Source organism: Phascolarctos cinereus, unplaced genomic scaffold, assembly GCF_003287225.1.
Source record: "Phascolarctos cinereus isolate Bilbo 61053 unplaced genomic scaffold, phaCin_HiC Scaffold_4;HRSCAF=312, whole genome shotgun sequence".
NCBI classification, from domain to species: domain Eukaryota; kingdom Metazoa; phylum Chordata; class Mammalia; order Diprotodontia; family Phascolarctidae; genus Phascolarctos; species Phascolarctos cinereus.
This window is the reverse complement of record NW_027555847.1, coordinates 226168933-226416783: the sequence shown is the minus strand read 5'-3', so window position 1 is coordinate 226416783 and position 247851 is coordinate 226168933. Positions and strand designations below refer to the sequence as shown.

At 38.7% G+C, this 247851-nt stretch overlaps 2 protein-coding genes across 3 annotated transcripts; one reads left to right on the top strand and one right to left on the bottom strand.

Annotated features, from left to right (window-relative positions):
• Positions 1 to 30903: 30903 nt before the first annotated feature.
• Positions 30904 to 32539, bottom strand: UTS2R (urotensin 2 receptor). Its single transcript, XM_021008534.2, has one exon. The coding sequence runs from the start codon at positions 32537 to 32539 to the stop codon at positions 31466 to 31468; it is 1074 nt and encodes a 357-aa protein (XP_020864193.1). The 3' UTR covers positions 30904 to 31465.
• A 16822-nt stretch (positions 32540 to 49361) lies between these two features.
• RNF216 (ring finger protein 216) lies at positions 49362 to 239102 on the top strand. Of its 2 annotated transcripts, none has more exons than XM_021008531.2 (17): positions 49362 to 49492; positions 104962 to 105099; positions 110046 to 110230; positions 112246 to 113049; positions 113859 to 113935; positions 118856 to 118958; positions 127157 to 127321; positions 135479 to 135593; positions 138295 to 138434; positions 142867 to 142917; positions 144646 to 144783; positions 146431 to 146579; positions 147362 to 147440; positions 212354 to 212451; positions 218914 to 219136; positions 231966 to 232035; positions 233815 to 239102. In XM_021008531.2, the coding sequence occupies exons 2-17, from the start codon at positions 105033 to 105035 to the stop codon at positions 234132 to 234134; spliced, it is 2784 nt and encodes a 927-aa protein (XP_020864190.1). In that variant the 5' UTR covers positions 49362 to 49492; positions 104962 to 105032; the 3' UTR covers positions 234135 to 239102. The 2 variants fall into 2 exon arrangements, with proteins under 2 accessions (XP_020864190.1, XP_078009063.1); XM_078152937.1 differs by lacking the exon at positions 49362 to 49492 and adding an exon at positions 49494 to 49576.
• The last annotated feature ends 8749 nt before the right edge of the window (positions 239103 to 247851 follow it).

The following is a 247851-nucleotide window of genomic DNA, read 5'->3' as shown; positions in this document are numbered from 1 at the left end:
GGCCCTCAGTTTCCAATCAGTAAAAGGAGAGGCAGCTAGCAGCTCAGCATGTAGAGTGCTGGACCCAAAGTCTAGAAGACCTGAGTTTAAATCCAGCCTTGGACACTTTTTAGCTGTGTGACATTCAGCAAGTCACGTAACTTCTGTTTACCTCAGTTCCCTCAGCTATGGAGATGATAGTAGCGCCTATCTCTCAGGGTAACAGTGCACATAGCACAGTGCCTGGCACATACTAGGTGCTGTATGAATATTTATTCCCTTCAGTCCCTTCTCAAGTTTTTTCCTAGCTCAGAAAGTATTTGAGTCTGTGAAAATCAGTCATGGTCTAAGGAAAGTGGGCATAAATCTGAAGGTGGGATAAAAGATGATACTAAGGAAAGGAACACGGTAATCTACTGAAACATTCCTCCCTACTTAAAACAGTGACATTTAAGTCCTTTTTCCACCTTCAGTCTCATGGAGAAATGGACTTTGAAACTGAAGTACACATATAATTTATAACATGTCCATCTTGTATTCAAATTTAGCTGTAACATGTAAGAAGATAATACTACTCACCCCCCATTGATGGAACTAAGCTTTGACTTGTGATCTATTGAAATCTTCACCACACTCAAATCAAAAGACCCTACGCCCTAGTCTAGGTACGAAACTCCTCCATGTCTGTTTTCTCATTGGTAAAATGGGAAAAAATATCTGGCGTGCCTACTTCACGGGACAGGTTCGAAGGTGACATAAAGAGTTTTAAGGAGGGGGAAGTAGCATCTCCTTTTTCACTCTGAGCTGTCCACGTCCCCTTGCTTTTGGTTCCTCTTTGGGCCAGACACTGAATCCTCCTTCTTCCGTCAGGTTGTGTGTGACATGGAGTTTGCGAATGGTAAATGGTGTGGGTCACTGGGACCATTTGGAATAGTCCTCTTTCTTCTCTTCCCGTGTCTCAGCCACATTTTGGCCACTAAACAGGTGATGACCACCATGCAGATGATATTCCCCCAACTTGTTTTTTAGAGAATTAGACACCTACAGCTCATTCAGTTCCCCAATCACTTTTCTGAAAATTTTGCCTCTTTTCGACTCTTTTAGACTTCGCTGACAGGGATTTCACCAAACACATGAGTACTCACTTTGCTAGATCCTGGGGATGTAAAAAGTAACAATTACAAATTCCCTGCCCTTGTGACAATTCCATCGTAATGAGAGGAATGAGACGAACAAATGAGTGTAAGTGCATGGAAGTCAGAATCACTAGAGATTCTAAGAGGGGAGGACTCCCATCTGGAGCCATTTCTTTGGATGCCTTAGTATTTTGTTTTAAATGTTTAAAAACATTCTAAAATACCTAGGCTTCACCAGACTGCTAAATGGGACTGTGACACAAAAAAGATTAAGAACCTTTCTTGTGTAAAAATCATGTAGGCCTTGAGGAATAAGGACTTTGGAGACCAGGAACAAACCCATTACAGGGATAGGGGAAGACATCCCCAAATGCACAGACGAGATAGAGATAGAGCAGATCAAAAGGCAGTGAATGGTCAATTCCCAAGTGCTTTAAGTGAGGCTAGAAAGGTAGATTGGAGTTGTGAAAGGTCTAGAGTGTCAGATTAAGCTTAGTATTTTATTTGAAAACAAACTAGGGAACACTGCAGGATCTTGAATAAGGGAGTGCCATGATCAGACCTCAGTATTAGGAAGATAAATCTGACAGGTGTGTGAAGGGTGAATTAGAGAAAAAGCTGGTAACAGGGAACACTGTAGGGAGACTGTTAAAAGTAGTCTAGACAAAAGATGAGTATCCCACCTAGGGTAGCATTAATGAAAAGAAAGGGATGGATGGGAGATACTTCAAAGGTAAAAGTATCAGCACTTTACAACTGAATGGATATAGACAGCTGAGCAAGAAGGGACAAGGATGACAACTAGATTCAGCTTCCTCTAAAACCGCTTAAAAGAACAATAAATCACAACATAGGAAACAGAAAATCGACAAGAAGAGATGAATGAAAATCTGAAAACTAACCTTAGTAGCCACCTCATTTTGAGTTTACTTTCTTGAAAAAACATTGTTCCCCACTGAGGTTTTTCAATTTAGATGCTTCAATTTGTTTTTCATTGGTGTCCAATTTACTTAAGTCAGGATGTTTTGATTAGAGATGGTGATGAAGATTGTATTGCTTCAGAATGGCTATAACTTCTCAGCAAATGAGACACACTATTTTGTCTCTCATGTAAGTGAACAAGTATCTATTTGTCCACTCCAGATTGAATACTCTTATGTTCTGATTCAATCTTCCATTTCTTTTTATCACCCATTTTACAAAGTCACCCCAAAAACTTCAATGCTAGAACCACAAAATCTCCACAGCAACTGTCCACATACAAAAAAATACTGAACTGAATGTCTGATCTTGGAGAGAGTGCTAGACACTCAAGTAACTCAGAGGGCGGCTGTGCAGCCAGGGAGGGGAAGAAGTCCTCGAGTCATTGCTGCTCATCACATAGCAGGCGTCAGCTGTACTGGTGCATGGCTGCTCTCACTTTGTCCTTCACTTTGTACAGTAACAACCGAAAACACAGCTCCTCTCCGACTAGAGACAGACTGACGATGGTTGGTTGCTGCATGTCACGTGACAAGCAAGAGAGAGTCCGTAGTGGCAACTCACCCACCAAGTTACATGATGAGCACAATAGTGATTGGAGGAAGGCCAGGTAAGTGGAGCGCGGACAAAGCATTCATTACATCGTTACTTTCTTTTACATCCTCTCCATTTTTCACGGGCTGCCCAAAGTTACTTTGGCAGGCCGAATGTTGTGCTAGGAATGCAGTATTCTCTGGAGAGAACTAGGCCCTAATGAGAACAAATAGAGGGAGTATGGGATAGAGAGATCTGGCAAAAAGAGAAGTTTGTTCGACAGGATTCCAGACAACACAGTGGAAGAATCGAAGTGGGACATGGGTGGAGTAAGGTCGAGTAGGATGTGGATGAGACAAGAGGTAGAGGGTGGGGATAATTTGCTCTTGTGTGTCTGGTGTTTGAGTGATACAGGGATAGAGAAAGTAACAGGTAGTGAGACTTTGCTATCCATAGGGTTAATCATTATGGTAGCAAATGAATTAAAATGCTCATGGTCTTGAAGAGATGCTGTTACCAGTCAAGAACCAGGATCATAATGCTTCAGTCACTCCCACCTGCTCTTCCATTCTGTCTGGGTGAGGGACTAGGTGGCTGGTCCTCCAGCTGCAGAAGGCCATGGGCACAGTCTGACCAATAAAAGAAAGAGAATCTCAAGGGGAAAAATGAAAAAAAAAAAAGTAGAAATGAAGAGATTCCAGCACCATAAGACCTGAAACGAAATTTTAAGTAGTAATCATCAAAACTATTTTGTACCGGTTAAAAAGTCAACAAGTTGATCAGTGAAATAAATTAAGTGAACAAGACCCATAGGCAATCAAACACAGTAGCCTAGTGTTTGGTAAACCAAAGAATGTGAGCCACTGGGTTAAGGAATTAGTACTGTTTGACAGGAATTGATAGCAAAACTGACAAACATGTAGGCAAAAATCAAGATTAGACCAACAGCTTACAATGTATCACAAGAAGCTTGGAAATAGATATAAAATCTAAATTTAAATGGTTGTAGTTTTATAAGTAGAGGAAAATAAAAGGGTGCTGGGGAGAAATTATTAACCAAAAAAAGCTATGAAAGTGATCACAATACAATAGTTTTGATTACATAAAATTTTAAAAGTTTTTACACAAACAAAATCACTAGTTAGAATAAAATAAATGATACATAGGAGGAAATATTACCAGCAAATATCTCTGGTAAAGCTCTGGTTGGTTGATCGCCAAGCCATAGGAACATCAGATGGCATAACTGGCCTCAGAGTCAAGAAAACCTATTATGACCCAGAAGCGCTGCCTTAAACTCTTACTGGCTAGATGATAAGTTGTCACTGAACTTTCAAGTGTCCCCAAGCAACTCTCTCAAACTATAAATTGCAAAACAGTTGCTGTTCTTCATTGGAGAGAATTTCTTTCCGACGAATCCACTACACTGCGGAAATCACAGGTCCAGTCCAATATCTTAGACACATAGGATATTGATACAAATATAATCTAAGGAAATAGTCCAAGAGTATAAAAGACAGCTTTTAAAAGAAGAAATACTATCAGTAACCACATTAAAGAATGCTCTTAGTCACTAATAGGAAACAAAAATGAAAACAACTCCAAGGTTTTACCCCACACCCATCCAATTTACAAAGATAATGAAAGACAAAAATTGTAAAATTAAGATTTTAGCACAGGGTGGGAACGAGGAGACAGGAACACTAACGCATTATTTATGGAACTGAGAATTGGCCCAGCCTTTCTGAAGGACTTGGAAGTATACTAGAAAAGTCCCCACTTCGTCCATACCCTTTGATTTGATGATACCAATACTAGATACCTACCCCAGCACCCAAGACAGAAAGAAACGTCCTGTATATACAGAAATATTTATGTCAGCTCTTTTTGTTGTAGCAAAGAACTAGAAATTAAGTGGGTGCCCTTAACTGAGGAATTGGCTGAATATATTGTGACACATGAATGTAATAGAATGTTATTGGTCCATAAGAAACTATGGATATGAAGAAATTTATAGAATTTAGACTGAAAATATGATTGTGATGGAATACTACTGTGCTATAAGAAACGTTGAGCTCTGTGTTAGAAAAACATGGATAGATTTGCATGAAGTAATGAAGAGCAAAAATGAGCAGAACCAAGAGAATGTTGTATACAGTAACATTGATATTGTTTTAAGAACAACTTTGAGCAAATAAGTCATTTTGACTATTATAACTGCCCAAATTAGCTACAAAGGACGTGTGAAGGAAGAAAGACGCTATCTACATCCAGAGAAAAAACTGATAAATAGGAGTATGTCTAGAATGATTTTACATATATAAGTATTTATGTCTAATGGTAGCCAGGCTCTCTAGGACAAGGGTGGGGAGGAAAAAAAGAAATTTACATGATAACTTCGTTATATATTTAAAGGGAATAGCAAGTAGTACATAATATATTTGCAGCTTCATGTGCATTTATCTTATTATACTATATTATGGAAATGCATGTTTTATTCCATAAATTAAAAAACAAGCAACAAAAGATATCAGATCTCAGATCAATACAGTGGCTAAACCATGACCTCAGAGGACTGATTGTGGACATGCTTTCTTCCTTTCAACATTGTTCTGTATAGATTCAGAAAAAGGCATACCTTGTCAGACATGGCCAATATCTTATCAGAGGCTTCTCTATTCAGGCAGGGCTTGCCGGGAGTGGGGGAAAGTTAATGAAGAAGTCATGTCAGCATAAAAGAAAAAGGAAGGAAATAAGCCTTTATTACGTATCTACTATGCACCGGAGGGTGTCTGGGGTGTTCAGGGAAGACTACGTCTAATGTGGGCTGCCAAGCCCTTTTCAGGGCTGCTCATTCACCTTTGGTGTTCATCTTCCCCCAACTCTCACTTATGACTCCAAGAAGCTGTAGCATATATACTGGCCACACCCTAGCAAAACCACCTTGGCAGACAGGCTAAACCAACCTGAGGGTAACCAACAGGGCTCAAACCCATTGGTGAGTTAAGAGGATGTCTACCCCAGTCACGTGAAGACCTCCCTCAACAGAATGGACAGATGATAATTTATTCCAGTGGCCACGAAGGTGGCTGAAGCAGGTGCTGTTGGAGCACTCAGAGCTTGGTCAGACATTGAAGATGCCAAGGTCATCCATTGCATCCTGGGCCATCACCAATCATCTTGATTTTTGTCTCACCCCTAGACTTTAATGATTCTGGAAGGGAGAATGATACTGACTATCTTGTGCAACTCTGCCTTACTTAAATCCAATTCATGCACAAGTCAAGGCATCACCCGTGATGTCACTGGTCCTCTTCAGAAAACAAAGGAAAAGCGACACCTACGCACCAGGCACTGTGCTAGGCACTTTCCAGCTTTCTCACTTGAGCTATACAACCACCCTGCCAGGTAGGTGTTATTGTCATTTACATTTTACATTTGAGGAAACTGAGGCAGAGATTAAGCAGTTTGCCCAGGGCTTAGTAGCTAGTAAATGTCAGGCTAAATTTGAACTCATGTGTTCCTGATTTCAGACATAGGGTTCTCTCCATTGTTCTGGGCCTGGAGATAGATACGGCTAATATGTTACAAGCCTTGGATGGGAAGGAAGGAAGTTGAGGACTAAAAATAGTGGTAGTGCCTTTTTTTGGATAGATGTCGCCACATCAGTCCTTTGCACAAGGTGTAAGATCTTATCGATAAAAGGCTTATGTGTTGGCATCTCAGTAATGCTTCAGAAGACCTGTGATTTCAATAGTTAACAACAGGACTCTGTGGTAGTAAGAAACTGGAAACAAGATAAGTAAGTACTAGGTAGGAAGAAACCAGAAATAAATTCCCCAGTTGATTGGAGAATCATTAAGCAAATTACAGTATATACTATATACTGTATACTATTTTGGCAAAAGAAATTATAAATAAAAATTCAGAGAAATTTAGAAAGATGTGTATGAATTGTATAGAACAACATAAGCAGATTCATTAGGGCTACAGTAATATAAAGGAGAAAAAAAACACCAAAAGACCAAAGCTGAGATGAATACATTGACCGGTCTTGATTGTTGGAGACTAAAGATGAAAAGGAGCAGCTAGGTGATGCAGTGGGTAGAGAGCTGGGCCTGGAGTCGGGATGACCTGAGTTCAAATCCAGCCTCAAACACTTAGTAGCTTTGTTATCCTGGGCAAGTCACTTAACCTATTTCCCTTAATCCACTGGAGAAAGAAATGGCGAACCACTCCAATAGTTTTGCCAAGAAAACCCAGTCATGAAGAGACTGAGCAACAACAGTCCCCACATAGTTGTCATGGGTCAACAATAATTTGGCAAGTCAATAAAAGTGTGGTTTTTATTAGTTGGCTCTCACATATGCAGCCTGGAAGGAAAGTGAAATACTGAGTTGTTCTTGTGGGCTAATAACTCCTGGTACTTATCTGCTAAGCTAAATCAATGCTTTGCCAGATGTCCTGATGCAAGTGGCATGTGCTCTAGGCGCCTCTGGGGAATGTAATGATGGTTACCTGCACTAGCCCAAGAAGAAAGGATGTTTATCAATATTACTACAATTTCTATGTGGCCTGTTAGGAACAGAAAAACTAGACATAGGAACCATATTCAGGAGCTTTTTACAAGAGATAAGTTGATATTCCTAGCTTTCACGTAGGAACATAGATGCAGGCAGTAGCAATTAAAATGAACACAGTAACTAATTACTATAATGATGAAAATCACTAACCATATGCTGTTTGCACTGTGATTGTGCCTCCAAATTAAGTGTTTGAAAAATAGAATATCTTAGTAATGAGGACTGAACTCGGGGCTTATTAGGACTAAAAGTGAGGAAAATAGAAGACCAGAATTATCCCCAAGCATTGTGATTGCCCAGAGGCAGAGAATTGATTAAATTTAACCATCAGCCTTATAGCAGCTCTCATCCCAAGAGGATCAGAGTTTGTATTTTTGTTATCTATAGTTTGGGAGATCACAAAAAAAAAACCCATTTCATTTTATAAAACATTTCAAGATTTACAAAGTGATGTGAGAAAATCAACAACTCATTATGTCCAAAACAGAACTCATTTTCCACCCCTACTCCCTGAAAAGTTCCCCCCCACCTCCTTCCCTATTACTGTGGAGTAGCTTCCTAGTGCCTCCAGGATCACATACAAAATGTTCATTTGCATACAAAGCCCTTCATAGACTGACCCCCTCCTACCTTCCAGTCTTCTTACAGCTTGAATCACAACACATACTCTTCAGTCCAATGACACTGGCCTCCATGCTTTTCTAAGAACAAGACACACTCCATCTCTTGGCTCTAAACATTCTCTAACTGTTCCCTATGCCTGATTAAGGCTTAAGAAGAAATGAGGCAGAGAATGCTCCTTGGCCTAATTTAAAAAAATTCAATCTGGGAGGGAAAGACCCTTCTGGAAAGGCCAAACCAGAAACAATTACTATTTACAATCATTCTGAGCCAATCAAGGCCCAACGATGACCAAGATGGGCTTGGCCTGGGACCTATTGTTGGCCAATCAATAAGAGAGAGAGTGATTTGAGGTTTAAAAAAAAAGTTGGGCAGAGCATCCTCAGGGAAGGATGTGACACCCTATGTGGCCAGAGGATAGAGGAAAGAAGGAAGGTCCCCAGTGGGCAGCTCCTTTTCTGCTTACAGAGGTTAGCTTCAAAACGCCAAGTTCCCCCACTGCATCCTGGGCCATCTCCAGTTGTCCTGATCTATATCTGGCTATTGGACCCAGATGGCTCTGGAGGAGAAAGTGAGGCTGGTGACTTTATATAGCTCTCTCTCTTAATTAAACCCAATTCACTTGCATGTCTTGGCATCACCTCCCTGATGTCCTGGTCCTCTTCAAGAACGAAAGACAAACAACCATGTCCCTGTGCCTGGAATGCTCTTCCCTCCCTTGGCTCTGACTACTGACTACCATGCTTAAAGGAAACCTTTAAGCCCCAATTAAAATCTCATCTTTTACTGGAAACCTTCCCTAACCGCTCCTAATTCCAGTGGCTTCCCTCTAGTAATTATTTACTATTTATCCTGTATATAGCTTACTTTGTATATATTTGTTCTCATCTTGTCTCCCCCATTAGATTATAAGCTCCTTGAGGGCAGGGACAGTCTTTTGTCTTTTTTTTTTTTTGGTATCCCTAGCACTTAACATAGTGCTGGCACATAGTAGGCACTTAATCAATGTTGACTGGTTGACTGAAAATGTTGGTCAGTGTATTTGTTTGCTTTGTTTCACTGTACTTGGTTAGAGGCTTCCATTGAGAGTCTAGTAATGGGAAATGATAGCATTGAGGGAAAACAATAAAAATTTGGTGAAGAATTTGTGTTTTTCCATCATCAAACATTGAAGTCTAGGAGTGCTAGGAACTCCAAAATTCAAAGGCAAAAGACATGGGTCCTGCCTCAAAAGAATTCAACTCAAGTCTTCTTTCAGTCAAAGACAAGGTTTATTAAACCAATGGTTGGGATTGTCGAGATTCCTAGTGAGTCTGCGCTATTGTCCAGACTTTAAGAATCTGAGTGATTTAACGGGGGCAAGATGGACACATATACAGTGGTCAAGGAGTGGATCTAGATGGAATCGAGGAGTGACTGTCTCAGGTGGGGCCAGGTACAGACAATGAAGGCTTGCTGGGTCAGAGGTAACAGAAAATTGGAGATTGGGGTAGGGTCAAAGCCACAGCAAGGACAGCTGAAATGAGCTTCAGGAGTAGCCTAGGTCACTGCTTCAGCTAGACTGACTTGATTGCCCATTTATAGAAATTATAAACAAAGCTAAGCCAATCTGAGTAAAAAGAAGAGGGCAGAAAATCAAATCAACAAAATAGCCAATGACCAAGGTAAAATCACAATAAAACCAGAAGAAATAAAAAGAATGATCAGAATTTACTATATATAGTTATATGCTAACAAGACTGAGAACACAAAATAAATAGAAGTATACCTTCAAAAACATAAAATACCTAAACTAATAGAAGATCAGAGACTTTATAACAATCCAAAACGACCCAGCAAAGGCCCAGGATGCAGTGGGTGATCTTGGCCTTTCTAAAATAAGGTCTTTCCCAAGTCTCAGTTTGTCTGAGGCCACACCCATTCAGTGGCTAAGAGCAGGTAAGAATATCAATCTCGGAAGGGAGGACCCTCAGAGTTTCTAGAAAACAATTCCTGTTTACATGAAGTCTAAGCCATCAAAATCTAAACAGTGAACCACTGAGGTTTGGATTGGGGTCATTATTGACCAGGCCAGTGATTTGGGCTTAAAGGCTTAGTCAAGTAGTTCCATTTAAAACACAGTGGGCTTTTTTTTTTTTTTTGCTTTTAGGCAATTGGGGTTAAGTGACTTGCCCAGGGTCACACAGCTAGCAAGTGTCAAATGTCTGATCTGAGCCCAGATTTGAACTCAAGTCCTCCAGACTCCAGGGCCGGTGCTTTATCCACTGTGCCACCTTGCTGCCTCAGACCAATGACATCTTGAGGGTGATGTCTTGACTCGCACCATGAATTAGATTTAAATGAGAGCCTTACTCTCTCCTGAAAGTCATCTAAGTCCAGTGACAAGACTGTTTTATCAGTGGAAATGACATTAAAGAAGATTCATTAACATTTTTTGGCCTCTGCACCCTAAGAGATCATGGAAATTTTCCTTCTGATTGACAGTGGAAATCTTCCATATAGGCTGCCTCCTTTAGAATGTGAGCTATCTGAGAAGAGGGACTTTCTAACTTTTCTATTTGTATCCCAAGTGTTTAGCAGTGCTGTACACATGGTAAGCACTTAATAAATGCTTTATTCATTCAGTGCTATAGTATTTTTTGGTTTCAAATGTATAATTTTCTCTAATTTTTAATATCTCATTTTTAGTGCTTATTTTGGGTTAAGTTGTTGGCTTTCTGATTTTTATTTTTATTTTTTGGAGAAAATTTTTTATTATAACAAATACACATAATAAAATTCTAATTCCCACAATGGTTGAATTAAAAAATATGTATGTCTCATTGAATACCTTAAGTTTTTAATATCCCTGTAATGAACAGCATGTTTCACCACCAGTCCTCTGGAATCACAGATAGTCATTTTATTGACTGTAATTCATTCAGCTTTCAAAGTTGCTTTTCTTTTTTACAGTGTTCTTATTGTATAAATCCTTTCCTCAGTTGTGTTCATTTCATTTTTAATTAGTTTATATGAATCTTCAAAATTGTTTATTTTTATAAAATTGATGATAGGGAATAAACTTTTTCTGGTTCTGCTTACGTCACTGCATTGGTTCAAACAAGTCTTTCCATTTAAAAATTAATTTTTATTAATGTTTTCTGTTTCTTACATGACCATAGTATCCCATGTATGGTCCCCCTCCCTCCTTTACCTCTTCCCAAGAACCATCCCATAAAACAAATAGTGGTTTGTTTGGTTTTCAGAGAAAGAAAAAAAAATCAGTGTAATTAGTCAGTAGATTGAGAAAGCCCCAAAACATGTGCAGTGTGTAACATCTGTGGACTTCCCACTGCCGTCAATTTGTAGGTTCGAGGTGTCTTTTCATATCTCTTCGTTTGAGTCCCACTTGATCTTTATAATTTTGTTATGTTTACTTTTGATTCTTTGGTGGGTCATTGTTCTTTCCATCCATCTCTTTTGGAAATCAACTTCCTCATTCTTGAATTTTCTAAACTCACATAGTTTATTGAGCATATTCTGTCTCTCATCTGTGGACTAGTAGTATATCTTATGCTTATGCTGACTTACCCCTAGTATGCATTTCATTGCTTGAATATTATAAGATAAGGTAAATTTCTCCCTGCTCCCAAAATGAAGTACATCACAATATAGAAACAAAAAAAAATCATATATGGGGGTCAGGGACTGGGGGTTCCCCTTTGGAAGAAGTGAAAGGAAGTATCATAAAGCAAGTGTCATTGTCACCATCATGCTTTGTGGTTTCTTCAGCTTCATCTGATATTGGGTCAGTAGTTAGAATATTTTCATTCTTGGTGTAGAGTCCAGTAGAAAATAGAGGCCAGAGAGGTCCTAAAAGGAGCTAGTGAATGTATAGATGTGGCATCTACTGTCTGTATCATAAAACACTATGTCTCCTGCCCATAATCCAAAAAGATCCCTTCTTTGTAGAGTTTTCCCCTTAAGGGAATTCTGGTCCTAAGTGTGGTATAGACTATATAGCCATTTTGTCTTAGACTCAAAAGCCAGTATCCAGTAGAAGAAGGTGGTGAAACTTCTGCAATTCTTTTTACAGAGTTCTTACAAAGACCAACATCCCAAGCAGAACTGTTTCCCACTGTTACCTCCCAATAATATCTTCCAGACATGAAGTTCTGAGTTGCTAGAACAGGACCACATAGATCGGATCTCTCGCAGTACAATACAATTTCTTCCATGAAGCTCTTTTTCTCACTGTTTTCGTATCTGTGGATATGACAGTTCCAGGATGGGCACTTTCATGATCCAGCTTGGAGCTCCCCTCAGTTTCCAAGATGAAAGACTCTGCCCAGGTTCTTATCTAAGACCTCATATAGCTCCACCCTACTCAGTTAGCTCCATCTTAATTAACTGCTAGTTCACTCTCAAAAGAATATCTTGGGGGCAGCTAGGTGGCGCAGTGGATAGAGTACCGGCCTGGATTCAGGAGGACCTGAGTTCAAATGCGGCCTCAGACACGTAACACTTACTAGCTGTGTGACCCTGGGCAAATCACTTAACCCCATTGCCGAGCCAAAAAAAAAAAAACAAAACAAAACCAAAAAAAGAATATCTTGATTACATCTCTAAGCTGTGGGAGGTGTCTCTTCACTGATTTTGGCATAAGAATGGTGTTTGGCACTAAACTGAAGAGAAAAACCAAAGTCCCTGAGCTCAAGGGAGCTTACATTCGCCTTAGGACATATAACCTGGACACCTACAAGTGCACGCAAAGGATATATACAAAGTTCTGCAAAGTGCTCAAGAGATGGGGGAACGGGAAGGGCACTACCAACTCATGATGACTGAGAAACCTCCTCTTCTCCTGGCCATTTTCCAATCCCTGGCCCAACTTCCAGTGCTATCATTCCACCATCCAATCCAAATCTCCAGATACCATGCCTAGGACCCATAGCTTTCTGATTTTTAAATGCATATTCCATTCGTTAATGCTCTCGTTTTCTATTTTGTATATTGTTAGGAATATAATTTCTTTCTTGAGAACTCTTTAGCTGCATGCCAGAATTTTGGTAAATTGTTTGTTTCATTATTACCATTTTCTTTCAGTTGCCTCCAGGAGCTCTGATTCCCCTTCTCTGAGGCAGGAAAAGGAAGTTGTACCAAATTCCTACAGATTAGCCCCATTAAAAATTCCCCATTTCTCATTATAGAATATCTCTCTCTACCAATGCAATTATTCTTCAGTGAGACCACCGAATTTAGAATTTCTCCTGTCTTTCAGTTCCTCCCTTTGCCACCTCACCCATTTTCCTATACGAGATCCTCCCTTTTCTTCTTGAGAGATTACGAGAGTTATTTTCCTTCACTGTTAAATTTTAACTTATTAGAGTATATCACATATTCCCCTCTTTCTTCTACCTCCCCTCTCCCCTTGTATGCTTTCCCATTCTGCACACACACATACAAAAATTCACTTGTAGGAGAGTTTTTGTGAGGTTTAGACTATGATGTTTCAAACCTGTTCTTCCATATTCACTTTTATTTAAGTTCCATTTTTACCCTTGGCTCCTTTTGCAGTTTTAGAAAGGAAATTCTTCATTGTCCCTATGTTGTAATTTTGTTACTGTTATTATTTTTCACTCTTTTCCTTTGTTAGTTTTTTTCTCCCTTTTTTTCCTGAGTTAATGTATTTCATTATTTCTCATTTCTATAATCCTATAGCATTTTACAATTCTTAGACTGGGATGGATGCTTAGAGATCAGCTAGTCTAGATCTTCATATTGTATCTGAGGACACTGAGGCACAAGTCCTGCCCCAAATCACATGGTAGTAATAGAGCCAGGATTTAAGGAGGGAGAGAGTGGAATAGGAAAGGTCCGATTGTCATAGGGCCAAAGCTAAAAGATAGGACCCAGCAAGGCTAAAGCCAACCACCTTGGTGCCTTTGGGCTAAATCCGCCTCAGACTCCATGAGTTTTTTCTTCTGTTCATTTTCCTTAATTTTCTTTATGGGGTCTAGAATTAGGATTCTGATATATCCTGAAAAGTTATAAAACTGACTCTCTCTCTCTCTCTCTCTCTCTCTCTCTCTCTCTCTCTCTCTCTCTCTCTCTGTCTCTCTCTGTCTCTCTCTCTCTCTCTCTCTCTCTCTCTCTCTCTCTCTCTCTCTCTCTCTCTCTCTCTCTCTCTCTGTCTCTCTCTCCTTCCCTCCCTGTTTCCACCCTCATCTTTTATTGAAGAAAAAAAATGCTTTCCAGTCCCTTTATGGTTTTGGAATCCTCCTCTGTCTCCACCCAGTCTCACTTACCGTCCTTCATAAATTCCAGTGCAAAGCCCCACAAATAACCACGGTTTACTTACTGCATAAACTAGTATTCAAACCAGCATTTAAAAGAACAAATTCCCAGCTGTAGACTAAATAAAACCATAACTGTGAGGGTAATAGGATCCCTCTTGTTACAGTATAATAAAGAAACAGTGTAGTGACATCCAGACTATGATTTATTTAGCAACGCATGCAGTTGCAGAGCCAAATTGAGCCCAAGGCTCTTGGTAGCCAAAGACCCTGACCATTGGTTTCTACATAGTTAATATACATTTTGGAGGGAGTGAAAAACAGAAAAAATAGGACCAGAGGGATGGAGATACTTGATTTCTTAATGGTGGAGAGGATTGGGAGACGCTGAGGTGAGAGGGAAAGAAGCAGTCTTGTGACATTCCTTAAATTGGGTGAGCTTTGGGAAGAGGAGAATATTGTGACTTCTCCAAAATCAGGTGACTTACAGTCAACCGAAACTTAGCTTCATAAAATGATGGATAAGGGCAAACTGGAGTCACTAATGCTAATTTTAATGTAACACTCTTACTTTCCTTTCCCTACCTTTTTCTCTCCTTCTCAGGAAAGAAAAACTTGGCAAGAAAGCAGCTGAATAGACAATGGTACATATGGTAGAGTGGTACAAAGGATGTGCCATTCATGCCTTCAGTTTGGCCTCCCACCTTTGACCTATAACTGTTAGAACCATTATTATGGGTATATCTCTCCCAAGAGTTTCTATTCCTTTAAGTTGAGAGAATTGCTTGATATGGCTTATGTGCATCCACATGAGTTTGTCTAGATGTGGCTCACATGAATAGATAAAGGTATGAACATATGTCTCCTCCACCTACCGTTCTCCAAGAGAGACTTCAGTTCCTTTTAGGAGAGCAGGAGATTCTGCTCTCTTCAAAGAGGGAGTGAGGCAGCTAGGTGGTGCAGTGGATAGAGCCCTGGATTCAGGAGGACCTGAGTTCAAATGTGGCCTCAGACACATAACACTTACTAGCTGTGTGACTCTGGGCAAGTCACTTAACTCCATTGCGAAAGAAAGAAAGAAAAGAAATGAATGAATAGATGAATAAATAAATAAATAGGTAGATAGATAAATAGATAAATAAATGAATAGATAAATAGATGAATAAATAAATGAATAAATAGATAAATGAATAAATAAATAGATAGATAAATGAATAAATTAATAAATAAATAGATAGATAGATAGATAGATAGATAGATAGATAGATAGATAGATAGATAGATAAATGAATAGATAGATAGATAGATAAAAAGAAAAGCAAAGAGGGGGTGCCAGGTTCAAATTATAGCTATCTCTCTAATATTGTTAGACTAGGAGAAGTAATTCTACATCACCTGAGCTTGATCTACATATCTCCTTTCAGTCAAGAGACTCCCATGTCTTACCCAAGGAGAAATTACCTAAAGTCTCTAGTGTAGTAAACTAGAAAAGAGACACGAAGTCGGTGCTGGCTGCTCTACATGGTAGCAGCTTCTTTGTAATTTTGCAACACTCATTTGGGCTTTTTGTTGTTGTTGTTCTTTCCCTTTATATAGTTGTAATCCGTGTATGCTGTACATTGCTTTCTTAGCTCTGCTTACTTCACTTTGCATCAACTGATGTACGTCTTTCCACGCTTCTCTGTATTAATCATAGTCACTGTTTCTTATAGCATAGTAATATTCCATTACATAATGTACCACACTTTGTTCATCCATTGCCCAGTGGATGGACATCTACTTTGTTTCTAATTCCTTGCTGCTACAAAAAGTGAATATTTTGGTGTATATGGAGCATTTCTTTTTATCAGTAACCTCCTTGGAGTACATGCCTAGCAGTGTAATCTCTAGATCAAAGTGTGTGGACATTTTAGCTACTTTATTTGCATAATTTCAAATTGCTTACCAGAATGGTTATACAGGGGCAGCTAGGTGGTGCAGTGGATAGAGCACCAGCCCTGGATTCAGGAGGACCTGAATTCAAATGCGGCCTCAGACACATAAACACTTACTAGCTGTGTGACCCTGGGCAAGTCACTTAACCCCATTGCCTAACAAAAAAAAAAAAAAGAAAAGACAGAATGGTTGTACTAATTCATACCTCCACCAGCAGTGAGTTAAGTGTGCTTTCCATAACCTCTCCAATGTTAGCTATTCCTGCCTTTTGCTATTTTTTTTACTCATCCTGTCATTTTGCTGGGTGTAAGATGAAGCTTCATTATGATTTTAATTTATATTTCTCTTATGAGTGATTTTAATTATTATTCTTTCATGCGATTGTTAATAGTTCACAATTCTTTTGAGAATTGTTCATATCCTTTGACAGCATATCTCCTGGGGAATGGCTTTCACTCATATACTTGTTAGTTTTATGAGTATATATACACACATATAAAACTATATAAACATATTAAATATAAAACATATGTATGTGCAAGTATGTATATGTATATATGCAACCATGTATATGTATGTACATGTGTAAGTATGTATATGCATGTATAGGTGTGTGCATGGTGATTGTTGTCCTTCATTCTTGAAGAGGATCAAAATGACATCACTATGTTAGAGTCAAGTTATAGTGTGTCCGACTGTGGTCGATCAGACCAGCATGAGCTTGGAATGCTCTACCACAAGTTAGGCACAAATATTCCATATGAACATTTGGGGTGGAGGTACAGTGTGAGATCCCTGCCCACTGCAGTAATCAGGCCAGGGTTGGGTAAGCAGACAATTTTCAGGGCACCTTTTCTAGCCCCTTCTTCACACCAGGATGTGAGTAGTATGGTCTTAATAAGATGCCCAGACACCTGGAGGGCTGCCAAATCCCATTGCTGCTTCCAGTGATGAGACGACCCTATGGCCTGAGCCACCTTTGTGCAGGGTTGTGACAGTAGCTCCCAGTGTATCCGCATCTGCTTGTTTGTCACTTCCCTGTCACCAGAGGACTTTGAGATTGGTAAAATGGTATGGGTAATGTCTTTTGATTCGTGCATAAACTGTATGTAAGTGAGGCAAAGTTCCATGAGGTCATCAGCCTCACCCTTTCTTCCAGTCATCATAGTCCACAGGCAGGAAAGAGTCAAGACAACTGATGATGGGTTGGGATGTAGTAGATGACCTTGGTGTCTTCTATGTCTAACCAAGCTGTAAGCACTCCGCAGAGCCTGCTTCAGTTGCCTTCATGGCCATTGGAACAAATTGTCCTCATCCATCCATTCCACCAAAAGTCTTCATATACTTGGGGTAGACACAACCCTAATTCACCAAAGGGTTTGAAACCCCTCGGTAAACCTGAACCTGGTTTAGCCCATGTGCTAAAATGATTTTCCAGAGTGTGGCCATTGTACATGCTACAGCTTCTTGGAGCCCCGGGTGAGAATTGGGTGGATCGGGGAGACCCCAAAGGTGGAAAACAGCCTTGAAAAGAGCTTGGTGGCCCTCATACCAGAGATGCCAGTCTTCCCTGAACACACCCTATACACCCCTGGTATGTGCATAACTCATATGTGTATGTATGTATGTATGCACGTGTGTGCACACACACACACCTTATATACCAAACTACTAAACCTCAAGGATTGTTTCAATACCATTTAAGGAAAAATTGGCCTTGCCTGAGGGCCTTAGGATATTGTTCGTACTGTTTTCCAACCATTGGTGGCAAGGCCCAAGAGGTCTAGAGGACCTTCTACTACTTAAATAGTTTTAGGGCCTTTACTGGGCAACTCTGACCTTAAGGATGTGAGAAGCCTAGTGTAGAGAGTCTTAGAGGAGGAGTTTAATACAGGTAAAAGAAAAGCAAAAATGGCAAAAATGAAACAAGATATGTAACTGCTGCCTGAAGAAGTAACCTAATTAATGGCGCAGAAAACAAAAACAAAAAATACAGGCTTTGCCTCCCAGCTTCAAGAGGACCATTTTCTGTATCTCAATGATATGATCCATGAAGTGGGTAATACCAAGTATTTGCAGTTCATAGGGGGTGATGATAAGCAGAAGCAGCTTCAGAAGCGCAAAGGCTAAAAGTTACTTATTGCGTAGTCACCTCTCCTCATTACACATCACAGTCAGCTGTAGCAAGATTATCGAAGAGGCCATTACCCTCTTGCATGCAACCTGTCTCAGTTCCAGGGAAATATCAATAATTTCCTGAACCACCCATCCAATCAGTGTTCTCTAACCTTCCAGAACCTTCCCCCCCCCAGGAGCCCCTCAAAAAGATATCTTTACCCCTTAAAATGACTCTACTGAGACATTCCCACCTTTCCTCTGCTAGGGATGAGTCGAGAATTTTAACTCCTTCATGGCCAGAAAGCAATGCATTTCCTAGTGACTCCATCTCTTCAACTTGCAAACCCTCCCTAGGAAATCATGGTCCATTTATCACTGAGTGTTGCACAGGGAGCAGTGTAGAGGGCCCTATCAGTTCAATATTATAGGGACTAAATGACTCTAGTGGGCCTGCTTGTGTTGCTGCTGATGTCAGTGCCTACAGTGCTGCAGCGGGTGTTGCTGCCCACCTTGCTGACACTGAGGCCCACATTACTGCCTGTTCCAGTAACCACTAATAACTACTCTTGTTGGAGCCTGGAGCTATGCCACTGTCTTCTCTGTTGTCTATTACCTGCATTTCACCTAATTTTTTATAGCAGTTGTGCTGGGGCAAGTGCTGCTCATGCCCCCTGTACGGGGAGCCCAAGCACCAATCTCTGCCCCCCATTCTCAATCCTGCCCTCCCAGTCTGAGCAGGCAGGGCCTACACCCTGCTACAAGTGCTGCTACTGCAAGGGCCCGAGTACTGCCTCCCGTAAATGTGCTCTGGCTGCCATGTGTAAGAAGTGATGTTTCAGCCAAGGTAGGGGAGGGATGCCAGAGCCTGTGCTGGGACCCACCACACAGGGCCCTTCAATCATTTCTCACTAGAAGTCTCAGTAAAAAGAGAGAAAGAGACAGAAACAGAAACAGAGAGGGAGAGAGAGAGAGAAAGAGAGAAACAAAGAGAGAGAGAGACAGAGACAGAAGGAGAGAGAGACAGAGGGAGAGACCCAGAGAGAGAGAAAGAGAGAGAGATACAGTTCACAGTTCTATTGTGAGAGCAGAATCTGTCTCTAATTTTAAACTGAAACAGCTCTCCCTTTCCTTACTTCATCAACAGGGATAAATCTGGGATATTCATCTATATCCCCAACTCTGAAAAAGTGCTGTCCTTTCGAGTAATGCCTCCAGTGCCTTGCACCAAGAAGTCCCAACAAAATCCAGGTGGCACATTTCTTAATAACAATTATAGGACAGGACTGATTCAGGCCAGTCTGTTGCTTCACGTTCAGAAATGGAAAGAAATGACCATCCAACAGTTAATAAAAGGAGGTTAACTGATCATAGTAGGGAAAGAATATTCAGCAAGGATACAGCATTGATTCAGCTGGCACAGCTGCTCTTCTGTGCTGGCCAATGTTGGCCTGCTGGTCAGAAACCTGAGGGAGGAGCCCTGATTCCAAGGGAGCTAGCTATTACACAGAGGCCACCAAGAAGCTACCTCAGTGGTTTGAGCCTCAATCCTCTGAGCCAATTAAGTCTCAAGAACAGTTTCAATATCTTGTAAGGAAATGTGTCTGGGGTTGGATTTGAACTCAGGTCCTCCTGACTCCAGAGCTGGTACTTTATCCACTGTACCACCTAGCTCACCCATTTCCAATCTTCTTACACATTATTCCCCTCTACATACTCTGGCCTCCTTGCTGTTACTCAAACAAGATGCTGTCTCCTACCTCTGGGCATTTTCACTTGCTGTCTCCTAGGCCTGGAACTCTCTGCCTCCTGCTGTCCATGGCTTTCTTTAGGTCTCCGCTAAAGTCCTCATCTTTTTTTTTTTTAGAGGGGGGAGGCAGTGGGGTTAAGTGACTTGCCCAGGGTCACACAGCTAATAAAGTGTCATGTGTCTGAGGCCTGAGTCCAAGGCTGGTGGTCTGTCCACTGTACCACCTAGCTACTCCTAAAGTCCTCATCTTCTAGAAGCCTTTCTCAGTGGTCTCCCTCAGAGATTATCTCTGATTTATCCTGTACATATCTTGTTTGTACTTTGTTGTTTTCATGGTGTCACCGTTGTTAGGCTGTGAGGAACAAGGATTGCTTTTTTGATTTGTTTTGTTTTGGGGATTTAATTGCCTTTCTTTGTATCCCTGGTACTTAGCACAGTGCCTTGCACACAGCAGGTGCTCAATACATGTTTGTTCCTATGACTTGGCTTATAATGGGGGAGACAACATGCACATATATAGACATGTATGTAATACACATAAATCTATACCCATGCTGTGTTGTATGTGTATACACACATATAGGTATGTATATGTGTGTATGCGCACACACTCACACATACACAAAAATGTTAACCTGGGGAGGAGGGGGAGGGAAGATACCAGCTGAGGGGAAGCAGGAAAGGCCTCATGCAGAAGGTGGTACTTGAAATGAAAAAAGAAGGAATTAATGAAGGAAAAAGCAGTTATTAAGTTCTTACTATATACTAAGTCTTGGTGATACACCTAGAAAAATTGAGGCGGTCCTTGTTCTCAAGGAACTCACGCTCAGATTGAGGGGGACACAGCATGTAAAAGAAAGCACAGCTGCGGGGTAGATAGAAAGGCAAGGAACCCCCAAAGATGTAAAACTAGGCCTGAGGGTCCTTACGCATGTGAGTAGGTCAGATGACAGGACCAAGGATTTTTAGGGTGTAGGAACAAGATAGAGGTAAGGCCTAGTGTCCTCCATCTCACCAGAAGGAATAGAGTTGGTAACTTTCATCTCATCCAAGCCCTTTAAGCAGTTAAGCAGCTGGGATGAGTTCTTGGATGGCCCCAGCAGATGGAGGTAATGAAGGAGGAAGGCCATTTCTTTGTTTTATTTGTTTGTTAGGCAACGGGGTTAAGTGACTTACCCAGGGTCACACAGCTAGTAAGTGTCAAGTGTCTGAGGCTAGATTGGAACTCAGGTCCTCTTGATTCCAGGGCCGGTGCTCTATCTACTAGGCCACCTAGCTGCCCCAAGGAAGGTCATTTCTTATCCAGCTCCCCAGCCTCCACCCCACCCTCCCACCCCCACTGCTCCCAGTGAAATGTTACAGGTATAAGGGGTGGCATGTGGCTGCTTCATTTTGTTTTTTGCCTATGTAGGTAATGTGTGCGATATGGGTCTGTTTAGGTACAGTTCTTAGGAAGGCATGAATAGATAGAATAGAATTCAGGAGTGGGCAACCTGCGGCCTCGAGGTCACATTTGGCCCTCTAGGTCCTCAAGCCGGGCCTTTTGACTGAACATATATTCAAACTTCACAAGTTTGGATTCAGTCAAAGGGCCGCATGTGACCTCAAGGCTGCAAGTTCCCTACCCCTGGAATAGATATTTCTAGTATCTCTCCTATTCCTACTCTTCTCCAAGGAGCTTTGGTTTCTGCCAGGAGGGAGACCAAAAAGTTGGGGCTAGAGCCTGGCCACTCCTCAGAGAGAGTTAGAGGGCTAGAAGTATATCTCTCTGGATCCTGAAGTATTGTTTGGTCTGAGGGAAGAACTTTTTAGGTTCAAGCCACACGCCTGATTGATGTCCTTTAATGGGAAAGGAGTACCCCAAGCTATATATTCAAAGCTTGGTTCCCTCCCTACCGATTGCAAGTTCCACAATGAACACATGTAGCAAATAGCAAAGAAGCCCATTTATTCAAGTCAATAGCAAAACAGAAATCAGAGAAAGTATACATAGGAGCATATATACCAAACAATAGGAGAGGAGCTCTCCCTTTGGGATTGAGATAATGCAGCTCAACAGAGAGTCCCAGTTTTCACCCAAGGGGAAATTCCCTAGTCTCTAACAGGATAGGGATATCATCCAGCTTGCTAGCTTCCCTGCATGTTGGTCTCTTCCCAGAATCTTTCTCCCTCCAAAACCCTGAAGAAAGACTGGAATGTATTGACACTGGAAGACTGAAGACTGAATCTCTTTTCTCTCCAGCTCTCAGCAACTCCACCCTCATGCAGGCACAGAACATTGAGTAACCGATATCCAGCAGTGAAGAGAGAGTCCCATACAACTGGCCCTTTGAGCCAAAGGTAATACAGGGATAAATGAAGGTAAAATATAGCACTTGGATTCAAACAATTAATATCACAAGTCCAAGATGGGCAATATTGCTAGACAGTAGTTCATCTGGAAAAAATCTGGGGATTTTAGTGGACTGCAAACTCAACATGAGTTGACAGTTGTCATATATAGGGGTGTGGGCTGGTAAATGTGCAGCAAACAGTTCGGGGCGGGGGGGGAATGAGTGGAATTCATTTAAGCTTAATCTGCATTATATTTTCTCCACCTCTTTCAATCAGACAATCAATAAATCAACAATAGGGGCAGCTAGGTGGCGCAGTGGATAGAGCACTGGCCCTGGATTCAGGAGGACCTGAGTTCAAATCCGGCCTCAGACACATAACGCTTACTAGCTGTGTGACCCTGGGCAAGTCACTTAACCCCATTGCCTAACCCCCCCCCAAAAAAAACCATCAACAATAAATGAAGCCTTGATTTGTAGCATTTACAATTTCTGAAGTGCAAATCTCACACTAAACACTTAACCATCAGTTAAATACTCTTGCATACAAACATTGCAGGTAACAAAGCATCCATGATAGGTACAGGAAAGCCTTTATATCAACCCCTGGAATATGCAAAAAACACATAAAAGGATTCACTGTAATCCCTCAGCAATCACTGCAATTCTCCTCCCTCTCTAGGGAGTCCCATTTTCCCCAGGGCCCTCCAGAATCATAGCACCTATCCTCAAAAGGGCAATGATCTTGGGGTTTCTGGTGAGGTAGCCCTCCAATTGCCCAGTGAGCAAAGCTTTCCACAGGCATACACATAATCCTCTAGGATCAATTTTATCGTGTGGTTTGCACTCCCCTCAGAGGAGAAGTGTACTTGGTGTTAATAGACATTCATCTTCATACTAGAAACCTAAATCATTAAATTCTAGCTATATAGGCTTTCAGCCTTATTTTACCAACCTAAGGACATGTTTGCTTGGAAGTGAAATGCACCTGAGGTTACTGAAAAGACATAATATCAGAACCATTTGAATAACTCATGGTAATAGCAGAAAGCAAAGGTCAGGTCCCTTGCTCCCCTATGCTGTAGCTGTAGTCCCTTATTGCTTTCATTCTCAGCACCAGGAATTCTTATGAAGAGTCCCACTGCCCAGGAAATGAAATATCCCTTCTCTTAAATGCTTGTTCAATTGAATCTCCAAACTCTCAGACTTGGAATTGCTAAAGAGGCACTCCCTGAGACTGGTACTGACCAGAAAATTCCCTTCTCTCGCTAGAAGGGTAGATTGTTCTGGGAAACCCTCAGGCCTCGATTCTAGGGTTCAAACTGTATAGGCACTAATCCCTTTTCTAGCCAAACAGCTGGAGTTCAAGAGAAATAGACACTCCTCCAGGAGCTTCTATCATTTATGGATATGGTATACCCTTTCCACAGAGGCCATCTTTGAGCAGTTACACCATTTGCTCTCTAAAGCTGAGCCCAAGAACTCTCCTCTTGGGACACTTGAGGGAAAGCATGGCTGCCTGTACCCCAAGACAGCCATTAACAGAACCAGTTCTTGGCTCTGCTCAACTTTCAGAATCTCTCCAGAAGTAGTATTAGCTGTTGCATCCTCTAGTTTGATTCTTACAACAGGTAGGGCAATAGTGTTAATACCTCTGTTTTACATTAAGGCAACTAGGTGGCTTGCAGGTAGAGTATTGGACTTAGAGTCAGGAAGACCTCAGTTCAAATCCTTCCTCAGATACTAGTGGGGCAAATCACTTAACCTTTTTCAGCCTCAGTTTCTTCATCTGCAAAACAGATAATAATAGTATCTACTATACAGGGATTTTTTTGTTTGTTTGGTTTTTAGGCAATTGGGGTTAAGTGACTTGCCCAGGGTCACACAGCTAGTAAGTGTCAGCTGTTTGGTCTGAGGTCAGATTTGAACTCAGGTCCTCCTGACTTCATGGCTGGTGCTCTATCCACTGCACAACCTAGCTGCCCCTATACAGGGATTTTGTGAGGATCAAATTACTATATGCAAAGCACTTTGTAAACCTCAAATGGCTAAATAAATGCCATTGTTATTATTATTATTATAATTATTATTATATTATTACAGTATATTATATATAGTGTAATAATATAATAATTAATATAATTTATTATTATTATTATCACTGTTGTTTAGAACTTCCTAGGCCTTGGCTTCCTATACTGTAAAATTAGAGCATTTTCCTAGGTGATTTCTGAAGACCTTTTTGGTTTTGACATTCTAGGTTTCTATGAACAAACAGCAAATAAAAAGAGCATTGAAGTTAGAGAATCTGGGTTCAAATTCTGGCTTTGCTACTTACTATGTGTCCTTGGGCAAGTAACTAACTTTTCCTGGGCCTCAATTTACTTTATCTGTATGTAAAGGGAAGGAGTCAATAGAATAAGTCAATCAAATCATCCCACCAACATTTAAAGTAAGTGTCAAGATGCTAACCCTGATACTTTAACCAGGTAAAAATACCTGGTAAAAGTATCAGGGTTAGCATCTTGACACTCCAATCAATCATAGACTTTAGACTAAGTAAAGAAAAAGTCTTTTATCAATTGTAGTGATGATCTTGCACAGGAACATGTTCCAATTGACTGAGGAAACTGGGTTGTGTCCTGTGGGTCATCTATAAAATACCCAGTTCAGGACTGAGAAAATTGAGTGCCTGGAAGTGAGGAGGAGACAATATACCAACTGTACCCTTGAGAAGGTATTGATGGAAGGGAGCCAGGGCAGGGGAGAGCCTTGGCTTTTGTCTCAGCTTTGATCTCCCCACCTACCCTCATTTTGATTTCAGGAACTTAAAAATTCTCATCTTACCACTTCTGTCCTAACCAAGCCCCCTGTTTGGCACTGGCTGATGACATTGCCTGGTCAAGATGATTTCCTCTATCTGTCTATCTATCTATCTATTTATCTATCTATACATACATGTAAAAGGAGGCAGTTGCATTAGAAGGTATCTAAGGTCCCCCTTCCAACTTTAAATTCTGTGATGTGAAGCAATTGGCATGGGACTGTTCCACATCCCCAGTGACCAAGGAGCCCTAGGGCCCCTAGAGAGCGCTCTCAGTCCAAAGTTGAACTGAGAACAGTGGATACTGTTTTGCTGCGAGAAGGGACTGCCAGGTATTAAGTCATTCTTGGAGCTCCGACAGCCAGAAGAGATTCAACCAATAAATCCAGACGGTGTTTGTGTTATCCTCTTTCCTTCCTGCTGTCCACACCCACTCAGAATGAGTGTTGTCTTCCTTCCCTACTCTTTAGCTCTCCTCCTTTTCACCCCAAAGTTTTCTGGGGTGTTAAGGGAGTGTAAATAACTCCTCAGAAGTCACAGCCAGAGCTGCCTCAAGGGCACAACAAATTAATGTGATCATCTGAGATTTGTCCCTCTCCCCTAATCTCCTCAGCCTGTTGCTGCCTCAGAGGCTGGGCAATGATTCATAATAACAGCTCCAATTTCTATGATGCTACAAGGTTTGCAAAGCACTTTTTTTCCCAACAACGCTGTGAGGTTGCAGTATAATTCACACTCCCGGGTGGTATTAAATAAGACCCGAGGCTCATATCATAATGTATAGAGCAGTGGACTGGAAGATGAAGATCAGAAGATCAACCTTTGAATACACACACTTACAAGCCATGTGGCCATGGGCATGTGTCTTAGCTTCTCAAAGGCTCAGTTTCCTCATCTGTAAAATGAAACCAGTAATAGTGCTGGATTTGGAGTCAGGAAAATTCAGGTTCATATCTTCCCCCACTTCTACTAGACATTTACTAGCTGTGTGACCATGGGCAAATCACTTAACCTTCCTAAGCCTCAGTTTCCTCATCTGTAAAATGAGCATAATCATACCCAGATGGTAATTTCTCAGTAACTGACCCATGTTCTCCTGGGAGAGAACCGATAGAATCTTGGATTCATCATACAACTGAATTAGTGAGAATAACAAATACCACAAAGTAGTCACATTATTTGAAATTCTCGCTGCATATTTTTCAATGGGCTGGAACTAATTACTCATATTTTAAATAGCTGTAATTTTGAAGGGTGTAAATTTGAACACAGGTGACCACTTCATAGGATTCATTATTCACACTAAGTGGGAACTGGCTATACTGCATTGGCAAGGGAATAATGTAGAAAAATGGGGCCCACAGCTGAGAAGCCTTAAAGGACCAGCTTTTGGACTGGTAAGTTATTTAAGTATGAAAATCCTGAATCACATGGTAGGGATTCTGTCAAAGACCAGAGAAGCAATTTGCTGGTGGCAAGGAAGTTCAGCAAGTGTATACCATTTCTCGAAATTACCTTTAGACATAAAAGGGTGAAACTCTCTTATCTTGTGATGCATAGTGCTAGTCTCTTAAAGAAGTTGATAGAGTATATAAGACCCAAAGATGCATATGAGATTAGACTAAAACAAGCAAATGAAGAGCGTCCTTTAGGATAAGGAGCTTAGTAAGCCGCTGATGCTGAATTAGAGTAGAAATCATTGGATAGTTATAGAGTAAGATATTTGGTAATGTCATCTAACTTATGGTTAGAAATCCATTTTTATTCCTTTTTTTTTTGGCTAGGAAATGGGGTTAAGTGACTTACCCAGGGTCACACAGCTAGTGAGTATCATGTGTCTGAGGCTGGATTTGAATTCAAGTCCTCCTAACTCCAGGACCAGTACTGGCCTGGTACCGGCCCTGAAGTCAGGAAGACCTGAGTTCAAATCTGGCCTTAGACCAAACACTTGTGACTTACTAGCTGTGTGACCTTGGGCAAGTCACTTAACCCCAATTGCCTTAAAAAAGGGGGGAAAAAAAGAAAATTATAAAAAAAAAAAAAGACATCACATCCTCTGGCTGATAGTAAACCTCTTTAGGTCTCTATTTCCTCAAAGTGAAAAGAAATTGAAAAATCAGTGTATTTTAACCTCATCCCAGCAGCCCCTCTGTTCTATACAAAATAGCAAATTCAGGGCTGGCTAGAGAATTCTAAAAGACTTTTATGCAAATAGCAGCTTCTGTGATGGCTGCAGAATTATGAGAGACACTGTGACCTTTCTCATACTTTCCTCAGCAACATGTCACACTCTTGTTTTCCTTTTCTGACCTTTATTCTGCCCCTAACCACCAATAAAAAATAAAATAAAATAATTACAGCCTTAGTGAAGTAAATAAGGTATACAAACATTTGTGATGTACATCATTAACATGAAAAACATCAAAATTGAGATCTAATACGACTATGTGTAAATAGTCATATTATAATACTATGTAGCAAATGTGAACACCTATGATTGGCATAGGGAGCTCCCAGGGAAGAAACGCCTGTTGCTGCAAGATAGTCTTTTCCACTGACTTGCCCATGGTCACAGGGGTATATGTCAGAGGGACGATTGAATTAAGAGATCCAGGGGAGGCTGCAGAGGACAAGGCAATTCACAAAAGAGTCCAAAAAAAGAGGTTAAAGGGCAGAGGTAATCTCAGCCTGAACTTCAGTACATTCAAGTCTGAGAAGACAACTTTGTAGACAGTGGTTGAGAAAATTGGTTAAAGATAGCTGTAGCTATTTCTGCAGAGGAAAAGTTTATTAATCATAACACCTCCATTCATTCATTCCTTTGGTCAGCCAGTCAGTCAACAAACATTTACGATAGCGGTCCTTGCTATGTCCCAGGCACTAGACTCACGACCTATGGTTTGCAGAGGATTTTGTCCTATAACTCCACGTTCAAGCACCTACCTCACAGTGTTGTTAGATTCAAATGAGATACATAAAATGCTTTGTCAATCTTAACCCCTCTATTAATGTCAGTTACTATTATTATCATAAACTCCCTACTTCCCCTATCACCAAGGTAAAGAGGTCAAGACTGTACCTCCCATCTTCCACCCCCACACACCTGCTCTCAGGCTGCCCTTTTATGATTTCTTTTCCCCTTTCAGTTGCCCTGGAATGTCACAGTAAACTGATCTCACCTGTATTAATGTTGCCACCACCCTTACCCTCCAGAGCCTCTCCAAACATCCTAAACAGGGCCCCGGCCATAGCTACTGATTAAACACAACTTCCACCCCTTCTGTCTAGTGAAAGTAGTGGGAAGAATTAGTCTGGTTGCTATGTTTGTATGAATATCTTATTTCCCTAGCTCAGCCATAAGCTTCTAGGAAATGGAAATTGTATCTGTTAGAGGATCCTGGATCTCGAGCTGGAAGGGACCTTTGAGGTCACCTAGCCCAGCCTTCTTGTTTTACAGATGAGGAAACTGAGGCCCAAGGAGATTCAATGACTCACCCAAGGTCACAGAGGCTGTAAGCATTTAAGGTAGGATATGAACTGGGCCCTGTGATTCCAGATAACATACCATATCATTTCCTCAAAGATAGATCTTTGAATTTCCCACTTGTCTCAGAAGCACTCAGCATAAGTGTTAAGAATCCATGTATGTTCCACACTACCCCTTTTTTTTTTCCCACTTACATCTGCCAAATAGGGTCAGACAGTAATAAAAGAAGGTGATCCAACTGAATAATCCAACAGAAATTTATTTTAAATCTGCAAAGTCTAAGTAAAGCACTGTGCTAGGTGCAGGGGGAGAATGGTTTATTTATTTATTTATTTATTTGTTTATTGCTCTTGAGGACCACACAGTCTAACGGGAAGGGATGAACTGTATAGAAAAAAGCATGATTCACGATGCTCCAAGAAAATCTGAGGAGGGAGAAATCACTTTTAAGTTGGGTGGAGTAGTGGTGAGGAGAGAATAGATCTCAGGAGGCTTTGTGGAGGAGATTGGTACCTGGGTTAGGCCTAGAACATAGGGAAAGATTTCAACAGGCAGAGATGCGATCCAGGCCTGGGGGACACCCTATACCAGTGGTGGGGAGCCTGCAGCCTTGAGACCGCATGTGGCCCTTTAGGTCCTCCAGAGCGGCCCTTTGACTTCATCTTGTTCTGTGAAGTTTGGACTCAGTCAAAGGGCCACATGCGGCCTCGAGGCCTGAAGTTCCCCACCCCTGCACAAATAGGGCCGAGCCAGCCATTAGCAGGGTAAGATCAGCAACAGTTGTGTGTGGAAAGAGGTATGAAAGAGAGTCTGGAAAGAAAAAAAAAAAAGGAGGATCAGTCAGTCAGTCAGATAGCATTTATTCAGTGCCTACTATGCGCTTGGCACTGAGCTAAGTGCTGGGGATGCAAAGAAAGGCAAAAGACAACCCCTGCTCTCAAGGAGCTCACAGTCTAATGAGAGAGACAACATGCAAACAACTATATGCAAATAAGAGAGATACTTGAATGCTAGGCTTAGCTTGCATAGGCAACACGGAGCCATCGAAGGTTTTGGAGCAAAAGAGCAATATAGTCAGACCTCTGAATTAAGGAGATGATTGAGGCAGCTGTCTGGAGCCTAGATTAGAGAAGCATTGGATAGAGGTAGGGTAAGGAGACCAGTCAGGAGACCACTGCAATAATCCAAGCAAAAGATAAGGACAACCTAAACCTTGATGGCATCCACCCAACTGGAGAGGAGATGGAGGGACTTCGTTCACAAAGAATGGGCAGATTCAGCTGTATTACTGGGGCAATAATTCACAGGAAAGGAGCGGAGTCTTTACGGTGGATGTTGGAAGGGGTGGCGGTAGTGAGAGCTAGGGAGGCTTCTTGAAGAGGCCAGCTATGAAAATGACAGTGGGGAGGAGGAGGAAGGGATGCTCATCCTCTCCTCTTCCTCTTCCATCATCCCAGCCAGCTCTGCCACCTTAACCTCAGTTTGGATTGGCCCTTCAGGCTAAGGTCTCCCCAGCAGCAGCAAGTCCAGGGAAAGGAGAAAGAAGAGAGAGAGGGATGGGAAATTCTTGTGGCCATTCATCTGGGTAAATCGTCCCAGGGTGGCTAGTCTCTAGCATGTAAAAGACTAAACTTCTTATATTCTTATTTATCAAAAATTAACACCAGTGATACCACATATCCTGAGATGCAATCCCAGGCTACAATTTCAGCATAATGTACAAGCAAGAGCCAAAAAGGAAGAAGTTATGAAATATTGAGAGTATTGATCAATATCATAAATATAGAACTAGAAAGAAACTTTATCATCTTATCTAATTTTGATAAGGGGAAAATATTACTCTCTACTTCACTATACTACCCTTATGAGGAAACAAATATGTGTGTATATATGTGTGTGTGTGTGTGTGTGTATACATATAAAATACCTTTTCAGAAATTATGAAACTTTTGGACTATAAAATGTCAAGAAAACAAAGATTTTAGGGTACTTCGCCCTGCTCCCTCCCCCATATCACACACCTGCAACAAAAACCACTATAATTTCTGCTCATGATTAATGATGAGTTATTGAATCCCAAGTATGCCTGGCCTTTTGAAGCTGTCCTTCAACCTAAGCATAGTTTCAAACTCTCATGTTTGAAAGTTTACCTGACCTGGAGTTTGAACATTATTGCTTTTATTTTTTAAACAATATTTCATTCCCCCCCCCCGCCAATTACATGTAAAAACAATTTTAACATTCTTTTTTCTAAGTTTTGAGTTCCAAATTCTATCCCTCCCTCTCTTCCCTCCCCCCCCCGAGATGGTAAGTAATCCATTAAAGGTTATGCGTGTACAATCATGAAAACATTTTCGTATTTGTCATTTTGTACAAGAAGACTTAAGAAAGAAGGAGAAAGAAAGGAAGGAAGGAAGGAAGTGAAAAATAGTATGCTTCAATCTGTATTCAGACAACATCAGTTCTTTCTGTGGAGGTGGATAGCATTTTTTATCATGAGTCCTTTGGGATTGTCTTGGATCATTGTATTGCTGAGAATAGCCATAAACCTCTTCTATTATTTATATACATTTAAAACAGGATAGATCTCAACAATGTAATACAGTGCATGACCCTTTTTCCTAGGATTGCAGAATGTGAAAGCTGGAAGGGGTCTTTAGTCTTTTAGTCCAGCCCTCTTATTCTACTTATAAAGGAGATGAGGTCCAGAGATGGTAGATGACTTGTCCTAGGTCACCCAGATAGTTGGAGTCCCAGTGAGAGTTAGTTTCCTGTTTTCTACACCAGTATTTTTTCTACTATCTTGGAAAATATAACTGTCTTCCCAACTAGATTGGGGAGGTCTGAGACAAGTTTTGTTTGTTTGTTTGTTTTAATCTCCCACAGTGCCTTCTCATGAAACAACTCACCGCTCATACAGAGCTGGCCTGGCAGAGCGTTCCCTTGATCTGGGCAACGGCCATGGTCTCTGTTTGCCCAAGGCTCCCAGAGAACTTAGACCTCTTGCTCCTGAGTTTAGACAAACAGAAATCACTCTTCTGGTGGCTCTGGAGATATTCCTTGTAGTTATTAGAGAGCAGAGTATAGAGGAAGGGGTTGATACAGCTGTTTCCGTAGGCCAGACAAGTGACAACGAAGTTGATATAGACTTCAGTGTTGCCAGCACTACTCCCTGGCTGCTGGTCATAGATGCTCAATAGTTGCCAAAGCCAGAAGGGGATGAAGCAAATCCAATAGGTGAGGACGATGCTGAAGATCATGTAAAGGACCTTTTCCCGGGGGCACCTCTTGGTTCTCTCAGCAGTAAAGACAACAGTTGTCTGGGACTGCCAGTAGGTCCTGGCCAGCCTGCCATACAGGTAGCAGATGGCTAGTCCAGGGGCCAGGATGCAGGTGTGGAAGAGGATGGTGAGATAGACCTTATAGGCCCCCAGCTGCCAAGTTGGGTGACACATGTGCTTGGTCACCCCATCTCGATGGCTTGTGCGAAGGTCTATGAGGATCATGGTGGGCAGGGCCAGGAGGAAGGACACCAGCCATACGATGCCAGTGACCATTCTTCTGTAGTTCCTAGATCGGCTGATGGTGTCCAAGGGTTTTACCACAGCCAAGTATCTCTCAGTGCTCATGACAGTGAGGATGAAGATACTGGCATGCATAGTAAGGAAGTCCAGACTGAACAGGGTCCTACAGCCAATGTCCCCAAAGTACCAATCCCTGGCAAAATAGGTGCAGACCACAAAGGGTATAGTGGACAGATACAGGAGGTCTGCCAGGGCCAGGTTAAGGATATAAATGTACATGGAGCCTCCTAGCTTCATGGAGGAATTTATGACCACCAAGGTGTAGATATTGCCTATAGTGCCCACCAGACACATCAAGGCCAGGACACATCCCAGGAAGAAAGTAATAAAGATGCCATTGCTGTCCCCTGGTCCTTCAAAGGTGTCATTGGAGGTGACATTTAGGAAATGTCCCAGCTCCATGTCACAGTATCACGCCAGAATCATGGACAACAGGAGAGCAGGGTCAGGATTAGGCGAGCCTGCTGCAGGTGAAGGGAGGTGCACAGGACCAGAGATTAGGGCTGGTGGCAGATCAGAATCTAGGAAGTTAAGATGGTGATCAAGAGGCATGCAGGCAGCCCAGGCCAGGCCAAGTCAGGAATCCACAAGAGACAGAAGACAAGTCACCACACCTCAAGGGTGTCCTGAGATGAATCTGACACCAAGGCCAAAGTCTGTTTTTCATCCAAAGACTTCTTATTTACTTTCTGTTAGGAACCAGTCCCAGGGTGGAGGCAGCCCTGAGCCTGCCCATAGAACAAAGGGACTAAGTGGTTAGAAGGAGATATACCTGCAGCAGCTTCCCTTCTAATGGTGTGGGAATTGTCAGGCTCCAGTTGTGAAAGTGCAGAGGGTAGTCAGACCTGGGTGTTGTGGGCACAGCAGAGATGAGCTCACCCACTAAGCTTCTCAACTCCACCAGAAAGCATTCAGAGTTTCCAAAAGGCATGTGGCAGCTCTCACCCCACCATGGCTGCTCTGGGTGGGCTTTGGCAACCAAATCCCCATTTAAGGCAGAAAAGAAGGAAATCAATCAGCTCTTACCATGAAATTAGGTGGCGAGAGGCTCCCACAGGAAACTGGCCAGAGAAGGCTGCCTGGGAGGAGCTGGGATGGGGTCAGGGCTCAGGGTAGAAGTTGGAAGGCAGAGAGCTAGCAGGCTTTTCTTCCCCAAAGCAAGCAGATTCCCGACAGACAGCTCATCTCAGTTCCTCTGTAGCCTGCTTTGTGCAAGGGATCAGTTCTAACTCCATGGATTGAAGAGTCCTTGGCAGGTGACTAGGATCCCGAAAAACTACAAAAACCCTATGATGTCAGGGATGGGCTGTGGGTGAAGAAAAGCAGAGTACCCTCAGCACTCTGGCCAGTCACAAGCTACATTCCCCATTTTATCACCCATTGAAGAGATTTCAGAGCCCAGTGCCTTAGAAGAGTCTTCTCCAGGACTGGGCAAATAAGCTGCTTCTCTCCACCCAGATGGGAGGGGAATTTCAAATTGCCAGCAAAGGCGGCAAACCTTGGGATGAAGCGAGCAGCATTAATCCAAGGAAGGCTGGTTTCTCAGTAAGCTAAGTGAGAGGCATTGCCAAGAGCAGCCAGAGGCAGCTAGCTCACTCCGTAGAGACATAGTAATCACTTGCTGGTGGCTAGCAGATAGCCAGTAACTGACGGGGGCTGCTTTTTCAAGCCTAGAGAGTGAATCTCCTCATTTCTCTGGGGAGGGGAGGGGAAAGATAGACATCAATTCCTCTGGCAGTTCATTGTTCCTCTAGGACTAACACACACACACACACACACACACACACACACACACACACACACACACACACACACACACACACGCTGATCTAAGAGCTACTCACACTCTCAGACCTGCTGTTAGGACTTAGAGGAGAGATATCATTGGCTACGCGGTACTAGCTCCTTGTCCCTGGGTGACTGGGACCTGTAACACCTGGCCAGACAAACTTCTGGCTGCAGCTGGAGCCTAAAGTGTGATTTTTTTAAAAAAGTGATCCCTGATCAGCCCCTCTGCTTTGAGGCTGTATATTTTGACTTCATTCCCTGTTCTTCTTGGCTACCTCTGGAGGACAATTGAAATAACATCTGGATGGGGCTGAGGTATGCATGGAGATTCAGGGCAAATGTAACTAGTTCCCTCCTCTGGAAAATCACTCCATCCCTGTTTCTCCTACCCCTCCCGCCTTTTAGGAGGCTGATGAAAAATCAGAAAGGCAGCAGAAAGATTGGTCTTCCAAGCTGCAGAGGAGGCTGGAGGATAGGGATGATATAAACAGTGGAATGAGTAACTGGAACATGTCACTGTGCCCCAGCCTGGCATGTTACCAGCAAGAACATTAGCATCTGATTCTCCCTGAGGTGGTCTGATGGTAACACTGCTCATAATACGAAAACCTGGGACTCTTCTTAATATTCAAAGTGCTTGGAAATCTCCAAACCAGAACCATAGGATTAGAGATTTAGCATTGGAAGGGACACCCTCATCATATAGATTGGGAAATAGAAGCAGCAGAGGTGTGCTGCCCAATGTCCCGCTAGTAGTAAATAGCAGAGGCTAGGTTCTCTGACTTCAAATTCAGCAGACCCTCCACCATATCATCCTGCCTTCTCTTATGAAAGGTATTTTTGTGGAGCAGGTGGTGCAGTAGCTAGAACACCGGCCCTGGAGTTGGGAGGATCTCAATTCAAATCCAGCATCAGATACTAGTAGTGTGACCCTGGGCAAGTTACTTAATCCCAGTTGCCCCCCCCAAAAAAAAAAATCCCGATTTTTGCAAGAGTAAGGTAGAAAGTTTTCTCTAAGTAATTGCAGAAAGTTGTAGCTGTGCTATGTCCCTAGGGTTATACTTAGCCTGGAGGTAAAACAGGGAATGTTTCTGAATGAGACCTGAGTTCTAGGATCCATGGACTCACATTCCCATCCCCTGGGTTCTTTTCCCATTCTATTTATCTTAGGAGATGGGTCCCAAGTAGATGCAACCTCAGGGACAGAAAGTGCCAATTTTTCTTCTGATCTCCTTATTTTCACAGACAGCACTTGCCTCTTACAGATGGGGAAAATTGAGCTTACAGGGAAATGCCTCGCAGCCAGTCAATGGCCTATCTAATTAAGAACTGATCTATCCAAATTTCCTCAGGCCTGCCTGCCCATTCCATTCCTTTGATCTTGTGGCTTCAGTCTAATGAGTAGAACCGCAGGTGGAAACAATACAAAGCAAGGAGAAGAGACTTTAGGAAAAGAGACCTAGAAAGTCCTGGCTAGTTATCTCTTGGCAAATAAGAATGTGTGCTTGAGGCTGAATCCACAGGGAAGAATTGGAGTGGTTACTTGATAGGCTAATTCTCAGTTTTGTCTCCATTCTTCTCCCTAGAACAGTAGCTGCATGAGTCACTCTATAGGAAGTACTCCAGGATTTTTCCTTGAAAGATGTCACATTCCTTCCGATAAAGGACAGCGTTCAATCAAATACTGATCAGGGTCCTTTCAGGGTTATTCCTTGCCATGAGGTTACTGGCACCTAATCCAAATCCCTGTCTTGAATCTCCTTGCCTGGATTAGGGAACAGCCCAATTCTTGCCCTGGCCCCTGTACTCTGTTCCCCACTTCACCCCATGTGGCATCTGGCTGAATGTGTTAGTCAGTTAGTCAAGAAGCATTTATTAAGTAAGAGACACTGGGCTGAGGGCAGAGAAAACAAAGAAAGGCAAAAATGCAATTCCAGTCATCGAAGAACTCACATTCTAATGGGTCTTCTTCATTAAACCTGGATTCTTCTTAGCTCGACAAACGTTAACAATTCACATTTCTATTATTTCTATAGAACCTTAGGGTTTACAAAAATGCTTTCCTGTGGAGTGGATAGTAAAAGTATGTATTCTTGTCCCCATTTTATAAGTGGGATGATTGAGCGTTAGAAAAGTTAAGTGATTTACACAGAGATAGTAACAGGGGCAGCTGGGTGGCACAGTGGATAGACCACTGGCCCTGGAGTCAGGAGGAGCTGAGTTCAAATCTGTGTGACTGTGAGCACTTAATTCCAATTGCCTTAAAAAAATAGTAATGGTCAAGACTGGGATTTGAATTTAGATCCCCAAATCCAGCAAAATGAAGTTTAAAAATTTTTCTAAACAGATACCTTTCTGTTTGAATATAAATTGATACTCAGAAAAGCTGCTTGTTTCAAAACTGAAATATCATCTTATTTTTAGGCAGACCTTTTACTTTTACTTTGTGATGTAAGGCAATTACTAAAATCAGGTTGGTGAATTCATTTTAAATGTAATTTTGATCTTAGAGCATGATCTGCATAATTTTATGTCATAAAAGGACTTTTTAAGCATTCAGCTAATAATTCAACAATTAGTAAATTCTTAGTACAAGGTACTAGGCTAGGAGCTGGAATAATGAAGAAAAAACAAAAGCAGTTCTTTCTGTTCTTATCCCTAAAGAGAAATGAGAATGATGCAAGAAAATCATGAAAAACTACAGTTTGCTAAAGGAGACCCAAAAAATACTGAAGAAAATAACACCTTAAAAAGTAGCCTAACCTAAATGGCAAAAGAGGTCCAAAAAACCAATGAAGAGAAGAATGCCTTACAAAGCAGAATTGGCCAAATGGAAAAAGAAGTCCAAAAGCTCACTGAAGAAAACACTTCCTTAAAAATTAGAATGGAGCGATTGGAAGCTAGTGACTTTATGAGAAATCAAGACATTGTAAAACAAAACCAAAAGAATGAAAAAAAAAAATAGAAGACAATGTTCTTATCCCTAAAAAGCTTGTATTTTACCCAGAGATTCTACTAGTAGGCATATACCCCAAAGAGGTAGATTAAAAAGAAAATCCCATATACACCAAGGTATTTATAGCAACACTTTTTGTGGTAGGAAATTAAGGAGATGTCTATTGATTAAGGAATGGCTAGATAAATTGTGATATATAAGTGCATTAGAATATTACATGATGGTGTAATGATGAATATAGAGAAGCATGGAAAGACTTATGTGAACTGATGCAGAATGAAGTAAGTAGAGCCATGAAAACAATATATATGATGGGTACAACAATGTAAATGGGAAAAACAACAACTGCAAAAACAACAAAAATGAATGCTGCAAAAATACAAAAAACAACTCGGCCCAAAAGAAGAGCTATGTATGAGAAGATATATTTTGCAGAGGTGTGAGGTCTCCATTGGTGAAATATCGCATATATTTTCAGATTTTTTCCCATCAACTAATCAGTTTTTTTGACTGCTTTTTTCTCCTCATCCTCTTTATTATTTAAAAAATATATTCTTTGCTATATGGAATTGGGAAGAGGAAGGATAGAGGGAAAATAGGTGATAACAAAAGATATCAATAAATTTTTTTTTGGGGGGGGCTAGGCAGTGGGGTTAAGTGACTTGCCCAGGGTCACACAGCTAGTGTTATGTGTCTGAGGCCAGATTTGAACATAGGACCTCCTAAATCTAGGGCCGGTGCTCTATCCACTGTTCCACCTAGCTACCCCAATAATTTTTTTTAAAGAGCTTACATTTCGCTAGACAGATACATCTACCCAGTTAAGAAAATACAAAGTCTTCAAAGTAATTTAAAGAGAGAAAAATCATTAACAACTGAGGAGATTATGTAAGGCTGCAGGTAGGAAATAGCACCTGAACTGAAGGAAGCCAGAGATTCTTCAAGGAACAGGTGAGGAAGAAAAGCCTTCCAAATATGGTGGAAAACCTATGAAAAGTCCTATGAAGAGACCTAGGAAAATAAGAATTGCCACCTCTTCAAACAATGAGAATTCAGTAATTACTAACAATAACTGGGGCAGCTAGGTGGTGCAGTGGATAGAGCATCGGCCCTGAAGTCAGGAGGACCTGAGTTCAAATCTGGCCTCAGACCGAATACTTGACACTTACCAGCTGTGTGACCCTGGGCAAGTCTCTTAACCCCAATCGCCTTAAAAAAAATAACTAGGAGGTGGTGCTCTTTAGCCTGACTGAGCATAATGCTTCTGAGAGGTCCCAACAACACGTTTGTGTTAACTTTCAGTATACATTTAAAGATCTTAGTTTTGAGATCTCATATTCTCAAGAAGAAATGAGCTTATCATGAAGAGAGAGTGAAGGATGACAAGTGGACAACCATAGTACTTTCTGGTACCCAGAAATTGAGGAAAGTCAGAAGCAGTTTAGGTGGTTCTCCTGTGATGAATTTATGGGAGGAAGTGGATAAAGAGTTGCCAGGAATGGGTGGGTTGCAGTCTGAATCCGATGAGAGTGAGGTTCAAGCATTGCCTGCCATTCTCCTCATTTTTCCTCTTTACTGTAAAAATTCTTCCTTCTGTGCCTCTTTTATGTAAGAGAATTTTCCCCATTCTACCTCTCTCTTCCCCCTTTTCCTAGTGAATCCTTCTTTCTCACCTTTTCATTTTTTTCCTTTCCTTTCATTTTTTAAAATTCATTCCAACAGACGGTTTCTAACTGCCCTAATAGTGATAAAGTTAGGAATTACAGGTTATCATCTTCCCATGTAGGAATATAAACAGTTTAACTTTATTGAATCCCTTATAGTTTCTCTTTCCTGCTTATCTTTTCATTCTTCCCTTGAGTCTTGTGTTTGCATGTCAGATTTTCTATTCTGCTCTGGTCTTTTTATCAGGAATGCTTGAAATTTCTCTATTTCATTAAATATCCATTTTTCTTCCTGAAAGATTATACTCAGTTTTGCTGAGTAGGTTATTCTTGGGTGTAACCCTAGCTCCTTTGCTTTCTAGAATATTATATTCCAAGCCCGTTGTTCCTATAACATGGAAGCTGCTAAATCTTGTGTGATCTTTACAGTGGTTCCATGATATTTGAACTGCTTCTTTCTGGCTGCTTGCAATATTTTCTCCTTGATATGAGAGCTCTGGAATTTGACTATAATATTTCTGGGAGCTTTCATTTTGGGATCTCTTTCAGCTGATGATCAAGAGATTCTTTCAATTTCTATTTTACCTTCTGGATCTAAGATATCAGGGCAATTTTCCTTGATGATTTCTTAAAATATGATTTTTTTTTAAACTGTGGCTTTTGGATAGTCCAATAATTCTTAATTTTCTCTCCTTGATCTGTTTTCATGTCGGTTGTTTTTCTGATGAGATATTTCACATTTTCTTCTATTCTTTCATTCTTTTGACTTTGTTTTATTGTTTCTTCATGTCTCATGGAATCATTAGCTTCTAGTTGCCCAACTCTAACTTTTAAGGAATTACTTTCTTCAGTGAGATTTTGCACCTACTTTTCCATTTGGCCTATTCTGCTTTTCAAGGAGTTCTTTTCCTCAGTGAATTTTTGTGCCTCTTTTACCATTAGGCCAATTCTGTTTTTTAAGGTATTATTTTCTTTCTTTCTTTTTTTTTTGGGGGGGGTGGGTGGGTGGGGAGAGGTAATCAGGGTTAAATGACTTGCCCAGGATTACAAAGCTAGTAAGTGTCTGAGGTCAGATTTCAACTCAGGTCCTCCTGACTCCAGGGCCAGCACTCTATCTGCTGCACCACCTAACTGCTCCTGATATTATTTTTCTTCGGTATTTTCTTGTTTTTATTATTATTATTATTATTATTATTATTAATTTGTTTTGAATTATCAACAATCACTTCCATAAGCTTTTGAGTTTTAAATTTTTCTCCCCCTCACTTCCCACCTCCCTCCCCAAGACGGCACACAATCTTCTTCAGTATTTTTTGTGCCTCTTTTACCAAGCTGTTAATGCTCTTTTCCTAATTTTCTGGCAGCCCTCTCATTTCTTTTCCTAATTTTTCCTCTACCACTCTAATCTTTTTCTTTAACTCTTCCAGGAATTCTTCTTGGGCTTGTGTCCAATTAGCATCTTTCTTTGAGGCTTTGGTTGTAGCTGTTTTCAAAGTGTTATTTTCTGAGTTTGTCTTCCCTGCCACCATAGTAGTTTTTTATGGACAAGTTCTTTTCTCCCCCCCCCCGTTTGTCATTTTTCCAGCCTATTTCTTGAATTTGAACTTTATGTTAAAGTCGTTCTTATAGAGTTCTTAGCACAGTCTAGCATAAATGCCTGTTTCTTTCTTCCTCTCCTCGTTTTTCCCTCTTCCTTTGTTTTTGTTATGAAGGATAGCTTTATCCTTTTCCTGGAAGGAGGAGGAGGAAGACATAGAAGGGATATATTGGGGAAATGTAGGTGATACAAAATCAAAAGTTATCAATAAAATTTATTTTAAAGGAAAGGAAATTCTGTAGAAGAGTAGTGAGAACTCTAAACCCAGGAGTCAGGAGCCTTGATTTCTAATGGAGGATTCACCATGAATTTGTTGCATGATGCTAGACAATTCGTGTCCCTTTACTCTGACCTTAGGATATGGTTTACCTGAGATTTTCAGGAAAAATAAAATTAACCTAATTCTCTAATTAGCTTATGGGGTCTAGTTAGCTAATGGGCAGCTAGGTGGTGCAGTGGATAGAGTGCCAGCCCAGGAGTCAGGAAGAGTCATGCCCAAGAGTTCAAATCTGACCTCAGACTCTTACTAGCTGTTTGACCCTGGGCAAGTCACTTAACCCTGTTTACCTCAGTTTTCTCATCTACAAAATGGTCTGGAGAAGGAAACCGAAAGCTTCTCCGGTACCTTTGCCAAGAAAACCTCAAGTGGGGTCATGAAGAGTCAGACATGACTGAAAATAACTGAACAATAACAACAACAGGACCTAATCACATTGCCCTGGCCAACGTGCAACATAATCAGTGAAGTAGTATATCTGGTTGGTGTCCAGCTTAAATAGAAATGGGGCTACTAAACTGTGCATAAGGATCCAGAGAGCCACGTATTAACATTTTCTATGTTTTATTTTTTTTTTATTTTTTTAATTTGGTGAGGCAATTGGATTTAAATGACTTGCCCAGGGTCACACAACTAGTAAGTGTCAAGTGTTTGGTCTGAGGCCGGATTTGAACTCAGGTCCTCCTGGCTCCAGGACTGGTGCTCCATCCACTGCCCCACCTAGCTGCCTCCTTAATTTATTTTGTTAAATATTTCCCAATTACATTTTAGTCTGGTTCACAGTACATTCACACAGTAATTCTGGTACGCAGGGCAGTGTTCTGGGCCCCGTGCAGCACGATTGATACCTCTTGTCTAGAGCAGAAGAAAGCATGCTGGATTTAGAGGCAAAAGAGCTGGGTTTGAATTCTGGGTTGGATCGTTTCAATTCTATTTGATTTAATAAGCATTTTTAAGTAGCTGCTGAGTGCCCAGCAATGTGACAGGTACTAGAGATACAAAGACAAAAATAAGAGTGTTCCCTGACCTAACAGAGCTTATTTCCAACTGGGAGGAAACAAGAAATGGGTAAATACAAAATTTACACAAACTAAGTTGGGGACAAGGAGGGCACTGCCAGTTGGGGCTAGGGGACAGGGTGGGGCTCGATGGCACTTGAACTGAGCCTTGGATAGAGCTAGAGGTTCCTAAGAGAAATCAGGGGTGAGGAGGAGCAGAATCCATTCCAGCAAAGTGGGAAACACTGTGCCGAGGCAAATAAGGAGGAGATTAGGAACCCAGTATGGAGGGAACAGCAAGTATGCCAATTTGGGAAAATGTACAGCAGGCAGCAAGGTGGCACAGGCGTTAAAACCCTGGCTTTGGAGCAAGGAAGACTTGAATTCACATCCAGCCTCAGACACGTACTAGCCATGCGACCTTGGGCCAGTCACTTAACCTCTACCTTAATCCACTGAAAAAGGAAATGGCAATATGTAATATATGTAAAATGGTCCATGGGGGTCATAAAGAGTCAGATGTGAGTGAAGAACAAGAGCAGCGATGTCAGTCTCTCTTTCTTCTTCTTCTTCTTCTTCTTCTTCTTCTTCTTCTTCTTCTTTCTTCTTCTTCTTCTTCTTCTTCTTCTTCTCCTCCTCCTCCTCCTCCTCCTCCTCCTCCTCCTCCTCCTCCTCCTCCTCCTCCTCCTTCGTGAGGCAGTTGGGGTTAAGTGACTTGCCCAGAGTCACACAGCTACTAAGTGTTATGTGTCTGAGGCTGGATTTGAACTCAGGTCCTCCTGACTCCAGGGCTGGTGCTCTATCCACTGTGCCACCTAGCTGCCCCCAGGGATGTCAATCTCAAACAGAAATTGGAACCACTAATACGTACATAAGGATCCCTGTGGGCTGCGTACTGCTTTAGCTTTAAAATGTAATATTATCTATGTTTTATTGTATTTTTATTTATTTTTGTTTAATGTTTCCCAATCATATTTTATATAGAGAGCACTCTCTGGGCCCTCCTAGTCTCATGTTTGATGAAGAGTGCATGAGAGGCCATAATATGAAATGTCTGGAAAGACAGGCTGGAGTTAGTCAAGTCAGCTGCCAAACTCTAGCCATCTCCTCCACCATCATCACCTTTACTGTGGACCCAGAGACTTGACTGGTGAATGGCTTTCCTGGCCACTCTTCCAAAAAAGCCTCAGTCATACTTCATTCTCCCACGCAGCCTTTCCAGTACATCCCTTCCCCTCAATACTCCCCTCTAACCAAATCATATTAACTCTGCCACTGTTGAATGGAATGGGCCAACCGACTCCCCTTGGCCCCATTTACTTTCCCTATGACTTTCCAAATCAAGGTGCTTTCCCTCTCTGCTTTCTCCTCCCATTAGAAGGAAAGTTCCTTGAGGGCAAGCATTGTCTTTCTTTTGAATTTGTATCTCTGGTGTTTAGCACCTAGTAAATTCTCCATATATGCTTTTAAGATTCATTCATTTATCCTAGGGGCAATAGTGACTCGCTGAAACTTCACAGACAAAGGAATATCAGTCTAGGGGCTGTGTGGGTTACAGACTGGAGAGCCTAGGGATTGGAAGCTAGGAGATGAATAAGGGACAGCCTGTCCCTTTGCTCCATGTTTGTTTGGATTTCCACAAATTCAGATGCTAAGCATCTCTTCTTCTTCCATTTTGAGATAGATTTTCCCTTGCAAACAAACTGGCCCAGCTTCTCACACAATAGCTTTGGTTGATTCAAGGAGGTATACTGATAACTGTTCACACTCACTTCTGATGGTCTCTTTCCCTAAAGAAAGTGTCCTTATCTAGTTGACACCAGAACAAATGGGGAGTTTCAACTCCAACCCTTTCACCTTGGTCAACCACTCACCTCTTCTAAGCTTCATGTTTTTTTCACTTGTAAAACAGACATACTAATAAGTGCTTCACAAATTTATTTGGAGAAAATGTTTTGTAAAACTTAAATTACTATATAAATATGAATTAGTATTATTCTTTTTTTTTTAAGGCAATGGGGTTAAGTGACTTGCCCAGGGTCACACAGCTAGTAGGTGTTATGTGTCTGAGGTGGAATTTGAACTCAGGTCCTCCTGAATTCAGGGCCGGTGCTCTATGCACTGCGCCACCTAGGTGCCCCAAATTAGTATTATTCTTGAACAAATTTAGATACCTTTGCTTTAAGAAAAACTTTGTCCAAGTGTAGAATCTCTGATTCAATTTGATTTAATAAGCACTTATTAAGGATCTATTACATAATGGAGATAAAGGCAGCAAGGTATTCCTACATGGCCTAGGAATCAGTAAGACAGATTTAAATCCTGCCTTTGACATTCACGCTACTTAACTATGAGTAAATCAATTAGCTTCTCATTATCCCAGTCTAATATTTTGAAGTGTACTCAATCAAAATTCTCTTCCCTTCTCTCATCTGAATTGTGGTAGCTATCAAAATCTTAGCTCATATTCTCCCTCCTTTCTCAGGAAGTTCAGTACTTGTTCACTATCTCCTCCTCCTTCTCCTCCTCCTCCTTCACTATCGTCCTTAAACTAGGGACCTTAAAATCCACTTAGATGTTCTCTTAACATCTCTAACCTACTAGTTTCTCAGCTTTCTTATGAACGTAACTGGAGGAAGTTTAACAACTGTTCTAAATGGGTACATTATAAGTTTATGTTATTCAACCCTATCTGGGCCCTCACTGCAGAAAGGCAGTCCTCTCTGGGTTTTCTTTCCTTTCTTTCCTTTCTTTTCTTTCTTCTTTCTTTCTTTCTTTTTTTTTTTTAATTTTTGAAGGCAATTATTGGGCTAAATGACTTGCCCAGAGTCACACAGCTAGTAAGTGTCTGAGGCTGGATTTAACTTAGGTCCTCCTGACTCCAGGGCCAGTATCCAACTTCTCTGGGTTTTCTTGACGCTACTCTCTCATACCTGCCTGAATATTATTTCTCAGTTTCCTTTCCTAACTCATCATATCACAGCCCGTAACCATGGTTGTTCCCCAAGGTTTTGTCTCAGACCCTCTTCTCTATTCTCTCTCTGTTTTTTTTTTTTTTGGTGAGGCAATTGGGGTTAAGTGACTTGCCCAAGGTCACACAGCTAGTAACTGTCATCTACTCTCTCTTGATAACTCCATTAGCTCTCATAAATAAAACCATTTAGATGACTCCCAGATCTGTCTGTTCAGCCCTAGCATTTACCATGGCCCATCAGATTCCCAGTTATGCGTTGGGCACTTCAACCTGGATGTCTCAGAGACATGTTAAACTCAACGTGTACAAAAAAATCATATCTTTCTCCTAAATCCCTCCCTTTCACAAACTTCCTTATTTATACTGAGGGCACCACCATTCTTCCAGGTTTCCACATTCATAAATTTGGCATTATCTTTACCTCCTCTACTTCCCTCACTCCATATATTCAGTGGGTTACCGTATCTTTCTCTTTCTATCTATACAAATATCTCTCCTGTCTCACCCTTTTCCTCCATTTTCACAGCTACCACATTAGTTTAGGCCCTTATTACCGCTTGTCTAGATGATCATAACAGCCTCTTATTCCCTCTAGGATCAAATATAAACTCCTCTGTTTAGCTCCAAAAGTCCTACGCAATCTGGCCCCAAACTATCTTTCCAGCCATACTAGACATTACTTTCCCCGCTGGGTTCTGAGATCTGGCCTTTTCTCTGGTGAAGAAACACACCACACTCCATTTCTCATATCTGTGCCTTGGGACAGCCTATTCCCTGTGCTTGGAATATATTTTCTTATTACCTCTGCCTCATAGAGACCCTTTCTTCCTTTAAGATACGTCTCAAAGCACCATCTTCTTCAGGGAAGCCTTTTCTGATCACCCCCACTTCCCCCATCCCAACTACAACTAGTATTCTTTCTCTAAAATTATCTTAGATTTAACTGCTTTGCATTTAAACCTGCATATATTCACTTTATATTTATAACATTTATCTTTTTTTATGTGCGTTATATCTCCGCCATTAGAACATAAGCTCTTTTGGAGTAGGACTTACCGTATTCTTTGTTGTCGTATTCCCAGCCAGTTATCTGGTACATAGTTATAGGTACTTATTAAATACTTGATTGATTGACTATAAATTAGAGGGGAGGTGCTATCTGCCTTAGGGGAGGAAATTTACTCACTGGGAGTTCCTCACACTGGTGAAATCACAGGTAAGGGCCACCCCCCTCCTCAACTCTCTTTCTTTTCACTCCTCACAGCATTCACCCACCAAATGTATAAGGAATTGTGCTAGGCTCTGAGAATAGACAAAACCCTGCCATAGTTTAATCTAGAGATGTGTAGGGAGAGCAGTCTTTAGCCACTTCTTCAGCTCAGTGTCTAAAGCTGGATGCTTTAAAATATCCATGAGAATGAGCTCCTCCCGCTCAGATGGATCTCTCTGGGAAGGAGGCAGACGCTGACACTCCCGGCTCTGAGAATTCCGGAGCTCATTGTCCATTCTAACCCCAGCATTCTGTGGTTCTGTGATCCTCTCAACTCTCAAGAACAGGAATGGCTTCCAAAGACGAGGGCCATGCTGCGATGCTCATCTGTTCCTCTGCTGAGATCTGATCTCAGAGCCCCATCTGCTGGATACGTGTGTTCCCAGCCTCAGGGAAAGGCATCTGAATCAGTGAAGGATATAGAATACTTGCAGGCCCTGCTTTAAACAACCCCCCCTCCCCCCACCATGGCTTATCAGAAGAAGATCAATTAGTATCTGTTTACCTCTGTATGCTTGCACTGAACTCTTCCATTGATCGACTTCTCCACTCTCCAACCCTTGACAAACAGTTTCAGTGACCACTGCCCTACACCAGGGCCTGAGATTTGGCATTGATAGGCTTGGTAGATACACTCCCATATATTTTATCAATTCTGGAGTTATTTTTTTCCCCTTTACATACACTATTTTGCTGTTAGGGTTAGATAAATACTGTTTATGGCATTAAGGAAAAGTATATTTATTTCCATGATTTCTAGAATTTTTAACATAAGCAGGTATTGGATTTTGTAAAAAAATTTTTAATTATGTTTATAGTCTTCATTATATTGAACCAACAGGGCATTCCTCTTATAAATCTAACATTGTCCTAATGTATACTGTCTCTAATAAGTTGCTGTGGACTACTTGCTAATATTTTATTTAAAATTCTTCTGTCAATGTTCTTTAGGAATATTGGTCTATAGTTTTGTTTCTTTGCTTTGCCTCTCCCTGGTTTAGGTATCAAGATCATATTCGTTTTGTAGAAAGAGATTGGAAAGGTATCTTCTTAATATTCCAAATTTAGATAGTACTGGAATTAATTGTTCTTGTATTGCTTGATAGAATTCACTCATAAATCCTTCAGGTCCTAGAGTTCTTTTCCTTTGGAGTTCATTTATGACTTGTTCAATTTCTTTTTTTTCTGATATTGTGTTATTTAAATAATCTTCTTTTTTGTTACTCTGAGTATTTTATATTTTTGTAAGTATTCATCTATTTCCTTTAAGTTATCAGTTTTGTTAGCATAATATTTCAGTAAAATAATTTCTGATAATTTTTTTTATTTCCTCTTCAGTTGTTATAAATTCTACTCTTTCATTTTTGATACAGTTTGTTTTTCCACTCTGTTTTGAAAACTAGGTTAGTAAACTGTTCATCTCTTTTATTAGCTTTTTTTTTAAAAACAGCCCCTGGTATTATTTATTAATTTAATGCACTTTTTGCTTTTAACTTTATTAATTTCTTCAATTTTATAATGTCTGCTTTTTCATTTAGTTGGGATTTTTTTCTTTTGGATAGATATTTGTATCAATGCTTGCCTTGCTATCTAGCTGCTACTTATGGAAAAGGCAGTTATGAAAATTGAGCAGAGAGATTAATAGGAGTAATTTCATTTTGCTGGTGGTAACCAGAATGAGAGAGAGAGAGAGAGAGAGAGAGAGAGAGAGAGAGAGAGAGAGAGAGAGAGAGAGATCCATGCTCTTCTTTCACTATACAAGACTTGTCAAAGGAGGATAACCTCTGAACTCCTATAACATTATTACTCATTTGGCATTTAATCATATATATTATCATATATTATTATTTAACTTTTTTGTGAGTGTAAATTTTGTCTTTCCAATTTGATTACAAATTCCTGAGGGGTAGGGACCCATTTTAAATTATTTTTACTTCCTAATATCCTCCACAACTATGATGACCATATTTTCTATTTTGAAAGTTGGAATACACAATTTGACAATGAATAGCCTTTTTGCAAATCTCTATTAATCACTTTCTTTTCTTGAAGTTAGTACTAACTTGGAAAATCTTGGAGGTATTTGTCATTGTAAGAATATCACTGTCAGAGGGCTGGGGTCATAGTCATTACTCAAAAAGTTTTTGTAGAACTAAGTAATTAATCAACTAAACTTTTTAAAATCTGCAAAAGTTACACAATTTGAGTGAGATTAGTAGGGGAAATGACCGCAGATAATCTAGAAGAAAGCATAATGTTCCTATTGGAATTCACACGGTTAAGAGAGAGGCCTTTCTGCGTCAAGAACCCTAATTTTGTAGGAAATTCCCTGTGGGAAAGAACCTAGCACTATCTACATTTAGGTCTGTCCAGTGTGTGTGTGTGTGTGTGTTGTATTAGTACTGGGGTGGGGAACCTGCAGCCTCAAGGAGGCATGTGGCCTTCAAACTTCACAGAATAAATCCCCTTCATAAAAGGATTTGTTCTGTAAAACTTGGACTAAGTCAAAAGGCTGCACCCAGGGACCTAGAAGGCCACAGATGGCCTTGAGGCTGAAAAGTCCCTCACCTTTGTTTAGACCTTGCCCTGAATAGAACAATACCTATAATCTAGTCCATGTTGATACTGCTTTAATCATGTGACTTCCCTTTCTAAGTACCGGAGCGACATATGGCTTTATCACATTAAAGTCTACACTTCTCTGTCAGACTCTCAAATCCCTCTATAATGTGGCTACTTCCTACCTATCCCAACATATATCCCAAGGGAGCACATTGACATTTTTTGGTCCACATCTGTGATTTCACTGATGGACAGAATTCCTAGTGAGGGAACTCCCTCTACTGGCCTCTGCTTTACAATTTAAGCAATCTTAGAGGGGTTGGGTTGGGATCCTGAGAGATATAAAGTGACTTGCCCCTGGCTCACCCAGCCATTAAATGTCAAATGAGGGACTTGAATCCAGACCTTCCTTGACTCCATGTCAGACCCTCTATCCACCACGCTGAGGTGCCACCTGGCACAAGGGGGAATAGGTACTGGACCTCTTATTTCACTGGTCTAGTGAACTCCCTAAATGAGGCGATTTTCTCTACTAATGCAGGTTGGCATTTTTGCCTGGGACACTGAGAGAGAAAATAATCCACCCAGGTTCAGAGTCCCAAGCGGGACTTTCATTCAGGTCTTCCTGGTTCCAAGTTTCTAAATGAATGTCTGTTGAATGAATGAAACTTTGTCTTAACAGGCTAATCCTATAGAACCTTGGGGAAACTACAGAATTTTAGAGCAGGAAGGTTCAACTCCATCATTTTATAGGCATTTTGGAAACTGAGGCATTGAGAAGGGATGTGACTTGCTCCAAACCAAAGAACAAGGAAAAGGTTGAGTGAGTAGACATAGGGGTACGAGTGAGTAGAATGGTTTGCTTCCATCACCCCAAATCCTTAGCTCTTTCAAATTTTTCCCTTCCCTGCTTGCCCCTCCCCCTTCCAAATGGGAGGAACTTCTGGCGCTATCAGGACGCTTATTCCTTTAGTCTTCCCGCCAGAAGGTGGAGTCTATACCCATGGGGAGGGGAAAGAGGTGGGCCGAGACGCGGTGAGGGGGGAGAAGAGTGGAACCCTCTCTATGGTCCTGCTGACTGAGTCCCTTCCCCCCGGTGATGCTCTATGGTTCTTCCTGTCCCTAGTCAGAAGGGGGCGCTGCGCGCAGGCGCAAGAGGACGACGCGGCTGGGCCGGAAGGAACGCGGTGGTGCCTTTTGCTGAATGAAGTGGTGGCGGCGGCGACGGCGGCTGAGACTGGGGTCGGACCGGAGCTAGCGCGCCCTGAGGTGAGTGCCTGGTGGCCCGGCGAGGGAATGAACCTGGGGCCGCTACCTCGGCGGCTGGCGGAGGCGGCGACCGCCTGAGTGAAGGTGATTTCTCATCAGCGCCGTCGCCTCCATTAAACCACCCGGGAAGTGTGAGGGAAAGAGGTGGGTGTGGGGGGAGGCGGGCGGGGGGTCGGGTTTGCGAGCGGACCGACTGCGCCGGGGACCGTGGGAGAGCCTGGGGTGGGGGGAGGGGACCCGGGAAGAGGACGGACCGGAACGGACGCCTCGGGGACGGACCGAGGCCTAACCGGGGACTCTGGGGAGGAGGAGGCGGCGAGGGCGCTGGCGAGGGAGGCCGGCAGGCCCTCGGACGGGCCGAGAGCGGAGCGGAGGTGCCCGAGGCGGGGGAGCCGAGTGTGAGGGGAGGCGATCGGCCGCACGGCGGGCGCCCGGGCGCGTTCGGCGAGATGTGGGCTCAGACTTCAGCCGGGAAGGTGGCTGGGCAGGCTCCCCAATCTCCCCTCATCGTCTGCTTTTTTCTCCTGCCTTTCCTCAGCTTTCATAACCTCCCATTACCTTTCAGAGAGATCTCTAAAATTCGGTTTCTGGTAACTTCTTGGTCGCATTTTTTCCCCCCAGATTCAGCTCCAGGTTTGTCTCCAGGGTTTAAATACTTGTCATTCTTCTTCTTTTTCTTCTTTTTTAATGATTCTGGCTCTCACCAGATAATTAAAAGGACTGAAGGAAACGTTCTGTTGGCTAGGGGCATGAGAACTGGTGTTTAGGTTCATCTAAGCTTTATAGTTAACTGACCTGAAGCTTCAATAGAAAGCAGTCCCGGTTAGACTTTAATAGCAGCTTTTTAAAAGTTGAGTTGAGGTTGGAATTGATTTTCCTGTGTAATGTGACCATGAATTGCAAGTCCTTGGGACCTGGGGTTTGTGGGGCTCTAGCCATCCAAAGAAATTAAGATTTTTTTGAGGGGGAGGGAAGGGATGTGTGAGAAGGAACTTAAAATTTCTTTGGTATGTGGGGCTCTCGGAGTGGAAACTCAACTAATGCAGATTAGCAGATAGTCACATTTGCCTGGAGTACCTATTAGACTACTTGTGTGTCACAGGCCTTGAACTCAAGCCTGATTCTGGGGCCTGACCAAGCTATTTCTTGATTAATTTTCAAAAGTTGAATTTTACTTAAGTTTGGAACTTAAGTGAAATACAGGAATAGGTAAGTAAGTTGTGTAGTGAGAAGGGTGGAGATAACAATAGCACTTACCTCTCAAGATTGTTGTAAAAATCAAAGGTGATAACATGTAAAACAAACCTTAGAACTAGGATATATAAATGCTACTTATCATCATCATCATCATGATAAGAAGTCAAGAATCCTGGCATTGCCATTTTTGATGTCTGTGTGACCTTGGGCAAATCAATTAATTTCTCTGAATCTCCTTTTCCTCATTTATAAAATGAGAGGTTTGGACTAGATGATCTCTCAGGCCCTTTCCAGCCAAAAATCTACGATCCTATGAATTTAGGGTAATTTTATTGTTGGATAGATCTCTATGATAATTTGGGACTCCACTGCTCATAGTTGGACAGTCTATCTAGAACGTTCCAGATAGATCTGTATCATAATTTGGACTTTAGATCATCCATTGGACAGTCTGTCTAGAACAAGTTCTATTTTGACTAGGTCCAAAACCATACACTCCTGTCTGTTATAATCTATCAACTTTTCTGTAATCAACACAATTTTTAGATGTTTGGGCCTAAAAAGTTGGTGAAGTTGTGTTCATTAGTCTTAACCTGAATGCTTTTTGATGAAAGAAGCACCAACTGTAGTATGTTTTAAAAACTACAAAATCTTAAATAAGCTGTTGCATAATGTAATAAATGGTAAAATAATTAATGGTCATGTCTGCAGTTATCTAGCAGATTTGATTATAAGAAAAGACTCATTGAATATTTTTAGCAGGAAGTACATTTTATCTGTCATAATTTTAGTATCAATTTGTAATTTCAAAGGTGAAATATCTTGTAATTTAGATATGAGACTCTTTGCCCTTCAAACAGAAGTTTTCAAATTTGAACGAATGAATGAAAAAGTATTTATTAGTGATTATAATGTGCCAGGCACCGCTGTGCTAAGGTCTGGAACTCTTGTTTCCAACCTCTTCTACTGAAACTGTCTTTTTGAAAGTTGCCACTGATCTCTTCATTGCCAAATTGAATGACTTTTTATTGGGCCTCATCTTTCTTCACCTCTGTGCACCCTTTGACACTGTCAGTCACCTTCTCTAGGGTTTCGTGATACTGCTAGTACCTTCCCTCTGAGATTACCTCCAGTTTAGGGGGTAGGGAGGAAATGAGTATTTATATAACTCCTGCTGTGTGCCAGGCACTGTGCTAAGCCCTTTGCAGATACTGTCCCAGTTGATCCTCACAACAATTTTGTGAGGTAGGTGCTGTTTTAATCTCCCAGGTTTTGGTTTTTGGTAGTTGAGAAAACTGAGGCAAACAGGTTAAGTGACTTGCTAGGGTCACATAACTAGTATGTGTCTGAGACTGGACTTGAACTCACGTCTTCCTGAATCTGTGCCCAGTACTCTAACCACTACACTACTTAGTTTATCCTATTACATATTTTGTTTGTATGTAATTTTCATAGTGCCAATTTTTGCTTTTCTTTCTGTCCCTAGGAATTAGCACAAAGCCTTACACCAGGGTTGGGGAACCTGCAGGCTCAAGGCCACTTATGACCCTCTAGGTCCTCAAGTGTGGTCCTTTGACTGAATCCAAACTTCAGTCAGACAAACAGTTGCACTTGAGGACCTAGAGGGTCACATGTGACCTTGAGGCCCCAGGTTCCCCATCCCTGCCTTGCACTTAGTAGATATTTAATAAATACTTGCTGATTTGATACTGTTTTCCCAAGTTTTCCTTCTGCCTCTGACTTAGTCTTCTTACTTTGATCTTCATGCAGGTTATACATACTTTTTGAGGGATAACAGTATTTTTGCCTTTACTGGTGAATCTAGCTTTTAACACTGCTTGGCACACAGTAAGAAGTCAATAAGTACTTGTGAACTTGACTTGGGGATACAGATACAAAAGTGAGACAGTCCCTGACCTCAAGGTACTTACATTCTACTGAGGGAGACAACATAGATAGATATATAGATATGCACACACACATATATATGTATGTGTGTGTATATATATAAAAATAAGGTGGCAGTGGCAAGGGAAGGCAATATTTGGGGGAGGTTCAGAGATAACTTGATCCATAGAGTAGCCAATTGACATGCCCTATATAGGAATAATTAAGTAAAGTTGTGTTGATTTGACTATTAAGCCAAAACCAAAGTGTTAAAAGGTGAGTTGAGAGTCTCTGTATGATGGGCTGTTTGAATTTGTGCTTACTCATTAATCAGTATCTCTCTGCCCAGAGCGAAGTTCTTGGGCTGAGTGGATTCACTCTCTAGAGGTCCTGTTCCAGGTGGAAAGAGTGACAAGGAGGCAGTGGCAAAGTGGATGGCTGAGTGGAATGTGAAACCTGAATTTATGTTTTAAAATTATTTCCAGAAAGACTTTTAAACTCTTGTTGAACTTCATATCTAACTATATTTGCATATGTGAAGTTATTGGGGCTGTTACATAAGTTATTTTGGAGGATCCCGTCTTATAAAAATAAATGGTTTAATTTGCATACCTTTCAGTATCGATCAACACTTATTTGTTCATATGTATCTGTGCCAGAATTCATAATGTAGGAAGATTTCTTGACAGTCTTTTCCCATTTCTGGAATTCTCTTCACTAGTATTCTTCAGCTGGATGAACCCACTAGGCAGTAATAATAATTAGCATTTATATAGTGCTTTCATGGAGTAACAGAATACAGTGATATTCTTGTTTCTACTTCTTTAGGGGCAGAAAAAAAAGTTTCTCAGAAAGGGAATTCTAGAATTAGGCTTAGAATAGTGGTTATTACTATAGTGAAATTATGGAGTATGAAAAGGGGGGCAATCTTTTCTTAAGTATTTGTTGAACTCTTTGTTAGCTGTGGGTAACAAATCATATTTTTAAGTACTTCTAGTAATCTGCTTAATTTTAGTTATCTCAGATTCTGTTGTATTCCAGCTAAATTTGATGTGAAGAGACTTTTCTAAGTGACTCAATTTTCCTATTAATTTCCAATATAAAATTGGAATGCTTTGCAATTTGCCAATTCGGCAGCAGCATTAATAAGGTAATTAAGAATACAACAAACCTTTTAAAATGAAAAAATGAATATGCCTGAATTTTTCTGTTTATCTTTTTGTTGGAATGAGGAGAAAAGGAGGACTGATCTGGACTTGGGCTCTTCCTAATTTGTTTCTATCAGTGAATAACAATCACCTTTTCAAAATCATAACAATCGTCTTTTCCAAATTCAGTGATAGTGACCCTTCAACTACTCTGGTCATATTAGAAAAAGACAATACTCCATAGTCCCCCACCCCCAACTTAGAGGAGAGAAAGATGAAGGGTCATGCTGATTTCAGAGTTGAAAGATTCCTTAAAAGTCATGTATTTAAACCTGTATCTGAACAGGAATCCCCATATACACTCTCCTCAACAAATAGTTATCCAGGTTCTGTTTGAATACTGACCATTCTACTTTTAGATGTCTCTAACTTATAAGAAACCTTCCTAAAATAGGACAAAAATTTGTATTTCTGTCATTGATAGAACACTGCACTTCTAGTAATAACTGCTTTTGAGTCCTGGTCATGTTCTTGCCTTTTTTTTTTTTTGTGAGGCAGTTGGGGTTAAGTGACTTGTCCAGAGTCACACAGCTAGTGAGTGTTTTATGTCTGAGGCCAGATTTGAACTCAGGTCCTCCAGACTCCAGGGCTCCTCTATCCACTGCACCACCTAGCTGCTCCTTGTTCCTTCTTGTGTGATACTGAGCAAGTTACTTCACCCCTAAGCTTCAGAATCTTCAGTTGTACAGTGGTAATGGTACTTATGCTTCCCACCTTACAGAGTTTTTATGGGGAAAAATACAGCTTTTTGTAAACATGAAAACACTACAGAAAGGTGAGCTATTATTATTATTGTTATTATTGCTTCTACTTCTCCTGTCTGGAACTAAGCAGATCTCCTTCAAATGCATGGACAGCTCTCATGTACCCCTGAGTGTTCTCTTATCCAGGACCCAGACATCTCTAATTCCTTTAAGCAGCCAGAAATTGTTTGATGTCACTGGATTTGGATTCCTTTCCCTTGCAAATGAGGCAGACCCATGGGTGTGTGGAGGATGGGGAGAAGAGGAGATATGTGCGATGGGTGGGTAAACTAGTGTCTGTATATTAAAAGAAATATGGGAAGCCAGGTTATGTTAGTTTGTTAACTCATTTAGGTTTCTGATATTAATAGTAGCAAATAAATTTGCTTTTTGATTACAAAAACATCACTCAAAAACACACACACACACACATATACATATATATGCGTAGATTTACATACCATTGAGAGTAATAACTGTTCTAGTAGAATTGAAATGATGATGCTCACAATAGCCTTGTAAGATGAATGCTCTTAAATCTGAGCCTGTGATATTCTGGTGGAGCCTCAGCTGAGATTCATGCACATCTGCTTCCTACTGTTCATCTTTCTGCCTTTGGATCAAGTCAGCAAGCTAACGTACCTTCTATGTACTGGACACTGCTAGGCACTAGGGATACAAAGAAGGGCAGAACAGCCCTTGTCCTCAGAGAGCTCACGTTCTAATGCAACACCTAAAGTTTTATATATAGGATAAATTGGAGATAATCTTAGAGGGAAGGTACTAACATTAAGGATAGGTAAAGGCTTCTTGAAATAGGTGGGATTTTAGCTGAGACTTGAAGAAAAAACTAAGAGATGGACAAGAGAACAGAGAAATTCCAAGCTTGGCAGATCATCAGGGGAAATGCCCCAGGTTGAGAAGTGGAGTGTCTTGTGTTAATAGCAGCCAGGAGACCAGTGTCACTAGGTCATAGGGTATGTGGAAGGGAGTGAATTGTAAGACTAGAAAGTTAGGAAGGGGCAAGGTTATGAAGGGCTTTAAAAATTAAGAAAGAAAATTTTATATTTGATCCTGGAGGCAGTAGGGAACTATTGTGAATAGAGGACATGGTCAGATCCAAATTTTAGGAAGATCACTTAGATAGCTAAGTGGAGGATAGACTGAAGTCTGGGTTCCTGGAAGTTTCAGATAGGTCAAGTCTCAAGAACAGGCACTAACATAGGCCAGTGATAGATAGCTATATAGTTTCACCTGGTTGTTATAGAGCTAGTTTTATTTCTGTTTTTTAAAAAACATGTAAGCTTTGTTTTGACAAGATTTTTCGTCTTAAGTTCCACTAGAAAGTACTATCCCTCAAACAGTAAGCAAAACCTTAAATACCTTGATTGTATTAATAACTGACAATCATATCAGTTAATTATCATTTAGAATTTGTAAAATGCTTTACATGCATTCTCATTTGATTTCACAAAAATATGTGAGGTAAGTACTATAAGTATCATCCCCATTTTAGAGATAAGGAAACTGGGTTTCAAGAAAGTAAGTGACTTGCTTGTGGTCACCTGGCTAACATTCATTAATTATATATTTTTCATTTTTTCGTAGGCAAAAATAAATTATACCTTAATGCTATGGCATTTAACAAGAGTAAAGGAGAAATCATGCCACAGATGTATTTATTGTACAGTAGACATCTAAAGTGCAACCCTTTCTAAGAGCTGTTCTATTCCTGTAGTTGAATAATAAAAAATTTCATTTCTGGAATATATAACTAGAGGTCAAAGGTTGAGCATATAACCCTTTTGAAGTTCTAGGATGAACAACTAGTTATTTGAGAGAAAATAATTTCTATTAACACAGGGACACCGTGAGTATTAGTAATAGGATTGGAACCTAAGTCTTTCTAATGCCACATTTAGCTTTCTGTCCACTTATCCATGTCACTTTACACTTTTGAAGTTTACTGATTAAGAGAAATGAAAGTTGCATGCTTTAACTTTCATAGTATTGTAATAACATTGACTGTCGTACTGACCCCGTTTTATTGCCTTTTAGTTTTGTTTTATTTACATTGTTGTAGTAATTGTTCTTCTGGACATTTTCTTTACTCTCATTAATGCTGATTTTCCCGTATTTCTCTCAGTTATTATTCATCACTCCTTAAAATGCAAGAATATTCCATTTAGGTAATAAATTTAGACTTAGAAAGAAATCTGAAATGTCACCTGGTGCACCTGTCTCGTTTTACAGGTAAGCATACTGAAGCCAGAGAAGTGAAGTGACTTGCTCCTGATCGTAGAGGTATTTAAGTGCCACAACTTCGATTTGAACTTGGGTCCTGTGACTCCACAATCAGTACTCTTTCCCCTATTCCACCACGTTTGTTCAGCCATTCTACCAGTCACTGGACACATATTTCTATCTTTTTACTATCATAAATAACGCTACTATGAATATTTTTGAAAATATCAGGCTTTTCTTTCTGTCAGTAACCTTTTTAGATTATAGGCCCCGTGATGGAAACCTAGGATTAAAAGGCATGAAACAATTTAATAGTTTTTCTTGCAAATTGTTTTTTCTACTTGTTAGACCAGTTTGGGTACTGGCCTTTCCACAGCTCTTCCAAAAATTAATTTTTTACTATTTTTGGTAATTTGGTAATGAATGGGTGGCAGCTAGATTGCTCAGTGGATAGAGCACTGGGCCTGGAGTCAGGAAGAACTGAATTCAAATTTGGTCTCAGATATTCACTAGCTGTGTGACCCTGGGCAAGTCACTTAACCTCTGTTTGCCTTAATCTACTGGAAGAGGAAATAGCAAACTACTTCAGTATCTTTGTTAAGAAAACCCTGGGGTCATGAAGAGTTGGACATGACTGAATAACAACAATTTGAATAATGTGCAACTAAATTCTTATTGGCCTCCTAGAAGCTATAACAACAGCTGATTGAGCCTTTCACAGATTGTACGTTATCTATTTGTTGACATAGTTCATGACATGTTTTTGGAATATTTTTATTTTGATTAACCATGGTCAGTCAGTTTAGTGAACTCCTTGGAGAGAATACCTAGATAAGATTCTCCCATTGGTCAAATTGAATATTTGATTGAAGTAAATACAACACTATGGCAAGCCCATTTATTTTAGTTACTCAGTGTACAAGGGTTTCTCTTGGAGAGTGTGGGAAGGGGTGAGTCTTCTGCCAACCTAGAACTGGGTACATGGAGGTGAGGAACAGGTGTCAGTGGGAAAACACTGGACTTGGAGTCAGAAGATCTGGTTTCAGGTTCCAGCCCAGGTAATGTACTAGCTCTGTGACCTGGGTAACTTTGCCTAGTCTAAGGGTTAAGAACACATGGGGTTTGTGAACTTGTTTTAAAATATATTTTGAAAAGTACTTTTCAATATAATTAGTTTCACTCCTTATCCTGTGTATTTTTAATACATTTGAAAAAGTTGCTCTGAGAAAGGTTTCACCTTTCCATAGGTTTCACCAAAGTTAGACAAAAAAGGTTAAGAATCCCTGCTCTAGGCAGTGAAGAAAGCATTTTGTAAGCCATAAAGCATCATGCAAATGTGAGCTGTCATACCCCTTTGCTGCTTTTTTTGGGGGGGAAGAGGTGTTTTTGAAGGTTCAGAGCTGTCCTAGGGGGTTGAGGGGGAGGAGAGGGAATATAAAGAAGGGTTATATGTGAAGCCTCCCAACTGGAGTGAAGGGAGTTGGTGAGCCCTTTCAGACCTGGAGTTCCAGGGTTCCTTGGTTGGAGTACTCATTTGTTATTCATTTATTCACTCTACTTTGGATTATGGCTAGAGGAAAGATAAGTGGGACCTGGACCCTCCCTTTAAGGTACTTAAAATCTAGTAGGTACAGGTAAGAAAGTGGATGCATTTTTTTTTGGCCTGTGATATCACTGTGCCTAGTACATAATAAGCACTTAGTAAATTTTTTTTCATTCATTCGTTTGTTCATTCCTTCTACCATTACAAATCAGCAGCTTTCTGTAACTCATTCCCCACTGTCATGTTCTGACCAAGCACTCCAGCTCCCTTTCTAAATGAATTAATGAAAAAGCATTAGTTGCTTATTATGTGCCAAGCACCATGATAAGTTCTGGGGATAGAAGAACAAAAGCAAAGACAGTTCTGCCCTCAAAGAGCTTACGTTATTTTTTTTCCCCTTAATTTATTTTTCATTTTCATCATTCATTTCCATAAGATTTTGAGTTTTAAATTTTGTCCCCATTCTTCATCCCGTCCCCCAAGACAGTGTACATATTAAAGGAGCTTATATTCTAATAGAAGAAACTGCTCTTATAGAACAGTGTTGATCAGAGAGGGATATATTAATTTGAAAAGTTAAAGGGATTGGTAAATGAAGCTATAGGAAAGTGTATTGATATACCCCAGGCCTGTACAACCTGTGGCTGCAGGCTTAATGTACCCTTTCCAGTATCTGTGACAGTTGGTTCACTTATGATTCTAGGAGCATACCCTCTACTGTCCCCTTTCCAGTTCTGATTATGTGAAATTTAAAAAGATTTTTTTCCCAACCAGTTAAAATTAGAAGAGAAACAAGTAACTGGCGAAAAAAAATCTCTGTAGCATGTTTCTCTGGCAAGGGGTCATTTCCAGGAACTGATTCAAATATATAAGAGTAAACCATTTCTCGATAGATAAATGGTTGAAGAACAGGCATTCTTCAAAATAAGACATCTAACCTATCAACAACCATTTGTGAAAAAATGCTCCAAATCAGTAATAAAAGAAATGGAAATTAAAACAATTCTGAGGTTCTACCTCACACCCTTCCCATAGGAAAATGACAAATGTTGGAGGGGCTATGGGAAAACAGGCACACTAATGCAATATTGGCATAGTTGTGAATTGGTCTAGCCATTCTGGGTAGCAATTTGGAACTATGTTGAAAAAGTCACGAAGTTATGCATATCTTTGGCCTGTGCCCCAAAGAGACTAAAGGAAAATATGTACAAAAATACTGATAGCTCTTCTTGTGGTGACAAAGAACTGAAAACTAAGGAGATGTTCATGTATTGGGGAATGGCTAGACAAATTATGGTATATGAATTTAACAGAATTATTATACCACAAGAAATGAGAAAAGGAAAAATTTCAGAGACCTGGAAAGACGCTTATGAACTGATAGAGAGTAAAGAGTAAAACCAAGAGAAATTTATGCAGTAACAATATTATAAAGAAAAACAACTTTGAAAGACTTGAACTCTGGCCAGTGAAATGACCAGCTGTGATTTCAGAGGACCAGTGATGAAGAGAGGTGATGGACTCAGGATGCAGAATGAGGCTTATATTTTCTGATATAGCTAATGTGGGACTATGGGTCTTCTCCCACCTCCGCCTCCCTTTCTGTGCTATGCATATTTGTTACTTTTTCCCATTGATGGGGTTTTGAGGGGAGCTGTGTGAGGATGAAGAGGAATAGAGATAGAGTAGCAGAAAAGAAAGAAATGGTTATTTTTTCCTAATGCATAGAAGAAAAGGAAAGCCAAAAAGAAGTACAAGATATGCAGGGCAGCTTTGAAAGCTAGAGGTTATACATAATAGAGATCTTCAGCTTCATATAAAATTCTCATTTTCTGTTCTACACATGTAGAAAGGCCCATTGTATTGGTATTAAGTTCAGAATACAAAAAAATGAAATTTTAAAGTTGCTATGTAGAATATCACCTTTCTTAGAAATTCTTGGTGAACTGCATTGCTAGATCCATCTTAGGTCCTCAAGTAATAGACATGTGGTCTATCCCCAGATTCATACTTGAAGCTTTTTTAGCTTAGTAGTCAGCAAGCATTTATTAAGGCTTACTATGTGCCAGTCTCTAGAGTAAGCACTGGGATTCAAAGAAAGATGAAAACATTTTCCTGTATCCTCTAACTTCCCTGGCAGGTCATGGCATCAGCTTCTTGCCATGATAAGGTATCTGTGTAGGACTTTAGTGTAATACAAGCGTGTAAGAAGAGTATGAAGTGCTTTCCTTCTAGCCTTATTATATATTAATCCTTTAGACACACTTTACTGCCCAGCCAAACTGGCCTTCTTGTGGCTTTTCATATATCATATTCCTAACTCTATACGCTTGTATTAGCTGCCCCACCATATGTGGAATGTGTTCCCTTCTTACTTCTGCCTCTTGGAATCCTTGATTTCCTTAAAGGTTCATCTCAAGTGCCACCTTCTATGTAAAACTTTTCCTTCTGTTGGTTATTTCCAGTTTATCTGGTATATAGCTTGTTTGTATATAGTTTTTTTCATGTTATCTCCCCCATTAGATTGAGCTCCTTGAAGGGAGCTATCTTTTACCTCTTATCCCCAGCACTTAGTGTAGTGCCTGGCACATAGTAGGTGCTTAATAAATGTTTATTGTTTGATTGATTCAAACCTTTCCTGATACCCTTTTCCTGTCAATCACCTGTGTCTATTTTTGTGTCTACCTGTAGATGAACATTTTGCTCCTCCCTTTCTCCTTTTTCCTTTTTGTTTCTGTATCCCTAGCACGTAATGCAGTGTTTGGTATTTAATAGGTGTTTAATAAACAAAGGCTGCTTTGATTAAGAAAAGTGAGATACTTTCAGTTGATGAGTCATTCTTTCAGCAAGCATTAATGAACCACTTACTTTGTGCCAGGTGCTGTGCAAGTACTTAGGATTCAAAGAAAGTAAAAAGGTCCTTGCCCACAAGGAAATCACATTGTAATGGGAGAGACAACATTCAGAATATACAAGTTAAAAATGAATAGAAGGAAGTTAACATTAAAGAGGCTGGTGCTACAAGCTTGGAGTGGAGAGAAGAATCAGGAAAGATATCCTAGAACACTTGGTGCTTGAGCTGAGTCTTAAAGGAAATGAGGATTTAGGCATGGAAAACCACTAGTACAAAGCAGATGGGGTGCCATGTGTAAGGAACAGCAAGCAGGCCAATATGGTTAGGTCATGGGGTGCATAGAGGGGAGTAGAATATACGAAGATTGTAAAGGCAGGAAGGGGCCTGGTTATGAAGAGCTTTAAATGACAAAGTACTTCAAATTTAGCTTATAGAGGAAGGGAGGGGGAAGAAGGGTAGGCAGAGTTACCCTTCAGGAAAATCACTGGCAGCCCAACTGGAGGATGGTTTGGAATAGGAAGAGATTGGAGATAGGGAGAGCAGACTATTAAAATAGTACAGTCAAGAGGTAATGAGGGCCTGAATAGGAGTTGGGTGTGAGTGCAGAGAAGAGTAGGCATGAAAAGAAAGAGAAGGGAGGAGTTGACAGTGACACCTATTACATGAACCTGGGTGACTAGAAAGATGGTGGTACTCTCACCAGTAGTTGAAGAAATGGGGAAAGGATTTAGTTTTGGGGAAAAGAAAATGAGTTTGGGACATAGGATCATAAATTTAGAGCTTCAAACAACTTCAGAGGCTGCATTCAACTCTTTCATTTTACTGATGAAGAAACTGAAGCTGAGAAGAGAGGTCAAGTGACTTGGCCAGAGTCACACCATCAGTAAGTGTCTTGTAGGATTTAAAATCTAATCTAACTCCAATCCTAGTGCTTTATCCACTACTACCTGTCAAGAGTACTGGTCCAAAGGAAGTGGTGGCCAGGGAAGGGATGTTTTGGTTTGGGAAGTCTTTGGATTGGACGGCACATTTCCATAGACAATGGTTGTGTTGATTTGGTTGGTGGAAAGGGGTAGAGGTGGAGATTTTGAGGCCCTGGTTAAGATGCGGATGCATGATCCAAAGGAGTTCAAAGCTAAGTGGCTTAGCACCTTCCTGTTATGTTCTTTGGAAGTCTAGGAGAAATGGAATAGCAACAATAACTGTATTTAAATGAAATAAAATTTTGATTTTAAGATGACAGTGTCAAAAAGTGTTTTAACCAAATAAACTGAAATACAGTGGGAAGTATATATTTAAATGCATTGAGGAGCCCAGATCTTAGCCATGTGGATGTTCTTTCCATCTCCAGGCTACAATTCCATTTTAAAAATTAAAAAAAAAACCTTTCATTTTTATGTCACCCACATTTCCCAGTTTATGCCTGCCACCTGTCCAGAGAGCCACTACATATCACAAAGATTAAAAAAGAAGGAAAATAAAGCAGTTCCAGCAAAACTAACCAACGCAGCAGCAGAGGAAGACACTGATTCCACACCCATAGCCCCCTGCCTCATAAAAGAAGGGAGGGATGTGTGTTCTTATATGTCTCCATTGGAGGGTCAGGCTTGGTCATTATAATTATACAGAATTAGTTTTTTCCATTTATATTATTGCAATTGTTTATTAGTTTACTGGTTCTACTTGCTTCACTTCATATTAATTTACATAAGTCCCTGTATTTCTCTCCATATTCATCATTTTTTATAGTGCAGTAATATTCCATGATTTTTGACTCCTCATCCTCTACAATGAGTCCACATGTCTTAAATCTTTCCCAGAGCACTTTTTTTTTTAAACATTGTATGAGTAGCAGAGCAGTACTGAGGATTTTTATCTGGTCACTATTTCTGTGTGACCAGTTCACCTCCTTATCTTGTTATTAATATCCTTGTTGATGTCTTTTATACCACTTGAACTATGCCTCTTTTTCCTTGCAATTTGATGTTATCTGCATTTTTAACTATATAGCAATGCCAGAAGGTTGGTTTTGTTTTGGTTTTTTTTTAAATAGATGGACTTTTGTGGCCTCAGGCAGCTTGGAATCATTAAAAACACTACAGAGACTCCCACATTTACCTCAGGTGAAACTCTTACTTGAATTCTGGCCCCTAGTTTCTTGTTCAAGTTTCTAGGCCCATCTAATATGTATATACTAAATAACTTGCATGATTCTCTCCCCATCCATGTTACTTGGGCAATAGGCATTTTTTTCTATTGTAGAAAATCTCTAAAAACCTGTGTTTTTTCTTATTTTCATTAAGGTTATTCTTTCTATATACATGAGGTAGCTAGTTGGCACAGTAGATAGAGTGCTGGGCCTGGAGTCAGGAAGACTAATTTTCCAGAGTTCAAATCTGGTCTCAAATGCATGCCCCTATTTGGGATTTTCTTGGCAAAGATACTGGAGTAGTAATGCATTTTCTTCTCCAGCTCATTTTACAGATGAGAAAACTGAGGCAAATGGGGTTAAGGGACTTGCCTAGTGTCACACAGCTAGTAAGTGTCTGAGGCCAGATTTAAACTCAGGAAAAGGAGTCTTCCTGACTCCAAGCCAGGCACTCTATCTGCTGCACCACCTAGCTGCCCATATCATGCTTGACTCTACATGTCTGTAAACAGAAGTTTTGTTTTTACTTAGCATATCAAGTATTGAGGTAGTAGAATTCAAATGTGGTGAGATCCATTATTGTTACCAATGATCACTGAAACTCTGGGAAGCACTTAATTAGTTAAAAGTGTCAACAAGCTTTAGTTTTAAAAAAATTTTATTGATGTCTTTTGTTTTTACATCACCTTTTTCAAATATTACTTCTATTCCCTTTTTGAGTCATGCCTTCTAACACAGAATTTTTAAAAAGCAAATAAAAGCAACCTAGGAAAAGCAACCAACACGCTTTATCAACTGTTGGACAGCACAGTTTCACATCCATAGTTGTCCCACACCTCTTTGAACAAGGTAAAGAAGTACATTTTCTCAGATATTTTCTAGGGCCAAGCTTCTTGATCATATGATTACTGGGCTTGCCTTCCTCCCTCCCTCAGTATTTTCTTTTGAGATATAAAAATGGAGAACGCAAGTTCCTCAGTACCAAAGGCTTTCTTAGGGATATAAAGAGGTCCTATCTGTGGCGTTTAAAGAGTTCGAAAGACATAATTTCTGGGTAATTAGTCATTTTATTAATAATGCCAGCATTTTAATAAAAAGAGGTCAGTGGCACTCTTGCCCTTGGGTGTTCCTGAGGGTGGCAATCTGATTGGTTAGCAGTTAATGAGAGATGGACTTTGCAAAGAGAAGTGAGCTCACTCCAATGAGGAGCTGGGAATGATACTATGTCCCTCTTAGAGAGGAACTATCCCTATATCCAGCCTACCCTCCAGCCTTGGGCAATCTAGATAAAAGGATCTATTTCCACCTTAGAATTCACCTTAGAGATTCCTTGTAAGTTTTGGTGGGGTCTGACCAGGATTGAATAGTTAATTCAATGTTCTTTAAGAGACTGAACTTCAAAATGGGGACTATAGAAAAAGGGTGAACCTGGGTCTCTCCAAATCATTGGTTATTATTATTATTAAAATTAATTATTTCAATTTATTGAAAATAATCATTTCTTTCATACTTTATAACTCTAGATGGGCTACATATTATATCAACTTTTAAAAATTGTTCAGACATTTTAAGGTACGATCAATTTGTTATGTATTCTTATCAATCAGATGGCATGGTTGTAGTCTAAGATTAACTTCTAATACCAATCTTCGTCAAAAACTTTAATATTATTATTACATAATTTAATTTTTCAAATATAACCAAAAAACCTTCCTGTGGGGCATATAAATTGTAGAATCAGAAAACCTTTCGTGAGTGACATCCACATGTCCATAATGTCATTGAACAGTGACTGAGTCCTGTGGATTTGTTTTTTTAAAAAAGGGAGGGATTTATTATTTAGAACTAGATCATTGCCATCGGAAATTACAGAATGATTATTCTTAAGAAGACAGACTTAATGAACAGTGTAGTTTGTACAAGGAAATAGTTGAAACTGTGCCAGTATGTACTACAGGTTGAAAAAATTTAGCATCTACTAACTACCTTTAAAATCAACAAGTAGCCAAAATTAGCCATCAAAGCTAACCATAAACTAACCTACAGATACAGACCCTGTCAAACTAATCTTGAGAATAGTATTTGAAAACAGTGCTGATTATTCCACATTGTTATCATTACAACACATTGTTATATCAGATTGTTGGTGTTGAGTCTTTTTAGTCTTATCTGACTCTTTGTGAACTATTTGAGGTTTTCTTGGCAGAGATACTGAAGTGGTTTGTCATTTCCTTCTCCAGCTCATTTTACAGAAGAAGAAACTGAGGCAAACAGGGTTAAGTGACTTGCCCAGGAACCCACAGCTAGTAAGTTTCTGAGGCTGGCTGGAACTCATTAGGATGAGTCTTCCTGATTCCAAGCCCAGTGATCTGTCCACTGCGCCACCTAGCTGCCCCATTATAACAAATACTCATTCATAATCTCCGAAACCAGTGCTCACAATTGCCCAGTCATAACATTGATCCATAAAATTTGAAGAACATTTGGTAAAACACATTATTAAGCCAAATACTCATAATCTCCTGTCTATGTATAATGAAAAGCATAACAGGATGAGGTACATATCATATCCATCATCCTATCTGCTGCTGAAGATGTTTTGAAGAGTCAGGGAGCCAATTGAAGATGAGATGATATTCCAGTATTTTTATTTGGTTATGAAGAGTCATTTTATCCATTTGTATATTAGTTTGCAGAACATTAAATATGTAAAAAATAGCGGAATAGAGATATGCCCTCTGTAGGACTGTTTGTCAGAACTCTGTTGAAAAATGTGATATTACAACTGACATTTCATGCTTTATGTTTTTGGAAAACGCTGAACAATTACATGTCAAATTCAAGCCTCACAACTCTGCAAGGTAGATGTGCTACAGGTACTATTATCTCCATTTTACAGAGCTAAACTAAAGTTCAGGTAAACAAATGTCTTCACTACGACCACCCAATTAGTAAATGCTAGAGATAGTATTTGAACCTAGCTATCACCTGACTCCAAGTGCCCATAGTTACAATATGGAACACTGAAACAATTAAATTTTTTTGTGTGGGTAATTGGCGCTTATAGTTCAGTCAACAGATATTAAGTGATTACTCTGAATCACAATGCAAGATGCTGTTTTAGATAAGATGTCATCCTTTCCCTTTGGGAGTTGATAGTCTGTAGACTTAAAGGGAATTATAATGGCACCCTAGAAGCTTCAGTGGTTCTTGATTGCCTGTAGGATAAAATGCAGGCTCTTCTTTGGCTTTTAAAGCCCTTCCTAATCTAGAGCTAGCTTGCCTTTCTAGGCTTATTGTTTAGTTCCCTTTATGTAGGTTATATCCCAGACAAACTGACTTGCTTGTTGTTCCTCACACATTATATTTTACCTTTCTCCTCTGTGCCTATGCAGTGACTATCCAGTATTCCTGGAATATACTCCCTCTAAGCCTTTCATAAAATCCCTAGCTTCCTTCAAATCTCAGCTCAAGTGCTACTCTTTATAATGCTTCCCTCCCCTTGAATTATTTTATATGGGAATAGGAACTGGACCTATGATTTATATAAATTTAGCCAGCTGAGAAATCAGAAGAGGACATTTCAGCCATAGGGAACAGTTTGAGCACAGGCATAGAGATAGAAAAGTATAGGCTGTGTATCAGATGAGTGAGTTCTCCAGTTTAACTTGAGTATATAATATGCACAGTGGCTAATTGTATGGGAAGTTGACTGCCTAGCTCCCACATAACTACTTAAGAAAAATCCTGAAGTTCTACCAGATGAAATAATAATCAAGAAATCAAATGAGAAGTGACTTCTTCCACTTTACAACTGCGCCATAGGACAGCTGGAAGCCTGAGGGCCGTAAGAAAGGTTGCCAGTGAAGCCACCAGCAGGAAACCTCCTAGCTCTAATAGAGATGGGTTAAGGACACATGCAGCCTGCAGGGTTCTGTGTCTGGAGGCAGCAAGAGCAGAAGGTTTGGCTCCCTGTGAGAAAGCTCCGTACCAAGGACCATTAAAGTCCTGTAGAGAAGGCAAGTGGGCTCATATTTCTCAGATTGGGATATCTTAGGCCCAGAGGTTCTGAGGTCCCTAACACTGTCATGTGACATAAAGATCCAGTGGAGGCCTAACCTTGGGTGGTGGAGGTCAGTACAAAACTCTGGGGGCCAAGGCTAAACTAAGCAGGGCTAAACATCTATCTCATCCATATTTGCAGCTGAGTGTGGAGGTGCCACTGGTCCAAAGTCCCAGTTCAGGAACTAAAGCTGGAAAGATGAATAAGCAAAGAAAACACCATCCAAAATTTAAAAAAAAAATATATATATATATATATATATATATATATATATATATATATATATATATATAATTATAGATACAGAGAAACTGAAAAATGAAGGAGTAGGTAACTGTAAGATCTGTAAGCTAAGACTCAGGAGAAGTGGATTTTTCACAGGAGCAGAATTGAAGTAAGGGATAAAACTGAAATAAGACCTATGAAAGAAAGAATTGGAGTGAGAATAATTAGCTTAGGAGAAAAAGTAGCAAATCTTACTTAAGAAGTAGACTCCCTGAAATCTAGAATAGGCCAAACAAATCAGTAATTCTATGAGACAACAAGAAATAGAAGAAAAATGATCAAAAACAACTCACCTGAAAAAGGGTCCAGATTTAAGAATCATTTTTTGAAAAGCCTGAACTGTGTATTTCAAGAAATCATAAATGAAAACCACCCAGAAGTATTAGAACCAGGAGGCAAAAGAGAGCTAGAATCCCCTAATCACCTATTGAAAGGAACCTCGAAAGGAAAAGTCACCAAGTGTTAACTGAAATCCAAAGCTTTCATGCAAAGAAAAAAATTCTACAGGCATCCAGAAAGAAGTGGTACAAGTATCAAGGAACTGCAATCAATATCACACAATATCTGACATCATCTATAAACTAGAGAAGATTTTAGAATACAGTATTCAAAAATATAGATTTATGCTTATAACCAAGAATAACTTAGCCTGCGAAGCTGAATATAATTATATTGGAGGAAGGTTGTATTAATGGACCTTTAATGGAATAGAGGACTTTTAAGCATTTCTGCTTAAAAAAAAATGTGAGAACTTTGAGATACAAACACAGGAGTCCAGAGATATTTATAGAAGGATGAATTTATTTGAGCAATTGGAAGGAACTGTCTGATGTTTTAGTGCTAACATTTAATATGGGAAGAAGAAAGTGCTTTAGAACCTTAATGTCTTCAAGGGGTTTTAAAGTAGTTAAAGAAGAAAAACAGGTCCTGTGGTGAGTTGGTTTCATTCTGAGGATTTGAAAAATGAAGAGAAAAGGGAGGGTTAAAGGAGGAATCATACCAGCGTAGTTGAGTGGAATGAGGGGTGGAACTTAATATTGTAATTGGGGTGCATAGGAAGAGAAACATGGAGTAACAAACATAGAAAAAGGGGTGAGAGGAGCAGGTATCAGGTAACCCTGTGCTTACCTGAAATCTGGTAAAGGAGAACTGAAAACACAGGCACACCCACACACATGGAGTTTGGCATAGAAATACATCAAACAAAATAAAGAAGAGGAAAGAAGAGTGGGGTAAAGATAATCACTTGGAAAGAAATAGTCACAAGCAAAACAAACTTCTCATTTTGAGGGGAGGGGCAAAAGAATAATAGGGAGTGTTTTAGATCACCTCCTAGATAATGGGAGAACAGCTTAAACAAACGGTGGTATGTGTAATGAAATCTTAATGCGTTGTAAGAAGTGATGAAAAATGTCTGCAGAGAATCCTCTAGGATTCTCCAGTATAATATGACCTGATAGAAGTGAAGTGAACTGAACCAGGAGAATTTATCCAAGGACAGCATCATGATAAAGGAAAACAATTTTGAAAGACTTAAGAACATTGATGAACAGTGTCTCTAGAGGACCTACGATGCGTATCACCCACCTTCCAAGAGAGGTGACAGACAGCAAGTGCAAACACATGAGGTTTTGGATATGGCCACTGTGTGCATTCTTTGCTTCACTATACTTAGTGATTGGTAGGATTTTTTTTAAGTTTTTAATTGGAGGAGGGGTGGAGAGGTCAGAAGGGTTGGGGGACTTAGCAATACTGATGTCAAAAAGAGGGCCAGTGAAACATTTTTAAAAACATGCAGAAGAGAACAGAAGGAAGCATAGAAAAGCGGGATAGTTTTGAAAGTAATATATAGAATTTGTTGTGTACTTTTATTTATCAAACAAGCAATATAAAACAAATTTCTGATTTCTGCTATGTGGAAATGGCTTCTTTTAAGTATTGAAGTTCAGAATTAAAAAAAAATAATAGGCGCAGTGAAATGACATGAGATTGGGAAGGTGGAGTGATCGATACCAAGTTATGAGATTATTCATTGTTGTTTTGACACAGATGGAATTTGAACTTTGGGAACCATCACTAATGAGTACTCACTATGGTACTTGGTGCAACATAGTAGTTGATTCAGTTCTATGAATATTATTCATAAACATTTTTTACCTCATGTCTTAAATTTGAAGTCCAAGCTGAAGAGACCGTTTATAAAATTCCATTGTAGAACTAATGTCTTAGTTAGAAGAACAAAAAATAATCAGGGCTAGAGTTTTGTCCTTAATTTTATTTCCTTTTTATTTTGGTTGGTACTACATTCCCTAGGCTATTTAACTGCTTTTTCATAGTTGGAATTGGCCAAGAATGGAATAACTAAATTTTTTCCTAGAGGAGTCTTTAGTGGCATTTTGGTTCAGAAAATTTGAGGGTTTTGTGTAAAAAAAAAAAAAAAGGAAGTTAGAATTAAAATATTTTCATTTTCTAAAGTTTAAGAATTCAGTACTGATTTTTTTCGGCTATTATGTTTTAAATAATTTCAAGTTAGAAGTGCTTAGTACAAATGACTTTTCCCAGATCAATATTTAGTTCTACTTTTGACACACATGGACGCATGTAGATATTTGTTTGTTTGTTGTTTGTTTATTTATTTATTTATTTATGTGGTTTAAAGTTTTTTTTTTACCAAAATCACTAACAGTAAAGCAACTTTGTATAGTGGATACAAGATTTAGACTTGAGTTTGAATTTCAGCTCTCCTTAGGCAAGTCCCTTTGCTTGGGCCAAAGTTTTTCATCTATAAAATGAGAGCTGGAGTTAAATTATCCTTTCTATCTCTAAATTCTATGATCTGTGTAATTTTGAGCAAGTTATTTAATTTCTTTATTATGGGCTTAACAGACATGAACATTTCAGTATACATAGAAAATAAAAAAAAGATTGTATGTGAAACTGAAATTTTGTTATAATTTTTAAAAAGTGTATATGAAATTATTTCATTGTAAGCAAATTAAATGATGTAGCATGGGGTAGTAAATGTAGAGCAGGCCTCAGAATACTGAAGACCTGAGTTCAAACATCTCCGAGAAATACCAGCTGTGTTACCTTAAATCATTTAACTTCTCTGGGCCTCAGTTTTCATATGTATGATTTGGGTGGGTTTTGACTCAGTGTTGTGTAATGTTACTTCTGGTGGTACAGTTCTATGTTTCTTTGCTTTTGTAGCAGCATGAATATTTTAAAATTTATTTTACTGTTAAACTGCTTTTGTTTTCATGATTGTTGCCTATTAAATGTTATCTAGAAGGATGTTGTTATGAAATACCTTTTTTCTCTAGATTGTAAAGGAAACCATGCCATGTATCTATATGCTGCTAATTTTCTAAAGTTGTGATTATGTACTCTTAATTCTGTACTCCTGGATATGAATGAGACTTGTACAGGTTATTAAATATCTAGTATAAAATTTTATTGTGATGCACTATGCATGTCCAGGTCTGGATTTTCAGTGCTGCCAACAGATTTTGAATTTAAGTTTTAACTAAATAAATACATGTATGTGTAAATATGTTTATGTATATTTGTCCAAATTGTCCATATATATGTATATACATACACATATATACACACACATGTATATACATACACACACATAATTTTGGAGGTCTGAGTTGTATCATTCAGTGGAATTAATAGAAGGAAAAATTTTCAAAAGAGTTATGAAATAAATTTTTGGAAAACAATGATAGTTCATTGTCTTTTTGAGTAGAATATATTCTCTATTAACTGGAAGGCTTAGCTTTGTTTATTCAGAGCTTGAAACCTTATACATTTTGAATTTTTGTTTTTCAGTTGGTACAACATAATACAGGAAGACTAAAAACTCCACCCAGTTTCATGCTAAAAATAATTTGTGAATAGGAGCAGTTGCTTAAAATGGCATCAGTGGGTCTGATTTTAAACCTTTAAAAAGCTTGGCTGTTAACAGCCTCAGCAGTAACATAATTAAGTAGAAATACATTAGTAATCAATTTTATCATAATTTTTATTTCTATATCTTAAGAAGCAGCACAATGGTTATTTTTCCCCCTAAAATTAACAAGCGTGACTAGGAGAAGATCTGGGTTCTAGCCTCCTCTCTGTCACTTGGGCCAATATCTAGTCTTCATTTTCCTTATCTGTATAATGAGGATGAACCAGATCTCTGAGGACCTTTCCAACTATGATTGTATGAATCTATGTTTATTTGTAATTGATTGCAATTCCGAGTACAGTATCCCAGAGTTAGAAATTTGACAACCTTTTCTTTCCTTCAATAATATTCAGATTTTAAAAGTTGCAGAATTTGAATCTTCGCGCAAGAGTTGCTGATGGAAGATTTCTTTGCTAGGGAATAGAGTAAGTAACTCAAAAGAATTAGGACAGTTGTTAGAGATGCTTTATACATAGTAGAGTTTCACAGATTAAAAAGATGTATCAGGGAATCAGAAGTCAGGATGGAGAGGGGTATAGAAGCTACATTGATTTTTAAAAATACTTATATTAATCTTTTACTCATCAATTACATGCAGTCTTACTTATCCAATAACATTTATTGAGTTCTGTGTGGAAGGCACAGTCATAGCTTTAGGTTACAGAGTGGGAAAGAAATACGGCTAGTAAGTGTATGAAACTGAATTTGAACTCAGATCTTACCAATTCCAGTCTCTCTATTGCTGGTCGCCTAGCTGTCTCAAATATGAATAAGATGCAGTCCTATACTTAGGGGACTTGTAGTCTAGTAGGAGAATTAAGATATGTGCATGTCTTACACACACATGCACACACATGCACATATGTGTGCGCAAAAAACTATAATACAGAAATTGACTAGATAAGAGAAGCATGTACTATGGGAGTTCCGAAAAGGAATAAATCCATAGCTTTTTAAAATAAAGGTAACCATCAAATTACTATAAGTGATGAAATTTATTGTTGAAAAAAAATAAGAAGGCAGGCATATCATGTCATTACTGATGGGTCTATGACTTGGTCTAACTAGTCTGGAAAACAAAATGAAGTTATGAAAATTTACTAAATATTCTACACTCTTTATACCAAGAATCTCATTATTAGGTTTATGGTCTCAAGATGCTGATGACCAGGAAAAGAAAGTCAATATGTACAGAAAAGTTCATAGCAATAGTCTTTGTAATGACAAGAAAAGAAAAACTTAGGAATAAAATTATATGCCTGATGATAGGGAAGTAGTCTGACAAACTGTGGTATGTGAATTGTAATTGGAATGTAAGAATTGAAGAAAACATGGGAAGATAATAAAAATGAAGAAACCAGCCAGAACAATACACAGTGACTAATGTAAACAGACAATATTACCAAAAGACAGGAAAATTTGGGTCAAGTACATCAGGCAATGTTGATACCGTACTATCGAAGTGTAAAGCTTTGCCTTGCTTTTCTTGTAAAAATCAATGAATTCCAGAAACACAAACTGAGATGTACTTTCACAGTGATAGATATTAAGTAGCTTTGCTTCATTGTTTTCAAAGAATATATTAGGGAGGTTTAGATGTCAAGTAGTGTCTTTTGTACTAAAATGTATCAATAACTGTTTAAAATAAAATTAAAAAGCATACCTTCCCATTGGCATAGCTTGCCACTTTAATGTGTGTTATGACTGCATCTCAAACATGAATTGTGCCACCCAGAACAAAGGCCTCTATATTGAAATAAAAAGACCTTTTCTTTTAAGTAATTTGTACTATCTTAACAGGAAAGAATCCTCAGAATAGACCAGAGTCTACCTTTGCAGAGGCTGAGGTTGTCATATTTTTGTGTTCTTGTAGAATGACCAGACAGTAGAACTGGAACTGGTTAAGCTAAGTTTCTGTATGTCATAGATAAGACTATTGTGGGAACTACTCATTGGTCATAATTTCTAATCTTTCTTTCCAGTAATAATAGCCTATCATAACTATTGATAGTACACTGCAGTACCCACAATCTTGGGGAATTGTCCTCTTTTATGTTCGGCTGATTCAGGAAAAGGAAATGACCTAGCCAGTTGGAGTTTAAAAAACCAACCTAGCAAAAGTATTCCTCTTCCTCAAAGTCCCTTAAGGCTGCATTTTACCTTTTATGACTTTTTTTTCCCCCTTCAAAGCTGCCCTAGCCATTGTTAACTGGATTTTTCTCTGTATTAAAATATTGGGAGTGAGGGGGAAGGGGAACTATATAGTATAATATATTTAGGGCCTGTATCCTTGTCACCTCAGTACTACAAACAATAATAATTCTAAGAGGAAAAAATTACCCAGTTTTTCCAAGTATTTATAAGATTTTGAGTTCTAAATTCCCCCCCCCCGGTATGCAGTCTGATACCCTATGCATGTATGATCATATTAAACATATTTCCACATTAGTCATGTTGTGAAAGAAGAATCAGAACAAAAGGGAAAAACCACGAGAAAGAAAAAACAACGATAAAAAAGAGAAAATAGGATGTTTCGATCTGCATTCAGACTACATAGTTCTTTCTCTGTATGTAGATAGCATTTTCTACCATGCATCTTTTGGAATTGTCTTCGATCATTGCATTGCTCAGAAGAGCTAAGTCTAACAAAGTTGTCACACAATGTTGCTGTTACTGTGTACAATGTTCTGGTTCTGCTCACTTCACTCAGCATCAGTTCGTATATGTCTTTCCAGGTTTTTCTGAAGTCTGCCTGCTCATCATTTCTTAGAGCACAATAGTATTCCATTACATTCACATAGCTCAACTTGTTCAGCCTTTCCCCAATTGATAGGCATGTCCTCATTTTCCAATTCTTTGCCAAAACACGTTGTTGTTGTTGTTTAATCTTATGTTTTTTGTAGATCCTTGCTAAATTTGTGGAAAGCAGCATTTTGGTGTTTGTTTCTTTAGTAAAAGTTATTCTGCTGGCCAAGTATCAAGGGGATGTAGCTAGGTAACTTAGCATCTGAAAGGAAGGCTTTTGTTTTGAATTTCATTTTTTTCCCCAATGATAGCCGTACTCATATCCCAGTGTGTGGTTGCTAGTTTAATAAATTCTGTTATCACCAAAACACCTTTGTGTCTTCATCATTGTTATTTGAGATTATCATTGGTAAATTGATTCACTGATGCCCTAACAAAGACATAGGGCTAGTCATTAGTGGAAATGTTTTTACTTATCTTGGAAGCATGTCATTGAACTTATGAATCTGAAAATCTTACCTGTGTTCTATAACTAAGGAAGCAAAAAGTTTATGATGGGACATTCACCTCTTCCCTTTCTAAAATTTTATCTTTTATTTTACATGGAATTTATTTCTAAGTGTATTGTTCCTTCCTCCCCTACTGAGGGAGCCATTTCTTATTAAAAAAAAGAATTAAAAAAGGGGGAGGGGAGAATGCAATTTCTGCAAAACTAACCAGCATATCAAACAAGATTCCATGAGCAGTGTTTCATAAGCATAGTCCCATCTTTGCAAAGAAAGCTTTCTTTAAAAAAGAAAAAGATGCTCTCACTTTTCCACTAAAAAATCAATATACTTTTCTTAGCTTGTATTCAGGTAAAATATTTTTATAGTTTATAACTTATTTACAAAATAACTATAGTAATTAGTAACGTGAGGGTGAGCTTGTTAAGTTATAGCACCAAAAAAAAACCCTGTTTCACATAACCGGTGTTACTAGACATAATTTGTATCACTTTGACAAACCAGAGAACTTTTTATTCAACTGCAGCAAAAATGTAACAAAACTTCAGGTTCAAATTTCTTTAATATTCTGTTTCAATTTACTATCATAAGACAAGTCTTAAACTGTCCTCATTTAGATGTAATAATATCAAATTGATCATCTTTGTCCATGGCAAATAGACTCCTAATCTATTCATAATGAGGGACATCTAAGTCTCTAATATGAGAATTCTCTGTCTAGACTGGTCAAGTGATTAAAAGGCAAAATTTTCTATTCTGTTTTCACAGTAGATTTAAAAATTGGAGGCACTGTATCAAAAATAATTTATAAATATATTCTGTTGGTATAACATTTTCATAAATGCAATTTGCCTTTCTGAATCAGAGTATGAATTTAAGGACTTTGTATTGATTTGTTTAAAGTACTCATCTTTTAAAAAAAATGCTACCAAATACCCTTTGAAGTACTTGGAAGAAATCTAAAATGTTTTGCACTGATATGATTTTCCTTTGTTTTGCCCCTATAGCATGACACAGTTTCCCTAAGATTCTTCCTTTTAAAGGACTGTCTTTTATAAAGTTGAATACTCACATAACAACTTGAAAACTGTATTTAGGGGGCAGCTAAGTGGTGCAGTGGATAGAGCACTAGCCCCGGAGTCAGAAGGACCTGAGTTCAAATTACTGGCTGTGTAACCCTGGGCAAATCACTTAACCCCATTGCCTAGCCAAAACAACAACAACAACAACAACTGTATTTAGCTTGTCACTCATTTCTTGATGCAAGTGATTTTCTGTGAAGCATGCAATGTGTCTAAATTTCACAAAGGCCATTTTTTTAAACTGCAATAAATCTCTTAAACCTCTCTTGTCTTGATGTTGATTGAACCATGCTTGTGCAGAATCCAATACAATTTCCCTTGTACTTTTTATTAAAAATTCATCAGTTATAAAATTTATCCTGAATATGGCATTGCTGTCAATAAGCTTGCAAAGTAGTAAACCCTTCCTTGCATTAGTTTCAACAACACATGGTTATGTAATCAAATGAACACTTTAAGCTACTTATGTTGTAGTGCCAAATATTAACCTTATAGTTTCTAATTGAGGCCGTAGGTCTTCATACACAAATACTGTATGTCTGTGGGCACGTTCTCCTTTTTTTTCCCCCTGCAAGTGGAGCTATTCTGTTTTGCTTTGTATATCATTCCCTAAGCATCACTTTACCACATGTTGCTAAATAGCACCAATGCCTCATTTCAAATGAGTCTTTTTACCCTTAGTAATTTTGAAAGAGTGAATGAAAAAAATGCTAAGCACCATGCTAAACACTTGGGATACATTTCTTTTTAAGGAGCTTGTATTCAGTACTGGGAGACTACATTTAGGAAGTTTTCCAGCCAATCTTCTGGTCCATGGCCCTTAAAATCCAGGAGCAAAGCACATGACAAGATGTATTAATTAATCCTGTGTAGGCTGGTAGAAAATACTGAGCAATTTCCCTCTTTGGGCTTAGCAGTGGGCCTTTTTTTTTCCTGCCTACTCATCATCAAGAGGTTTATGTTCCAAAACCTGTGGATCTTCACTCCTTAGAGAATAAACATTACTTGATTTATATTTTAGCCTTTAGAAATGAATATTTGGGGAAGTATATGGAATGCTTACCACAGTGAAATGTGTGACTAAGGGCCTCAAGCCAAAATAAAGTTGGAGACTAAGGGCAATAGTGAGCTGTAGAGGGCACTTGTAGAGAATTAACCTGCTGGAGAAGTAAAAAGTTTCCTACTCAAGACTACAAGTGAATAAGAGCCTGAGGGAAAAGGCTTTTTGCTTGTTTCAGTCAAGTTTTTGCCTTTTCTAAAAGCTAAAAAAAAAAAAAGATTCTGAGCTTTGGAAGAAAACCCTGCTTTTCCCTTGATGACATGTCTAGCATTAATAGTAATAGCTAAGATTTGTGTAGGATTCTAAGGTTTGTAAAGCGCTATGTGCATATATTATCCTGTTTGATCCCTCTGACAGCTCTCTGCGATAGATGCTGTTATTATTCCCATTTTACAGATAAGGAAGCTGAGGCTGAGGGAGGGTAACTTGGCCAGGGGACAGTCAAAGATTTCAGCTGAGCCAGAATTTTTAAGACTGTAGTGTCTGGCAGAATAGTGTCTCAGGAAGCTGTGAGGACTGATGAGAATAGGTCCAGTTGGAGCAGTATGATATCATTAAAGTATTAAATGCACGAATTACTTTTCCACACGTATACCTTAGCCACATGTATTCCCTATTTGTGTTGTTTCATGCTTGTGCTCTAGGCCCTGTGTGTGTTCCTTCATGTGTATACCTTGGCCGCTTGTGTTTCTTAAGGTATATTCACTCTTCCCGTTTCCGTTCTGTGTATTTGTGGGACAGTATACCCAAAGTTTAGGAGGAGAATGTTTTGTTGCTACTTTTCTTGCCATGCCATTTCATTAAATGCTTTTGTTTTGAGGTAGTTGGGTCCCTTGCCTAACTGTTAAGGGGGAACACAATCACTAGGGGCTTGTCAGCTACAGTGCATTTTGGACCTGGGATAGCAGGATTAATATTTACTGACCAGGCATATAGATCCAAGGCTGGGAGGGATAACTGGAATGGAGAACAGTTCAGATCCAAAATCTGATTAGAATAATGAATTGAATCTCTTTTTAATTAATTTTTTTATTATTGAACTTAACTACCATAAAAAGAATATTTCCATATACAAAGTATAACAGAAAACAATGAAACCATAAATGTCTTATATACAGTTTGCTTTAAAATAGATATATATATAGTATATGTTTATATAAAATAAACTCATCATTTTACTTTCAGAGCTGCCTTGTATGTTTCCTTTTAAACTTTATTTTCTGTGTGTTAAAAAATGTCTCAAAGACCTTTTCTTTTCTTTTTTGCCAACACTGTAACTAGCTCTCCCCCTCTAGTATTTACTCCCCCCAATTAAAAAAAAACCCCAACAATCTTGTTATGAATAAGTACAGTCAAGTAAAACATCCAGTTATATATTGGCCGTGTCGGAAAATGTCATTCTTCACCTTGAGTCCTTTACTTCTTTATCAAAAGGTGGGTAGCGTGTTTCATCATCTGTCGTGGAGCAGTGGCAGCCTCAAACTTAGTAAAGGATCAAAACTTGGTACTATTTGGTTTTGATATTTTTAAAATTTAGTTTTGCTTTTTTTTTTAATCTTCAAAAATCTACCTTCTCTCTCATTTGAGAATGAGGAAGATAGAAAAGAAAAACAGATCTCCTGTTACAAGCAAGTATAGTCAAGCAAAATAAATTGCTGCATTGGCCATGTCGCCCCAAAAATGTCTCAAATCTGTACTTTTTCACTTCTCGGTCTGGAAGTGGGTACCATGTTTCATCCTGAGTCCTCTAGTACCGTGATTGTTAATTACAATGATCAGAGTTCCAAAGTCTTTCAAAGTTTGTCTTTACAATATTGTTGTCATTGTATAAATTAGCTCTGTTTCTCTGCTCCAATTTGCGTCAGTTCATACAAGTCTTCCCTGGTTTCTCAGAAATTATCCTTTTCATCATTTCTTTCAGCACAATAGTATTCACTCACATTGGTATACCATAACTTGTTTAGCCATTTCCCTCTTGGTGGACACCCCTCCCCCCACCTGTTTCCCATTCTTTGCCACTGCAAAAAGAGCTATTATGAATAGCTTTTTACAAGCTTATATTTTGCTTTCTGTAGTACTCATGCCTCCCTTAACTTACCCTTTCCCATTTCCCCTTTCCCTCTTCTTTTCCTATGTAGTAAAATACATTTCTGCATCCCATTGTATGTGTGTATTATTCTCTCCTTTGAACAGTACAGATGAGAATAAGGCTCAGATGTTAGCTGTTCTCTCCTTTCCTCCTTTCTTGTATAGAATTCTATTTGCACAACCTTTTATACATGTGAGATAATTCCCTCCATCTTTCCTTTCTGGTGTATTCCTCTTTCCCTCCCTTTAAAACAGTTTATCTGTTTTTATGTTGCAAACATTTTCAGATTAATAATAGGTAGCATTAAGAAAACATTTACTATGTGCCACGCACATAATGCTGGTGCTTTATGCTTATCTCATTTGATCCTCACAATAATCCTGGGAGATAGGTTCTATTATTATCCTTATTTTACAGATTGAGGAAACTGAGGCAGACAGCTTAAGTGACTTCTCCAGGATCACATAGCTAGTAAGTATCTGAGGCAGGCTTTGAACTCAAGTCTTTTGACTCCAGACTTGAATCACCTAGCTGCCTCAATTTGTGAAAGCCTTTTTTAAAAAATATATTTTATTAATTTATTTTGATTCATCAACAATCACTTCCATATGTTTTTGAGTTTAAAATTTTTCTCCCCCTTCCTCCCCACCACTCTCCCTAAGACGGTGCACAATCTGATATAGGCTATATATTTACATTCCTATTAAACATACTTTCACATTAGTGATGTTTTAAGTAAAAATTAAAACCAATAGGAAGAACCATCAGAAAGAGGAAACAAAACTCAACAGAAGAGGAAAAAAAGGTAGCAAATCAACTTCCATAGTTCTTTCTTTGGATGTGGATAGCATTTTCCATCCTGAGGCCTCTGGAGATGTCTTAGGTCCTTGTATTGCTGAGAAGGGTTAAATTTATCAATATTAGTCATCCCACAACGTGGCTGTTATTGTGTACAATGTTCTCTTGGTTCTGCTCACTTCACTCAGCATCAGACCATACAAGTCTTTCTAGGTTTTTCTGAAGTCCGCCTGTTCATCATTTCTTACAGCACAATAGTATTCCATTACATTCATATACCACAACTTGCTCAGCCATTCCCCAATTGTTGGGCATCCTCTCAATTTCCAATTCTTTGCCACCACAAAAAGAGCTGTACCTGTGGGTCCTTTTCCCATTGGTGTGATCTCTCTGGGATATATAGCCCTAGAAGTGCTATTGCTGGGTCAAAAGGTATGCACATTTTTATAGCCCTTTGGGCATAGTTCCAAATTGTTCTCCAGAATGGTTGGATCATTTCACAACTCCACCGACAATGCATTAGTGTTCCAATTTTCCCACATCTTCTCCAACATTTATCATTTTTCCTGTTTTGTCATGTTGGCCAATCTCATAGGTGTGATGTGGTACCTCAGAGTTGTTTTCATTTGCATTTTTCTGATCAATAATGATTTAGAGCATTTTTTCATATGACTATAGGTGGCTTTAATTTCTTCATCTGAGAACTGTCAGTTCATATCCTTTGACCATTTGTCAATTGGGGAATGGCTTGTATTCTTATAAATTTGTCTTAATTCTCTATATATTTTAGAAATGAGGCCCTTATCAGAGAGACTGGTTGTAAAAATTCTTTCCCAATTTTCTACCTTTCTTCTAATCTTAGTTGCATTGGCTTTGTTTGTGCAAAAACTTTTCAATTTAATGTAATCAAAATTATCCGTTTTGCTTTTCTTAATGTTCTCTATCTCCTGTTTGGCCGTGAATTCTTCTTTTCTCCATAGATCTGATAGGTAAACTATTCCTTGCTTTCCCAGTTTGCTTATAATATCAGCCTTTATGTCTAAATCATGGACCCATTTTGACTTCTTATGACAAAGTAAAAAGTTAAGCAAAACTAGCAATACAGTAACTTCATTTGAAAGTGCAGGCAACATTCCACATCTGTAGCCTCACCCCGTTCACTTTTTCTTCCAGTCTATTTTAAGATTATTAAGACCTAATAGAACTCTCCTGCGCCATAGGAGTCTAATTAGACTTCTGTGATCCCTGAAGATGATAGAATTCTGAGGGAACATGTATATTATCACCCCATATTAGATTGTAAACAGTTTATTCTTTTTCCAGTTATTTAGATCTGATTTTATTTGTGTGAAAAGTGTTTTGTAATTGTGTTCATAGAGTTCCCGGGTTTGTTTCAGGAGGTAGACTCCTAAATATTTTATAATGTCTACAGTAAGTTTAAATGGGATTTCTCTTTCTATCTCTTGCTGTTGGGCTTTGTTGACAATATATAGAAATGCTTATGATTTATGTGAGTTTATTTTATAGCCTGCAACTTTGCTAAAGTTGTTCATTATTTCAAGTAGTTTTTTACTTGATTCTCTAGGATTCTCTAAGTATATCATCATGTCATCTGCAAAGAGTGACAGCTTTGTTTCTTCTTTGCCTATTCTAATGCCTTAAATTTCTTTTTCTTCTCTTTTTGCTATCCTAAGGTTTCCAGTACAATATTGAATAACAGTGGTGATAATGGACATCCTTGTTTCACCCCCGATCTTATGGAAATGCTTCTAGCCTGTCCCCATTACATATAATGCTTGCTGAAGGTTTTAGATATATACTATTTGTTATTTTAAGGAAGACTCCATTTATACCTATGCTTTCTAGTTAAACAGTTTATTCTTGTTAATCCCTTATGTTCTCATGTTTATGTTACGTTTCTCTTAACTCCTGTATTTGCACTTCAGAGTTCTTCCAGTTTTCCTCCTCTTTCCCCTTTGCCAGATCTTCACATTGCTCCTGCTGACAGTGGAGGTTTCCTAAGGTTCTGTCCTGGGCCCTCTCTTCCCTCTGTACCATTTATTTCACTCTTGAATTTGCTAGTCTAGCCTAGCCTTTTGCCTGACTTAGAATTGAGAATCTCTAGCTTCCTTTTAGATATTTCTAAATGGATGTCCTTTAGACATCTTAAACTCAACATATGTAAAACTCTGAACTCATTATCTTTGCAATTATGGGTGATTTTTTTTTGTAGGATTTATAGTAGCCATGGACAGCTAGATGGCATTGTGGATAGAGTAGAGCTCTGGCCCTGGAATCAGAAAGACCTGTCTGGCCTCAGACACTTAGTACCTGTGTGACCTTGGGCAAGTAAGTCACTTCGCCCTGTTTGCCTCAGTTTCCTCATTTGTAAAAAGAACTGGAGAAGGAAATGGCAAACTACTCCACTGTTGCTGTCAAGAAAACCCCAAACAAGTTCATGAAGACTCAGACACGACTGAAATGACTCAACAACAGCAACAGAATAGTCACTCTCTGTAACTTTTCACGTGTTGTACCTCATCAGGTTAGGAGCAGAGCAGTTTGTGAACATTGAAAATGCTCAAATTAAAGATTAGGGGTAACTAGGTGGGTTGAGTTCTGAGCCTGAAGTTAGGAAGACATGAGTTTAAATGTGTCCTCAGAAACTTTGTAGCTATGTGACTCTGGGCAAGTCACTTAACCTCCATTTGCCCCAATTTTCCCAATTGTGAAATGGGGGTAATAATCACACCTATCTTGTTCTGAGGATCACAGGGAGGTAATACATGCTGCCACTAAACTTCATTGTCGTCAGAGAAATTAAAAGGAATCTACTTAGGGAGCATCAGTGTGAGTCTGTTATGTTGAGATGATCTCAGAGGAATGAAAGAGTGAGAAAGGTGGAAGAAATGAAAGGAGAGGAAAACTGGTGGAAGTTATCTGTCATAAAAGAGGCACTCAAGGAAGTTTATACAGTGGAGGGGAAAATGGAGGTGGGAAGCAGGCATGCTTGAAACTCACTCTCATCTAAACTGATTCAAGGTGGGGAAAACACATAATTGAGTGGAAAAATTCTTCCCTAACCAGGAAGTAGTGAAAAGGCTAAGAGAAACTGGGCATGGATAAGAGGGAGGGTAGATTAAGAGAGGCAGTGGTCATAAGCAAAAGAGACTTGAAGAGGGGACAGAGTTAAAAAAAGAGAAGAATAGGGGCAGCTAGGTGGCTCAGGGGATAGAGCTCTGGCCTTGGGGTCAAGATGACCCAAGTTCAAATCTGGTCTCAGACACCTAACATTTACTAGCTGTGTGACCCTAGGCAAGTCACTTAATACCAATTGCATCTCACCAAAAAGCCAAAAAACAAAAAGAGAGAGAGAGACAGAAAGACAGAAGGACACATAGAATAGAAAGGAAGGAAACCCACAGTTAGCAATTATAACTGAATCTGAATGGGATGAACTCACCCGTTAAATGGAAGAGGATAGCAGAATGGATTCGAAACCAGCATTCAGCACTATCTTGTTTACAAGAGGCACAGTTAAAACAGACTCAGAGTTAAAATAAGAGGCTGGAGCAGAATACATTATACTTCAGGTGAAGTAAAAAAGGCAGTGTAGTAAAAGTAAAAATAGACCTAATAGAGATAATCAGGAAGATTATATTTTGCTAGGAGGTACCATGGACAATGAATTAATATCAATACTGAGCATATATGCACCAAATTGCATAGTATGTAAATTCTTGAATAAAAAGTTAAATGAGTTACAGGAGGAAATAAGACAGTAAAACTATACCAGGGGCACGGGGGCAGAACTTCAATTTACCTCTTTTGGATCTAGATAAATCTAACCATAAAATAACAGGAAAGAAGTTAAGGAGAGGAATAGAATTTTAGAAAAGTTTGATACGAAAGACCTCTGGAGAATAGTGAATAGAAATAGAAAGGAGTGTACCTGAGTTTCAGCTGTGTATGGCACCTTCACAAAGATATATTAGGGCATAAAAACCCCACAAGCAAATGCTGAAAAGCAGAAATATTAAATGTACCTTTTCTGAACCATAATGCATAAAAATTATATTCAGTAAAGGGCCTTTGGAGCACAGATTAAAAACTAATTGGAATTAAATAATCTAATCCCAAAGAGTGATTGGGTCAAAGAACAAATCATAGAAACAGTAATTTCATTAAAGATAATGACAGCAGTAAGTCAACATACCAAAATTTGTTAGATGCAGCCAAAGCATTACTTAACAGAAAATCTACATCTTTAAACACGTATCAGTAAAAGATCAACAAATTGGGCACGGGACATAATGAAGTTTTGAAATAGACAGTTTGTCTTTAGTATAATTTGATACTTTGATAGCTTTGTGGTCTTCTCCTTGTGATCTTATCTCTCTATTGTTGCAAGTTTCAACCTATCTCTATTTTTTATAGTGTGTGGCACATGTTCATGTCTTGTAAATTTTATATGGAGTGTTTGTAGCTTTAATTTCTTCATCTGAAAACTACCTGTTCATATCCTTTGACCATTTATCAATTGGAGAATGACTTGTATTATAAACCTGACTCAGTTGTTTATATGTTTGAGAAACAAGGCCTTTATCCTAAATACTTGCTGTAAAAATTCTTACCCAGCTTATTGCTTTCCTTTTAATCTTGTTTGCGTTGATTTTGTTTTTGCAAAACATTTTTAATTTAATGTAATCAAAATTCTCCATTTTGCACTTCATAATGCTGTCTCTGTTTGGTTATAAATTCTTCCCTTTTCCATAGATCTGACAGGTAAACTATTCCTTGTAGAGCAGGAATGCTTAACTAATGACCCCTTCTCAGAATAATGTTTTTATGTGCATAAAACAAAATAAAATATAGGGCAAATAAAATCAATTTTTGGAATGTACTTATTAAAATGTATATATTTTTTAAGAAAATAAAGCTTGTAGAACTCAAGTTAAGACTCTTTGACCTGAAGAATAACAAGATGGGGGAGAAAAGAAGGCCCAGGACAGAGCCCTAAAGTGTAGTCCTACATACAGGGCAAGATATGGATGAGACTGAAAAGAGATCACTCAGCCAGATAGAGAAACAGGAAGAACAGCATCATGGAAAGAAGTACTAAGGAGGTAAGAAGTGTCTAGGAGAAGGAGGATGGCTTTTAGTATCAGGTGCTACAGAGAGTTTAAGTAGAATGAGTACTAACAAGGGGCCATTGAATTTAGCAATAAAGAAATCAATGGTGACCTTGGAGCAATTTGAGTAAAGTGGTGGAGTAGGAAGTTAGAATAGAAAGCCTTGAAAAATGAGTGGTAGAAGTGGAGGTATTGGGTAAAGATAGCAGTCTTCTAAGAATTTGGCTCTGAAAGGGGGGAAGAATATAATATATACCTTTAGGAGTCAAGTGAGAGTTTTTTAGGAATAGGAGAAATCTGATCATGTTATTAGGCAGCTAGGAAAGAGCCAGTAAATAATGAGAGACTGAAGATCAGAAATTATATGGGGCAGGGGGCAGCTAGGTGGCATAGTGGATAGAGCACTGGCCCTAGATTTAGGAGCACCTGAGTTCAAATGCGGCCTCAGAGATATAACACTTACTAGCTATGTGACCCTGAGCAAGTCACTTAACCCAAATTGCCCCCCCCCCCAAAAAAAATTTATATGGGGGGGTGAACCTAGAAGGCAGCCTGAGAAAGGAAGAGATGGGATCAAAGGTCTGTATTTCTAGGGTTTGGCCTTGGTCAGGAGAAAGGCTGTCTTCCTTAGAGATTGAAGTAAAGGAGAGAATTAGGAATGATGTCAAGGGAGGTTGAGATACATAGTAGAGGATAAGAATGAGTTTCAAATCATATAGCTTCTGTTTCTATAAAATGAGGCACATCTCCCTATGAGGGAAAAGGATTGGATAGGAGGTTTAAAGAAAGAAGAAAAGGTTTAAAACAGCTTTTAGGGGAATGAGATAGTTTGAGAATAAAAGGATTGTCTCAAAGGCTTATTTGAGATTAGATAGCATGAATGTGTAGTAGTTAGTTCAGTCAGCAGCATGTAAATAGGAATGAAAGAGAAGATAATGCAAGTTATGGGTTTGGCAAACAATGGAAAATGTCTGTGTCCTTTTCTGGTCATACATCTTTGGGATGGCAACTTTATGCTGCTGCTCTGCACAATTCTTTGCAGGTTGTATATAACAGCCTGTGTGTGTCTTTTTGTTTTCCTTGGGGCAGCCTGTAACTTTAATACTTTGGAGACTTGTATTCCATGACTCAGCCTACAGCATCACTGGGAAAATATCGATTGCCCTTTGTTTCTGGGGGAAGCTTGGGATCACTAAAATAATCACACAATTTCCCCAAAGCAATCCTGTGTGCTCTCTTTCTACTATTCATTTCTGGGCCCGCTTCATCGTCCACAGGCGTTCATCATTTCCATGATAAAGATAGACACCACTATAGATTATTCATTCAGCTGCATAACCTAGTCTGGAAATGGGCTTATTCATTCACCTAATTTTCCCTATGTAGTTAGGCTGAACTCTTTAAAGTAATAATGAATCTTACTTAGGAGGCTGTGAAGTATTCCAGTGTTTGATGAAATTGGTAATGGCATACCTAAACAATAGCATCTGAAGGTTCTCACCATCTATAGGGAATCTCTCTGTGTACTAGACATAGGATCATATGCTTAGAATTCATCTAGTTCAGCTACCTCACTTTACAGATGAGGAAGCTTAGGTCCAGACAAAGGAAATGATTTGGCCACTTAGGAGTAGTATGTGGCAGAAACAAAACTCAGACCTAGGTCCTCTGGCTTCATATGCTGCATAGACACTTTTGATGAGTATACAGCTTACTGTTTTATTCCATTCTTCATATTAATAATTAGAGGGTCATTGAATATCTGTTAAATGCGTGGGAAACACCTCGTGAGAAAAGACTAAGTTGGTGTTTCCTTTTGTTCTTTCAATTTATATTGTTGTAGTCAATGTATATTATTTTCCTGATTCTTCTTCATTTTGTGTTAATTCATAAAAACTTGCCATGTCTGTTTGTATTCGTTGCTTTTTATAGTACAGTAATAATCCGTTACCTTTATATACCACTAAGGTGGTGTTTTGTTCTACAAAATCAGGTGTATTTTTAATAGTCAAGCAATAAGTACACTGGGATCTTATATTCTCTATGCCTTTCAGTTACTTAAATAACCGTAAAGATGTGATGTTTGATAAATATATGCATAAATTATTCTTGTAAAGCTTTGTAGAGACAGAAATATGGACATTGGTTTTATGTTCTTGCACTTTTTTGGTTAGTAAATAGTGATTTCCTCTCCTCCCTCCCATTCCCCCCAGTTTGTAAGGTATCTTGAAACTCAACTGCTCTATTCCCTTATAATTGTGTTGCCTCTAGCATGGACTTCATCTTTGTATATACTTGATTAACCGTCTGTTTTTCCCATCTTTATTCAGTGCCATTTATTCATCTTTGTATAGCATATCAGGGACAGTGATGGTAGGTTGTGAATATGGTGGTTGTCTTTTCATTGACAGGAAAAGTTTGTACAAAGATATTTATATGTTTTTTCCATTTTCTACCCTTTCATTATTCATTCATAAATAACATGTTTTATTCCTCTATAACTTAGTATATAACTTTGACAGGAGCTAGGAATCAAAAATTCGTCACTTTCCTGCCAACCTGATGATGAGTCTGTCTGGATTTATCTGGGCGGTCCTTAGATAACAGTCATAGTCCATCAATGGGCCTTTTTCCTGCTTAGTAGAACTGCCAGAGCTTGCTGCTTTGCTAACATAGCTTTTGAGAACTGCAGGGTTACCTTCTCTGATGAAACACCAACATAGTATTTTAGTGGCAGAAGCATGTGGTCTGCAGTGTCAGAGGCTTCAGAGCCAAGAGGAGGACCCAAAAAAACCCCAAAACCAAAAACCATTGAATTTACCAACTTAGGAGGTCACTGACATTTGAAGCAGTATTTTCAGTATGATGTTAGGGGCAGAAACCAGCCATGTTGCAGGGGTTTGAAGAAGAGTGTGAGTTGTGAGGAAGTGTAGACAGCTTTTTCCAAGAAATTAGGTAGTAAAGGGATACAGATGGTAGCTTGAATGGAGTAGAAAATTCAAGTGAAGGCTTTTTAAAACTTCAGAAACCTAACCATTCTTTTCCTGTGGGAGAGATTGAAGAACATAGGATTTAGAGCAGGAAGAAATTTTAGAAATAATCTTACCCATCACCTTCATCTTATATTTGAAGGAATTGAGATTAAGTGGCTCATCCAAAGGCGTTATTTAATTAGTATAGTAGTAAATAGTAGACCCAGGATTCAAACTCATTTCATCTGACTACAAATCCAGTGCCATGTACACTACTCCATTCTGTAGGAAATCGGAATGTTTGTTGGGGTGAGGTACTGTAGAGAGAGGGAGGGGATGGGATCAAAGGAAAAGATAAAAGGCTTAGCCTTAGGGAGGAAGTAGGGTTCCATCTTCCACAGAGGTAAGGAAAAGGAAGTATTGCAGTACCCTCCTATTTTGGTCTATCTGCTTCCATTCTCTTCCCTCACCAATTCATCCTCCGTACAGTTAAATTACTTTCCTCAATCTGGCTATGTCCCTGCCCTATTCAGAAAGCTTCAATAACAGTGCATTACTGTACTGGACATAAAAATACCAAGAATTGAAACAATTCCTCTTCACAAGGAGCTCATATCTAATGGAGGAGAACAGCAAATATGTATATAAGCATACATAGAATAAAGTGAACACGTACACACAGAAATACAAATATGGTAGTTAAAGAGGAAAGACATTAAGAGTTAGGAGAATTGGCAAAGAATTCCTCTTCCAAGTGGTCCTTGCACTGCATCATTGAAGAAGAGATGGATTCTGTGAGGTAGAATTGAGGAGAAAGAGTATTTCAGTAAAAGGGAATAGTGCAAAGCCAGGAAGACGAGATATAAAGTTCAGTTTGACTAGAATCTAGTTTGGAGAAGGGAAGCACAATGAAGCTGGAAATATAGGTTGGGGCCAGTTTTAAAAGGGAGGGTTTTAAAAGCTAAATAGAGGAGTTTGTATTTGATCCTGAAGGTGATAGGTAGACATTGGTACTGATTTCATTGTTCTATTTAACCAATCATTTTCTGTTGTTCGAGATATAATTAATTTTGATGGTCTTTGTTATTCATTCCTTGCCATGCCTATTTACAAGAAGAAAGTATTCAACATATATTAATGCAAGGCTTCTGTATAATCCTCTTTTAAGTATATATTAATTTAATTTTGGAGGGTATTATTTTTGCAGTTTTTTGTATAGTTTCTCTGCCCTCTTATCCAATGAGACAGATATTGGTGCATGATGTAATATTTCCATAGTGCTCATAATTTTTAGTTGCTCATCGTAATGACTCTAAGTGTGAATGGTCCAGTGTCTCATAAAATATTTGTTGTTGCCTTTGTACACAAAATAAAAACTAGCTTCAAATCCTATCCTGTTGGCAGCCATGGTCAGCTTGCCGTTTGTTGTCTTTTGGGGGGGAGGCAAAGAAGTGTTTATCTTTCTATATCTGCCTTAGGGTGATGACCGTTCTGTTTCCATTAACATTACATGGGTTTTTGTTGTGATACTTTCCAAATCCATTATAACTCATTTTACAGTTCCAATAGGGTGCGTGTACATTAATACTAGGATCTTATAGATGTAATTTGCATTAAATGTTTTTTTTCCCCATTCAGCCTTAATTTCAGGCTGCCAGTAAGTCTTTTAACATTCAACTGCAACATTCTTTTTTTTTATATATTTGTACTCACTGTCTCTTATTATTATTTCTTCTGTTGGTTGGATTCAGGCTTAAAGACTTGAATCTCTGTCTTTTCTTTGCATATGTGAAGAATTTATACTTATTGAGTCCAAATAGCATTTTGATATCAATGGAAATTTAATGAGATGAAAGAGCTGCCTGATGTGTTTCTGATGGGACCATGTAGCTTGATATGTATCTGTTTTATTGAATTCCCTTTGTAATTTGGAATCTAGACATAATTCTATTTAGGAGAAATTATGTATTTAAGTCTGGCGAGGTCTGTTTTGGGGTTAAAATATTCCTATTGGTTCTTGGCAGTATTGTGTTGGTAGCTTGTTTTAAATAGAGCATGGTTTTCCTCATGGGTATCAAATACTCTGTTGTTTTACACTATAGTTGGGTCTATTTTAATAGAATAAGTCATGGGTTGCAGAACTGAGTCTTAGCTTTGGAAACAACAGGCAGAATACATGCCATGCCATTTTGGAACAGTTTGTTCAATAAATGCCATTTAATAATTTTTTAAAATATCCCCTTTTAAAACTCCTTTTGTCACACCTTTTTTGTTCCTCAACCAATACATTGTTTTCTTTCCATAGTTTATAGATTTTTCTTTAGTAATGTGAACTTTGAATGCTATGTATGAAGTACAGAAAAAACATGTAAATTGGCCAAAATGTGGAGTGATTGCTAATGTTCTTAACTTTTGGTAATGGATATTTCATATTTTCTGTTGAGAAAAATGGAATCAGGCCTTGTACCTGAGAGGAGCTTGGTAAAATGCTTTACTGATAATTCATGAACTTCTTTTTTTTTTTGGTTGGGCAGTAGGGGTTAAGAGACTTCCCCAGGGTCACACAGCTAGTAAGTGTTATGTGTCTGAGGGCGGATTTGAACTCAGGTCCTCCTGACTCCAGGGCCAGTGCTCTATCGACTGCGCCACCTAGCTGCCCCACATGAACTTCTTAATTCATGAAATTCATGAAGCATATGAAGTAATATTTATGGATCTTACCTGGCCCCACCACTCTGCAGTTTTGCTTAGAAGCTTGAATTTTGTTTACCTCCCTTATGAACTGTTGTTTGTTATATTACAGTTTGAAAACTATTTATTTTTAATTTGTGTTTTCACTATATTGGATTTTCTTCTGGCTGTATAGGTGACTAGAAAATTTCTTTATCCTTTAGGTGGAAGGAAGGGGAGAGATCTCTTTCATCTCTGATTTATTCTTTTTTATTTACTAATCCTTAAGCCTCTAGTAAAGTGCTTAATATTGAATTGTATATTTTCTTCTTTGGGGCTCTTGCCTTCTACTTTTTCTTTAATCATTTGACTTTTGCTTTCTATTGCAGATTAAGGGAATCTAGAATTTTGAAATAGCTTTTTTTCCAGATATCTTTCCACATTTTGTTTTGGTTTTCCCCTGTTTGGTTGCATTTGTTGGGCATTATGGTGTTGAAATTTTCTTTTTTGGATGAAGATACAATCTTCAGTTCATTTTTGTAGATCTTCCACAGCTGTCTAGGTGTCTTCTGCAATGGCACTACTGCTTGCTACCTAGCTTGGGGTTTGTTTTTTTGTTTGTTTGTTTTGTGGTTTTTTTGGTAGGCAGTGGGGTTAAGTTACTTGCCCAAGGTCACACAGCTAGTAAGTATCAAGTGTTTGAGGCCACATTTGAACTCAGGTCTTCCTGACTCCACGGCTGGTGCTCTATCCACTGCCGCCACCTAGCTGCCCCAAGCTTAGGAGTTCTCTTGCTCCACCTTTCCTCCTGAAGTTCTTAATGTTGTAGTTACTGTGTATGGGTCCTAAAATGTGTTTACAGATTCTGTTGAATACTGTGGGAAAATGCATTTGTTTATGACAGTTATAGTAGATACTGTCTTTCAGAAGTTACCCTGGGTTTAATTTGTCTGCTGTTGGATCATGCCATCAAACTAAAAGGACTTTTCAGAACTCCAGGGTGAGTATGATCCATATGCTTTTCAAAATCATTTGAGATAGCCCTTTAGTTGTGAATTTTTGTCATCCACTTCATTATTAAGGTATAATTCCTGGAGTTTGCAGGAAGTGAGGATTTGAAGACCACAGTGTCTTCAGTTTTTCCTTTTAGGTTTTAATAGCTTCTTGATTTTTATATCTTATTTCATCTAATATAGGCTTAGAGATGTAGTGTTTTTTTGTATTTTGTTATTTTGTGGGGTTTTTGCATATTTTATTAATTTATTTTGATTTATCAACAATCACTTCCATATGATTTTGAGTTTAAAATTTTTCTCCCCCCTTCCTCCCCACCTCCCTCCCCAAAACGGTGCACAATCTGATATAGCTATACATTTACATTCCTATTAAACATATTTTCACATTAGTGTAGTTGTAAATAAAAATTAAACCAATAGCAGGAACCATCAGAAAGAGGAAACAAAACTTAACAGAAGAGAAAAAAATAAAGATAGTGATTCAACTTTCACAGTTATGACTATCTGCCTTTTTCTCCATCCTTTTTCCCCATTTATGCTTTTCTTTCTCCTCTCTCCCTTCCCCCCCACCAGTACTTTGCTTTTGACCACCACCTCTTTCAGTCTCTCCTCCCTTCTATTTTCCCCCTTCCCCTTCTTCCCCTTCACCCCCACTGCTTCTTCCCTCCCTTCCAACCCCTTTTCTTTCCCCTTTTCCCTCCTACTGCTCATAGGGCAAGTTAGATTTCCATACCTAACTGATTTATGTTATTCCTTTCTTGAGCCAAATCTGATGAGAGCAAGGTTCAAACAATGCTCACCCCCCTCCCTTCTTTCCCTCTGCTCTAATAGGATTTTCTGTCTTTTCCTGTAATGTAATTCACCCTTCTCTGCCTCCTCCTTTCTCAGTACATTTTCTAAGATCAGACTAATCCACTTATTTGGATCCATTTAACCCACTTGAATAGATTTTTTTTTATCATTATACCAAAGTCAACTAATATCCACCCCCTTTATGTATACTCCTTTAACATGGTGTAATAACAGTACAGTTCTCAAGAGTTACAAGTGTCATCTTCCCTTGTAGGGATGTAAACAGTCCACCCTTATTAACAACATTTTGTGTCTTTCTGTCCCATTTACCTTTTTATATCTTTCTTGAATCTTGGACTTGAAGATCAAATTTTTTATTGAGCTCTGGTCTTTTTATGAGGAAGGTTTGGAAGTCCCATATTTCGTTGAATATCCATCTTTTCCCTTGAAAAATCATGCTCATTTTTGCAGGGTAGTTGATCCTTGGCTGCAATCCAAGCTCCTTTGCCATGGAATATCATGTTCCACGCCCTGCGGTCTTTTAATGTAGAAGCTACAAGGTCCTGTGTAATCCTGACTGTGGTTCCATGATATTTAAGTTGTTTCTTTCTGACTGCTTGCAGCACCTTCTCTTTCATCTGGTAATTTTAGAATTTTGCTATTATATTCCTTGGCTTTGTCAATTTGGGATCTCTTTCAAGTGGTGGGAGGTGTATTCTTTTTTTCTTTAACTTTGCTTGAGAGATTTTTTTTTAAATTTTATTAATTTATTTTGATTTATCAACAATCACTTCCATATGTTTTTGAGTTGAAAATTTTTCTCCCCCTTCCTCCCCCCCACCCTCCCCAAGACTGCGCACAATCTGATATAGGCTTTACATTTACATTCCTATTAAACATATTTTCACATTAGTGAAGTTGTAAGTAAAAATTAAAACCAATAGGAGGAACCATCAGAAAGATGAAACAAAACTCAACAAAAGGTAAAAATAAGTGATAACGATTCGACTTCCATACTTCTTTCTTTGGATGTGGACAGCATTTTCCATCCCGAGGCCTCTGGAGATGTCTTAGATCCTTGTAATGCTGAGAACGGTTCAGTTTAACAATATTAGTCATTGCATAACATGGCTGTTATTGTGTACAAAGTCCTCTTGGTTCTGCTCACTTCACTCAGCATCAGACCATATAAGTCTTTCCAGGGTTTTCTGAAGTCAGCCTGTTCATCATTTCTTATAGCACAGTAGTACTGCATTACATTCATATACCACACAACTTGCTCAGCCATTCCCCAATTGATGGGCATCCTCTCAATTTCCAATTCTTTGCCACCACAAAAAGAGCTGCTATGAATATTTTTGTACATGTGGGTCCTTTTCCCATTTGTTTGATCTCTTTGGGATACAGCCCTAGGAGTGCTATTGCTGGATCAAAGGGTATGTTCATTTTTGTAGCCCTTTGGGCATAGTCCCAAATTTGGGCGGTGTATTCTTTTTGTGGTTATTATTACTTTCTGGTTCTAGGACTTCAGGGTAGTTTTCCTTTATGATTTCCTGAAAGATACTGTCCAGGCTCTTTTTTCATCATGATTTTCAGGTAGTCCAGTGATTTTTAAATTGTCTGTCCTAGATCGATTTTCCAGGTCGGTTGTTTTACCAATGAGGTATTTTAAGTTTTCATCTACTTTTTTCATTTTTTTGTTTCTGTTTGACTGATTCTTGCTGTTTCATAGAGTCATTAGTTTCCATTTGTCCAATTCTAGTTTTTAACAGACTTTTCTTCTGTTAGTTTTTGTACTTTCTTCTTCAGTTGGCCAATTGTATTTTTAAGGGATTTGTTTTCTTCAGTGTACTTTTTTTCCATTTGGCCAGTTGTATTTTTGAAGGACTCTTCTACCTCTCTCATTTGACTATTAAAATCTTTCTTGAGCTCTTCTAAGAAGGCTTTTTGGGTTTCAGACCAGTTCATAATCCCTTTTGATGTTGCAGATGGGGTTTGTTGACAGTGTTGTCCTCTTCAGAATTTGTCTTGATCTTCACTCTTCTCATAATATGAATCTATGGTACATTTCATTTTACTCATGGTTTCTTTATTCCCTGGCTTTTAAAGAGATTGAGCTCTCCTGCTGGGAAACAGAGGGAACTGACTCAAGTTTCTTATGTTGGGAGCCTCGGACTTGGGCACTGGCTTTGTGTGCTGGGGCCGCTTACTGTTGGCTATTGGAGGCTGTAGGTTTCTGGCAGCGTACCTCATGTTGGGCTGGAATCAGCAAGGCTGGAACTTTCAGGCAATTCTAGGTTGCGTGCTTTTCCTTTCCTTTAGCTTTCTTCAGCTCCTTTTCGATGGGTGCTGCAGGGTATTTATCTGCCTGGGGGCCCTTGCAATGCTGCCTCCCTCCTTTCTGCCAACGTACTGGGAAATTCCTTTGCGGTAGAGTGCCAAGGTACCTGGTCTTTTTCTGAGCTGGTTTGCACCAGTTCCCCCACCCTCCCTGAGACACTCGGTGGTCCAGGTGTTGGTGTTTGCCTGCTCTACCACCTGGGCTTCAGGATCTCTTCCTGGTTGACGGCTTACCTGGTGTTGGGCTGGAATCAGCAAGGCTCAGACTTTAGGAAGCCTTTAGGTTGTTTTCTTCAGCTCTTTTCAGATGGATGCCTCAGGGTGCTTATCCGCCTGGGGCCTTTTGTGGTGCTGCTTCCCTTGTTTTTGCTGAGGCCCTGGGAGACGTGTTTGCTGGGCTGCTGCACTGCTGCTCCCCGTCTTTCTTCTAGTTCAGCTGTTCCAGGGTTTCTTTCTGGGGTGATATTTTCTGGGTTTTCAGAGGTTGATAGGGGAGAGTGAGAGAGAGACTACCTTTTTACTCCGTTATTTTGTTTTAATTGCCCTGTACTGTCCCACAATATGTTGCTTGGCAATAAAAACGATGTTCCTTTCTTAAAATTGTTCAGAATACCCTACTTTTCTATATTTTGAAATAGTCCGTATGACTGGTAGTGCATCTTTATCCATATTGTCTTTGTATTGTGGATGATGATCAGGTCAGTACTGTTCTGATGCCTATGAATCTCATTCTCCTTATTAAGCTCCTACTGTATGCCAGAAACTGTACTAGGTGCTGGAGTACACATGCAAATATTAGACAGTCCCTGACCTCAAATAACTTTATATTGTGCTAGAGAGATGCAAAATATGTGAGTCTGTTGCTGCTGGGCCCCTCCTTACCTAGTAGCATCTTAGCCCCTTCCCACACACAGCCTTATGTTAGCAGCAGTCCATATGGATTGGTCTAGACTTTTCTTCCTTTGCTCCTTTAGAAGCTGGTCAGGCTCATCTTCAGAGCTCTTTCTAGCTCAGCTCCTATTCCAGTGACCCATGGGACCTTAGGGAATTGAGGATTAAAGAAGTGGAAAGGAAATAAAGGCACTTGGGAATGATGTAAAGACTATATGGGAACAGAGTGCCTTAGTTGCTCAAATTCCTGATTATTCAGGCAGTCATTATTATTGACAGCATGTCAGGTACTGTGTTAAACTCTATGGATTACAAAGAAAGGCATAAGACATCCCCTGTCCTGAAGGAATTCAAAAATATAATGTTGGAGAAAACATGCAAACAAATATATACAAATAAGCTATATACAGGATAAATAGGAATTAATTAACAAAGGGAAGGCATGAAGAGGCCTTGGAAAAGGCTTCCTGTTAAACATGTGATTTTTAGTTGGGACATAAAGGAAGCTAGGAAAGCCAGTAGGCAGATGAGGAGGGAGAGTGTTTCAGGCAAAGAAAATGCCCAGAGTCAGACCTCTAAACAGAGGATTTTATCTTTGATCCTAGAGGCAATAGGGGGTCACTGGAGTTTATTGAGTAAGAAGTTGGCTAGAGATGGTTACTTGGTTTTAACCTGTGCTTTTAGAAAATCACTTTGGTGTCTGGAGGATGGAGTGGAGTGGGGAGATACCTCAGGTAGGCACACCCACCAGCAGGCTATTGAAGCAGTCCAGGTGTGAGGTGATAGGGCCTGTACCAGGGTGATGGCAGTGTCAGAGAAGAGAAAGAAGTATGTATATTCAAGAGATGTTGCATGGGTGAAATTGACAGGTCTCCATAACAGCTTGGATGTGGGGAGGTGAGAGATACTGAGGAGTCAAGTATGACACCTAAGTTTCCTGCCTGAGGAACTGGGAGGATGGTAATACTGTAATAGGGAAGTTTCAGAGTGGGGGAGGGCTTAAGGGGATAGATAATGAATTCAGTTTTGGGTATGTGGACTTTAAGATGCCTACTAGACAGGCAGTTTGAGATGATCCAGGGCTTCAACCTAGGATGTTTTTTTGGGACACTTTGCATATAATCTTCACCCATCACTAGGTGGCATCTTCTCCCTGCACCCACTGGTATATGACCTTTGACCTCTTTTGCAAGTACTATATTTAATAACTGTAGGATAGGGATAAAGACTAGACCTGTGATTTCATTGGTATAGTGAAATCAGAGGTAAGGAAACATTCATTGTAAGTTTTCTCAACAATTTATCATCTTACAGAGTTGCCCTAGAGCAGACATGTTAAAAAATAAAAAATGGGATCCACTAAACCCAATGTAAACCCTGCTGGCCCCATATTAACTTAGAAAAACCACATATTAATATTATCATTGTTCTATTGTGTTTTTATATATTTTGTTTTAATCTGGTTCAGCCTACCTTCAGGTGTGTAGGTAGGCCAGCCAACTGTGAGGTTAAGTGATTTGCCGAGAGTCACAGAAGGCATCGTGTGGCAGAGGTGGAACCTGAATTCAGGTCTTCTTGTTTTTAGGACCAGACCAAAAAAAAAAGACCACCTTTCTATTCTGTATGACACACTGTCTCTCTAAATAATCATACCATATTAAGGAATCATTCTACTTCATTATCATCTGAATCAAATTTACCATGTTTAATGTCACTTTTGTTGACTTTGATTTGAATTTTGTTTTTGTTGGAAAAAAGTGTATGTTTTTATGTGGGAGCTGTACTCAGAAGTATTCAATAATTTTCTCCATTGACAGGAGGACAAGCCCTGGTACTCCCTCACTACTCCCCTCCACCCCACTTTAGAAAACTCTAACCTTAGCTGAGTCTTATGCCAAGCTCTCTGCAGCTATGCTTTCCCTGTAGCTGCTTTTCACTATTTTGTAAGTGTGACAGTCAATTAAAGCTGAATAGAAGCACTCCCATATGCTAAAAGGGCTGGTCTAGGTTAAATAGCAAGCTGTGGATCCAGGAAACACAATTTCATGTCTACTAGCCAAGCTCAGAATTCCAAAGAAGAGAGTCAAAAATGTGCACAATTGGGGGCTGATGCTGGAACACAGGATTGGAAAAACTTAGACAACGAGGGATTCATAGGGTGAAGGACAATGCCTTGTTAAAATGGATTGAGTTCCAGGCTGTGCTGGAAAGATTTTTAATCTGAATGATTTTTAAATTTTTATTGTGAGCAGTTACACCTCCGCTGCAAATGCTACAAATCAGGATATTGTTTTTATTGTCTAGACTAAAGAAAGTAAAGGGAAAATGTTAATGTAGATTAAACTTAAAAGTGTGGATGGTTGTGGGAGTTGAGAATGCTGGGGGAGGGTTGATGAAGTTGTTAGGACCATCAGTATCAGAAATATTTAAATCATTGAGGATAACAGGAGTTGTCAATGAAGGAAACTAAGGCAAGAGCTAACATCACCAAAGAAGGTGGAATTGTGTCATAAGATGAAGGATGGAAACAGGATGATATAATTGGAAGGAAGAAAAAGGTTACTGAATATAATGGCGTGAGTCTGAAAATGACAATAGAGAGCATGTCCTTGACCCCGTCAATTGGGAAAGAAAAGGAGTGAAAGAAAGGAGGTGAAAGAAAGAAAGGTTAGTATTGAAGTGGAAAGAGAGATGGATACATGCTAGCTTTAGAAGAAAACCAGATTTCAGTATTAGATGTTAAAAGGAGAAGAGATTCTGAATGCTTATTAAATTGAATGAAGCCGCAGAGGTAACACCCAGCAAGGATTCTACAGAGGACAGAGCCTGGGGAGGAGTAGAGGTTCGTATGGATATGGATAAAAGGGAGAGGTAACAAGAGAAAAGGATTTTTGCTTAGGCAGACTATGATTCTTAACTTCAGAGATTAGGCATGTGGGAAATTGGGATTTGCTATCCACTCACCAAAAAGTGTAACCAGATAGACAGAAACTTGGTTCTGTAAGCCTGGGTTCAGTCATGTCTCTTTGTGACCTCATTTGGGGTTTTCTTGGCAAAGATACTGGAATGGTTTGCCATTTCCTTCTTCAGTTCATTTTAAAGATGTAAACTGAAGCAAACAGGGTTAATTAAGTGACTTGTCCAGGGTCACACATCTAAGAAGTGTCTGAGGTCAGATTTGAACTCAGGAAGATGAGTCTTCCTGACTCCAGGCTCAGTGCTCTTATCCACTGTACTACCTAGCTGCCCAGTTCATATAATATCATCTTTTTTCTAATGTTTGTTAAGTTTGCTGAACTTTTATTTCACTACTTGCTTGTTTTTCTTCTTTATTATAAGGCTTTCTAGGAGAGAGGAATGAAAGAAATATGGTGGCAACAATAGGTGATGCAAATGAAAGGTATCAATTAAAATTTATTTTTGAAAAAACAAAACAATCCACTGCAATAGCAACTTTTGAAAGACTTCTAAATGCCATTTCAGTGTAATTAAATTTACCAGGATCTGTGATAAACAAAATAAACAATAAGCATTTCTCCCCAAAACCTAGTAGCCCATCTGTAAGCTTACAAACATTTATTTAGTGCCTTCTTTGTGCTAGACACTTTGCAAGTCAAAAATGAAACAGTCCTTGCTCTCAGGTTAAAGAGCAAGCGTTTGTTAAATAAGAGCATTTAGGCACAGTGGACCTGAACGTAGAGTTGGGAAGACCTGAGTTCAAATGAGGACTCAGAGCTGGAGAAGGAAATGGCAAACCACTCCAATATCTTTGCCAAGAAAACCATAAAAAAGTGTCACAAAGAGTCAGACATGACTGAAAAACGACTAAAACAACAGCACTGATGTAAAGCAAAGGAGGCTGTACTTGAACTTAAGAATGTTATAATCTATTGATTCATGTAAAAAAGTGCTGGAAAGGGGAAGAAAGGAAGAGATAGAGGTGGCTTAGATGTGAAATGAAGGTCTGAATTTGTGCAGAATCAGTTGAAAGCCCACCTATCAAAGACTTTACATTCCCAGAGAGATAGAAAGCCTTGTATAAGTATTTACAAAATACAGACAATGATTACAAAATACAAATAATGGGACACTAGAAAATAAGGGGAGGGGAATCTACTGAGGTAGGTGGTTTTGAATTGAGCTTTGAAGGAAATTAGGGATGTTAAGAGGATGGAGTATATTCCAGACCTATGCAGTAAATCCTTCTGAAGGTTCTAAGTGGAATATTTGTAGTGATTATGTCAGGAAAAGGCTAGTAGTAAGTAGAAGATAGAGAAATTATATGATAAGAAAAGAATAGGAAAGATAGTATTTTAGAGTTGGAAGAAAGAACAAGGATCTAGATAAATGTACTGAAGTCTTGCTATGTTATTTAAAGTTTCTGCTGTAGAACTCACTGCCTATGGCAAAGATATTATAAAAACATCCTTTTGGTCATAATTTCATGTAATGTGATTTACAAATTATTCACAAATGCAAGATGGAATCTACATGATACTACTTTATACTGTGTAGGAAGCAATATATCATCATATTCTAGCATCTTTTGAAAGTGAAATAACATCTGATCTGTGTCATAAAAGGTTGAAGTAAACTTTGATACAAAAAATTGAAGGCAGACTGAAATTTACTACAGTTAGATACTAAGAGAATCTGTGGTAGAAAAAGCTTGGAACGAATAGTATAGAAACTTAGAAGTTTAATTTTTGGAGGGGAGATTTGAAAACACGCTCTCTGAAGAATTGTATTTGGAGAAAGTGCTTTTTTATTTCTAATAAGTGATTCATTCTAGAATTTCTGTTTAACTTTCAAGAGTGAAATTATAATTTCTTTAGGTATGTAAAGTGGTAAATTTAACATAAGTTAAAACCAGGTTCTTAGGTTTGAAAATTCATTATTCAGATTATCTTGTCAGAGCTAATATTTGAAATTTGTGATATTTATGACTTTTCCAATTAAAAGCCTTATTTAAGTACAAGTTCAAATAACATAACTTTGAAATTTGGAAAAGGATGAACAGTTGATCTGTGGTGCTCATGTTTTATAAATTCACTTCAAACACTGAATAAGCAAACACTGAACTATTGCTCCTTGGGGAAATACAGCGCTAGGTTTCCTGCTGGCCTTTGGTCACAACATTTGCTTTAGCACTTTCTGAGCTGGTTTCATGTACAGATTTGGGAATTTCCTCTGCCTTTTTCTGGATGAACCTTGTTGATTCATTCAATATTGAACTCATGGCCAATAGTACTCATACCTGAGCAAAGCTTATCTAACCCATTTTCTCTATAAGATGTATCACATTGTGCTAGACAGCACTTCACTATACTTGGCGGCCATTTTAAACACTGAAATCACCAGTAAAAACAACAACAATAACAAAAACAACAGAAAAAGATGAAAAAGATGGCACTAAATAGACTGTGAAAAGGACACATTTATAGTATGATAGCTGAAACAATAAGGCAGAGTGTGGCTTTCAACTTCAGCAGGACAACTTACCTTTTTTTGCTGTTCTGTGCATGTCGATCTTAGGGTTAAAAATAAAACAATAAATTTTATTACTGAATGTGTAAACCACAGATAATGAGTGGATTGAACCATTTGTATTGTTGTGATACAAATCCAGCGTGCTCCTAGGAAAGAGAGTTGCAGAGAGGGAACAAGTATTTATTAAGCACTTCTTATGTGCCAGGCACTGTGCTAAGTGCTTTACAAATGTGAGATAGGTGCTGTTACTGTCCTCAGTTTACATTTAAGGAAACTGAGGAAAACAGAAATAAGTGTCTGACACTGCATTTGAACTTAGTTCTTCCTGACTGTAGACCCAGTGTTCTATCCACTGCGTTACCTAGTGGCCAGTATTGATGGAAATTAAACTGTAAAGTCACTTAATCTTTAGAATATGGCTTTATGGGATTCAAGAGGATTTTATAAAATGTATTTTCAAGAGAATAGCTTGAGGATTCAGTAAGTATTTGGAAGATATTAAGCAATTCAACTATGAGATAGATCAGATACTTCAAAAATTAAATCTTTTTAGTATCCCATTTCTGTCCTTGGCTCCTGAAAAGTTAAGTTGTTCCTTTTGCTAGTTGTGTCTCATCTCTTCCTCATGTTGAAGCTTAGAGAATTGGAAATATTCAGAGTACACACTTTTTCTTTGGTTGAACATGAATACACTTGCCATTGTTAACAGCTTGCTTTTGTTAACTTTATAGTGAAATGCTAGTAAAGGTGATTAGACTATTCCCAACAAAAATGTTACATGAGTTTTTCATTTTCTTTGTGTTCACAAGGCCAAGGATCGTGCTCCTTCCCTTACGTGTCTCCCCCACCACTCCCATTTTTGGTTCTCTAAATGCTTTTGTGTTTTTCAGATGCTTTTGGTTAATATGTAAAATCTGTCAGTCATACATAATTTTGACTGGGTTTTTGCTAAGGTTTTCTTAGGTTGTTGACAGTTGGAGGGCTGCCCATTGAACATATTTTCCTGTGTTTTTCTTGTGATTTGAAAAGAAATATTTTCTTTTCATTGTTACAGAATAAGCGTGATAAATAAGCTAGTTGTGACTGTGAATAACTGATTTTTTAATATATTTATTCACCTTCACAAGAAGTCAATAACAAAAGAAACAAAGTGCAAACATACTTTTTCTACATTGTCTATTGCATTTGTATCTACCACCATATCCACCAGTTTGGATTACTTTGTATACTTTTTCATTTTTCCATATATTTTGCCACTTTTTTCCACATTTATTTTTCAGGAAATTTCTGCTACAATTTTACACTAATGGTTTATTGTAGTATGGAACTGACCCTCTGTTCTGAAAGGCTTCTCTTAATGCCAGAGGAGCATAAGTCCTGGCAGGCCTTGCTCAGCCAGAAAGATTCCCTGGGGCCCCTGGAAACAGTCTGTTTTAGGAAAATCAGTTTAGCTGAGGCTGGAGATGTATATCACCGGATTGGCCAGGATGCCTTTATCAGTCACAGAACCCCTCAGAAGCTACCTCCTCAGCTGAAAAAGATAAGCTGTATTGGTAGAGGTAGGGCCCACTTGAGAAAATTAGAGCTCACCTTCATGCACACAAGCAATGGTAATGTAATACTCCATTACATTAAAGTCCTTAGTTATCTTAGCTTTCACCCAGTCATTGAGCATTAAAGATTGGAGTTTGACTGTTATTAGATGTGCAGCTATGAGCATCTTTGTACGAATGATTTTTTTTCTTTTGAATTATTTCCTTGGGAAATATTCCCAGTGGTGAGATCACTAGGTCATTGTTATGTATTGCCAAGAACAGTTGATAATATTTTAGTAGTATTAGTTAAATGCCAGCAGTGTTTGGTCCAGCATGAGAAAAGAACTAGAAGAGAAGTGCACTTGGGAGTTGGGGACTATTCTGTGAGAATTGGAGCAGACGTCAGGCAACACATGTATTAATAAGTGCTTACTGTGTGCCAGGCACTGAACTAAATACTGGGGATCATAGAGAAAGGCAAAGCCTGTTCCTGCCCTCCAGGAGCTCACATTTTAACGAGGGCAGCAACATGTAGATAACTAGGTACAAGATATAGATAGACAGATATGAAGAGAGAGGGGGGATGAGGCAATCAGAAGGTGGGATCTGAGCTGAAGCAGTCAAGGCAGAGGTAATGAGGGAGTATAATCCATAGACATAGATTGGGAAGGCAAGACCAGAGTGTTATGTTTGAGGAGTAAATAAGTGGCCATTATAGCTGGATGGTGGAATGCGTGAGAGGAATGAAGTATAAAAAGTAGGAAGGGGACAGGTTGTGAAAAGCCGTTTAACAAGGGTATGAGAGAGCGATTAACTTAAATAATTTTTTAAAGGAATTTAAGGCTTAAAATCAGGATGACTTCTAAGATTCTTTCCATCCTTGAAGTCCTGTGATTTCAGTATTATCAGATTATTATGAGTCTCAGCAGTTGCATTGCTATGTTTCAGCAGTTGCATTGCTATGTTACAGCAGTGCTGTTTTTGTTTTTAGCATGGTGATAATTTGAAAAGTGGTGCAGGGAACAATGAGGAAATACCTAGGGCATTTTGTCCTAGTCATTTCTTGAACTTGACAGATATGCCCCCTAGGTGGCCAAAGAAATGCTTTGGCTAGCTACACTCCTCTGGAGAATCTTACAAGACCCCTCTTTTTTTAAAATTTGGTTTTGAAATTAGGAACCAGTGCTCTATAGCTATGTACTGTCTTCTCTGTCTTTTTCCCTCCTTTGTTTTGTTTTTCTTTCCTTAAAGGCTTAAAAAATGTCTTCTGAATTTTGGGACTGGTTCCCTTTTAAGTGCTGACTTATTAATGTTCAGCGTAGCATTTTACTGGGGAAAATGAAGTGGTAAAGGTTGTGAGGATGGGGAGGAAGAATGGGATGCTTTTGTGGCAATTAAAAAAATTTCCAGAGATAAGGTTTTTGGGTAAATTATAAATCAGTCAAGGCCAGCATATGATTGACAAAACAAAAAAGGCTCCTTATTCTCTCATTCTTTCAAGAGACCTTTGGCTGCCTTTGGACAATAGGTGTTCTATCAAACAACAGTAGATTGTAATTGGTTAACAGTTTAATTAGAAGTGAGCTTTACAAAGAGAAGTGTGTTTATACTCCAGTGAGAGTTTGAGAGAGCTATCAAGTCACTCTTGGATAGAGAGACTATCCCCCCAGAGATGGGAACCTGCGGCCTTGAGGCCACATGTGGCCCTCTAGGTCCTCAAGTGCGGCCCTTTGACTGAATCCAAACTTCACAGAATAATATTCTTAATAAAAGGATTTGTTCTGTAAAATTCGGACTCAGTCAAGAGGCTTCACCCAAGGACCTAGAAGGCTGCTTATGACCTCAAGGCCACAGGTTTCCCATCCTGGCCCCAGACTTTGGGCAGTCTGGACAAAAGGATCTCTCTATCCAAGCTTCATTGAATGGAATTTACCCAAGACTAGAGATTCCTTTTAAGGCTGGGTGGGCTTGGGTAGAGAAATTTAGCTAGACCTTCAGAGACTAAGGTCTTGAAGTCAGGATAGAGAAAAGGAGTAACTCCGAATCTTCTCCAAATCATTAGTTACTAATAATCATTTCTCTCACTTTTAACTTGTCATTTTTTATAGCTGATACCATTCATTAGAAGATTTTGAGAATCATTAATGCTTGAGAAATTACCCAAGATGAGTCAAAATTGAGAACACTAAGTGATTTTTCTCCCTTTGCCTTATTTTCCAGATTGTTCTGAGTACTTCATTGCTATACTTAGGTATTAGCTCGTACATATATGTACAGATCTGTGTTTTAAAATGGCAGAGGGAGGTGGCAATGAAGAGGTGATTCACTTGAACAGCTTTCATGGTCACAGGGGGAAAGGTAAGTTATTTGGCTTCTTACTATTTCTCTTTCCTTCTATTTTCCTTTAGCCTAACGTTGTTACAAGAAATTTGTTGTTATACATTTTGTAATATTTAGAACTTAACAGCATTGATAAATAGGGCACTAATGTAGTTTTTTAAAAGCAAGAGTCCTCATCCTTAAGGACTTTTCAGACTAGATTATTAATGGCATATGGCAATGAATCATTTGATCTATGTCATACACAAAGACAAAAAAAGGAATTTTGAATGTGTGAAGCAGTAGACTGCAGATGAAGAATTAAGGGCAAAGGAATAGATTTAAAAGGAATAATAATAATAACAACAATAAGTTTCTATGGGAATTTATAGTTTACAAAGAACTTTCTGTATAAAACTACAGGGTAGATAGTGTAAGTGTTTTATAATCCCTGTTTAAAAGCTGAAACTACAGGAAGTTGGGTAATTTGTCCAAGGTCAGGTAGCTGGTAAGTGTCAGAATGTAGTGAGAAGACACTAACAGAGCAGGAGCCTTCCAGTCTTACTCTCTGTAAGTAAGCTCTAGAAAGTGCTGGTACAAAACATACCTTTGGCCTTTTCATTGTATTAATTGTTTACTTAACAGACAGTACCAGTTTAGGAATTTTTCTTTGGGGAAAAAATTTGGTTTGGATTTATAATGAAGTAATTAGCATTTGCTTTATAGAAATTTGTAACCAACTTCTCTGGAAAGTATATAATTCTATAAATTGATCAATATGTGCATTTCTTTTAAAACTAAAAATAATAATTTGTATAAATATGCATTAACTTTTGCTGTCTAATCATAATTTAAACTTCGTTAGACCTGAAGAAATAATCTGTGCCTGTCAGTACTGGATATATGCATTTTATTGCCCATATAAACATTCTGTGAGGAGGGGTAATGGTTTTTTCCCTGGTACATTTTGTGCTCCTGTCTCGTTTTTCTTTGTTGATTTTACAAACATTTCCAATTTTGCAAGGTGTGAAAATGACTAGTTCATAAAAAACATAGATTTTAGTTTTTTATTAGTGTTCTAAAGTGGTTGCCAAATGTATCTTAAAAGTTTTAATATACTCAATTTTTGTTGTGACTTGTACTTAGTTTCCAACTTTTAAGGATATGTCATCACTCAAATTACATAGTAGTGTTTGGGTCAAGTCTTTAAGATTGTGGCTTCCAGACTAACGGACATTTTTAGAAACTTTTTTCATAAAATCATGGAATATCTAAGCCAAGTGTTAGAATAGAGTATATGTCTAATTTAAAAATTTTTTTGCCACAGCCTGGCTCATACTCTTCTTGTCCATCCAGCCTTATTTCACATTACTGCCCTAAATTCTAGCTAAAATGCACTTTGTTGGTTTTTCACCCTTCCAGCATTGCCTTATGCTGTCTCTCTCTCTCTCTGTCTCTCTCTGTCTTTCTCCCACCTTCTCCCCCTCTCCCTCTCTCTCTCCCTCTCATACACACTAGGAATGCACCTCCCTCCTAAGCTTCAAAGTCACTTTCTCCTCTCTACCTTCTAGAGTTATGTGCTCCTATAGGGCAGTGAAGCATTTCCTCTCCCTTACACACCTATTAAATCTTTCTTTGCTCAAATTAACATTGTATTTATCTGGTTACTCCCAATGGAATGCAAGATCCTTTAAGGCAAGAATTATTTCATTTTTATCTTTGAATTCCTAGAGCTTAACACCCTGTACTAGTCGGAACTTGTTTATCTGCCTAGACAGGTGCAGATTACTACTGTAGTATGTCAGGCACTGTGCTACTTACTTTTTATAATATTATCTTATTTTGTCATCATAACAATCCTGGGAGGTAGATACTATTATTTTCTCCATTTTTTTAGTTGAGGAATATGGGTCAGAAGTTAAATGACTTGTCCAAGGTCACACAGGTAGTAAGTATCTGAGGGCTGATTTGACCTTGTCTTCCTGACTCTAGGCCCAGCTCTCTCTGCTGCTGTGCTTCCTACCAGCCTCACAACATTCGCATGGGAGAAATAGGGTGTGAGAAATAATTAACTTATTTCTATTTTGCCCAGCAATAAAAAAATGTTAATTGAAGTTGAATACCTATGTATTTAGAATGAATAAAAGACAGTCATCACATTTATTCATCACATTTGTGGAATTGCCTTTTGCTTTAGGCATATATGTAGAAGAGACTTTCTAAAGTTGTTTTTAAAAGGAAAATGGATAATTTTAATTGCTTTTAATTTAGTGATAATATATTTTGAAAAGGTGGTTACCTAAAGGCAAGTAACTATGGTAGCTGGAGTTAAAATTTGATTTTTATGTTGGTAAAAATTGGGTAATTCAGAGTATCAGATAGACATTTTATTATATTGTTAAGTGAAAAAATTAATGGGTATTTTCAGGCATATAGAAATTTTTTACTCTCGAGGAAATCTTTTTAGTGTTTTTGTGTTTTTTTGTTTTTGGTTTTGGTTTTGGTTAGGCAATGGGGTTAAGTGAATTGCCCAGGGTCACACAGCTAGTAAATGTTATGTGTCTGAGGCCAGATTTGAACGCAGGTCCTGAATCCAGGGCCGGTGCTCTATCCACTGTACCACATAGCTGCCCTGAGGAAATATTTTTAACACTAAATTAGAATGTTTCATTTGTAAGAGTTTTATAAGCTGGAGGCTGATTTAACCCCACATTGCTCTTGTATTTCCCTAAACAAAGTTAAAACAATAGCTTTTTTTGGTTTTGTTTTGTTTTTGTGAGGCAGTTGGGGTTAAGTGACTTGCCCAGGGTCACACAGCTAGTGAGTGTTATGTGTCTGAGGCTGGATTTGAACTCAGGCCCACCTGACTCCAGGGCCTGTGCTCTATCCACTGTGTACCTAGCTGCCCCAATAGCTTATGTTTATGTAGCATTTTTTTCATTTCCAAATCCATTTTTCCATTATTTCATTTAATCTCATAACAACTCTGTGTAATTGCTAGGGCAGATTATTAATTTCTCATTGTATAGATGATGACAGTGAAGTGCAAAGGGATGGTGTACAAGACTCTGCAGATAGCTAGCAAGTGGTAGGTTGGTCCCACTAAGATGACTTCCTGAGCAAAGGCAGACTGCTTAACTTCTGCACAGCTGCTCTAGCTAATACCAGAAATTTGAACCAGACTGAATAATGATCAGAAAAAAAATCTAGTGAAGACACTACAGCAAATGACTTTTCATTTCCAGGAAATCCACAAAAAATAGGAAAGGGAATCGGCAGTAAAAACCAATACTAGTATGGACAAGCAAGCTTGGAACTTCCCAGAAGGAGCAGAGAAGGGCCAGAGACAGGAGTAGCCTGTAGGGATCTCTGACCAGCTTAGAGGAGAAAGTGATAAAACTAACCCAAGAAATGGGCTCCTTGAAAGTTAGAGTGAACCAAACAGAATTAAATGATTCTGTGAGACAACAAAAACAATATTAGGATAATAGCAAATAATTTTTTTAAAAAGGACAAAATATAATATCTGATATCAAGAACAACTGGCTTGAGAAACAGGTCAAGGAGACATAATTTAAGAATCATTGGACCCTCTGAAAACTATGCTTTAAAAAAAAGCCTTGACATTTTCAAAAAATCATAAATCAAAATTGCTCGTTCTTTTCACCTCCTGAAAGGAATTCCCCAAATTGAAAACTCAGGAATGGTGTAGCCAAAATTCAGAACTCCCACATCAAAGAACTTTCTCTCTCTCTCTCTCTCTCTCTCTCTCTCTCTCTCTCTCTCTCTCTCTCACACACACACACACACACACACACACAACACACAATTTGGTATAGAAATAAATCAAACTTAACAGAAGAACAAGTAGGAACAGGGGAGGTGGGATATTAAGAGAGAAAATAATGCTGGGGAGGTAATAGTCCCAAGCAGGACAAACTTTTTGATCCTGGAAAATGAAAAATAAAGCACCAGCATTTAAGGAAGTACCCATTGAATGAGGAATGGTTGAACAGAATGTAGTGGAATATCCTTGTTCCATAAGACAGAGTTCTGAAAGAGACACTTAGAGAGAATCCTGGGTAGTATAAAATGGATGCAGAGTTAAATGATGGCATCATTAAGGAAAAAAACTTCAATAGACTTGAGTAGACTCAAAGTGGAGAAAGACATCAATTTTTGGTCATGACTACTATGGTGGATTCTTTTTACTTGATTAAGCATATTTGTTACAAGGGTGTTTTTTTTTCTTAAATGACCTGAAAAGGACAGAAGTAAGCACATGCAAACAGAGGTGTCTTGAAAGTAATGTGTGCAAGTTATTATATATACTTTTAAAAAATGAAATGGAGAATAATGATTTTATATATTTAGTAAATGCTTTGCATTCTGCTCTGTATGTGGAAATGTTCTTTTGGTGTTCAAAAATAAATTAATAAAAATATTTTAAAAAGTGGTAGAGCAGAGTACCTGAGCTCAGCTTTCCTATATCCAGATCCATTCCACTTTCTCCAAAATCATGGTGCCTCTTGAAGCTGCGAACTTTGAGTAGTCAGTCAAACCTGTACCATAATTCTAAAAAGTCTCAGTAAAGCCTGGAATGGGATTATAGCTCTTAAAATTTGTATGTAATTCTTGAAAAGTATTCATGCTGAATAATTGCTGAAAATAAAACTTAAATTTTAAGGATATTTCAGCTCTTTTCAGACAGATTAAGATATTGATGAGCTGCTATAAACCCTTTTTATTTTTCAGTTGTTCTTGTCCTGTCTGACTCACGTCAGTTCTGCATGACCTCAGGTTTTCTTGGCAGAGACACTGGAGTAGGTTGCCATTTCCTTCTCCAGCTCATTTTATAGAGGAGGAACTGAGGCAAATGGGGTGAAATGACTTGCTCAGGGTCACAGGGCTAGTGGGTGAAGCTGAATTTAAGCTCTGGGAGACACCTTAGTAGCTTCTAGCTAACATTTTCTGCTTTTCTGTAGACAGGATAAGTCACAGAGATGAAGGACTCATCACCATATCAGACTCCTCAGATGAAGAACTTGCTCTTTTGCCAATCACACCAACTTCTCGACAGCATGAAAAAGAGGAGGTTGACTATGACTACGATGACGATGAGAAGGATGATGACAACGATGACGATGATGATGTTGTCATCTTGGCAGAAGTGAGTTTTCCTGAGAATAGAGTGGTGAGGTACTAATGCAGAGCAAATAGATGATGTATTTTATGAGCTGGGATGTTGCAGAAGAGAGAGCTGTGCTGAAAAAACCACCCAGTCTCTTAGCTAGTATTCTATTCCCTTTTTACACAAAGTAGAAATGATTTTAACTTTGTTTAAGTTTTGGAATGGATTGTAGGAACTCAAGTCTTTTCTAGCAGTTTTTATCATTCTGTTTTCTATGCATGATCTAGATTCATTTTAGCTCTGAAGAGGGCCAGATATAGTAGAATCATAGAAATAGGTCATAATTAGATATGTTTTGAGAAAACTTGTAACTGATGACCTATCAACTTTCTACCTACCAGCATCTGAAATAAACTTCTGATGAGCCTAATAATTAAACATGTTAGCATTAAAACCCTGCAGGACACTCTGATGGCTGATGCCAGAGGGGAGTTATTGATTCACTGACTTTATCCTTTCCACTTTTCCTAGGGAACATAATAGTATAGGTAAAGGCACAATCTTCCCAGTAGAATGTTTTTGTTCGTGAGGTGTCTAATGACTAAATGTCTGCTCTGATCCTTTTTTCTTATGTTTGTGATGAGGATCAGGTAAGATATGTGTTTTGATTAGAACTACATAAAGCTTAATCATGGCTCTCTGATACTCTCATATACTTTTTCCCCCTCTTCCTCTACATTGCTCAGCATGCATGTGTATGCGCACACACACACAGTTCTTCCAAGGCATTATAATTATGAGGCTATTAACCAGTCTGTTTTCTTATCTTTTTCCAATATGCTCCTTTCCCTTCCTGCCCAAAGTGACTCACCTATCTGCTTAAGCATTTCTTCCTTTTGTAAAGAAGAAATGCATTGTTCCTCATGGCTATATGTTATGAGCCTTACTCAGAGATTTCTTGAGGGCTGGTATTGTTTTTGCTTTTTTTCTTTGTATCCCTAGCATGTTTAGCTCAGTGCCTAGTACCTCATAAGCACTGAACAAATTTGATTTCAGTCTTCTTCGTAAGCTAAGCCTTACCACATAAGTAGATATCTAATGATTCTTTAGAAAAAGCTTTTTAAAGCTATATTTAAGTTTTTGAAATCGATTGGATTTCCAGTATGGTTCTGAAGATGAAAATGTACATTAAATTACAATTTTATAAGGAACTTTGGGAAGGTGCTCTGAGAGAAGGTTCAAAATTCTCTGCTTTGAATGAGGGGAGCAAAAATTCCCACTTGCTCAGTGAATTGCAGAATCCCTAGGAACTGAAAATGTCTCTCAGAATTCACCAGTGATTTCATCTTAATAGAAAGGGAAACATGGTCATCTTCAAAGAGGGTAAGGATTTTCATAGGCCCGTAGGATTGTAGATTTATGTCGTGGGGGGATAGCAGAGTTCATCTACAATGACTCTCATTTTATAGATGAGGTAACTGGCCTAGTTTGGGAATACAGAAATGGATGTTAGGATAACACTCAGGTTCTCTGACCTCCACTGTTATTTAGAGACAGTCTCCAGGATGTTGCTGGGTAGAAGCAATGCACAACACTAATACTCCATACTCTGGATTTATTTTCTTGTAAGATTTGATTGCCTCTTTTTGGAGGAATGAGACTTGTATTTTTAATTTTAATCAGTTTCATTTCAGAGGCTAAATTGTTTTAAAACATTCTAAGGTAATGTCATCAGAAGTTTTGAATTTTATTGATTAATTCCAATTTTATAAAACAGCTACCCTTATAGTAGTCAGATCCAGGAAAATATTTTATCAGTGTTTTTCATTTTTATTTTAGTGGTCTTCAGAGAGACTAAAACTAAAGTACTAGAGAAGTATCAAACTTTCATGAGATTATGGTATAAATCACTATAATTTATTACGATAATGCCTGATTTCTATGTTAAATTATGTCAGAAACAATTTACCTCACAATTTTAACCAAGTGTATAAGGATATGTAAATGTTAGCTTTACTAAATATGTTAAATATTTCTTTTTTTTTCTACTTTAGACAAATAAACCGCAACTATTGCGGCCTATTGTCAAACCTGCTGCCCAGTGGCAGGATCTGAATAGCCTGGGAGAAGGAGGGTCTAAAAAGAGCATGACTACATTTCTGCAAGAAAAGGATGGTCTTTTTTCAACAACAAATAATGAACCAAGTTTCAGTGAAAATGATAACAATAGAAACCAGGATCCTCAGTTGCCTGGCCCCTCTGAACGCAATAAGCATAGGGCCAAAAAAGACCGAAATCCCAAGCCTGGACCAAGTAGTATCCAAGCTGTTAAAGTAATTTTGAAACCCGATGTGAAAAAGGAAATAATCAATTTAGAAGAAGCTAGCTTTCAAAGCAAGCATCCGAATGGCCAAAACCAGTCAACTGAAGACTCTGAACCAGAGCATATACCAAACCTCCGAGAAACAGCTGCTGCAGTAGATGACCAGGTCATAAGAGAAAATAGTTGGTTAGATCATCCTTATTTCCAACCCATAGACCAAGAACTGAATGAGTTAGCAAATCAGGTTGTTCCACAGCAGGGGCAGCCCGAAGCAGACCTCTCATATCGAGATGAGATTCCAGGACCAGCTTTTCCAAGGCCAGAACCACAGCAGGATGGGATCCCAGGCCCTTCCTCTCCTCAGCCTGCCCATCCTCCTGGAGAACTTAAAGACCATCAGCTAGCAATAGATGATGAACAGCCTGGTCCAGCTTTCCCATTCCCCGGATCTCATCAGCCTGACTTGGGAAATGTTCCAGAACAAGGAGGCACTGGTGCAGATCAAGAATTTATTACACTACTCGTGAAAGAAACAGTAAGTCTTATTTCTTCTCTTCAGATTTATCAAGCAGTAGGGAAAACACTTTTTTTTCATTACTAAAATCTAGTTTGTATATTTAGTATGTGAATAGGAATACTTTCCATCAATATTTTCCAAAGAACCATGTCCAGATAGATGCCATAGGTTATTGGGCATATTGGCATGGTCATTTTACATATGAAAATTGAGTCAGAAGCTTTTTCTGTGTGCCTGTGCCCCTCTAAAGTACTAGAGTTGGAATAGCAGGAATTCAGGCTCCCTGAGGTAGCACTGGGCTGCTTGGATTGACAGGAGCCTTAGTTTTTTGTTTAATTTGTGCTTATTCCAAATGAAAACCCCAAACACACTGAGTTTTCTGTGATTTGTCAACACAATTTACAGGGTTTTTTTTTTTTACCATTTCTAATGAAAACACTTACAGGTGGTATAAAGAAAACAGCAATGTAGCATAGCTTGAAGAATATTGTACTCGGGATTAAGGAACCCCAGATTCTGTTTTTAGCTCTGCTAGTAATTTCATCTAGGACCTTGGTTTCACCTCCCTGAGCTTCAGTAAAGTGTAGGAATTGGACGTTTAGAGTCTCTTTCAGTCCTAACACTCTAGAATTCCATTCAAACAAAGGAGTCTGAACCCCAGTTACTGGCCTACTTTATAGAGGCCTTAAAGCCTCTTCCAGTGTGTGATGTAATGCAGTAGAAACCATAGTATTCAGAAAGATAATTAAAACAGCTGTATGTTTTTCCTAGGTTTTCTCCAGTTTTATAGTTAATGAAATGGAACTAATATGCTTATTCTTCTCTAGGAAGCAAGGTTTCCAGATGTAGCAAATGGTTATATTGAAGAAATAATACATTTGAAGAATTTTTATGATTTAAATGTGTAAGTATAGAACTTCAAACATATTTTTGTCATAGCAGGTAACTTTTATGTTTGTGTTTTAGAAAACATAACCGTAACAGCAAAATGATCTTGTTTTTTCCCCATTGTGTTTACATCTGGTAGTTTTGGAAGCACACATTCATATAGTTACAGTTCAAATTAGTAGCATCTTTTGGCACTTTCAGTTAATGTATTCTAGGCTTTCCCTTTTTCAGATGATGCTATTGCTAAATTTGGTTATACTTGTAATTTCATTTTTATTATAATTTGACATTTTATGCAATGTTTCAGCAAGATTTTTTTTTTAGTATCACTTTGCAAGAGATTAGACTTCAGCTATTATTCTTGTTCAGCATTTAGATGTTCTTTCTGTAGGTGTCAGTAGGACTTTAATACCTACCTTTGTTTCGGACTATATAGGTAAAAAGTCTTTTCTATTACTGTTTTTTTCCTGTCAGGAAGTAATCTCACTTATATTGAGAAGATATTGGAAACATTTGCAAAGAGATATGCTTGAATGATTAATTTGGTATTTGATTGGAATATTATAGCATTTTGTGGAGTTATATCTATTTATATCTGTTTACTCATGTAAAATAACAAGCAGCCGAAATTGAACAGGCTCGAAGCCTTTGGGATTTATTCGTTCCCTCATTGTTTCTACCCTTTGAATTAACACTGCCCAACCTAAAGGGTCATGTCCATAAAATACTGTAACTCACTTTTTTTAAAAATTAGAATTTTTGGAAACTTTTTATTTGGATATTAAAAGTATTAGCTAAAAAGAGCACTTCCATATACATAGTAAAACATAAAAGAAATATTGAATGAATCTCTTTCTTTTCTTTTTAAATATAAGATGTTCCAGAAGCCTTAGTGCAATTTTAAGCTACTAAAATTGCTGTAGGATTTTTTGGACAACTTGTATATATAAATTCAACATAAAGCTTTCAGAGTTTTGTTTTTTCTGTGAGTTCTTCTGACTTCTGTTGTGTGAATTTTTAATAAATTCTTCAATACCATTCTTTTTTTTTCTTTTTTGACAACTATCCCTAGCTTCCCCTCTCATTTCCAACTCCTCAGAGCCCTACTGGAAAAAAAAATCAAAATCTTTGTAATAAATATGCCTACTCAAGGAAAACAAGTTCCGTATTGGCTAAATTGCTGTGTTTAAAACGTATGTCATATTCTGTACCTTGGGTCCAGTTTCTATATCTAAAATAACTAAAAGAGGAAGTGCCAAGTTTCATTTTAGATTAAAATTTGATATAAACTTTTATCTCATAAATAAAAAAATTCGTGAAAAATCCTTAGGATTAGATATTTAAGGGCAGGTAGGTGGCGCAGTGGATAGAGTACTGGCCCTAAAGTCAGGAGGAATGGAGTTCAAATCTGGCCTCAGACCAAACACTTCACACTTACTAGCTGTGTGACCCTGGGCAAGTCACTTAACCCCAGTTGCCCCCCCCAAAAAAAGGATTAGATATTTACATCTAACTCTAGCTTAGAAGCTCACTTAATTAATTAGACTTATAATAGTGAAGTGTGTGATTAAGTTAGGTAGATTTTTCTAGAATTCTTTATTTCCTGTTGAGTTGTATACAATGCACTTAACTAGTATCACCTTTTACCCATGCTAGATATCTGCGTTTCTTTATCACAAGATAGTAGAATCCAAGCTTCTACTAGAAGCAGTTAGATGCTATTGTCCCACAAATAACAATCTCCATTAACATCTGGATAAAGGAGGATTTTTTTTCTTTTTTTGGTGAGGCAATCAGGGTTAAGTGACTTGCCCAGGGTCACACAGCTAGTAAATGTCAAGTGTCTGAGGCCAGATTTGAACTCGGGTCCTCCTGATTCCAAGGCCAGAGCTCTATCTACTGTGCCACTTAGCTGCTTCTAAAAGGAGGATTTCTTATAGGCTTCTAGCCAGCTTTGATTTCCTTTTGATTTTATCCCTAGATTCGTGGGACAAATTTAATTCTCACAAATAATCTAACCAACGATAATATAATGCATCTCCAAGATAAATAAAAAGCTAAGTTGACCATCACCCAAGTTTCAGTTTCTTTTTTTGTGTGTTTCTTATGCTCTTTGTACATTATTACCTTGAGGGAACTTTTCACAGCAGAAGAGTCCTGACAGGACAGGCAAATTGTTCATAAGATTCACTGGGGAACCATGAAGTTTTTGCTTTAGGGTGCATATTAAGGTCTCTGGCTGGTTAGCCAAGACTTTTAGTCCATGTATTTATATCACTTAAATTTGTCCAGTATTGCTTTGTACTGTAATCATATGTCTAGAGATAAACAGGTTGGAACACTGGTCAGGTTACTTTGCAGAATACTCTCATTTCCATGGCATGTCATGCCTGGACAAGCATGAAATGCAATAAACAGATGGCTGATTTGGGTTCTTGCAAGCCTCTCAATTGACCTTGTACCCTGTGGTATTAATGAATAGTGTTGTGGTTTTGATAAGAGGAAAGTCTTGTAATTAATTCTTGGTGACACTGAATTTAATTTCCATCAAAGTTTTAAACCCCAAAGAGTAGCAGGAAATATAATTAAAATGTAAAGCAAGGTAGGACCCAAAATGCTGTTCTTGAGCAATTCCTCCTTGCTCAATGGAATTCCCATTATTTAGATTTAGGTATGCAAATAACTATGAATATATAAAATAATTTAGTGTGAAGTGACTAGTGAATGAGGGAAAGATTACTTTAAAAAAATCATTGTAGTATAGTACTGCTGACTGTTTAAAATCTTAAAAGATGATGCTATTAAAGTGTCACACTCAGTATACCAGCAAATTTGGAAAACCCAGCAGTGGCCACTGCATTGGAAAAGGTTGGTTTGTGTTCTGTTCTTAAAGAAGAGCAATGCCAAAGAATGTAAAAACTATCAAACAGTTACACTTCATTTGTGCCAGCATGTGCTGGAAAGGTTATGCTTAAGAACTGAGAATTACCAGAATTGCAGGCTGATTTTTGAAGAGTCAGAGAAACTAGAGACCAAATTGCCAACATTTGCTGGATTACAGAGAAAGCAAGGGAGTTTCATTTCTTCTGCATCATTTACTACACTAAAGCCTTTAACTGTAGATCACAACAAATTATGGCAGGTCCTCAAAGAGATGGGAGTACCAGGTCATCTTAGTTGTCTCTTGAAGAAAAACCTGTATGATGATCAAGAAACAACAGTTAAAAGTGAACATGGAACAACTGATTGTTTTAAGATTGAGAAAGGAATACAATAAGGCTGTGTATTATTTATTTAATTTATATGCAGAGTTACATCTTTCAAAATACCAGGCTGGATGAATCAAAAACTGATATTAAGGTTTCCAGGAGAAATATCAACAGTCTCAGATGTGCAGACAATACCACTCTAGCAGAAAGTGAAGAAGGTTTAAGAAGCCTCTTGATGAGGGTAAAGGAAGAGAAAGAGGAGAGAGTAAAATCTGACTTGAAGCTTAAAAGTAAAAAAAAAAGAAAAGTAAGATCATGGCAGCTGGTCCCATCACATCCTGGCAAATAGAGGAAGAATTGATATAGCATCAGATTTTATATTCTTGGGCTCAAAGATGACTGCAGAGTGTGGAATTTGGTATACTGTTTTTCATTTGAACCGTTAGAATTCAACAGAAATCTGAAGGTAACAGATTGTGAATTTTAGATGGCTTTGGCTTCATACCTCCCCATATATATATACTAAGACTTGATCAGTTCACCTAAGGAAGGTAAGGTCTTAGGTACATTGACTCTATGTACAGTAGATAGTAATTTAAAAAGAACACTGATTCATTCAGTGTGTCCATTTCTTCAGTAATCGTATGTCTACACTAAATCAAGCCAGCACTAAGAAAGAGGTTGAGATGGAGGAAGGAGAAGCAAGAAATAATAGCAGGATCTAATTGGAGTGAGAAAATGAACTTTCTGTCCCTGTCCTTTCATTGTCATTTGATCCCTTCAGCAAAGATCCTGTCACTGACTGTTGAGGTAATTTGGGAGTAGTTGGGTGAGTTGTTCAGGTGAGGAACAGTATGAGTCCATTGGAGTTGTGTAGGTCTGCAATGGAGATAATGATGTGTGGCAAGAGTTGCCCTTCGTTTAAAGAAACTATATTGTGTTGGATATTCATAAATTGAGTAGGACTGTTTATATTAATGTCCTTGTCACATTTGGGAAAAATCCCATACAGTTTGCCTAATTTATTAGATCTTGCTGCAGAATGAAGAAATTGGGTTAATGGGATTTGGTGTTTTCTTGTAAGAAGATTCTGCATTATATATATGTTAAATGAAATCAACCTTGCTGTACTGTAGAGGAGGCTGTAACTTAAAATAACTAAATCATTATCCTCTATTCCTGATACATTTGCAAATAACTGAATAAAAATATAAAAGTGTTTACTTATTCCATTATAATGTAAGCTACTTCAGAGTAGGGATTATTTTTCAATTAGTCTTTATGTCTCTAGTATGGAGCCCAAAGTTCCTTGAATGAGTAAGTACTTGTAACTGCTTTTTGAATGAATTATCAGCTTTAATTTATGTGTATATGCAAAAGCATGCAAAACTATTATCTCCTTGGCAGATAATGGCAGTACATAGTAGCACATAGTTCAATCACTTGTCTCCCACTTTTTTGACCTTCATGATTTAGCTATGACTTGGTTGTATCAGCCAACAGATTCAAATATTGAATATGAAGGAGTGAGAATAAATGAACATTGCTACTTCAGATGATTTAAGTTTATTTTTTTTTTTATGGACTGATGGGGTTTTTAGTAAGCTAGTAGCCAGTTGTATTGTAATAGAGAATTTTAATTTCTAATGTTACATTTACCTCACAGTGCAGGTATTTCACTTTGGAGAAATATAAAGGTAATGTTTGTTTTGTTTTGTTTTTTGCAGACTTTGTAATTTTCTTCTGGAAAACCCAGATTATCCAAAGAAGGAAGGCAGAGTGGTTTTAAATCCTAATAGTAGCCTGCTTGCCAGCCAAGATGAGAAAAAGGCAAGTGTAGTATTCTTATTTCTGTGTTTTTCCAATATGCCCTTTAACTTTTTTTAATTATACTAGATTTCAATATAGTATTGTTGTAGGCAGTTTTTTTTGTTGTAATGCCTAGAGTAGGATTTCAAAGTTTTACTCATGTTTTTCTGATATTCGCCAACCTGGGCTATTGTGAAACCTGTATTTAATTTAATTAATTAATTTAACTTCTGCCTTTCTTTTCTTAGTATTCTTCCTTGTCCTCCTTATCTTTAACCCTCTAGCCAAAAAGAGCCCTAAAACAACAACAAAAAAAAGACTAAAGCTTTTAATTTCATAATTAGTTACAGAGTCAAGATTTCCTAGTTCTCCCAACACACCTCCTCCACAAACAAACTAGTAAACACATCAGACTGAATTCTGATCAGGAAAGTCAAGAAAAACAGTAAGTCGTTTAAGAGAGGTCTCTGGACACTAGCGAGAGGCCATCCAGGAGCCCAGTGCAGTCGTAGAAATAGCAACAGTGAGACTGGGAGTGTTCCAGCATCCAAGGACAGAAAGGAAACCAAGAGTATAGCAGGGCAGGAAGCACTGGGACAGAAAGAGATCGAAGTGGATCCCTAGACTAGTGCTAGGAGCAAGAATAGGTGCCACCTGGCAGCTCTGTTACTCATTACCCAGTTCTAGATCATCAGTCCAGGGCAAAGAGGAGCAGTCACAACTGAGGATGGGGCTCTAGTTGAGTACCAAGTACAAAACCAATTCTAGGAACTTAGCTGTGTGATTCTGAGCCTGGGAGTAGAGCAGTGACTCAGTTGTAACCTTAGCATAGCCTGCAATGGTCCGAAAAGCATCCTAGAACCCAGGAATAGAAAGAGAACCAAGGGGCAGCTGGGTGCATAATGCATAGAGCAGCGGCCCTGAAGTCAGGAAGACCTGAGTTCAAATCCGATCTCAGACCAAACACTTAACACTTACTAGCTGTGTGATGACCCTGGGCAAGTCACTTAACCCCAATTGCCTAGAAATAAAAAAAAAAAAATTAAAAAAGAGAACCAAGATAGAGCACCAGAGCAAGAGATTGGTGCAGGAATGAGGTGCCATTTGGCAGCTCTGTCACTCATTACTCAGTTCTGGGTCACAGATCCAGGGCAGAGGATAGTGACTGTAATCTAGTGAGGGCCCCTAGTTAAGAACTGAACAAAAACAAATTCTAGAAACTTATCTGTGTGGCTCCTTGAGCGCAGGAGCAGAGCAGTGACTTGGCTCTAACCAATAACCTGCCACACAATCCTGAAGTAGAAAAACTTCAAAAAAAGAGTTAAAGAACACTACCAAGGGGAGCCAGTAGCTCAGTCGCTCTTAACCTTCAGAACCTGACACTGGGCTAACAGTGACTGAGTCCAGCAACAGTCTACTGAAACTCAACTGAAGAACTTAACCTGAGTCAGGAACTTGGCAGAGTTCAGGCCAAGAGGTTTGTAAACATCTGTCGCTGTATCACAACACTTTGGAAGCACTGAAAGCTTGTAGGTCCCTAGACTGAGCTGTGAAAATAGCTGAAGAAAATAAAAGCTCAGGCCAGACATCCTCCCCTCTCCCTCAACACTGTGAGGCCAAAGTCAAGAAGTAGACTGGAAGAATGAGCAAACAAAAAGCAACTGAACATAAAGACCTACTGTAGTTTTTGGGAAACTCAAGGCATAAACACAGAAGACAATGACTTGGAAAGTCCTACAAGCAAAGCTCAAAGAGAAATGCACATTGGGCACAAGTATAGCAAGAATTCCAAGAAGAGTTAAAGGAAGAGCTAAAGAAAGATTTTTAAAGGAGCCTGAAAAATAAAAAAAATAAGAGCAGTAGAGGAAAAAATGGAAAAAGAAATGAGAGGTAACCAAGATTGTTATAAAAAGAGAATTAATAGCTTGGTAAAAAGAGGTATAAAATATTATGAAAGAAAATAAGTGCTTAAAAATTAGGATTGGACATCAAAAAATAGTAAAACAGAGTCAAAATTCTGAAAAAAATAGAGAAGGTATAAAGTATTTGTCAGGAAAAACTGAGCAGGAAAATAGATCAAGGAGAGATAATTAAAGAATGATTGTTAAATGAAAAATAAAGAATTGGTCTTCCCAAAAGTTATAAACAGCAACAACAAAGAGCTTAGACATATTTAAAGAAATTATAAGAGAAAATTGCCAAGATAGCTTAAAACCAGAGGGCAAAGTAGACATTGAAAGAATCCATTAGTCACTTCCTGAAAGAAACCCCAAAGTAAAAATTTCCAGGAATGCTTTAGCTAAAATCTAGAACTTTCATGTCAAGGAGAAAGTAGTTCAAGTAGCCAAGATATAATTAAAGTACTATGGAGCCACAGTCAGAATCACACAAGACTTAGCAGCTACTATTTTAAAGGAATGGAGGGCTTAGAATATGATATTCTGGAAGGGAAAGGATCTGGAATTGCAACCTAAAATTATTTACCTCTAGCAGAACTATTATAGTGGAGGACGTCAATTTACTCTTCTCAGACCTAGATAAATTTAACCACAAAGTAAATGGGAAAGAAGTTAAAAAGATGAATAAAATTTTAGGAAAGTTAGATATGATACACCCAGAGAAAATTGAAGGGCAATATTAAGGAGTATACCTATTTACTCAGTTTATTCATTGTACAAGACTCTTTCACAAAAATTGACCATGTATTAAGATATAAAATTCTCACAAACAAATGCAGAAAAGCAGAAATGCTAAGTGCAGTTTTTTTTAGTACAGTGAAAATTTCATTCAATAAAGAGCCTTTGAAACATAGATTAAAAATTAATTGGAAACTAAATAACTTAATGCTAAAGAACAAATTATAGAAACAATAATTTCATTATAAATAATGACAGCAGTGAGACAACATAACAAAATTTGGGAAGCAGCCAAAGCAGTATTTAAGGAAAAGTATATATGTCTGAATACTGATTATCAATAAAGGAGAGAAAGAGCAGATCAATAAATTGAGCATGCAACTAAAAAAATTAGAAAACCAACAAGATTAAACCTCCAACTAACCAACAATTTAGGAATTCTGAAAATCAAAGGAGAAACTTGAAAATTTAAAATGAAAAAAGCCATTGAACTAACAAAACTAGGAACTGTTTTATTTTAAGGGAAAAACCCAAAAAAATAGATAAGTCATTGGCTAATTTCATTTTTTAAAAAGAAAACCAAATCATTAGTATCAAAAATGAAAAGAGTAAATTTGCAAGCAATGAAAATGAAATAAAAGCAATTATTAAAAGCTATTTTGCCTAACTCTATGCCAGTAAAACTGATACTCTTAATGAAATGCGTGGCTATTTATAAAAATGTATAAATTGCCAAGATTAACAGAAGAGGAAAACTCATCCTAGAAAAAGAAATCAAACAAGCCATAAATGAACTAAGGAAAAAAAAACCAATCTAGTAAGAGATGGATTTTCAATAAATTCTACCAACAACTAATTCTAATACTACACAAAGTGTTCAGAAAAAATAGGTAAAGAATCTTACCAAACTCCTTTGTTGACACAAATATAGTCTTGACACCTAAGCCTGGGAGAATCAAAATGGAAAATGAAAACTGTAGACCAATTTCCTTAATAAGATTGATGCAAAAATTCTAAATAAGACACTAGCAAAGAGATTACAGCAATATATCATAAAAATCATATGCCAGTATCAACAACAAAACCAACAGAAACCACATGATCATCTCAATAGATGCAGAAAAAGCTTTTGATAAAATACAACACCCATTCCTATTAAAAACACTAGAAAGCATAGGTATAAATGGAGTCTTCCTTAAAATAATAAATAGCATACATCTAAAACCTTCAGCAAGCATTATATGTAATGGGGACAGACTAGAAGCATTTCCAATAAGATCGGGGTTGAAACAAGGATGTCCATTATCACCACTGTTATTCAGTATTGTACTGGAAACCTTAGGATAGCAATAAGAGAAGAAAAAGAAATTAAAGGCATTAGAATAGGCAAAGAAGAAACAAAGCTGTCACTCTTTGCAGATGACATGATGATATACTTAGAGAATCAAGTAAAAAACTACTTGAAATAATGAACAACTTTAGCAAAGTTGCAGGCTATAAAATAAACCCACATAAATCATCAGCATTTCTATATATTGTCAACAAAGCCCAACAGCAAGAGATAGAAAAAGAAATCCCATTCAGACTTACTGTAGACATTATAAAATATTTAGGAGTCTACCTCCTGAAACAAACCCAGGAACTCTGTGAACACAATTACAAAACACTTTTCACACAAATAAAATCAGATCTAAATAATTGGAAAGACATCGGTTGCTCATGGGTAGGCTGAGCTAATATAATAAAAATGACAATCCTACCTAAGCTAATTTACTTATTCAGTGCCATACCAATCAAACTACCAAGAAATTATTTTATAGAGTTAGAAAAAATAATAACAAGATTCATTTGGAAAAACAAAAGGTCCAGAATATCAAAGGAACTAATGAAAAGAAATGCAGGGGAAGGTGGCCTAGCAATTCCAGATCTTAAATTGTATTAGAAAGCAGCAATCAACAAAACTGCTTGGTACTGGCTAAGAAATAGGGAGGTGGATCAGTGGAATAGGTTAAATATGCAAGACACAGTAGTCAGTGACTATAGTAATCTATTATTTGATAAACCCAAAGACCCCAGCTTCTGGGGATAAGAACCCACTCTTTGAAAAAAAACTGCTGGGAAAACTGGAAAAGAATATGGCAGAAACTAGGCATAGACCCAAATCTCACACCATATACCAAAATAAAGTCAAAATGGGTTTATGACTTAGATATAAAGGCTGATACCATAAGTAAACTGGGAGAACAAGGAATAGTTTACCTATTAGATCTATGGAAAACAGAGGAATTCATGACCAACAGGAGATAGAGAATATTATGAAAAGCAAAATGGATAATTTTGATGACATTAAATTGAAAGGTTTTTGCACAAACAAAGCCAATGCAACTAAGATTAGAAGGAAGGTAGAAAATTGGGAAAGAATTTTTACAACCAGTCTCTCTGATAAAGGCCTCATTTCTAAAATATATAATTAAGACAAATTTATAAGAATACAAGCCATTCCCCAGTTGATAAATGGTCAAAGGATATGAACAGACAGTTCTCAGATGAAGAAATTAAAGCCATCTATAGTCATATGAAAAAATGCTCTAAATTGTTATTGATTAGAGAAATGCAAATCAAAACAACTCTGAGGTACCACATCATACCTATCAGATTGGCCAACATGACAAAACAGGAAAATGATAAATGTTGGAGAAGATGTGGGAAAATTGGAACACTAATACATTGTGAAATGATCCAACCATTTTGGAGAACAATTTGGAACTATGCCCAAAGGGGTATAAAAATGTGCATACCCTTTGATCCAGCAATAGCACTTCTGAGGCTATATCCCAAAGAGATCAAACAAATGGGAAAAGGACCCACATGTACAAAAATATTCATAGCAGCTCTTTTGTGGTGGCAAAGAATTGGAAATTGAGAGGATGCCCATCAATTGGGGAATGGCTGAGCAAGTTGTGGTACATGAATGTAATGGAATACTATTGTGCTATAAGAAATGAGGAACAGGCTGACTTCAGAAAACCCTGGAAAGCTTATATGGTCTGATGCTGAGTGAAGTGAGCAGAACCAAGAGGACTTTGTACACAATAACAGCCACGTTATGCAATGACTAATATTGTTAAACTGAACCGTTCTCAGCATTACAAGGATCTAAGACATCTCCAGAGGCCTCGTGATGAAAAGTGCTGTCCACATCCAAAGAAAGAAGTATGGAAGTCGCTATCACTTATTTTTACCTTTTGTTGAGTTTTGTTTCCTCTTTCTGATGGTTCCACATATTGGTTTTAATTTTTACTTACAACCTCACTAATGTGAAAATATGTTTAATGGGTATGTAAATGTAAAGCCTATGTCAGATTGTGCGCCGTCTTGGGGAGGGTGGGGGGGAGGAAGGGGGAGAAAAATTTTCAACTCAAAAGCATATGGAAGTGATTGTTGATAAATCAAAAAAAATTAATTTTTAAAAAAATCGTATTCCAAGACCAGAGTGGGTTTATACCAGGAAGGCAAGGCTGATTAATATTAGGGAAACTGTTAGCATAACTGACCATATTAGCAAAAAACACAATAAAAAATCATATGATCATATCAATGGATGCAGAAAAGGCTTTTGACAAAATACAGCACCCATTCCTATTAAAAATATAGTAATAAATGGAGCATTCCCTAAAATGATAGGTAGTACCTATCGAAAACCAAGAAACAAGCTTTGTCTGTCGTGGGGATAGGCTTAGAAGGCTTTCTGGTAATATCTGGGATGAAGCAAGAACGTCTGTGATCACCACTGTTGTTCAGTATCATATTAGAAATGCTGTCTAAATCATTAAGACAAGAAAAAGATATTGAAAGAACAAACATAGGCAATGACGAAACAAAACTGTCATTCCACACATAAGTTTTACTTCATAGACAACCTTAGTGAGTCAGCTAAAAAACTAATTAAAATAATTAACAGTTTAAGCAAAATTGCAAGATGTAAAACCTATGGAAATCATCAACATTTCTGAATATTACCAACAAAATTCAGCAGGAAAAAATAAAAAGAGAAATACTACAGATGCCAGGAAGACTCCCAAGTATTTTATACCATCTTCAGTATAAAATACTTGGGAGTCTTCCTGCCAAGACACACACAGGAACAATATGAACACAATATAAAAGAACTTCATAGAAGTAAAGACTGATCTAAATAATTGGAGAAATATTAATTGCTCATGGGTAGGCTGAGGCAATATAATGAAAATGACAATACTACCTAAATTAATTTACTATTTAGTGCATACCAATCGAATTACCAGAGAATTACTTTATAGAGCTAGAAAAAGAATAACAAAGTTCATCTGGAGGAACAAAAGATCAGAAATATTAAGGGCACTCATGAAATAAAAATATGAAGCATGGAGGACTAGCAATATCAAATCTCAGACTGTACTACAAGGCTGTAATCATCAAAACAGTTTGGTACTGGGTAAGAGATTGATCGGTAGAAGATTTTTGTTCAGTTTCAGTCATGTCAAACTCTTTGTGACCCCATTTAGGGATTTCTTGGCAAAGATAGCGGTAGTGTGGTTTGTCATTTCCTTCTCCAGCTCATTTTATAGATTAGGAAACTGAAGCAAAGAAGGTTAAATGACTTGACCAGGAATCCGCAGCTAGTAAGTATTTATAATAGCTCTTTTTGCATTAGCAAAAAATCAGAACTTAGGGGATGCCCATCAATTAGGGAATGGCTGAGCAAGTTGAATAAATGTAATGGAATACTGTTGTGCTGTAAGAAATGTTGTTACAGATGGTTTCAGAACTTACACAAAGTGAAGTGAGCAAAAACACAGGAACAATTTATACAGTAACAGCAATATTGTGGAAATAATCAACCCTGAAGAACTTAGTAATTCTAATCAACACAGTGACCAACCACAATTCCCAAGAACTCATGATGAAACATGCCCTCCACCTCCAAATACAGAACTGTTGGACTCAGTGGATTGAAGCATATTTTTTTCTTTTTCTTTCTTTTTTTGGAACATGGCTAAAGTGGAAATTTGTTTTGTGTGTCTATATATATTTGTAATTTTGATTGCCTTCTTGATTGGTGGAGTTGGAGGAGATAATTTGGAACGAAAATAAAATTGATTGGCAGGGGGGAAATGACCTAGTCCCAACAAAAGATAACAGACAATGTGAACTAGATATTACTCCCGGCTAATATCTTGTTTTAAAATTAAGTAAGAGCACTGTAATCTCAGGAGGCCTCTATTTTCTGATCTCTATTTCAGTGACTGAACAAAATAGAAGTCAAAAAATAAAGGAAAAAGAAATTTGCCACTGAGAAATGTAAAAACGAAACAGAACTGTAGAACTACTACTTTGGATTCTGTTGCTCTTCCTGTCCCCTCTCTCTCCCTCTTGCTTTCTTTTTCCCCCTCCCTCTCTTCCTCTTATTAATTCATGTATTCCCATGTCATGGGACACAGTTGTTTTGAGACAACTTGAAGGTCCTTTGTATATTTGTTTGTTGTGTTGAAAACAAATCCCATTAACAAATTTTATTAGTTTTCAACTTCTCTTTCATTTCAGGTGTCTAAAGTGGACTATTTTGACTTTTCTAAACTTACTCCTCTTGACCAGCGTTGCTTTATGCAAGCTACTGATCTACTCATGGAAGATTTCAAAATGCTCAGCACTCAGGACATCAAGTGGGCACTACATGAGCTCAAGGGACACTATGCAATCACCCGAAAGGTCATCTACTTATGTTTTTGGGTTCTTTTTCATATCCATCTCCTACTTCTTCCCCTAGTATCTAGATGAAGAGGTCAGGTTAAAGGATTGAGTGTGATTTCTCTTGGAGAACAAAAAGTGAAGGTGTGGCCTTTGGGGGAGGTTGGGATGGAAGATTCTAAGGAGATCACAGATTTTGAAGGATTCTGAGAAGTCTCCTAGGCTAAAACCCTTTATTTTGCTATTGAAGAGTCTGAGGCCCAAAGAGGTTGCCCTAAGTCACACAGGTAGGACTGAGTAGAGGAGAAATTTGATCTTTTTCCTTTCTCCTATGGACTTAAAGAAGAGCAAAAATGTGATAGACATAAAAATCATCTTCATGGCAGGATGCTAAAATATTAAGATTGATTACTAAGGGGAGTGATAAAGTATTCTTCTTTGGAAATCTTTAAGAAAAGACTAGATCTGTTACACTAAGAAATAAAAGGGACTAAAACCTGCTGTACCTATTTGGAAAATCATTGAGACTAACATGTAACAAGGATTCTCATAGTATGAAACAGCCCCGTCGGCCTGTGCGTGGTGTGTTCTATACTTTTCACACACATACACTTCATGTTTCTCATAAATAGCCATGATATTGGTGTGTCTTTGGGTTGTTGATCCTTGCAGAAAACACCACCACTCCTTGTCAACATTGCTGCTGCTGTGGCTAGTCTTGAAAAAGTTCCTCCCTCATCTGATCGGTATCTAGTTAGGAGGCTGCAGGAGATTACTGGTTGATTCTTTTTGTCTACTTGGACCAGATACTGATCCCAGGTTGGAGGTGCTAGTGACCAAAGGAAGTGTGTTTGACCGTAGGATGTCTCCAAGACTTTTCCTAGGAGGTAGTTAGTTCCTATACCTGCCCAAGCAACCTTAGGTATAACCTGCATTGTTTATGACCTGGCATTTTCCCAGCTTGCATTGTAGAGTGACTTATGACCAGAAACACCCCTGCTTTGCTAAGAATTTTGTTATCTGTTTGCATACTGGAGAAAAGTATTATGAAAGGACAGATGGGAGGAAGGAAGGTAGAAAATATATTTTTTACATATATATATTCAAATGAGAAACCTATTTTCTGTAAACATTATGAAAAAAGGAATGCTTCTTAGTCAAGAATGGAAATTAGAATTTGTGGTTACAGTGAAATTCTGAGGTACCTCAGTCTGATTTCTTTGAAAGATTTATAAAGTCAGATCTTTGTTGTCCAATGGGGTAGGACTTGGTGAAGTAACATGGACTTTCACATTCAATTCAGTGGTTATTTATTAAATGCCTACTACATGTAGTTCTCACTTTATGTAAGTGGAGTGTTCCACAGATTTTTACGTAATGTGAATTTCCCTTTGGACATGGGGGGTAAGGCAAGGGTGGAGGAAGGAAGGGGGCTATGTGTCCACAAAAGGAAGCTGTCACAGAATTTAAGGACACGTTGGGGCCAGGGATAGAGAAACAAGAGTGGAAAGAGGAAAATGGGGAGGTCCTGGGACCAGCCATGTGGGGGCCAGACACAGACAGGAGAGGATGGGGACAGATATATGGTACCTGAGTGAGGACTGTTAGGGGCTAGATATGTGGGCGTCAGAGGACAGTGGTCTCTTCTCTTGGCTTTGCAGATCTATAGCAAAGCCCCTGTCTGCCAAAACCCTGTCTCGTGGTGGTTTCTCTGGGTGCTTTGACTTGGAGTGGTTTTTTTTGTTTTGTTTTGTTTTTGTTTTTGTTTTATTGGGGGGAGGCCTCAGAGTGCTGAGCAGAGGGACAGGAAGGGAGAGAGACAGAGAGAGAAGGGGACAGTACTGTACAGTAAAGTTAACGTAAGTGGTTTCTTACGATGCAAATTTCTTTCAGAATTGTTTACGTAAAATTCAATTTGTGTAATGTGAATTTATGTAAAGCAAGGACTGTCTATATGTGCAGTTCCCATGAGCTGGGAATCCAAAGACAAAACAAACAGCAACCCCCACCTTCGAGGAGTTGATGTTCTACCAGAGGAGTTAAAACATTTGCATAGATGAGTCAGCACTCTACAGTATTTAGCTTCCCACTTGAGAGTAGGTGACAGAAATTTGTAGTGGACCCTAGGGTGCACAGTTATGTAATTTGCACCAGTGGCGTTCAGAAGCTCATGAGTAGGATCAGAGAGGGTAGATTGATAAGGGATACTCCGAAGTTGGTGTTTGACAAGTTATGAGTGCCAATGGGACAAGAGGGTAAGGAATTCAGGGGTGACGTATGAGTTGAGGTGGTGAAGCAGTAGAATTAATATTTCAAAAAGGAAAGTGAAGAAGACCAAGAGTTCAGAGTAACTGAAAATTGTGGTGAGGGCAGCAAAGATGAAGAATAGGTTTAGGGTGACTGTACATGTATAACCTATATCAAATTGCTTGCCTTCTCAATGAGGAGGGAGGAAGAGAATTTGAAACTCAAAATTTTATAAAAATAAATGTTAAAAGTTTTTTACATGCAATTGAGGGGAAAAAATTGCAGGGAAAAATAGGTCCAAGAGAAGCAAACCAGAGGAAGAAGATGGAGGGACAAAAGTTAAGAGTACTTGCCAAAACATTATTTCAATGGGCTTCTCTATATTTTACAAAATAAGTTTTACATTGTAACATTTAAAACTGCTTTGGAACTTCATAATGCTATTCCTAGGTAGGACCTATGTCTTAGGACTTACAGCTATAGTTTTCTGGTCACTTAAACTCTGGATTGAGTTCAGGTTTTCATGCTTCTGATGTGGTAAAACAGAGCCTCAGATGTAATATAAGTATGTGAGAGATGGCATCCTAATTTGCAGTGCACATTGACGATCCAGGAGCTCTGCAGATACAGACAAAGCTCACAGTTCTGAACAGTCTGTATAGTAGATTTTTTTTTTAGTACCAATAGTTGTATATTGAGGCAAGATTCCTGATGATTACATTGCAGTCTACACATTTTCTAAGCCTTTAATTTTTTACTTCTGTTCTCTGGAAACTATGTGAAAGCTAACTGGTTTTAATGAAGCAACTTAACAGCTACAAAAAGAAGCCTTAAAATTTGGAGTAAGAGCTTTCACAGGGGCTGTATATAGATAAATCCATTGTCTTTATCTTAGCTATCTTGGTTAATCAATCAACAAACATTTATTACACACCTATGTGCCAGGCACTGGGGATACAGATACAAAAATAGAGCATTCTATTCCCTCTTTCCATCAGACTTGTTCCAGAATGATGGCTTTTCTTCCTCATAGTTCTATCTTCTCTGCTTGATAATTTAGTAAAGTTGAAGCTCACTCTTTGACCTTGTAATCATGTTTTTAGTGGCAAACTGTGGTGTCATAATTCTCAGATTATTTCACCACAGGACGAAACAAGCTGAAGAAAACAAGCCGGGGGTAGAGGTGGGTGGGAGAGATGTATGCAAGAAACCTTTACAAAGTAGCATCTTTTAGAACAGCAGGAAAAGACCGTAAATTACTAGCAAACTATTTTATTTTTTAGATCTGGTCATTTCATCTCAGAGTTCCCCAAAGTATTTTGCTAAAACTCTCCTGTTGATGTATAGCTGTTTGAGTAGAGCCTGTGTGGTAACGGTGACTGTATAGTTAGGAAAACCTGATAGCCCGCTGGTGTGGCAATTAATACTGAATGGAAGGAGCTCTGGACCAGAAGCTCTATTCTCAGCTCAGCAGCTACCATTATGACCTTGGACAAGTCTCTTCATTTTTAATGGGCTTCAGTTTCTTCATCTGTAAAATAAGAACTATGGATGATATACTCTCAGAGATCCCCTCCAATTCAATTCTATGATTCAGCAAAGTACTTCTTCAGTGTTTCGCTAATGTTTTGATTGTTTGGGGAGAGGTGATTTTATTTTTAAAGTATGTTCTCCACTGCTCCAAACCAAAACGAAAAATTATTCCTAAATGAATAATTATCCTAAAATGTATTTTGAAGAACTTTTACTTCTTTGAGATGACCTAAAGCCATAATCTCGTTTTGTAGTTGATAATTATAATAAAACATTTGTTCAGAAAGAGTAATTCATTGCAACAGCTGATCTCTCTTGAATGAAGGAGCTTAACTTTGTAATAGGACATTTCTGTGATAAAATCACCTAATGTTACTTTGCTAAGTAATGGGAGAGAATTTTTTCCATAGGTGTCATTAAGTTAAGCATTATTTACTTTTTAACTCTATTTCTTCTCCCCAGCTCCATGATTTCCATAAGAAAATCCATAAGAGATGCAAACATCTCTCTTACAAGAAAAAAAAAACCACAGCTCAAGGATCTTGAATAGGCTATGCATATCATAAGTTCTCCTGGATCAAGAATGTGCTCTCTATTAATATTGTATTCTGCATATTGCTAGTATTATAGAAGTCACTTACTAAATGTTCTGACACTGTTTGCAAAACATTCCACATTTGTGGTCCCCTATTATTCAAATGAAAGAGGAAAGATGCCATTTCCTGTTCTCTTCTGGCCCAAAGCATTCAGCTTCATTTTTTGCACTTTTATCACTATAATCATTATATATTGTTTTCTTGGTTCAGTTCTTGCATTAGCGCATAAAAATCTTTCCACTTTTCTCTGAATTCTTGTCACTTCTTATAGCACAATATTACATTGCATTCATATATCACAATTTCTTCAGCTCTTCCCTAGTCAGTGGTCACCCTCCCCCATTTTCACTTATTTGCTACCACAAAAAAGTTGTTATAACCATCTTGGTATATGTGGGACCTTGCTTTTTGTCTTAGTGACACCCTCTATTACTTAGTGCTCATGGTATTTGGATTAAAGAGCCTACTTAACAATGACAATAAGCTGAGAGGATACCAACCCAACAGGCTTCTCTTGCCCAAAAAAGTGTTGTTGGAAACTTGTGTCGTGAAGATATTCAGTTGTATTGTTTTCAGCTTTTTGTACCAGACAAGAAAACTGAGGTCCAAGAAACTTTAGCCATTGCCACATTTGCCCTGAAAATATCTGCTGGGAGCCAGCCACAGTGTTAAGCTTTGGGGATACATAAAGAGGGAGAAAGACAGTCCTGCCCTCAAGAAACTCACGGTCTGCAGGGGGAGACAACAAGCAAACAAATATGTACGAACAAACTACATGTAGGAAACAGTTAAAAGAGAGAAGGCACTAAAATTAAGAGTGGTTGGGAAAGGTTTACTGTAAAGGATGGAGTTTTAGTTGGGATGTGACTAAGCCAGGAAAGCCAGGAGATGAGAAGGGAGAACATTCCAGACATGGCGGACAGCCAAAGAATATGCCCAGAGCCAAGAGATGGAGTCTCCTTTTCGTAGAACAGTGAATAGCCCATGTCACTGAATTGAAATATGTGTTGGGAGGAGTAAGATGTAAGAAGCCTGGAACAGTAGAGGTGTGGAGGGTGGGGTAGATCAGGAAAGGCTTTGAATGCCAAACAGGATTTTGTATTTGAACCTGGGGATGGTAGAGAATCAGAGAAATATATTTGAGAGAGGGGTGTGCGTGTGTGTGTGTGTGTTTGAGACCTTCATTTTAGGAAAATCACTTTGGTGGCCGAATGGAGGATGGATTGATGAGGGCCTGCACTAGGTCGGTAGGAGTATCAGAGGAGAGAAGGGGACATGTTTAAGAGGTATCAGCAGGCCTTGGCAACAGATTGGATGGGGGGAGTTTGGAGGGTGAGAGATATTGAGGTGTCAAAGATGACTCCTAGGTTGCAAGCCCGAGGGACTGGGAGGATGGAGTTGTCCTCTACAGTAAGAGAAGTTGGTAGGAGATAGAGATGGTTAAGGAGAAAGATAATTATTTCCATTTTGGACATGTTTAAGATGTCTACTGAACATCTAGTTTGAGATATCTGAAAGAGAATTGCAAGTGTGAGATTGGAGATCAGCAGAGAATTTGGGACAGGATAGGTAGATATGAGAATCATTAGCATATATATGGTAATTAAATCCATGGGAGCGATTGTGATTATCAAGTGAAGCGGTATAGAGGGAGAAGAGAAGGGACCCAAGACAGACTAGAACTTACCATATGTAATCATTCAGTATCTCAGACAGTTCACTGTAAGCATTTGAGTTTAACTACATATAGCCCTTTCTTAAGAACTGTTTGGTCTATGTATATAAACAAGCCAAGAGATAAATTGAGTAACTATGTGTGACAGATACATAATAGCAAGACAGAAAATTATCTTGAAATATTGTCTCAGCATTCACCTTAAATGATAGCATTGAAATAGGCAACATGCTAATTAGGAATAGCTAAGTTAAAATTGAAACTGAGACCTAACATTACCTCATGTTGACACAGGTACATCCTTAATAGATTTACAGGGAAGTCTTCATATAACTATCACACAAGAGCTGGGGGTGGGAAGGGTATCCTCAGTTCATAGTTAAGACCTTATAATACTTATATGGAAGAAATCTGCTTCAGTCAAAATAGGTAAAGAAATGCCAGTGGGTAGGAGAGGAGGAGATCTGTTGGTCCTCAGTGTTGTGTGTAAACAATTTTCTAACTAGTGAGTAGCAGTTTGGCTAAATTGTTGATTTCAGGAGTTTTCCCTTTGTGATTGACACATGCATTTCTCCCTCTCCCCCCCCCAAGTATTTTAAAAGGGAAACAAAAACGGGCACTACGTAATTATAACCCAGTTAGCTTTTTGGATATAGTCTTTTAGTCAAGTGGCAGCCTTGTAGTAAGAAGTCAAGAGCTCTGGACTAGGATTCAGAAGATCTGGGTTCTAATTTTAGATTTTCTACTTAATGAGGGGATGACTTGGGTAAGTCACCTAACTTTTTACTTTTCTCTTTAAAACGAAAATACCTGCTCTGCCAACTCATGGGACCAGGACAAAGCTCATGAGATGAAATTATGTGTGTGAAAATGCTTTGTCAGCTCTAAAGTATTATTATGTAAATGTTTGATATTTCCACATGCCACTCATCTGTTTAAAAATTTGGAAGTGGGAAAAATCTTCATGATGCTGAAGATGATGTGGTATTGACTTTCCCTTCCTCCACTCCCAGTAAATAAGTGGATACCATGTAGATGGGAAGGAGTGTCCATTTAGAAGGCAAGTACTGCTGGGACAGTCCCACCTTTAACTAAAGCTTAATTATTAGTTAATGGCAGAGCGGGGACCAGTTGTCATTTAGGGTAAAAATAGGGCATTGATTATAGGGTTATAAATTTAGAGTTTCAAGAGAGCTTGAGAACATCTAGTTCAACCTTCCCATTATACAGATGGGAAAACTGAGGCCCAGATAAGTTAACTAGGACTTCCATAAGGTCACACAGTTAGTAAATAGCACAGGCCAGGTTTGAACTCCTTCAGGTCCTTTGATAGTATAACTAGGATTTTACCCACTATACCATACTGCCTTTCTTGTAGGCTTTAAGGAGGTTTGCTTTGGGAATGAGGGAATGCTGGGATGGAGGAAAGTAGTTGTTTATAAAGTAGATGGGAGAATAACCAAAACAAATTATACATCTCCCATTATTGCTTGAGGCCAAAGGGTTGGCCCTGAAATTACCTGACAGCATATGCTAACCCAACCTATAATCTAGGAGCTAAGAGAAGAAAAAAGGGTGGAAGTAAAGGCATATGCATTATTATATCTTCTCCATTTTTTTTTTTTGCTTTCAGATCTGTTACAGAGAAATTAGATGCCAGTCTTATTTCTCTAGCTCCAACAATTGTAGGATTTAATTTTTGGCAATTTTGTTATAGCAGTATTCCCCTCTAAATTACAATTTATATCCCATTGAGTTCCTTATAATGGAACTTTACTTTCACTTCTTGAGTTATAGAGGGTGAATTGTCGAATTATTTTTTATTATCAAAATCTTTACTGTTTCCCTTACTTCCTTCTCCCCCCCCCCCCGCTAACATTTCATTTTGGTTAGCCTTCTGCTTTGTTAGCATTTTAGCATGGTTGGGAAGATGACAAATGAAATTATAGTGTTTATTTTGTTATTTAGTAATCCTAGTAAGAAATTTGGTCAAAATGAGGGTTCTGAATTATGTGCATTTAAATTTTTCCGTATTCATCTTGACCTTTCCCCACCCTCCCAGCCCAATTTCTATGAATAATTGAAAGTTGCCTAAGTTTAGTAACCTTTTCCATTTTTTAATTTTAGGCCTTTTCTGATGCCATTAAAAAATGGCAGGAGCTATTACCAGAAGCCAGTGGAAAGAGAAAAAAGAGGAAAGAAATGAATCAGTATTCTTACATAGATTTCAAATTTGAACAAGGTAAATGGAAAACTGTGTGTGTGTTCCTACCTTGTATGAAACCATTCAGCAGAACTTATCCACTTACCCACAGCAGTCAAGTAAATGTAGCTATTTTGTGGGGTGCTTTTGCAAATATACCTCAATAAGAACCCTCACTTTTGTTCATAAACTAGTTTCAAGGACAAATACTGATATAGAATAACTGTTTTGAGGGTACATCAAAGTTTGAGGAAACATTTCAATAATTTCTTATTCATGCTGGGAGCATATAGTGACAAGAAAATGAACCTTTTGTGGGGTAGAAAACCACATGCAAATAGATACTGTTTGGTTCAACTCTTTGGTCCAGAAAAAACTGGCTTCCCATGTCTGCCATGAGCTCATAGTGTACCAGGCTAAAAATTTAGGTGGACAAGCCATCATTACTAAGGAGTCGCTTGAGAACCCGAGAGAACCAATATGAATGGAGCAATTTTAAAATGGTAATTTTTTAGATTAGAAAGCTTTACAGACAAAATTCACACCTTTTAGATGCCTCCTTGATTGCTTTCATTCTTGTGGATGAAACACTATGGAAACTCTTTATTAAATGAAAGGTCTTAAGTTCATGTCATCTACAAGATGTAGAATTGATAGAATTTACAGGAAACTTTCCTTTGAGTTGCGTGTTTCCTGCGTGAGGGGACGGGAGATTTCCTTCTTAGCACCTTTTCCTCAAACCACTGCTGTATTTGGACACATTTTCTCTCACTGGGCGTTCTCCTTTTTATTGTTGATCTTTTGTCTGTTACTATTCAGACTTTTATGATCTCAAATATACTTAAAAGAATAATTCCTTTAAAGAAATTCAGAAATAAGAGCTCTTTATAAAGGTGTAGAATTCTAGAGTTGGAAGAGACCTTAGAGATCACCTTCCTCTCAGTTCAAAAACTCCCTTGATGGTACCTCTGATAGGTGGTTATCCAGCCTCTGTTTGTCTGGCTGACACCTCACTTCTTTATGAGTCAGTTCATGCCATGATTGTGTAGTTTGCATTTTTATAGAGGTCTTAAAAATCTGCATCCTATTGACTTTCACTTGTCTTCCCAAATTCTGCCTTCTGGAGCAACACAGAGTAAATCTAAGCCTTCTTTCACATGCTTTCAGTACTTCAAAAGGTACCCACTGGATTGGGTACTCCCTTTCCAAAGCAGAGCAAAAATAATCATGTCACAATAGTCTGCATGTATTGTCTCAGAAAAATTGTGAAATCATTGCTTATCAGGCTGCCTTCTAATGACGAACATCTCCAAACTTAGCTGGACTGGTCCTTAGATGACAGATGTCTGTCCTTTTTGGTTTGGTAGGACCTAACAGAGCTTGTGCTCTGTTAATGTAGATGTCAAGAGCCTCCCTACCATTATAATGCATTGGAATGAGGCTTTTGTAGAAGTTTCATATGACAGTCCTTAAAATATATGAGACTGCTGTCATGTTCCTATCTCTCACCCCCATTCCTCAAAGAGTAAATAATCAGGTCATGATGAGGTGACCATTTGTTACACTGTGGTAGAGAAGATGAAATTCTTGTTTAGTTTGGGCTAGACTAGATGATCTCTAAGACCTCTTCTAAATTGGAATGTGTGTTCCACATCTTTCTGCACACATGTGTATGACAAAAACAGACAGTCATTGATCTTGTGGTTTCCCCATACACATTTGTCAAGCCTTGTCTTTTCTATTCAATACCTTTGTGATAGTTTTCTTTTAACTTAAATGTAGCAACTTCCACTTACCATTTTTCTAAATTTCATCTTGTTTTGCCTAATCACTTAATTTAAGGAAAGAAAATAATCATCCTCTTCATTTTTTGAATGTGCGTGTTGTGCAGTGACTTGTAGGGTTTTCTCATGGAACATTTATTGGAATTTAAATTTTAAATTGTACCATATTTCAGCCCATGTGTTATCTTATCTCCATTGGGAATTATATAAATACTGTAGTATTAAATTCACATATAGAAACAGGAAAGCAGAATTATATAAATCATAAAGTAGAAATTATATAAATCAATATGGATGGACCAATTTTAAAATGGAAATTTTTTTGGGTCATACTGCTGGTTACCTGTTTGCTGTTTAAAAAGTTCTAGATAGTGGCTGAAGGGAAAAGAAAAAAGGACAGAAACAGATAAGTTGCTTGTCACTGATTTCTAGCACAGGCTTGAAAACTTATATGCCAAGTCCCTTTGTCCACCTTAAATAAAAGCAGGAGATTTTTCTTTGAGGACTAACTTCTGTTTAGCAGAGGAGAACATTTTCATTTATTTTTCATCATGTAACATAATGCCCCAGGTCCTCTAGGCTCGATGGAAAATACAAAGGTTAGTATAACTCCCTTAAGATTCTTTCAGTCTAATAGAGGAGAAATGTATACAGTTATAATATGAAGCAGTCTGTAATAAATACTATAAGAAAGCTTCAAAGAAGGTGCTTTATGAGAAGTCATACTTAGTTTTGGTAGAAGATTCATGGAGGAGGTGATATTTGAGAATAGTTACAATAATAGGACAAAGTGGGTTTGGGAACAGCATGTACTGTAGTTTGGTGTGTGTAGCAGGAAGTAGTGGGGCATCTGACTGGAAGTGAATAGGTGAGACTGTGGAGAGAATTGAGTATGAAGACCCAAATTCCTGGCACTGTGTCTTTTGCTAAAGTTTTCCTTGTCTTGTATTCTTTAGGTGATGTAAAAATAGAGAAGCGGATGTTCTTTCTGGAAAATAAACGTCGACACTGGAGGTCCTATGAGAGGCGTTCACTCCTTCCGCCTGTGAGAAAAGAGCAAGAATTCTATGAGAAGAAAGTCAAGGAGATGGCCGAAGTAAGACTTTACCCTGGGGGTTGGGGGGATTAAAAGTGAGGAGAAGGGGTATATTTCATAATAACTTGTTAACTGATCAGGCTGTGGGGAGGGTTGTGTTGGTGTGCCTTACCACACATGGTAGGTAGTATGTCTGTGCTGGACTTCAGATGAAGGATGGAACAGAAACCCAAGTTGTAAACAAGGCATTTTATCTGACAAGTTCTGTAATAAACAAGTTTGATACCTTTTTTGCCTCAGTTTCCTAATAAAGCAGAGGAGCTGAACTAGACAGTCTTTAATATGTCTTACAGTTCTGTGATTTAGTCATTTTCCTCCTACTGGAGAAGTAATTCTGGAAATGGGAAGAATAGGGAAACCAACAGAGTTATGAGATTATCACCTGGCAACATTTTGGATCATGGAGATGATTATTTGTTAGGGAGGGATCCTCCTTCCCCTTTTTTTATTTTTCCTATCTTCAGTTTTAGTCCTTATGTTCCCTGAGCCTTAAGTTCAAAGAAAAATACTCTTTTGTTGTGGATACAAAGGAATTGACATTCTCATAGACTGTTATGGTAATAAGAAAGTTGGCTTTTGTCTTAGATTTTTATTTTCAGCACACAGGTGAGAAGATTATGCAGGATTATTTATATCTTTCTCCTTTTTCATTCATGAGCATTGATTATAAATTCTTAGCACATATGTATGAGAATGTGCTTTATTTACAAGGAGTTAAGTGTGACACTTCCCAAATTCTGTTTATATTCCTTTTCCTCGAAAGCCTATTCTGGCTGTAAGATCCCAGTTTGTAGTCACGTTGTGGTGGTTTAGGATAAAAAACACTGGAGTAGAAATCAGAAGTTTGGGAATTTGTCCCAGTTCTGTCACTAACAACCATTATAACCTCAGACAATTCACTTCATATCTGTGGATGTAGTCTTCTCATTGGTAGAATGAGAAAGATTGGACTCAGTGATCTCTTAAGTTCTTTTCAACTTTAAATTTCAGTACTTTTATGATTTAGTCCTCATAGCAAGGTGCCTTTTGATATTGGCCTTAAGATCTATGAGGAAGCTGTTTATACCCCATTTTTTAAAGAAATTAAAATAAGATTTATTTTAAAAGCCACCATTATTGCTCACGTTCAGCATGCTACAAAAAGATGTTATTTCAAATGGCAACTGAAAAATAAAACTTGACAAATTTATCAGTGATCTCAGGTCAGTTCCCTTGATTTTCTATTTAGGGGAGAGTTCCATTGAATTTCTTGGTCTGTTAAAACCTAATAACTAGTGTGTCAATCAGCAAGTTTATTTACCGTCAGCTCTGTGCCCTAATGCTGTGCTTGGTTCTAAGCATTCCCTTCCTGCTGCTGCTTCCCCCCCCCCCCGCAATGGATTTTTCATGTGGGGCTCTACTGTGGGAATGTTGACTAATATATTCAGATTTTTTTTGTTGCCATTTTGTACGTTAACATCTCTCATCCAAGTAACAATATAGTATCTCCTTAATCTAACTGGTTATTCCACCTGCTGCTCCACCTTAATGAGAAGTTGGGAGCCAGCTTGCCTCCTCTTTACATCAGTTCATTCTCTGTACCATTGCTCTTCCATTACTCTTTTAATCATAAGACAGTTGAGCATTTATTAAATGCCTACTAAGTTCCAGGCTCTGTGTTAGGCTCTGAGGATACAAATAAAAGAAATGAAATAATCTCTCTTCAAAAGGAACATACATCCTAATCACAGTGAGAGATAGACAGATGAAGAGAGGGAGGGAGGCAGGAATACATACATACATACATGCATTCTTCTATATATGTGTTCCTTTCTCTGTATGGATGGATACACACATACAGAATAAAGAGAATAAATACAAGGAAGTACAAAGTAGTAGAACACAAGTTAGTTTGATGGGGATGCGGGTTAAGAAAGATTTCTTGTAGAAGTTGGTACATGAGGGGCTACAGTAGTTCAGAAGTAAGGAGGGAGTACATTGAAGGCATAGGCAGTGACCATGCAAAGGTGATGTATGAGGAGCAAAGATAAGGCCAGTTTGACTAGACCACAGAAGGCAAAAGGGCTAGTAATATCCCTTGAAGTTGGAAAAATAAGTTGGCTAGATTTGAATGGCCTAACAACTAAACAAAGGAGTTTATTTGAACATAGAAATGATAGAAAACCACAGGTAGCTTTTGAGTTAGGGGAGTGAGGTGCTTAAGGAAAACCACTTTGGCAGCAAGTGTGTAGAATGAACTAGAGTGGGAAGAGACTTGAAACTTTCAAGAAAATCATTTAAGGAGGCTGTTGAAATAATCTAGCTCAAAGGTAATGAGGGCCTTAGCTAAGCTAGTAGATATGTGACTAGAGGGAAGGGTTCATATTCTGTAGATGTTATAGAGGTAGAGAGAGCAAAATTTGACAACTAGTTAGGTATGAGTGAAAATGAGGAGTCCAGGAATATGCAGAGGTTACAAACTTGGGAGACTAGAAAAATGGTGATAATCTTTGCCAGAAATGGGGAAGTTTTGAAGAGGAAGGGAGGATTTGAGGGAAGAAGAATGCCTCCATTTTTGGATATGTTGAATTGTCTCTTGAACTTCTAGTTTTAAATGTCTAATAGGCAATTGGAGATTTGAGAATGAAGCTCAGAAAAAAGACTAGAGCTGGACATTTAGATTTGAGTTCATCAGGGGAAATATAGAGAAAAAAGAGGTGGTCCAAGACAGAGCCTTGGTGGGGACACTTGCATTTAAGGAGGAAGACAAAGATGAAGATCCAGCAAAGAATATTTTTCTCAAGTAAGAAGAGATATTGGGGGGGGGGTGTCTGACTGAGGTGAAGTGAGGAAGAGAGAGCTTTGGGAAAGTGTCATTTTTTCAATGAGTTGTGAGGTAAGGTCCTCAGCTAAGAAGGTAGGGAAAGAGAATGGCATGAGAGGCTTGAAGAGAGATGAGAAGATTTGGAACAGGTGCTGTAGTGAGTGGATTAGAGAATCAATTAGAGGGTCAGCTAGGTGGCTCAGTGGAGAGAGCTCTGGCCTTTCTTACTCCTTCCATATTCTGGCCTTGGAATCAGGAGGACCTGAGTTCAAATGTGGTTTCAGACACTTGACACTTACTAGCTGTGTGGCCCTGGGCAAGTCACTTAACCCTGATTGCCTCACAGTCAGCATGGTTGGATTTCCTCCATGAAGGAGGCAAATGGTAGGAGACAGTAGTCAGGTTTGGCAGTAGGAACAGGGGGCAGAAGGTTTAAGAGTAGAGTAGAGAATAGTGAAGAGATTGAGATTGAAAGAGAATGTAATCAGTACAAAGGTAATGTCGTAGGAAAATATTGAGAGAGGGTTTACAAATCTCCAAAAAGGTGAAGAACAAGGTTAAAGTTTAAAACACATAAGGATATAGAGAATGATAAAAGATTATAATCAGTTAAAAATATTTTTGAGTCATCAGTATGGGAGTGGAACATTTGTAAGTGGTGGAAAGATGAAGAGTATGGCTTGTGTGTAGCTTAGGTATAGTGTAGGGAGGTCAGGAAATTAAATATTTGTAGAAATTTTTTCCCCCTCTAACAGTAGCTATAGCCATTGTTGCCAACCTTTGCGAAAGATGGCTGCTATATATTGTCAGGAATGCTTTAATCACTAAATCTGACTGTATCTTGGATTGAACTACCTTATATAATCATATATACCCTCATCTCGATTTCACATTGTGTAACAAGGCAGAAAGAATTTATCATTGCTTTTTGATTTGGAGTCTTTATATTTTTTAATGTGAAGCTCTAAATATGAATTCTTAGTTTTAACTAAGGAAATTTTGCCAGACTTATCTAGTTTTACTTGATTTGGGAGGGAGAAAAGAGCCTAATCCTTAGATTATCTCGCATATCTTAGATTATTTTAGATAATCTCTCAGATTATCTCCATTTTATGACCCTGGATTCAAACCAACTCTTCTGATTAAATAGAGCCATCATTAAAAATTCTGTTCACTTTTGAGCAATTACTCACATTTTTGCCAGATGGGGGAACCATTTCTTTAGAGCTAAAAACAGCCCTAGAAATGGTCTAACCCCCTCATTTTGCAGATAAAGAAATTTAGGCACATTGAAGGTGAAGTGACTTGCCCAAGGTCATACCGTTAAGTAGCAAAGTCTGGATTTGAACTCAAGTCCCCTGACTTTACAGTCAAGACTCTTTGTAATTTACAGTTTTTACCATTTCTTTGGTGATTCTCTGGACTTAATTCCAGGCTGATTTCTGGCAGAACTGCCCTGAGAAGCCAACATAAATATCATAGAGAAAAGAAATTTTTTTGAAGTAACTACAAGAATAGCTTTTTAAAAAAATAGCCCTAGTTAATATTTATTTAAAGTAAATGGCAGATAGTTCATTGCATCTTTTTGTGGGTTGTGTTTCTTACAGCCTATTCTTTTTTCTCACTTAGCATGCTGACTTTTTGCTTGCCCTGCAAATGAATGAAGAACAGTATCAAAAGGTAATTGCCTTAAGTATCATCTTTTTAATTAATTATCTCTTTATTTGCTTGTTTATTTGGGGGTGTCCCTCTTGTCAGATTTCCTAGCATTTTCGTGGCCAACTATTTTAACAAAGTATTCATTTTTTTCTATTTTAACATGCCCCATTCTACTGAGTTGAGAGACTAAGCCAGATTCCCCAACCAGATTAACCTATAATTGGGAAATATTGAACAAAATAAATAAAAGCACAGTACAGCATAGACAATGTTAATTTGTCATTTTCTAAGTCGATATACACTGGCAGGAATTCCTTTCTATTTGAGTTTGATACAACTGGTCTAAGCTTGGCCACACTTAGAAATTGCTCTAATTCTTGATTTGTACCAGATTCAAACCAACACTGGAAGAAGGAAAATGAACCTAAGAGACCAATTAATTGGATTAGCTGCTTGGGGGCTCCTGTTGAAGGAGCCTTTTTTTTTTTTAAGGCAGTTGTGGTTAAGTGACTTGCCTAGAGTCGCACAGCTAGTGAAGGAACCTTTTCAATATTTAAGTGTTAATTTCACTTCTTGGGGGGAAAAGGGTGAAATATATTTTGGCCTAAATTTAGTTTTTTTTTCAATCTTCAAAAGTCTAATAAGTAATGGAGCTGCAAACTTTCACTATGCCCTAACTGGTTTGATCTCAGGCAGGGTATAACACTGCCCTCCTGTTCCAAGTTTTGCAGGTTCCCCAACCAGGTTTGGGTCTGGGCAACGTAACTTCAAGTGTTTGCCCCTGGTTCTAGTTCTGGTAGACAATGGCTAGCCCTACCTTGTGTACTGTGCCTGCATCCAACATCCCATCCTAGCAACAAACTTTGTAGGCTTGCCTGTTGTCTGAACTCTACAGTCCTTGCCCTTGTTACTTACTTGCAGGTCCCAGTCCTGTTCTATATGCTGAAACCATGATTTAGAGTTGTGGACAGAGTGACAGAGCTGTAGGCCCACCCCTGGTCTCAGTCCTTAACCTGATTGCTTGTCTGAGCTGAATGTATCAGCTTGGCTTGGGAGACACTGTGGTGTCTCGTTGGATTTTCTGATTACTACACAGCCTGGTACTCTTCCTCAATCCTTGTGGGAGTAGTTGTGAGAGAGAACTGGGCTGGACTGTTTTGTCCTTCATCTCTGCCAGTCACAAATCTCCATAAAACTTGGAACAAGGTTCCTAACTGCTGTACTGTTATAAGCCGAATATAATTTGAGAAAGGAGCTTTGGGATGCCATTTGTTGAGCCACTTTGATCATGATATCTAGGCCTCATGGTTTAGTGGGTAGAAGCCTGGATCTGAAGCCAAGAAGACTTGGCCACATCTAACCTTTGACACTTACTGGCTGTATGCTTCTATTTCCATTCCCCACAGTAATAAAGTATAAGTCTTTTGAAGTTAGGAACCACTTTTGTTTCCCCAGCACCCTGCACATCACCTTGTATATAATAGGTATTGAAAAAATGTTTCTTGAATTGATTTTTGCATGCCAAGAACTATTGAAAGTAATTTAAAAATGTCACTTCAAGTAGCTATAGCAGCCAGACAAACTGAGAATGGTATGAATATCTCAGTGAATTAATAATACCTTTTGTTTTCTGACTTCTTTAGTTGACATTCAATAAGATATTTGCATTGGGCATTGGGGTGCTGTATGGCTACCCTTGCTGCTTAAGATCAGGAAATAGGTTATCTAATTTCTGCTTATGGATTGTAGGATGGTCAGATGATAGAATGCCGTTGCTGTTATGGAGAATTTGCATTTGAGGAGCTGACTCAGTGTGTTGATGGTCACTTATTCTGCAAGGAGTGCCTAATCAAATATGCCCAAGAGGCAGTCTTTGGCTCAGGAAAGGTAAGAAGTGCTGAAGTATTCTCAGAACCAATGGATAATTTAAAGTGAGTCCAAGTAACTAGCAAGTCAGGACACAATGATTCAATGCCTTTTACCCATGCCCTTTCTGGGACAAAGTGTCATTCTTAGAAGAGGTAATAAACAGTAGTGCTTCTGAACTTGCCTCAGACCCTGTATCTGCAAGGCTCTTGGTCCTTAGAGAAAGCGAAAATTTATTTTCAAGCAACAGGATCCTTCTGCACAGGACCAGTCCTCTAAAACTCACTGCCCAGAAGATTCCACCTTGTCCTTTTTGGTGCAAGATGAGTGCCTCTCAAGAGAACTTTACAAACTGTTAACATTTTCTGCTTATGTGCATGGAAAGTGGAAACATGGAAATTCATTGATGTTTATTCTGTAGGTGTTCTCCAAATATTTTTGGTTGGATTAAGATGCACGACTGCTTTGTGCAGCATCTTATTTTGTGTTCAACTCCGATTCATGTGTTTGAGCATAGAATGGGAAAGGGTGTTGGGTTTTTTGTTACTGGTTTTGTTTTTTGGGGGGTTTTTTGTTGTTTTCTTTTAGTGAGGCAACTGGGTTTAAGTGACTTGCCCAGTCACATAGCTAGGAAGTATTAGTGTCTGAGGTCACATTTGAACTCAGGTCCTCCTGACTCCAGGGCCAGCACTCTATCCACTGTGCCACCTAGCTGCCTCTCAGTTTTGTTTTGTTTTTTAAGTCATATTAAGAACCAGAGCAAATTATGTTTGAGTACAAGCTTGTTTATACAAAGGCTCATCATCACTGTTGTGGGTTATTTAGACCCTTTGCTTTTCCCCTTTACTGCTGCTTCCTGTTTGACTATTTTACTCTTTTTTTTGTTTTTAAATACCATTGCTAGGGATCAGGTGGGAGAAACAAAAGGAGGTGAAATGTAGACCAATAAAATTTTATAAGATTTTGGGGAAGGAGAAGTTGAAACACCAAATGAATGTGTTACAGAAATGTCTATGAATTTCATTAATTCTCTCCTTGTTAAAACTAACTACATAGTCATTCATTGATCAATACCAGCCTGCATGTTCTTATGTTTTATAAATTTAAATGTCACTTGAGAGGTTAAGACTCTCTTTGGCATAAAAATATTCCTTTGTCTCATTGAAAGTCTTCCCCATGGTTTTGTCTACTCTTGATTACTTCCCTGTGCTCAGGGTTGCTGATATGATAGTACTGCCTCTCTCTGAGCTTGGCCAGTGACCTCCTCGAGTCTCAGGTTGATTCCTACTACTTATTGTCCTTGTCCACCATCAGATACTTGTTAGTTGCATTTAGGGATGTTATTTGTGTTGGCAGCTGTGGTACAGTGGGAAGAGCATTGGATTTGGAATCAGAAAACCTGGGTTTGTATCTCAGCTCTGCCACTTCCTGTTTGTGGGACTTTGCCTCTTAGCCTCTCAGAGCTTCGTGGAGCAGGTGTACAGTGAGGATAATGTTGCCTCACTGGGTGATGAGGATCAAATAAATAAATGTATATGACATATTTAGTAAACTGCAAAATGAAGTGCAAATGTCAGCTATTGTTTTAAGATGGATATCCTGATTGAAGATATAACTGAGTGATTGATGCTAAGTATTCCGAACAAGTTCCTTAATTTTTCCTTATAGTCAGAGCTCAGCTGTATGGAAGCCAGCTGCACATGTTCGTTCCCAACCAGTGAGCTGGAGAAGGTGTTGCCAGAAACCATCCTGCGAAAGTACTATGAGCGAAAAGCTGAAGAAGAAGTAGCCGCAGCCTGTGCAGATGAACTGGTTAGGTGAGTTCATACAGAGTCCATTGGGTTTAATCTGGGAAACAAGATGGCCATTGCTTTGCCAGCATGATACCTAACTGGGCATTAGTTGCTTTTTATTTTGCTTCCCCAACATTTCACTATCTCATAGCTGAGGAGCAGAGGCATCAGGAGCTAACCTGCCTGTCTGACCCTCCAGCCTTTGCCCTGGCTGGCTCCTGGGCTCAGAGTGCATGCCCTCCACCCCTCTGCCTCTTCGTTTAAGGTTCAGTTTATTTTTTCCTCTTCTTTAGAAAGCTTTCTTTGAAGTTAGTGCTTGCTCTTTCAGCCTCCAGTGATCTCTTTTACTTACACACACACACACACACACACACACACACACACACACACTCACTCTCCCCCCCTTTTCCTCCCTCTCTCCAGATACACATGTGAGTATGTGTATATGCATATATAGAGATAAATAATATAGAGATGTATGGATAAATATATAGATATATAAGATATAGCCTGTTTATTTGTTAAATTCCCCAGTAATATGTAAACTCTGGAGGTCAGAGTCTTTTTCATTTTGTCTTTACATCTCCAGCACTTAGCACAGGGCCATGAAGTTTAATTATTTATTGGATCACACTGGATAAGAAACAAAGGATAACAAGTGATAGAGCATGTGGACTATGTATATGTCTGTAATCATTTTGTTTAGCACCCTGACTTTATGAGTATTTATGAAGCTAAATCAAACTCTGTTTATCAAATAAATATAAATTCAGAGCACATATTCATTATGATCCTTTGGACTTCAGGTGTCCCTTCTGTAACTTCCCAGCTCTTTTGGACAGTGAAGTGAAGTGGTTCAGTTGTCCCAATCCTCGTTGCAGAAAGGTAAGGGAACTGTGATTTTTTTCTAAAAATATAACCATATTAACACAAGGTGATTGTCTACCATCCTGACCCTTTGTGATTGATTGTCTGGTGAGCAGATACAAAAGAAATTGCAGTCCTTTTCAGTACACTAAGAATTGTATTTTGTAAAAGTTAGCTGAGCTTTGGAGCCATGTGGAGCATTTCACCCATAAAGCAGTAAGATTTTGCTTCTGTTGTAAATGCTGACACTATAATGTCAAATCTGCAGGTTTTAGTTACTTTTGTTTTTCTGTTTCAAGAAAAGCATTCTGCCGTAGTGATAGCATTTATCTCTTCCTTGTTTCAGAGCCCAGATGATAGCTCTAGTTTTCACAAACTCTTGGGAAAATTTATTCATTCTTGGCATCAAGAAGCTGGTGATGATTGTCATGAAATTTTTATTGCTTTCTGTAGATTGTTAGCTTTAAAGTCTAGCCACAGCTTTTGAAAAACTTGAGTAAAATTAATTTATTGGATGAGAAGTGAACAAGCTATTCATCTCTCACAATCTTTTTCTCTGCCTTACTTTCCAGCCTGTCATGTTAATTAAAGATATCCAAAGAATTCTTAAGAAAATCATATGAAATTTTACTAGGACTTGCTTCATATGACTTTGTGTAGGTTATAGCTTGGTTCTTGGTCTAGTTGGGAGAACTGTAGCCATAAAAACTTGTAAGTCAGTGAGGTAGAACAATTAAGCTTGTCTGTTCTGTTTTAAGTAGTTGTATGCCCAAATATATTCTCATCTGAACTGGAATTTTTAGATTAAGGAGAATGCTTCATAAGGATTTGAAATGGGGATGTATACTTTTATATAGAGAGAGATTAATCACCAATATTTGTAATTCATTATGTTCCTTTCCTCTCTTTTTGGCACATTCCTTCTATGGCTAATTTTTTAATTAGCTAGATTATTAGATGGTTTGAATTATATAACCACTCAATTGTTCATGAATACTATGACATTCATTATTTTGTTTCCAGTATTATATTCTAAAATAATATGTTCAGAGGTAGATATAATAATCTGTCTTCCCTGAAAAACTTACAGTTCAGATTTTTTTGAAAATCCGCCATTTATAATTGCTAAGTTTGGGTGGATAAACTGATGGAAGGAACTGATTGAAGGTTATTTGACTTAACTCATACTTATTTGGGAGCATAATGGGAGTGACAGTACCCCACTAGGTGGCAGTAGCACTCCATGTCTTAAAGTATTTTCTGTTTTGTTTCGTTATTGGGCATTTTTTAAGTATTCGTGTCATCAAAACACTGGCATGTAAGCAGAATTGACAAAATCCTTTGGGCATAACACTAAAACAAGTAGTTATGTGCATTTAGAATTTTACATCAAAGATGTCAACATTCACATGGCATATGTTTTTACCTTCCTTTTACGTGGCATAAATTTTGCATGACATGTTCTTCAGCAAGATGTTTAGGCCAACTGTTAATCCTTGAGGATTTATAATGTTTCAGAAATGATCCCCAAACTGATTTTGCATATATAAGATTGGCTATCATTTTTTTTTCTCGAGGAAGTACTCTTTTGCCAGATTTCTAGTAACTTGTCAATGTATGATGAGGAGCTTTTATTAATGCATTAATCAGAAGAGGGTCTGAATGATTAAGAGATAAGACAAGAGTCTTTGTTTCCTGCCTGTGATGGAATGCTTTTGTCAGGATTCTGAGATCCCTTGTGTGCTTTGAGATAAAGAATTCATCAGTTCCTTTTTTACTAAGATTCTGCTTTTTGAGAGGGATTAAATGGGGTAAGATGTGACTGCTGGGGTTGTTAGGAGGTTTGAAGGTGATGCCTCTGGCAACTGAGAAAAAATTCTCAAGTTAGAAATTATTCCTGTTAAGTCTTTCTTCCTAAAGGGACTGTGACTTTAATATGTAAACTCAGAGATGATGTTGGTAGAATTTGGGGGGAGGTGAGCTGGGGTAAAAGCTTAAAGGGTAATGAAACAAGTGCATGAGGAAGAATATTCAAGGGTAGATATTTTAAGCAGAACAATTGTGAAGTTTCATTTGAGACGTGGACGTTTTGATATAAGCACACATTCTATCCTGTTACCATTTATATTCATATTTGTTTACTTTCTCTCCCCTACTCTTCACGCCTTATTTCCCCACTCTATCCTTTCTAAGATATCTTGATGTATCTTCCCCAACAACAGTTGAAATGTAACTGATATTAACATCTGCAGTAAGCAGATCTGTGTTGAAAGAAAGGCATCTCCAGCAGCCTACAGTAACTGAATGGACTCGTGAAGAGCATTTAAATGAATCTGCACCAGCTGCCAGTGCCAGTTTGGCTCCAGCTGTGTTAACTGAAGTTTGGAACTCATTTGAGGCCTAGCCAATCAACTGACTGCCATAAAAAGCACATATCTTTACATTTACAAAGATGCATTAGGATTATGATCCTTTTGTTTACCACTATGTTAGGGCCATTGTACAGGTCAACCATTGCATCCATTTGCATCCTAGCCTCCCGAGCCCTGGGTAGTAGAGGTTATACCACCTTACTTTTGTATAGGGAAAGACTATTGTCTCCTTTAATCAGATGATGGCACACTTAGAGGAGCAAATTTCCAGTGTTAAAAAAATTCTAGCAAACAACAAAAGAATTAGGGCAGTCATTTGGAGGCATAATGAAATTTGATCTATATAATGCAGGTCTGTATAAGATGGAAGAGATTGCCACCTCTTAAGTGAGAATCATGGAGGTCTGCTGTTAAGGTTAAAGCCCCTCACATTACAAATGTCTTCCCATTGCATCTTAAACTATGCCATAAGGGTTCCTCTGCAGTGTTTCCCCCAGGTTTCTCTTTCAAATTCTCATCAAGAGGAATTGTGATTATATCACAGAATTTTACCTCAAAGCTTTAAGGATTGTACTCAGTGGAATATGTCTTTGTTTTTCAGTCTCTCTTATTGACTCCCTTTATCAATTCCAGCTTTTTTTTTGTTCTCATATTAAAAAGTACAACCAATCTATTTGTCTTTACACAGGCTTTTATCCCATTGGAGGATTTTGGTTTATTATCCCTCTGATAAAAATATACCATATTAGATGTTGTAGGTATAATTTGGGAGGTTGAAAAATCTTCTATTTTAAGAACAATAGCACAAGAAATACTGGTAAACCTTTGTTTTTGTGTCCTTTAAAACATACATATCTGTTAGAAAAAATGAAACACTGCATTTGATGTTTTGGGTTTGATTGATTGTGTTGTATTGCAGCTTTTTTGAACGTGTTAACCCTCCTTATTAAATTCTCAAGGGCAGGCACCATGTCTTATTCACCTTTGTATCTCATAGCACCTAGCACAATGTTGTACTTCTTTTTTTTTTTTGCCCTACCCAGATGTGAATGGGGGCCAGAAGACTCAGTAGGTACAATCACTTAATGGAGTCCTTTCTCTCCCCCAATTCAGCTCCCACTATTCCAGGGCAGATGATGATTCCCCAGCCCTACCTGGGAGGCAGTGAACAGAGACCTCATTCCCCCCCTTTTTGAAAAATCATGCTGATCTTGAAACAGTGCCTGTGTTCAAATCCCACCTCTGACACATACTGGCTCTGTGCCCCCAGGAAAATCACTTAACCTCTCAATGTTCCAGGTCACCCTCTAAGACTAAAACCTTACAGAGAAGGTACTAACTTAAATTGGTAGAGAGAGTTTCTCCAGCTGTCCATGCTAAGAAAATCACAGATCTAGTCTTTATCCTGTCTTTTGAGATAGCTTAGAAGTAAATGTTCAGTTGTATGGTTCAAACTAAAATTCTAGAACAGTTCCAGGACAGAAAAGAGCAGATATTGACATTTTTGAAGTTCCTTCAAAAGGAGCTGCATCATTACCTTAAAGTGTTAATCTACCCAAGAGAGCCCTTCAGGAAGGAAAAAAGGTTACTCATTAGTAACCTTGGTTCTTGGATCTAAAGATCAGTCAACATTGACCATCCAACCTTCTGTACTTTAAGAGGGAAAAGATTTTTTTTTTTGAGAAGTGACAACTCATTTGCCCTTAGAGAATAGTAATGGAGTATGGGCATCTAACTATAGGGAACTTGAACAATTTTAATTTGAATGGTTCCTAACTTTTCCAAACACATGGAATTGTTCTGGGAGACCTTGGGGAGGTAACAAGTAAATCTGTTTCTTGTTCTTACTTTCCCATCCTTCAGCTCCTATTACTTTTTGCTTGTCCCCTTTAGAAATGAATTAATGAAACATACTGGTGATCCTCATTCTCCATTGCTGCTTTGCTTTGTTGTGACCTTCTCCTATCACCACCCATGTAGGGTTAAGGGACCTGGAAAATAATATTCAAAATTTGGATCCAGTAGAGTGTGTGGTAAATCTTACAAGAAACTCAGCATGAATCATGACATAATGGTAAAATTCCAGATTTATTGCTGTGAATCATTTGTGATTTGAAGAGGGCTAGGGATGATATTTGAGAGCAGTTTCAGCTGTCTCTGGGCATGAGTACCTCCTTTCTCCCTCCAGAGTCCAGCTTCACACTTTGCCTGCTGCCTTTTATTGTCAATAAGAACTCTAAAAGCTGATGCCTTATTAACAGCGATCATACCTCTCCACTCTATTCTATCTGCTTTTAGAACTCACATAGAATACTTAAAGGAAGTACCTCTTTGTGGGCTTTAGAAGAGGCTTATGTGAGCACTTTATTAAAATAGAAACTCCCACCCCTAGCAGCCAGAGTTTTCTGACCATTGCTTGGCCTCTGTCAGGCCCATCCCTGATTGATCCTGTACACAGACTATATTTCTGTGAAACGGTTGAGTGGGTCATTTATGGAGCCATATAGCCATGGCCAGGATATTTTGAGAATGCCAGTGTTTCTCAAAACCATGTATCCTTTGGTTAGTTTCCATTTTTTCTACTGCACTGTATATTATTAAAGTAATTTAATATTGTCTTTTTGTATTGGCATGCACCAGTTTTCCCATTGATAGAAGGATGCATTAAAAAGTTAAATTCATTCCCATCATTTAAAAAAAATTATAAAACCCCTAATCATGTTCTTTTCACACACACACACACACACACACACACACACACAATAAATGTGTTTCCTTCACAAGTAAATTGTATTTCTGTGTACCAGCAGAATTATCCCATATCTGTGTATGTTTTAAATGATTCTTTTGGTGGTCTCCCAGAATCTGTATGTGTTCTGAGTGGAGGATAATGTTACCCCTTTTTTGCAGCCTCAGCACAAAACACTGCAGAATTTCCAGGCAGTAGAAAGATGGGAATCTGAAATAGAAACTGTCGCTATGGTAATAATATATGCATGAAGCAACTTGTATCCCTTTGGGTATCTGTGTAAGAAAGAAGGAATGTGAAAAGAGGAAAGAGCAATAGTATGCTATAGGGCAGCTCACCGCATTAAACATGGTTATTTCACAGCCTGAACTAACATGGTATTAAGTTGAGGATTTGGTGATTTTTGCATTTCTTGTTTGAATACAAAGTCACTTTCAAGATAGTGCATAGTAGCTGAGAAGTCGAAGTTTCAAGGATCTCCAAAGAAATAACTAGCTTTTTGATTTCAAGAAAGTGGCCTCTCTAGGCAGAGAGATGGGTTTGAGAGAATAAAAAGGACCTCTGCCTGACTTTTAATCCCTGAAGTCATTTGTGTTAATTTCATAGACCCATAGTTAGAACATGAAGAATATACATCAATAATCTGTGATGAGAGCCACTGTTAAAGAATCAACCTGCCCCTTAGGATCTGTAAAACCTTGAGACCTAAGGAACTGATTTCTGCTGTCTCTTGAAACTGAATTATGCTCTCTGGCTGAACTTCAGTACCCTATCATGTGAGTGGTACAGTCAGAGCTAAACACTTACTGTGGCAGATTAGCCCAGTGGTTGAAAACAAGAAGAATCAAGTTCACTGAGGTCAAGTGCGAGGTAACACACCTGGGGGTCAAGCAAAACATGCAGATTGTGTGAGATGGAAGGACTAATCCTATGCCAGTCCAACCAAAGATGTAGTCAGAGTTACAGAGTATTTATTGTAGCTATGCAATGAGTCAGTATCCTAGCACTGTGTTTTTTTTCTGAAGGACTATGGATATTAGAAAATGTGTAGCTTATTGTATTGGTTAGACCCATTACCCAAATAGAAATGTAGAAAACCTGATGAGGTTTCAGTAGAGCCTTGAAAAAGTTGAAAAATAAGAGCTATATGGTGTGTGTGGGGGTGTGTGTGTGTATGTGTGTGTGTGTGTGTGTGTGTGTGTGTTTAGGCCAGATCTGTGATTTTGGTGATATTAGGAAACTTGTGATAAGGAAATTCTGTCTACCAATGTAGATCTGTGATTTATAGTCTTAGATATGAGTTGCCTGTGCTCCTGAGCATTTGATTATTCAGGCTCACGAAGCCAATACAAGTTGTGTCAGATCTTTTTGACTCAGGGGCTGGTGCTCTATATACTACCCCATTTTCTTTCTCTGAAAGGTAACTTAATAAGTCAGTCTTTGTCTTTAAAGGATTCTTACACGAAGCCCAATCACTAGACAGTTTCCATCTGCATTAGAGAAATGCAAGAGAAAGCAGAAATAGCCTGCTTATGAAAGATCTAAAGAAAGATTTTCAGATAGTGAGTTATGATCATAGGATCATATGTTTAGAACTGGAAGGGACCTTGGAGGACCAGAGAAGTTTAGTAAATTACCCAAGATTGCATAGGGTTTTATTGTTGTTGTTTTTTTATCATCATAGTTTTCCCCAGTATTCTTCCCACTCTTCCTCCCTGAAAGCTTTTCTCATAGAACAAATAGAATTATTTAAAGAAAAAATAGAAAAAGAAAAATTAGCACCAATTGATCAATACATTGGAAAAAGGCTAAAAACATGTGAAGTGGACAAGACTTCTGACAGGTACTGAGACACAGGATTAGAAGTGCTCTGATTCTAAATATGCCATTCTTTGCATTATTATGAATAATTTTACGTTACTTTTCCCCCCTAGTTGACAAGCATTTTTTTTCTACTTCCTTCCCCTTCCTTCATGGGAGAGGGAGTAACAAAATGCTTGTAACAAATATACGTAACTAAGCAAAGCAAAATTCCACATTCGCCATGTCCAAAAAAATATCTCGTGCTTCATCTTGAGTCCATCACCTCTCTCTCAGGAGGTAGGTGGTATGCCTTATCATCAGTCCTCTAGAATAGTGGTTGGTCATTTTATTGATCAGAGTGGCCATTGTTATTTATAAATTGTTCTCCTGTTTCTGCTCATTTTACTTTGCATCAGTTCATACAAGTATTCCCAGGTCTCTCTTAAACTATCCCTTTCATCATTTTTTTAAAACAACATAGTGGTATTCCAGTAATGGAATTCATATGCCATAATTTGTTCAGCAATTCTTTAATTTCTGGGCTCCATCTTAGCTACTATTTCTTTGCTACTACAAAAACAGCTGCTATAAATAGTTGTACGTAAGAGTCCTTTTCCTCTTCTTTGATCCCTTTGGGGTAAAGGCCTAGTAGTAATATTGTCAGGACAGAGAAATATACAATTTAGTTACTTAACGGTACATAATTCCAAGCTGCCTTCAAAAATGGTTGGACCTGAACCAATTCACAACTTCGCCAACAGTGAATTAATGTGCCTTTTTTCCTCTAGCCCCTCTAGCATTTGTCATTTTTCATTTGTGTCTTCTTTTAGTCTGCTGGGCATTAATGGAATCTTGGAATTGCTTTAATTTGATTTCTCTAATTATTAGTGATTTGGTATATTTTTTCATCTGGTTGTTGATACCTTGATTTCTTCCTTTGAAAACTGCTTATTCATATCTTTTGACCATTTATTAATTGAGGAATGACATTTCACAGTGACGTAGGTTATTAAGAAAGATTCTGAAATCTTTCAGTGGAGATCTTTAAAAATAGAATGTATTCTCATCTTTCTGAAATCATTTGTGTCCCAATCTAAAGCCATAGTAGTACCCTCGAAGACCATTCTAGCCTAAAGTTTCTGTTAGGTATATATGTGTGTGTATGTGCATACGCACATACATATTTACACATGTATTTTTAAGGTATGAATGTTAGGTGTTCAAGCTGGTGTTCAGATTTGATTTTCAGAAAGAAAGGGAGATACCGTCTGAACAAATCCCTCTGGCCTCATGAAAGCACTTATCAATTTTATTTGCTCTCAGGACCTTATACTAAAAGCATTTTAAGTTTCAAAAGCTTCTTGCTCCCAAAAATCAAATCCAGAATTCTGGTCCATAGAGAAATATAACAGATTCCCTTCCCATCTCTTTGACTATTCATCTTTCCTTTGTCTGTCTTTTACCTCTCCAATCAGCATTCTGGTGTTAAAAACAACTTGCTGCTCTGTTAGCCATGGTATCCTTCAGAACAAATTTAAACTTTGCCCTATATATAGATCAAGACCTTTAGGGACTTACCTGACTTTATTTTCTTATTCTCTTTGACTTAAGACTAATGTAATTTTACAATTTGTTGCTTGTGCCCCTACTTCATCCCTTTCCTTTCTTTCTCAACCTTTCATATTCAAACTTGCCTGAAAATATTTCTTTGTTTATCTTTGGCTGCAAGTGCAAAGGAAGCTAATAATATACTTGCCTCTTTATAAAGTTAAGGGAATATAGTCATCATGGGATGGAGTCAGGGGCAGTAATAAGCATTTACATAACACCTATTATGTGTGAGGCACTGTGCTAAGTGTCTTAAAAGTATTATCTCATTTGATCCTCACACCAGTCCTGTGAGGTAGGTGCTGTTTTTATCCCCATTTTGTAATTGAGGAAACTGAGACAAATAGGTTAAATAATTTAGCTAGAGTTACACAGCTAGTAAATAAATGTCTGAGGCCAGATTAGAACTCAGGTCTTCCTGACCCCAGGTCTAACACTTTATACAAGCCTGAAGAGAGCTGAAAAGACCTTCACCATCTCTTCCTGCTCCTGACAATGCATCGGAGCATTGATTTCCACCAATGAGGAGAGAGTCCCATGTAACTGGGCCTTGATCAATCAAAAGCACCATGGCAAATTAACAAAGCAAAGCTAGCTAGCTAGCTGCAACAATAACACTATCCAAAAGCTCTCTATAAAATGTAACTTAACTGTGAGAAGTGGAGTGTATATATATGCAAAACAGTTAACCGGCTGACATCGCTATAGCATGAGCATAGCACAATATGTATAGTCCAATGAACATAACAGCAAAATAAGAAACAAGCATACCCAAACATGTGGTAAGCACATAAAGCAGTAAACATGCAGTTACATTCAAAACACTTTTCTTATGGGCATCTCTAGTGTGCATGTATGACTGTATCTTCAGGTTTACCGGTAACGTTGTAGCAGCCTAGTGACTGATCTAATAGGTCTCCTCTTGTCACTGATTGATCTCTCTGCTCCTATATTAGAGGTACTACTTGGTATGGGCTGACTATCAGGATAGGATCATGATAATCTTGTATGTCTGTAGCTGGGTTGGTGGCCATGCCAGGTTTGCTCCTGGTATGTTTTAACTCTCTGGGTTGAATCTCTGTAGCAGTTTGGGGCAGGAAAGTAGTTGCCTCTAGATGCAGTTACCTTGCTTTGTAGTAATACAGTCTCCTTCATTGGATGAATTATTTTTAGTGGGTCAGAAAGTCTGTAAAGCTGATGGACTTTCTCTTTTCCTCAGCCTTTGCCTAAGTGAGTGTCCATCAGTTGTCTCCACCTATTCATTAGAAAGTCTAACTAACTTTTCTCTGGGCAGTTGGTGGTTGATGGATCCCCTGTGTTCTCGGCCCTCTATAGGGGCCATTGTGTAAAAAGGCAAGTTGTCCAGTCTTTCAGTAACTTTGTGTGAGTTAGCTTTTCTGTTGGTCAGATAACTTGAGTCCCTTGAATGGCAAGATTTCTCAATAAAACACAGTCTTTTGGTTGAAAGTTTTGACATTATACTCTAGCATCATAACGTCTTTTGTTTCTGTCACAGATCTGAGCTGAAGCTATAGCTAGTTGGTAGTCATCTCTCAACTTCTCTTGCAACTGAGAGATGTACTGTATGAGTACCACCTCCTCTATCTGAGGTCTCAAAACATAAGTCAATAGACAGGCCCAAGTCTCACCCAAACATCAGTAAGTATGGTATAAAACCTGTAGCATCATTCCTGATGGAATTGTATGCATCAACTACGAGACATGTCAGCTCCACTGAGCCTTTTGTTCTGGTCTCAAAGTTCCCAACATACCAGTGTGAATATAAAAATGTCCAGCTTATAGGCCTCCTTGAGGTAGTAGCAGAAGCCCTAGACTTTTTGTTTTGTTTTGTTTTGTTTTTTAGGCAATTGGGGTTAAGTGACTTGCCCAGGGTCACACAGCTAGTAAGTGTCAAGTGTTTGGTCTGAGACTGGATTTGAACTCAGGTCCTCCTGACTTCAGGGCCGGTACTCTATCCACAGCGCCACCTAGCTGCCCCAACCTTAGACTTTCTGCTACCTGCCAAGGCCAGCAGTTCCTTGAGTAGCTTGCTCTCAAAGTCTCTAGTTTGGTCAGAGTAGATCCTGGCAGGGAATCCATTTACAGAAAAATGCTTTCCCATAACACTTTAGCAACAGTTGATGTTTTTTGGTTTCTAGTTGGGTTTTGCTTGTACATACTATGGTCAGTCACAACCAAGATATGACTCATATTTTTACCATCTCCTCCCATGGATAGAAAGTCAACAGACAAGTTCCAAAGGCTTGCTGGTATTTATGTATTCCACATATGCAGAGTGAATTGGTAACATTTTTCTTTGTGCACATCTGGAACAATTTTCATACTTCTTGATGACATCTGCAGCCATCTTAGGCTAATAAAATTAGTTTCTTGTCCTTTCTTGGCCCATATGTCCAAAGCCCTTTATGTAAGATATTCATGTTGGTCATTCAGTCATTGAATAAATATTCACTTGACTCTATATACTATGTAGTAGGTACTGCAGGAAGCTCAGACGTATATCTGATACTGTCTATATCCTATAGAAACTTATTATCTGGGAGGTTGGAGAAGGTGCACAAAGCCTGCAAAGTACTGCAAATGATGTCACATGACTAGTGCAGTTTAATCAACATTAATCTCCTGCTGTTTGCTAGACACTGTGCTAGATGCTGAGGATACAAAGATTTTACAATGAAACAGTTCCTGACATTAGAAGTAAATACTGGAGGAGTTTAGAATGTGGAGAATTTACTTCACAGAAGAGTGCGGGATTTGAAGGCTGAGTAGGGTGTCTTAGATGTGGTAAAAAGAACATTCTAGGCCAAAGGAATGGCATGAAAAAAGAAGACTTTAAAGATTCATGGAGACCAAAATTGTCTCTATAAAGACACAAGTTGTGTCCTGGGAACTCTTAAGTAAAAATATTATTAGACTCTGCCAAAACAGTGTTCGAGAAGAGGAGATGTGGAAGATAAAACTTAGAAAAACATGATTAAGGTCGTGAACGTTAGGTTGAGTAGTTTGGACTTCATATTGTCATTTTTGTGTGCATTTTAAGAAGTCTTAGCAGCAGTATATAGGGTGGTTTAGAATAGGAAGAGACTTGGAGGCACAAAATCCAGGTCAGTCAGCAAGCATTTATGAAGCACCTACTATGTGCCAAGCACTGCTAAATGCTAGGATACAAAGAAAGGCAAAAATTAGTTCTTGCTCTTGAGGAGCTCTTCACAATCTGATGGAGTCACAGACAACATGCAGATCACTGTGTACAAATATATACAGGATAAATTGGGGCAGCTAAGTAGTATAGTGGAACAGCATCTACCTAACAGGGTTGTTGTGCGGATGAAATGAGATAATATTTTTATAGCACTTAGCACAGTACCCTGGCCCATAACAGATGCTATACAAACGTTTATTCACTCTTCTTTCCCCTCCCAAATTGGTGATAATCAACAGAAGGAAAGCACTAGCATTAAGAGAGATGAGGAAAGGCTTCTTGTAGAAAGTGGGGTATAAAAAACACTATATTTGGAAAGAGTATTATAAATTCAGTTATAATAGCTTGGTAATTTTCAGCATTAACTCCTCCATCCAGGTATGTAGCTCTTCGTGAACTACTCCTGATACAAAAAGGTTATTGAAATAAAATTGGGGGGAAAAATTGGTGTTTTTGTTTTGTTTGAACAACTTTAGCTTTTGGAGGCCAGATGGTCTGAGGGCTCAAAGTAGATGGAGAAATCTTCTTAGTGTTAAATTATCAGTTAAGGAAAAGGAGACATGTCCAGTTAGTTGGGGGGAAGAGAGAGAAGCAGGAAGAAAAGGTACTTGCTCTTCTGGGGCAAGCCAAGATCTGGCAAGTGCATTTCTTTGACTCTTATGTTTTCACTTCTGACTATAAAGTATGTTATTGAAAAGCATAATTTAAAAAAAAAATTGTGTCTCAGTGATAACCTCACGGAAAGCCACAAAGAGGCAGGACAGTTGTAAATTTCAGGACTGGTATAATTGGTAAATACTATTTAGCTTAAATTTCATAGTTTTATTTTTTCTTAAAGGTGAAATAAAAGCCCTAAGTCCCTTAGGAGTTAAGAGTATCATAAGAAACCTTGTAAATATTACCAATTTTTCACCAATCAAGAAAGGCTTGTTTTCTTGTTGAAGACATGTTGGACATGTTTAATTTCTTTCTCTCAGATAAGCTTAATTTCTCTCTCTGAAATAAGCTTAATTTCCCCAACTCTGATGTGCATACGGAGAATTGCTTGTTTCTTCTTTTGCAACATGTTTTCCCAGCTGTTGAGGGGCCTGTTTTGTCTTTCTACCTCCTGACAAAAACGCAAACAATCTGAAGGTCTCATGGCACTTGCTGTTGTATATTGCTTCCTAGGCCCTATTCGTGTTGTTTCCAGCAATTGTGTTTATTCAGATGTAATGGACTCCTCCTCTGCCCCATCTCCTCACAGGAGGAAGGAGCTGAAGATAGCCATTGGCTACAACAAAAGTCCCAATTCCTCCCTAAAGAGATCATTGAACTTTTATCCCTGGTTCATTTTTAACTTCTTCTTTTCAGAGGCCAAGGGAGAGTGCGAAGTGACAAAATCTGTTTTTAGGATGTGCCCTTGTATACTTTGTGTCACTTCTGCCGCCCTTTTTACCCATTGTTTTGTAAAGATTCCATTTCCATCAAGGCAAAGCTTCACTTTTCTAATAAATGCAAGAGTTTGTAAGTGGGGGGCAGGTGGGAGGAGGGAGGAATACATCTGGGAACAGTTTAGGGTTTTTACCTCTCCCTTAGTGAATGCCTGGAGTGCACCCATCCATCTGAATGATGTTGAGGGTAGGACACTCCATTATATTGCTGCCAAAACCACAACAAATAGCAAGTTTCCGTCCTGTCATCTTGCTCAGCTCCCAGGCACTCTGCTGCTGGGCAGGCAATTCATTTTTCTACCATAAAAGGGCAATGAAACTTGTCTGTAGCCTTGGTGCTTTCTGCACTGCAGGGAAGAAGCAAGAAAAGAGGAGATGGTCTCGACAGCAGCTGTACAAAGGCTGCAGTAGAAGCCATCTTAATTTCACCCAAGAGTTGGGGGTAACTGAATGACTGTAGAGGTTGGAGGAGAAAGGATCTTGTTAGCATGTGATAAATGCTATACAAGGAACACAAGGTACTGGAAGAAAATCACAGGCTTTTCTGTGCCATTGAATTGAGAAATCTGGTGTAGAAATAGGCCTCTGGATGATTTTATCTGTCAATTTGGGTGTGTGTGTGTGTGTGTGTGTGAGAGAGAGAGAGAGAGAGAGACTTTAAATCATAATCACATTACAAGGAACTTTTAAGAAACTAATCTATAAAATAGAATTAGAATTTGGTTCCATCAGTTCAAGTTTTTACTGGAAAGAAGAGTACTATCAGACTAAGCTTAGAATGTGAGTCTTTTGGTTATACAGAGATTTTAATTGTGTGATGTATAAATACACCTCATCCTATACATATTTAATTCATTCATTTCCATAAATTGAGTACTTTTACAGCTGAATACAGTGGATATGTTATAAGGAAAACATAATCAGTTCTTAAATGGTGATTTTAAAAGAATTTTTTTTCCTTTGGGGGGAGGGCATTATAGTCAGCTAGAGTCTGTTTCTTTTTCCTTGTATTAAACTCTTCATTGTAGAATTAGGTAGATCAAGCTCAGGATCTCTCCATAATGGTTAATCGTCATAGAATAGACATTTACTGATTCCAGCCCCTGGCCCAGGTTGTTGAGCAAGAATACCAGGTTACTAATCTGACAGTTACTGAATGGTGGTGGATATAATAGTTTATATTGTCTATAGAGCCTCTCTCTATATAAAACTGAAATTAACTAATAGATCTGGGGCTAGAATCCTACTGCTGCTTCTGAATGATTAGAGTACAATCATTTCTAGATCAGAGAGGTGGCATCTGTTGTTGTCCTGACTTTCATGAAACTCTTCTTGGAATGAAGCACTATGCTTTGCTTCATTATTCAGGAGGCCCATAAAACAGTTGAAACTTCCAGTTTGATTCATCTGTGGATATTATGATGCAATTGAGCACATGTCCCTGAGAAGATGAAAACTGTTAAGAGTCTTTCTGATCTCTTAAGGTTCTTCCAGCTCTCAAATTCTGCAGTTCTATGATCTCTAAATTGGCAAGAAAACCAAGGCCAAGTTTAATTAGTCTAACAGTACTGTCTGCCAGAATAAATTCTGTGGATATTGCCCAAAGGACTCAGAAGTTAAAATAAGAGGTCATTTCTTTAAGGGTTCATTAAACAAAAGTTACCTAGATGAGCACAGTAGAAAATATTAAACCATCTTCCAAAATATACCATTTGTGTCATATTTTGAACTAGTTTCAGAGTAGTTTCAATAGGACTAGTTTCAGACATACTGCTGTGGCAGAAAAGGAGATTGACCAGAGTGCTAAAATGAAAAATTGCTGTTTTTCTTGATGATAATGCTTATTTAATGTTTTAATCTAGGCAAGAACAAATGTTAAAATAACTCTCACCTCAAGATCTTAAATCCATTTGGAAGGAGCATGAAGATGCCCATAGAATTACTCTCACTTCAATTAAAAAAAAATTCTTTGCTTATAGTAATCTGATAATTCCTTGTTTTTATGGGCAGCAATATAGGTTTTGCTTTTCAGAACATTTTAAAAGTATAGGTTGTTTTTATAGTGTAGATTCCTCAAGTCCAAAATCTCCACATTGATACAGCCTGATTATTAGGGAACCACATTCCCAGCTCAAGTCCAGACATGTGAGGACAGTACTGAACTGTCTTTACAATGACCAGTTCAGACATTAAGCTTGTGGGGTTTTTGTTTGTTTGTTTGTTTTTTCATTTTGTATTTGTTCACAGCGCTTAGGACTGCCTTGCTTAACTTTAAAAAGCACACACGTAGACAGCTTTGATAGAATAGAAAAGGGAAAATTGTTCTTATCAAAAGAACTATACTTTGCTTCTCACTTCCTCCATTTAGAGGAAGTGACACTTCAGGGGATTTTAGCTCAAACTTTTTCTTTTTGAGTTTGGTTTCTTTTGTACTACTGATTCTCCCTCCTTCATTCCTTACTATTTCTTATACCCTTTTGCCATTTAAGAAATTATATTTCTCCTCTTAAGAAACTGTTCATAAACTCCAGGCATCTCAACCCTTGAAGCAGGGTCTTTTTAAAAGACCTTAAGAAATAATAGTTTGTATTTTTTTTAAAGAAAAAAACAGCATTAAGGGAAAAAAAATAGTTCTAGTTTTTTGTGGAAGCTTCCTTACCTCATCAAATAATTGTTTTCCTTTAATTTGGTGATAATATCTTGTGATCTGCTTACAAGAACTGGAACTCGTTGGCAATTCACTTATATAGTACTTAATTTCATTCAGAACAGTTGAGAACAAACCCATTTAAGGATAAAAACTATTAAAAGGTATATAAAATATATCTGTTTCTGTGTGTTGGAAGAGAATGTTGTAATATAAGCCAGCATGATGATGAAGATTTATACTACACTGATTTGAGAATGTTTCCTTCTTTCTGAAAGACAAATTACAACATTTCTAGCTTTTAATTGAGGATCATTTCTGATATGCCAATATTGCCAAATATCAAGTTTCAAAAATAGTTCATTTTGGTTGTAAAATTCAGGATGTGAGTTGTTACTTTTCTCATATATAAAAGTGCTCAGGTTCTGTGTATGATGGAGCAGTGAAATGTGTAATAGCCAATCATTCTTTGCTTAGAAGAAAGTGTGGAAATAAATAACTAAAGAATCAATACAAAGCCAACAGCCTTGGAGCTCACTTCTTAGACTATTTATCTTACATACAGTACTTCCAAGCAAAAGTTTTCAAGCCAACCAAAACATTTCCTAGACATGGAAAACATATCATTTGTGCCTTTATTTGCCATCCTTTAGCTTTTTCATAAGGCTGTGACTGTTTATGGGGAAATTATATTTTTGAACTATCCGTCTTGAAAATACTGTAGATTTTACAGAGATTAGAAGGGCAAAAGGCCTTGAGAAGCTAGTGTAACAAGCTTTTGACTCCTGATTTCAAGAGTGAACCTTTAGTTTCCAAGATTGGTGCCAGTACAATATTGTTTAGCTTGACTCTGGCTGTAGAAGAGTTAAGTGACAAGGTGAAGATCATGCTGAAACAGCAGGTATTGCCTTTCATAAGAGAAGTCATTTAATGCATTGAAAATGTGTTTGAAAGGTATTGGTATAGGTTCCTCTGACCTCAATTTCATACACTGGTAACTTTCGGATGCAGAAGAGTCAGTATTTAAAATCCCCTAGACAGGAAGCAGGAGACATGTCCACCACAAAATAAAGTTGTATTTAATGTGGTAAAGGACACCCATTTGTTGTTTTGGCTGCAATACATACGTGTGTGTGTGTGTGTGTGTATTATAATGTGTATATATGACTTGATGTGACTCACTGCTAAAAAGAAGCTACAGATTTTTAGAAATGGATTTAAAATATGTAGTGATTCTTGGTTCCTGTTCCTCTTCTCTTCTTCTCCCCACCCCAACTTTCTCCATTACTGCTTTTAACCTTGAAACCCCTGTTGTAAATCTTATGCATTCATCCTGTTACTGCTGTTGCATTATTAATAGGATTGGAGCATTTCAGCCAGAATGCTGACATTACTAATTACTACTTGTAACAGAGGAGTGAGGAGCAAGAAATAAACTGGGTCACAAGGCATTGTCATAACAATAAAATACTGCTGTCTGGCAGAATCACTTGGCCTGCCTGTGTATTTATTCAAGGTAGAGGTAAGGTTCTCTCCCCTTCATTACATGTAGACAAACCCAATAGCCATTTTGGCAGTATGGTACACTTAACATTAATCCCCCTAGGCTTACTGTCTGTACACATGGTTGAAGAAACCAAGCAGTAATCTCCATCTCGGCTTAAAAACAGCACAGCATTCTTGTGCTGGCTGAACAACCACTGTTTTTGGAATGGAGTTTATACTGGTGATAGCAGCCAGTGATAGGAATACAGCAAAACTGTTTGTAATGATAAATGTTCTTTAGCATAGTGTAAATAACCCTGCCCTAGGTGTAAGGAGAACTAATTCTCTTTCTGGTTCTGCAACTCACACACTGGGTGACTTTGAACAATCCATTGAATCTCTGGACTTCAGTTTCTTTATGGGTTAGCTGAAGAGTTTGGAGTAGACCAGTGATTATTAAACCTTTAGAATATGAGGACTATTTTAATATCAGAAAATTCAATAGAGACCCATGTGATAGTTGTACTATTAGTAAATGTCTGTATGTGCATGATACGATTTACTGAGTATACAAAAGATATGTTTGCTTGTTAATTGATTCCTGGACCTTTAAAAAAAATTTATCCTCTCCCAGGTCTATAGCTATATTTAAATAGACAATCTTAAAGGTGTGGTTTTTTAGCTCTAAAGTTTTTTAATTCTGTTTTCATATTTACATTTTAGATTGTCCTTACTAGTAGAAGAGATAGACATATAGGTCAGGTACTGCCTCAGCATAATATCCTCACGAATTTCTTCAAGCTTATAGAGTTATAAAACAGAATTGGCATAAAAGCAATAGTTAGGCGTCTTAGTTTTAGACCATGGTTTGTTTACAACTTTCTTTGTAACACTTTGACATACACGCCTCTCAGAGCCTATTTCCTCATCCATAAAATGGAGATGATGATAATACCTCAGAAGACTCAAATGAGATAACAAATGAAAACTTGTTTAAAAAAAACATGTTATATATTAACATGTTAGATATTAATGCCATTAGAATAGCTGATACCATCTTAGACCATGAAATTAAGAGTACTTTGTAGGAGATATATAATTTTGGGTTTTTTTAATTAAATCCAATCTCATAATGTCACTTGGGAAATGTTAACTAGATGATATACAGCAAAAAATATTTAAGTGAACTATTTTACTCAAGTTCTGATGAGCTCAGAATCTTTAGCAGAACAGGACTATAAAAATTGAAATAGTAGCTATGACTTTCAGAAATTGCTATTGCAATGCAAATCGCTTCTCTTAATGTGAATTGCCTTTTACCTTCTGGTAACACTCTATTCAATTCCCTCTCCTGGTGACTCATGTGTCCAGATTGGTTTATGGAATGTCCAGCTTCTGCCTGAATATCCCTGTTCTTCAGGTTTCTTTGCATACCTAGCTCTCATGAGGAGGAATAGAAAATAAAGATGAAGACGTTTGGGAGAAAAACTTGTTTAAATTGTTGAATATCAGGAAAAGATCATTTTTAAGAACTTGAATTATGGGTTGGTTTTTCTTTTCAAGAAAAATCTAAGTAAGAAATTGTTTATAGGATAGCAGAACTGAAAGGATGTGGTTTCCCTTGTACCTCACTTCCTGATTTGGACTGTTCTGCCTTTTTGTCTTTTTTTCTACTACCCATATGGCTGTGAGGCAGGGCTGGGCTATGAGTCATGGCTGTTAAAGCTAAAAATGATGCAGCCACCTTCCTGTATCTCTCACAGATGCATAAAAACGTTGGAATGAGCTACTGTAGAAGATTGTAGACTCTGCTGCTATAAGATACTAAGATGACTTGTAAGAGCTCTACATGTAACATCCTAAATATTGTTTACCTGTGCCTAAAAGACATGGGACTGAGCCCAGTGATCTTTTGAGGTTCCTGTCAGCCCTGTCGTTTTATGATGTTACAAGTTTGGCAAAAGTGGTGCTATTTTTATGTTTTCAAATTTGAAAACGTCAGATGTGTTTTGATGATAAAGGCAATCTCAAAACTTTTTAGAAGTATTATGAGCTTGATGAATGGCAACATTTCATTTTTATATACAAAAAGGAAAAGAAAAGGATTATATGTATAAAACAGTCACTCTCTTAGGCACAGCTTGATTTTTTTACATGCAACCATGAACCTATTATGTATACCTTGTATATGTATGTATGTGTGTGTATGTATGTATGCCATATACATACATACATAATATTAAATATTAACATGGCAATTCCAAAATTGTCCTGCTTGTTTGTATCTCTCAACTTCCTTTTGCGCTTTGTATTTTTAAAAATGTTTCAGATGTTCTTGTTTTTTGGCATTAATTTGCACCCTCATAGCTCTCCCTGTCCTCCAAAATAAAATCCCTTCCCTGTAACAAATGAATATAGTCAAAACAAATCTACACATTGTCACTGTCTGAAAATTTATATCTTACTTTGAGCCTTTAGTTTGTCACTTCTCTGTCAAGAGGTAGAAATCATTGGTGTTCTGTAATCCTGATCATTTGTTCATTGCATTGGCCAGAGTACTGAAGGCTTTCAAAGTTGGAAATCTACCCTTTATTATCATTTCTATATCATCATATTCAAGAAAGGATGAATTTAATATTTCTACTTTTCTCCATTTGCTTATGGCATTTTTTTGCCCTAGCACTTGCTCAGTTTTTTAAAGATACCTTACATCTGAGAAATATGTATTAAGTAGTGATATTAATTCATTAATCATGGTGCCCTTTAGTGTAATATAATTTCTGTGATTATCTTTTAAAATCATATCTATTTTTATTCTTGCCTGGGTTGAAATCATGATTACTGCCTACTTGTTAAAATTTTTCCTGAAGCATAATAAATTCTGCTCCTGCCCCTCACTTTAGCTTTATGTGAATCTTTGTTTCTAATATGTTTCTTGTAAATGACACTGTTGATATTTCCTTTCTAATCCATTCTGCTACCTTCCTCATTTTTACAGGTGAGTTCATTCTATTCACTTTCATATTTTAATTGTTAATTGTATATTTCCTTCCATGTTCTCTCACTTGGTTTTCCTCTCTCACCCCCTGTACTACCCACTTGGCAGGGGAATTAGAGAATAAGCAATCAGTTATCTAATCTGTAATCGAAATGGTCTGCCACAGTTATCTGTCCTTCATCTCTTCATCAAACCCAGACTCGAATCTCTGATTCTTGCTTTCTTTCTCCGTTTTAATCTCCCCCCTTATGATTTACAGTCTGAAGTTGACCTTTGTTGTGCTTTTGGCTATTTCCCCCTTTTTTGCCCCTCCCTCTTAAGCTTCTCTCACCCCTTTTCTTCATGTTTACTTGTTGAGTTTAATGTATTTCTACATCAAGTGTTCAACTCTCCTTTATCTGGTTCATGTGATATCCTTTTCCCCTACCCCTTCCTCCATATTTGATAATCTTCTTTTAATGTACCCCAGTTATGTCACATAATAAGTTCTCCCTTCCTTATTTCTTCCCTAGTATATTCCTTTTTCTTTTTTCTTTCCTCTCTTAAAACCAAGTTAATAAAATAACCACACTCAGTCCCTGTGTTTATACTTTACTTTCTCTGTGTCCGTCTTAAAACCCTGGGATTCTGAAAGGACACTTGTCTTATTAGAATATAAGCATTTTATCATTACTTAGCCCCTCCAGGTATTCCTATGCACTTACCTTTATAGGTTTCTCTTGACTCCTGTATTTACATCTCAGAGCTTCTGCTCAACTGTTTTATCATTAAAATGATTTCTGTTAAAGGTCTATTCTTCTTTACTTTTACTTTTGCCTTTTGGGCTATCCTATTCCAAAATTTTCTTTCCTTTACTGTAGTTGCAACATAGTCCTTTGTGATCTGGACTTTAGTTCCCTTGGTAGTCGAACTCTTTCTTTCCATATGCTTGGAGTATTTTTTTTATTTGACTTGAAAGCTCTGGATTTTGTCTTTGACATTCCTTGATATTTTCAGGTTTGCATATTTACTTTTGTGATTTCTTCATAATAATATCCAGGGTTTCTGGTTTGCTTGCTTGGTAATAGTTTTCAGAGAGCCCAGTCATTATTAAATTCTCCCTCCTTGATCTAGTTTAGTTTCTAGTTTAGTCGTTTTTGACAGTAGATAACTTTATGGGGTTTATTTCTTTTCTTTTTTTAAAATTTCTCTTAAATTTTTTGTCTCATGGAGTCAGTGAGATATGATAGCCCTAGTCTATTTTTTAGGGACTTCACTATTTGGTGAGATTTACTCTCTTGTGTTCTAAGACATTTATTTTTCTAGGCTTTTTCCTCAAGAACTCTAATTTCATTTTTTTATCTTTAACTTCATTTCTTCCAGCTGTTCTCATAGTCCTTGTGACCAAGCTATTTTTACTCCCTTAAGGGGTGCTTATACTTTTTGTGGAGTTATTCTTTTCTTGGTTTGTTCTTGGTCTTTTCAACCCATAGTATTTCTTCATTTGTTCAGCGTTTTCTTTTGTTTACTCATATTTTCCTTGGTGTGATGTTTCGTTCCCAGCAACTACTAACTTCTAGCAGTCTTTTTTTTTTTTGGTGAAGTTTTAGATGCAGTGGAGTATTTACCTTTTTTTCCCCCCCATTATTATTGTTCAGTTTTAAGGATTCTCTTTAGATTTGATGGAAGGGGGGAATAAAGAGTTGGGCTTTTCCACATCCCTACCAGCTGTCATCTAAATCAGAAGTATGAGTCTAGCCTAGTCACCATGGCATTGGTGTTGTGGGGCAAAGTCCGAGGGGGCTGAGCCTTGATTACCTAATGGTTTTTCCAGATAAGTGAGGAATAGGAGCAGGTAATGTTAAAGGGGTGAGTAGAGGTTGAAAACTGCTGGATCTGGGAGTGAGCAGACAGTCAGGGGAGGGGCAGAAGAAGGGCTCATGGCTTTTGGCAGAGTCTCTTGGAAGGTCTAAGTGGTGAGAATGCACCTCACACTCTCCACAGTTATTTAAGAAAAAAGTATTCCTCTTTCTGTCTAGTTCCTTGGGAATTTTTCCTTTTCCTCTCCCTACTTTGTTCAGTCAATATTTTGAGTTTTCTTTTTATTTCTGCCTGTCCCTTCCTTCCTTCCTTCCTTCCTTCCTTCCTTCCTTCCTTCCTTCCTTCCTTCCTTCCTTCCTTCTTTTTAATTTTTGGCAAGGCAGTTGGGGTTCAGTGACTTGCCCATGGTCACACAGCTAGTGACTATCACATGTCTGAGGTTGGATTTGAACTCAGGTCCTCCTGACTCTAGGACTGATATGCTATCCACTGCGCCACCTAGCTGCCCCTGTCCCTTTAACTCTTTTGATGGGCACCTTTTGTGACTGTGGTGGTAATAATATTTATAAATAGGCTCACTTGTTAGAGCCAGCTCCCTATTTTGTCATAGTACAAATAACAAGATTTCTTTTTATTTTTTAAATGAATCAGAAAAGTTGAAAATTGTCCAGAAAGCCATTTTTGGAACTTCACGCTAATGACTGTAACTTGCACTTAACCTAGAAATTCATCTTCTTGTGTTCAAATCTGACCGCACACACATACTAGCTGTGTGATCTTGGGCAAGTCATTAAATAGGTGGGGGGAAGTAATAGAGGAAGATGTTCCGGATGTTGTAGACGGGGAAGCTCGGCCGATAGATAGGAGAAAAGCCGAAAAGGAGGGAGCTAACCCACCCCGGGTGACTGAAATCACGGAAGATTACTCCCAAAGAGAAATTACTGATTTGCTTAGTAGGTTTTCACAGCAATCAGGAGAGCCTGCAATCTCCTGGCTTGTGAGATTAAGTGATGGGGGAGCTGGAGGAGTGTGGCTAGACCCCAAGGATTGTCTAAAATTTTTGAGTTTAACCTCTATATTTTAATACAGGCAGAGAATAAAGAGGTGGTAGAGAAAAGATTAACTCAACTAATAGAACATATGAAGGAGAAGGGATGGGAGATTAATCCTGATAAAATTCAAGGTCCAGCTCAAAGTATGAAGTTTTTAGGAATAATTTGGAATAAGGGTCATAGAGAAATCCTCCCCAAGGCCAAGCAAAAAATATTAGATTTTTCACCTCCTAGGGACAAAAGAGAAGCTCAAAAGTTCGTTGGGTTGTTTGGTTTCTGGAGGAATCACATTCCTCATTTAGGTCAGATTTTGAAGCCATTGTATAAAGTTACCCGGAAAAAGTATGCATTTGAATGGGGGGAAACAGAATCGAAAGCCTTTGAGGAAGCCAAAATAGCTATTTAAACTGCCCTGGATCTTTGGCCTATACAGCCAGGGCCGATGGAATTGCAAGTTACAGTTTTGCATGGATATGCTGATTGGAGTTTATGGCAAAAACAACAGGGCAGGAATGTTCCTTTAGGATTTTGGTCGCGAAAACTGCCACCTGCTGGCCAAAATTATACTCCTTTTGAACAACAATTATTGGCTGCATATTGGGCCCTGGTAGAGACAGAACATTTAACTTTAAACCATGAAGTTGTATTGAGGCCAGCCATACCCATTATGAGTTGGATTATGGGGACCCCCGCCTCACATAAAATAGGACATGCCCAAGAATCATCAATTATTAAATGGAAATGGTATTTGCAAAATAGAGTCAAGACAGGCAGATCGGGTATTTCCACCTTGCATGAAAAGGTATTAGAAAGGTATTAGAATTACCAAAACATTCAAATGATATTGATATGCCTCAGTTTCCTCATCTGTAAAATGAACTGAAGAACCACTCCAGTATCTTTGCCAAGAAAACCCCAAATGGGGTCATGAAGAGTTGGACACAATTAAAAAGAACTGAACAGCAACAACAAACCAGTTTACTTGGGCCTCCGTCTTTTTACTCTGAGAGTCTTCTGACGTCTCTGCATAAAAAATATTTCAAAAGTATAACTGATGTCCAACATATATTTCAAGCCTAGCAGATGTCACATTAGAGTACAGGAGGAAAAATCCCTTGGAATTCATTGTAATGAGATCTGGAAGCTTCTTGGGAAGGTGGTAGTAATTTTAACCAATTTCACTTAGTACTTTGAATGCATTTTGAGACAAGATTAGAAAATTACTCAAACTAGAACCAGTTTGGTGCTCTGCTACAATTTACTGGTTCAAAAAATGCCCTGGAATGTTTCTAATGGTGTCAACTTGAAAAGAGCACTAAGTAGCCTAGGAGTTAGAAGTCCAGATATTCAGACTCTGTTGTTAGTTGAGTGGTGGTAGGCAAGATGCTTCTCTGCCTCTGTGATTCTCCTCTTTAAAATAGAGATATTGTTTGTTTGTGTGTGTGTGTATCTTATGTATTATGCAGAGAAAATTAGGAAAAACTAAACAATGTATTTTACAGAATGAGAAATGGAGACCTTCCTCTAGAAGCATACAGTCTTTTGGACCTTAACAAATAGGTGTTAATGGCAAGGTCAGCATTAAAATACTCTTGAGAAAATTTGAAAAAGGAAAAGGAGGATCCCAGATGCTTAAGAAATGGAGGGCTATTCTAGGATTTGTGTGAAGAATGCATTCCAGGAAGAAAGTAGTAGGAAGGAGATCATTGGAACTAAGATCTAAGATCATTGGAGATTAGAATTTATTTAATGATATGGAGCTTTGAGAGTGAATATGTTTCTCTAGGAGCAGTTCTTTTAAAAATGAACCTAAACTGAAAATTAAGTATACCTTCTCTCTGTTAATCATATTTTTACTCTTCATTCATCTCTGAAATGTTTAGTTTTCAAACGCCTTACATGGTCAGTATCTTAGACGCTTTCGAAATACTACTAATGTCAAGAATTCATACTTGGAAAATGTTCCTACCTTTGTCCAAACCATCTCACATACATATTTCATTAGGAGGCATCAGGATTACTGGAGCTTTGAATATTTAAAGCCCTTTTCCTCAGATTAATTTGATTTAATTGTTGTTGAGTTGGAATCATTCTTGGCCCGCCATGGTGGCCTGCTGATGTGGATGGCAGACTTTGAAGAGAGAACCTGAACTTTATTGTTGTTGTTGTGGGGTTTTTTTGTTATTATTACATTTCTCTTAATGATATTTTGTGGAAAAAGAGATGTAATCCGTGCTTATGTTAATCCAAGTTCACTTTTTAACTCACGGTACTTTTTACAGGTGGAAAAGCACTGTGACTTCCTTGGATTTCTATAACACCTTTCTTTCAAAGACTAAAAAGTGTATTCCCACGCTCACTGTTTCATTTACCATGATTACATCTCTGTGAAGTAGAAAGAGAGGAGCTTGAACACAAGAGAAGCCTAAGAAGTGACTTCTTCATGAATGAATAAGAAGCAGGGCAGGAACACAGATCTTTTTCTTTTCTTTTTAATAAATTTATTTGTTAATTTATTTTTATGTGCATTTATAATCTCTCTCCCACTTCCCCAATCCCCAATTGAACAACAACAAAAATAGAAAATGCAGGACTCATCATACCCATTGAAACAAATTCCCATTTGTCCATGCCCCAAAATATATGTCTCTGCATTTTATATTTATCACCTCTTTAGCAGGAATTGTGTGGTGTGTTTCAGCTTCAGTTTCATCTTCACTCGTGATTTATCAGTGTGCTGCTGATTGGGTTTTTTTTTAAAGTCTTGCAAAGTTATCTTTCTCCAAAATGTTTGTATCTTTGAATAAATTGTTCTTCTCACTTGACTCTATATCAGTTCATAGAGATCTTTCAAGTTTCTCCTGAAATTGTCCCTTTTGTCATTTCTTATTCCTTTGCATCCATATATCATAATTTGTTTAACCCTTCCCCAGTAGAAGAGACACTCTCTTAGTTTCCAGTTTTTGACCACTACATAAAGAGTTGCTGAAACAGATTAAATTGTAATTGGGCAATGTTTAACAAAATAAATAAAAATACAGTGCAACATAGATAATAATTAATTTGTGGTTTTCTATGTCAATATGTGGCCTGCAGAGATCAGTTCCATTTGAGCTTCACACCACTGCACTAATTGGTCTTGTGGTGTTAATTCTCCTGCTAAATATAATAGACTCCAGAGAGATGGGCTGGAGAGAGGACATTTTTTTCCTCAATTTTTTGATAAATGAAAGAAAACTCAGTCTCATTGGATTTTAACTTAATTGTAGTAACTTTCCTGATGTGATTTTTTTTTTAAGTTTTAGTATTTTTCATATGTGAAAAACTATTCCCCGAATCCCACAGTGTTTTTTGCAGGTCTACAGATTTTACTTTTTCATGGTATATTCGCAGAATTTCTCCTTGGTGTCTGGTGGCATATTCTTCATAGATTTCCACAAATTCAGAAGTGCATTAATGGAATATGTTGGCCTAACCTGATGTAAAACATTGCTACAAATTTACAGGATTAATTCTGGTCAGTACTAAAAACTGACAGCAGCTTGAACCAAGGTTTTTCTTTAGAAAATATCTTGGAAGGTGCTAGCTAATGAAAACAAATAAATAAATTAATGACCATATATTGCCTACACATAACTAGTTTTGTGGCCTTCACTTCTACAAGCTTATTATTCTCTTCACATTGAGTCAGCAGTGGCTTCCTTTCTTGGCAGACATAACTTGTCAAATAAAGTTTCATTTCCTACGTAGAGGGAAGGTTACTTTCCTCAGAAGCGGAGAAATATTTGTTTCCAAACCCAGGTGTTTATGCTTTCATTATTTCAGGAATTACAGAAATACTACTGAGGTTGGGCTTATTATTAAGATAGCACATTGGACCTTTCCTTATGCAGTATGTAATTGTGTGCTAAGTTATCAACTTTTAAGGTTTTATACAAAAGGCCCCAGAGAATATACTACATAGAATTTGCTTTATGTGCATTGGTTTAGAAATATCTCTGGTTGTCAGCCTCTCCTGAGATTGTGGTTGAAGATGTATTTCAGTCATGATGTTGGAATCTCAGAGTCATCACACTACTAAGCTGGACAGCTTAGTCTGTTTTTATTTTTTATGATGATTACTTTTGGTGGGGAACAGTGCATTTGAGGAGCCATCAGTGTTTTGCTTTGTAAGATTAATTCATTTTTAAAGGAAGATTGGCCAAATGTAATCTTCACTCATATATTCCTTTAATGTTTTGGTGTTTTTCATGTATTGTGGCCAGAAAGATAAAAGTTGACTTTCTGATTTATCCAGTTGTTTACAAATGTTCCCGTTTCCTTCCTCTCTCCCTTATTTAACCAACTTCATATTCCTTACACTTAAGTCTGTAGTATAGAAAATGTGTTAATGGCACTAGCATTGCAGAATGCAACATTGCAAATCAGCATTAGTTTTCTTTCTCGTGTGAAGGTAACCCTCTGTGTTCCTAGAAAAATACTAGGAATGTAAGAGGAACAAATTTCAAACAGGCTAAAGACTTCTACATGGGGAAAGTAAAAATGTATAAAAAGAGTACCATATACCAGAACTTGCCCATTTCATTTATTCAGGAACTATTTAAGTGCCTACAGTGTTCAGGGCACTGTACTAGGCACCGAGGATACAAAGAGAAAATGAAAAACATTTTTCTACCTCAGAGAGGTACTTGTTTCTGCTGAGAGGATATGACATTTACACAGAGAAATAGGTGCAAAATAATTTGAGGAAGGAGAAGAGTGTTCAAGACAAAGAGGCATGCAGAACTACCTATGTGAAACATGGAAATACAAGATGGAAAGTCACATGTGGAGAACAACAAATATGCCAGTTTATCTATAAAATAGAATGCATGAATTGGGGCTAGGCTTGCACTTTACTTTGCAAACAAACTGGACTAGAAAGGTAGATTTGAGGCAGACTGAAGGGCTTTGATTGCCAAATTGAGAGATTTTTATTTTATCTGAGAGACCATAGGAAGTCATCAAAATTTTTTGAACAGAGTAGCAGGGATAGCAATCTTCAGGAAGATTGTTTTGGCAACTATGTGGAGGACGGACTGAAGAGAGACTGAAATCAGGGAAACCAATTAAGAAGCTATTGCTATGGTTCAGGCAAGAGGTGATTAGAGCCAGGACTAGGGTGGAGGCAAATGGAGGCATCAGAATAGATGCCCAAGGTGTTATGAAGCTAGAATTGTGACAGTTGCATCCTTAGGAGTTCGTGAGATCACTGAGTGATCTGAGAGATCAAGAGTATAGGAGAAAAGTGTCAGCACAGAACTTTGGGGGACATTCATAGTTGTAGGTGGGACATGATCCTACAAAAGAGTCTGAGAGTGAGTAGTCAGACAAGTAGGAGAGTGTCAGGCAAGTAGAGAGGGGAAAGAGAGTATTTGGGTAGAGGAGAGGTCAGAAGCTGTAGAGAGTCAAAAAGACTTAGAATTAAAAGTAGGGGGACAACAGGAGATTTAGCAATTAAGATCTAATTAGAAACCCTAGAGAGGGCAGTATATTTGAGTGGGAGGGGTGGTTCCAAAGCAAGATCGAAAAGTCATGAAAAGTAAGTGGGCAGTGATGGTAAAGACAGTAGATACAGAAAAGTCTAAGGTTGCCAGGATAGAAACTGCCATGTTCTCAATCGTTTCTATCTCCAATATAGATGGCATGGTTTGAGATCTAAATACAGTTATTTCTTTACTCCCCAAACGACATAAGAGATGAATAAAAAGTAATATTGAATGAAATTTGGATTCTAGCTCTACTGCTCTTTCTCTTTAACACCAGATAACCTTGCTTAATCTCTGGGCCTCAGTTTTCTTAACTGTAAAATGGCATGATTGGGTTAATTGGAACTCTAAGATCCCTTAATCTTGTGGTGCTGAATGAGGGACATGTGCTTCAGAGTTTTCCCTTGGGTGGCTAGTATGCCAGTGTATAGTGATCTGGACTTGAAGTCAGGAAGACCTGGACAAGTCACCTACCTTTCAGCCTCAATTTCTTCCTCTGTAAAATAGAGATAATGTAGCAGTCACTTCACAAAGTTGTGGTGAGGACAAAATCAAGTAATATATAGCAAACCAAGTGTTATGTAAAAATAAGAGTTGTTATTTTCCAGTGACACTGCCGTTGTTCAGAACATTATTGAAACTCTTCAAATTACCGTAAACCTTTGGAACCTCTTTATATTCTTTGTGTTGGTAATTCTTGACAGTTTGTGGATGAAATTTATTTTGGAAACAAAAGTCATTAATGAAGATGAGATACCATTTAGGGCCCAAAATGTTGTGGGGCATGGAATTGGAGAGAGCTGACATTGGATAATTTAATTAAATTTTTTAAATTGTGAAAGAGTGTTAAGATGCTGATATTAATTTAAAATAACCTAGCTTTTGCTCTGTCATCTTTGTACATAGGCGATTAAATGAATGTCCTTGGTTAATCGTTATGGATAATTCTGTTTAGTCCTAACTTAATAAAAAGAAAAGTGTGACTGCTTTGCAGAGGGAAATGATTTGTCATTCTGCTAGGTGAGTGCTTGTGTGCTGTTAGTCCTTAGTCATTGGCTGTTAGCCCACAGTATCCTGTCCTATAATCTGAGAAGGTAAGTGGTGATTCTGAGCATTGTGTAACATATACCATAGAGAGACCTTGTCATCAGAATAGCTATATTCCTTAACGTTTCTGTTTTCATTTAGGAAATTTCTTGTCTCCCTTTCCTGATCCTCTTGGTTACAAGTATGTATAAGACAAAAATTAGAACTTAAGCCATAATGTGTGCATTTGTTTACTTTTCCTAATCTTCCTGCAATCTTAAATTGTGTATGTAATGTAAATTGAAATGTAAAGACTATATCTGTAGTGAAGATACATTTCCATTGATCCTGTGTTGATGTGACTCAGAACAAGCTCTTAAAGATCTAGATACTCATTTCTTCTATTCATTTATTAGACAGGCAGCAATGAAAGAACACTAGCCATTATTTGGTAAAGCAGTTGGGAATTATGTCAGAAAGTGGCTACAAATGTCCATATTCTTCAACCCAGAAATTCCACTGGTAGGTATGCACCCCAGGGATGTCAAAGACAGAAAGAAAGCTCCAATTTTCACAGTATTCATAGCAGCACCCCTTTTGGTGGCAAAGAACTAGAAACAAAGTAGATAACATCAATTGGGGAATGGATAAACAGGTTGTAGTATATCAGTTTAATGGAATGTTACTGTACAGTAAAAAACCATGAAAAATTCAGAGAAGCATGGAAAGATTTATGAACTGATACAAAGTGAAGTACACAGAATCAAGAAAGCTTTACACAGTGACTACAGTAGTATACATTGGGGGAAAAACTCCCCAACAACTAGATGCCATATAGTTATAATGTATAGACCAAGAAGTCTGTCCCTGAAGAAGAACTGAGAAAATGTACCTCTCCCTTCTTTGCAGAAGTTCAGTCTCTGAGGAGAATATTCTGTATACCAGCTGGTTTTGCTGAACTGGTTTGTTTGGGGTTTTTTTGTTTGTTTGTTTGTTTTGGTTTGGTTTTTTTTTTCCGCCTCTTTCCTTTTTATTCTTTATTACCAAGCACAGCTGCCCGGGTAAGGCATTGGGGAGGTATATATTCAGAAAAGAGGAGTCAGGCGTTCTGACCACGGACCCTGTGTCTTCCATCTCTTGCTATGTCCCCTGAGGAAAGGCAGCAGGTGGCCAGGGCCAGCATCTTCCATCTGCCTCAAAGGATTTCCCCCTGTGCAGGGAGTCTGTCGCTTCCTGCTGTTGCCTCATCTCCAGCCTCCTCAGGTGATAATAGGAGCCAATTATTCCTTGTTCCTTTTGTCTCCTTCTGAGCACAGTATATCCCCAAAAGGAAGGTGGCAAGGAGCCAGGCCAGGTGTCTTCTGTCTTCTGTGCCAGCACAAGACAACTTCTGCCTCCAACTGCCAGACTGATTTTCTAACTTGGATGTGGAGAATTTCTGGTGCAAAGAGGAGCCTTCCCTTTGACCTCAGGCGTTCCATCTCTATTTTCCTGTGGGAAGAGGAAAAGGAAAGTTGTTTGGAAATAGGATTTCTTTCTCCTGCCATGCATGTTCAATCTCCAACTCCTGCTATGCCCTTTTGCTGCCTAATTTCCAGCGTTCAGAAGGAAGAGAAGTATTGAATTGAGGCCTCCCATCTGCCTTCCAACTCATACCGCATTTGCCTCCAACCCATTCTCCAACCTCCTTTGGGAAGAGGAGTTGTGCCTTCCATTCAGTAATGAACATTCTCATAACCGATCATTCTCTTCACATGCCAGTGATTCTGAACCCCTGTAGGTCGTTGCCCAAACCTCATTCCCATCCCCTTCAACCCTCCCAACCCAAAGTTTCAGTCAAACATCACCCAGCTCTTCTTTTGTGCTCTGTATAATGCTTGTTCCATAAGCAGCAAACTTCCTTTCATCCTAAATATTTTTCTCTCCTTCTATTACTACTCTCTACTTTTACTGAAACCTGGCTCCCCTCAGATGACACAGTTTCCTGGACCACCCTTTCCAGGATTGGCTGTACCTTATTCATATCCCCAGCTCAAGGCAGAGGAATTGGAATACTCCTTGCTCCTCATTGCCACTTCCAGGTTCTTCCCCTTCTTCCATTACTCAGTAACTTCTTTGAGGTTCAGAAATTAATTTCAAAATTCTACTAGTTGTTGTCTATAGACACCATTCCAGCATGCCTCAGTCATTCCTTCAGCATGTTTGGTATATGGCTTACAATTTTTCTTTCCTCAGTATGTGCCCTCAGAGACTTTAACATACATATTGATTCTCCTTCAAACTCCCTAACCTCTCAGTTACTCAGCCTACTCACTTCTCCCATGAGCTTGTCTTCCACCCTACCTCAACGACACAAAAAGATGGTCATGCCTTTGGTCTTGCCATCACCCACAAATGCTCAAGAATTCCAGATTCTCTTTTCCACCTGTAATCTGTTGGCTTTTTACCCCTCCTTCTGCTTTCCCTTACAAAACTCTACTCTTTATCCACACAGAAACACCTCCAGTCGCTTGACCAAGCCTCAGTTCTCTTCCGGGCCGTATCCCTTGCACTAGCCACCTTTCCCCATTCTTGACCCTTTGGTGAACCAATTCAACTCTACACTGTCCTCTCTTCAATCCCTACCCCTCTTACCATTTTTCCATTTGTGTCCTGCCAAACCTCAGCTTTGCGTCATTCCCATTATTCACTTCCTTTGCTTCTATATATGTACTGCTGAACAAAGGTGTAGAAAATCATGCAACCATTCTAACTGGTTCCACTACAAATTTATTCTGCAACTTCAACTGGTTCCTCACTGCTGCTAGGCAATCCTGTTATACCTCCCTTATGTTACAACTCACTATCCCACTCTCCATAGTGACTTTCCAAACCTCATTCCTCTTATGGCTCCTGCTTTCCCTCACCTTCTCAGCTGAGAATCCAGCCTCATATTTTACAGAAAAAGTTGAGGCCTTTCACCCTTTTCTTCTCTCTTCCTCATCTCCTGTCACCTACGTGCCTTCTGCTGCTATCTTCTTCCTTGTCTCACATGATAGGGCATTACTCCTTACCAAAGCTAACCCCTCTACTTGTTCAGGTGATCCTATCTCCTCCGACAGATTGCCTCTTATGTCATCCCCACTCTTTCACTTATTTTCATTTATTTATTTATCTGCCTTTCTACTAGCTTTTTCCTTACTGCCTCCAAACATTCCCATTTTCAAAAAAGTTTCACTTGATCCTTCCATCCCTGCTAACTATCATCTTAATATCTCCTGTCCCTTGTAACTAAATTCCTTTAAAAGGCCATCTGCAATACATTACCTTCACTTTCTCTCCTCTCACTCTCTTCTTAACCCCTTACAGTATGGCTTCCAACCTTATCATTCCACCAAAACTGCTCTCACCAAAGTTACCAGTGATCTCTTCGTTTGCCAAATTCAGTAGCCTTTTCCAAATCATCATTTTCCTTGACCTCTCTAAAGTCTTTGTCACTTTTGATCACCCACTTCTCCTTGGTACTGGCTTATGTCTAGATTTTCAGGACACCACTCTTCTGGTTTTCCTGATTATATGACTGCTCCTTCTTAGTTTCCTTTGCTGGATTCTCATCGAGATCATGCTCTTTAACAAAACCATGACCCACAGGGTTCTGTCGTAGGCTCTCTTCTCCCTTTATACTACTTCACTTGGTGATCTCATTAGTTTCCGTGGATTTAATTACAATTTCTAGGCTGATGAGCCTCAAATCTAACTATTTTACTCCAATTTCTCTGCTAATTTTCAATCTTGCATCTCCAACTGCCTTTCTGATATCTCAAACTGGATGTCCAATAGTCGTCTTAAAACTCAATATGTCCAAAATGGAACTCATTATCTTAACCCCATACCTTCTCCCCTTCTAATTTCCCTATTACTTTTGACAGCAATAACATCTTCCCACACCCCTTAAATCTCACCTTCTACACTTATAATTATATAACCAAGGTAACAATAATAATAATTAGCATTTTTATGTCACAGTAGGTTTTCAAAGTGCTTTCTGTGTATTATCTCATTTGATTCTCAAAACAACCTTGCGAGGTAGATTCTGTTGTCGATCCCATTTTACAAATAAGGAAACTGAGGAAGAATTCAAACTCAAGTGCTTGACAACAGCACCTGGCTTCAATACATTTCAGGCAGGTTCTGATTATGAACAGAAATTGCCCAGAAGCCCTGAGAAGTTAAGTATTGCCACATGAATGCCCTGTTAGAGTTCAGAACTAATGGATTGTAGAAATAAAATCACAAAATAAATCAAAATTGCTATTGTTAGCCTGTAACCTTCTTATAATGGACCAATGATCTCATTTGATTTCTTGTTTTTCTCTCAACCTTTACTTTTATTGGACTGTGGGTAGTGTGTGTTCCCTATCTATGGAAAGGAAGGGCTTTATTCCTAATTCTAACTTTTTATGCTTGTACTAACCTGGAGGACACTTCAATATTTGTTCACTGCCCAGTGTGCAAAAGGGATTCTGAGCAATGGCTTCAGAACCAGTGAAGTGAATTTCTTTCTAGTGACCCAGTGTCATGCTGTTTTGCCCAAGCTCCTTTGCAGAATTTGGCTTTGTCTGCTGTTCATGTGTATAATGACCTAGGGACTCTACTTTTAGCCTCACGACCACAGCTCGGAAGATAGTTTTATACCCATACCCATAAGACCAGACTTTTTGATGGGGGAAGAAAACATTTTAAGCAGTGTTTTCTCAGTCTCCTGTGACAACACATTCCACTATGCAAACATCCCTTTTCTTTCTGCATCTATGGTGTCTCAGGACACTATTTTTGGAAGATAATAGGGCCTGGCATGCTGTGGTCCCTGGGGTCACAAGGAGTCAGACACAGCTAAACTACTGAACGACAACAAATGGTGTCTCAGGCCAGGGTCTGATCAAATGAGGGTATGAAAGCACTGAGAATCATAGATTAAAAAAAAAACCCTGATACCCAAGTTAGATGATTGTCTAAGAAAGATATTTCCTTATCACGTGATGTATTTTCCTGCCACCCCAACAGTCATGGATTTTGGGACACCCAAATTGTGTTTCATTGACATTATCTCCCATCGCTCCATTCTTCAGACATCCTTCCCAAGTCCTGCATGATATTTAGAATATACCTCTGAAAAATCTCTTTCATGTTGGTAAAAGAGGGTATGCTAGGAACTATAACACTTTGGGTATTATTTATGAGAAATTGTTAAATTGTGTGTTCTTTGGTATTTTCAGTGGATTTGAAGTTCTGCATGTGTTTATGTATGTACATACATATATAAACATATATACGTGTGTGTGTGTGTGTGTGTGTATTTAAAGTGAACATATAGAAGTAAACATGTTCATTGTAGGGAGAAAAAAGAGCTTCCAGTTACAACTAGCAGCCATGAGAGGGCTCCAGAGGCTCGTATTTAAATATGGATACATTCCACACCTCTTTCTCTTTTCTGATTCTTCTCTTTGACTAGCATAGGATCAATTTATCCGTGCTTAGAGCTAGCTAAGTCCTCTAGTACCTTATTCTCACATCCCTCCTCGCTGTCAGCCAGTGATCTTCTAGTCTTATGACATGGCATCATGACAGGATTTCAGTAAGGGGCCATAGAACACAAGTTCTGTCAGGTTCCTCCAAGCTGGAAAGGCTTTGTATGCTAGACTTTGTTCACAAACACCAGGCTAGCCTAGTTTTTCAAGGCTCATCACCAGATTGCCTACAGGGTGATGAATTTTCTTTTGGCCGAGACAACTCTCAAACCATTTACCAAGTTGTTAGAGAGGCTGTAAGGTAAGTGGGTGAAGGGATGAAATACCCACACCAGTGAAACCATGTGGAAACTCCTGTGGCAGACTTTGGAGAAAGCATGGCTAGGTTGGGAATTCTCAAATCTGCAAGATCTCAGATTAACTTGTACTGATGTCCACATTTCATGTTTTATGTTTTGATTTTTTGGTTTAGAGGGGATAGAAGGAAGATGTAATTCTTAACAACAATGAGAGAATGACAAGTGGTACCCACTGGAACCTAAGAGTAAAGAAAAAAAGCTGTTCGTCCCCCTTCCTTGCACTTTTATTACACTGTACCTTGATTTTTTTGTTGTTCAATACAAATGCAGGTCTAATTTGCCTCAACCTGGCCCTTATCCTTTGAAGGCTTTGTTGTTATTGTCTGTTTTTGAGAAACGTGGAATGAAGATAGGCAAAATTAGGTTCATATGGAGATTAGGACATCTTTTAGTGTCTGACATTATCACAATGGAAGGGTCAAGTCCTTTGAGTTTGTGAATATTCTTTTTTACAAGGACTGAAGACAGAAGCAGAATATGTGGTATTAAGTTATATTCAAGCTTTTTTTCCCCCCTCATAACTACTTATTTGCAGTTAGTACAGATCATATAGCAGGTAGGGAAATGTCTTAATGATTCTCCTTAGCTTATGTATTGAGAAAAACTAGTGTGATATTTTTTGATAACCTCCGGTTAAAACGTGTTCTTTGTGAAATGAGTGTCTGAGTGTTATTTGTAGAGTATATGTAAGTGTTTGATTTAAATGGGGAGCAACTGGGGAAAGTAGAAAGAACATAGAATCTGAAATTTAGAGTTGATTGTCAAAAAATTTGGATTTCTATCAGATATCTTTAAAATTGACTATAGGCTAGATATAATTACCAATACATTACAGTGTTCCAACTTGGGTGGGGTGAGGAGGGGTGTTTGACATACTCTGCTTACTAAAATTGTGGGAACTGGTTATAGGGTATAATTATACCCAGCATTCACTGTGTTCAGAGGTGCAGTGCCCTCTGATTGATACAGAAGTGGCCACAAATATTAAAGATCAGCCTTGAAATAAATTGAGTGTGGAACAATAGCAGGTAGAAGGGAAGAAGGGTCAAGGAATAAGAACCTGAAACATGATACTTATTTTTCTGTGTTTAATAACTCCTCGATTGTAGAGTGCTCTTGGGCCTCATATTTTTTCATTGGTTGGTAGGTCCATGATGGAAGCCTTCAGTGAGGGGTAGATATGTACATTTTGCATGATAACTTTCAGAGAGAGAAAGTATCCTGCATAGCAGATTTATACACACATTTTGTATACTATTAATTAACCACCTCTAATTTTGATTAATCAGAATCATTTTTCAAATCTCTAAAACGGCTGCTTTTCTCTTATTACTTCCACCTCCTATGTGACCTTGGGCAAGTTGCTTAACTTCTCTGGGACCTAGGTTGTTCTTTTTCCTAAGATTGTTCAGCAGAAATTAGAAATATGGTATACTTCTAAAAATAATCAGATTTGTATTATTAAAGTTATAGTAACTATTCATAAGTACACATAATACAGTGTAGTTGGCTTTACAGTGAGATGTGTTGTATTGTTTGACGTGGACAGAAAGTGTTAATAAAGGTTATAGCTGAATAGAAACACAATTCATATTATTTTACTTTTGAGCTCAATTTTAAATGGTTAGTAAAATATCTCTCAAGAATCTTTTCGGACTCATAAACTCAAGCGTGAAAACCAGCAAGGTAGGAGTTGGATTATTCCTGAATTTTATATAGCTCTTGCCCCTGCTTAGTTACTGCAGTATTGCTGTTAGATTTGTTTAGTGGAAAGTTTGCACAAATTTCTAAACAATATAGATGGAAAGAATACTTCTGAGATGAAAGGGTGGTAGAGTTAGTTTCTGTGTGTGTGATTCTTATAGCTAAGAAAATGTTACTCACTACTCAATTATTTTCTAGAGTTACTTGTTTTTCCATGCCGTCCTTTGTAAATCAGAATTAGCCTGGGACTTAATTATGATTGTGGGAATTCTCAATGTAGTTGTACTTAAGAACAACTTTAAAATGGTCAGTTTACTCCTCCCTTTGGTTGTTGCTGTGTATGTTCTGAATATAATTGATTTACATAACCTGTGACAGAAAAGGAGATGAACCTTCATGTTTGAGAATGTTTTTTCTCAAAGATTTTTCCAGGCATGATAAGTTTCAGAGAGAAAGAAAGTATCCTGCATAACAGATTTATACATACATTTTATATATTATTAATGAACCACCTCTAATTTTGGTTAATCAGAATCATTTTTCAAATCTCTCAGACACCTACTTTTCTATTATCATTTCCACTTCCTCTGTGACCTTAGGCAAGTTGCCTAAGGTTCCTCATCTCAAGGGGAAAAAAAAAAAGAAGAAGAAGAAGAGGGGTGGGTAGAAGGGTGGTACCTAGTGGCAGAGTTGATGACATCTGAGGCCCCATAATCCTTAACCAGATCTCATCACCTTAGCCTAGATTATTGCAGCAACCTTATAGCTGGTTTCTCTTTCTTTCCTACTTCAATCCATCGTGGAAAGCATTGACAGCCTAATATCATGCCATACCTGTGGGCAAAAAATATACAAATGATTTCCTAGTATGTCAGGTCAGTCTCTACACAAGCAGAGCTCAATCCTTATACTACTCAGTTAGCTCCTTGCAACTGGAAGGCACCTCGTTCTCAGTTCTTTTATTGACATCTTCCATTTCTATCCAAATCTAGTCTGATCTTCCAGACCCTCCTTACCTTCTTTATAAAAGCTTTTCTAGTCTATACTTCTCTTTCTTTCTTCTTCAAACTCAGTTACACTTATAAGTCTAACCCTAACCCTAATTACAAGCTTCTTTCTTCTTGTTTCATGTATGTTATTCTCATCTCCACAAGTAGACTATAAATTCTCTGAAAGTAGGATTTGTCCCTTTTACTTCTTTATTTTACAGGTGCAACTTCATTGTTGATTAATATATCATTCTCTTAGCTTCCCATGTAGTTTAGATAGTAGTAATGAGGTCCAGCATGCAAGTTTGGACTTCTAAAGGCCAGAGAAGTACTCTGATATTGACTGTACCTATAATCCTCCCCCATCCTTCCAACCCCCCAGCTTTTTCACAAATGTGTGCTGTTATTCACTTGGTTAAAATGAAGATAGCTAAGCTCAACCTGTAACTAGTACAGGAAAAACAACTCCCTTTGCATGTTCTGTAAATGCAGAGTGGTGTCATCTTCATATCTCTTCATTTTCAAAGAGTATCACATTTGCTTCACTCCCACTAGAAAGGCTCCCCCTGCCAACCCCCCCACCCCAGGCTTGTTGGCCAAGGGCAGTGTTTGATTTCATAAATGTGATAGTCAGCCTTATTAAAGAAGCTAACAGAACTAAGTTACAGTTCTGTTGAATCAGTATCATAGGTTTGGTGCCTTTGAGGACCTTTCCATAGCTGAACCACCTCTAAGTCTACCCATTTAGACATTTCAAACTAGACAAACTGTAGATATCTTAAACTCAACATGTCCAAAACTGAACTCGTCATATTTTCCCTCAACTCTTCCCCCCTTCCTGATTTCCCTATTACTGTTGAAGAAACCATTGCCCTCCCAGTCACCCTGGCTGAAACGTAGGTGTCTTCCTTGACTCCCCCCCTCTTTAACCCATCCCCTCTGTTGCCAAGTACTGTCAGTTTTTACCTTCATAATATCTCTTTCTTGCCTATTCCATCTTCTCTCCTGATGCTGCCACCATTTTGGTGAAGGCCCTCATTATCTTATGCCTGGACTATTGCAGGACCCTGCTGATTGGTCTCCCTGCCTCAAGTCTTTCCCTACGCTCCATGTCCTAGATCTCAGATCTAACCATGTCAAAAACTCCCTTATCCCCACAAATTAATTCAATTCTATCGATTCCTTATCCCCTCCAAAATCAAAGATAAAATCTTCTTTTTGTCATTCAAAGCCCTTCACAGCCTGGCCTCCTCCTCTCATTCCCAGTCTTCTTGCACCTTCTTTCCCTCATGCATTCTTTAATCCAGTGACACTGGCCTTCTTGCTGTTCCTGGATGCAAAGAAATTCGAGGTCCAGACTGTTGGTATTCTCACTGACTGTCCCTCATGCCTGAAATACTCTACTTCTTCATCTCTGCCTCATCATGCTAAGGCCTTCCCTCCATTGATTATCTCCAATTTATCCTGTACATATCTTGTGTGGACATAGTACTTTGTATAATGGCTCCCCCAATAGACTGTGCGCTCCTTTAGAAGAGGGACTGTCTTTTGCCTGGAACATAGTAGGCACTTATAAATACTTATTGACTAACATATATGTGCAATGTTAGGAAGAAAGGGAGACCAAGTGATAAAGTATGTATAGATTAATGCCGATTCAGTTAAACTACTATGGAAAGAAACCACCACTACAGCAGGCCTTGCTTATGAATCTTATTATCTTTTTCATTTTAGTGGATGGTTGCTTTCCTTCTCTAAATTAAACACGATAAACTTTTCCAGGTAAATGTTTTCCGAAAGTAGAATTATCTGTTATAAGCCTGAGCAGGAAAAAAGTTAAACAATATAGCCAAGTGGTAATTGTTTCCCTAAGGTAAAAACATATTTAATAATAGCTTGCTCCAGCCATCTATATCTTCATTAGGTGTGCTGCATGTTTTCACACAGTCTCAAGTAACTAACCTCTGAGGCAAAATTTTATTATCTGTCTTTCTCTAGTGAGGCATGACTTTTGAACTTAAAGCATTTCTGGATGACAGAGGGGATCAGTTTGTGCAAAGAGGTTTCCAAGTTCTCTTAGCTTTTGGAATTTTAGTGAATGTTTAGTGATCAACACTGAAGGCCACAAGTAAATAATTTGTCCTTTTTGGTGAATTTGATTTAGTTGTGATCTCCTTTTCAGAAGAGCAAAAGTAATTACTGGATCTATATCCAGGCTGCAGACATGATGCAGTGTTTGTTTATTTTTCAAATTTTTCCACACTTAAAATTGTAAACAGCACCTTACAGCTGTGAGTGAATGGAGCAAAGTTCAAGTAGGCTTTCCAGAGGAAGTTTTTTATTAAAAAGCAATATGTGTATCACTCTTGCCACTAGAAAAGTTAGCATTATTATGATGATTCTCTGCAGTTTTTTTGGGGGGGGAGGGCGGAGTTTATATAAAGTAGAAGAATGAAGGAATTTGGTTTGTGGTGAATCCTGTTTTGTGGAACTTAACCAAGTTCCTCCATGGGGGGAGGTGAGTAAAGAATAACTGCATCTAGTTGCCTTATATGGCCAGGAGTTCAAGTTCCCCCTTTCTTCAGAGTAGGTCATGTAACTGGAAGTAAGAATCCATTCTGTGAGTAAATGTCGAGAATTAGAGATTTTTAAAAGCTGAAAGAAAGTCTTATTTAATGGATGCAGTTATCACATTTGTTAGTTTGGGGTGTCAAAATTTGCTGTTTGGAATGCTGCATATATAAAAGGAAAATAAGAACTGTAAGCTTGCTTTGAGATCAGAGTGATGCTAGCAGCAGAGATCCTGATAAGGAATTTCTATTCTAAAACTTTAGAAGATTGCTATTTTAGGGGTGAGGCATTTGGTTTTTAAATTCACATCACCAGCCACACCAGAAATTTAAACCAAACAACCAGCAGAACAGAGTAACAGTGTCTTCATCAGAAGTGTACCTTGGCTTTTCTTTACAGTAGCCCCACATGCCTTTTGGAGAATTTTGTTTAAAAGAGAAGCTGGATGCATCTGCACACCTGGATAATTGAATAATTCTCAGCAGCTGTGAAGTCTATAATTTTTTAAAAAATAAACTAGTGTCACACATGATCTGGAAGTTCGTTTTTGTTTTTTGGTGTTTTTTTCATGCAAATATTTTCCCTAGAAGTGTGTGTAAAGCTTTACCATTGCGGGGGGGAGGATCTAGATCTGTGATTTCACTGATAGGGAAAATGATGAGGAAAATCCCTCTACTGATGTTGATCAACCACTATTCTGAGAAATTCATACTTATATAACTCCTTTTCAAATAAGAACACGTCCAACCACTAATGTGCATCAAAAGTGTAGGTCTTGAACAGAAACAAAAGCTGTCTATATTATTAGTCAGCCTCCCTAAAATCTTTCTCACTACTAAAGCAATTAATTAGCTACCATTTGTATTGAAACCAGGCAAAATGTTGATAGAACAATCACCCACTTAGTGGTCCTTGTTCTTTTTTAGATCTCCACTGATTGGCAAAACAGAAGTTGAAAACTACTAGCCCCAAATCGACTAATGGTTTATCTTATGATTTGAATGGAAAATCCTGGCTTGTGAAAACTTCTTACTCTCTCTCCATCCTGTTAATTAAGGCCACCATGAAGTAACTACTGACTAAGTTCAAAAGTACTTAAGCCTTTCCTCAGGTTCTTTGCAATTTTATATTCCACAGTATGGTATCTCAGAATGTTACTTCTGTTACCCTTACTAGCAAGAGATTGCTTAGGCAGGGTTGTAGCGGATGGGAACTAGGAATGGGGTCAGATGGTAATAGTTGGGCTTCCTGCTTGTCTGATAGCATGAATTGAAAGACTGAAAGCCAGTGTGCAAAAGTACTGTAAGTATCAGGATGCATAGGATGGGGATGTTTATTTAAACAGTTTCTGTTGGAACTTAATGTGAACAGATCATTGAACCAATTGGTTGTTAAGGTGAAAAATTATATCTCTAGTGGGGTAGAGACTTGAAAAATTGAGTCTGTATTTAGAAAGTTCCCTCAAAATAAGAGAAAAGCTTGCCTGTCATCCCCATCCCTGGCATATTTCTTGGCTATTCTTCTGATTTACCCTTCTATAAAAGGAATGAGCAGAGAGGCCTCAATCCACTGCCCTTGGAAGAGCTCTGTAGGCACGCATCTTCTGTTTGTATGCCTTGGTTAAAGACTGTTAAAACGTAATTCAGGTGCTGTTTTTAGTGAAATTTTCCATGTTTCTAGTTTCCCAACATCAGAAATTCTCCACATGAATTCGTTCACCCCGCTGTTGCTCACACTTCACCCTCTTCCTCCTGATGAGGAGCCTCATTTGCAGTTCCTTTCCAAATTATTTTTCACATACATGCTCTGGAGACTCACCCTTTTTGTTCACGTTTTCTTTGTGGGGGGATTAATTTTTAACAGCATGTGAAAGAACACAAGCGTAGGAAGCAGCTCTCCAAGCAGACCTGGTGTCTCAATAGCACCACAGAGATGCAATAGGCAGCAGGCCTCCTGGTTACAAAGCAAGGCAGTGAAGAGGGCCCCCTTTGAGCAGTGATGGGCGCCTCAGAAAAGGGAATTTGAAGCCTTTTAAAACATCAGGCAGCAATGCAGCTTTTTGTTTTCTTGTCATGCTTGATAGGAAGTTATAAAGGACATTATAATAACTCCCTTATTTACATTTGTGCAGAATTATTGCATTTCAGAGTGGGGTAATAAGGAACAAATCACATTGAGCCCTTTCATTTCCTTCTTACCCTGTATAGTTTGTTGCTTCGTACCTGACAAAATGGTGAATAATTCTAGTTTTCTCATTTTCTCATTAAAGGAAGAACTTAAAAGTGGGTACTTGAGTACTTCAAGAAAAGGCACTTTAGAAATCCCCAGTATTGTCACTCCTTAGTTGAGGTCCCACATCTTTCTATGACTGTGTGACCTTGGTCAGATCTGCAATTCAATGGATGTAGCTTCTGCAGAAAGTGAATGTGTGTGAAAAACACTGGAGAGGAGGGGAGAAAACCTATAAGCAAACAAATCTTTTTATGTATTTTGTTTGACAGTATACCATGAAAAGTAGAAAGATTTTAACCTTAAAGAAGTAGCTGGGTTGTTTCTCCAGTTAAGAAACTACTTGAACTCACTTGATGAGAGGATATGCAATTAAGTATTTTTTAAAATATTCAACAATTTTAGTGACTACATGCATATTTACCCTCCTTTTAGCTAAATTGGGGGTCCTAAAGGGATCCAAGTGAAATAATTAACCCTTTGCCCTCTTCACTTCCCTGAGGAGGCCAAAGGTACTTTCTTGACATCTCACTATGAAACCCATCTGTCAAACAGGAACAGTGACTTTCACCCGGACGCCATCCTTGTTTAACAGAAAGTGTGTTATGTACATTTTAAGGGATTTCCTTTTAACACCGCTTTAAATTCCTCCTGTGAAAAACTAAGCAGTTAACTTCCCTGTGCCAATGCCTGATTTCTGCTCTGGTAGCAGTTGTTCAGTCATCTCCAACTCCTTATGCCATTTGAGGTTTTCTGGGGAAAAGATACTGGAGTAGTTTGCCGTTTCTTTCTCCAGCTCATTTTACAGATGAGGAAACTGAGGCAGAAAGGGTTAAGTGACTTGCAGTGAGATCACAGTTATCCAGTGTCTGAGGCCATGATTTGAACGCAGGAAGAAGACTGACTCCAGGCCCGGTGCGCTATCCCCTGTGCTGCCTAGCTGCCCCTCTAGTTGCAGTTGCTAATGCCACAAAGTCACTTGTGCTTGAAAATCACTCAGTAATATTCAGTATCCACTATGTGTAAACTTACTCTGGAGAGTTATTTCATATTTCCAGCTTTCTTTCAGACACCTTGAACTGGATATCCAGTAGACATCTTAAATTCAATATATCCAAAACAGAATTCATTATTTTCCTCTTAAAACTCCACCACCCCACCACCACCACCACTTTACCTGTTATTTGTAGAGGGCAACACCCTCTCCCCAGTCCCTCAGGCTCAAGACATAAGAGTCTTATTGGATTCTTCACTTTCTCCCCCCCTCCCCCATCCAACTATTGCCAAGACCTTTGCAACATCTCTTGAATATGCCCCCTTCTCTCCTTTGATACTTCCACTACTCTACTGCAGACCTTCACATGTGTTTATTGCATTAGCCTGCTGATGGGTCTGCCTGCCTCAAGTTTCTCCCCATTCTAATCCATCCTCCATTCAGCCACTAAAGTGATCAGGTCAAATTGTCACACGTGTACACTTAGTAAACTTTAGTGGCTTCCTATTGCCTCCAGGATACAGAAGACTCTGTTTGGCATTCAAAGCCCTGCATAACCTAACTCCCTCTTCTTACAGCTCACTCACCAACACCCACTCTTCAGTTCAGGGACACTGGCCTCTTGGCTATTCTAAGAACAAGACACTCCATCTCTTGGCCCTGCACAGTTTCTCTAGTTGTTCCCCATGCCTGGAAATTAAGCCTTCCTCAGCTTCAGATACTGACCTCTCTGGCTTCCTTTAGTTCCAACTAAAATCCCACCTTCTACATGAAGCCTTCACAATCCCTCTTAATTATCCAGTCCCTTGCATGTGTTAATTATTTCCTATTTCTCCTATACATAACTTATTTTGTATATATTTGTTCTTTTTGTATTCTCAACATTTAGGACAGTGCTGGTACATATTGTTGTTCAGTCATTCAGTAATGTCCAACTCTTTGTGACCCCCTTGAGGTGTTTGTTTGTTTGTTTTTGGCAAAAATACTGGAGTCGTTTGACATTTCCTTCTCCGGTATATTAAGGCACAGAGATTAAGTGACTTGCCCTGGATCCCACAGTAGCAAGTGTCTGAGGCCGGATTTTAACTCACATCTTCCTGATTCCAGGCCAGGTGTTCTATCCACTGAGCCATGTTGCTGCATGGCACATATTGGGTGCTTAATAAATGTTTTTAAAGTATAGAGTGATCCCACAAGCCACATAGATAGGGGGGAAAACTCAATGATTTGTGTTCAAATTTTGTATGGTAAATATGAAATATGAATGAATGAAGAAGAAACTGAGTGACTCGTATCCATTAGAATTGGTGTAAAAAGGCTTTACTGCTGTGATGTTCCTTAAATAAGATAAATAAGGGTATTGAGGGACAATGCTTGACAGTGTAAGATCTCCTAGATAGAGTCAAAAGTCACCAAGAGACAGCCATTAAATATGCTTATTGAGAGTTGGCCTCTGTGTTTATAGTAGGAAAAATTGTATAGTTGGGTGTAGAAGGCCTACAGCATGCCAAAAAAGAGTTTTACTTTGATTAGAGCAGGTAGAGGGAAGTGATATGTAAGTCTTTTATCCCTACTTCCCTTCCTATTTTAATGCTCTTTCTTTTCCTTTTCGTGAAACCTTTCAAATCCCATTCTCCTATTCTAAAATGTATGAAAATTATTGCCCAAAATATGATCTGCTGATCATCTAAGTGAATTAAGATTGTGTTTTCACATCCTATCTGACAAAAAGTTCAGAAATAGTATTAACTGTAGAATTCTTACCTATTAAAACCTTATTATTTTTAGTCAGAAAATTACTGACAAAATCACCTGCTATCAAAATGAAGTTAAAGTAATAAATTTATTTAATCGCTATAGATGTCACAAGTCAAAACTCATAATTAACAAATTTAAATTAAGGGCTGTCTGTTGCACTCGTGTTATTTGAGTAATACTCAAAACTTAAGGCTGTTTCTTTTCATTCCATAGGAATCCAGGAATTCTCTCCTGGGCACAGTTTTTGGTAATCAACTCTAGGATGTCTAGAAAAATAACTGAAGTAGTTAAAACAGTTTTACAAGATAACACTGATGAGGGGGAATGTGGGAATATCAACAAAAGGGCTCTACTTTTAAAAGTTCTTGGTGTAAATTGGGAGTCCTCACCCATCTGGTAGCAAAGAAAACATGATGGTAACAGCAGGCCTTTTTTCATAGGCTGCCAACCTCTTGTAGATAGTATGTAATTTGTCATTAAAAGTGTGGTTTCTCTGTCCTCTCTTATCTTGTTTTCTCAACACATAATATAGTATATGTCAAACATTTTGAAAGACTCATTGCTGCTTCCTACATGATCTAAAGAATTATGCATCAGTTTCTTATGAAATAGCATGATTTTGCCTGTCTTAAAATAAATCTTCCAAGTCTTTTTTGGTCAAGAGATAGAACTCAGGAATTGAAAGCTTTAAAATGAGTTTAAGTTCCTGAAAAGACATTTTAAATGATTAATAAGAACTCTTCCTTATCACATCACCTTTTCTACCAACAAAGTAGTCATGAATCACATAGCAAAACAAACTTGATTATGTATTTTACCTCATTTTGCAGAAATGAGTTATTTAAATTATTTGCTTAGAGGAGTCATTAAGCTGCAGAGTTCACAAAAAAACAGGATTATTTCGTTTAAAGAAGCTTAGTCAGCACTCATCATATTAAGGAATTCATTTCAGAAATGGCTCTGATTTCTCCCATAGCGTACTACTCTCTAGCACTGCTTAGGATGTGTTACATATCAGAGTCTTTAAAATAATAATAATAAATTTTATTGGTATCTTTTATTTTTATGTCACCTACATTTTCCAATATATCTTTCCCCCATTACCCTGTCAAATGAGCAACAAAAAAACTCCTTCAAAACTAACAACATATCAAAAATATCTGATTATCTACAGTGTTTCATATCCATTGTCTCTCACCACTGCAAAGAGAGAGGCTAGTAACCCTTTTTGTCCCTGTCATCTCCTACTATGGTGCCTGTCACACAGTAAGGACTTAAATGCCTGTTGATTTATTTGATTTGATTTTATGCCTTAAAACAGCTATGAGAATCAGCAAGGGTTAAACTTCCAAGGCACTCAGGACAATCAGTTTGGGCCTAGTAACAGATAATAGGTACTAAAAGAGATGTGCTATGTCCAGTCTCCTTGCTATGACCTCTTTGGTAAGGTTTTTATGGGAACCTGTGTTAATAGGAGAATTCATAGTGTAATTGCTCTGGGTAGATAGCCCTTGAGCCATCAAGACAACTAAATTATATTTAAGATAGCAGGAGTTATGTGTAATGCATTTTAGAAATACTGCTATCCAAAATGGTTAAAATAAAAAACATTTTAGTGTTTAAAGGACCAAGCCTTCGGCTATCCAGAGACCTGTGTTATTCAATTCTTTTTCCTAAAGATCCTAGATAAACCTAGGTTTTGCCCTTGTGGAATTCCACCATGATATTTTACTATGTAAAAAAATAATAATAAGATGAACATAGAAGAACTTTAAGAAAAATATAAGCCATTTTTAAAGCAGTGAGCCATATCACCTGGCCAGTTTCTTCAAAGGACAGATTCAGTACTTACCAATGTGCATTCATCTGATGGTGGTAATCTAGTGAAATGTTTTGATTTTATAAATGGAAGATAAATCCAGCAGTTATATTTTTACCAGTCTTAAAGCACTGTTCATGGAAACTACAAAACATGGATGAAGAATCTATCTTAGATCCATGTCTTGTCTCCCCCATTCAGATGTGAGCTTCTTGAGAGTAGGGACCATCCTACTTTTCTATTTGCAACCCCAGGGCTCCAAGAGAATAGGATAAAGATTGACATAAGTGGTGGAGAATCTGTGTAATAAATCTGCATGCCAGTTCTGTTAAATGTAGTGCTCTGATCTGGGGGATTGGTGGACTTTGAGGCCTGACCACATAATCTTCTTAGCCCTTTTTTTCATAGCACCCATGCCTGTCTTACACTGCTGAAAGATTTACCATCTGAAACCAGTTAATGATTAAGTAGGCACTGATTTACTCACATAGATAGTTTCTCCTTTTTGTCCCCACTGGCTTTACATTTGGTGATTCTAAGTGGCTTACCCTGATCATGAGGTCACAGGCTATATGTAGCCTGTCTATATAAATCTCCCTCCACTTCTGGTGAAGTTATAAAATTGCCTTCACTGGCATTTGGCTTGAACCACTCCTTTGCGCTTATATCTTTTTACATCCGGTGTTAACACAGAGTCTAGTACATAGGTTGGTTACCTTTGCATTGCTCATTGTTCATGAACTTCATTCCTGACTCTGTCCAGGCCTCCAATTTTTACCATTGGTCATGAGGGATACTGAATTGAGATGCTGTTCCTAACAGCAGTTGGTAGCATCTTTATGTTGAAAGGATAAGAACCCAAAAAAATCGCTTTAAAAAAACATTTCTTTAAGGGATGTTATACCATCAGCTTTTTCCAGCAATCTGTGAAAGGTACAGCTATTTACAGCTTTTTCCTTGTGTGAGTGCATCCCCCAGGTGCCATATCCTGGCATGCTGATGTCGCCTAGTGTTACCTGAGAAGCAGTGAGATTCACAGACTATCAGCTATCAAGGAACATCAGATACTGTTAGAGATGAAGGAAACACAAAGCCTTTTCTTGGTATTTAGAGGTGTAAATGAGTCTCAAATGCACTTTATCCAGTGTGTAAGTTTGGATGTTTGATGGGTCTTTCTAAAAGGAGGTATACCTGGATTTTTCATGTTCTTATGATTTTGTTTCCAAATTTTCAGAACACATCAAATTTGATACCTTTAGGCAGATCCTAAAGATACTTTAACAAATAGTCTTCAAAAACCTATTATAATTTTGGCAAACTTTTCATAGCTCTGAGCTTAACATCAAAAACTTTGATACCTTCTAAGTGATATTATTCTTTTGAACTAGTTATACCCCTTGAGGTGTCATAATTTTTAATGTTGTCAGCTCTAAACTCCAGCATTTGTCTAGAATTTGCTAAACTGTTGGTTCACTGAGAGCTAAGGCCATGTCTTAATTATCTTTGTATTTCCCCTGTGACCTAGCACTGACTTGTTGTCATAGTACGCATTTAACAGTGAATATTTAATAGTGAACAGTGAGGCTGTTACCCAGAATCATGCAAATGGCCTACAGGTGTCTAATGTGGTCATAGCAAATTATAACATAGCTTAAATAGAAAATCAGCTCAACAGATCTTTAGTAAGCACCCACTAACTTTCAGTGTCTATCATTCTTAAATTTCTGTGTAGCAGTCAGTCATCTGTTAAGTATAGTACCTTCCATGGAAGGGAAGGGATCATGGGATCAGAGATTTAGAACCGGAAGGAACTTCAGAGGCGGTCTAGTCCAACTCCTTCCTTTTGGTGATGAAGAGGAACTGAGACCCAGAGAAGCTGGTCACACAGGTGGTAAGTGCAGGGCTGGGCTTCAAATCCAAGTCCTCTGACTCCAAGCCAGCCGTCTGGTGGAATCTTTACCTTTAGTTTAGAAATTTCTAATTAGGCTAATAATCCACATCGGCTGTTCCAGGAAGAGTTTACACTTTGCTGAAAGTCCATCACCTCAAACACTAGTTTAGAAGCACAGTTGTACTTACTGAAAATACTATCGAAATAGCCATATTTAGCAAATACTGCCTTTCCTTAGTTGTGATCCTACTGTACTGTTTTCAGAGACACATAGGAGTCAAAACATACAGGTGCCTTTACAGCTTGTGGTCTCTAGGGGGTAGTATTAGCTGAGAAACAAAATTTGAAGTGGCTTATTTCTCATTCAGGAAGAAAGAACTTTGAGTTCTTTGGTTTCCTTCCAGCCTGCGATAATAGGACTTGATATCTTCACACATGCCTTGCAACTTCTCTTTGTTGTTCAGTGACCACAATGCATACATACGTGGTCCATGCGAAATATTTAAAAGAGATCTAAAACTTGCCCTACAAAGAAAGGAAAGTGAAATCCTCATGATTGGAGTTGATAGCATTTTTATATTGGAATATTTATTTCTTAACAACCTTTAGTAATTACAATAATAAATATATTAATTACTTACTTGTTATGTTATTATTGTTATATTTGTATATTGTCTACTATAATAAATATAACAATGATAAGACTATATCATTTTGCTTTGTGAATAAAATGAGTACATAGAAATCCCAGGGACTTTGGGAGCAGGGTTGGGAGAGGGAAATGGAGAAGTAAACAGGAGTGTTATGGGAAGCCTTTGCTGCAGTGTTACTTTTTAAAACTTCTCTCACCTGAGTCTTTGGAAATAGTGGTTCTTGCACATTTTTTTCTAGCCACAGGCACCTCTTTTACAGTTCCATTTCTTATCATTCTTTCCATGATTGAGTATGAGTAGAGATGTGGTATTTAGAAGTAGTAAGGGAGAATCTTTCTTTAAAAGTAGGGGAGGGGTGAAGGCTGAGGGGAAAAATGAGATGTACAGTTGTTTTTTTTGTTGTTGTTGTTTTTAATGTGGCCTCATACAGATCTAAGTTACTTTACTGAAGAACCTTAAAATGTGTTGTTTACACATTAGTTTTTTCACAGAATCTGTATATTTGTGTGTAGAGATTGAAAGCCTCTTTCCTTCTTTCTCTTTCCCTCTCTTTCCCTCCTATCTCCCCGTTCTGTCCCTTTCTCTCTCCTTCTCTTCTCTCTTCCCTCCCCCGTCCTCTTTCCCTCTCCCCACACTCCAATTTTTAAATTGGAACTGGAACATAAAGCAACCACTTTTTTCCTGGGCCTTCATGGCTTTATCCTTTCCCTCAAGTGCCACATCCAATTCTGCATTTTATTCTCATTATCTCTGAAAATCTCCTTCGCTTTAGCTTCCAGCCTATCTTTAAATTCTCACCCACTACATCCCCTTCATTAAGTTCCCCTGCCTTACTTGATGTCTTCCCCATGGAGTCCTATCAGATCTTGCTATAAGCAACAACTTCCCCTTGACCTCCTATCCCTGAGTCTCTCTTCAAAAAATCACAAGTACTATCTATCTATCTCTCTGTTTGTTTTCCTTTGATAGTAACTTCAATAAGAAATATAGAAAATTAAAGCTGGAAGGGCCCTTAGAGTCTGTCAGATCTAATTCCTTCATTTTACAAATGAAGAAACTGAAACTTTAAGATGTAAAGTGTTTTAGCCAAAATTATGTAGTTAGTTACAGTAATCTCTAAAACCCAGGCCTCCTATGAGTGAAACTTTTTCATTTTCTCTTCTGCTTACTCTGGTAATGTTGTAATTTAAGTTTTACCTAAGTTCACCTCCACACTAGTATTAGTATTATCTCTGTGACCTAGAACAGTTTTAATTATTATTTTGATAAAAACTTTTAAAATTTCATTGTCTTGAAAGCCTCTAAGATAATTAGCAGTATTAATTTCTTTATTTCTAATACCTAAAGGGATAGATATGTACACCTGCACTCTAAGACTGTGTTTGTATATGTACAGTGAAAATGTGTTTTATCCTTTCATTCACTGAGAAACGCCAATCATATCCTCAGATTCCCCTGTGGTTAGAGCATTCTTTATCTTCACGTAGTATAAAGAGCCCTGAGCTTAGAGTTGGAGCTAAGTTTACGGCTACTTAGTGAGCTGTGTAGCTATGAGCAAGTCACTAAACTTTTCTATGTCCATTTCATACTCTGTAAAATGGGAATTATAATATACGTACTGCCTAGTGCTGTTGTGAAGAAAGGGCTTTGAAACCTGTTAAATGCTATATAAGTGTGAGCCATCCATAGTGAACTCCCTATCTTCTCTTTTCCATGCCCCATTCCTTTGATCCAGTCTCTAGAGGAAGAGGTGACCTTTCTCCTTGCCAAGTCTGGCCCCCCTTTTTGTGCCCTTCACATCTCTTTTCCTCTCTGCCAGGAGTTTGTGCCTTTGATCACTCCTGCACACTCTCATCTTCAGTCTCTCCATATCTATTGGTCCCTTTCGTGATGTCTACAAACATGCTTAGGTACCCACATTGTTTGTAGGGAAGAAAAAAATCTTCAGTTGACTTAGTCATCTCTTTAAGCTGCCTTTCTGTATCCCCTTTCTAACAAACTCCTAGAGCAGAAGTTCTCTTTTTAATGTAAAAACAATTTTTAACATTAATTTTTAAAATTGAGTTCCAAATTATCTTCCTCCCTTCCTACTATCCACCCTTCCTGAGATGGCAAGCAGTCTGATATATGTTATACATATGTAGTCATGCAAAGCATATTTCCATTGTTGTAAAAGAAAATACAGACAAAAATAAAAAAGAAACTTTTTATAAATTCATTTAGACTCTTTATCAGTTCTTTCTCTGGAGGTAGATAACATTTTTCATCATACGTTCTTCAGAATTGTCTTAGATCAGGGGCAGCTAGGTGACATAGTAGACAGAGCACCAGCCCTGGATTCAGGAAGACCTGAATTCAAATCCAGCCTCAGACACATAACACTTACTAGCTGTGTGACCCTGAGCAAGTCACTTAACCCCATTGCCTAGTCAAAAAAAAAAAAAAGAATTGTCTTAGATCATTGTATTACTGAGATTAGCTAAGTCATTCACAGTTGATCATTGTACAATATTGCCGTTACTTACAAGTGTTCTCCTGGTTCTTCTCATTTCCTTTGTATCAATTCGTGTAAGTCTTTCTAGGTTTTTCTGAAATTATCCTGCTTGTCATTTCTTAAAACATAATAGTACTGTATTCTATTACATTGATATACCACAGCTTGTTTAGGCATCCCCTCAATTTCTAATTCTTTGCCAACGCTAAAAAAGCTGGTATAAATATTTTTGTACATATGGGTGCTTTCCCCCTTTTTTTAAAATCTCTTTGGAATATGGACCTACTAGTGGTATTGCAGGGTTATAGAGTATCCACAGTTTTATAGCGCTTTGGGGCATAGTTCCTTGCTCTCCAGATTGGTTGAACCAGTTTACAACTGCATCAGCAGTGCATTACTATCCTTTCCAACATTTGTCATTTTCTTTTTCTAGAGCAGGGGTTCTTAATTAACATTTTAATTTCCTGTGTTCCTTGGGCAATCTGGACCCTCTATGTATCCCTTCTCAGACCACACACACACACACACCCCTCTACATCACCTTCTCTCTACTGGATATCTCTACCTGGATGTCATATTGATGTCTCAAGTCAACATACCCAAAATGGACCTTCTTATCTTTCCCCTTAAATCCATCCCTCCTCTAAGTTTCCCTATTTCTGTCAAGGATATTACTATCCCCCCAGTTACTGAGATACATTTATCCCAGTGTCATTCTTGACCTTTTACTTCTACTACCCTGTCACCTGCCAAATATTCTGTCACCTGCCAAATATCATCATTTCTACCTCTGTAACATCTCTCCTATCTGGTCGCCTTCTCTTTCTTCACACATACTATTATTCAGAGCCTCATCACTTCTAGCCTGAGCTATGCAATAACCTCATTAGCTTCTCTGCATCCAATTGCTTCTCCCTCTCTAAACCATTCTTTTAAATGTATTTTTTAAAAGGTGTAAACGTATATAAAAATTACTATATACTAAAAAACAGAAAAAAAGAGCATTATGTGTGAAACTGTTAGAACTGAGTTTGGTTTTTATTCCAAACCATCCTCACATCTGCCTTCAGTCTTCCCAGGTCACAGGTCTAACCATGCCGTTCCCTAAACAATACTTTGACTGGTTCCCCATGGTCTCTAAGGTAAAATAAAAACTCTTCAGTCTCGTATTTAAGGCTTTTGCAGTCTGAGACCATCCCACCTTTCTGGCCTTACTTTGCATGGTTCCCTTGTATGTACTCTATATTGCGGGAATACTAGAATCATTCGTTCGAACTCAACATCACATTTCCTACCTTCATGCAGTGTCACATTATCCCTCGTGACTAAGATGTACTACTTCTTCATCTCTGCCCCCACGCCCCATCTTAGTGTTCTTTCAAGGCATAGCTCAGATGCCGTCTCCCTCGAGTCCTTGGATTTCCATACATCACTCTCAGCCCAGGGTTATTATTAATGCCTTTTCCTTTTTATAAATTAACTTTTATTTGTGTGTGCATGCTATATAGCTCCAATAGAATGCAAGATCCTTAAGAGCAGAGACTTTGTTTGTCTTTTTGTCCATAACAGCTAACAGTGCTTTATACATAGCATTCACTTAAATGATTGTTGAATGAATCTTACAAGGTGATTAATTATTAAGTTAATTATTCGTTGTCCCTTCCCTGTCACAATGATTTATTCTAAGCTATCTCAGTAGCAAGTTCTTTAACATATTAAAACTTAACTGTGGCATAGCCTTGCAGGTCTGTCAGTGGTTTCCTTAAACAGCCTGGGCCTGGTTTCCTTACCATCACATACTTGAATTTTCCATTTTAAGATTAACTTGTAATCCTGGCATGCAGATGAAAAAGAAATGCTGTGTAAAAAATTGGGACATACAATTAGAAACTGATATGTATGTGTCATCATTCTGGTACTAACAACTGTTTGCGTTTGGGCTAGATATAAAACTATTCTACCCAGTGAGTAACTGAAACAGTCTCTAAAGGAGTTTGTTTTATTAATGTATGCATACAAATTAATTTAAAAGACCAGTACTGATTGCAGTTCACCTGAAATTGAAACTTATTATGGACCTGACAGAGTTATTCTCTGGGGAAAGGAAATGTTACCGTAGTTCTGACAAAAGGTGAGTGCCCTGCTGTTTTCTGTAGTCACAGGAGTGCTACATTTGTGCCAGTATAAACAATTAAGGTAACTCATCTATTCCAAGCTGTGCTGTGAGTATGTAATCATTCTAGTCTATATGCAGAGGTAGGGTATATCTTTAGAAATTATTTGCTTGATTATGGCTTGAGGTTAACATTATCTTTATTTTCCTAAATTAGCATTTCCATAATTTGAGTGTCTTAGGTTGGAAAGTTTGTTTTCTTTAGGATTTTGATTGACATTCTTTTTTAACTGCATTAGATGTAATATCCATGAAACACTTAAAAATTTAGAAACAAGCTCCCTCCAAGGAAATAATGTTCAGAGACATGGCTACTTTAGATAAAGCAAAAATTCTAATCCTAGGAAAATAGTTCAGATCATATAGTTAGAGCTGGAAATGGACCTTACGTGTCATCTTGTCTGGTCTCCTACTTTCATCTGAGGGAACTGAGGTCCAAAAAAAACTGTCCTGTATTATTAAGAATATCCTACTGCCCATTGTTGTGGGTGAGACATGACTCAGACTGGGGCAGTGTTTCAGGTCCAGAACTATAAGGAAATAAGAAACTAGTAGGATTCTTAACCTGGGTCCCTGAAACATGTTTTTTTAATATTTTGATGATTGTATTTCAACATGTTTTCCTTTGTAATTCTTTGTATTTTATTTTATGCATTTGAAAACATTCATCTGAGAAGGGATTGATAGGCTTCACCAGACTGCCCATGGTATCCACAGCACAGAAAAGGCTAAAAACCCCTGATTAACAATTAACAAAAGGAAGTTTACTGTACCATAGTATGGAATGGATATAAGGTTGGTTCATTTGAGTTAAGCTTCCCTGATTCTTCTTTGGCCATTCTGGTGCTCTTTGTCATGCCTAAGGAAGAAACTCCAGGTGTCTCTTGCACCATAAAGCTATGTCCAAGATTCAAGCCTTCATCTGTTGGGCTTATTATATCTCAAGGTCAGCCTAAGTGGAGTATATGATCCTCCTATGACACATATTATAACCATAATAATAGTTTTGCAGAGTACTTTACCTGTATTATCTCATTTGATCCTTACAGCAGTCCTGTGAGGTAAATACTGTTATCCTAATTTTATGCTGCTGCTTTTTTTTCCCCCAAAGCTAGGCAGTGGGGTTAAGTGACTTGCCCAGGGTCACACAGTTAGTGTTGTGTTATGTCATGTCATGTCATATTATGTTATGTGGCCAGATTTGAACTCAGGTCCTCCTGAATCCAGGGTCAGTGCTCTATCCACTGTACCTCCTAGCTGCCCCTATCCTAATTTTATAAATGAGGAAATTGAGACTATGTGAGGTTAAGTGATTTGCCCAGGATTATGTAGCTAACAAGTACCTAAGGTAAGATTCAAAGTCAGGTCTACCTGACTCCCAAGGCCTGTCCACTGTATCCCCAAGTTAACTTCTGTTGGACAAGAATACTGTTTCTAGCAAATATCATAATTTATGGGATGATCGTGAATACTTGACCTTTACCTTGAATTATAGCTTAGCCTATATGTCACTAGTCCCATCTGGGGGGGTGAATATTAGAGAACTCTGGGAATCATGAAATGACAGATTGAAAATTTCATAGAGGGGCAGCTAGATAGCGCAGTGGATAGAGCACCGGCCCTGGAGTCAGGAGGACCTGAGTTCAAATGTGGCCTCATACACTTACTACCTGTGTAACCCTGGACAAGTCACTTAACCCCTATTGTCTCACCAAAAAAAAAAAAAGAATAAGAAAAAAAGTTTCATATATTTGCAGCTTCTGAGACAAGGATGGAAGTGATGTCATTAAATTCAGTAGATGCAGAGAGCCAAATAGCTTCAGAGTGGAATTGATTAAATGGTAATTAATGCTTTTGGAAATAAATGTTTGTGATTCAAGGAATTGAACATAGTGCCTCAGAATTTCTCATTAGATGTTAGCTTTTTTTTTTTTAAAGAAAAAAATTTTTGAAGAAATTTTAGAGGGACCACCCAGAAGGATCATCTAGAACTAAATTCATGTTCTCCTTTATTCATCTATCATTCTTTAGGCAGTAAGAAATGGAAAGGGGGGTTTATTAAGAGATTTGAAATAGGTATATTCTTATTAATATAAAATGAATAACTTAATAGTCAATCTTCTAATACCTTTTTAGGACAAAATAATATCATTGAAACTGCTAATCAGAGAATGGGCAAGAGGTTCCATTGATCTGCAGATCATAGATTGTTAGATTTAGACCTTGGAGGTCATCTAGGCCAACTCTCTCATTTTACTGACAAGGAAACTAAAGCCCAGACAGGTAACAGGGCTTGATGAACATTATACTGGTAGTAAGTAGTAGAACTACAATTAAAACCAAAGTCCTTTGGCTGTAAATCCAGTTCTCTCTGTGGTCCCTCCTAGTCCTTATATTCTAAATATATTTTAAGATCCTTTCAACTTTGGTATTCTCTGTTCTAAGACCCCTTCCATTTCTAACATATTATGTTCTAAGGTTTTGCCTTTCTTTTTAATGACCAAAGATAATTTCCATATTTAGCAGAGGTGTTTTTGAGTGTAGGAGATGCTATTACTTGGCATATTTTGTTTTTGTTGTTGTTGTTGTTTTTGTTTTTGCACACATATTTAATGTAGTAAAACTAAGAATGGAAACAAGTATATGGGGGGGGTGGGGGAATCTGCAACAAATTTCTCTAATAAAGCTTTCATTTCCAAGACACATAAGGAACTGTTTGAAATTTCTTTTTTTTAAATATAAATTTATTTATTTTTAGTTTTCAACATTCCCTTCCACAAGTTTTTGAGTTCCAAATTTTCACCCCATCTCCCCCCTCCCCCCACCCCAAGATGTCATGCGTTCTGAATATCCCTTCCCCTCGTCTGTCCTCTCTTCTCTCTCTCTCCCCTTCTCTTATCCCCTTCCCCTTCTATTTTCCTGTAGGGCAGGATAGACTTCTGTACCCCATTTCCTATATTTATTTCCCAGTAGCATGTGAAAACTTTTTTTTAAACATATGTTTTTAAAACTTTAGGTTTCAAATTTTCTCTCTTCCTCCCTCCCCACCCACCCTCATTGAAAAGGCAAGCAACTCAATATAAGTTGTACGTGTGCAGTTATGCAAAACACGTCCATAGTAGACATGTTGTGAAAAACTGACTCTATTTCCCTTAATCCTATGCTGCCCTCCCATTTATTCTATTCTTTCTTTTGACCTATCTCTCCTCAGAAGTATTTACTTCTAATTAACCCCTTTCCCAATCTGCCCTCCTCTCTATCATCCCCCTGCTCTCTTGTCCCCTTTCCCCCCTATTTTCCTGTAGGGTAAGACAGATTTCCATACCCAATTGAATGTGTATGTTATTCCCTCCTTAAGCCAAATCCTATGAGAATAAGATTCACTCATTCCCTCTTACCTTCCCCTGTTCCCCCTTCCACTGTAAGAGACTTTTCTGGTTTTTTTTTTGAGATAATTTACCCCATTTTACCTCTCCCTTTCTTCTTCTCCAAGTATAATCCTCTCTCATCCCTTAATTTTATTCTCCAGATATGACCCCTTAATCTTCAGCACACCCTGTGCCCTCTATCTATCTACATATACATACATATAATTTTTTTCCTCCAACTACCCTGATACTGACAAAGGTCTCATGAGTTATAAATATCATCTTTCCATGCAGGAATGTAAACAGTTCAATCTTAATAAGTCTCTTATGATTTCTCTTTCCTGTTTACCTCTTCATGTTCCACTTGAGTCCTGTATTTGAAAGTCAAATTTTCTATTCAGCTCTGGCCTTTTCATCAAGAATTCTTGAAAGTCCTCTATTTCACTGAATGACCATTTTTTCCCCTGAAGGATTATACTCAGTTTTGCTGGGTAGGTGACTCTTGGTTGTAATCCTATCTCCTTTGCCCTCCGGAATATTATATTCCATGCCCTGTGGTCCTTTAATGTAGAAGCTGCTAAATCTTGTGTTATCCTGATTGTGTTTCCACAGTACTTGAATTGTTTCTTTCTGGCAGCTTGCAATATTTCCTCCTTGACCTGGAAACTCTGGAATTTGGCTATAATATTCCTAGGAGTTTTCCTTTGGGGATCTCTTTCAGGAGGAGATCTGTGGATTCTTTCCATTTCTATTTTGCCCTCTGGTTCTAATATATCAGGGCAGTTTTCCTTGATAATTTCTTGAAAGATGGTGTCTAGGTTCTTCTTTTGATCATGGCTTTCAGATAGTCCAATAATTTTTAAATTGTCTCTCCTGGATCTATTTTCCAGGTCAGTTGTTTTTCCAGTGAGATATTTCATTGTTTTCTAATTTTTCATTCTTTTGGATTTGTTTTACAGTGTCATGATTTCTCATAAAGTCACTATCTTCCAATTGCTCTATTCTAATTTTTAAGGAAGTATTTTCTTCAGTAAGCTTTTGGACTTCTGGCCAATTTTGCTTTTTAGGGCATTTTTCTCCTCATTGGCTTTTTGGACCTCTTTTGCCATTTGGGTTAGGCTATTTTTTAAGGTGTTATTTTCTTCAGTATTTTTTAGGGTCTCCTTTAGCATCACTCTCAGTTTTTCCTCTACTTCTCTAACTTGCTTCTCAAAATCGTTTTTGAGCTCTTCCATGGCCTGGGACCAATTCATATTTTTCTTGGAGGCTTTGGATGTAGGGGCTTTGACTTTGTTGTCTTCTTCTGGTTGTATATTTTGGTCTTCTTTTTCACCAAAGTAAGATAATATAGTCTGACTCTTTTTGCCCTGCTTGCTCATGATCCCAGCCAATTACTTGAGTTTTAAACTCTTTGTTAAGGTACGAATCTGCTTTCAGTGTGGAGAGTGTACTGTCCCAAGCTTCAGGGGGTTTGTACAGCTGTTTTCAGAGATACTTGTAGGGACCTGTAAATTTTCAGTTCTTCCAAGGTGCTATGATCAAGGGCGAGGTGTTTACACCTTTCCTGGCCTGTGACCACAAGTATTCCTTTCTGTCCTGTAACTGTGATGAGGGGCACCACAACCACTACAAGCTCCACCAAGCCAGCGCTCCTCCTCACCCCAGCACCGCTGCCCAGAACTGTGGCCCAGATCCAAACACGGGCAAAGCAAGAGATTCCTGTCTCAGCACTGGCAGAGAGATCCCTGCAATCCCTCTCTGATCAGCCACTGGATTCCCCCTCAGTCTGTGGGCCGGAAGCTCGGGAAGCGCCCCCCCCAGGGCCACACTCTTGGGGAATGGAGCTGAAACCCCACCTTCCTTTCTTAGGCACCGACAGAAACAGACTTTTCCCACTGACCTTCTAATTTGTGTTTGGCATTGGTGGATTGAGGAGTCCGGAAACCTCCACAGCTGCCTGAGATTCAGTCCTCTGAGGCCCGCTCCAGGTTTGCTGCAGCCTGCGCGCCTACGCTGCGGCCTGGGCACCCACACCGCGCTGCGCTTCCAGCCCGGCGCGATACACCTTTCTGATCAATCATCCAGGTTGTCCTGGGCTGGAAATTTGTTTCACTCTGTCTTTTTGCGGGTTCTGCTGCTTCAGAATTTGTTTAGAGCCATTTTTTATGAGTTTTTGGAAGGGTTTGGAGGAGAGCTCAAGCAAGTCACTGCTTTTACTCCGGCATCTTGGCTCCGCCCCTACTTGGCATATTTTGAACCATGGTGAGCTCAGCTAATTCCTGTCACTTTGAAGGAGGAAATAATGTGTAGCTTTAACTAAGTAGTTTATGAGAACATAGAAGCCCAGAGAATAAAAAATGTGGTCCTCTGGTTGGGCTCTATTAGTCAGAAAACAGGATGTTTTTTATATTTCTTTTTTCCACATTTGCTGATATGAGGATTGGGCTGTTTTTTTTTTAATAGTATTTTATTTTTCCAACTAAATGTAGAGAGAATTTTTTCATTTTTAAAAATTTTGGGGTTCCAAATTTTTCCCCCTCCCTAAAAAGGTAAGAATTTTAAATAGGTTATATATGTGCAGTCATGTTGTGAAAGAGGAAACAGACCAAAAGGATAAAACCACGAAAAAGATAGTGAAAATAGTATACTTCGACCCACTTTCAGACTCCATCAGTTCTTTCTCTGGAAAGCATTTTCCATGAGTCCTTTGGAACTGTCTTGGATCATTGTATTGGTGAGAAGAGCTAAAGTTATTCATAGTCGTTCATTGCACAATGTTGCTATTACTGTGTACAATGTTCTCCTGGTTCTGCTCACTTCACTTTGCATCAGTTCATGTAAGTCTTTTCCAGGTTTTTCTGAAAACATCCTGCTTGTTATTTCCTATAGCACAATAGCATTCTATCAAAACCACGTAACACAGCTTGTTCAGTCATTCCCCAGTTGATAGGCACACCCTCAATTTCCAATTCTTTGCTACCACAAAAAGAGCTGCCATAAATATTTTTTGTACATATGTGGTTCCTTTTCCCTTTTTTATCATCTCTTCAGGACATAGACCTAGTAGTGGTATTGTTGGGTCAAATCGCGTGCATAGTTCAGTGGCCTTTTCAACATAGTTCCAAATTGCTCTCCAGAATAGTTGGATCAGTTATGATGTTTCTTAAATTTTTTTTTTATTAATTTTGATTTGTCAGCAATCACATCCATAAGCTTTTGAGTTTTAAATTTTTCTCCCCCTCCCTCCCCACCTCTCTCCCCAAATGGCACACAATCTGATACAGGCTATACATATACATTCCTATTACACATATTTTCACATTAGTGATGTTGTAAGGAAAATTAGAACCAATAGGAGGAAACCACCAGAAAGAGGAAACAAAACACAACAGAAGAAAAAAATAGCAAATACATGTTTCAGTATTCATGCAAACTCCATAGTTCTTTCTTTGGATGTGGATAGAATTTTCTGTCACGAGGCCTCTGGAGATGACTTAGATCCTTGTATTTCTGGGAAGGGCTAAGTTTATCAATATTAGTCATCGCACAACGCGGCTGTTATTGTATAAACGTTCTCCTGGTTCTGCTCACTTCACTCAGCATCAGACCATCCAAGTCTTTCCAGATTTTTCTGAAGTCTGCCTGTTCATCATTTCTTATAGCACAGTAGTATTCCGTTACATTCATATATCACAACTTGTTCAGCCATTCCCTAATTAATGGGCATCCTCTCAATTTCCAGTTCTTTGCCACTACAAAAAAGAGCTGCTATGAATATCTTTGTACATCTGGGTCCTTTTCCCATTTTTATGATCTCTTTGGGATACAGCCCTGGAAGAACTATTTCTGGGTCAAAGGGTGTGCACAGTTTGATTGCCTTTTGGACATAGTTCCAAATTGCTTTCCAGAATAGTCGGATCAGTTATGATTTTTTTTTAAGGCAATTGGGGTTAAATGACTTGCCCAGGGTCACACAGCTAGTAAGGGTCAAGTGTTTGGTCTGAGACTGGATTTGAACTCAGGTCCTCCTAACTTCCCTGCTGGTGCTCTATCCACTGTGCCACTTAGCTCCCCCTTATGCTATTTTTAATGAGACAGATTGAGCATTGTTTTCTTCTTGGTGCCTAAGTGCTAAACATTCTTAAATTGTTCCAATAGCTTGGTATACTCTGCTTCCTATAGTGGGTCATTGAGTGTTTGAGTTTTTCTGTTATTATATTCATATTGATTGAATAAAAAAGCATTTCTTAGTATTTTTTTAGCATTTATTAGGTTTACAAATAAAACTTAGGAATGCTTGAGAAAGTAGAGCTGCATTTTAATAAAAATAAATACTGTAATTTAGAGAAGTGAGAGGAAAAAAAGAAAAGACAAAAATAATTCCAACAACATGACAGCGAGGGTTCTGAACATCAATTTTACTTACTCTGCATTTTGTTTGTCTTATTTTAATTGTCAGTTTCATTGCTTAGATAGTCTTTTTACTTTATTTTTCCTATTTTGGACCAGACTGGTGATTTATTGGTGTAGGCAGCTTCCAGTGAGGAAACTATTTCTCCCAGTGCAAATCAGCAAATGTTCTACAACTTAGTTTTAGAGCGTTGCCTTAAGGCAGCAGTGTTAAGTGGCTTGCTGAAGTTTCACTCAACTGTCAAGGGAGTAAGGGGATAAGTCTTTTGACTCCAATGATTCCTGACTTCTGTTCACTATCCCATGCTGCCTATCTCCTTGACAGCTTTTTTGTTTTGGGGAGGGGGGGTGGAGAGAAGGAGGCAGATTATAGTTGTGAGGAATAGAGAATTCCTCAGTCTTCCAACATCCTTATATAGGGAGTTCTGTATCAGAATGGTGTAGAACCTTGAAAGAATCGATATCATATTATGCATTTGAGCAGTGGATTGAAGGTAAATGACTTCCACCAGCCTCTCCCATTCACTTTCATGTGCCTTATCTGTAAAATGGGGTTATTCTTCCCGTACTCAAAAAGAAAATTGTGTGGATTAATTATCCTGAATTGCCTTGAATGCTAAAACAGAGCAACATATAAACACAACTTGTTTTTTAATCATTATTCCTGACAGCTGATTTGGTTAGACTTGTTTTGGAGTTTAGGATTCATGCATACCAGCTCATCTATTCTCCAGCTGTTGTTTATCCTAGTGTTTCCGGAACTATCAGGCACATGGTATTTTTAAAGCTGATTTATGTTGCTATACATTTTGATGGGAGATAATTAAGTGCATAATATTGTTTCAGTCTTAGTCATAACAGAGATAGAGAGTGGACAAAAGTGCTGATAATGCTTGTAAGAAATAGCAGTAGTTAAGGAAATAATAAATTGTCACTAAGTCTGGGGTTAAATCATCTAAATTCAACAAGGACTTTATTGCTACTACTCCCTCCTCTTCCCACTCGCTCATTCTCTCCCCTGCCTTTCCCTTTAATATTTCTTCTTGCTATAAGGAATATTTGCTATTATAATAGAAGATTCGTGCTACATAAAACCAGTGATATAAATATCTTAAAGTAATTTCTTACTTCCTAATACACTTGCCTGACTTAGAAGCAGATATCAAGGCTGTTGCTGTACTATTTGCATGAGCATTTTTAAATTCCTGTGGCTCCCAAAATTCAATATCAGTCAGTTTGGGGCTAATGCAAAGAGGTCCTGGACTGTGAGTCAAGTTTATTCTTAACTTGAAAGATTTTGATAGGCAGAAGAGAGAGAAATTAGGAAAAGGTATCTGAGTCAGTGAAACCATGCCACATAATGAGGGTTTTAAGGTTTTTGTCCTAGGCAGGGAAAAGAACATCTTGGGGACAGGTGTTTGTTTTGTTTCGTTTTTTAAAAAGGTTAATTAAGCAATATTTTCTTAGATTTGGGAGGAACTAATTACAGAATAGGGTGTTAGAATTTGATTCCTTGGGCAGTGGGGAAGATGCTTGAGAAGAACAGTGACATAATCAAAATTTTATTTAAGGAAGACTACTGAGGTGGCTTTGGCACAGGACAAATTGGAAAGAAAAGAGATTGCAGTTAGGGGAAATACTTGGGTAATTATTGCAGAGATGATAAAGGCTAGCAGAATAGTCAATACTTGATAAAGTAGCAGGTGAAAATGAATGAGGTGGACCTTAAATTTTAAAGAGAATCTACAGGACTTAAGGGTTTCTGGAAACTGGGCCTTAAAAGGGGGATCATTGTAAACAAAAATCATGTCATCTATGTGGGTGTCAATAGAAACTACAGATGAAGTCAGAAAGCCAAGTATTTGAGCCACCTTGTGAAATACAAAACAAAACTGAGGTGAATAGGGAAAATATGGAATAGAAGTAGGCTTCTGGATGACTGAAGGGATATTGGTTCCATTTGGTGGGCATAAGCAGACCTTGAGTTTCTAACAAATTTATTCTTTGGATGAAACTCCAAATTCACTTTAGATCTGACTCACCTTTGACATTTTTAGCAAAGTGAACAAGGTTATCTGGTAGAAGTAAAACCACCCATTGACTTGTGGTCCACATCTCATTTTGTAGGGGTCACCTTGAAATTGACAGTTTTCTAGTCTGGTAGAATTGCTGGAGAAATGTGGGAAGATTTGTCCCAGTTGTTTGCCTTCTTTGTTATTGAATTGCAACCTATGCAGTATTTATCCTTTAGTTCATTGCAGCTGCTTTGTTTTATTCTTTGTTCCCAGGAAACCTGTAGGAAGTGTCAGGGCCTATGGAAAGAACATAATGGCATTACCTGTGAACAGTTGGCTGAAAAAGATGACATCAAATATAGAACATCTATGTAAGTACCATCCTTAATCAAAAGTACAATTTTCTAAACATATTATTGTGTCACATATTCTTTCAAAACTACACAAATACTACACAGTTGGCTAATGCTACATTACACTGCATTTATATATTGAATCTGGTGGAGTTTTCCTTATGAAATGAAAATTTTAAAGCAAAGACTGAGTGCTGTACATCAGCTAACAAAGAGTAGTTTTGATTTAGGGGCATCATTCTGGTTTGGGCTTGTATGTAGAATTGAAAGCAAAGCATGCCTCACTGCTCTGGTCCTTAACCAGCCTTACAATGATGATTACTGTGTGACTACAGAAGAACCTTGGAACATTTATGAACAACAGGAGTTTTTAAACAAACACACCAGAACTTGTACATCGAAATGAATGTTGTCATTCAAAGGAGCCACTTTGGGTGGACACACACCAATTCCAACAATTATGATATTACCCAAAATGTTCTTGGGGCTCTCCCCTTTTTGAAATTGTATTTATGAGTCTCAAAAGAAATTACTTTGCAATTGTAACTCATTTGGGGACCACAAATACCCAGCTTGATAATTCATGAGAATTGACTCTGAACAAATGACTTTGAACTTTTTCCAAACATCTCAAAGGATGTAAATTTACCACAAGAGAAGAGATTCCAAGGAATATGTCCTAGGCCCTAAATGTGATTGCAGAAGAGTCCTAAACCTTATTTTGAATAATGGCAGCAGCTCTTTGAAATAGTCCTAATGAGACTACTCTGAAGAGGACAAGATTCATTTGGATATATTAGTTTTGAGCTGTTATAATAGAAGTCATATTACTTTTTAATCATCCACTAGCTGTATATCTCTGGGCCTCCATTTCCTTATTTGGAAAATAAGAGTTCAAGTTAGATCATTCTCTAAGGTAACTTTCAGCTCTAACATCCTTGTTACCTCTAGGAACACAAACTCCCTTGTTTTGGACTTAAAAGCTCTTCACGACCTGAATGCAACTGGTACCTCTCTAGGGTTATTATACATTCCTGCCCTTCACAAATTGTTGAGGCAAAATGACCTCTCCAGAACTCCCAACACTCCATCACACATTTGTGCCTTCATCCTAGCTGTCCCCCATAACTAGAATGGACTTCCTTCTCATTTCCACCATTTAGAATCCCTAGCTTCCTTCAAAGTAAAGCTTCAGTATCACCTCCTACATGAGGTTTTCCCCAATCTTTCTGAAGTGTGTGTGTGTATGTCCCTCTTGAATTTAAGCTCCTTGAGGATTTTCATTTTTGTCTTCGTCCCCAGTATATAACACAGGCATAGTAACTGATACATAGGCTCTAAATAAATGCTTGTTGATTTATATTTATAATTTGGACACATTTATATGTTTTTGTTGTTCTTCAGTCATTTCAGTGTCCAGTTTTTCAGTGACCCCATTTGGGGTTTTCATGGCAGATGTACTTGAGTAGTTTGCCATTTCCTTCTCCAGCTCATTTTACAGATGTGGAAACTAAGGCAAACGGGATGAAGTGACTTGCCCAGAGTCACACAGATAGTAAGTGTCTTAGGCCAGATTTGGACGCAGGAAGATGAGTCTTCATGACTTCAGGCATGGCACTATATCCACTGTACTACCTAGCTGCCCCCTTATATATTTGTACATACACAATCTGGAAAATTGTGGATGTTCTGCTCAGTTTTCTCCATAGGATGAGAGATAGCAGGGACCACTCTGAGGTTTAAAAGGAGAAGTTCACAGGCAAATGTTTAATCACTATTAATGCTTTTCTATCTGTTCCTCTCAAGACTGAGGGGTTAAAGGAGAGACATCTTTTGTTGTTATTCAGCTTTTCAGTTGAATCTGACTTTTTGTGACCCCATTTGGGGTCTTCTTGGCAAAGATACTAGAGTGGTTTGCCATTTCCTTCTCCAGCTCATTTTACAGATGAAGAACTGAGGTAAACAAGGTTAAATGACTTGCCCAGTCACACAGCTAGTAAGTATCTGAGGCCAGATTTGAATGCAGGAAGATCAGTCTTTCTGATTCCAAGCCCAGTGTTCTATCCATTGCACCACCTAGCTGCTGTGAGACATCTGATAGGTCCAGTTGTGTAGAATGGTAAGACTAGTCATCCTCCTTCCTTTTGCTACCTTTTCCTACCTTTTTAAAGTTGGAGAGTCACATATGGTAGTATATGACCAGAGAACTCGAAACAGATTGGCAGCATATGAAAAGTCTTTTTGTGTTTTGTATATATCTTATATAAAACTGTCTTCTCATTTTTCTCTCTCCTTCTGTTCTTCTATGACATATCTTGATGTTCTCCCTAATTTGTGGTCTTGAATTTAGGATCTTTGGCAGGAAACTATTGAGATGTCTACTTCATCTTAGACCTCCCAGATAAAGCCTTTCATTCCCAGTCTGGTATGGTAAAGCACTTACTTTTAAACCAGATTCTCACATTAATACTCATTTCGCTGCTCACAAAAAAAGATGAGAATCTAATGTAATGAGAAGGCATGTAATTTTTTAATCTTTGGGGCTTCCCATACAATCTAATCTTCATAACCATCTTGCCTTAGATCAGAGGTCACCTAACTACAGCCTGCCTGTTTTTGGATAACCTGCAAGCTAAGAATGGTTTTGTTTGTTTGTTTTACATTTTAAAATTTAAAAAGTCATTCTTACCTCATTGACTGGCCTGGTTTGCCTCCCTCTGCCTTAGATGGTTATACGGATTAGTTTGTACAGGAGAAATGACAGTAAGTCTTCCTTTTGGTAAAGTAAGCCAAAGCACAGCTGGAGTTTAGGCCTTTCTTCCTGTCCCATTCCTAGGAATAATATCCTGTGAGAGGAACCAACTCAAAGCAAAGGAGATTCCTTTTATTAAGCTGTTTTTGTTTGTCCCTTGTGTACATGACTATAGGAAGTGAGTTTAGATCCTGTTTCATTAATATGCTTTGTTTAGTCATCATTATAATCTGTAATCCTGTGGTCCCCATATGCAGTTATTCTGTTCCAATCCATATACCTACATCTTTGTACATTTTGCATTTCACCCTAGTAGATTGTAACCTTTGAAGGCAAGCACATGTGATCTTATTTTCTCACCTTTTTCCCTTAGCAGTGCATTGCATTTAATGTTTGTTGATTTAATGACTCATCAAATAATTAAGAGCCTCTACAGTGTGTCTGTTGCTAGCTGTTGTGGAAGATAGAGTAGTATAATATATAATCCCTGCAAAAGGCTGCAATCTAGTTAGACACAGGACACTTATATTTTAAAAAGCATGTTCACAGGCTAACTGCCCAAGGAGTTGTGTAGCATGTAAGATGGACCTATGGAGGGGCAGCTAGGTGGTGCAGTGGATAAAATTCTGACCTTGGAGTCAGGAGGACCTGAGTTCAAATGTGGTCTCAGACACATGACACTTACTAGCTGTGTGACCCTGGGCAAGTCACTTAACCCTGATTGCCTCACCAAAAGGGGGGAAAAAAAAGATCAACCTATGGGATAGCAAGCAGATCTTATCAAGTTCTTATCTAGAATACTTAATACAAGAGGTAGAACCAAATAAGCAGGTAAAATCATAGAATGCCAGAGATGAATGGGATTAGTCCAGGGGTTATTAGCCTCAGATCCGTAGATTCCAGGAGGTCCATGAATTTAGATGGGAGAAAATTTACATCTTTATTTTCACTCAGATCACAATGAAATTTAGCATTTTCTTCAATTGTGATTTTGTAAAAACCATTCTGAGGATGGGTCCATAGGCTTTTCCAGATTGCCAAATGATTTGTCCAAGCTCACACAATTAAATCAGTGAATAAAGTTGAGATTCACACCAAGATCTTGTGTGTCCGAGTGTGCCTTCCCACTATGCCGTGGTGCCTTCTTAGCTTTTTGTTAGAAACCTTCATCTTCACTGTATTATTGGACAGGTGTTCACCATCCTCCATATAAACTCTTCTTTTAAGTGTAAATCAGGTTAATCCTGAGAAGTATGTCTTTAATTAATTCAGAGGCCCATTTTAAGTGTGTCCTCCCCCAGCACATCTATCTTTTCACAGTAGTATCTAAATTCATTATCCATTGGCAGCTTACTGGAACAAAGCAGCAAATTCATCTAGCCCCCTAAGCCTTGTTTAAAAGCTTATTTAGTCACAATCCCTTCCCTCCATCATACATACTTACTCTGGACTAGGCGTTCTATCTATGGGGGAAAAAGCAAATCAACCCCATTCAGCATTGTTGTTGCCTGGGTACATGTGTACCTTTCAGTCCCAAATGTTAAGTACATCTGGAGTGATGTTGTAGGGACAGGCTAGGTTTTAGGGATGAATATGAATTCTCAAATCGGATAGTTTTAAATGAGAACTGCTTAAGTTTGACAGACATGGGAAATTAAGATGTATGATTGTAGCCACTCAGTAATTAAATCACAAATGTGTGTTGCATTATTTAGTTGATGACAGTAAAATGTTTGTTTTTACTCTGCCTCATCTCCTTTTCAGTGCTTCCTGTTCAACAGAACTGAGAATCTCTGTGCTCTTTTGGCACTTAAAGAAGGTTAAAATGTATTCCAATCCACAGCTCAATTTTGATTCACTTTGTTCATTTGAATCTAATTTGTTAGTTTCTCAGTGATCAGTTTTTTTCTGTTATCACCATGTTCAGCCAGTCACCAAGCACTTACTATATGGCAGGTCTGGATGCTGAGGATACAAAAATAGTCCCTGCCCTCAAGAAGTTTACACACTAATGCAGGAAGCAACATGTAAATAACCAGGAACCAACAAGATATAGATAGAGCCTGGTGGAAGGCGGTCTGAGAGGGAAAGGTGAAGACATTAGCAGCTAGGGGCACTGAGAAAGGCCTTCAGTAGGTGAGATTTGGGTTGAATCTTAAAGGAAGCCTAGGAAACTAAGAAGTGAAATGAGGAGGCAGAGAATTCTAGGTATCATGGGCATTGTGAAGACATCAAGACCAGAGATGAGGTATCTGGAGTATCATGGTTGAGGAATTGCAACAGCCCAGTAGACCTGTTTCACAGAGATTATTGGGAAGGGAAGCAGGGGGAGAGTAAAATGTAAGAAGACTGGAAATAAAGGAAAAGGCCAATCTGTGAAGTACCAGAGAGGTTTGTATTTGATCCTAGAAGCAACTGAGAGCCACTGAAGCTTGGGATAGGAGGTCATGCCTAGGACTTAGGCAAAAATCACCTGAGCTTGAAGTTTGGAATGGGGAGAAATTTTAGGCAGGGAGACCATTGAAAAGGCTGTTCATTCAGTTAATGATGAGGGCCTATACTCAGGTTATATGACTCTGAATGGAGAGCAGGGGACGTATGTGAGAAATATTAGAAGAGAAATGACAAGATTTAGCAGTGACCTGGGTATGTGAGTGAGAGGGAGTAGTCATGGATAACTTCAGAGTTACAAGCCTGTGTGTGACTGGGAGAATGATGGTGTTCTCAACAGTAATAGGGAAGTTCAGAAGGAGAGAGGGGCAGAGAAGATGATGGGTTCTGTGAGTTTGAAATACCTATGGACCATTCAGTTAGAGATGTCCAAAAGGCAGCTGTGAAGTGTGACCGTAGCTTAAGAGAGACGAGGGCTGAATCTGGGAATCACCTATGTAGAGATGATGGTAGCACCTATGGTAGCTAATGAGCTCACCAAGTGAAATAGTGTAAAGAGAAAGATGGCCCAGGACAAAGGGGTGGGGGACACCCATGGTTGGTGAGTGTGACCTGAATGAAGATTTAGAATAGGAGACCAAGAAGGTCCAGTCTGATAGGTAGGAGGAGAACCAGAATAGAGCAGTTCACTAAAACAAAAATCTAGAGAGAAGAAAATATCAAGGGAGAAGGAGACGATCAACAGTATCAGAGGCTGCAGAGGGTTGGAAGAGAATGAGGATTGAGAAAAAGCCGTTAGATTTGGTGATCAGTAACTTTAGAGAGAGCAGGTTCCTGAGAGGTCAAATGACTTCCCAGGGTCATACAGCTAGTTCATGTCTGAAGCTGAATTTGAACCTAGATAGACTCCAAAAAAAAGTATTAAAAAACCCAGTTTACAGACCCTAGGTTACAAACCCCTGAACTAGAGTGATCGGTGTTAACCTTGAATTGAATTGCCTTACCCTTTTTATGAAGCATAAGAAATGACAAATATTTATTAAAGAGCCAAGACTACTTATTCTGGCTCTTATTAACTTGCCCATTCATTCCCAGTGTTTGGGCATCTGATGTCAGTGGATAGGTGGCAATTTAATTGGCAGAGGTGTTAGACAACTTAATATGATACATTGCCTTTGACATTAGAGAAACGATGACTTTTTTTCCCTACTCAATTTTAAGTCCCAAATGAGATCTTGTAGCCATCATTACTATTTGAACACCAGTAAGGTGCAAGTTGTCATTGCTCATCTTCATTATTGTATTCTTCTTTGCAACCATTCTCTTTCTTATTTCAGTGAAGAGAAAATGACTGCTGCCCGCATTAGAAAATGCCATAAGTGTGGAACCAGCCTCATAAAGTCCGAAGGTTGTAACCGTATGTCTTGTCGCTGTGGTTCCCAAATGTGCTACCTCTGTCGAGCCTCCATCAATGGGTACGACCACTTCTGTCAGCATCCCCGATCACCAGGAGCCCCTTGCCAGGAATGTACAAAATGTTCTCTTTGGACTGACCCCACAGTAAGTAGAAGCAAGCTGTCTCTGATGAAGGCATCTTCCTTTGTAGATTGTAAAGGGCAGAAACCTCCAGAGCTGTCTTTGAAAGTATTGCATGCTATCTTCTTTTTAGCAGGGCCAGCCTAGTGCCTTTGCAAAGAGATTTTCACTTAGCAGAGTTCAAATTCTTGGGGACACAATCTGTTTTATTTTTGTCTTTGTGTTTCCAGCTCCTAGCCTAGTTTGCTGCAGTGATAGTCATTTAATAAATGTTTGTGGAATTGAATTAAATTAAACTGGGTTATTTTTAGAGGCTGTTTTAAGGGATCTTCAGCTTAGCTTTTTGAAGACAATAGTATGCCATGTTTCACAGCCATAGTTTTACTTTACCTGGAAGACTCCTGTTATCAAAAGGATGAGCCTTTGTTTCAAGGAGAAGTTTAGAGTCATTAAAAGAACTGCGTGATTTCCCCAGTGCAACCAGACCTCCCTCCTCTTGTTCAGAGTTTTTGTTTGTTTGTTTTTGGTTTGGGGGGGGGAGGCTTTTAGGCAATTGGGGTTAAGTGACTTGCCCAGGGTCACACAGCTAGTAAGTGTCAAGTGTTTGCTCTGAGGCCGGATTTGAACTCAGGTCCTCCTGACTTCAGAGCTGGTGCTCTATCCACTGTGCCACCTAGCTGCCCCCTTCTTGTTCAGCTTTAGGCCCAGTTCATAGTCTGTTTTGTAGTATTCATCCCAGATCTCTGATGGGTGAGCTCTGTAGTTTAACCTCCTGGCAAAGAGTCTGGACAATAGGCTCTCTTAATCCACTTGGTTTTTCCTTTGTGAGTAGATGAGGGGAACTGTTTTAGATGATCATGGATCTTCTTTAGGAGGTTTTGCAATTTGCTTGGGCTTAACGAAGTTGCACAAAAGGCGAAAAGATGGATTTGTGGTGGGTTTAGAGCAGGTGACAGTGTTACAAATGAGTAACAAATGAGTACCTGGGAGATGTGATATGAAGGATGTCACCAAAAATGTGTGGCGGAAAAAAAATAACAGTGACCTAGTAGTGTGTGAGAGGCAGCATGCCATAGTAGATAGAGACCTGGGCTCAGTTTGACCCTGGACTGTGCCCCAAGCAACTCTCTATTACTAAGTGGCACAGAATGTGCCAGTCTGCATTGAGAGTGGGAGTTTCCTCACCCTGTAGCTCCTTACACTGAAAAAATCACAAGTCTGATCCTTCCCAGTCGTTTAACAAGATTGAGGGGCCATGGATAGTAGCCCATATGTTCCACTGGCCTTTATGCATTGTGAAGAGAAAAGGCCACTTTGCATGCTGAACAGGTTCTCATGGTGAATTTGTGGGAGGACACCAATAAGAGTCCCCCAGTAAGCAGGCCTAGAAGGGCTGCAATCTGCCTCAATGGAGGAAATGCCTTCATCTGTCAGTAGTGTCATGCAGCCATTTCAGCAATGAAGTTCTGAGCCAGCTGTAGTTTGGGTTTCTTTGTAGGCAGCTGGAATTTGTGTGTAAATGTAGGACTTTCTGCTGACATGTGATAGCAAAGACTTCAGTTCTTGAGCAGTATATTTCCCATATTACAATAAGGCTATCTCCCTCTGTTGGTTGAGCCCCTTTTGTAAGGTTAGTACTTGGAAGCTGGACCAGAAACATAGAACAAGGATTTCTATGTGAGAGAATAAGATGAATTTGAAAAACTTGTTAAGAAAAAAGGTCTTTGCTTTTCTGAGCAGAAGCCTAATCTGTACTCATATACTTGACTACATTCATAAAAGAACAGTGTCCCAATTAAGGAAAGTAATTGTCTTATTGTATTTTGATTATAAGGACTGTATTAGAAGTGTCGCGTCTAGTTCTGACCAGTATATGCTTCAGGTGGCCACTGACAGACTAAATGAGTGGCAGCCAGAGAGATGTGATAGAAATTATGTCTCAAGGGAGATGATGTGGAAACTAGGGTTGTTTAGCGTGAAAAAGAGAAGATCTGAAGGGAATTTGGATAGTTGTCTTCAGATCTTTGAAGAGCTATCATATGGAAGGGAGGACATTTATTCTACATTTTTCTGATAGTTATAACAAGAACCAGTGGGTGGAAATTTCAAGCTAGTAGATTTCAACTAAATATTTCAACAATCAATGTTCTTCTAGCAATGGTGTGTAGTTATAAATCTTGAAAAATTACAATCTCTGAGAAATCCAAGTGATAAGTAATCCAGATGGCTATGGAAAGATGCATGGTGGGTGCAAATAGGCTGCAGTATATGGCGTAAAGGATATAACCAGGAAAAGGAGGGGTGGGTCGTTCAAATGGTTCCCTAGGAAGGCCTTTTGGATGGATTTTCTGGAAGGACCGGTCAAAAATTGCACAAGATGTTAAGGCATGGAGGGATTGTGATCTCCACTAATAGAAAAAAATACCTATATTGGTAAGATCACAAATTTCTTGGAATTCTTCAGTATTTCAAGAATGGTGTTGGCTTGTGTGTAAAGTAGTTATACCATCCTCACTGGAAATAATTCAGGTTGAAGCTGGATGGCTGTCTGTCAAGAATGTTTTAGAAAGGACTCCTGCCTTGGGGAAAAGCAACTTGCCATTCCATAGGTAAGAGTCTTTGGTGTAGCAGGTTAAATCTTTTATGCTACGGTATAGCTGGAGGAGTTTCCTTTACCTAACTGCCTCCATGAGCCTATGCCACCACACCAGGAAGCTGCAGACAAGCCAAGATGTTAATTGATGTCTCTGAAAGTTACACCAGAAAATGTGGCCTTTATTCAGTGCCTGGGGTTCCTTGGAGAAGTAATCCCCTCATCTCATTAGCTTCCTTTAGATGAGCTAAGGGGGAACAAGCATCAGATGAGAGTTAAATGTCTTTCCTAGTAAGGTTGCTTCTCAACTTCATTATTTTTCTAGTTTCCACCCTTTTTACCAATACCTTTTGAATTGGTAATGTGACTTTCTCATATTTGCTTTCCTTATTTGCCTACTACAGCAGCCTGTCCTTTTTCTTTTTTGAACTGACATCTTTCTAGCCTTGGGCAATACAGTATTTGCTGATAATGGAATTAGACCTGACACTTGTCTCCCCTTTCCCCTTCTGCAAATCCTTCTGATGTCGTCTTCTGGCATATCCAGTGAATCTCATTCCATTTGTTCCATCTCCCATCAAAACTGGTTTGTGTATTCAGGACTAGCATAGTTTCCTCTGTTCCTGCTAGGCAGCTGATTGTATTCAGAGGCAGCATCTGTTCTGTGCCGGTAAGAACAAAAGCCATTCAGAAGCTCATAGAGTCATTAAAGTAAAACAAAGTTATACTGTCATCTGACCCTATTCTTCAGTTTAATTAACCCAAGTGGCGAAGCAAAATTTCCCAGAGTGATCTGGGAGTTTGCTGTTCATGTTTTGGATGAAAATTTGAGCTTTCCTACTCTGTGTGCAAAGGAAGATATAACCAAGGGTCACTTGGGAACCTGCGGCTTTGTTTTGAAAGTTGAGAATTAGAGTTTTTTTAAGTTCTGTCTTGTTAGTTTTTAAAAACAGACTTTAAATTCAAAGAAATATGGGGTCTGTTTAGAAGAAGAATTCAAAATAACCAATTCAGCCATGGCAGTAAAGTATTTCTTGTTCTCATTTAGAATCGTTAGTGTCAAAGAAAACCCTTTCAGTTGGTATATTATGGCACAGACCATGATCACAGTGGGTCCTCACAGGATCCAAACACTCTGGGCACCTCATCCATGTGTTATATAAGAGGAAGAGTTTGTAAATACAGAGTTTTCATTTCTTAAAATTATTGTCAAAAGCCACACTTACAAGAATACCAGTCTGCAAACTTGGGGTTACAGAGTTGCTATAGAATCCATAAGAATATGTTCCATTTTTTTAAACAAAACAAAAATGATGTTGGGAGTTTTTTGGGTGGGATGTTTTTGTTGTTGGTTTGGTTTGATTTTTTTTGGTGGCTGTGAAAAACTGCATCTGAACTTGAGGAGGTAATAGGAAAGCTATAATTCTCTTCTACATATTCCTAATATTTTTTATATGAAAGTTTGGCGTGCACACACATACTCCTGTAGAACCACAGAAATCAAATGAGTTAAATGGCTTTCCTAGTTCGACCCTTCTTATTTTTCTTGCTTTCATTCCTTCTACCAATGCCCTTTTAATTAATAATATGACTTTCTGATGGTCTTTGCCCACTGCCCCAGCATGTGTCTTTTTTCCCTTTTGAGTTGATATCTTTTTAGCCAAATTGTAGAACTTAGATTCATAAAGGCCTTTACAGACATTTTTAGTGTGACACCATTGTACTCGCTATACAGCCTTGTGCAACTCTTAAGCCAAAAAAGTGGGGAGCTTTTCCTCCTTTCCCAGGTGCCATATACCAGGAGTACCAGTCCTTAATGATTGGTACAAATTGGTCTCCTCATCTCATTTGAATGTCAGCTGTATCTGGTTTCATTGGGTGTTTCCAAAGACAAAATCTTACCCAAGTCTCAAAAAATACGTCATTTGCATCTGTCAGGCCCAGCAACTGGGTTGTAGAATAGAGGTGGACACTTTCTCATGTACCCCTTTCCAGTAGCCTGTTCCTTCATGGAAAAAGTACTGGGTGCTTGTTCACTGTTAGATTAAGCTGCTTCTTGGTAGAATCAGGGATACAGGAAGGGGTCTGGGAAGGTAGAAAAGCACTGATTCATGTTTGAGACCTTTAACTAATTGCATGTGCTTCTGAATCTGACTAAAGAGGGGAGGCCAGGGGATGTAGCAGTATCATAATGGAGGAAAAGAGAAAATTTGGAAGGAGCTGATGAAGAGTGAGGGAGGGGCAGAAGTTTTGTTAGGAACGGTTAAATGTTACCCTCCAATTTTTGTTCCCAAATGATTTTTCAAGTATTGGTCTTTGCCTAATAAAATAAGGCTGTTAGAAGGGAATTATGATCACTGAAACTGTGGTGCATTTGCTATTTATTATTCTTTATATTATTCAACATAATTCAAACTCTATAGAAGAGATTTTTTAGAGATTTGTTGTTAAAGGAGAACTGATTTTCATTTCTCTGAAACCTTGATCATGAGTGAAAGGGGGTCCTGTGTGTCCCTAAGCTCTGAGGGAGAGGTCTACAGTAAAGCCACTAGCTACTTGTCCTCCCTTCTGAAAATCTCAGCAAACCATGGAGAGATATTTCAGTCAATAACAAGAATAACTCCCATTTCTGTAGTGCTTTATTTAAATATTTTCTCATTAGATCCTGAAAACAACCCTGTGAAGAAGACAATGTAAGTAGGATCATCCCATTTTACAGAGTAGGAAATTGAGTTTCATGTGAAATGATTTGTTTATGGTCTTTTTATGGTAAGATGGCAGTTTGTAGAGCTGCCAGGCTAGACTCTTTAGATCAGCCTGTAGATTCTAATCTGTTTGGAGCCTGGTGCCCCTGCGACAAAAGCTTTAGGTGTCACAAAAGATATTTTCACAGTGGATTTGACTGTCTAAAATAACTAGGGCAGACTAAATTTGTTTTCTAGTTTTGGAGAACACTTCATAGCACTGACCATTTTAATGACGTCTTTATGGTCAAATACAGGCCAAATGTTAAAATGTATACCAGCAGTCCTTCAGTCCATTAAGTCTGAAAAGGCTGGGCACCTACTTGGCCCAGAAGGGAAGAGGAAAATATAACTATTCTTTTTCAGAATAATCCTTGTAGAGGAATTCTTGACCTGAAGGTATTCATGTATTTACCTCCTTTAACTGGACTAGATAGAAGTTGGAGCTAACCAAAGTCTAGTAAAAGCTCTTCTCTGTTTCCTTCCCAAGTGCATTGTCCAGCTTTCCTGCTGTGTTTTGCCCACAGCTGCATACTATTCCAGTTACTGAAGGCTGTAACACTCCCCCTACCCCCATTTCCTGTTGCAGGGGGACTTGCAGGGGAAAGTCTGTGCCTGGTGTTGCTCAGGCTCTCTGCAGCTGATCTGGGAATAATTTGAAACTAAACCCGTAGGTCTTTGGAAACCTTTCATGAAATCATTGCAAGGTTTATTAGCAACAGCTGTGGCCACACATAATCTGGAGAACAGTCCCTCCCCTGCTACCCTCCCTTCCCCCCCAAAAAAAGCACAGTAGTGGGAAATAGCAGTTGAATCATGATTCAGTCACCTTTTTAAGGAAAAAAAAATCTTAAAACAAAGAAGAAAAATCATCCCTCTTTTCTCTGGGTACAGAGGAGGCTGATAGGCTGTTAAGCTGTTGACACCCGTAATTAGAAATGCCAGAGACAACAGTGGATAGAACAGTATTTTAGAAAGCTTTGGTGAAAACATCTTTGTGCCAACTGCACTAATATCTATTTTGGGAGCCTTGGGCCCATGGTTGGTGGCACTGCAGTAGTTCCTCTTCCTTCATTTTCTTTTGTCCAGATCCCAGCCTCGTGGATAAGGCTGCTAAGGTTGGTTTGTTAAGGTCAACGGTTTTCAGTTTCCTCTTTTTTCCTACTTAAAAGCTCTCTGGTGAGCTGCCTCCCTCTAACACACTAGCACGCGCATATACACATACAGTGGAGTTGCATTTCCTCTAGAAGCTGAGCTGCCTCCTTCTTTAAAATCCTGTCTGTAAGAAAGCCTCACGATGAGGCTGGCTTGTCAGAGGCTTCTTAGCATTTTCTGTGTCCTGCCGAGCTCAAAAGGCCACAATGAAAGGAAATGAAACCTTCTGCCTCTGGAGATGCAGCCAGCTCATTTCTTTATGTTAGAAGTCTCTTCCTGTTGAGAAGATTGGTCAGAAAACATTTCAAACTTCCACTTTACTCTTTTAATTTCAGTATTACATTGACCCATTGGGTTTTGTACAAATCAGTGAAGGGAGAGGCTTTCGCTGTATTATTGACATACTGGTTCATTCAGCTATGTTTCTAATGAATCCATGTTTTATAATGGTCATGGATTCCTCCCTAGTTTCAGGTTGGTAAGTTCCCTTCAGTCGTCTCCAAATATTTCCTTTTTGTTCACCCATTTGAAATCTTCTTAATCCAACAATAAGCAGCAGAGAGGGTTTACTAAAATAATAACACTTTAAGGTTTATAAGACACTTCATTCACAATAACCCGGTGAGGTGTGGTTCCTTTTTTTTTATTTTAATAAATAAGGCAACAGAGGCAGAGGTTAAATGACTGGCCAGGGTTCCCACAGAGAGTAAGCATCAGAGTTAGAACTCTGCCACACCACATCTCCACCTTGCCTTCTTTCCCTAATCTGTTTCCAGAAATAAGCTGCTATACCTGACTTGAATTGTTAGGAACAAGAGAACAAAGACTAGAACAGGTTCTCTTAGTTCCCTCTTTTTCACCCTGAACAAAAATAAAGGAGATATGAAATGTCATTTTAAGTTTAGGATTTGTTTTTGTTATTTTAATAGTCCCCTTAGTGGGTCATTGATTTAAAAAAACTTTCTTGATATCCCTAAAGGGGGGGGGTGGATCATTACTGGCATTTCTGGCTCTACTTTGGGAAATTCTGCATGTGGATAGGAGATCTGGGAAGTAGCCCAGATTAAAGGCACCCCCCAAGGTGGCTAAGGCAGTTTGGGGACCGAATTGAATTCCTGGGGCTTGCCTTGTGAATGTCCTGAATGGCCACAGAATTGGGGGAAAGCCAGGATTCCCAGTATAACACTGTTCCAGACTCATAGCTTCTCTGATACTCATCCAGAACCAGACAAGCTATTGTGGAACAAGCAAGGGAAAGTTAACTGAGGCATATTCCTCATGGCATTTAAGTCACTTGGTAACCTCTTGAGAAATTATTTGAGGCAAGAAAGCCAAGGCCATGGGGGTGGGGGGCAGGGTGTACAAGTTGGTATCATTTGAAGATTTTATTGCCAAGTGAGTCAATAAATCTTTTGTGGCAGGAATATGATTTGAGGCTTATAATTTCTGGTGAGGAGTAGGAAAATTTTTGCATGCACATAGTGAAAGCATATTGCTATTTGGAAAGTAGATGGTAGCTTTTGCCGCTGAGAGTAAAAAGGGAAAAGCAGATAAAGCCAAATCAGACTTCAGTAAATGAATCCCATCAAAATAAAAATAATTAACTTAAACCTCTTGATAAAGTGGACTCTCTGTTTTAATGTCAGCCTTTCTCCTGAATCATAGTTCTCTTCCTCCAGTTCTTCATTTTGGTATATCTTCACACTTAGGGCAAATGAAGTAATTTAGATAAATCAAGTTCTGTTCCCCAGAGAGGGCAAGAAATGTCTTACAATTTCAAAGTTTGTAGACTTTACTTTTTGTAGGATGAATCTAATCTAAAAAGAGTCTCATCTTATACACTGGTTAAAGAGAACAAACAGCACATTATGTGTGTGCTGCATCTCTTTGCAGTTTCTTTCCTCCAGGAGCCTTTAGATAAAGTTTGTTTTGCTTGTTAGCAATAGAGAAAGCTTATCTAAATACCACAGGGAATGTGAGAGATTTTAGTTGCCTTTTATCCCCATTTGCCCTTACCTTAAAGGGAGGAGAAGTAGCAATTTGCTCCACTCAGAAAAGGTAAGATAAATTGTTGTGCTCGTTGCCTGCCCCTCTACTGTGGGGGAGAAAGGAGTCAAAAACATTAGACCCTTTTCCCCTCCTATTTCTCCCCAAGTCAGATGTCCCAGATTTTCTTTTTATAAGATGTTTGTAAAAAATTGACCTTTTCTTCTAAGTGTACCTAACATGAAATATGGTATGCAAGGGTTACCAGAAATTATTCCCTTAAGATTATAAAGAGCCCCTTCCTGGGAAAGGAATCAATAGACCCCATCTGCCAGCCAAACACATACAAATTAAGTAACAAGACCAAAGAACATTTTGGAAACAGGGACCACCACAAGTCCTAATAGTTCACTATTGAACTGAGATTCCAAACTGCCTCCACACTTGGTTTATAGAACTAAAAATGAACTAGATTCTGGAAACTTTGAGGCTGTGTTCATAACAACATATAAGAAGTTATTAGTTAGGCCTCTTATTTATTTATTCATTCATTTCTTCCATTGCTAAATATGCTATGTCCTTTGACTCAGAGGTTGAAATCTTCTACTTATGTTCCAGAATCTAAGGATAGTGAGAAACATACACAGAATTTATGGTAAAAAAAATGATTCCGTAAGATAATTAAGCTCGAACTATTTTGTGGCTGTAATTAAATATCTGAGGAAGCAGCCAATCAAAGCTTAAAATGGCCTTCAGCTACTAACTGGGAGGATTAATTAAAGGCAAAGTAAAAAGTATAAAAGGGGCTCCCCCCCCAAAAAAAAAAAAGCTGAAATACTAAATCAAGCATCACTTGAAGCAAGTTGATCTGTCAAATTAGTAGCACAAGCCAGCAAATCCATTCTGGGAAGTTTTTAGAAATCCAAACACACAAAACCATTTATGCAAGTACCTCAGATACACTTGAGAGAATGTTTAAAGGAAGAAATTGGATGTGTTCACTGAAGAATTTTTGTCAGGAACAGTTGGACTTGTCATGAAAATATCACTAGTGATCAAAGCCAACCAGATGCCATGTGTGCGTCCATCCGTTCCCTAGCTCAGTGGTGCCTGGCACTTTCCCATGTGTGAGTGTGTATAGACCTTGGAACTCTGCAGAGAAGAAAAGCTCTTTTTCCTTCCTCACACTCTAGTGATTCTGTCAAAAGCATCATGCGACAGTGTAAGGTTTTGCTACTGGAAGAATGTGGTTTGTCTACTGATGCTGGCTGCCGAGAAATTGCTGTTGGATGGAATCATATTCTGAAAGCATAGGCTTGCTCTGTCTCTGCAAACTCCCACAGCTGATTCTTAGCTGGAATTGCAATTATAATCAACCAAATCATTTAAAATCAAATTAGATGGTAATGAGAAAACCTTTAGAGAGTATGTTTCTTTTTTTCTCCTGGAAAACTACCTGGATAAACCTAGTAACTAGGAAAAGATAATTAGGAAGGCAACAACCAAAATGCATTTCTTAGCATAATTAGACAATCTATAGCATTTGTGTCACTCAGAGTACCCTGAGTGAATTATTGGTGCTTTCTACCCAACCTGTGCTTCTTCCTTTTTTCTCTATCCCTTTTATTTTTTTTTCTATTCCATTTTCTGCCTGCCATTGGCACTCAGGGAATTGCTTTAGTTCTGCTGATGGCACTCATGTCTCAAGTTTGAAACCTCAAATCTAGGTAATTGTCTAACTTCCTTGTCATTTGTGGTAGTGACCTGAACCCAAATTGGGATCTATTCTTGATTTGCCTGATGTAGCTGTGTTTCATCAAGTTGATAGGACTCCTATGCCAAAGGCCAGGCAGCTAATAAAATGCCTGGTGCACTTTTGTCTTAGTTGTATTTGCTTTTGAACTCTTATCCCTCAGTTTACCTTTCTTTTAAGGTATAGTACACATACATGTATTACTACGAGTCATATGCTTTTTCAAGCTTAGCAATCATCTAGTCTACCTGCCTTTGTTTTACAGAGGAGGGAACCAAGGCCTCAAGAGGGAAGGAAACTTGCTTATGACCCCCCCAACTGGTGAATGTCCAGAGCTCAAGGTTACCAACTGCCAGTACAGTGCTTCTGCACCTACACCAGTCTGCTTCCCAGTTTTACTGCCGGTGGCTAATAGGGAAAGACCCTACCACATAGGATAGTGGCACAGTTTTCGTAAAAGCTAATCTCTTTCTAATTAATAATATTTGTATTTTAAAGCATTGAGAATTCTCCATCCAAAGATCTAGTAATATGTTGGTATATTCCTGCCATTTAGTATGTGCTCATATCTCCATGGCTTTAATGCAGTTTAGCTACTGCAAAGCTATGGTTTAAGACCTATTAAGCTTAACTGTTGAAACCAACACTCCAAAGATATTCCTGGAACATAAATATTTAATGCAGGGTTGGCATTTAAAAGCTTAATGGCTCTCCAGGTGGACAGGAGAGTTACAGACTCTGGTTTTCTTCAAGCCAGTGAGTTTATCTAACAAGGGCTAAATAGCAATCTGTAAGCCCTCACATTTGGGACTGTAAGAAGTAGATTTAGCCCCAGTACTTCTAAATAATTTTACTTGTTGCTCAACACAGAAGTAAAGAGTTGGCGTTATAACAAGTAAAATCTTTCTCACTGTGTCTACTGCCGTTCTAGAGTTGTAGGAACTGAGATGAATCCACTCCCTTTAAAAATGTAAACCCAGAAGCTGACCAGAGAGAATTTTCCTAGCTACTATTAAGCCTTCCTCTGCATTGAGCTTCTGTGCATGTTAAACTATTCTTGGAGAGTCCAGTTGTTTAAGGCACCTCTAGATAATCACACAACCCCAGAGGAAGCAGTAGATAATGGCAGTGGAAGAATGACAAAGAATGTTAGGCCCAAACCTCGTGAGCACAGAGGGAGAATTCCTGTACCAAACCAAGTTCCAGACCAAACTTTCTGGAGAGAAGAGTTCTTAGAGAATGCCTACTTCCTGTGCCTGGAAGGGGAGCTCTAGGATGATATAGGAGTTTGAACTAAGGAGCAGGAAAAGGAGGGATAGAGTTACCAGGTGGAGGAGCAAACCTGGACCTTGCTCTTTACTAGTACCTCGAGTTACATGGACTTTGTAGATGGTCATCCTCATCTTGGTTTGGGGATCCACCTCCCTTCGACTTTTACAAGCCTAATCCCATTCTCTTCCCCTCTCCTCCTTCCCACCCACCTGCTCACCTGCTTTAAAACATAAGAGGACTGCCACTGGGGAATCAAGGGGAGCAGAGGAACCTCATAGTAGTCATATCTTTTCCCTAGCTCCTTACTTCCCCAAAACAAGCATAGTACTTCCTTCTCCAACAGGCACAAAGCAGAGGCTCATTTAGAAAAGATCTCCCTCTCCCTCAGATCAGCTTGTCAGAAATCCTTCTCCCACAAACATTGAGGCAGTTTGGTCAAGGATATCCCATTTCACACCAGACAGATAGGAGTGAGTCTGGAAAGAGTACCCTTATGTACACCTTTCCAGACTTCTGGACCAGCAATTATGGATTATTGAGGGCATTTCTTAACTCAGTATATGTCAAGCTTCAAAGTGTTTTGTGGCCAAATGAATTGGGTAAATGCTGTATTTGTTTCATTTAAACCACTAGGTGTACTGTACAAATTCTATTGGGCTCAAGAGAGAGGAAAAACAGAATAAGACACTTAACAAATAGTTGTTGAACTGAATTGCCATTCAGATTGGTAGCTTTAGAGTGTGGCTTCATCGCACCCATCCAGAAATGGAGTTCTGCTGATGGGTCCATTGCTCCTTCACAAGGCTGATTGTGACTGGTTTGTATATAGGCAGGGTTGCAGTGTGGACTGGCTCTGCCAGGGCAGGGCAGAGGAGGGATTTGGGAAGGATAGGACTTAAGCTGTTAATGTTGGTTTGGTTAATGAATAGAAGAAAATTCTCGAGACAGGTCTGTGACCCAGCTACACATCTAATGGATCAGGATGTGCTACCCTAATCCATTATGCCAGCTTATTGAAGCCAAAGCTGTAGTCAGAATATAACTTGCCATTGTGAGAACAAGTTTTTTTTGTTGTTGTCAGGTCGTTTCAGTAGTGTCTGATTCTTCATGGTCCTGTTTGGGGTTTTCTTAGCAGCGATCTTGGAATGGTTTGCCATTTCCTTCCCCAGCTTATTTTACAGATGAGGAAACTGAGGCAGACAAATTGATGATAAGTGACTTGCCCAAGGTCACACAGCTAGAAAGTGTCTGAGGCCAAATTTGAACTCGGTCTTCTTGACTCCAGCCTGACTATTCACCATGCCACCTAGCTGCCCCCATAACAAGTTTACCAGTTCTTTTATTTTTTAGGAAGATGACGAGAAGCTTATCCAGGAAATTCAGAAGGAGGCCGAAGAAGAGCAAAAGAAGAAAAATGGAGGCAAGTTCTTCAATCTAATGTAGATCTTTGTAGAGGAATGCGGGTGAATTATTTGTTTTCTAAATTAATTTTTTTCAAACAAAAATCCATCTTTTATCCCCAGTTCCCTTCTCCCCCAACCTGCCTCCTTCCAACTGAGAAAGCAAGAAAAACAAAACCCCTTTTACAAACATGTAGAGTCAAGCAAAACAAATTCCCCCACTAGCCATGGCAAAAAATAAAAAAATAAAAAAATCACATCTCAATCTATCCTCTTGAACCCATCACCTGTCAGGAGGTGGGTGTCTTATTTCATCATGAGTCCTCTGAAATGGCTGATCACTGCATTGATCAGAGTTCCTAAGGCTTTCATAGTTGATTGTCTTTACGATATTGTTGTCCTTTTATAGGATGTTCTTTGTTCTGCTCACTTCACTCTGCACCAGTTCCTATAAGTCTTCCCAAGTTTCTCTGAAACCATCCCTTCTTCATTTCTTAATACCACAATAGTATTCCATTATAATCATATACCACAACTTGTTTGTCCATTCCCCAGTTGATGGGCACTCTTTCAGTTTTCAGTTCCTTGCCACCACGGGAAAAAAAAAAAAGCTGCTGTAAGTGTTTTTGCCCGTATATGTCCTTTTCCTCTTTCTTTGCTCTCTTTGGGGTATGGACTTAGTAACGAGATGACTAAGTCAAAAGGTATGCCCAGTTTAATCATATCCCCAGTTTTGGAGGGCATAATTTCAAATTGCTCTCCACAGTGGCTGGATCAGTTCAGAGCTCCTGCCTCAGTGCATTAATGTGCCTGTTTTCCCGTCAGCCTTCAGCATGAGTGTGGGTGAATTGTAAGGGAAAGGCTCAGAGAACACATTCTGACTGGAGTCAGCCTTTCCACAAGCCCAGGTTTGCTAATGAGGCAAGCTCAACTAAATCTATTGAGTCGTTTGTACGTGGTGTCAGCATAATAAGAGACTGGTTCATTTGGGTAGTGGGGGTAATTTGGGGGGAAAATATCATAATTTATACATACAAATAAATATGGCCCCTCCCTTCAAACTGGTGGTCTTAGGGATGGCAGTAGAGGGGGGAGGCCATATACTAATGGTGCCATTTTGGAACTACTTCCAGAACCAATAGCATAGGAGTTGCTCCATTGGGAGCATATCTTCCTTGAATGAGGGTGGATTTAATCATGAGAAATGGCCAACAGCCATTTAGAATAAAAGCTGATACATCTATGATAGCAGTAGATTAAGCCAGTTCATAACATTTTTGTCCAGAATGAATTGTAGCTATAAAGTAGTGACCCTAGACTTGTATAGCCCATAGATTGGTTCTGAGCGTAGTTCCCAGTAAAATGTAATTTTCTTTTTGTTTCTTCAGTGCCTAGTACATTCCCTGGTGTATAGGACTCAATAAATACTTCACGAACTGAATTGATTTGAAAGAGGAAACATAGAAGCTCAGAATTGGAAGGGGCTTCAGAACTAACCTTTTTGCCATCACGGTTGAATAAAACAAGTAAAACTAGTATCTGGCTTCCTAGGATGAATACTTTGAACAGCCACAGTGATCTGGGCACATATGTTCTGCAGTGTTTGCTGTGGAGCCAATTTCATTACCTTATACAGTCACACCTGGTCTTCATAGATAGGAGCCGTGGATGTGGTTACCATACATAGACTCAGAGCCCAAGTCCACACCCCCTGGAAGAGGCAACCATGTCTCTTAGAACTACAGATTGAACCTAGGTTTTAACTTTTCTTTTTCTAAAATATCAAATGTCCTTTTCAGAGAACAACTTCAAACGGATTGGGCCCCCCATGGAGGCAGCTCCTGAAAAACTCCAGAGGATTGAAGTCATCCCAAGACCTGTTCCACAAAACCTTCACCAAGCCAGGATCCCTCCTTATCCCTTTGTTCACCCACCCTTTCCTTTGCCTCCTGTCCGTCCCATGTTCAACAATATTCCCCTCAACCTTGGCCCCATCCCTGCTCCCTATGTCCCTCCTTTGCCAAATATGCGAGTGAACTATGAATTTCCCCCAATCAATGTCCCACTGGAGCACAACTTACCTATGCACTTTGGTCCCCAGCCACGTCATCGGTTTTGACAGGTGGGATAGATGCCTGAAGTGGAAGCACCGAGGAGGGCCATCCTGTGTAATAACTCTCCTTCTCCCAACTCCCTTCATTATTCTACAGAACTGAAAGGAGCAGCCTGAGAATCTCCCCCAGTTAAATTTCATTGGGGGGTGGGGGAGGGGGAGGGGGTGTTAAAGATACACAGCCTAGTTCAGATGTTTACCCCACTTTTTTCCCCTAAAACCAGTAACTGCTGCTGAGCCCATAGAGGTGGAAGTTTACAGATTGGGCTGCCAAACATGACTAATTTGGGGCCAATTTTCCTTTTCTTTGATAGTGATAGTAGAGAGACTTATCCAGGCCCCAAACTCTCCTCTGTTTCCCCCTCCACCCCAACTTTCTCTTATCTCTCTCTCTCTCTCTTGCCTTTTCCTGTATTTAAGAGTGTAAGTAGTCACTGATCTTTTAAGTACAGCTGAGAAGAATAAAAGAGCCCAGGATCCCTTGGATACCAGTAACAGGATTTGCCCGTGTGATTTTGGGCTCGAGGATTCCAGCAAGGAGAGAGGGAAATGTAAAACCTACCCTGCCAGAAAATGACCAGCACAGCACATAACTTGTCAGTAAGCATGACAACCCTGTGCTATCCATTAATTCCTTCTGAAATTTTCCTAAAGGAGATAGAATGATGTGAAAGAAAAGCTGCTTTGCCTGCCCCTGATCAGAACAGACAACAGGGAAGTCACCACTAGTGATCCAGGAAAGATGACTTCTTGAGTTTTCTAATTAAATTGGGACTCCTCCACTCGTGCTAGTTAATGCAAGTATGAAAGTACATTCAAGAGGATTCATATATGGAGGAGAGAAATGGTAGGTGGTGCTTCATTAGGAGCTCCCCTTAGAATGGCCTGTGCTTCCCCAGACTTCCCCTAGGGCTTCAAAGGACAACTTCACAATGAGATATTGACCTCCAGTTTCAGTCCAGTGGCAACCAGGTATAATTAAGGAAGATAAATGACCCTCATGCCTCTTAGCTCAGCTCCTCCTCACTGAGCAGAATAGGTCTCCACTGCTCACTTTAGGCTAAAAAAAAAAATACTAGTAGTTTTGCAAGCACTCCTGTCTGAATCTTCTTAGAAGAGGCACCACTACTCATCCTGAGCTCCATGAATCATGGAGTTAAAGTCCGAGTCTTGTTGTGGTTTCATTAGCGTGCCCTCTTCTCACTCTGGGAATGAGTGGAGTGGTCTCAGCCACATTAATTTTGTCACATAGCCACATGGGAGGGAGCTCCCTGGATAGTCAAACGTATACTCCTTGATCTGAGTAGGGGAAAGATGTTAATGACCGGTACTTTATAAATACAAGAGGCCCCGTAGATGAAAAGGCTGAGATTCTTTTACCCAAATCCCAGTGTTGGATTTCATCTTACCTCTTGAGTGTGACAACTTGCACTATACTGTAAGTGAGTGTTATTCATCCAGAAAGGTTTTCTCACTCTCTTCCTTTCAGCCCCCTCCCCTTCCCCTTTCTACTGCCTCCAAAAAAAAATAATAATCACTAAATAATCTTATTGTTTGAGACTTTGAAAATAAACTTCCGACCTGATTGGTTTGCCCCATTCTTCTCTGATTACCTGTGCCCCACTTTGATTCTTATTCCTTGGAAAATCCACTTTTCTAGAATCAGCTTTTCTAAACCAAGCTTACTAGTAAGAGCTGATCTTAAACTCCTTTAGTTGTATTGAAAGATTCCTCCCAGTATTTACCCAGAACAGTCAATCTCTGTATTGTAGCATCACCATCTCTGGGCCTCCCCTTGACTCTTCTACTAGCCTAGTGCTGGGATAATCTTTGGTGACATCAGAACCACATGGTTAACTATTTCTCAACTTTTGCTGCTAAGTTTTGTTTATATAAAGAGAAAGGAAAAAAAGTCTATATAGGGATGTAAATTTCTGAATGCTGCTTAGCTGGTCTTTATTCAGGTTAAAACTGCACCTTACCCTAAAAGATATTCCCTTGGACAGCCAGGGGCAGGCAGGCCAGCATACTGTTACACTGTACTTAAGGAGGGGCAGAAGAGAAGACTGAGCATCCCACTTCTTTTTGTGCATCCAGTTTCCCCTCAATGTTAATGTGATAAGTGCTTATATGTAGATCTTAGTTATTAACATTTCTGAAGTCTTTTCCCTCCGGAAAAGTCTTGGCTTCTGGCTCTGGAATGTAGCTTGCAGCTTAGGCTCTAGGACCTGTGGTACTTCTGCTGCAACTTTTTCCAAACTTCCTTTGGAAGACTGGCCCGTGGCAGTCATAGAATGAGCCATTGTATGTGCAGGGGTCCAACCAGTAACTTCCCCACTTCTTTTGCCTGCTGAATAAGTTACTTTTATTTCCTCTGATTTCTCCCACCCCACAGATTTGGAAAATTATTTTCCTTGTTCTCCTTTTGCCATCAGCCTTCTATGTATAAACTAGGACATATGGTTGCCAATTCACTTGCTTTCATTTCATTAGTGAATCTAGCTGATCAGTTACTTGGCGTCTGGCTGGAGGCTTTACTCTTAAATGTCAGACCCCCAAAAAGGTTAGATAGAAGTGTGTGTGTGTGTGTTATTATGCCCCTTTCTATTTCAAGCATCATTGCTGCAGCAGTAAAGGCCTCCCTGTTATTAGTAAGGATACTCTTACAGCTATGCCTGTTAGCATTGGTACGTCAAACACCTAGCATACATGTGAAATCAGTGGGGCTTTGGGCAAGAAAACATTTCCCCATTAACCAGAATAGAGCTGTCTGGTTTACTGGTAATCAAGATATCACCCATCAGCCGATTAGACGTGCTTCAAAGATCAGAAAGAAAAAAATCCAGCCTCCAAAGAAATGCCTTTCATACTTCTGCCTTTCCACATGATGGTCTGTTAGGACCTAGTATTTGGAGAGAGAAAGCTATGTTAGGATTGGTTCAAGAGATGTGGCAGATGAGAGCAAGGAAGAATTTTGAGCAGAGGGCTTCTGGTCCAAATTTGTGACTGTATCTTCAGGAAGAGCTCTTCTCTAGACTCTCTTCCTTCCCCTCAGGTCCAGTCATTCCTTATAAATTTCTATATGATCACTTTTGAGGGACATGCCTGTTTTGTCTGCCTGAGGTTCAGGACTAGCCCTAATAACCAGTGCCTTTTCCATCGGTATTTTTGTGATATGCATCATGCATGTGTCACGGATGTGCCTTCCGGGGCAGTAGATTGGTTTATTACAAAGCACAGGAGCTCCTTTTATTAAGTATCGTTAAAAAAAGGTTCCCCCCAATAACTTCCTTTGTGACAGTGGTTGTAGGGACCACGGAAGGGGCTCGAATCCTAGAATTTCAGAATTGGAAGATCGCTGAGCCAGGATTTCCTTTACAGCAAACTGCGCCATCCAGGTTAAGTGTCAGGTTTTCCATTGACAGTGGATCCTACGTGTGGGCATCTCTCCCCCACAGAGGTGTGTGCGTGCGCAGTCAAGCTTGGCTGTGCAGTAGATTCAGAAGGCAGTAGGTGGCAAGTGGCACATGTAGAACCACCTGAGAGGACACTTAGTCAAATGAGCCGTCACTTTCATTAGACCATTCACCTTACAGTTTCTGTTCGTTTGCGTTGCTTTACAGTGTGTATATGTTAACATGTTAAATTTGGGGAACGAGACAGAAAAGCATTTGGTTCTGCAATAGCTGGGGAAAGATGGATGATTTTTAGGGTGGCATATGTGAGACAGGCTCACAAAAAGCCTGGACAAACCCCTCCCTATCCTTGGAAACCACTGCTTTGGCTGTTTGGGTTTGTGTGTAGTTGTGCTCTCTTCGCTGGGAAAAATGCTTGACATCCACCATTGATCTTACTCAAATTGTTGAATCAATATGATGATGTGGAAAGAGCACAGGATTTGGAGTCAGGAGACCTGGGTTCAAATCCTGGCACTGCCTGTGTGACTTTATTCAAGTCACTTGACCTCGCTGGGTCTCAGATTCCTCATCTGTAAAATGATGTGGGTTGGGGTAGGTGACCTATTTGGTCTCTCCTAACTCTAAATATTCTTGGTGAGAAACTCTTGCAGTCTGCAACAGAAAATCCCAACAGCCAACTTGACTTAACTGTGCTCATGCTCCAAATGATATTTGGATTTCAAGCAAACAGAAACCCTTTTTTCTTGTCATTTAGCTACCTGGTTTTGCAAAACTTGCAGAGTTAAATATTACCAAGTCACAGATGAGGTGGGGGAGCTTCAAAGAAATGAAAAGGAATTGGGCAAGTGGTTGTTTTTGATGGTGTGGTCACTACCACCTAGTTTTAGTATTGCCTTGTTCTGTTTGTCAGTGGGAGCAATTTTCTCTGAGATAGAATTCATCCTCTCCCAGGGCTCTTGCTTTGGGAGGCATATTGTTGCAGAGAATCGTCACTCTGCCCTGCACTAGAGTGAGGAGTTATTGGAGAGGCCAAAGAGATCTGAATCCCATCCCACTGGCAGGCAATCATGTGCACAGATAAAAATGACAGGAAGTCCAAAGTGATTAGCCCAGCTCCTGGGAAATAAAGCAAAAGCAAACAAAAGCCCTCCTATCTTGCAGGCTCTGCATTGTACAGTTTGGCTCCTTTTATGCCACAGTCATGGCTGTCTAGCTCCCAGACTGAGGCAGCTGCCTGCCCGAGAGGTCTCCGCAGTGAGCAAGGCTCCGCCCTTCCCCAGTTAGAGTCCCATTTTACTTGCCTTAATGGTGGAAAGAGGAATTTAGTATTTGCACTTAGCAAAACATTTTAAAACTGTAAAGAATTGTGCATGATCTACAACTTTGTATAACAATAGATGAAAATGAATAGGTGGTTTATTAAAAATAAATATTTTTCTTTACCTTCTGGTAGTACAAAATAATAAAAATAAAAGCTGTTATGTTTTCTTGTGTGTAAAAAGTCTGTATTATATGTAATTTGGATTTTTTTGTAAATAAATTTTTGTGCACTCTGCCTATTTGGTGATTTGTTCTTATCCGTACAGGAAAATAAAATAGCCGAGCGCTGTCATAGCAGATAATTATAGGTGGCAGCAAGTAGAAAGAAGTTGATGCCCATTGTTTTGCCAGATTTCCTTGGAAGTGGTTACAAATTCCAAGGAAAATATTTGCTCATCCTAGAGTTTGAAATGAAGGTATCCAAGGACTAGGGCTTTTAAAAAAGAAAACTCTAGGCTTTGACCCTGGCAGTAACAAAACCAAGAAGGGTTTGTTCACACAGCTGAGTCAATTTTCCCACCTTCACTACTCCCAATGTGAGAAAATAGAACAGGTGAAATAAATTTTGTGGTAATCTGTCTTGATTTCTAAAGGAGTTCAACTTGGAGATCAAATGTTTGTCTTTTCCCCTCTTTTGCACTGGGCCCCTTTCAAGGCTTTTAGAGGGAGTTCTGAGGCTGTGTCCATGCGTGCCCTTGGTTCAAAAGATGGGCAGAAATCTTCACACAGACTCCTCAAAGCAAAACACAACTTGCAGGATCTTACTTCTGAGCTTAAAATGAGGATGGAAAAAGTGAATGGATCACATTTGGCTGCTGAGATTAAATAGATTAAAGTGGGGGAAGACAGAAAACTATGGGGGACAGAAGGGGACAAGATGGCCAGCCAGCATTTGGGAGTTGAAACAGTGGAATGTAAATGTCAGAGCTGGAAGAAACCATGGAAATAATTTTGTCCAATCCATTCATTTTGCAGATGAGGGATGAGGAGAAATGGCTTGGCAGAGGTCATGTAAGTTAGTGTCAGATTGAAAACAAGAGCCCAAGTTCGGCTCCCAAGCCCAGTGGTCTTGCCTTTCTCTTGCCTTAATTCCCTTCTCCTCCTTTCCCATGCTGCCTCTCCTTCGTGGAGCTTTCGTCTCCTACTTCCTCACTCCGAACAATTCAGTCACCCATTGCCGTGATTCAGGGAATCTTTGATGCGGTGTGAGAGAAGGTAAGGTGCACTGCACGGAAGCCCTGGGTTCTCCATCAAGGTCAGCAGTTCATCTCTACAGGCCAGCCCTGCCTACTTCAGTGTTGTGAGGTGAAGATCAAATGAGGTGTGTAACAAGGTACCAAGTATGTATATGTGAGCCAAGAGGATTGGATCTCAAATTCTCCACCTCTGTGACCGTGGGCATGTTATTTAACCTCTGAGCCTGTTTCCTCATCAATAAAATGGGCATAATTGTACCTGTTTTAAAGGATTTTATGAGGCTGTCAATTACTCAATAGACAATACATTCAAGTGCTGGCTACACATGTAAGAGCACAGTGGAACTGAGAAGACTTGGTTCAATTCCCACTTATGACAAATACTATGTGACTCTAGACAAGTCACAATCTCTACTTGTAAGGGGCTCACTTTGTGAAAGAGGAGAAAGCAAATACATAGAAATATGTACCGAATTAGAATAAACAGTAGTTAAATACAAAGTAGTTTAAGAGACAAGTACCATATTTCATAATCGTTGCACCATGGCCCAGGTAGGGGCACTTTTTTTTTCCGGTCCAAAAATTGGTTTATAGCCTTTCATCACATAATTGTTGCGTGGAATAATTCTGTTTGTCACACCACTTAAAATGTAAGCAGATAGATTCACCAGTGGCATATGGATACCCATTTATCTCTCACATATCCCTCAAGCCTAGAATTCTCAGCACAGGTATATGGTAAGGATATTCCAGAAAGTTGACTTGCGTGGTTTGTTTGGAGTGCTGCAGTACTAACTAACAGCATTGGCCCTTAACCCAACGAAGAGCTGTAGGCTGAAGGAGAGAGAGCGGGCAGGCAGTGCTGCCATGAGTAAGTCACATAATAGGCTAAGACTCGCATCTTCTCGAGCTAGCCAAACTGTACAGTTCGTTTGCTAGTGATACACTAATGTGCAAAGCATTTCTTTTTGATTATGGAAAAATGTAATAACTATTCTGTGGGCTTCAAGCTGAAAGTGATTGTGTTCACTGAATAGCATGGAAACAGTTGTGGAAAGTTTTTAGTGAGTGAAAAGTTGGTAAGAGACCGGTGGAAACTAAAAGACAAGTAATACGGGTACAATTAAGGAAAAGTCTTCACATGATGGTCACACCCCACTTTGGCAAAAATTGACATAAAAGCTGCGACAATTACTCAGTGAGTTACGGTAACTAGCATTTGGAGAGGATGAGGAAAAGGTTCAAGTCGAAGGTGGTCCTTGGACTGCATCTTGAAGGCAGACTTAGGGAGGGAGTGCATTCCAGGCATGGGAGTTGGCCAGTGCACAGGAAATGCATCATCATGTGTAAGAGAAGACCAGTTTGGCAAGACCGCAGTGGTGCAGGAAAGGGAGCATTGTCCAATGAGGTTGGAAACATAGGTTGTGTCCAGTGGGTGAAGGGCTTATAAAGCTAAAATGTGGGGTTTGTATTTGCTTCTGAAGCAATAGGGACCTACTAGAGGTAGAGAGGTATCAGTAGGAGAGCAACTTGGTCAGACCTATGCTTAAAGAACATCACCTTGGCAGCAGTGTGTAGGATGGACTGGAGTGGGGAGAAACAAGACAGGGAGCCCAATTAGGAGGCTGTTAGAATAATTTAGACAAGAGATGTTGACTAAAGTAGTAGCTATATTGGTAGGGGAAAGAGGTCAGATGTGAAAGATGTTGCAGAGCAGAAACAGCGAGACTTAGAAACTGGGTATTTAGGATGAGGGAGAATGAGCAGTAGAGAATAATGGCAACCCTTTAAACCTGGGGGATGGGAAGAATGGTGGTACCTTCAGCAGAGATACAGAGGTTTGGAAGTGAGGAGGGGAAAATGATGAGTTTAATCTTTGGACATGCTGCGTGTCAGATGCCTCTTGGATATCCAATTTGAAATGTCCAATAAGCAATTTGGTGATGCAGGTCGGAAGGTCAGTGGAGAGATTGGGACTGACTATATAGATCTGATGATAAACTCCATGGACACCCAGAGAGAGGTGGTCACCGAGAGAGTCTAAAGAGAAGATGTCATGCTTTAGGGAGCATCCACAGATGAGGGGCATGATATGGATGGTGAACCAGCAAAGAAGATGGGGAAGGAGCAGTCAGCCAGAAGGGAGAAACCCGGAGAGAGCAATGCCACAAAAACCTGGAGAGGAGATGGTGCTCAGCAGAAAAGACCATAGCAATGTGGCAGTTAAGAGGTCATAGGAACTTGGGAGAGAGCAGTGTCAGTTGAGTAATGAGGCCAGCTAGGTGGCACAGTGGACAGAACACTGGCCTTGGAGTCAGGAAGATTCATCTTCCTGAGTTCAAATCTGACCTCAGACACTTACCAGCTGTGTGACCCTGGGCAAGTCTTTTAACCCTGTTTGCCTCAGTTCCTCTTCTGAAGTCCAATTACCCTCAAGGTAATTATAGGGGGGAAAGATATAACCTACCAGAAAAGTAAGTTCAAAGTAATTTTTTAAAGTTAACCATTGAAAGAATCAGGATTACAGAAATAAAACTTGTTAATCTTTTCCAAAAGACAAATTCTTTCTGACATAGCCAAACCTCTGCTCTACTAGCCCATGCCTGGCTTTGGGAGGTTCTCAAATTTCCCTACATTTCTCTTGGCCCAGGTATTGACAAATTTCTTTTCCTTCATTCAACTGAGAAAATTGAGGTTTTTTTATTATTTTTATTATTGGTTTTCAAAAAGAACTTTATGAGTAACTAAAGGGAAAAATAAATTAAGACAAAAATAGGATGGAAGAGGTTTTGAAGCCCAGGAATCTTGTCACAGTCTAGCTTCCAAGAGCCGAACTGACTGATCATTCCCTCCCACCATTCCTATCTAACTTTAACATTGACCCTGTCGGTCAGTGCATTCCTTGTAATGGTGTCAGGGCCAAGTGTCTCCTAATCCCCATTAATTTAGAGAGTTAGTTACAAGTATTCCCTTCTAGCCTGGGGTTATAAATTTTAAAACATCTTGTTCGTTCATCCAGCAAATATTTTGTTGTTAAATCATTTTTCAGTTGTGTCAGACTCTTCAGGACCTCATTTGGATTTTTTTGGCAGAAATACTGGAGCAGTTTGCCATTTTCTTCTCCAGTTCATTTTACAGATGAGGAAACTGAGACAAAGAGGGTTAAGTGACTTCCCTGGGAACACAGAGCTAGCAAGAGTCTGAGAACAGATTTAAACTCAACAAGACGAGTCTTCCTGACTGCAGGCCCAGCACTCTATCCACTGTGCCACTCAGCTGTCCCTGATAAATATTTATTGGACAACTATTACCTGTAAGGTATAGTGCCAGGGTTTAAAGATGATAAGATGTGATACTGATTTCCTTGTTCTAAAAAGTAAAATCATGATCCTAAATAGTGTTGGAATGGGCCTTTCTGGTCTTCTAGGGAACCTTCTACCCAAGAGGCCACAGTCATCATGTCCTCATGACTGTGCTCTGAAACTTAGGTCCCGACTCTGATTTTCAGGGAGACAGGGCATCGAACGTGGCACCGATGGGACACTGAGCCAGGTCCCAGTATCCAATAACAATAATGCTAATTCACCTTCATATAGTATTTTACGGTCTTAAAAGATAAAGCGCGTCACCTGTGCCGCACGCCTTTTAAATTCCTACCAAGGGCTTCAAAGTCAAAAGAGTATCTGTCCTTTACATTAATTAAAACTCAGACTTAATAACAATAGCTAGCACTAATATAGCTCTTTGTTTTACAAAATACTTTACATATATTCTTTCATTTGAACCTTTCAGCCTGAAAGGTAGGTGCTATTATTATCCTCATTTTGTAGATGCAAACTGAGGTTAAGTGACTTGCTCAGGATCACTCTGCTCAATCAGGGCAGACAGCAGAATCTGAACACGGGTTTTCTGACTTCAAGTCTAGCACCTTAGCCACTATTGCCCCTAACTAGGTGGCTTTGAGTCAGGAAAACCTGAGTTCAAATCCAGCCTCAGACACTAGCTCTGTGACCCTGGGGAAGTCACTTAACCCTCTTTACTTGGGTTTCCTCATCTGTAAGATGAACTGGAGAAGGAAATGGCAAACCACTCCAGTAACTTTGCCAAGAAAGCCCCAGATGGGGTCACAAAAATGAAAAGGACTGAACAACAACAATAATACCTCCTTTCAAAGCTTTTAATACGTTTTCTTCACAACCACCCTGTGAAGTCAGTAGTACCAAATCTGATTTGCCACCACTGCTACAAATCCCATCTGCATTCCACTTGATAAAGAAACTGAAGCTGGGAGAGGTTAATTCACTTGCCCAGGTTCACACCGTCCAGGTTCACACACTGTCCATTCCAGGGCTAGGGGTCATAGATGTCAGCATCAGAAGGGACCTCAGAAGTTCCCTAATAACCTAACCCATACCCGAACAAGAATCTCTTCTGCCCTGTACCCAACAAGTCATCAGCCTTTGATAAAAGAAGCCACCCTGTCTTGAGGCAGCCTCATTCCATTTGGGGATAGCTCAAATTGTTAGGATTCCCCCCCTTTTCATCAAATCTAAATAAACTTGGCAACGGCTTACATCCATTGCTCTGAGTTCTGCTCTCTGGGATCATTCAGAGTAAGTCAGATCACTCTTCCAGGGGACAGCTGCCTATCATGTGTTCCCCAGGTCCTCTCTTCTCCGAGATAAACATCATGTTACCTCAGCGGATCTTCTCGTGGCATGATCTCAGAGCCCTTTGCCTTCCTGGCTATCCCTCTTTGGATATTCCTTAGTTTATGAAGCCTTCTAGAAAGCAGGATCCACTGTGTCTTCTTTTACAACATGATGGAAATATGTTTTGCATGATTGCGTATGTATGACCTATATAAAATTGCTTACTGTCTCAGAGGGGGAAAGTGAGAGACAGAAGGGGAAAATCTGGAACTCAGAATTTAAAAAAAAAAAGAATGTTAAAAATTATCTTTACATGTAATTGGGGGATTTATACATCAGGCCTCAGACATTTGACACGTACTAACTGTGGGGCCCTGGGCAAGTCACTTAACCCCGATAACGTCCAAAAAAAAAAAAGGGAAGAAGAAGAAGAGGGATTAGAGTCTCTCCATCAATCATAAATTACATCATCCTACAGCATCAGAAGCCTCTCAGTCAATCAGGAGTCATCTCCCTACACGTACACAGACTGACAGGGCTGTACTTCACCCAAGCCCACATGAAGCAGGAATATTACATACATATTTAAGTACATAAAAGATACAAAATAAATACAAAGTAGTTTGGAGAGAGAATACATTAGCAATTGGGAAAGTGGAGATCACGACTTGAACTGAGTTTTGTAGGAAAACAGTTTCTGCCAATAGACAGAATCTCAGGATCTCTTTAGTCTTTTACTGATGGAGATTATTTCCCCCCTCACATGCACATCGCGTGCGCACGCACGCACACACACACACACACACACACACACACACACATGCACCACATGTAATGTGACTTCATTTCATCTGAGCCCAAACTGATGTGAATATTCTACCACGAACAAAATGATCTACTCATTCTCTTCTGAACATGATCAAGGTTCTCCTGGTTCTGTCTTTGCTCACAACATGGGTGAGTCAATACACAAACATTTATTAAGCTAGTCACTGGGGATACAAAGGCAAAAATGAAATCATCCTAGCCTTCGAGATTTACATTATATTGGATGGGATGCACCCCCCCCCCATCTTCTACCAGTTTGAATCAGAATTTCTGGGCTGGAAGGGACCTTGAAAATCATTTTGTCCACCCCCATTTCAGTCGTGTCTGACTCTTCATGACCCCATTTGGGGTTTTCTTAGGTGGCACAGTGGATAGAGTGCCAAGCGTAGAGTCAGGAAGACCTGAGTTCAAATCCAGCCTCAGACACTTAATAGCAGTGTGACCCTGGGCAAGTCATTTAACCCTGTTTGCCTCAGTTTCTTCATCTGTAAAATGAGCTGGAGAAGGAAATGGCAAACCACTCTAGTATGTTCGTATGTTTGCCAAGAAAACCTCAACTGGGGTCATGGAGAGTCAGACACAACTGAAAGGACTCAAGGACCACAACCCCCTCCTTTACAAATGAAGATACTGACCAGAGATAAAATTACTTGCCTCCAGGTCACAAAGCTAATCGGTAGCGAGGCTGGTGTTAAAAGCCAGTTCCTAGAGGCTCCCAAGAGCCTATTGTTGAATTTTCAGCGTGGGCGTTTACAACTACCAATCAGCAAATGGAAATGATACAAATCAGAGCTTGATTTATTGTTTTGTTGATGGTCTAAACTTAAGAAAATGATGGAGATTAAACTTATAGGTATGTCCATTCATACTTTTCAGAGAGCCCATTGTTAAACATTTGCCAGCACACTCTTGATTAGAACCCAAGTCTTTGGATTCCAAGTAAATTTTCTTTCCTCTATACTGTGCCTACCTATGGGTCCTTCAAGGGTCCCCCCCCATCCCATGAAGCCTTCTCTTATCACTGCTAACCTTACCAATCCCCACCGAGCCTTCTCCATTGCATTCCTAAAGGCACTTACTGTCTAGGCTAATCACTTGATAATTAATCAATTCCTTGCCTGGCATTATAAGATAGTTTATATTTCCCTAACTAGACTGTACGCTCATGCAGTGATTCTGTTTTTGTATCTGAATAGTGTCTGACACATAGTAGGTGCTTAGTTAATGCTTATTAAATCGAATTAAAATTAATTGGCTCATAGTGTAATATAGAGAGAGCTGAAAAGGGACCTTAGAGATCATCTAATCCACTTCTCCCTTTTTTACAGATGAAGGAACTGAGGTTCAGAGAGGTTGACTTGCCCATGATTTGACACGGGCAGGATCTGAAACCAGGACTTTCTATCTGCGTGTTCAGCTATCTACTCCGCCACACAGCTTTGAACTGCGTGCGTGATAAATGAATGAAACTGCTTTGATTAAGCGCTTACTACTACTGCTGTAAGCTCTGAGGATTCAGATGCAAAAGGGAGACACTCCGCATTCTCAAAGAGTTTACATTCTTAGGGAGACAGTGCCTGCTGGGGAGTAATGGCTAGGAAATTCTGGTCTGGGCACCGGGATGGTGGGTAGACCCAGAAGACCATTGACTGACATCCTTTCCTGAAGCAGTGGTAGTGTTGATTGGCTTACAGTTCCCAGAGAGCTAAAGATGAGCTTACACTGCTCCCTGGAGCACCCAACATAATGCCTAGCACACATGGGAAAGACAGACATTCAGCTGAAAGAAATAGAATAGAAGATATCAGAAAATCTATAAGCAAAAATTAAAAAGGTGGTGAGAGAGGCGATATCCCACTGATATCCTTGAATATGGCACCTACCTCTAGGGTTGTTGTGAGGCTCAAAGGAGAGAATGATTTTAAAGCACTTAGCGCAGTGCCTGGCACATAATATGAATATTAATCAGTATAAATGTTAGTACTGTTATTATTATTATTGAATGAATGAAAATCCATTTATTAAACACTCACTGTGTGTCAAGCACTATGCTAAGTGCTGGGGATATAAACAGAAAAAGGGACAGATTCCCTTGTCTCAAGGATCTCACACTCTAATTGTCTCCTCCAAAAGGGTGCCCACTCTGTCATCCCTGTTCTATCATTTATTTTCTTTATTTTTTTTTACTACGTATCAGGTGAATCCAAAAAAATAGGAGTTGCAAGCATGTTGTCAGACAAATCAAAACAAAAATACGCAACAGAAAAAGAGATAAACAAGGAAACGACATTATGCTAAAAGAAATCAT

Excerpts from the sequence above, each read along its gene's own strand:
- UTS2R (XM_021008534.2), bottom strand. The coding sequence starts at position 32,539 with ATGGAGCTGGGACATTTCCTAAATGTCACCTCCAATGACACCTTTGAA.
- RNF216 (XM_021008531.2), top strand. The coding sequence starts at position 105,033 with ATGGCAGAGGGAGGTGGCAATGAAGAGGTGATTCACTTGAACAGCTTT. Across the intron at positions 135,594-138,294 it reads AGATTTCAAATTTGAACAAG|GTGATGTAAAAATAGAGAAG; the intron begins GTAAATGGAAAA and ends TGTATTCTTTAG. Across the intron at positions 142,918-144,645 it reads ATGAAGAACAGTATCAAAAG|GATGGTCAGATGATAGAATG; the intron begins GTAATTGCCTTA and ends TATGGATTGTAG.